The following is a 237957-nucleotide window of genomic DNA, read 5'->3' as shown; positions in this document are numbered from 1 at the left end:
CCTACCTCGGCCAATTCCTCCTTCATTTATGTTTCTCACACCCCTCCCACTTCCTTTTGTCCAGCTTTTCCCTCTACCTCTCGGTGAGACTGGCTCTGTTCTTTTCTTTGCTACCTCATCAACAGCAGATACCATGATTTTTGCTTTCTGCTTTTCTTACTCTCTTTTCACAAACACTTTCTGAGCCTCTCTTAGTAAATCTTCCAAAGATCTTTCACTCCAACCATCTATCTTCTGTACCTTTCACCTAATACCAGGTCATGCTTTAGTCACAAAATAAACTTTCAGAAGACCTTGTGCTACAGGGTCTTCAGGATTCATACCTGAATATTTTCTCATTTGATCTCTCAGTCGCTGTAAAAACACTGAGGGTGTCTCATCTTTTTCCTGCTCAATCTCAAAGGCTTTAGTAAAGTTTTGAGACTTAGGAGCAGCCTCCTTGATACCTTCTATGATTAGGTTTCTTAAATCTCCCATGTTAAAACAGGCTGTTTCTGCTAGTTGGGGTAGCGAGTATTGTGATCAGTTGCTCGCAGAATCTTTTCCTTTAGGCTTTGCACATAGATTTTCAAGCTATCAGGGAGACCCCTAATCAGTGGTTTAAGGTGGACCGGATATACCGGAGTGGCAAGGGGAATGCCCTGCCTCCATGGCTCATACATGCTTGAATACACACAGAATATTACAATCTTTGATAGCATTCTTCATCTCTCCTTACATACACTTTCTGTGCTTCCCTTAATAACGCATCTAAACCTCGATCTTGCCAATTATCTATCTTTTCTAGTTTTCTTCGAATATCCTCCCATGATTTGGCCACAAATTGTGTTTTTAACAATGCCTGCCCCAGCTGAGTGTCGGGATCCAATCCTGAATACATTTGCAAATTTTTTCTTAATCGTTCCAACCACTCCCTGGGTGACTCGTCCTTCTTTTGGCTATCATTAAATGCCTTGTTAATATTTTGTCCCCTAGGTACTGCCTCTCTAATCCCTTGTACTATTATTCCCCTAAGGTCCTGCATATTAGTTCGATGGTCTGGTTGTTGATGGTTCCAATTAGGGTTTTGTAATGGCCATTTAGTCTTCCTGTTTACCCACAGATTTAATTTCTGCCTAACCCAATCCTCCAGTGACCCAAACATTGGCCAAAACACACTTTGGGAAATCTCCTTCCCTCCCCATATTACTACACAATAATAGATCATCCTCACCTTTTTCTTATCCCCTGTGGTGGGATAAAGTTCACAATTGTCTAACATAAAGCCCAGTGGACTATCCCTGGGTACCGGTGGAAATTTTATGGGATTCGGGGGCTTGCTTTTCCCTTGTCCCATCGTCTGGAGCGCACAAAGTCAACAATATATTCACTCGCTTCCCCTGGTTCGTGGCTCACGCCCTGGCGGGCAATGAGAACCGCACTGCTGAGGGTCCGCACTCGCTTGGGGAATCCAAGCTGCCGGTCCCCCTCTCATGCACACACACACTCGCCGCGCTTCCAGGATCCCCGACCCAGACCGAACGGATTTTCCCCACAGATACTCACGCGTCCTGCGTCTTCGTCCGGACCTTTGTGCACAAAGTTTATAGGGTCTGCCGGCCTCCTTTGCCTAATATCTTGGAATTTGGGTTCCTCGGTGCAATCGAGATGGGAAATGGGCTACCGAGGCCGCCAAACAACAGGCGGGGCGCCTCCCTGATAAGACCAAGAGTCCCGTCATTCCGAGACCAATTTTTAAGGTAGACCCAGTGAACCAGGGGGGAGGATAGTAGGCACCGCTGTATTGACCAGGCAACTCCGTGCACGGACCAAGGTAAAAAATCGGACGTTAAGTATTACCTTGGTGGTCGGGACATTCGGGGAGACGTGTGTGTGTGTGTGTGTGTGTGTGTGTGTGTGTGAGACACACAGTTAAGTACAAAGTGAGTGCGGGACCTGGACCCGCGGTTCTCTCTTTTTGTGAGGGAAGTGGCCAGAGAAGGTCAAATAAAAAGGCAGATTTGTTGTTAACGTCTCCAAGGGACCGAATGGGAAGTAAGGATAGCCGGCTTTAAAAGAAAATAGGGGTTTGGGGAGAGAACCCCTGGGAAACCTTCCTCCATACAGTCCCTTAGGGAGGATGGAAAGACGTGTCTTGTTGGGGATACCTGTAAGTCGTGAGGAGATGTTCTACACGAGGTAAAGAGCATTGGTTGGTGCTCGCCCCACGGGTGGATTCGAATCCGGTAAAGGAGGTTTGCGCGCATACGTGAGACCCTTTGGTGCTCTGGGCTTCTTGCTATTTGGGCTAGCAGAAGCAATGTGGCATAGCTATCACTTATAACATTCTGCAGCCCATGGGAATTGAAATTTACAGTGTTGTGGTTATAATTGGGATTTTCATAACCATTGTTAGGCTTTGTGCATGCAATAAGTTTTTGTGCCCGGTACCGTGTATTGTAGGAGAGGTTTGAGTGAGAGTTTTTCGGTGAACAAGACGCAGTCTGACTGCGGGACGAGTGCTGTGTCTCCACAAGGAGGGAGAGCAGCTGGAGACAGACAAAGTGAATGGCAGATTTAAACTGTTTGTGTAAGTGAAATGAGTTTTGAACCAGTCGTTTTCTGGTGCTCTGTCTAAGGATCGAAGGATTTTTCTGTGTGTGTGTGTAAACCGTTATTTGTGTGTTCTGTATGTAAGCAGGAGGTTGTGGTGCAATTTGGAAGCAATCTCTGGTGTGATGAATGGGAGGAAGATCAGTCTGATTGGGATGGAATTTTTTTTTTTGTTCGGGACAGCTTGAGCGAGTGGTGTGCAGTGATTTGAAAAGTGAAAAATCAGTGGTGTATGGGAGGAGGACTGTTTGAGAGCTTTCGGGTCTCCTGCTCAGGGGCAGGAAAGGGTCTTTGCCCATTTTGTGAACAGTGTGGTTTGTGTATGATGTTGCCCTTTGAGTTTTGTAACGTAAACTGTGTAACTACGATGTGACCTCCTGAGAGGGAATAGGGAAAATTTGGATACTAAGGCGTGTCCCTCTCAGTACGTATTGTCCCTGTGAAGTCTGTAGGTAAACTGCGTAATTATAGGATGGCCGCCCCTAAGGCAGCTGATATCTATACTCATGTCTCTTCCCTGGTCAAGGGGATGGATAAGTTATATTTATATATACACCAGTTATATATATTCTTAAGATGCACTGGTCTCGTCCCTCACCCCAGGGACAGGATTGGGTGAAGAACTGCTGGTTCCACTGAATTATCTGAGCTGGCTGAATCAGTGCAAAAAGGCTGTGTGTATTCAAGCATGTATGAGCCATGGAGGCAGGGCATTCCCCTTGCCGCTCTGGGAGATGCGGTCCACCTTAAACCACCGATTAGGGGTCTCCCTGAAGCCTTGAAAATTTACGTGCAAAGCAAAAGATTCTGCGAACAATTGATCGTAACACTCGCTACTCCCACCAGCAGCAACAGCCTCTTTTAACACGGGGGAGAACTATTACGAGAAATTGTTATTGGTGGCACAAAGATGGGATGTTTAGCGGAAGGTTTAAATTCACAGCGCTGGGTTTGCCAGGCACTTTTTTTTTAGAAGGATCCCCACCCCACCTCGACAAACCAATCCTCAGCACGAGGATCTGTGGAGAAAGGCATTAGCATGAAGTGTACCTCCCCAGCCCTAAATGGGCAATTCACAGATTGTTCCTACTTTGGCAAACTTGGTGGAGCGGCCAGTTAGCAAGTTTATAGAATTTTCTGCTACCACCTAAACAAAGGAGGGTGAAGTCTCCTGTGCCTGCCAGTCAGTCCTTACTCAGACTTGAGGAAGGACCTGATGGATTTCAGCTAGAGAGCACGGAGGGAAGAAAGGGGGAGTGGAATTTCAGGCTGACCCACTCGTGTAATATCCACCTTAGAATGGCCTAACCAGCACACTGACCCACATGTTATGCTAGCCGCTGCTCCCAGGCATAGACCTGTAAATTTCACAATTGATATGGGAGCTCAGATAAGTGTTGTCACCCAAAAGGTTAGGACTGACTGCTACCCAGAAAAAAAAAACAAAAAAAAAACAAAAAAAAGAAAAAAAAAAAGAAAAATAAATGTAATAGGAGTAACTGGAGTCCCTGAAACCAGACCAATTAGTGCTGTGTGTTTCGTTTCCAGGGGAAAACCCAATATCTAAGATAAAGGTTGTTATTGGTCCGTACTGAAAGAATATACTAGAATCTGATGTCCTAGCAAAGTCTGGAAACTACCTAATGGAATAGTGTGGATCTTTGGAACTGCACTGTGTGAGGTTCCAGTACTTAAGGAAGCTGTTAAGTCACTCCTTCCAGAAGAAGGAACGTTAATCAATATCCTTTACCATCTGCTGCTAAGGAGGGGATCACAGAGGTGATCAAAGACTTGGAAACCTGTGATACTGCAGCCAGAGCCCAGTCACCCTATAAGGCTCCAGTGTGGTCAGTATGCACAACAGACAGGAGGGTACTACTGACAGTGGCAGCAGCCTGCAGGGAGTCAAACAGTGACACGGTGCCACTCAGCCGCTGGTGCTGACACTGCTGAACCAGTCGGCCAAACGCAAGCTAAACATGGTAATTCCTCTTTGAGAGGAGGGTAGACATCAATCTGTGTTCACTTGGGAGGGAGTACAATATACCTTCAAACACCTTCATCAAGGATGCAAACACTCCTCTGCCATTGCCCATAGTGCACTGGCAAGAATATTGAAGAAAAATGATCTCCTAAAAGGTGAATGACACCAGGTTTCTAACCAATTCCCTGTGGAGCAGATGTATGTTCGTGCAGTTCTCTTCTCTTTTAATCACAGGACTGCTCCAGTAAGAGAAAGAAAAGGGACAGCTGAGAAGACATGGGGTGGAGACCTCATAGTCTGAAATATGAACCATACCTGGAAGAAATTGAAGAAATACTGAAACCTGAAGCACAGACTGGGAGTTTTGGTTTTCTGGTCTCAGTTTTGTCTGTCTGTCTGTCTGTCTGTCTGTTTCAATAGGAATGATTGTTTGTAACTCAAGTTTTAATAAGTGCTACATCATGGCTATCGCTGTAAAAAAAAAAAAATCTAGTATATGGAATATACAGCCTTGAGCTTTTGAACAACATGTTGATGGTTCTCTGATTAGAAATCACACTGAAGCAGACAGTCTGATCTATAAAATGATACAAGGTTTTGCTCGTATGCTTAACTTTTCTCATGTGATTACCTGTTTGCCTTTACCACATACCCCTACTCAAGGGATCGCTATAACAGCTCTCCCTGTGGACAGGAGTAAAAATTTAGATTGGCTCTGGAGCCAGAATCAGTCAATAATTTGGGGAGATTACTTAACAACTGGTCTGCCCAGACATGTGAATTATATGGTTTAAATCAAGCATCACAATTGTTAAATGGGACAGAAGGGACGATTTATACTGATTCAAGGTGTGCTTTTAGGGTCATTCAAACATTTGGAAAAATATGGGATGAAAGAGGGTTAACTAACAGTAAAGGAAAGGAGCTGGTACGTGGGGTACTGGTGAAATGCTTTTCAAAGTATCCAAGTAGATTTCATGGAATTGCCACCCATCGGGAAGTTGAAATATCTCCTGGTATTGGTTGACCATCTAACAGGATGGGTGGGGGCATATCCAATGGCTTCAGCCACTGCTGCAGAGGTAATCAAAATCCTTCTAAAACAGGTGGTTCCCAGGTGTGGAATGGTTGAAAGTGTGGATTCAGACCAAGGGAGTCACTTTATTTACATCCAGGGTGCTTCAAGGGACTATGGAGGGATTAGGGATATCCTGGGACTTTCATACTCCCTGGCATCCACCCTCCTCGGGTAGGGTTGAACAGATGAATGAAACCCTAAGAAAACAATTATCAAAGTTATCAAATGCTCCCTATGAAATGTTGTTTGGCTTGTCTCATATGGGTGAAATAAGAAAAATCCCAAGGTTTGAAACCAAAGACACTTTTCTTAAGAACTGTATACTGGGGATATCCTCTTCTTTATCCTTTCTCAGGAATAAAGGACTCCTGGCACAAACTCCACCATTGGGATTTGCAGTCCGTACTATCCAACCTGGACAATGGGTTCTGATTAAGTCATGGAAGGAATCCAAGCTGCAGCCGGAATGGGAAGCCCCATTTCAGGTTCTACTGACAACAGAAACTGCCGTGAGAACTCCTGAGAAGGGTTGGACTCATTACATCTGGCTCAGAGGACAGGTAGAACACCCCTCTGAGGACAAATGTTGGTATATACAGCCCACCAAGAATCCTCTGCTCATCAAATGGAAGAAACAGGAATTTAAAGACTGTTTGAAATATGTTTTTGAAGTAGAGATTTTGTTTAGTTTTTATTATACTAGTATTTACCTATTGTGTTTGGGGAGGGGTAAAAGGGTTGAAAATGTTCACAATAATGAAAATAGGAGTGTTGGCTCATGCTAGAAAACCCCTTAATAATCAAATGAACTTATAATGCAGCATTCCAGAGGGGACCAGACTTCAGAGCATCATGTTTGATGCTTGCCAGATTTTGAATTGTGGGGGTCTAGAGAACCAAAGCGTACTGGGCAGTACAGAAAAGTACGTGTGTCCTGTACCAGTCTAAGGTTGGACACTTTATGGGATAGGTCCTTGCCGCTCTTGGAGCAATGTTTGGTGAACTACTAAGGTTAATGGATGGACAGCAGATGTAAATTGAAAAAGTTTGTATTGGGAACACCTAAAAGAGATAATTACAATCTCTAAAGGACACGCTACCCACAATTGCCAAGAAAAGTCATGTAATACTATAATAATTACTATCAGTAATGCTAATGGTACTATCACTCTATCCTATGGACTAGGGATGGAGGTCACAGGGAAAGATCCATTAGGGAGATTCAGAATAATGGTAGAAAAATTTGAAAATAGGAGTTCAAAGAAAGATGAAGAGTGGAAAAGTACACAAAAACCTAAGACAAAGGTAGTAAGACTTGTCAATGATTCTACAATAGTGAAAGCAGTTAGAATTGAGGATTTAAGACAGACATTTGAAGTAGCAACAGGATATGGAGACATGAATGCCTGGGTGGAATGGATAAAATACACTGTGAAAAGTTTCAACAAGAGTGATTGCTATGCATGTGCCTCAGGTCAACCTAAACCACAAGTTGTACCTTTTCCCCTAGGATGGCCCAATGATCACACAGGAATGGAGTGCATTATTGCACTGTACCAGGAAAGCACAGCCTGGGGAAATGATACTTGTGGGGCACTTTCGCTGCTGTTCCCCGCCTTGCTGAAGAAGGACATTCAAACACCCCCTGTTCTCAAAGGTGTAGTTGGAAACCACACGGCTTGTCTCTCACGACAGGGCGGAGTGGCTACACAATTTGTAGGGGAGTCCTCAGGATATGAGAAAACGTTGAATGTGACAAATGATAAAGGTGGGAACTATTCATCATTACAGGTTCCGAGAGCTGACTTGTGGTGGTATTGTGGAGGAAAAGTTCTGAGGAATATTCTCCCATCCCACTGGAGAGGCACTTGTGCTATTGTACAGTTGGCCATCCCATTCACACTGGCATTCTGAGAAGATAAGGCTTCTAGAGAAAAAGAGATCAGGGCCAAAAGGAGCATATTGGTAACCTCCTTTGATGACAGAATATATATATAGAGACTCAATTGGAGTTCCTTGAGAGGTTCCTGACGAATTTAAGGCTAGGAATCAGATTACTGCAGGTTTTGAATCATCCTTTTTTTTTTTGGTGAGGCAAATGTAGCAACTCACATCTTGCAATGTCACTTTTCTGACGGGTTGGTTTGCAGCATTCACGGATTTAGCCAACAGAGAGCAAGGCTGGTTACGTAGCAAAGAAAATGGAAAATATCAGGAACTGATATTAGAGGAAATACAAGCCTCAACTCAGCAGCTGGAGTTACAGGCAGTTGTAAAAGTGTTTGCAAAGTGAAAAGCCATAGTATGTGATTAATTGTATGTGGTAGGAGTAGTTACCCGAATGAAACGAGCATTATCGAAAGGAATTTTAGATAAGAGATTATATAAGGCTTTTTTTAAGGAACTGTGGCTGGATTGTACAGTCATGCCTGGACTGTCAACAGTTTGCTAGCGGCCTTGTCCCTGGCGCGAGTCCTCGTGGCACAGGCCCACTAGAAGTTTGGCAAACGGACGTTATGCGCGTCCCCGAATTTGGTTGGCCAAAGTATGTCGATGTTTGTATAGAGTAGGTGTAAAAGGAAGCTTAAAAGGGGTCAAAGAAAGTCAATGTCAGGTGTTGTTAAAGAAAATAAAGGTGTTGCATGAGAGAAAAGATCTGTCGAGATTTGAATAGGTGGAACACAAAATTGGGAAATAAATGAGTGGCCTCCTAAAAGAATAAAGCATTACAGGCTGGCCACATGGAATCCTAATGAATTGATAAAAGGGGCATGGGATCCAATTTACAACCTGAACTGCATAATTCGCTTGCAAGCAGTTTTGGAAATAATTTCAAACAAAACTGCCAATGCTACAGATATCAATATTCACTTCTCTGATAGTGGTAGTAGGAATATTAGTGGGCATAGGGTGTTGTATAATCCCTTGTGTTAGGGGTTTAATACAGAGATTAGTAGAAACTGCAATAACTAAGAAAATGCCCCTGGGACCATCACATTGTAATATGCTTCTCCTAGAAGAGCAAGAAGCAGATAATAGAGAATCTCAAGAAAAAAAAAAAATATGAAGCAATGCTGGCCAGGTTAGAAGCTTCATGTAAAATAAGATTTTGAAAAAAAAAAATAAAATGCAAAAGGCAACAGTGAGTATAAAGAAAAGAAGGGGGGAATTGTGGAAAAGGCTAGGAAATGTTGCTTTTGCAAATTGAAAAGGGTTATTGTATTCTCTGTAGAAGAATTTAGGATATATAGAAACTCTTGGTTAACTGAACAAAACTGCACTTTATTGGTGTACACAACTACAACAACAATAGAAACCAGCCACAATAAGAAAAATAATCAAAATAAGAATAAGTCCGGACAACAGATAACATTCAATTTTAAAGCACCGCTCCCAAATATCCTGATCATTTTCACTAGAAGCCTGGGTCGTCTGCCTAGAATTAAAACAATTAACAGAAAAAGAAAATCTTGATTCTTTCTAAATTATCTGAGCTTGAAGAGACCTTTTAGTCTCAGTAACACCCACCTGTCTGGTTGCTCCGGTGGGTAGAACCGCACTCGTTCGGAAGGCAACAACCTGAAAGTCTAATGGCAAGGGAACAATATACCACTATAGCCATAGCAAGGACGTTGCCCCTACTGCCTGGCTATAGTGCTGTAGCAAGGAAAATTTACCACTCGTGGAGTTGTAGACGCATCCCGGGATTCAGGCAGGGGGTTTGAGGTCTCGTCTTCTCTAACGCCGGCCATTTTGTACGGCTCTGCTGCTCAGCTGCGTGTTCACCTAACTGTGTGCTTTGGGAAACGCGCAGGCGTGGTTTTCCCTCACCACCTCCCCACAGAAAGTACTAGAAAAGGAAGCTCATGCATGCGTGAATCCAGGGAACCCAGTATTTCCGCCACGATGATGGCGCATGACAAAAAAGAAGACTCCAGCTGGTTTTGACCAGGCCTGGAGACCCATCTGAAGCTTAATTTGCTAAGTAATGGGTGATGGGGTGGGAAAGCTGTGGACTTATGTCTCAACATTGCTGAAATATTGCATTAAGATGCTTGTAAAGGGTTAAGGAAGGCTTGCTAACAGGATAGCTTGAAGTGCCACAGTGGTGACCTCCCATAAACAATGCCTCGCTGGAAGGACTCTGCCTCACTGATAAAGAAGAAACATCAATTGGGACACAAGTTTGAGTCTAACACCGTCTTTTAAGTAAAATACACACTCGAGGACTATGTGCTCTGTGGATAGAAAATGACTTCTTTGACAAGTTCCAGCACCCCCCTCCTCCTTATCTGTTCGATGAATTCCTTGCTTGTCTCTAATTGGTCACAAATGCAGGCAAAGCATTTCATTGTAAGTAGTTCAAGCTCCCCCTTGTCCTTGAAGATACACAAAACCTGCTGAAACCAAACTTGTAGTTTGGATCAGAGTCAAGGGGTAACTGAGTCTGCGCAAGACAGAAGGTTACTTGCGGTGACGAAGAGGAGCCATCCGACTTTGTCCCCACGACCCTCAACGACCACCACCAAACAGCAGTGCGCAGGCGCAGTGGGGAGGAGTTGATGGAAGTAACTTCTTGGAACTCATTTTACTATGAAGCGGGACAGGTTATGAATATGTATAGGCGTGTGAGGTAACCTAATGATTTTTGAATAAGGATATGCTATAAAAGCGCTACAAACTCTGACCAAAGGTGTGCCTACTTTGTTAGGTCACCCGTTCTTGCAAGAATGTATAATACATTACTGTTTCACTAACGTGTCTGCCTCAAGTCCTGTTTTTAGGACCTTTGTCATTTCTAACAGTTTGGGGGCTCGTCCGGGATCAACATCATTGCCGTATGGAGCTCCTGCCGCCGAAGGACTGGGAGACGTGTCCCGTTGATTTCAACGGTCTCGTGTATCGTCAACGGTGTTATAAATTTGAGACATACTCCAGTTGATAAAGCCAAACAACAATTTATTAATTAAGCAAGCCCGCAAGATATAGGCAAATATCAGCGCTGGGCGTCCGGAGGAGACCCTTGCTCCTGCAAACGGCACGCACCTCACCCTTCTGGAGTCCCCTTTTTATAGTCCCGTAGTTCCGGGTACACGTGGCATATTCCGGTGTTTTTCTGTAGCTGTGTAAGCTGGTAGTGGGGGTTGTCCTGGTCCCCGTAGTCCTCCTCTATGTTTTGTTCAGTGTCTTATTTGATTAACTTATTTAATCCTATCAGGATGTTGCTAGTGATAAAACAATGGTTACCCTTTTGACCTGGTTACCACAGCCATAGTCTACCACAGGCACCAACTCAGTGTCCTGGTTTTGGTCAGGATGGAGTTAATTTCATTTGTAACAGCAGATGAATGCTGTGTTTGGGAGTTAAAATGGGAGTAGTGCTGATAACACCTTGATGTTGTTAATTGCTGTCAGACAGTCAAGGACTTTCTCAGCTCTTCATGAGAAAGGAGGGGCGAAGCCAGGACAGATGACCCAACTGACCAAAGAGAGTATTCCACGCCAATTACGTCCTGCCCAGGATATCGGGGGCTGATGGGAGGAAGGCCGAGGGTGGCTGCGGGACGCGCGGTTCTTGGGGGACGGTCGGTTTCTGGGACGGCTCTCGATGGCACGGCCTGAGATGTGTGGTTTGGTGAGAAACTGCATTGTGTATCAACAGCTTCATAGATTTTTGCTTTGAAGTCCTCTTAGAATTGTTATATTGTATCTTTCTGTTATCTTAGTAAACTATCCTTATCCCAACCCACGGGCCTCTTAATTTCTTGGTTTTGGGGTTATTTGCCCCTTCCTCTTACTTTTTCCCTTCCCTTACTTTTCACCCCCCCCCTTCCCTTTAACGTGCTCTTTTCCTTTAAGGAGCAGGCAGCTGCGTGGATCTCGGCTCTCAGCAGGGGTGAAACCACGACACTCAGCAAGATCTGAAGTTCTTTCAGGGTGTTACTAGTGATGGAACAATGGTTCCCCTTTGCCCTAATTGCTTATTTACAGGCATAGAAGGTTTGAGAACAATTCCTAGTTAGTCTACTTATTACAGTAGTACAGGGGGACAGGGACTGGGAAACCATGGGGTTCTCGGTTACTTCTTCATGAGCTGTTTTGCTTTTCCAGATCTTAAAACACCTCTAACCTCCCTCCCCGCTCCCTTCTTAGGAGACTTCACTCTAGTCATGATTTCACTCCCTTCTTCCCCCCAGTCACAGCACAAGGGGGCAGGGACTGGGAGATAGGGGCTTTGGTCAGTCCCTCGGAAGATGGCTTCTTTCTCGGCCAGGGGGGCGGGGAAGGCATTCATTCCACACGCTCCCCCTGCTGCACCGTGGGGTCTCACCCACAGGAGACAGTCCTCCACGAACTTCTCCAACATGAATCCTTTCCTCAGGGCGTTATCTATTCACCAGCTGCCCTGGCGTGGGTCACTGCTATGGCGGGCAGTCATAAATCACAATGTCTCTCAGTCCCAGTCCTCCACGGAGGAACCAGCCTCTCCCAGCAAACCTGTTCCGGTGCAAATCTCTCTCTCACTCATCTCTGTGTCTCTGATGCTCCTCATGGCTGCAAGTTCTGGCAGGGGCTTGTTCCAACGTAGGGTCACAGCATCTCCTCTTTCTCTCCGGCACCTAGGCCGCTGCTGCCGCCGCCCCACCGTCCCCGCTGCTGCTGCTGCCGCCGTCACTCCTCCTTTCTCCGGCCTTGGAGCCTGCACAACTCGTTTTATCTTCTCACTCCCTCTGGTGGCAAACTGTAGCTGCTTGAGCGTCGTTTTCTTATCTGTGTTGATTTCTCAGAGGCGCTCGCTATCTCTCGGGCGTCGTTGTTTATAGTTTAGGCGGGCAGACATCTCTAAATACTGATTAAAGAAACCGTCTCAACAGTACAGCCTCACAAAACTGCAACAGGGGTCTTGCTACCATCTAAAAAATTAATAATTTTGAATGCTCTAAGGAAAATGTAGTCAATGCCTGTGACTTTGGTGACACTGTGGCTGCCGGGGGATGAATCGCCCATTAGTGCCACAGTGGTCATAGGATCTTTTCAGATTAATCTTTTGGGTATAAATGTGCTGAAAGGGAGACAGTGGCTTAACACCCAGGGAAAAGGGTTTGTTTGTAGTGAACTTAGCCCTTAAAGAAGCAAACAGAGTACTAAAGGGACTATTTAAAGTAATCAAGTCTGTGCTGGCAGGGACCCCTCCCCCTGACGAGATGGCGCAAAGAGATACTGTAAGAAGATTCACTGAAGGCGCCCCCAAAGTGTTAAATATAGAAGATAACAAGCCTGGGGAGGAGAATTCCGCCTCCACCCCCCCTTCTGTTGTTAAGATTGCCCATTTTTTTCAGAATGTATGGTTTACAGATGCCTCTGCTAAACAAGAGGGCAAACAATATACTTCGAATGCTAAACATTCTCGAGGAAAAGAACACAAAATTAACATGAGGCAAACTGAAACCTATATCGAGCTTTGAGTGGCCTCTACCCAAGACAAAATAAATGTTATGGGAGTAACTGGAGTCCCTGAAACCAGGCCAAGTAGTACTGTGTGTTTTGTCTCCAGGGGAAATAACTAAGATAATGGTTGTTATTGGACCATACTGAAATAATATACTAGGATTTGATGTCCTAGCGAAGTCTGGAAACTACCTAATGGAGCAGTGCGGACTGGATCCCCACTGTGAGGTTCCAGTACTTCAGGAAGCTGTAAAATCACCTCCTTCCAGAATAACGAAAGGACCTCGAGTCCCTTCTTAGGACCTTTGTAATTTCTAACAATTTCAGGTCCCAACTCGACGTGCGTGGTGACCCCCTTAAGGTTTTAGGCGCGCCCTTGACGCACCACCCACAGCGCTGACGCACGTTGGGAGTTCCCCTTGGGCCTGGGGGTGGCGCAGACAAAAAGGAGTCTCTGGCGGCAACTGGATTCTTCGTGCTTGTTCTGTAGCAGCAGCAGCAGCAGCATGGATCTGCCGGGGGAGGCCGGTGAGGGGGAAGGGGACACGGACTGGCCTAGCCCGGGCTCACCTCACCCTGCTCGTGCATATAACCCCCCCCCTGTTTTCTCTCTTTGTAGACTGTGCCTGCGCTTGTTCTGTAGCGGCAGCATGGAGCTGCCGGGGGAGGCCGGTGAGGGGGAAGGGGACACGGACTGGCCCAGCCCGGGCTCACCTCACCCTGCTCGTGCATATAACCCCCCCTGTTTTCTCTCTTTGCAGATTGTGGCTGTGCTTGTTCTGTAGCAGCAGCATGGAGCTGTCGGGGGAGGCCGGTGAGGGGGGAGGGGACACGGACTGGCCTAGCCCGGGCTCACCTCACCCTGCTCGTGCATATAACCCCCCCTGTTTTCTTTCTTTGCAGACTGTGGCTGTGCTAGTTCTGTAGCAGCAGCATGGAGCTGCCGGGGGAGGCCGGTGAGGGGGGAGGGGACACGGACCGGCCTAGCCCGGGCTCACCCCACTCTGCTCGTGCATATAACCCCCCGCCCGCCCCCCATCCCCTCCCCGTTTTCTCTCTTTGCAGACGCCGAGATGCTGGGGGCACCTGACCCGGAGCTGCCGGCCGTTATGGGCTTCTCAGGCTTCGGTGGGTTTCAGTGCCTCTGGGTGTTTACTTCTCGGTGAGGGCGGCGGTTGGAGGTGGAAATGAAGCGGTCGTGTCAGTAGTCCCACACAGCCGGCCAGGAGGTGCTGGAGGGCCTGTGCCGGGAGCGAGCCTGCTCTTCAGTCGCGTTTTATGCGTTTTTAGGAAAGAAGGCTCGGACTTTCGACCTGGAAGCTATGTTTGAGCAAACGAGAAGAACTGCAGTGGAGAGGAGCAGGAAGGTTCTGGGTAAGAAACGTGAACGTGGTCAGCTAATGCGTTTTAATCCTTGATTTGTTTTCTGGTCTTGAGGTGATCTCAGAAGTGGCTCAAAATGGCTGTCTGCTGAACACAAAGCAAGCGCAGTTTTATTCAAGGGAGAGAGTCCTAAGGAGCTCAGGGCTTGGTCAGTGATATTGTTGTTTATGTATGTTGTCTGACCGTGTAAGAGCAGTGCTGTCATGTAACGGTGAGAATTTGATGTGTGGCTGAGGCAGGCCCTCCTGCTGAGTCATGAGGTTCAGGAGGGACCGGGCCCTCTTGCTCTCTAAACGACTCAGAGGTCCAGTTTGAGTCCCTTACTTGGTCAGCGGTTTATGTCTAAAGGATTGAGTGTGTAACACGTACCGGAGTCAACGTTTGCCTGTCAGAGCCCCCGCAGGCCTTTCACTGAGACAGTTCACAGAATGGAAACAGGTAGAGTTCAGAATTGCTGTTGATTAATGCCGTTACCCCAAGAGTGCTAACAGATATTTATAATGTTGGTTGTGTCATGTTTTTGCTCCAGCCTCAAGCTGAGCACCAGCAGCCACCCTTTCTCTGTGGTGGTGGGTAAGGGGAAGGGGATGGAAAAGAAAACCAAAGGCAAACCTCATAGGCTGTGATAAGGATAGTTTACTGGGACAGCAAAGATATACAGAGAGAAGTAACAGGACTCTAGCAAAATATAGGAAACTGGTGAAACAAAAATCTATGTTCTCGCCAAACCGCACAACTCTGGCCATGCAGCCCAGAAGCGTCCTGGAACCGAACCGTTCCTGAAAACAGCGCAGCCTGGAGCCGCCCCTCCTCCTCCCCCCAGTCCTCAATTATACTGAGCATGACGTAATTGGCATGGAATACTCCCTTTGGCCAGTTCTGGTCACCTGTGGTAGGCTGCGGCCCCTCCTTTCTCGTTAGTAGGGAAATATGAACAACTGAAGAAGTCCTTGACTGCTTGCTAACAACTAGAAACATCAGCGTGCTGTCAGCACTGCTTCCCTCCTAACTTGCAAACGCAGCATTCCATCCGCTGCTAGAAAAGAAGTTAACTCCTTTCTTGCCGAAACCAGGACATTACCCACCCCTTATTCCATACCATTTACGTCATGGTCAGATCTAACAATTTCTTTTGGATATGACCAGTTTCTTGTTTCACACACGCATATATGTATGTACACGTGTATACACACACATGTGCATACAGGTACTATTCCCTTAGTTTATGGACCATCCCTCTGAGTTTGTTGAGTTCATTCAGTCCATGATTTTCAGGCTCCATTTGTTTTTATAAGTAATAGTATGTGCCATTGGATTGTTGCATGCTGCATCTCGGGCTCTTGACTGATAGACCTGGCATGGTCCATGCTCCTGGTCTGTGGGTGAAAAGGTGTTTATTTTCAAAGAAAAAAAAGTTCTTGGGAGGCTAGGTTTTTAGTTCCATCATCGTGGCACTCATCCTTCATGAACTTGTATGACTTTGCCTGTAATGCCATCGGTAAAACATACAGCAATTACAGCAATAATGAATATACAATAATGGGTTATTTAGCAATTATTATAATACAATTTCTACTTCATTAATTATATTGGCTATTCTCACCCAAAATCAAATTCCCTTGCAGTACGCATCCTACTCCTCCATCCCTCTGCATTACCCACCAAATACAGCCAGGTCCCTGAGCAAAATCAGTCCCAGACGTGGGTTTTCTTTTGCCTGAAGCAGAGATGGCCAAAACTGTCTTTCCCAATATACTCTTTCATATGCACTGCTGGGACTGTGTCTCCTTCTACAGTATGTAGAAATTTTTGACAGTGTCAGTTGGAAAGGTTGCTATAGCCACAGTTCCAGTCACTGTGTTTGCAGTAGCCTCAGTACAGCTGCAGTATCTGACGGTCTGTGTTCGTTCCCTTCCCGGTCTGTGTTCGTTCCCTTCCCGGTCTGTGTTCGTTCCCTTCCCGGTCTGTGTTCGTTCCCTTCCCGGTCTGTGTTCGTTCCCTTCCCGGTCTGTGTTCGTTCCCTTCCCGCTGATAGTGCTGCCTGCTATCAAGCAGTGTTTGGTAAATAGTGGCAAGGGCCCAGCACAGTGTAGTAAGGCGTGCATCTCTGGGAAACCTACAGCAGGTTTTTCTCAGATATGCAGTCACTTTATCGGGGCCCTGTAGCTGTTCAGGAGTGAAGTTCCAAACCATCAGGTGTGAGAAAATGCTTGGGCACTTACCCAGACTCTGCTAATTGTGATTATCCGGCCTCACAGAAAGCTCTTGACTGGTATTCATAAACCTGTGATTATTAGACAACGAAAACTGAACCATCTGCACCAAACCTACCAACAGCGAAATGCTAGTTTGAATATCCCAGGGATATTGAAGATTTTCAAAAACTGTTACAAAGCTGTTGTATTTAGCCCAAAGGAAAAGAAGGCAGTGTAGTATATTCCCCTCTGTGCCCCCACCATCCCGGGTGCCGTTATTAACCCCCCTTGGACAGCAAAATCTCATACAAGTACCAGCTTAAGCTCACAGTCTTCGATATTGTTGTATAATAGACCGATGTCATAAAATACACTAAAATGAAGTACGGGAGCTGCAGCCCCGAGATTGTAAAAAATCCTGCCAGGATTGCGTGCAGTGGCTTTGCTGCCGCATCTGTGACCACAGCCTTGTGAATAAATACCACAGCATCATGACCGGAGACTGCTTAAACAACGCTTATCACAACTTTGTCTTAATTGCAGTCGGGTCAGGGCCAGATCTATCGTTATCCCAACCTTTTGGCGCCAAAATAGGCTGTCGGTTTTGCCGCAGCAGAGAGCCGAGCACTAGGCAGTTGCCTGCTCTTTAAGAAAGAGGCGGGGAAGTTGGCGGGGAAGTTGAGGGGGGGGGGGGGGGGGGGGGAGAGGAGAGGAGGAGGAGGAGGAGGGGGAGGCGGAGGCGGGGACGGAAGGGAAAGCGAAAAAAAAAACCAACCCGAAAACTAAGAAACCAGAACCCCGCGGGTTGGGATAAGGGTAGTCTACTAGAATAGCAGAAAGATAAATGTAACAATGATAACAGGACTTCAGAGCATAATGTAGTTTCTTACCGACCCGCACAACTCAGGCCGTGCAGCCCAGCGCCATCCCGGAAGCGGCTTGTTGCCAGATGTCACGCAGCCTGGACTCGCCTACTTCTTCCTTCCCCAGGCTTCCGTACCGAGCAGGGCGTAATTGGCGTGGCATACCCTCTTCGGCCAGTTCTGGTCAACTGTCCTGTTAGTGGGGACATATGAACAACTGAAAAAGTCCTTGACTGTCTGCCAACGACTAGCAACATCAGCGTGCTATCAGCACTGCTTCCCTCCTAACTCACAAACAGCGCGTGCCATCCGCAGCCAACACTAGCCTAGCTGAAACCAGGACGCCTATAAAGGAATTATAATGCATTTTGTGGTTTATAAGGTTTATCAGTTTAGCAAATTTCACAAAGCTTTTTATTCAATTCAGCTGTTCAGCTTAGAGGCAAATTTTGGTATTCGGAATATTGTAATGAAAAAGATTTGTGTTTTACAGAGAGCGTTTTATTTTCAGATTTTAACATACACTATTGACTTAGCTTTTTGGAACACCTGTGCTCACTTTGGGAAAATGTCTCCTTTGATACCTGAGCTGTGGATAAAAAGAACTGAGATCAAGATAGGTTTCCAGGTTGTGTATCGTGCAGGCGCTTGTGTTTCTTTGCAGAGGAAGATGTTTCCTAGCTTTACTGCAAAACATGGTTATACTTTAATTAACAAACAGTGAACAAAAAATAAAGTGATATTTATTGTAAGAGAGAAAGTAACTTTTTTCCACCTAATTGAAGTTACTCGAGCACGTGTAGATACAGTAGCTGTATCTGTTACTCTCGTAATCCCACCTTTTTAACTTGTACTTTAAAATTCTTTAAAGTTCTGTTTACTTTGATTTTGTTGCACTGTTCTACAGGGATGCTTTTTCAGTAACAGAAGTGCAGATACACTCAATACCACCAACAACATGTATTTATTTTCCATAACTCATTTATACTTTTGTATACTTAAGTACTAATTCTGTTTGCAGTGCTATGAAAACTTCAGGAATTCTCTGAAGTAGTTGTACTGTTTATTATAGTGTTGAAAATACTGAAATACCAGCATCCTCATATGATCAATTTACATTTGATGGCAAACACCTTCCAGTTAGTTTGTACATGCTTCTTCCTTGTGAAATATTGTTTTTCTGACTGATTGTTGCAGTAGCAATGGAAATTTATTTTATGTGGAAAAGTATTTTCAGTTGAAATCCTTTATTTGCTGTTACATTTTTCATATATTTCATATTGGTCTGAAAACGAAGGAATTGTTTTACTGTCCTCAGCAAACCTCTAATTATTTTCTAAAAATATTGATTATTTGTCATTTATGTACTTTATGTATTCAGAGGCTCGTGAAAAAGAGAAGGAAGAGCAGGCTGAAAAGGCATTGGGAAGTCCATGCACTGATCCATCAACTTCAGTATGTTATGCAAACAGAATGAAGCCCATATTAAACCGCAGGTACTTGGATATGGTGGGACATTCCATGTAACACCTTTGCTATCTAAAAAGGGTTTGGGGGGGTTGTGTGTGTTTAAATCTGTGCTTGCTTAACGATGTGTCAATATTTGTAAATACCGACATTATGTATATCTAATTGTTTTGCAGTCTCCTTCCTAATCTGTTTGGCATGCTTTAGAAAAACCAAAACAAACAATGAAAAATGTTACCTGGATTTTAAAAAGATGTTAGTGTAAATATAATGGCTACATATGGTAATTTAATGAGGGATTATTGTTCCTACCTGTAAATAGAAAATATTTGCTCATACCTGCTGAAAAAGAAAGCAGAGTAGGTGAAGAGCCTCTGTATGCACATTTGATAGATTAGAAGTGGGATTGAGAACGTGTTTTGTCTTCTGTCTGAAATTTGCTCTCAAACTTGCCAGCGTTTGCTGTTGAGAAGCAATAAATTCTACTGCCTTGACAGTTTGAATTCTGAGTTACTGGGAAGTCAGTGGTAGCTGGAGGTAATGGGCACCGCACAACCCCATTGCATGGCAGGGATTGCCAAGATCACTGCACTGTAAAGCTTTAGGCTTCAGCTTCTATGGCAGTCCAGTAACCCATAGGAGACTCTGGTAGACCTTTATGTATCTTATGAGCTGATAGATTCTATATGTAGTAAATTGTTAGAAACAAATGGTTCAATCTGTGAACAAATTTCTGTTACAAAATATACTTTTTGCCTGTTGCTCTGCAGAAAACTCAAATGCATCAGGCATTTTTACTGAAATGATATATTGCACAATATACTACCCTATAGATCTTGTCTTATATCTTGTGCATGAGGGGAATAAATTCTGTGCTGCCATTTGGTTTTGATGATGTTAGATACATCTTTGGGGGAATAACGAAGGGTCACTAGAATTGAAATGTATGGGTGACTTCAATATAAAGAATCAATTAAAACAAATGGGGAGGTGGAAAGCAGTCAGGTGATATAGAGCCTTTCCCTAATAATTTCATTTCACTAATGGACTCAACAGAAAAGAACTCCAGGGGCATTGTATACAAAGGAAGATAATAAATACCTTTCAGTATTGTGAGTTATTGGGTAGTCTCTGGTAACTCACCAGAATTCTGCTGATACTAAGTTTTCTTTGCTTTTTCCTTTTTTTTTAATACTTTTTTTTTTAAAACAAGCATTGAAAAAGTAGGGCATGACATGAAAAGCCCTCTTGAAAGTTTTATATTTCATTGTAAAATATGATAGGTAGCGTAGTACTTAATACTAGAAGTGGGAATCCCCGGAAGGAAATGTTGCATTGTGACTTAGCCCTAATTTAAAGGATCAAGGTGGTCTGTAATTCTTCATTAGAAAAAGAATTATAGTTTTTAGGTACTATAAACTTATATATATACCTTGTTTTAGTCTCTAAAAATGAGAGACTCTGGAAATTCCATTAATATTGCCTATTAAAAATTTTCCAAATACTTTGAGTTATTACAGTAGCTCTCACACTAATTTTTTAATGGCTAAAAAGAGGTTGTTCACTCCAAGAGATCTGAAGAACAGCTACTGATTCCTTCTGCTTTTGAGCTAATTTGCTGTAGAGAAATACAGTAGTTATGCTCCTTACATATTTATGCATAATAACAGTTATGCTTTGTGAAGTGCAAACATCTGCTAGTATATATATATAAAAGAGAAAATAGGTGGATGATGTTGAGGAGAGTGAACACATGGGGGGGATATGCCCATATGCTAGCACAACTCTCAGAATGTTTTTTTGTTACTTCCCCTGTTTGTGTGCCACCCGTGCTCTAGTGTAGCTTTCTGATATTCTATCTTACAGCTTGTTTCGCTTACTGAGGAGGTAATAAGAGAGAGCAAAAAATAATTCCTCACACTTCTCTGAATCCTGGGAAAGGGACTATCAAATTGGTGCTTCTTTTTTTACAGCCTCTTGTAGAGTTAGAATGCAAGGCTGAAAGTTGAAGTAAATGCCACTTGTTTTGTTCTTCTGTCAGCACTGGTCTTAGTTGCTGTCAGAAGTGTAGATGGGTTTTTGGTCTGGCAGCATTGGGACATTCTTGTGTTTTACTTTGATCCTATCAGGACAGAGGGTATTAGTAGCTGGAACACTTGTCAGTCCCTGCCAAGCTTGGTATATGGTTAAAAATAATGCTGTCATTCTAACCCTCAAAATACTCAAATGTTTGATTTGATCAATTTATCCTTCCTAGTAAATGAAGGAATGATGAGGATGGGTAATTAGGAAGGAAGCTTCTTGGATGTCTATAGAAAGATCTAAAAATTTGCGACTCTGGGATTGGAAGGGCCTGCTTGAATCACTATGTTGTGTACATTCTTACTGTCACCTACAGTGTATATTTGGTTCTGTTCCAAAATTTAAATAGTTTGGCTTTTGGGGAAAAGATACCAGATTTGCTAGTCTCATAAAGCATATCAGGTTGTAGAATACAGCTCTCTTGCATGTAGTATTGCAAACATGTTATTTTTGGGGATACCTAACTTGGAGAACTTAAAAGGGCCCAATCCATTCCTCACATGCTAGAACAGTTTCCTTTTGGTAAAGATGATAGAAATTCTCCCATTGTTACAGAGTAAGAGAAGCCCTTTTTATTAGAATGAGATTTATTTGATAATCATAATTGATCTAGATCTTAAAATGTCTCATCACTGTGCAAAACAAAGTTTGTCTGTAGAGGTAATGTCTTTTATTAGCCTAGCAAATACAGTTGGAAAAACTGTACAAGCTTTCAGTTATGCAGACCCTTCTCATCACTAATATCTGAGGACCTAATTTGTCTTGATTTTAATTTCGTTTGATTTCTTCCTAAAACAGAATTTAAATTGCTTATCCAATTGCTGTGTAGCCTACTACTTGCCAGGTGTACAGCTGGTTTGGGGGGCAAAGTGAGGGTACATTCCCTGTCACAGTTACGTAGTTTAGAACATACTAACATACTCCTTAAACTTGTGTGTTTTTATTACAGTTTTAAAGTGATAACCTAAATTAAAAACCCCCATCACAATAGCAGTATCTCTGTAGTCTTTGTATTTTCTTAAACTGTCCTGTGCAGTCTGCTCACTCAGAAACTCACATGCACTTTCTTAAAGTGTTAAGATCTCAAATCAAATCTTGCAATTCGATCCCATCTCTGAATCTGAAAGAAGAAACTGATTTCCACTTTAAGGTATTGCTGTAATGATCAGAAGGCAAAGTTTGCTGCTTACCAGTTTTAGACCGTCTTCTAGTTGGAATGCTGCCTACTTGTAGGTGCCGGCAGAGGGAGCACATCTCATTCTGGGTAATCTGAATGAACCTGGAATAAATAGCTTTACCTACTTAGAGAAATTTTTCCCTGCCAAGTAAAATGTGTTCACGCAACTGGTTTGGATGACATCAGAATTATAATTTAATGTATCTTTTAGAATCTAGATTTCTGACAGTATCAAGTACTTGGTTGAAAAAGCCTCTTTCCCTGATACTCTTTACCAGCATTAAAAAGCAAGTTCTGTGCATTATGTTCTCACTGGTTGAGTTCCATCCAGACAACAGAGGCGCAGAGCATCTGCACAAGCTGAAACTTGAAACAAAAACTTGAAAATGCTCTGTAAAAATCTATTTACTTTGAAACAATACTGAAATATGTTCTACTGATGTGGGACTGTTTTTTACAATCTATCTAACTTTTTCTTTGGGTTTAGTTTGTCCAGTTTTTGAATTGTTTATCACTATGGTATTCCTTTTCGAAAGCTTTGTTTATGCCTTCAGGGTGATGTTTGGTCTATACTCTGTTAAATTACCTTATGTTTGCTGTTAATTTCAGTGTTTACAACAGTGCTTAACAGGTTTTATCTGAAAATTTCTATGGATGTGATGATGCTTTAAAAATAGTAATTTTAAAAAAAAATTCCATGCAGAGAAACAGATTCTGAAGAAAGTGAAGACAGGTCAGATGAAGAGTTAAGTGGTGTTTCCATGCAATCCCAGACTTCTGCTCAAGGTCCATCTGAGCATACTGATAATCGTGTTGAAGATGATGAATTCATGAGGCCACCATTTCCACCTGGGTTCAAGGATAGTGATGACGATAATGACGATGATACAGAGGAAGAAGATAATGTAAGTATTTGGTCCCTCTTTAATGTTTTAACACTTTGAGTAGACTCCAGTTTGTATGTGTGCTCTTTTCTTTATCATTTAATTTGCTGGTAAGGTATGACTGTTTGAAATGCAGAGTTTTTTTGTGTTCTTTCTAATGATTATTGAAGAATACTTATTATTATTTAAAAATCAATTTTACCTTTATACTTTTCAACCTATTTCAGTATCATCCAGAGTGTGTACATAGGTTGGGGTGAACCCAAATGCCTGTCATCTTGGGGAAAAACCACAGTATGTTACATGAAGAATGAATAGTTCTGAAAGTACTTATTAATAACTGCTGACTTTGTGCATGTATCTACTAGGTTGTGGTTAATCTCAAAAAATGGATGCTAGTTTAGCACAGGTGTGTTGTTCTTTGTTTGGGTCCCATTAGAATGCATTTTTAAATCACAGCTTGCCCTAGCTGTCCCCATTTATTTTCCTAGAAACAAAAATAATTCTTTTGCTGTGCTGTCAGCAGTTCTGAAGCTTCTAACTCCTTTATAGCACTGAGGAATTAAAGGCACACAGAGACAAATAACCAGGATTGGGAATGAAGTCCTGACAGGTATCTTTAGTCTTTGGGAGAGTAAAAGTCCTCCAGTGCTGCGACGAGAGGGAAGAATGCTGCCAATCAATGTGATTGATAAAGCACTTCAACTTTATTGCAAGCACACACTTCCTTTTATAATATTCCTACCACGAGTTATACTTGCTGTATTCTAATTGGCTCTTAACTGAAAGTTACATTAACATACTCCACCCATCTTGTAGCCTGGGAATCATGTCATCTTCTCAGTGCCAGGAGCACTGAATCCTTATAACACCTCCTACTCCCACATCTTGTGGCCATGCTGTGTGATACACAAGAATACGCTGACCGATTGTTGACCCTTCTGTTCTCACCAAGATGGTGTGGGGCCCAGCCTTACTAAGCTACACAGACGACTGCTTGGACAGCTGCTCCATAGGTTCATGGCCTTGCTTGTCAAGCCATTCTGCAACAATTCCGCCTTTTTCTTTTTGTACAAGCAACGCCTGGTTAGTTGCCTTTTCAGTTCCTCTTGTAATACATCTATATGCTATGTGTACTATTATAATTACAATTATAATGATTAAAAGCCAAAGATAATATACAGCTTAAGCAACAAAGCCTTACTACAATAGCAATAAGTAACAGTATGAATCTCGTTGTGGATGGACTGGGAATGGTTATTCATGCCCTCAAAGTCTTCACAACTGTGGCCGTGTGCAAGGAACAAAATATCAGTAGCAGCTCTGTTTTGCAAAGTAGCATGTCTCACACTGTCTACCTCAGTAAGCAGGCCACTAAGAGCAAGAGGTGTAGCATTGGTTTGTTCACTCAGCCAACAGCCTAAGTTTCTTAGTTTCTTTAAGGCAGCAGCAGCTGCTACCCCAGGGGCTAGTGCTGGTTTGCCAGAGTCAAAGTTTTGTGGACTCAACTCAGATCAATATGGTCAAGTGAGCTCCTTCATTGAAACACAGACAGAGCTTATATAAGTTTCTATATCAGTATACAAGTTACATTACATTGCTATTGGTTAGAAGCTCTGTTTATGTGTCTCACTATTGCTAATAGTTGGTTGAGGCCACACAGTCACTTTGTTCCTCTTTAAGGTAATTGCTAATGTTCTTGCAGTTTGTTATCTTAGGGAGTTTCTGACAAGCTCCTGTTCTCAGACATCTGCTCTCCTGTTGACCTGTCTCTGTTAGCTTCCCCAGGTCTGATTATATGGGGGTGAGAAATAAATCTCTCAAACTGCATTACTACAATTCCCCCTTCTTGTTTATGGACTAGCCAGATTTTTGCAAAGAGCGTTATCCATCCTGCCAGGGAAATACTGTGACATACACGGCAAAAATAACACTAAGGCAAAAATAACTGACAAAAACATAAGCCCTTGTTTAACTGAATCTAAAAACCATCCCATAAACAGAAAACCATACTGTAAAGTGTGGCAAGCTAAAAACTGCTAATTGGCTACACATACTGCTCACACCAAAGTGATTAATTAGTACTTATAATGAGTTTTGAGAAGCATATCTTACAGCTAATCACTGGTAGTTTACCTTTGATGTCTAAAAGTTATCTGCACATCTGCTGTGTTTTGGCCATCTTATGGCTAGTTAACAACATGTTCACTTGCTTCCATATACTTTCCTACAACTCCTTCTTGGGTTGAGGCAGTGCCTCAAGTGTCTTCAAGGTCACTATGTTTGAAAATGTAATTATCAAATACCTCTCAGCATGAGTAATTTTCCTGTCTTATGGGAATTCAAGGATACTGTCTTCTGTGAGGAGAGCCAGGCTGCTGGCAGGCCCACTGTCCTCCTTGCCAATTTTTTCCCTTTTAGTATCTGTGTTACAAAAACTACTTTTTGAGGTCTCTGCAAGGGCCCTTTGCAGAAAGCTCAATGAACACGACAGTAAATGTAAGACAAATACCATAATTACCAAATCCAATAATCCAAATTTGACCATTGACAATATCCATCCTGAAATTCCCCAGTCATGAAACCAATTGTAAGTGCCTTGATACCTTTGCTGTTTGCATTTGTTTGTTTTGCCAATCAGGAGTGTCAGAATTGCAGATAACATCAGCCCCACATTTTCCTGCAGGTACTGATTGCAGTCTGTGACCGTAGGCTGTTCAGAAATCACTATTTCCCTAATTTTCATTTAGCACAAACACATGCATTTTTCAATGACTGTCAGATCATTCAAAATATCCAGCAGCAAAATTCATAGTCCACTGTGGCTGCACTTGGAACACTTGACTTCAGTTACTGGGATCAGGATCTCGTCCTGGTTCATGCAAGCTTGAGTTCTTCTGGATCCACAGCTTTATCTGCTTGGCTCCTGTATCTGTAATGACACAGCCAGATCTCCTTCCCAAGTTAGTACCTGTAACTTCATTCTTAATAACACTTGACTTTTATCTCCCTTTTTCCCCCTCTTTTTTTTTTTTTTCCTCAAACCTTCCTTTAAACCTACTGCATGGTTCACCATTGGAGGTACCAAACTCAAGCCATTCTGCAACACTCCAGGATGCTCAAAGGATTTCTGTATATGCAATCTTAAATTCAGGGAGTGTTAACTTGAAATCATGTTATATCCTAGCAACTAAACCCACAGTTAAACCTCATGTCTGCTAATATTTCGTTGAAGTATTGCATAAAACTGCATCAGATACTTCCTGTAGCTGTTCATTCTGATCAGACTTTAGTGTTCATTACTTTGTTTTTGTTGTGGCCCTACTTATTTTCTTGAACAACAGAGATTTGAATATACCATACCTATAGACAGCAGTTGTCTTAGGGAAGAAAAAATTATTAAAAAAAGGAAGTTTTATTTTGGTGGAATGCCTTCCTGACAGGGTCCTATGAAAATTTCTAAATTAAGTATCTCCAGGTTGTTCTTCCTAATATGTGTTGGAAAAATCATGCAGATTCTTGCCTAAGAGCCACACTTACCATGTTAGCTAAATAATATTGGTCCATCTTATATGCCTATATTTTTCTGTAACTCATGCCGGAAATCACTTATATTTTCTTTTGCAAATAAGGAAACAAGTAGCTTGTGGTTTGACTATAATTTTGTTGCAAGATTAGATTTAAATTTTGGAAATTTTTTTCTGTGTATCCATGTCCTGTTATAAATGTTGTTTTCTGTGCTTAGCAAAAAACATCATGTTTTTAGCTTTCTGTAGTTCCATTCTGGAGCAAAATAAATATGTGCACACAGCTTTCAATTAGGTGTGTTGGCAATGTCCTTACCTACATATAATGAAGTAGCAAAATTACTCAATGGGGTCAAAGAAAGTTTTATCACATTGGTCAAGTAAGCTATAATGGAAATAACTAAATAGTCAGCATCTGTTTTACTGCATCATCAGTGAAAGGCTGGCATCCTTTGATATCTTTATTGTTGATTAATTTCAGTTGAGTAGTTTCACTATGTTCACACGAATCTAGAATCCTGTATGTATTACTGTTTCAGCTTATGGTATTATCATCTCTGACATCTCAGTAGCGAGTCCTGTATGAATTCATGAATGTAATAATTTTCACACTATAGATTAGTTTCAAGTTATAGCAGAATCCATTTATTCCTAATTTGGAATAAATGTGGTATTGTAGGAGTAAATATCTAAATGCTGAGCACTCATTTAGATAGCTAAGACAACAATGTAATTGAATAATTGAGAAAGGAGTGGATGATGTATAATATCTCTGTGTACATTTTTGGAGACATTACATATGTTGCACAGAATGGGATAATGCTTTTAGTACTAGAGCTAGCTGGTGAAGAGGGAGATATTAGCAACATAATAGAAAATACTTTTTTTAAAATTTGTGCTGTGGTTTGCTGCGTACCTGTTTTCTGGTGTTCTCCATCACAGGTGGCTACTCTCTAAAATGCAGTGTATTATACACGTGAATAATTTAGGGAAAAAATGGATTGTTACTTTAACTTGATGTCTGCCATGCCAATGAGACATGGAGGATTTTTTTTAAAACAAGTAATTGCTTTTATGCCTATCAGTTTTAGAGCACTGGGTATAATTTATTTTATTATTTCTCTCCGGTTTACCAGAACTCTTGCTTTGGTTCTGTAGACTTGTCTGGAATGCTGATGGGAAAACAATGCACACAACCAGCTGATTTTTACTTCAACCTGTCATTCTCAATAGGTGCTTTGCTGATTGTTTTATTTTCTGGCAAGATTGTGGTATTACTTTTTTTGTTTGCATATACTTGCATACTCTACAACTGGCTTGATAAAGTGGAGTTATGAGAAAACAGAGTTAAAAGACCCCAGTGAAAAGTTTCAGACAAGAAAGGTAACTTGCAGACGGGTGTGATTTAAGTTTGTCTGAACTTAACACAATAGTTACAAAACAGTCTAGAATAGATTTGGTTGAGAATAAGCAGAGCAGCAGAAATATGAGACTTGTGGGTTTTCAGTCTAAACAGTTAATTTATAACTGGGAAGATTTTGTGTCAACATGGATGCCAGAGGCTTTTGGGGCCTAGAGCCTCCCCTTACTGCTGCTCTTGAACTTGGTTATTTTCTTTCCTGTGAAAGGAATCAGGAAGCAGCTGTGCTTTCCTGATTTCCTGTTGATCGATTGGTGATCACAGTATGATCCTGTGAGCCCCAAGGAAGGCAGGTGTTAGTGTAACGAGAGCTCCGTTATTCTTTTTGCTTGCTTGTACACAGGGCTGTGGTGGGTATGCATGGGGGGCAGAACTGGGAGAGGAGAAACAGAAAGTTTCGTTGAATAATTCTTTTGTTTTGTTTCCAGATGTACTGAGAGGCTGTCTGTTTTGTTACTGTGCTTTGCTGCTGAAATAACTTCTTTAAGGCACAAGTATCTTTATTTTTGACCCCAAAGGAAACATTTTTTGTAGTAACTGTATGAGTTGTGATTCGGTAATCTGAAGTGGTTGTGAGTCTTGTGAACTTTGTGTAAGATATTCTGACTTGACACTGGTGGCTTACTGCTGGCTCTCAAGTCTGACTTCAGATGTGGGTTTTTTTATAGGAAGATTGGTTTTGCCACTATTTCTTGTTGAGTAGGTTTTGCTTTCCTATGAAAGACCGTCAGCAGAGCCTTTTGTCAAAAAGGCTTTCCATGAGTTTAGCATCCCTTGAGTGTGTTGCCCAGGGCTGCCTAGCTCACACAGGGTATTTTGCTGAATACTCTTGAGATGGAAGGAATAGATAGTGGTTATTAACTTTGGGAATTTTTCATACTGTATTGTCGTTTTTATATGAACATGCATAGCAGTGGATAATTGCTGTTATGAATCAGCACTTAGTTTTTGAGTATTACACATATCAGTAAATTGTATTTACATGTCGTGGAAGCTGAACATAAACTTTTGAGGAGAGCCATAGACATTGTATTACCTATGCAAATTCTCACTTGACTTACAATCTGGATTTACATAAATTTAGATTTAAAAGTATCTTATGGGGACATATGGTGGGGGCATTGCCCTTTATGTCACTGACCATGTGGAGTGCATGGAGCTCCACCTGTGAATGCATGAGGAGCTGACTGAGGATTTATGGGTCAGGATTAAAAGGGAGAACACTATAGTGGGAGGATCTGCTACAAGCTACCACACCAGGGAGACAGTGTATGAGGCCACTGTAGACAGACAGGAGCAGCCTCACGTTCACAAAGCCCTGGTCCTCATGTTGTACTTCAGCCACCTTTGCTATCTGTTGGAGGAACAGCATAGCAGGGCAGAAGCAATCCAGAAAATTCCTGCAGTGCATTGGTCATAACTGCCTTTCCAAGTTATAGAGGAGCCAACAAAGAGTTGCCTTGTTCCCGACAACAAGGGGGGGTCAGTGGAGAAAGTGAAGGTTAAGGATACCCTTGGCTGTAATTGATGATGAAATGGTGGACTTAGGGATGCTCAGGGCAGTGAGGAGGGTGCACAGCAAGCTCACTACCTCGGACTTCAAGATAGAAGACCAGCCTCTGCATAGATCTGCTTGGCAGAGTGCCATGGGACAAAGCCCTGGAGGGAAGAGACAGCTGGCTAGTATTCAAGGATCATGTCCTTCAAGCTCAGGAGCAATGAATCTTTACAAAGAAAACCGGAAAAATTCCTGGAGGCTGCATGGATGAACAAGGAGCTCCAGGGAAAACTCAAACACAAAAAGGAAGCCTACAGAGGGTGGAAGCAAGGGCAAGGATCCTGGGAGGAATACAGAGAAATTGTCTAAGCAGCCAGGGGTCATCAGGTCAGGAAAGCAAAAGCCCTGATAGAATTAAATCTGGCCAGAGACATCAAGGGCAACAAGAAAATGTTCTGTAAGTATGTCAGTGATCAAAGGAAGACGATGGAAAATGCGGGCCCTATCCCAAGCAAAACAGGTGGTGTGGTTTTGTGTGGCTGGGGGCTGCAGGGCGGCTTCTGCAAGGCTTGCTGTAGGACGGACAGAGCAAACACCAGCTGGCTCAAGGCCGGACCCGGTGCTGACCAAGGCTGAGCCCATCAGCGACAGTCACAGCGCCTCTGGGAGTCACATTTAGGAGGAAAAAACCCCCACAAGCAGCTGCTTTTTGCCCCCAAAGAAGGGAGTGAGAAGATGTAAGAAGTTTTGTAGACACCAAGGACGGGGAATTGGGGGAGGAGGCACCCCAGATGTGGGAGAGAAAGGTGCCCCTGCAACCCCTGGAGAAACCCATGGTGGAGCAGGTGACCCCCCCCCCTAGCCCATGGAAAAGGCCAAGACCCCACCTGCAGCCTGTGGAGGAGTCCCACGCTGGAGCATGGAGAGACACGCAGGAGATACTGTGACCCATGTTGGAACAAGCCTCTTGCCAGCACTTGCAGCCCATGGAGAGAGATGGAGACACAGAAATGAATGAGAGAAGGAGAGCCACCCCAGAGCAAGTTTGCTGGCGGGGGGGGGGGGAGGGGGAAGGCTTGTGACTCCGTGAAGGAACAGGCTGTTGTAGTGTGGGCCTGAGAGATAATCTGTGATTTTATGACTGCACCCCACAGAAGTGACCCACACTGGGTTCAGCTAGTGAAGAGCTGAAGACCTTTGGGAAAGGATTTGTGTTGGAGAAGTTGGTGACAGACTGTCTCCTGTGGGTGGGACCCAACGGTGCAGCAGGGTAAAGGTGTGAGGAATGCTGTACCGCCCCCCCACCCCACCCAGCTAAGAAGGAAAACAACTTGTGAGGAACTGACTGAAACCCCCATTCCCCCAGACCCTGCCCCTCCCCGTGCCACAATGGAGGGAAGAAGGGAGCGAAATCCTGACTATAGTGAAGTCTGCTAAGAAGGGTGGGTTGGGGGGAGGTGCTTTAAGATCTGGTTTTACTTCTCATTACCCGACTCTGGTTTCACTGAGTGTGCAGTGTGATAAATTAGTTGGATTTTTTTAATTCTATGTTGAGTCTGGTTTGCCTCAATCTGTATTTTCTCCCCTGTTCAGCTGAGAAAGGGAGTGATAGAGTGACTTTGGTGGGCATCTAGCCTCCAGCCAGGGTCAAACCACAACAACAGGAGACCTGGTTACACAGCATATGGAGAAGACTAAGGTACACAACAAATTTTTGCCTCAGCCTTCACCAGTGAGGGCTCTCATTACATTGCCCAGGACATAGAAGGCAAAGGCAGGGACTGGAAGAATGAAGGACTGCCCACGGTAGAAGGAGGTGAGATTTGAGAGCATATAAGGAACCCAAAGGTGTACAAGTCCATGGAACGTGACTAGATGCATCTGCAGGTCCTGAGGGAACTGGCAGAAGAGGTGGCTAAGCCACTGTCCATCATATTTGAGAAGCCATGGCAGTCTGATGAAGTTCCCACAGACTGGAAAAGGGAAACTTAGCCCCCATTTCTAAAGGGGGAAATGGAAGATCCAGGTAACTAGACTGATCATTGTCACCTGTGTACCAGGCAAGATCATGTATCAGATCCTCCTGGAAACTAAGCTTGGGCAAACAGAAAATCAGGAGGTAATTGGTGACAGCCGACATGGTGTCACTAAGGGCAAGTCATGCCTGGCAAATTTGGTGGTATGGTATGACAAGGTTGCAGCATTGTTGGAAAAAGGAAGAGTGACAGACATTACCTACCTGGAGTTGTGCAAAGCATTTGACACTGTCCCTCACGATATCCTTGTCTCTGAATTGGAGAGGGATGGATTTGACGGATAGATGACTTGGTGGATAAGGAATTGGCTGGACAGTGGCACTCACAGAGTTGTGGTTAGGGGCTCAATGCTCAAATGGAGACCAGCGGTGAGTGGCATTCAGTAGGAATCAACAGTGGGTCTGGCACTAACACCTTTGTTGGAGTCACAGACAGTGCAATCAAGTGCACCCTCAGCAAGTTTGCTGTGTGGTATGGCTGACAAGCTGGAGAGAATCGTAGAACCTTAAAAGTTGGAGAAGACCTCTAAGATCATCAAGTACTATCAAGGGATGCTGTCCAGGGGGACCTTGACCGACTTGAGAGGTGTGCCCATGCACACCGTATAAAGTTCAAGAAGGCCAAGTGCAATGAATGTTCTGCACATGGGTTGGCACAATCTTAAGCATGGATACAGGCTGGGTAGAGAGGGGATTGAGAGCAGCCTGAGGAGAAGAGCTTGGAGGCTGCGTTCATGTAAAGCTCAACATGAGTTGACAGTTGCATTCTTGCAATCCAGAAAGCCAGATGTATCCTGGGCTGCATCAAAACCAGCATGACCAGCAGGTCAGGGGAGGTGAGACATTGGCTGGAGTACTACTTCGAGTTCTGTGGTCCTCAGTACAGTCAGCATAGAGCTGTAGGAGCGAGCCACGAATATGATCAGAGGTCTGAAGCAACTTTCTTGTGAGGACAGGCTGAGAGAATTGGACTTGTTCAGCCTGGAGAAGAGAAAGCTGCAATGAGGCCTTATTGCAGCCTTCCAGCATGTAAAGGGGCCTACAGGAAAGCTGGAGGGGAACTTTTTTTTATCAGGGAGGGTACTGATGGGATGAGGTGTAATGGGTTTAAACTAAGGTGAGATTTAGATTAGACATCAGGAAAAAATTCTTCCCTGTGAGGGTCACTGGTGTGGCCCTGGCACAGGCTGCCCAGAGCAGCAGTAGCTGTCCTCCCTCCCTTGGAGTGTTAAAGGCCAGGTTTGGTGGGGCTTTGGGCAGCCTGGTCTAGTGGAGGGTGTCCCTGCCCATGGCAGGGGTTGGAACTAGATGATCCTTGAGGTTCCTTACAACCCAAACCATTCTATGAATCTATTGTATAAAATGGAGTCTGTTATTTTATATATTCAGTTTTTTGTAAGTAGCTGTTATAAAGCATTTTTAGGTTTTTTTTTTAATTTTGTGTTAATACTGATGGTATTTAAATTTAAGAAATATTTAGATTTAATCGGTTATTCATTTAGTATAATTTACCTCCTTTCATACCAGAAATTATGATTCTTAAAAAGACATAGTATCTTTTCAAGTACTTAAACAAATATTGTACAGCACCTGTTTTGTAGTAGTGTAAGGAGTACTGCCATATCAAGTTAATTTAAAAGACAACAGGTACATTTGGTATTGCTTCCTTCTGATATTTTCCTCTCGTTACAGTTTTCCTTTTTGTATGAAAGACCTGCACTAATTTGGGGAGTAAGAAAAATGAGAAGAAGAGTTGTCTATTTGAGTCATGAACACTGCTTCTCTGTAGTGTTCTTTTCATAATGATGTAAAAACCTGTCTGGTTGACAGTGACAGTTTTTCAAATGGTTGTAAGCTGTGGGGGATGGGGAGGGAGGAAGAGTGTCTTTTGTAGTCTGGAGCTTTTCAGGTTTGTTTTCTGTCACAAAACTATGCATTTTTGGAAAGTTTTAAGAAAATGTTTCTGGTTTTAGGCAGGGACTTGTTTTTCAGAGGGCAGATTTTTAATAATGTCAGTATTGAATGTGGCAAATTTTGAGACTGGGAGATAACAGTTCAGTCTTGGCCAGCTTTTTTGCCCTGGTAAGATGCAGTGGGAGAGTATTTGGTGTTTGTGCGATCAAAATAAAATCTGTCTTGAAGGGGACAGGAAACTAGCCAAAGCAGTCATGTCAGGTTGGGAGGTGGACAACTTTAAATCAAGGACAGCTGCATTTTTCAAGGTAATGTATGACACCTTTTAAAAGGCATTAATGAGAGAGTGTATTTATTCATGTTCTTTTTTAACTGTCACTAGAAATTTTGCTGAGATGTTTAACATAACTTAACTGAATGCTAGTATGTTGTGACACTTTTCCTCACTTGGAGCTACAGGTACAGAGGTGGTTGCTGGAAGAATCTGCCAGATGGATTTGCAAGGCTTTATCTTCTGTCTGTGACTTAGTTACAGTTGATTCTTCTTTGGAATGGAGAACTATTTCTCCTTCCACTACCAAAGGGATACTAATCATGTTGTAATTATGTCCCTGAAACAAGTACAGCCTTGGGCCTCTCCAAGGCTGTACTCTGATTTGGGGATATTTCCAAAATGATAGCGTAGCTGTATTCCAAGTTTTAGAATTGTTTTCAGACACTGTTAAATTTTTGCAGAGGTTTGACAGGACATACCAGTAATACTCATTTGTTCGAGATGGAAGAAAGCCATTTCCTGATGATTTAGATGGAGAATTTAAGTAGGCTGTAATTGCTCCAGTTAGAATTTGGCTATGGTACCAGGCTAAAAATCATGGTGGTGTAAAAATAAATAGATGTTATGGGAATTTCTAGTTGTCCTAAGAAGTTACAGCATTTAGGCTGAGGATTATCTGTTCTGGTAACTGCTCAATCTTATTTACCCATACCCAATCATGATTCATCTTCTCTGAAGAAGAGAAAGTGAAGTAAGCTGAATAAAGCAATTTATGTGTGTGTAATAGAGACAGAAAAGTGGGTTTGAGGATAAGTGTTTTTGAAGTGCTGTGTAGTTATTGATATGTTGATGAAAACGAGGTAGCACTTATCATTGCTTTCATTTTCCTTTTGCCTTACCTTTCTCTATAATCTGGAGGAACATAGTTTTGTCATATATGTGGATAATATATTCTTAGGTCTTGACAGTATTCCTGCTATAATTATCAGGATAATGTTTTCTTTATATTAAACTTGGGACAAATGATGGAGTTTTTGTAAAGGAACATTAATGTAATTAAACATGTTGCAAAGAATGGGAAAGATTGACTGAAAAGGGAGTTAGAAAGTATTTGCAAGCTTCACAAAAAATAAAAGAAAACCAAATCAAGCCCCTGGTTTTGTAATGAATGTTAGTGTAAGAATATGAGAGAATCAGAAGCTGGAATGGAAGGAATACTTAACATAAACTTGAGAGCACTGTATGAAGAATGTACAAGTGGAAGCAAACAAGAGTGATTCTCTTAGGTACTGTTTAACATTCAAAAAAAGATGTGGGGTATTTGCTCCTCTGCTTTCCAACCCAGTGCCTCAGAGCCCATGATTACTGGGTGTCCCCAGCGAAAACCAGTGTGCTTACAGGATCTCTATCAGTTCCATGGGGCATAGTAGGGCCAAGACTTCTCTGTTGTGTATCATACTATGCCATGCTTTTTTGTTGAAATTCTGTTGGTTTCAATCCATTAGTAACATGAGTGAACATGAGAAGATTGAGACCATTTTCTCTACAGGTACTTAGTGCTCTGAGTTTGTTTATAGAAATATTTTGTGAGAAAATAAGGCATATATTCATTGACTTTGTTTGATGTAGTCAGAGGTGACCTAAGTAGCATTAAATGAAATGTAACAGAGAATATCATTATTGTTACTACTGTCATTCTTAAAGTTTAGAGATCTTATGCCCTGTTTCTACTCTTTGCCAGCTCATGCTTATGTCTCTTGAGATCCTTGGTTTCTGTACAGCTAGAAGTTTTTGTGGAAGCCAGTGTCCTCTGATGTCCTTAGAGGGGAGAGTAGAGTTTGCTTTTTTTAATTGTTTTCTTTTCCTGCCAGGTATATTTGAATCATGAGTAACCTTGATGTTGTCACAATCCACAACCTAGACAAAACTTAATTTGGCAGAGGTTAAACCCCCTTGTGTTCAAAGGGAACCTCAGATTGCTCTGGGTGGCTGGGTGCGGCTGGGCTTAACCCCTGAGTGATGTCCAGTTATTGGGTGTTTTATCCTGATCAGGTCTGTGCAATTCTCAGAGAATACAATTAAGACTCGAAAAGGAGTCAAGGTTAAGCTTACTTTATTTGGCCCATGACAAACGTTCAGGGAAAGGGGGGAAGAAAGAGAAAAGGGTGGAAAAGAGAGATAGAGGGAGTGGTAAAGAAGAGAGGTGGGAGGGCGGGGTATATCTGCTGCCACCAGGCTACTGCATTCCGTCCGATGGCAGAGTATGCTTCAGTGTCTCCCAGTCCGATGGAAGGGAGAACGTTTCCTCGTTTGTCCCTGGATGTGTTCCTTCTCCATTGCTTCCCTTGTTTTTTTTCCATGGCAGAATGCTCCCTTTTTGTAGCCATACTTTGTATGCCACAAGCTTCCACCTGGCTTGTGGGAATGCTTCAAAGTGGATGAGGGAATGTCCGATGTGTGAATGGCTCCTGCTGTTTCTCCTGGTAGTGGATTGCTCTCCTGATGTGTGAATGGCTCCTGCTGTTTCTCCTGGTAGTGGATTGCTCTCCTGATGTGTGAATGGCTCCTGCTGTTTCTCCTGGTAGTGGATTGCTCTCCTGATGTGTGAATGGCTCCTGCTGTTTCTCCTGGTAGTGGATTGCTCTCCCGATGTGTGAATGGCTCCTGCTGTTTCTCCTGGTAGAGGATTGCTCTCCTGATGTGTGAATGGCTCCTGCTGTTTCTCCTGGTAGAGGATTGCTCTCCCGATGTGTGAATGGCTCCTGCTGTTTCTCCTGGTAGAGGATTGCTCTCCTGATGTGTGAATGGCTCCTGCTGTTTCTCCTGGTAGAGGATTGCTCTCCCGATGTGTGAATGGCTCCTGCTGTTTCTCCTGGTAGAGGATTGCTCTCCTGATGTGTGAATGGCTCCTGCTGTTTCTCCTGGTAGAGGATTGCTCGCCTGATGTGTGAATGGCTCCTGCTGTTTCTCCTGGTAGAGGATTGCTCGCCTGATGTGTGAATGGCTCCTGCTGTTTCTCCTGGTAGAGGATTGCTCTCCTGATGTGTGAATGGCTCCTGATGTTTCTCCTGGTAGAGGATTGCTCTCCTGATGTGTGAATGGCTCCTGCTTTTTGGTGGCTTGTTGAATAGTCATTAGGTCTTTGGAAGCCTGAGCTGGTGGTGGTGATGTAGTGTGCTAGGAATGAGGTTTGCTTAGGTGAGAGTAAAAAAGAGGTATGGTTCTGTTGGCAATTGTAAAGGCATATTTCCAGTGTCTTACAGCTGTACAATTCTGTCACCTACCTCTTTACAAAAAAAAAAAATTCAAAGTCTTTCTAAGCATGTATTCTTCATGTGTATCAGTCACAGGACCGTATGTTTGATACAGTATTATTTAACATGAAAATGTAGTTGGAAATGTTAGGAAATGCCATTCATGCAATGACTTATGAACATCTGATCCTAAATACTACTTTTGTTACTTCCAGTAGGAGTTGGGGTCTTTAGAGGTGAAGAGACTGAAATAAATTAATTCTTTGAGCATTTAAAGTGCTTACACAGTCAAAATAAAGTAGTGACTACTTTTTTGCGTGATGCTTTTGTTGGAAATTGCAGCAAATTTCCATATACTTTTATAAGGCAGCACAAAAAGTGTATTTTATTTTCTATCCTTGTTAGAATATATAGAATATTTCTAAATTTGGAAAGACAGGTAACAGCAATAGTAATATAAGCTCTTGTTTGAATGATGAAGAAAAAAAATGGATAATAAAAAAAGTATTTGAAATATTTATGGTGGAGGTGATTAAATAATTTAGAAGGGCTATAATTGAAGGAAGAGTGGAAGTGAAATGCAGTTACATTTCCATTCCCAAACAAATGTTCACAGGATTTTCAATTAACAAATGAGTTATGTTAAAATGTTTGAACTGCAGGCTGCTCCAGTGGTATCCTTGGAGAGCAATATTGTTGACTCTTGGGATGTCTGCTGTTTGTTTAAAAAGTGGCTTTGGATTTTAATGAACGTGATACTATGGCAGTAATGTTTTACAACTGCTACAATAGCATCTTTTATTTGCAGGTGGGCACTTAGGACTATACAGGGACTATACATACTTGATGGTAACACTGTCCAGATTGCACAGCAATCATACTGAACTTCCTTCCTTTACTCCTTATCTTTTTTGGTGTTTTAATACCCAACACCATTATTTTAAAATTGTTAGAATATTGAATAGTATTTTTCTGAGTTGCTTTGTGTACTATTTATAAATGTACATTTGATGCATTGTTGTAACTGAGGATTAATAGATGTTCATATAATGAAATGTTATGGCAATATGTTAGAAAATATTTCTGCTTTCCTTTCAAAAGCTCTAAGAGTTATGTTCTCCAAAGGAACTCAAGAATTGCAAAGAGTCATTCATATTAACTGTTACTAACTGGCCGTTTTCCACCTGGTCCAGTCCTGAGGCTTCTGAAATGTGTTTAAAGCTCTTAATTGGGCTCTGGTGAGTGCACTTGTAGATTTTTTTTTGTGAACTGTTTATTCCTTTATTCTACTGGCAGTATTTTATTGTAATTGTGAAAGTTACCAGTTTTGCATCTGTTATTTTTATAGAAAAACTTCTTGAAATGTCTCAAATAGCTATTCAGTGACAGACAAAATACAAGAAAAATGGAAAATAAGCCCGTAAGGTTTTGCATTTGAGGACAGGTGTGTTAGAGGTAGCATTTGGTTTTCAAGATAAGCATTACTTTGAAAAGCAAAAATTATTTTTGTATCTTAAGCATCATGTGCAAGAGTAGTGAAAACATGATAAATTATGTAACCTTTATTTCCCAATATAAAAAAAAAGTTCACACAGAATGTTAGTGCAGTAGGGATAAACTGCTCAGGTTTCTAAAACCTTTAATTCAGACAGCTACAAACAATAGCTCATGCAGCACAGGCTCATTATTTGAGGTTGAAAGATAAAATCCTTTTCCATTTATATACTTGTGTTGACTTCAGTGAGACTACAGGCATGGACTTCGAGTTTGTAAGTGGGACTGAGTATGCATAGTCAGTGGAACTACTGACACTGTATCTTTATTTCTACACTACTGATGAAACAGAGGATACAGACAAATCATGCTCCACTACAGAGAGAAGGTGATTTGTGCCTTCCATTTCTACTTACAGGTTTAACTTACCAGTGTTTAGTAAATAAAAATGTATGTTACTATGCAGGCTTGTGGAAGTGGGCAGTGTTCAGTGTGTCAGAGAGCAGTGAGGTCTCGCAAACTAGTCACTGTACATTCTGTGCAATTCCATAGAATTGTAGAATCTTTAAGATTGGAAAAGGCTTCTAAGATCATTAAGTCCAACTGTCAACCCAACGCCATTTTATCTGCTAAATCATGACCTGAAATGCATTCTACACCTTCTTTGTACACCTCCAGGGATGGTGACTCCATCAGCCTCTCTGTGCAGCCTGTTCTGGTGCTTGACAACCCTTTCAGTGAAGAATTTTTTCTGAATATCTAAACTAAACCTCTCGTGATGCAACTTCATACAGTTTTCTTTTGCCCTATAGCTTGTTACTTGGGAGAACAGACCAGCACTCACCTGGCTACTGCTTTCTTTCAGGCAGTTGTAGAGAGCAATAAGGTCTCCCCTCAGCCTCCTCTTTGCCCGGCTAAACAGCTGCAGTTTCCTCAGCTGGTCCTCATCAGTTGGTGCTCTAGACCCCTCAGCAGCTTTGTTGCCCTTTTCTGGACACACTCCAGCACTTCTGTCTGTCTTCTAGTGAGGGCCCCAAAACGGAACACAGTATTCGAAGTGTAGCCTCACCAGTGCTGAGTACAGGGCGACAATTGCTTCCCCAGCCCTGCTGGCCACACTAGTTCTGACACAAGCGTGCATGCTGTTGGCCTTCTCGGCCACCTGGGCACACTGACGCCTTAGATATTAGCAGTTTATATTGTGCCTCATCCAGTATGTGGGTCACCTGGTCATAGAACATCGGGCTAGTCAGGCAGAACTCGTCTTTCATGAGCCCATGCTGACTGAGCATGGTTGTCCTGCACAGTCTGTGGACGTGCACCGAAGATGAACTCATGTGTAATCTTTCCCAGTACCGCAGTCATGCTGACAGGCCTTACAGTTCCCTGGATCCTCCTTCCAGCCCTTCCTGTAGGTGGGCATCGCACTAGTAAGCCTCCAGTTGTCTGGGACATCTCATGTTAACTGGACTGTTGATAAACTATGTAGGGTGGCTTGCCAGGCTCCTCCACCAGCTCCCTCAGTACCCTTGGGTTGATTCTTATCCAACTCCCTGGCCTTGTGAGTGTCCAGCTGGTATAGCAGATCAGTAACTCCTTCCCCCTCTATTATGGGGGGTTTTATTCTGCTCTCCGTCCCTGTCTTCTGGCTCGGGGGGCTGCATACCCTGGGGACAACTGATCTTACAAAGAAGGCATGAAATACCTTAGCTTGTTCCTCATCTTTGGTGGACTTGTTCCCCTCCACATCCAATAAATGATGGAGTTTCTCCTTTTTTCCATTTGTGTTGTTAATGTATTTGTAAAAAGATTTGTTGTTATCCCTTTGCAGCAGTGGCCAGATTGAGTTTTAGCTGGGCATGACACAACTCTTATAACTGAGTTGCTTGCCTCTGCTTCCATGAGTGGTTAACTGTCCTTTAGCTCCCAGTTCAGCTAGGCCAGTCATCTTCCCTGCTGGTTCATCTTATGGCACATGGGGACAGACAGCTCCTGTGCCTTTAAGACTTCCTTCTTGAAAAATGCCCAGCCTTCCTGTACCCCTTTGCTCATTAGGACTGTCTCCCACGGGACTCCTAACCAGTGAGAGCTTGCATAGTCTAGCTATGAAGAGAGCATGTTATAGGTAAGAGGGCAGGTGGTTCAATCCCTGGTGGTGGTGTCTGCATTGCAGGTTATTGTTGTGGTTTTACCCCGGCTGAGAGCCGAGATCCACACAGCTGTCTGCTCTTTAAAGGGAAAGAGGAGGGGGAGAAGAGGGAGAGGGGGGTTGTGAGGCAAGGGAAGGAAAAAGGAAGGGGCAAATAACAACCCCAAAACCAAGAGACCAAAAGCCTGTGGGTTGGGGATAAGGATAGGTTACTAGAATAGCAGAAAGATACAATATAACAATGCTAACAGGACTTTAGAGCAAAAAAATCTATGAAACTGTTGATACACAATGCAGTTTCTCACTGAACCCACAGCTCAGGCCGTGCCACCCAGAGCCGTCCTGGAACCTGACCGTCCCCCAAAAACCGCGCGTCTCGGAGCTGCCCCTCCTCCTCCCACCAGCCCCCCTTTTTACTGAGCAGGACGTAATTGGCATGGAATACTCTCTTTGGACAGTTTGGGTCACCTGTCCTGCCTTCGTCCCCTCCTTTCTCATTAATAGAGAAATATGAAGAGCTGAGAAATGAGAGCTTGACTGCTTGACCACAACTAAAACCATCAGGGTGTTATCAGCACGGCTTTCATTTTAACACCCAAACACAGCATTCCATCTGCTGCTACAAAAGAAGTTAACTCCATCCTGACCAAAACCAGGACAGTTATACACTAGTAACATAAGAAATACACAAGTTCGAGTTTGTCTGCATGAGATGAAGGCAATGTTTAACTGAAAGAAATTTCCCTTTTTTATCTTTTTATCTTAACCTAAATATTGCCAGCTAGAATTTTTTTTTGCTTTCCCGAAATTACACTAGGGGGCAATCCAAACATCTTGGATACATACCGGCCTGCCTGGCACTTTTGCCTTGCATAGTTACTGCAGCCATCTTTAGCAACTAGCTTGGAACTAGTTTTCAAAGAGTAAACAGTATTATGTAAAGATTTTCGTTTGGATTACTTAGATGCTCATTGCAGTGAGCACGTGTACATTCTTGTGTGGTGAAACACAAGGTCTTAAATTTTGAGCCCTGTCATGGTGGCCCTTTTACTGTACAGAGGCACCATAGGTCATCTTTCATGTAATGTGTATCGATCCAGGAAATAAATCCTGGAAGAGCTATAGAAATTAGGAATAGAATTTATTTTTTGATTAAATTGCTTGATGACAAAACTTATGTCATTGTAAAAATGGTTTGAGTAGTTAAAATATTCATTTAATTAATTCAAAATATGCTTGGAATAACAAGTTCTCACTAGTATGCGAGTTGTGCCAGAAAGCTTGGGTTGTTATTTAAGGCAAGTATTCCACAAATATCACAGTAGGTGATACTTCTTAGTCACTTACTGTATGGTATGTATTTGTACATTAATTCAGGTGTCAGAAAGAGCTGCCAGCCTTTATTAGAGTTGCAGTGTCCTATCAATTATGACAATTTTTATATTAATGTCTACCTCTACTAGCTTATGTGAATTAGCTGTTAATTTCCGATCATGTAGTACAGGCAAACTGTAGGACTTAATGTGTCTTTATTTGTTTAAAGGGGGAAAAATATTTCTCTGTTATACATACAGCCTTCTTTTTTCCTTACTCTTAAATTGAATTATCAACTCTGAAAGATTAGTTGAAGGATGGAGAAATCAGGATTTATGCAGCAGTTTGCATCTTTAAAAGGAGTGGGAAAATAGAGCTGAATTTTTAGCAGTGACTTCCCAGTCCAGTTTCAACTGAGTTTGACCATATAGCTTTTGCAAATTCCAGTACTTCATTGTTTAGACTTTTCCTTGTACCATAGGAAAAATCTGTCCTGTCTTGTGAAACCAAGTATGTGTGTAATGTATGTGTGAGTTTGTACTGATCCAATGTGAAGTGGATCAGGCCCACATCCTGTCCAGTGGCGTATTTGAAAGCAGAGGAATATGGTTCAGAATAGGGCACCCATTTTCTTTCTAGCAAGTTTAGCCAAGTGTAATTAAGATTCACCATGTTCACAGTTTACCTGTTGGGTCTTGTGAAAACAATAATGACAGTAAATCTCTGTATTTTCAAAGCAAACAAAATCTTGTGACAGGACATATGTAAACACAGTAAAAAGTAAGTAGTATAGTTCTGTTGCTGTGTCCTGTGACTTGGCATTTTCACATTAAAGTTAATTAAAGGTATTTAAAGCTTCCCAGACCACTCAGTGTTACAGGTGTGCTAGTTTGTACCTGTCTTGAAATACCAGAAATGAAAGTACTGAAAGACGTGTGGAGCAAGCAGAGATTGCCTGCTTATTTTGCTGTTTAGTCGTTGTCTCCAAAAGACAGCTAGCAAAAATGGGTGATGCTTTCTGTATGTTACTGAGCATTTATCTCTGCGCCTACTTTGAAGTATTTACTGCAGATAGAGTAAATGTCTTGCAGATACTCAAGTTGTGCTACACACTTTCAGGCACAAAGCAGTTTTTTGTAAAAATGCAGGGTTGGCAGGACTGAAAGAGATGAATTACGAGTAAAAGATTGTATTTCCTTCAAAAAATAAACTATTTGTAAATGTTATGGCTGATGCAGTCACTTCAGTTGAAAAGGCAAATCATATCTGCATTAGATTTAAAGAAGAGTTTGTAATTCTTTGGAAGAGGTGAACTCTTATGCTTCATATGGGGAATATTCTAAACAGAAGGGGGAAACAGTGGTTAACTCCTAAGTTTTTGAACTATAACTGTGTCTTTGTTTCATCTAAGATGGAGTTAATTTTCTTCCTAGTGGCTGGTACAGTGATGGGTTTTGGATTCAGTATGGGAACACTGCAGATAACACACTGAGGTTTCAGCTGTTGCTGGGTAGTTGCAGTGCCTGCACTAAGTCAGGGAACTTTCAGCTTCCCTCGCCTGCCAGGGACACAACAGGCTGGGAGAGCACAGCCAGGATGGCTGACCCAGCCTGGTCAGAGGGACATACCTGTTCCCTAACCATATAGCATCATGCCCCATATATAGCTGAGGGGTGGAGGAGGGTAGGGGGTGTGGCATATAACTGGGAGGCAGATTTGCTGCTTAGAAGCACACTGGGTATCAAGTTCTTTTTTGCTTTCACTTCACCTGTGGCGAGCAACTGCATTTGTGCATCACTTCTGTTGTTGCTGTTATCCTTTGTTATCCTATTAAACTGTCTTTATTTCAACCCATCAGATTTTTCTTATGTTCTCCTTCCTATCCCATTCGGTGGAGGGATTGTGTGAGTGAGTGGTTGCATGCTGCTTAGTTATTTGCTGAAGTTAAAGCATAACAATCTGAATAGCAACCATTATGGCACTTGAAACAATTTTTTAGCCTTACAGAATTTTAGTGCAAATTTTCAAATTAGAATCTTTCCATGTTTTTGTTCAGGTATAATGTAACATAGGTATATATATCAAGAACTTGCTAGGCTTCACTTAAAGTACAAATTGGGGTGAGAAGAATCATATCTCATAGAAAAATTACTGCTTTCTTTCTCAAGTCAGTAATCTTCCAAGTTTCATGCATCATAAGAATTTTTAAAGATCTATCTGCCTTTTTCTAACCAAACTGCTGCATAGGGTGTCTTGGAACATGCTTTTTTGCTGCAAAGAAAACAAATTTACGTTTTGGGCGGTGTATTGAAAGCAGCCTAGAGGAGAAGGACTTAGAGTTGTTGGTGGGTGAGAAGCTTAATGTGAGCTGGTAATGTGCACTTACAATGCAGAAGGCCAAACATATCCTGGGCTGCATCAGTGTGACCAGCAGGTCAAAGGAGGTGATTATTCCCCTTTTCTGTGCTCTGGTGAGGCCCCACCTCACCACCAGAACTGACGTCCCCAGTACAAGAAAGACATAGGCTTATTAAAGCGACGTGAAGATGATCAGAGGGCTGGAGCACCTCTCCTATGAGGACAGGGTGTGAGAGTTGGGCTTGTTCAGCCTGGAAAAGAGAAGGGAGACCTTATTTCAGCCTTTCAGTATGTAAAGGGACTGACAGGATAGCTGGGGAGCGATTCTTAGAGATTTTAGGAAGAAATTCTTCTCTGTGTGAGTGGTGAGGCACTGGCACAGGTTGCCTAAAGGAGCTGTGGCTGCCCTCTCCTTGGCAGTGTTCAAGGCCGGGTTGGATCGGGCTCTGGGTAGCCAGCCTAGTCTAGTGGAGGGAGTCCCATGGGCATCGGGACTATATGGGCTTTGAGGTCCCTACCAGCCCAACTCAATCTGATTCTATAATCACATCTGTAAGGATTGGCTTGCTTTCAGTGCTACCAAATGTACAACATTTTTTTGATAAAAATGGTCAGTGAATGCCTCTTGCAAAGCAAGTGTCATGATGTAGCTGCTCTTGTCTTAAATATAATAAACATACTTTTCAGTGACATTCTTTCTTTAAATATACCACCTTTTCTACTGTGGACAAGAACTACAAGGAATGCAAACTGAACAGAAAAAAATAGCTTGATCACCCTCAGTGTCTACAAATTGGACATACCTATTTTACAACACTGTAGTGATAGAGTGCTGAATGATGGTAATGGCAGCCCCTTCTTGTTCTACAGTTTTAAGCCTTGGTCTTTGTGAGTATTCTACCACATAAAGCCATATAAAAAATAAACTCTTTTGTCCCATGGAAAATACTAAAACTCTGGAGAAAATGTAAACTTCCATGTAGAATTTGCTTGTTCTGTATCAATTGTGTATTCTTCGTATGTTTACTTTTACTGAGGTTTTCCCTGCCTTGTTTAGATGACATAAGTGGGTATGTAGGCACCTGAGGTGAACTACTGGTTCACATAAAAAGCGTGTGATAATTTTGTGGCTGACTTGAGTAGAAGTGTGTGTGTCATCTCCTCTCTTTGGTGACCAGTGACAGAATTCAAGGGAACAGCATGAAGCTGCAACAGGGGAAGTTGGATATTAGGAAGAGGCTCTTCACTGAGAGGGTGGTTGGGAACTGGGACAAGCTCCCCAGGGCAGTGGTCACATACTGACCTTGGCAGAGTTCAGTAAGCATCTGGATGATGCACTCAGTGTCATGCTCTGACTTGTCTGGCCCTGTGTGGAGCCAGGAGTTGGACTCGATGGTCCTTATGGGACCCTTGCAACTCAGGATATTGTATAATTAAATCTTAGAAATAATGATACCAGAGTAAACTTCACTGTGTATCTCAAAAGAAAATAGTTTAAATATTCTGTCAGGATCTCTTTTTCTCCTGGTGAAAGAACTTGTCTTAATGGTTTCAGTTGTTTTAATGTGGAATTTATTCCCTTTCTTTTCCCAGAGTCCTTGTTGTTCCTCCATTCTATGATTAAGTGCTGCCTTATCCAGCAGTTTCTTTGGTGAGGGCAGCCAGTTGTTTTGGGAGTTTTGCTTTTGTTCTGCAACAGACCTGTCATAATTGATACTTCTTCCTAAGATGCCTTAGGGATCAGGCATCCTGTGCATCCTCTCTGCCCCATTACTGCTTGTATCCCTATTCCTGGCGACTTCATGTCATTTTTTTGCCTTTCTGAGTAGGAGTCTTAGAAATACAGGTTTTTAGATTATCAAATTCATGTTTGTATTGTGATTGTTCAAGCCTATACGTAATAGAGTAATAAAGGAAGTGTCTGGATTTAACAGGTGCAATTTTAAGGGCAGAGCCTTTTAATTATCTCTTAAGTTAATGTTTTAAATAGTACCCAGCTTTGTCCAGTTGCTGTCCATTAAATATTATTCTTAGGGAAGGCAATTATGAGACGTCAAACTGGGTAAGAAGGCCCAGTGGTAGTTTTCAGTGATTTCCTGAAGTCCTGTAGTCCAAATGAGAAACTGGAATCAGTGTTTGAATGTAGAATGATCAGTAGTCAACTAACTCACTGCATTTTCAGCAAAATACGAACTCCCCAGAGTAAGATGAATATCGCTAACTCTAAATTAGTAATAACTATGCTATTTATAATGCTATTTTAAGTCAGCATGTAGCCAAATCACATGACAGTTACAAAAACTAGTTCTGTCCTGTCAAAAAATAATGATTGTCAGCTGTAGTGTAACTGTGTAGTTTAATGCAATTTGCATTATTTTACCTCTTGGGAGTTGCCTTATAGTGTAGAAACTAATGGAAGCTGTAACCCTGTCTGATAATTTGAGGGAGTAACCTCGTGATGGACTCCACAACCAAGTTGGGAAGTATCTTAGAAATTACCCAACTTCTCTTGCTGATTAGGAGAAAAAGTTGTATCCAGGTGCACCTCAAAGTACTGTGTATACAGTCAGATTTATGATAGCAGACCTTTTATACTACGCAGCAGCTAAATGATACAGAGGTGAATTAGGCAAATGAGAATCAGTAATATGAGAAAACCCTTGACAGTGCAATAAGTCAGTGGACTTAGGAATAGTGGGTCCTCTGCTCTTTGTGAGAGAGGAAATGTCAAACAAGTTAGTATTATGCTAAGCATTGTTCTGAAAGGTGTGGAGAGATTCATGTTTCCTTCTTGCAGTTCTGAATGTGGCACACCTACTTGCTTTCTAAATGTAGTAAGATTATTTTTTCCCCTGCAACTTGCCTTGCACTTTCTTTTTGTTCACAGGTGATAGAGTTGTTATTTGCAGCAGTCTAAACCTAATTTATATGTAGGCTAGAAAATATGTCTGTGTAGTTTTCTTTGATGGTTTCATAATCACTAATGTAGTTGTCTCACTTGCAGAACTAAATTGATCAGGGCAGCTTCCTAATAACTGTTTCTGGTTCAAAATGGTTTGTATATATTACAGGTTTTGCCAATTAAAAAAAAACAGGAGTGATTGAGGCACAGATGATCTAAAAGAAAAAAGATTTTTGATTTTAGGGCTTCTTTGTTAGAAAATGTGTCTTGTAGGTCAGGAACTGATATGAGGAAGCCAAACACTTACATGTGCAGAATTTTTGTATTTGAAATAAGATGAATAAATAATACTAAATTTATATTTGATCTATAACCACTGTTTTCTCATCAAAGAAAACAACATAGCTTTAGATTTCACATGATTTTTGAAATAACTGTCTGGTAGCCCCTGTAATACACTATTTGACTTAACTCTATGCCACTGTTTTTGCTGAAAAGATAGGGAAAGAAGCTCTGTGACACACTTCATGGTAATCTCAGATTGGCACTTCTACAATGAGAAGGGCTTGCTGTGTATACAGTAGGCATAGCATACCATACCTTGTTGTCAGTCCAGGTTCTAAGGAGATCATGTCATCCATTTGCATAGATAAGTTAAATTGCATGCAGTTCACAATATAGCTTAGTGGTTATTTGAATTCTTTAAGTGCGAGTGTGTAAACAAGTCTATTGCCTGAAAAGTAATTATCACCTCAGCTAATATCTAAGCGTATGAAAAGTTACAGTCTTAGCCAGAACTCCCCCACTCGTTTTATTGTGCAAAATTTTGACAGTGCAATGTGTATCTCCCTAATGCCTGTCAGTATTAATGGATGCTTACAAGCTCCTGATACCCACAACCAACTGCAGAAGTCTGTGTGCATTTACTCACTCTTGTTGGCTTGTCCCTCACCTGGAACTGTTCAGTAACATAATGACTAAGGATTTCAGAATGTCTGAATAGCATATAGTGAGTTTTAAAGATTTTTGCACATGTTTGTGTCAAACTGATGATTGTGTTTTAAAAGCAGGATTCCTGTGCTTTCTCTGTTTTCTTATTTCTGTGTCACATGGAAATCCCAAGGGCAAATGGTTCATGGGTAGGAACAGTTACCATCAGTGTCAGAGTTTTCCTATTTTACTAGATTGTCCTATCCAGTAGTTTCTGAAATAATGGTTTATGAAGAGAGACTTCACCTCAGTTTCATCTCCTATGAGTAGTTTCACCCTATCAGTAGAGGTTTATCAGAATCCCATGAGAGGGACTTGAAGGCAACTGATGTCATCATTGTTTACTCCACAGTTCATGAAGTGAGGATCCAAAGTATATGAATTTATGATGCAGAAGGCAAGGTGAATTTGTAGGCGTGTAAGAAAGTGCCTTTAAGGGATCTGTAATTTACACTTTACCTGTAAACAGAATAATGGCACTGAAAAACTCAGGGCAAAATAGTTTGTTTTGTATGTGTCCTGGGTTGGGCTAGGATAGAGTTAATTTTCTTTCTAGCAGCTGGTGCAGCGCTGTGTTTGGGAGTTAGGATGAGAGCAGTGCTGGTAACACACTGATAGTTTAGTTGTTGCCAAGCAGTCAAGGACTTTGCAGCTTCTCCTGAAGCCCTGCTAATATAAAGGTGGGATGGGGCACCCCAGAAGCTGGGAGGGGACACAGCTGGGACAGGTGACCCAGACTAACCAAAGGGAGTATTTCATATCATGACATCATGCTCAGCATAAAGGGGGGAACTAGTGGAGCGAGGAGCACAGGGATGTGTGGTTTGGGGACAGTCTGGCTTTGGGACAGCTCGAAATAAACAAATTCTCATTTGGTTTTGTTTTCCTCCCCCTTCTCCTCTACCCAGAGAGAGTGTCTGTGTGGTGCTCAGCCCTCGCTGGGGTGAAAACATGACAGCAAGTTTATCTACTGTCCATTTTGTGTGACTCCCAAGAGGTGAAATGTAAATTGTTAAAAGGCCTGGGAAACAGTCAAGCCTGGGACAGCCGTAGGTGTTATCTGGGGTAGCATTAGCTTCGGATCTAAACCAGGTAATTTCATCAATCACATATGGAACATTGAAGTCAAACAAAAGGTTAATGTGAAGAATTCAGGCCTCTACAGAACAAATTCTATAAACAGGAGTTAAATTGAGCTCAAGTTCATCAAACTGTGCAAAATTGGGAATCCTTGTTTTGGCTTCCTTATTTGGTGTCTGGACATTGTCCATGGTAAGGAATTTGAACAAATCTGAGCAAAAATTCTTGGACTGCATTTGATTCAGATTATTTTATGGATTACATGTTCTTCCCACCACTCCAATTTCTCCTCTAGAAAGCCAGGAAGTGTTTATAAGGTGTCTGCTTCACTCACACTCATTTTGGATTTGTTTTATATTTCTGTTTCTTTTTTTGATAAAACAGCATTTTGTACCTATGTTTAAGCACTTACTTGATACAGGGGGAGAACTGCTGGAGGAATTTTTTAGCTTGTTATTTATGGAAACAGTAGTTATGGAATTGTACCCTAGTAACTTCACCCATCTGTCAACAGGAGATGCAAAATACCACAAACATATCTTCTCAACAATTGCAAGAGTTCACTTGTAATATGAGCATTGTACATGGAACTCTGTTTCTTGGCGCTTTTTGGTGGTGTGTTTTTTTTTTTAAATTTGTTTACTTTGTTTTTTCTTTGTTTTGTGAATGAGTTTGTAAGGAAGTTAGGGCACCTCATATTGAAGGACAAGTACCATTAGAGGGACCTGGACAGGCCATCCTAAACCTTGTGAGGTTCAGTAAAATCAAGTTCCAGGGTCCTGCACCTGGGTCAGAGCAACCCATGGCATTGATACAGGCAGGGGGATGAAGGAATTGAGAGAATGACTTGGGGGTAGTGATGGATTAGAATCTGGACATGAGCCAGCAATGTGTGCTTACAGTCCAGAAAGCCAACTGCATCCTGGGCTGCTGGAGGTAATTCAGCCTCTCCAGCCTTTTGAGACCCTACCTGGAGTACTGTGACCAGCTCCGGGGTCCCCTGTACAGGGAGGACTGTCCTCCAGAGGAGGATTATAAAGATGACCAGAGGGCTGAAGCACCTCTGCTGTGAAGACAGGCTGACAGAGTTGAGCTTGTTCTGCCTGGAGAAGAAAGGCTTCATGGAGACCTTACTGTAGCTTTTCAGTAGTTAAAGGGAGCTTACCGAAAAGATGGGGACAGACTTTTTTGTAGGGCTTTTACCAAGTAGGAGAAGGGGTAATGGTTTTAAGCTCAAGGAGGGTAGATTCAGACTAGATATAAGGAGATTTTTTTACAATGAGGGTGGTGTAACACTGGCACAGGTTGCCCAGAGAGATTGGAGATGCCCATTCCCTAGCAACATTCATAGCCATGGTGGACAAAGCTCCGAGCAACCTGATCTGTTTATTGCAGGGGAAGATCTGTTTATTGCAGGGGAATAGGATTAGATGATCTTTTAAGGTGCCTTCCAACCCAAACCATTCCATGATAATCATAGGCATTAATAATGGCTTCTGAGCAACTCAAATGTGTTAATGAACCTACCATAGGTGTTAATGTGTCACTGTAGCACACCTGCAAGATGGGACTTTTCATCCCATCTAAGGCATGAAGCAATGGTCTTTCTGAAAATCTCATAGCTGGCACATGGTAGATACATGGTCTGAAATCTGGTGTTCCTTTTATCTATGGATTACTCATTTCTCTCTTGACTCTGGAAGAAAGTAATTGTAGAGCATCATCTGATCATCCAAAATTGCAATCTTTGTACTGCGGAAATGTGAGTTAATGATATATTTTTAACTGTTCATTATGACCAAGATGTATTAATAGCAACATATATCTTCACCTTTGGTAGATTAACAAAATTATGTAAGTGAATAATAGTGACTTAATTTTAATCAAATAATTGTATTTACATTTTAGATTGTAAAAGGAAGAAGACTTTATTGATAACTCAGTATGGATGGTAAAAGATCAAGATGCCTATTGAATAATTTAAGAAAAAATCTCACAGGACATATCTAATCATTTACATTTACATTTTACATTTTCTAGTGGTTATAGAGTAAGAAAAATGTACAAGGTCTTAACATAATGTCCATAATAGTCTGTAAAATGAGGCAATTTAGTAAACTATGATGTTCTTTATTTTTTGCCGTCTTCCTTCATGCACACAGCTAATTTTTTTTTATTGTCTAGACAATGGATCTTTATGTTAGTCTGGGTTAAAAAGTAAAAGCGTTGCTTCAGTATGCTTTTATACCTCAGGCTCCTTGAAGAATGACAGTAATTTGAAGTGTTGTATTTGACATGTGGGCATCAGACCACTGGAAAATAGACTGTTGTGGTTTTACCCTGGCTGCGAGCCGAGATCCACGCAGCTGCCTGCTCTTTAAAGGAGAAGAGGGGGAGGGGGGTTGTGAGGCAGGGGAAGGGAAAAGGAAGGGGCAAATAACCCCAAAACCAAGAGACCAAAAACCCGCGGATTGGGGTAAGGATATTTTACTAGAATAGCAGAAAGATACAATATAACAATGCTAACAGGACTTTAGAGCAAAATAATCTATGAAGCTGTTGATACACAATGCAGTTTCTCACTGAACCCACAGCTCAGGCCGTGCCACCCAGAGCCGCCCTGGAACCCGACCGTCCCCCAAAAACCGTGTGTCCGGGAGCTGCCCCTTGCTCCTCCCACCAGCCCCCCTTTTTACTGAGCATGACATAATTGGCATGGAATACTCTCTTTGGCCAGTTTGGGTCACCTGTCCTGGCTTCGTCCCCTCCTCTCTGACAGACCTTGGCTGCTTGACCACAACTAAAACCATCAGGGTGTTATCAGCACGGCTTTTATTTTAACACCCAAACACAGCATTCCATCCCCTGCTACAAAAGAAGTGAACTCCATCCTGACAGAAACCAGGACATTATCCACCCCCTTATTCCATACCCTTTACGTCATGACCGGATCCAACAATTTCTTTTGGGTACAACATACAGCAACATACAGCAATTATAGCAGTAATGAATATACAGTAATGGGTTATTTAGCAAATACATTTTCTACTTTATTATGTTAGCTATTCTCACCTAAAATCAAATCCCTTTGAGGTACGCATTGAACTTCTCCATCCCTCTGTATTACCCACCAAGTACAGCCAGGTCCTTGAGCAAAACCAGTCCCAGACATGGGTTTACCTTTGCCTGAAGCAGGGATGACCCAAACCATCTTTCCTAATATACTCTTCATATGCACTGCTGGGACTGTGTCTCCTTCTACAGTACGTGGAAATTTTGACTGGGAAGGGCCAGCCCAATTGGTAGATCCCCTGGAGTTCCTGTGTAATCTGCAAGTGAGCCAATACTGAGTACTAGTAATTTAGTCACTATGTAGGAATCAACATGTCTCTGTTTGGTTGTGTGTCTGGTCAGGTTTAATTGTAATAATTGTGTATTTTCAGATGACACTGTGCATAGAAATCAGTATTTTTCATATGGTATGCTGGAGGGGCCTCAATATTTATAAATGCTGTAGTAAGATACATAAATGAGTAGAAGATCACATTTTATAATCCTTGGGCAAAATTTCTAAAAAATTACGGGGTTTATGATTAAAAATAAGCTCAAGATAGTCACAGTGGCTGTGCTTTTTAACCTAGTGCTCAGTATTTGTCCTGTGAACATTTTGAAAATCATTTGCAGTGTCATGGGGTATTACAGTATTTTTAACTATATGAGAAACATCATTTGCCCATAATGCACTGCCTTCATCTGACATAAGCTTTAGTTAAAGGAATATACCTGAGTGAAACATGGAGAAAGGTGTGCTACTTCCCAAGCATGGACCTCACATCTGTACAATATAAATGTATCTTTTCCTCTTTCCAGATCCATAGTTAAAGTCACTTAGCAATTTATTCTCATGTCACATTACATAAAATTGGGCTGCTATAAGACAGCTTAAATGCTAATGTTTTGAAGGTAATTTATGGGTGGCATGGGAGAATTAGCAATCGAAACAGTAATAGAATTGGAACCAGCTGTGGGAGCTAAATAGGAAATTGTTCTTCCTTCCTGCAGTAACTTAGACATGCTGTAATTTTTAACCACCAGCCCCCTACCTTCACCCTGTGGTTGTAGATCTTTGCATGACTAACTGGTGACCTTTCCCCTTCACCATTTTTAATTCCTTATACTAATTGATTAGTAAGTTTAGTAAGTCTGTAGACAAATATTTGTCACTAAGGATGACAGTATATGTAACTTTGTGTCTCTCAAGATCCTTGAGTAACCATTTGGCTGAACACCTTTTTACAATCACAGTTGCAGAACTGTTGAAAAGTATAGTCTGTAGACAGCTTGCTCTCTTGAGATGTGATTGTTTAGTTTTGCTGACTGTAGTGTCTTTGCTAAGAATAACCCTTTCCCTGAGGAATTTTAAGAACTTTACCAATGTTGCTGAATTAAACCTTTTGGCACATTCTTTATGATAGATATTATTCAAAATTTTCAGACAAGGAAATGGGTATGCAGGAATTAAGTAAATTGCACAGTCAGAGGTCAAGGATTGTTTTGTACCAATGGTGTATTGTTTTAATCCATGTCATTAAAACTTGAATAATTTAAAAGAGATGGCTCACTAATCAGGCTGCTGCTATACTAGTATAGAGGTTCTTGTTCTTAGCACCCCGATGCTTATGAAATTCAAAGCTATTGTGATCACCAGAAGTCTTAACATGATCATCAAGCTCTTTTTTTGATGAGAGGGAAAATGCATTTTACTTCAGTTGTATTCATCTGTTCAGTTGTGTCAGTCTGTTTTACATGGCAGTGCAGAATACTCAACATGTATTAGTTGCAGTTGCTTGTTAAGTTCTGCTGAATCCAACATTAAATGAGTGCAGTGCTGCTGATGGACTTAATTCCACTGCTTACAAAACTTGCAGGGGTTTCTTAGTCGCTGATGTGAGCAGCTTGGGTGTTAGCATGATCCATGGTGGAGAGATCCATCATGGTGCACAAGGGAGTTTCCTGGCCCAGGAGAACCTCAAGGAGAGCTGAGAGCTGCCAGGAACCCACAGCTCATGCAACAGAGTCTGAAGAGACCTAGTGTGGCCAGAAGAAAAGGTGCCCAAGGCCCTGCGCCCTCCACCCATGTATAAAAGAAGCTCTTTAGAGATTGTTCATGACCAGTGTGGGCAAATGGCATGGTGCAGCAGTGCACCCCGCAGTTTGTACGGAAGGGAATGCAGGAAGGGTACTGAAGCTCTACCAGCTTGACCAGGGAGCAGTGGTGTCCACCCAGCAGAAAGCCATGGCCTTTCTCAGCTTTGCACCCACCAAGACTGATGCAGCTTCCCAAACAGAGCTTCAGTGGGGAGATGGTGCTGCAATGTTGTCAGGTTGCAGGGTGTGCTCTGCTCTTAAGCCAGCACTGGCTGGTTGTAGTGAGCACACGTGTGGGAGGTGTGGCTGGGTTGAGGAACTCCTCTGCTTAGTGGCAGAGTTCCTGGAGGAGGTGAGGAGGGTGAAAAGTATCAGGGAATTTGAGAGATAAAAGTAGTGGAACCGCACCATACCTTCCCTGGGACTGGCCCAACAGGCAGGCAGGATGCATAGAATGGTTTGGGTTGGAAGGGACCTCAGAGATAATCTAGTCCCAACCCCCTTGCTATGGGCAGGGACACCCTCCACTAGATCAGGTTGTCCAAAGCCTCATCCAGGCTGGCCTTAAATGCTTGCAGGGATGGTGCTTTCACAACCTCTCTGGGCAACCTGTTCTAGTGCCTCACCACCCACACAGTAAAGAATATTTTGATGATATGGAAGATTCTCTATTCTCTTTCCTCCTGGCAGAACATAGAGCTTAAGGCACAGGGGACAATGGTGACAAGTTCCTGCCCAGCACAACAGATGACTACCTGACTTTCCCAGATGCCCTTGCATAATAGGCACAGGACTCTGCAAGTGGAACAGTACCAAGGGCAGTGGTTCATCTAGGTTGAAGGTGTTGCCAAGGTTAAAGTTGGCCTATGCCCTGTGTGAAAACTGCTTCCATAAGGAAGAAAAATATGATTATTGGCATAGGAAACTACCTTCTGAAGGGAAGAAAAGGCCCAAAATGAAGACTGAACTCACTTAACAGAGATATTTGCTGTCTGCCTGGGGCCCAGGTTAAAGACGTGAAGAGAAAGCTTCCTCCTCTGGTACTGCCCTCAAGTTATTTGTTACTGTTTCTTCAGACAAGCAGCCATGGAATTGCAACAAGAAATGCAGAGGGAATCAAGAGATATTTCAGGGCTCTGAGATGACTGGTTAAGGGATGAGGTGCACAAGTAGAAGTCTCTGTCCTTTTAGTTGGAGGGAATGATGAGGAAGAGCCAGCAGCTCAATACCTGGCTCTGTTCTTTTTTGGGTTTTTTGTTCATGGGTCAGTCTGCATGACAGCAGGCCTGCTGGCAAAAGGTGGGGTACACCTCTCGAAGAGGGAAAAGGATCTTTGCACTAGAGTTAGCAGGGCTCACTGAAGGAGCTTTAAACTAGATTTGAAGGGAGGAAAGTTGTAAAGCCAGTCTTGGTAGAACGAAGCCAGGGAGCGCAGCACACCAGTGTTTGAGAGATGGTGTGGTAGTGAGGTCCTCCTGTCTTAGTGGAGGTAGGGGATGGAGGTCCATGTGGCAGCAAAGACACAAGAGTTATTGATGTGTTATAAATGGTGGAAACATCTTAGAATGGTAACATAGGAATTAGAGCTTCTTCCCCCCAAATGATGTGGGATTGGTAGCCCAACTGCTAAGCATCTACACCAGTGCTGGCATCCTGGGCAAGAAACAGGAGGAGATAGAATCCTGTGTGCGGTGGGAAAACTGTGATACCGTTGCTGTCACAGAAACACTGTGGGATGACTCACAACTGGAGTGCTGCAGTGTATGGCTATAAAGCTGCAGAGGGGATAGGCAAGGGAACGGAGGTGATGGGTGGACACTTTATGCTAGAGTGCTTGCACTGTTAGGACGTCCATGATAGTAACAATAGGGTTGAGTGTTTATGGGTATTGTGGTTTAGCTGAACCCAGGGCAATGGGTAAGAATCAGAAGGAAGGGCAACAGGGCAGCCATCATGGTGGGAGTCTGTTATAGATCACCCAATCAGGATGAAGAGGCAGAGGAAATATTCTATAAGCAATAGGAAGAAGTCTCACAATAGCTAGCTCTTGCTCTTGTGGGGGGACGTGAGCTGCTGGAAATAGAATTGAGCAGAGAGGAAACAATCCATGAGGTTCGTGGAGTATGTGGAAGAGAACTTTCTGAAACAGCTGGTGAGGGAGCCAGTTTAGGGAAGGTGTCCTGCTGGACCTGTTGTTCACAAATAGAGAAGGACTTGTGAGTAATGTAATGACTGGAGGCCATCTTGGGCCCAGTGATCACAAAGTGATAGAATTTTGATTTCTCACTGAAGTAAAGAAAGGGGGGAGGTGTGTATGTCAGTAAAACTGTTGCCTCAGACTTCCAGAGGGCAGACTTTGGCCTGTTTAGGGGTCTGGTTGACAGACTTCCCTTGGAAGGCAGTCCTGAGGAGTACAGGAGTCCAAGAAGGCTGAGCATTCCTCAAGAAGGAAATCATTAAGGTGCAGGAGTATGAGCCATCGGGGAAGACAGCTGGACTGGCTGAACAGAGAACTTTGGCTGGAACTCAGGAAAAAGGACAGTGTATGACCTTTGGAAGGAGGGGCAGGCAACTCTGGAGGACTGCAAGGATGTCATGAAGTTATGTAGGGAGAAAACTAGAAGGAGCAAAGCCCAACTAATCTGTCATGAAAGACAATTAAAATGTTCCTAGGGGAAAGGGATCTGCAGGTCCTTGTGAACAGCAGGATGACCGTAAGCCAGCACTGTGCCTTTGTGGCCAATGCCAGTGGCATCCTAGGGTGTATTAGAAGGTTTACTCGGTCGAGAGAGGTCCTTCTCCCCCTCTACTCTGCTCAGGTGAGACCACGACTGGAATATTATGTCCAATCTGGGCCCTTCAGTTCAAGAATGGCAGGGAACTACTTGAAAGAGTCCACTAAGATCAATAAGGGACTGGAACACTTTGCTTATGAGGACAGGCTGAGGGAGCCGTGTCTCTTTCGCCTGGGTAGGAGGAGACTGAGGGGTGACCTCATTAATGTCTGTAAGTATGTAAAGGGTCAGTGTCAGAAGGACAGAGCTAGGCTCTTCTCAGTGGTATCTAATGATAGGACAAGGGGCAGTGTGTGCAAGCTGGAGCATGGGAGGTGTTGTGAACTTAAGGAAAGTTTTTTTCACTGTGAGAGTGACGGAGCACTGGGACAGGCAGCCCAGAGAGATTCTGGAGTCTCTTTCTCTGGAACATTATCTTGTGTGACCTAATGTAGGTGACCCTGCTCTGGCAGGGGGTTTGGACTAAATGATCTGTTGGGGTCCCTTCTAACCCCTAACATTCTGTGATTCTGTGTTTCTATAAATAGATTAGCTACAAAAGGAGGGCTAAGGAAAACGTACATCCTGGATGATAGTAATAAAGGATGAGGAAGTGGCTGAGGTGCTTCATGCCGCCTTTGCCTCAGTCTTTAGCAACAAGATCAGTGTTTTCGAGGTGTCCAGACCCCTGAGCTGGAAGTCAAAGACCAGGACCAGAATGAGTCCCTCATAATCCAAGTGGAGATGGTTAGCAACCTGCTACACTAAACAACACACACAGTTTTATGGGACCGGGTGGGATCCATCCCAGGGTACTGAGGGAGCTGGAAGAAGTGCCACTTTTCAACATTTATCAGCAGCAATTGAGAGGGTCTCAGGTGACTGGAGATTAGCAAGTGCGGAGCTACAGGCATGTTGGTCTGACGTTGGTGCCAGGGAAGGTTATGATGCAGATCGTACTGAGTGCCATCACACACCGTGTGCAAGACAACCATGGTGTCAGACCCAGTCAGCATGGGCTTATGAAGGGCAGGTCCTGCTTGACTAACCTGATACTCTACGACAAATGGACCTGCTTGGTGGATGGGAGAGTTTGTTGATGTTGTCTACCAGGACTTTAGCAAAGCCTTTGACACCACCTTACACAGCATTCTCCTGGATAAACTGGCTGCTTATAGGCTGGGCAGTTTTACTCTTTGGTGGGTAAAAAACTGTCTGAATGACCAGTTCCAAAGAGTTGTAGTGAGTGGAGTTAAATCCAGTTGGTGGCTGGTCACAAGTGGTGTTTCCCAGGGTGCAGCACTGAGGGCAGTTCTTTTTAGTATCTTTATCAATAATCCGAATTAGAGAGTGGAGGACATCCTCAGTAAGTTTGCAGATGACACCAATTTTGGGAGGAGTGTTGATTTGCTTGAGAGCGTTGACCTGTTCTGTGATGGGATCTGGATAGGCTGGAACAATGGGCTGAGGGCCAACTGTATGAAGTTTAACAAGGCTCAGTGCTGGGTCTTGCACTTGGGTTGCAACAACCCCAGGCAACACTACAGGCCTGGGGAAGAGTGGCTGGAAAGCTGCCTGACAGAAAACAACATGGGGGTGTTGGTCAAAAGCTGGCTGAAGATGAGCTGGCAGAAAATAAATTGTCAGTGTATACGATGGCTGGGTGCTTAAATGGCCAGGGTGTCTCACAGTATCCTGGCCTGTGTCAGGAACAGTGTGACCAGCAAGGCCAGGATGGTGATCTCACCCCTGTATTCAGCCCTGGTGAGGCTGCACATTGAGTACTGTGTGCAGTTTTGGGTGCTGCAGTATAGGAAGGACATGGAGGTGCTGGTGAGGGTGTAGAGAAGTTCAACCAGGCTGATTAGGGGTCTGGAGAACAGGTCTTATGAGAAGAGGCTGAGGGAGCTGGGGTTGTTCAGTCTGGAGAAGGGGAGGCAGAGGGGAAATCTTGCTGCGGTTTACATCTACATTAAAGGAGGTGCTAGCCAGGTGAGTGTTGGTCTCCCAAGTAACAAGCAATAGGGTAAAAGGAGATTGCCTGAAGTTGCATCACAAGAGATTTTGATTGGGTATTAGGGAGAATTTCTCTGCTGAAATGGTTATCAATTGTTGAAATGGACTGTGCGGGGAAATGGTTGAGTCACCATCCCTGAGGCACGTAAAAGACATGTAGACATGGTGCACAGGTACATGGTTTGATGATAGACTTGCAGTTCTAGGTTAATGGTTGGATGCAATGATCTTAAAGTGTTCTAATTATTAAAAGGTAGGATACTACTGGAATTTGTAGTGTAACCTGTTTGTCATGGCTTCTCTTGAGTCAAGTGAAAATGCTTTTTTTTTTCTTCTCTTGAAGTGGTAATGATAAAGTGTCTGTGTAGTTTAGATAAAGGATTTTTTTAGAGCAAATTGAATGTAAATAAGTGAACTGGCTACTGAGCTGAAAAATGTTACGCATTAACAAAATTGTTCTCAAGCTGGATGTGAAATATGTGAATATGTAAGTGAGGCCTGTTTGCATTTGAAGTAAGCACTTCATCTGTTTGGAACTTAAAGTTCACAAGTATTTGTCCTTTCTGATTTCAGAATTAAGTTACTCTTTGGTTACTGGCCAGGCTGAGCAGAGCTTTCAGAGCAAAAATCGCTGTTACATGTTTTGTTTCTCCTTATTGTCAGCTGATCTGTGGATGTGGGTACTTATTTTACTGTTTCAGAGTAAATATAAATATTCCTTTATGTTAAAACCGAGTGTTTTATTCAGCTCTAAGGACTAATCTTAATAATAGATATACCTGACTAAAAATGCTAACGATTTAAAAAAATTCTTAATGTTGCAGGTAATACTAATTTTGCTTACCTTATTGCTGTAGTAAACTGTGTCCTTACTGAAGATGGGCACTTTTTTGGTGATAACGTGCACATTGCTTTAGCAAATATCAAGTATTTACATGCATTTGAAACTGAGATGATAAAGATGAAATAGGTGATTATGTGAGCAGAATGTGACATACCTGAAAAATCACCACAACACTGTAAATTGGTCTCCCAGAAACTGCAAGGGAAACTTGAATGACTGCAGGCAATTTTAGATTTAAATGAGTTTTATCGAAGATTGCAACTTGCTTTAGGAAAGACCCAAGAGAATTTCTCTGGTGTACATTGTGAGAACAACTCCCAAGTCATAAATGTAAATATAAACTATGATTTCAGAAATCAAGGGCCTGTTACAAATTTAGAAATCACATGAATGAGATTTTAGAGTCTTAAGTGAAAAATAGTAACCCCCTGAAATGTATCTAAAACTATCTCACTTGAGACAAGCAGGCTTTTTTGGGAGTTGAAGTGGTGTTTATGTCTAAGAAAGATAGTGCAAACATGCTGAAACTCTGACTGCAGTACATTTTCTAAATTGTTATACCACTGGAGTCTTTTCAGGTGGGAACACGAGAGTTAGTGGAGTGAAAAGGAAGAGTAGATCTAATTCATGGTACCTGTTGTTTCTGGTAACAGTGTCTGACTGGCCGTTTGACCCATCATCTAATAAAATATGTTGTATCTGACCTATAATAACATTAGGAATTTATTATTTTAGGCAGTCATGTGTTGGAATGAAGGTTTAATCTAAGCTCTTTTCCCTTGCTGGTTAAACCTGACAAAACACTCTGGTTCAGATCATAAGAAAAAAATTCATGAGACTGTGAATTAGATGATGTTGAGAGAAGCTAGCCACAGTACTGTTTCCATATTGAATAAATAAATTTACTTCTGTAGGCATTTGAAAGGAAGTTCATCTACTTAAGCATCTTCTCAATTCTTGACTGGACCCTGGAGTCATGCATTTAGGTCACTAAAGTAAACAATAACCTCTCCTTAGTCTTCCTGTTCTTAAAATTCAAGATGTAAGTTCTGTGCTGCTTTTAGTGTTACCCAAATTAAAGGGTTAGTGGAAGAGAGAGTTTTTTGTGGGACCCTTTCAGTATTTATTTAATTTTGAACATTTTCTACATTTGTCATAGAGTTATGAATTATCTACGTTTTTCCATGAGTAACAGATATTGTGGGTGTTTCATGGGAATATCAGCCAAGATGATTCATAGCAGTGTTTGCATGTATCCTTCTGTTTTCTGTAATATTTTCCTTCATCTTTTTGGGGCCAAAATTGTAGATGATACACACACATAGACCCTGAACCCTCCAACCTAATCAAGGCACCTACGTTAGGAATTTAGTTGTCTTGCACTCCCAGAATAATTCACAAAGAGGCAAGGTCTCTAGCTAATTCATTTTTTTGATACACTGATTTTTCTTCTGGAGTTATCTCTCTGATACTGTGTAGGAAGTCTGAAGTAAGTGTTTTCCACATTTAGATGCATCACATTCAGAAATTCAGATTATATGAGTCTGGGCCAAACTGAGTTTAATAACATGCAAGCCTGCATCAGAACGCATCTGTCAACTCTAACACCTAAAAGAGGAAATTAAAAGTTGTTGAAACATTCTGTCAAGTCTGCATGCAAGTTTGTGGATAATGCACGCCGATAAACCCAAAAGCATTTCTATTTTTCTGTTGCTGTAAACCAGCACCTTACCTGTCTCTCACACTTTGGTCTTTCATACTCCATCTTTTGATTGTACACTTGTGCAACCGTAGATGTTTATTTTCAGTTTAAGTGGTGAAGGAAATTAAGAAAAATTTGTGACTTGAAAAATCTGCCCCGTTACAAGTAATATGTTTTTAATTAGCACATGAGGAGGAACTCATGGAAGAAAACATTAACATCAGTGAGTGTGTGTGTTTGCAAAACCAGTTTAAAAAAGAAAAAAAAAACCAAAAAACTCAGTACTGTCTTCAACTTTCAGTGCTGTCATGGAAAGTTCATCTGGGTGCCTTACAACTAAAGCATTTTTCTAGTCTAAAAAGAGGAATGAGGGGTGTTTTCTTCCAGACACGTGAAATACTGCTTTTATCTCTCTTATAATAGTGTTTCAGGCTCAATATTGGAGGATGGAACAAGATTCTATTCTCTCTGTTAATCATCACTAGAATAGTCTCTTGGGTTCATTCACTTCTGCGGATGTAGTATCTATCCAAGATGTATGTGAGGTGGAAAGGAAAAACTGAATGTTTGTGGCTCTGAACTTAGGTGCAGTACAGAGGTTGTGCACGTGCCCCCCTGATGATGTCTGACAGACTTCTGTAACTCCTCTGAACCCCATGAATTGTATTTTAGGTAATATTTGAGACAGAATACTCAAACACAGTTGATACAGAAATTAGGAAGCAGCAACAAGTATGAGTTGCTTTCTTGTTGAAACTTCTAAAATGAAAAAAGTATGAAGCCTTCTGCTGTTGGTATCTGCATATTGTTCTGCCTAGACACTGTAGCAATTGGACAAGATTTCCGTGATGCTGTTCTAGCAGTTTATCTGTACAATTCAGTGGTTTTCTGTTTTTTGTCTGAACTGAAGAGCTTGTGGTGCTTTGGGTACTGTGGTCTACTTTGGGTATTACTGTGTCAGAAATCCCATTCTTTCTGTTGGGATTGTTGATGCATTGTCTGCCTATTTGTTTTAAACTTAAAATTTCTTCAGAGCATTTTCTTTCTGTATGTTACAAAATGTGCAGTATGAACATTTTTATTAGGAGACATTGCTTATGACTATGAATTTTTTGCTGGAGAAGAATAGAAGCTAGATAAAATTATTACTATTTCACCACAAAGAAGATAACAGCACTGCCAGTCTGTATGCTGGAGTCTGAAATAGCTGAAATAGCCTTTCAGAGGCTCTCAAACTTTCCTTCTCATCCCATCTTGACCCCCAGCAGTCGGGCATTTACTTTTTCATTTCAGCCATTTTTGGGAAAAAAAGTCGTTAAAAGAATACATGAACATGACATATTTAAACAAAGTGATAGAAAATATATTTTTCTGAATTGCTGGAAGTCCTTGGATTTTTACAATTAAAACATGGCTTTCTGCAGGGTGTCTTTCATTTTAATGTCTTTCATTTTGAATCACTGCAGTATTTTAAGCAGATGAAGGCACTGCTATCAGGATTTGATTACAGGGGTTTTTTGTCCCCCTCTCACTTCCACCAGCTAATCCTGGTGTCCATTAGGAACTGAGTTACTCCATCAAGTGAGGCAGTAATCATCTGTGACATACCACCTCCATTAAATTTTTTCTGCCTAAATTTACCTCTTCACTCCTGCCCATGAACAGACAACATGGGGAGTGTAGCAGACCTCCAAAAGAGCAGGGTGTGGGTGTGTACGATTTCAGCAGAAAGGATTTTTGTAGTATAGTACTCAAGGTATTTAAAGTAAGTAGTAGTGAAACCAACTTTAACCTCTTCAAAACAGGGAAAATGCTCAGCTTCCGTTTAACTGTTATACTTTTGCATATTATTTCCCCATGCTGTGGCATAGCACTGCTTCCACAAGTACAAGAAGTCTCTTCAAGGCTCCAGCAAGTCAGCCTTTTGGGAGAGCTCTAGGAACACAGGAGCTATGCATGAAAAGAAAACTGTATTTTCCTCCAGGGCAATATATGAAGTCCTCCAAGAAAGCAAGATTCTCTGCACGGAATCTAAGGTCAATTGTAAGCACAGAGGAAAATTGTTTTGTTTCCTCTGTTGAATTGTAGTCTTATGGGTGCCCAGAAAACTTCCCAATTTTGGGTTTGTTACATTACCTATAACTTTCAAGTTCTCTTTCATATAGGGTAGTTTCCATTTGATGAAATACAGACCTCTGCTAACAGAGTGGTAGAGGTACTTGTAGTCACCAATGCATGATTATGCCCTTCTCTTGTTGGGCCATGAAAAGTTGAGGCATTCAAGGATCTATATTCTAACTTCTAGGGATATTTTTAGTAGGGGAGAGTTCATTCTAGTGAATTAACTTATTTTTCACAAAGCAGAAAGTCAGTGTGAAATCTAGTTTGTTTTTCATAGCCTTTACTTTTATCCATTTAAGTCTGTGAACATAATCTAATGGTCATTCTAAAGTAATTCTAAAATAGCTTCCACTGTTGGCTAGAATTCTGTTACTTCTGCAGGACCTCTTCAAGCCAAATGTTTAGTTTATCATAAAGATACCAACCCATTCTTTCTCCATCTCCTTTATCCCTCTGTCTTCTGCCACATACCAGTAACTACTATTGCTCATATTCATAATCCTGGGGATATTGGATATTGAAGGTTACCTTCAATATGATGCAGAAATCTAAATCTTATTTATTTTTTCCTTTTTGTGTTTGTCCTCTCACTCATCTGGTTTGACTTGCATCAAATAATCAAATAAATGGGTTTATTTGATTTTTTTGTTGTTGTTGTTGTTCTGGTCTATAATTTTTCTTATTAGATCTTGAAGACTCTGACATAGTTTCAGTCTGTGGTTTCTACTGACATAATTTCTGAGTATTGCTTGAGGATAAGAAAGCTCCCAAAAGGAACAAGAAAAAAAAATCCACAGTATTTAGGGACAGTGGTGCAGTGAATAGAAGCTTAACAGTCAGCTAGGACTGGAATTCCCTGACAAAAACGTAACTGCAGACTGCAGATGTGATGCCTGGCTTGCAGTGACTCTTTACAGAAATTATTTAAAAGGTAAGACTTTTCATTTTTGAGAAAACTGTGAACTTCTAGGATACAGTATTTCATGGATTAAATATATATTAATCTTATGTAAGCCAGGGAATTGAGAATTTTTGTAAAAATATTAGGAGATACGTCAACACCAGAACTGTTTTCCTGTGTTTCTGCTCAAAGGAAGAGAAATTTAATGTATTGTCTTTTCCTGATGCAGTTTAAAAAGGAAAAAAGCAAAAGCACAGAACAACAAAAAAATCCTGTAAAGATGTCATCTCACATAGGTATAATGAAAATGCAAGCTTTCCAGAGCAGCATTATTAAGTATTAAAATCAACTTATGCATGCTTACTAGCTGAAATCCAAGCAACAATTGGAAGACTTGGAAATGCAGGTAGATTTTGAGCAAACTACCTTTTAAATTTTTTTGATTTACAGTAATATTCCAGCCTGATGTTCTAATCAGCATAAAATATGTTTACTGTATTTTCTTTTAGAGTGTAAAAAAAAATACTTTATGGCATTCCTTATTCTTTGGAATGTAATAATTGGAAAAGCAGTAGTTACATCTAATTTTTGTGCACACTTACAGACATTTGTTGTAGCAGGTTAGGGATATTTATAGCATCCTCAGCCTTTTTTTTAATAAATGTTTGGCTGAATTGAAGATGCCGTGCCAAAGTATGCTCGTGGATGTTGTTATCGTAATGGTTTGTTTTGAATAAACAGTTACTTTAACTGTCAGGCATCCCTCGGACACTGCAGACTGTAGCACCACTAGCACTCACCAGATGTCTGACTTTCATGCTCAGGCTGTTTGATTTATCAGGTGGCAGAATGTGTTGCTGTCTGCTCTTAAAGATAAGTAACCAGAACAATGTTCAACATAAGTGCACTGTAAAGCTAAAATGTTTTTATGTGTAGTTGACTCTTCTCATTAAAAGAGGGATTTGATTATTGTCACCTGGAAGAGCTAGCAATTGAAATTAAATGTTTGTTCAAACATACTTTATTTTTTTTTTATTTGTATGAACTACTGAAAAAACTCTTAAAATAGTTAAGATACCATCTCAAAATGAAATTCTGTGGTGGTGCAATATAGACATACAAGAATGGTCAAAGGCTCTTGCTTCCAGCAATGGATGGTTTCTGTGAAGACCTTTGATTCACAGAAGTAGTACATCTTCTGTTGTGGGTGCTAGCAGCATGAATCTTGGAAGCTATTTCCTTCTCATGCTGCAGTTTTTATGGAGTGTGCTTTGACAGCAAGTACAGGCAGTGGCTGTTGAGCAATTTTTTACATCCTGAGAACAGCAAATGCCAATTTATAGTGGAAGGTATGATGAGACATGGAAAACTTAATTCATGTTATAATTATACCTTTGTCTGTTTACTTCATAGTGTCACCTGACCAGTAAAGTATTTTTCATAATTACAGCTCCACTTACGAATTTCGAGTTACATCTGCTTCTCAACTTCTAAACCACTGAGTCTGTGGTAGTGTCTCCTAATGCCACCTGGGCCAAACCTTTCACAGTGTCATCTGTAGCTGTTTGTAAGCCTTTACTGTTACCTTTTCAGACTTAGCATAGACCACAGGGCCATAAATTGTTTTTGCTCAGGTTCATATGTGATTTCCATGCTTATACTACAGTTCCTCTTCAAGTATCTCTGACTGTTGGAGATGTGCATATACTGTGAATGTGAAAACGGATCATGGATCTTCTGCTAGCTTGTCTCTGCTTATACATGTGTGAAAAAGAAATTAGAGCTGTTATTAGTGGCAAGAAGTAAGAAGAAGGGTAGGTTTGCCTAAATCAATGAGTTTCAGGGTTTTTTTGACAAATAAAGCCCTTTTGACAAGGAACTGGAGGATATACTGAGTCTAAAGGAAGTCAGCCCAGTGCTCTAGTAATTTTCTTTGTGTAGCATGAAAAGAGAAGGAAATGACAGAGACTGATAAGGAAAGAGATACAACGTATAATATAAAGTGTGGTTAAAAATTATACTTCAGCAACAGAAAATGATAATAATATGTGCATAAAAATGTGTCTGTTTTAGGAGTGGTCTGTTAAGTGGTACCAGACAAATAAGCATTTTGAGAATAATGATTCAGAAAACTGTTCAGTACTTTTCTTTCTGTATAAGTTAAATTCTTTGATATTTGTGTTACAGTTGTTAGTGTGATGTATTAGAAGTTTTCAACAGTAATTGCCTTGATCCATACTTTGCTGTTAAATGAATTCCATGAATTACATTTACGATGTTATGGCTGCCATCAGAGGGACAGTTGTGAAGACCCATCCAAGCTGGGGATAATGCTACAAGTGGAATTGGAAAGCTAGTCCATGATCTTCATGAACTAAATAGAAAATTTTGCTCCTGTAATGAATTTCTAGATTTTTTCATTAATTTCATTAACTTCATAGAGTCCTTTTGTTTGAAAAGCCATTTTATATGAATGATTATATTGTTTACTAAATCATAATTCAGTGTTTTTAGATACTGGTGGTTAAGAACTAAATAGAAATGTAATATTTTTCTAAACATTTTTCCTGTTATTGTTCCTTATTAAAGTTCTTGGGGGTTTTTTAACACCTATTTCTGATTTTTTTTCGGGGTATATCAATGAAAATAAAAATCAGGAATCAGTTTTGTTTCTAATTTCCCCCTGCTTTCTCCTTCTCAGATTTTGGCTGGTGTGAGGGAAACCTTTCTTTCTTTTGTGCACATTGATGTATTTTGTTTGTTTGATTTGGGTTTAGGTTTTTTTGTCATAGCACTATTTTCACAAAGGTGGATATTCCTTTTCTTGCAGAACCGTGTCAAGAAAATTCCAGATTCTCATGAAATTACACTCCAGCATGGGACAAAAACAGTAAGTGATAATAGATTTTTAAGACTTGGTTTGTTGGTTGGTTTTTTTTTTTTTTTTTTACTGAGCCAGTCTGTGAACTGAGTTAACAAATATGGTTAGTAAAGTTCAGGAAGTTAATTCCTTTTCTTAATTTGTTATTTTAGTGTAGCACTTACTGCAATTAGAAGTGTGCTTTAGGACTGCCTTCTTCTAATAACCCAAATGTGGCTCTATTTGAGTAGTCTTATTTTCTTCATTTTTGTAAATTATGTTCTCTGCTATCATTCAATGAGTTCCTCTTCTATTTTAGACTTTAATCTAGCCGTAAATCTAATCTAGACCTTTATTTGACTGGTTTTGGATTGTCACAGAATGCTGTTACTGAAGTTTCTAACACTTCTTTGTAGCTGAATACATGTCTTCTTCACTCTCCTTGAATCTTTAGTCACAGAATCACTAGGTTTGAAAAGACCGTTAAGACCATTGAGTCCAACCGTTCCTGTCCTATGCTAAACTGTATTCCTCAGTATCTGATCTACCCTTTTTTTAAACACATCCAGGGAAGGTGACTCAACCCCCTCCCTGGGAAGCCTGTTCCAGGCCCTGACAAATCTTTCAGTGAAAATTTTTTTCCTAATGTCTAATATGAACGTGAATTTAAGTGCTTTGTATACACCATCCTTAAATTTTTGAAACCTTGTTCTTGTCTTTGCATCTTCCCTAGGTTTCACCTCAATTTATTTTCATATTGCTCCAAATTTTTCACATTGCTTTTTTACTTTCATTTAAGGTATCTCTGTCCAACATGTTCTCAATATTTTTATCTTTGCGTAGTCTCATCATCCTACATAAATTCAACTGCTTTTATGTGCTGTTTGATTCAAGATCTGGTTTTATAGAATGGAATATATTTTCTGGCCATGAATACCTCTGAGTCTGTTCCCAAATCCTTTCCCCATTTTTTTTTTTTGTCATTAAAAAAAGGTGATGCTGCTGTTCAGATAAACTCTTCAGTTTGGGCCATGACTTAGGTTTCAATGGGGAAATGATGCTGTAATTTCCATTATTATTATAATAGCACTGTGAAAGCATTGTCAGCTAGTTAATAGAATTCTTGCTTACAGCATTCTTCAGAATTTCTTTGGAGAAGGGAAAAATGAAACAAAAATATTTTTATAAAAATGCTTTTTGATGAGGTTTCAAACATAATAGGGAGATGTATAATTTACTGGACTGTAATTAATATTAATTAATCATACAATGATATTTTAAATATCAATGAACGTATCAAATCTATGAGTTTAAGATTTGAATTTTTAATATCTTCATGTTTGTTGGACACTAAAAAAGTTAAATATAACATTGAAGATTATAAATTATTTGTAATAAGCTGTTAGAAATAGTTCTTTTTAGAAGTGTCTTCATTAATCTTGCATCAAGCTTTGTGGTGTGTCTCTGTGGAGAGTTGATAAAGTTTGCCCATTTGTTTTATGGCAATGCTGAACATACACAGAGGGAATAGAGGAAAGAATTGTAACAACTGTTATTAATGAAAATAGAAAAGTAATTTCTTTTGAGACACGTAAAGGATGCATTGTATTACACTCAACAAAAGTAGAGTGGATTTTTATGCACACAGTGTGTGTAACTGCTTTGCATATTAATTTCTATGTATACTAGGATTTCCTATTTTACGTATGACAGTAATGGCTTTTCTGGTATGTTTCTAGAATGTTTCCTAACAAGCTTTATTATAGGATTTTTTAAAAAAATATTTTCTCTATTATAAAAGTAATTATTTTGATGGCTTCTTAAAGCAGAAGCTCATGTTATTTCTAAGTAAAAGGCTTTGTAAAGTGGAAGTTACAGTTTTGGAAAACTGATTCTTGACTTAATGAGTGCAGCTGTTATCACATAGAGCAGAGGTGAATTATAATACGGAAGTTAAACTGGATGCAGTGAATGAAAAATACTGAAAAAACCCGAGTTCTTCTGTGGAAGGACTATCCCTTTGTTTTATTTGTTTGTTTTAGAATAATAAATCTACTTACATCTTTACACGCATATAAGAAAGGGAGAAACTTCATTTCTTGTTTCCAGTGTTTCAGCCCGACATGTTAAAATACAGGTGTCTTATTACATTCATACCACATGCTGTATTTCAACTAATCCCCGGTATCCCATCTGTCCCTCTTCGGTCTAAAGAACATGGGTTTGATGATGACAATGTTCCTGCACAGATGAAAAGTCTCAGAAAAGATTTCTCAAGCTGTAGATTTTTCCCACAAACATGATTAATTTCATGGGTTGCCTTGCTTGTACAGTGTAATAGGAGTTACTGTTCTCAATGAAACTCCAGAGATATTTAATTGGTTTCGATCCTTACACTTTTGATACATCAGTGGTTATGAGAAAGAATACATCATCAGGGGTATTCCAAGCAGTGTGCTTTCTAACATAATCACTTCATAGCGGCCCCTTCCTGTAGTAGTTATTCTAGAATAGAATGCTGGAGTCTGTTAATTGAATGCATAATTAATCTGGAGGTGCCCAGTTTTCCTGCATGTTAGAAATAACCAACTAAAAAACACTTATGAGGTTGTTAATTTGAAAAGTAAATCTATGACAGTGACATCATGACTAAGTGAAGTTTCATTCTTAGGGACAGCATAAAGCAGCATATTTAAACATTTGATTCAGGGAAGTGAAAAGAAAAATGTTTAATCTATTACTAACTCTGTAAATTTGATGTTTTGGTTGGCACTGGATTAGGACATCTGATGATCCTCTCCATTGGTTAGAAGAATGAGGTTTTAGACCATCTCCATAAGCTAAGATGTTTACAAATCAATGCCTCTGAAATAGAGCAGGTCAATTAAAGGAGTCAGTTGCAGAGTGGTATCATTTCTGGCACATACAGGTTTTCTTGAAGATACTTTTTTCAGCCTGATGGTTATGGCAAAGAGCATGGAGAAGAGTCTGGAAAGGAAGTCTTACAAGGAGAGGCTGAAGTCCCTTGGTTTGTTCAGCCTGGAGAACAGGAGGCTGAGGGGAGACCTCATTGCGGTCTATGGCTTCCTGATGAGGGGGAGTGAAGGGTCAGGCACTGATCTCCTCTCTTTGGTGACCAGGGATAGAACCCAAGGGAACGGCATGAAGCTGCAACAGGGAAGGTTTAAGTTGGATGTTAGGAGGAGGTTCTTTACTGAGACGGGGGTCAGGCACTGGTACAGGCTCCCCAGGGAAGGGGTCACAGCACTGAGCTTGGCTGAGTTCAAGAAGTGTCTGGACAATGCGCTCAGTCTCATGGTCTGACTTGGCTGGCCCTGTGTGGAGCCAGGAGTTGGACTCATTGATCCCTATTGGGTCCCTTTCAATTCACGATCTTCTATAAAGCTAAAGGAGGGAAGGTTTAGATTAGATACTAGGGGGAAGTTTTTTACAGAGAGAGTGGGGAGGTGCTGGAACAGGCTGCCCAGAGAGGTGGTGGATGCCCCATCCCTGGGGGTGTTCCAGGCCAGGTTGGATGGGGCCCTGGGCAACCTTGTGTAGATCCAGGCCTGGAGGTTGATGGCCCTGCCTGTGGCAGGGGGGTTGGAACTCTGTGATCCTTGGGGTCCCTTCCAACCCAGAATATGATTCTATGATTCTGTGATATGATGGTACGGATGGTGAGGTACCAGCATGAGGAACACTATGAGCTGTAAGGAGAAGATGACTAGAAATGAGTCATTGATAAAATAAATACCTAAGCAGACGTTTCCTACATGAAACTGGAAAAAGGAAGCCCATACTCATTCTTATAAGGAAATCTTAATTTTAACAAATTATCCGTCTTGCAGTGACCCCTTGCTGGGGCAGCTGGTGAATAGATAAAGCCCTGGGGAAAGGATTCATGTTGGAGAAGTTCATGGAGGACTGTCTCCTGTGGGTGAGACCCCATGGTGCAGCAGGAGGAGGGTGTGGAATGAATGACCCCCACCCTGGCTGAGTCCCTGCCCCCCTGTGCTGCCATTTGGGAGAAGAAGGGAGTGAAATCCTAACTAAAGTCTGCATAGAAGGGAGTGGTGGGGGGAAAGTGTTTTAAGATGTGGTTGCATTTGTTTTAAGATCTGGTCATGCTCCAAAATCCAGTTTTTTCTTTACTGTTCTTTGTAGTTGTAGACTCCTGAGCCTCTTAATACATATTTTCTCCCCTGTCCAACTAAGAAGGGGAGTAATAGGCTGACTTTGGTGGGCGTCTGGCCTCCAGCCAGGGCTACACCACCACAGTGCGGTATATGTTAAAGCTTTAAAACAGTACAGTAGTAGACTGACATATCTTCAAGACAATTTTTGGGGTATTTTTCTATGTGTCTGCATTAAATCATTGTAACTGTCATGTATACGTTTAAAGAAGATACAGATGAGCATCCTTATATGCAAATTTTTATACATCAGTATCAGATACTTTAAATACATATTTAGGCATCTGAATGTAATTCTCAGGTGTTTCACTCAGAAATTTAGGCTTTTCCTTCTTTTATTGTGTATACAGTTTTTTTGTTTGGTTATTTTTTTCCTTGCACAGGAAAAGATGCAACTATGAATGTTCCTTCTGGCTGATCTCTTTAAATCCCTTTCCAGGCATTTTCTAGAATTTTTTAACTAATACATAATTTTCTTTGGTTGAAGACTGTCTTCCTTGTTGTGAAAGGGTTTCTGAATCTGATGAATATCTGTCTTCGGAATGTTGAATGACCCAGGTTTTTTTTTCCAGTATTGAAAGTTATCCCCAGCTTGAGGTCTGCTTAACTTGAAATTCCTAATAGAGATTAAACTGTATTCTAAGCATGAATTCCCTATCAGTTTTATCTTCTCATGAAAACTTTCCCAGACAGATTGGGTGTAACTGAGTAATTCTAAAAATACTCCTGTGTACAAGGGCATGGAGTGATAGGATGAGGTGTAATAGGTTTAAACTAAGAGGTCAGGTTTAGATTAGACATCAGGAAAAAATTCTTCCCTGGGAGGGCGGTGATACCTTGGCACAGGCTGCCTAGAGAGGCAGTGGCTGCCTCCTCCCTGGCAGTGTTCAAGACCAGGTTGGATGGGGCTTTGGGCAACCTGGTCTAGTGGAGGGTACCCCTGCTCACGGCAGGGGGATTGGACTAGATGGTCTTTGAGGTCCCTTCCAATCCAAACCATTGTGTGAGTCAATGAGATTCCGTAATGTGATGATCCCTGTAAACACAATTTCTCAACGGTCTTCAATGGTTTATTCAGATTAAGTACTTTAAATTTTTATTCTCTCTATCCTCTTCAAAATACTCAGACATACAAGTTAGAGAAAATTCAAAACCAAAATATAGCTCATGTCTTTTAGGAAGAAACCAGGACACTGAATTATTTTTTCTACTTTAGTAGTGTTTTATGTTTTGGTGAAATGTGAAGAACTAAAAAACCCAACAAAATCCAGACAAAAAGCTTTAATTTTTTTTTTTTTAATTTTTTTTTTTCTATCTAGGTTTCTGCTTTGGGCTTGGATCCTTCAGGTGCCCGTTTGATAACTGGTGGATATGACTATGATGTTAAATTTTGGGATTTTGCTGGAATGGATGCCTCTCTCCAAGCTTTTCGTTCACTCCAGCCTTGTGAATGGTAGGCAGATGATCGCTTTTTTCACTTAAGATTGTGCCTCTGTTAAACTCTGAATAGAGTGGATAAAAGTATTGCAAGATAGCTTGTTTAAAAGGCTTTTGTATCCCATTATACTGTTTGTGGTAAATGCAGCTAAGAACTTGCCTGCATATGTCTTTTCCAGTGACTCTTTAAGAAAGCTGCAGGTGAATTTGCAGATGCATTTGTTCAGTGTGTCAGACCTCTTCAAAGAGACAGGTTTCCTTCAGTAGTTGTAATCAAAGTTAACAGAACACAATTCCATATTTACTCTGCTTTTGTGAAATTAATGAAGAAGAAAAAAAAGCTGAGGTAGCTAACCCTTCATGGAAAACCTCAGCAGTTGCCATCACTATTTCAGGGGTGTGAGGTGTGGTATCTAATTTACATTAAATCATCTGTTTCTAGAATCACTCATTGTCCTGGTTTCAGTCAGGATGGAGTTAACTTCTTTTGTAGCAGTGGATGGAATGTTGTGTTTGAGAGTTAAAATGAAAGCCGTGCTGATAACACCCTGATGGTTTTAGTTGTGGTCAAGCAGTCAAGGACTGTCTCAGCTCTTCATATTTCTCTATTCATGAGAAAGGAGGGGATGAAGGCAGGACAGGTGACCCAAACTGTCCAAAGAGAGTATTCCATGCCAATTACGTCCTGCTCAGTATAAAGGGGGGGTGGTGGGAGGAGGAGGGGGCAGCTCCAGGATGCGCGGTTTTTGGGGGACGGTCGGGTTCTGGGATGGCTCTGGGTGGCACGGCCTGAGCTGTGGGTTCGGTGAGAAACTGCATTGTGTATCAACAGCTTCATAGATTTTTTGCTCTAAAGTCCTGTTAGCATTGTTATATTTTATCTTTCTGCTATTTTAGTAAACTATCCTTATCCCAACCCACGGGCTTTTGCTTTCTTGGTTTTGGGGTTGTTATTTGCCCCTTCCTTTTCCCTTCCCTTGCCTCACAACCCCCCTCCCCCTCTTCTCCCCCTCCTGTTTTCCTTTAAGGAGCAGGCAGCTGCGTGGATCTCGGCTCTCAGCCAGGGTAAAGCCACGACACTCATCCATTACGTTTTACTGATAATTGAATAGCTACGTGGTGTGCTATTGTCAATTGTCTTTCAAAAAAAAAAAAAGCTATTTATACTTATTGGTATATTTACATATAGGCAAGTTAAAAAAAATAAATGCAGGAACCACTTTCTGAAGATTGATTTCCATACTGCCCATACATCTGACTAGAGAACTGAAATTTTGAACTCCTTCAAAAGGAGCACATGGCTCATGCACAGTGAACTTTCAGATAAACATTTATAAAAATAAATAATACAGTTTTTCTAGCAAGGTACTTTCTAATACCTAACTGATGTGGTGCACTTTTTAAGATAGTTTGGTATGCTTAAATAAGCGATGAAGTTTATTTTATCCAGTTAAGTGGTCCTTAGAATTTCCATTTTTAATCATTATTGTCTTAAAAAGCTACAGCTGAATTTTTGTCAGTTTGGAAGGTTAGAGTGTGTATGACTAATTACAGATGTGCCAAGAATCTAGATAATGAAAGATAACAAAAAGTTAGGGATGTTAGCCTGGGAAGGAACAAGGTGGGGATTCTACTCATGATCTAAACTGTGAAAAGTCAGGAAAGTAACAAGTGTACGTTGATTTATTATGCAATTCTATTTGTCATTCATCTTGCAATAAACTAATGGATGGCACATTTACTTTGCAAACATAACTTGGTAAACATGCTGCTTTGAAATAAATAAATAAACAAAATCACCCAAACATAAAGTTGTATTGAGACTTTTCAGGCATAAGTTACATTTACATAATTAGTTAGCAGGATACAAATTGTAATTTTGTCTGTCATAACTGAGCAATAAGAAATAGCTCACAGTCCTGTAGTAGGAGATTATTTTATCTGAAGTATTTCCATATTGAGCAGAAAAGAATGTTCAAATCTAGTAGTATTTGGTAATAACGGTGTAAGACATAAATACAGTATAAATTCTGCAAGTGCAGTGTACATTAATGTCCCATTTTAAGGAAAACAGCTTGCATGTTCATTTGTAACCTCCTTTTTGCAAAAAGTGATGATAGAATATGACCTTAAAGTGCTTCTTATCTCTGACACTGTTAATTTCATGTGTTACAAGTATCTCATAAGTATTTTTATACGAATGTTCTTTGTGAATGTATATTATTGTGGTTTTAAGTATGTGGTTTCAGTGTTTATATATAGACATAAATATATAAATATAAAATAATATTAAAAAGAGGAGAATTTAGTGAAAAGTTTGAGAATTTCACTTACATTGCAAGTCTTATCTATAAATTTTTAAAAACATATTTTTAAATACCCCTTCCATATCTATTTGTAAACACAAAATTGAAACTATAGCTCTGGCAAAAAGATCCAAAGTCAAGAAAAAATTCTTTCATTATGACATTGAGGCATACTGGTGAGCACTGTGTAGAATGTTAACTTATGCCCAAGTGTATACATACGCTTGTATTGCTTTTTTTCACTATGGAGTTTACTGCAAGGACTGTTAGCATTCACAGATCTTAATTTCAAAGAATTCTGAGATGTTCTGGTGTGGAAGTTTTAGGTGTTAGCAGAAATCCAGTTCTGGAGCCATAAATTTAATTTCATTTTATGCCTGAGAATAATTCTGTGTTGTCCGGGCTCCATTTTGTAGCATAGTATCAGGTTACTCTGTTAATTTCTCCTTGGATTTGTGACATAAGGGGAGAAAAAAGAAAGAGCCTGAGAAAAAAATACCTTCAAACCACACCTTGGTGTTAAAGGTGAAGCCAAGGGGTAAGGCAAAGCTGTGTAACCTGTGAAGGGATTATTTGTGAGTCACCATTCTACCCATAAATGCAGTTCTGGTTCTACACATCCTAGCATGAAGTACTATGCACTTTTGGCAGCTTTTAACCAAAATTACTTGGATTATTGCTGTTAAAGGGAACTGTTTTTGTAAGTTTCCCAAGACTTTTGCTTTAACATTAATAAGAACCAAAATGTTTTCTTTAAGAACTGCCTCTGCAGAACCTCACTCTTGGTCATACTCCAATAAACATCTGAAAAGTAGTAACTTCTGGGGCATTGCAAATACCCAGCTTGTAGAACCAATTTTCAGACATGATTTTAAAAGTTATGTTGCACAGTCAAAAAGCTAGTGTTTTGTTGTTGGGTGTTTTTTTTTTTTTTCCTTTAGATTAAAGTTTTGGAAATCTTTTCTCTCTGACTAATTTTTTCACATGTCTGATTTGATGAAATATTAGTTATGTGCACTGTGCTAGGTGCTATAAAATCAAGTGCTCTTCCTTGTTAGAAGAGACTTTAAATCTCACATGAAAACATTTGTTTAGACATGCTGATACAGAAATAAAAAAAAAGCAATGGGATGATATTGGTCAAATTAGGAACTGTGTCATGTTGACGGTACTAACTTCTGCAGTTTTAATTTCAGTACTTCGGTGTCTGAAGAACATATTTCTCAGAAAGTGAACCTTTACACACTATGAGTTCTTTCAGAAATCAGATTTTTGCTTCTGGGCAAGCTGTTTGATGATACTTAGTGGCCAAATCCTCTTTGTGCATGAGACACAGATCATGCAAAACAAATCTTTTAGTGTAGTTTATAAATGTTTATTTTTGCTTCTTACATTTCAACAATGAGAAGTGCAAAGCATAAATCTGTGCTGTAGGGTATATTCCTTTGACTAATTCAGCATTGGAGTGTGGGAAATATAAGTAGGTAAGTATTTAATTCTCCATGCAGTACTCTGGAGAACTTTGTACAAATCATATGATAAATAAGGAGCGCTCAGAAACACAACTTGGAAAATTTTTTAATTCCTAAGATATGATTTTTTGCTCTAAAGCAAAATCTAATGGATTCTTTAGTCTAGGTTATCAGCTGTCTGCAGAGAATATTCTAGATTTCTAGTTATTTTGGGTTTCCTTCTAAATATTTCAACATTTCCTCTCAGCTTATTGCAGTTGGCCTTCTTCCCCCACCTCTGAACAAGTATCCATTTTTGCTCTTGAGTGTCAGGATGCTTTTTCTGACATTGCCTGTGATCTATTTTGGAAATTCCCTGATTTGAGTGTCTCTTTTCTACTAAAAATCAGAGTTTATAATACTTTGGCCAATTTGGCTGCCAGTTTGTGTTACATAATAGGGTGCTTGAAGCAGTTTTTGGCTTTTGAATCATAATTAGGTTTGCCAGACATTTTTTGAATGAGAAACTTATGCTTGATTTACTTTACTATGCTCAATGCAGGATTTTAAAAATATGTATTACAGTGGTTTATGTATTTCTTGTTGTAGTTCACAGTATGAGGGCAAATGTAACATGTAATTGCTACTGCTGAGTCAGTTGTGAACTCACTACCATACAAGACATGAAACTTATTCCTACAAATTGAATAGCCAGTTTTGTGGATCATCTGAGTGTTAATTTTGCTGTTGGGAAATTTTGGTGAGATCTAGTTTCCTTAAGTTACTAGGGTTTGAATCCAATGGTTATATTCTTCACCAGAGGGAAGATACTCACTTGAGGGTGGGTTGGGTGCCATGAGAATCCGAATCTAGCTGATAAATCCATTCAAGATCTTAATTTGGAGTTAACTCAGCTACAGAGCTGAAGTATGAGTATGAAGTAAGGTTACTGTGCACATTCTGCTAATTGTGCATGTTCTTTTAATCTGCTGAAATTCCGGCAGATGCAGAATGGGCATCTTGTAATGTAGTATATAGCTGGATAGAGGGTCAAAAAGATACCTGTTTCAGATACAACAACTGCAGTGAACTTTGTTCGTAAAGTAGAAAGCTGAGAGAAGATGGTGGTGCTGGAAATGGACTTCTCACTCATCAGCTGTCTTCCTGCTTTCAGTTAATATTTTTTGTCATTTTGCTATTATTGCATGATTTCTGTCCCAGGTTTTTGCAATCAATAAAAGACTTATCTAAAAAAGCCTTCACTGCAAATGAGTGATCATCTAAGATGCAGTAGATTAGGTAGACTGTTGCCTACTGTTATGTTTCTAGGGATGATAGTATATTTATCTAAGATGCTGATTAAATTGAAGCCCTGAACGTAGGAAAAGCTGCAAGAATGCATATGACTAATTTCCTGGTCTGCAATGTGCAGTGGAGTTTTATGTAGTACAACAAGATCCTTTCATGGAAATTTATAGATTAAATGTTGCTTTTTAGAAGATGAAAAAAAAAAATTTCAGCCCTGAAGAGCAGGATCTGATTCATACTATTTTTTACTTTGAATTATAAGAGCATTCTTAAATATGCTTGCCAGAAATGACATTTTAGGTGCCAACTTTGTAAATAATGTTGTTTGATATTCTTTGTAGATGCAGAAGGAAATGTGAGATGCACACACACACAGAGGGGAATAAAAAGCTTCATTCTGTTTCTTGGATAGTTTTTTTTTTTCCACCTCTGTGGTATACTTTTGTTCTTGTGTAGGCTTATGGTAACAGAAGTTAATTGAAACATTTTCTCTCTTTTTCGTTTTAGTCACCAAATCAAATCTTTACAGTACAGCAGCACAGGAGATGTTATTCTTGTTGTCTCGGGCAACTCTCAGGCAAAAGTCCTTGACAGAGATGGCTTCCCAGTAATGGAGTGCATCAAAGGAGACCAATACATTGTGGATATGACAAACACAAAGGTGAAGTCAGAAATTAATTGTTCGGACGGGTGACAATACAGTAAACACAGTGAAGTTCAGTAAATTAGACTGCAAAGCCCTGTCTCTGGGATGTAATGGTCTCATGTATTGACACATGCTAGAAGACATGGAACCTTCATCCATGGAGGTTTTCAGCCAGCTAGACAAAGCCATGTCAAAGTATGTTTCGTAACAATTATGAGCTTCCCCCATGCACTTGTCCAAGCAAAAAAAAAAAAAAAAAAAGAAAAAAATTAGAAGCTGCTGATTTGGTGTCTTGTCTCTGCTTTCTTCTTTCCGTTCTTTTGCTCACACAATTTACTCCTTTCAAGGCAGGGGTTGGAGAGGTTCTTACAATTGTTACTTGTATGCCATGAGTGTAAAACTGATAAGCAATAACGTGTACTTTTTAAATAATAGTTTTAAAATGGAAAAGAGCTGATTCATATTTTTGGAGTGTTTTAACAACAGTTGATTGGATTTTGACCACTTTATCTCCGTATTTCCACACACTATGTGAAACAAGGATGTTGTTTACAGATGATTTAAATTCAGGTCATTTTTTTAAAAGAGCTTAAGCCTAAAAAGTAATGATAAAATCTATTGCTCAGACTGATGATAAGGTTGATTTATTTATTGCTTATAAAGTATATTGCCAAATAACTAGGGTAAATGGTGTTTTGCCTAAAACTGTTTTTGTCAGATGACTATTATTTTTTGGCTAGTGATATGTATATAAAACCACAAAATAGCAACATCTGCTTTGGTTCTTGTTTACTTAAAAATAATTCAGATTTTTTTTCTCTAGAATTCCAGTATATTGTGATCCAAAAGCCAAAATGTTAAAATATTTGTTAAATCAGTCCATTAACTTCACAGTATTTCTCTCCATATTTGTGTTTAAAGCAAATTGAAGTAAATCTAGTGTTGCATTAGTTTCAAAACTTCACAATGAGTTTAGTCAATGAACATGTACCTGTATTTGAAAGAAGTAATGACTGGACAAAGACATTTTATATTCATAGTTACTATAATGGTAATTGCTTTACTTGGATAAAAACCTTTTCTTCTGCTTTTTCCATCCTAAAGAAACAGGACTGATTACCCAATGTGCAGCTTACAGTCTTTTATAAAAAGCTCACTTGAGGTTAAATCCATCTGGAATCTCAAGTTCTTTTTCCTCAGTTTTCTTGAACAAGGTCTTTGACAAGTATAGTTTGGTGTTGAGTCTTAAAATTCTGTCACCATGGTATTTCTTGTTATTCCTGTTATTTCTTTGTAGCTTAGAACAATTTGCATGGTACCATATTGATGCCTATTGTTTCATCTTTCTCTGCGTTACAGTTCTCCAAGAGAACCACTACATATAATTTTCTGAAAGGAAAATATAAATATAAGAATGGCAAGGTTTTTATAATTTGAAAATGAAAAAAAGCAAGCATGAAATGGTATACATAAAATCTGTTAAATCATTGTGATATCCATCAGCCATTGCTGTGGTCAGAAGGGTCTGCTTTGGCTCTCAAGTTTTATGTGATTCCACTTGAAGGATTTTGGAGTCAGGTTTATAAAACTTTATGTGACATCTTATTTCCTTAGGGTCACACAGCAATGCTCAATTCAGGATGTTGGCATCCAAAAATAAAGGAAGAATTTTTAACGTGTTCTAATGACGGGTGAGTACTGAGGTTTATTTTTGTCAGGGTTTTCTGAGAGGGTTTTTTTTTTGCTTTTGTTTTTTTAATATTGCATTCAGGTTTGCTTTAACTGTGATCCTTGAACTAGTGTTCAGCACAGCATTAGGTAAGAATTATGGGCAAAACATTTACTTTTTTCAGCTCTAGATAGTGACTGTGTTTTGTCAGTATTATTTTAGTTTTGTTATTTAAATGTACTTTGAATATTTTCTGTTAAGTTGTTAAATTCTTGGACAAAATTTAACTTCACCCAATATATATTCAGAGTACAATAATTCTATTTAGAGACTCTAATGCAACTGAATTTACTGTGAAGATAGAGTAATTCAGCTGGAAGTTGCAAGTTTTATCTTAAGTGTTTGACAAACATCAAAGAGACTGTTAGAAATATTTTGTGTCTTCAGTCTTGATCTTTGTGGTTAGAATCAAACTGCAAAATGTCACTGTGGTAATTGCACTAATTAATAACTGCAGCTGTCAGTAGCAAGATCATGGATGATTTCTGAACTAATGTTTCAAATATGTTATTTTCTTTACTTAACTCCAGAGTGACAGTGAGAGGGAAGGCTGAATTTTCATACTGATTTATCTGTAGTGTGGTTGGTAATAAACAAAGTACTTTCAATGACTTCAAATTACATGGCACTTTTTCCCAGAAATGACTGACTTACTGGCTTAACACACAAGTATATGAAAAAATAATTTAGTAGGAAAATTCACAGTTTCTGATAAGACTGGCAGAAAAAAGAAACCAACTACTACAGTGGGATTTATGGAGCAATTCAATTGTAAAAATACAAGCTAAGCCAACTATATATTTTTTCCAGCTTATAGACAGAAAGATTTTACAGGATCACTATGTTGGAAAAGACCTTTGAGATCATTGAGTCCAACCATACCTGTCCTCTACTAAACCATATCCCTGAGCACCTCATGCATCTGTCTTTTGAATACATCCAGGGTTGATGACTCAACCTGGGCAGCCTGTTCCAGTGCCCAACAACCTTTTTGGTAAAGAATTTTTTCTTAATGTCTAACCTAAAGCATCCCTGGCACAGCTTGAGTCCATCCCCCCAGTCCTATCACCTGTCGCTTGGGTGAAGAGATCAACACCCACCTACAACCTCCTTTTGGTGAATTCAGGTAGAGACCTAAACAGACTGGACCGATGGGCTGAGACCAACGGGATGAAGTTTAACAAGGCCAAGTGTAGAGTGCTGCACATGGGACATAACAACCCCATGCAGCACTACAGGCTTGGGGAGACTGGCTGGAGAGCTGTCAGGAAGAGAAGGACCTGGGGGTATTGGTTGACTGCAGGCTGAATATGAGCCAGCAGTGTGCCCAGGCAGCCAGGAAGGGCAATGGCATCCTGGCTTGTATCAAAAATACCATGTGAGGGGCCCAAAACTGCACACAGCACTCAAGCACATAGCACCAACAGGGGCACAATCACTTCCCTGGGCCTGCTGGCTGTGATATTTTTGATACAAACCAGGATGCTGTTGGCCTTCCTGGCCACCTGGACATACTGCTGGCTCATATTCAGCCTGCAGTCAACCAACATGTCCATGTCCTTCTCTAACAGCCAGGGTTGTTACCTCCCAAGTACAGGACTCTACACTTGGTCTTGTTGAACCTCATCCTGTTGGTCTCAGCCCATCAATCCAGCCTGTCCAGATCTCTTTGAAGAGCTTCCCTCCCCTCAGATGGATTGACTTTTCCCTCCCAGTTTAGTGCCATCCACAGACTTACTGAGGGAATATTTCATCCCTTCATCCAGGTCATTAATAAAGATATTGAACTGGACTGGACCCATGATTGAGCCAATACTTCCATCGTAGAAATATTTACTAAATGGTAGAACAGCTACTTTTAAAAGTTTGTTGCCATTTTGAGTGTAGTTAGGTATTAATACAGCTTCTTAGACTGAATGGTCTGTAGATGGTGAAAAACAAGGTATTATAAATTATGAAGATTTTCTAATTTTGTCCTGTCTAAGCAAGTACCTAAGTAATATACCAAATATGGATTCAGTCCATCCCTGATGCTTGAATTGCTGTGAATTGAAATGATGTAGTCAAGTAAGTAAAATTTAGGTAAACAATACTATAAATGGCTGCATAATTGCATTTTCAGAGACAATACATGGCTGACATTACAGGAAAAGTATTTTAAACCCATTTCATTTTGTTTCATTCTAGTGACAGGTCTTTCCAGGATTTGGACATGTCATGTAAAAAGAAACAGTTTTGATTGCTTCATTTGTTGTAGCATAGGACTGAAATGTTAAAGACAGTATTCTGTCTGTGAAATTTAATAATAACAGAAACTATAAGGGCTTCAAAGTTTAATCAGAAGTTCATCTTAAGACTGGAGCTATAAACTAGAATAGAATAGACTATTTTAGTGTGAACCATCCATCATCTGGTCCAAATGCCTGACCACTTCAGGGCTGACCAAAGGTTAAAGCGTGTTAAGAGCATTGTCCACATGTTTAAAATGTGGACAGCTTGGTGCATCCACCACCTCTCTGGGAAAGCTTTTCCAGTGTGTAACTACCCACTTGGTAAAGAAATGCTTCCTCGTGTCCCATGTGAACCTCCCCTGGTGCAGCTTTGAACCATTCCACGTGTCCTATCACTGAATCTCAGGGAGAAGTCCCAGCACCTCCCTCTCCATGTCCTCATACCCAGGAAGCAACTCCCATTTATGCATACAGGTTAGGAGATGATGTGCTTGAAAGCGGCCCTGAGGAAGAGGATTCTTGTGGACATGAGTCACCAATGTGCATCATCAGCCCAGAAGGCCAACTGCGATGGGGGTTGGAACTAGATGATGTTTGTCATCTTCCAACCCAAAAGCATTCTATGATTCTATCTTCTTGTGGGTTTGGTACACAGAGAGTTTGGGGAATAATGTTTCAACCAGTTTAAGGGAAAAAAAAACAGTCTCCCAGTGCTGAATCAGTCTTTCTGCAGGATAGGAGACCTGCCAGTACCCAATTTTGACATTCCTTACATTTTGCACAGATGTGATTGGGCATTCACTGTCCTCCACATACTCTTCCCTACCACACTCTATCAGGGAGATCTGTGTCTGTAAGACAAGAAGTTAAAAGCTTTTACAGTATTGCAAGTCAGAGGAGAAGGTGAAATTGAAACGCCTCATTTCAAAGGATTTTTTTATCCTGGCAGTGCACTGCTGCACTTCTGTACAGTGAAGATGAACACTGGAAGTTTTATAGTCGATGTTTTAGTTTTATTCTAAAATTTGTACTAGACATTGACGTAAGATCGAACTATTTGAATTATGGTGACTACTCTGTAACTCTGTGTCTAGATGTTGAGATGTAATTCTCACATCGGGTAAGGAAATGCCACAACTTTCATGTGGGCAGAAGGACTCCTAACACTGAACACCAAAATGGGAACTTTGGGAGTGTCTGTCCTGAGTGCATGAATGTAGGAGAATGAAACCAGTGTTGCCTTTAATAGGCATGAAGGAAGGTTGAATTACTGTTTTTCTGGTTTAGTCTCTGTTGGACATCACAGGGAACGCTAAAGCAAGGCAGTATTATATCTTAAGTATTCTCCACTCACTTGACCATTATTTCTGTGTGGAGACCTGTGTTCTTCAAACCTGGTTGCCACAACCAACTCCAGTTTTTAAAGAAGCTTACTTGCAAGAAAAGAGTTTTTGATTTATCATTTACATGTTTGGAAGCTGCTGAAAGTAACAGTTGAAGCACGTGTGTCATGCCCCTTGAGTCATGCTGAGTGTCTGAAGGAGAGTAGGACACAGGGGAGCTCCTGAGGAGTGTTAAAGCACTGTTAAACCATAATCCGTATATTCTGTGCATCAAGATAACATATGCACCACCCCCGGAGGAAACAATCTTTCATAAACTGAACATTAGAACTATTTACAAACTGTGACATATAATTGATCTGACTACTGTAGCATTTGTATTGTCTTTCTCTTAATTTGTATTTGAATAGTTGTCACTTACATAAATAAGGGAGGGAGAAGCATTTTTTGGTTGGTATGCTGAAAGCAGAATTTTCACAGTGCAAAAAGAAGTTAAGCAGCAATCTTTGCAAGTAGATTTATGTGGTCAAAACACATTTTAAACATAGTTTAAATACTTTTAAAATACTTTAAACACATATTTTGTTTTATGCTAACATGGTATAATTTAAATTCTTACTTGGAGATAGTCATTATATGCACTTGACAGTTTCTTTTGAGTCCAGGTGGTTGAGGCTGTAGTAGTATCCTGAACTAAAAAGTGATTCATAGGAAGGCTTTTAGAATTGCTATTGCCAAATAAATACTTTGATACAGGGTCCAGTTCTTCTGATTTATTCATGGCATTCAAATTTTCTCTACTTTAAAAAAATACAATCCTATAAATAAATTCTAGCTATAATGTGTTATAATTCGTGGTTATTAAGCTATTTGAGAATGTTACTTCAGACTGCAGATATATGGGTTACCAGCAGGGAGTCTCAGTGCGTTTTATATGACTCTTCAAGGGCACAATGCTGAACTCCAGAAAGACTACATAAGAAAAAAACATGGTTTTACTGACGTCTTTATGAGAGAAACAGAAGCTAGTCAGTATACAGACTGGAACAAGCCAGACCCTAGACTCAGAAGTTGTAGAATAAGTCTGAAAATTCCTCTTAATTTGTATGAGTTCATACCCACTTACATGATTGTTAGTGAATACACATAATTTAGAGTAGCTCACTTTGTTTTGTTTTCCTTGAAAATAATCCAGATGATGGCTTGTTAAAACATATTATACTCTTTCTTTCGTTCATGTTGCAGTGGTTTTTATTATTCCAGAATTAGAGATAGATAATAATTTTGTTGTGCTTTTACAGATTGTTCAGAATTTGTTAGCTTTTACCTGCAGAAATGAGTAAGACATTTGCCAGTTCTGCAAATAATCTGCTGATTAACCGTAAGTGTATGGATGAATAGCATTAGTAAAGTTTTAGCTAAGGAGTTCTTTATTTGAATGCATTTTTTAATGGGGTTAAATCTTGGGCATATATTCTCAGAACTGTGTAATTTTTTTTTTTTGACTTTTTCAACATTTCAAGTGGCTCGAATAAAACTGTATCAAAAAAGAAAAGGAAGACGACATAGAAACTCAGTTGCCTTCTCCATGGAACTGCAGTAATCCTGTCTTTAAAAGCTTGCCCTGCAGATATGATAATTTGTGCTTTACTAATTTGGCATTTTGCTGGTTTTGAAGGATACATGCAAAGCTCTTTTCAGTATTGGTTTTAACATAAGTTCAACTCTCTTCTTGCACAATCTTGGCTTTTCACTTAGATGCCTTAAACTTTAAATACACCACTGCTGTTCCTGAAAGATCAGTCCCTTTTTATTGTTGGTACTCCTGGCTATTCTAGACAAGGCTCAGATACAGTGTGTGGTCAAGAAGATCTTTGTCTTTTTCATAATGCCTTTACCACACTACTTGGGCTCATTTGGAACATACTCTTATTAAGCCAAGGATTTGACAATTTGTCAGGAATATGTTGAGCATGATTACATGCAGTAATGTTTATACTAACAGAAATGCCAACATTATTGCATTGCCTAAAAGTGAAAGAAAATTTTGAAAATTAGAAAAGAATTATTCTACTCTCTGGAAATACACCTAAGCAGAGCAACCTAAAAAAAATACCCTGTATTTTAAGACTTAACTAAATCCTTGTTTATACCATTCCAGAATATCAGTTGACTTCTACGTTAAAACAAAGGAGGAAGAGGAAACGGATAATACTGTTTTCATTATTTGGATGTTTTCTTATCACAAATATGATAGGTTGTGCTGTATGAATAAGCAAGAGAGCTCAGTGATATTAAATGTTCCAGCAACAGGTGTTCTATGTCCCTACTCTCATATATTTTTTCCTTTTAGAAGTAGAATCGCAGCCAAACTTGAAATTTAGCAGTCCTGAAAAGTGTGATTTGTCAGTGAAGCTGGGGCTAAGGTTGCTTAACAGCTGGTTTACTGTAGAAAATTCCTCTCAGAACTCCTCTCTCTCTCACACACTCTAGTAAGCTAAGTTAGTGGTCATAGTCTTAAAGTTGTGTTAGAGAATATTGATAACCATCACCTAGTAACCTCTTCAGTAAGTTATTTAGAAAGAAATAGCTCTTCAGTGTAGATCTGTCTCAAATTAAGTAGATGCAGTTTTTTTCATCAAAGTACCTGCAGATCTTCAGAAATGGTAAGACATTCAAGGTACCATTTAATTCTTAGATATTTTGTGAAATGTATATTACAAATATGAATCACAAAGTCCTAGAATGGTTTTGGTTGGAAGGGACACCTGCTACTAGCCCAGGCTGCCCAAAGCCCATCCAACCTGGCCTTGAACATGGCCAGGGAGGAGGCAGCCACAGCTTCTCTGGGCAGCATGTGCCAGGGCCTCACCACACTCATGGAGGGAATTTCTTTCTAATACCTGCTTTAAGTCAAACTTCCTTTAGTTTAAAGCCATCGCCCTTGTGTTATCACTACATTTCTGGATAAAGAGTGCCTCTGCAGCTTTCCTCTAGCCCCTTGAGGTAATGGAACGCTTCAGTAAAGTCTCCCTAGAACCTTCTCTTCTCTGGGCTGCCACTCTAGTCTGTGGAATAGGCCTTTAAATGTTTGGTTTGGTTTGGATTCTTGGTTTTTTTTTTTAACTAAGCAACACTGTTGCTTAGTAAATATTCTCTGTGTCATAATGAGAGAGACGTATTCCTGCCACTTGTGGCACTTGTGTAAGCGATGACCATAGAAACTGTTCAGAAAGAAGTCAGTACATTCTTAAAATCCTCCTTTTCAGGTTTAGAACAAATGGCAATGATAAGTCCCTTTTCAATGGAACAATTGATAATGACCATAATTAAATTTCCAAATGTGATCTATAGTTTCAAGCATATGAAATACAATTTATGAATTATGAGTGTTGCTGATACTAGTTCTGCATAAATTCCATCTCCTGTTTGCTAGCATTGTGGTTTACAAGTGTTTTCTGTCCTTTAGGACACCTGGTATGTCCTAGGTACTACCTGTGGGGGTTTTGAAATTTGATTCATTTTTGTGAATAGTGCTGTTTCATGGTTACTTCTATGTCAGCTACTTTTCAGTTTTTATAGTTTAACCAATTCCAACCTGTTAAACAGGGTTGCATCTGGAATAGCTGCTGTCTCATCTCCCTCCTATTAGCTGCCTTGTTTCTATGTCTGTGTAGGTGTCAGCTATTTGTATATGACTTCTCCCTCATGACCGTTGTTTTCTGGCAAGTGGTCATTTAGTTAAGCCCAGAACTGCATAAAACCTGGATAGCTTGACAGAAAAGAGATTTGAGCCAGTTCTGGAATAGCACTGCTGAAGGTGGCCAGCAGTTTTCCTGCCCACAGAACAATCAGTTGCTCTTCCTCCCACGATGCTGTTCTGCTTGTCATGAACTGGCAAGCTCACTAAAGTCGCGGTTATTCTTTTTTCCATTCAGCTGGTGATTTCAGTGCCCCATAAGCCTTTGAGCCAAGTCAGCTACTACAGTTCACTTAATTGCTCCTTGAGTTGTTTTCCATGGTAGTATGTTTTCAGGAAAGCATGAGATTTGTTGTCTCCAGCCTGCTTTACCACACATTGTGAAGGACAGCTCAACTCTGCTGGCTGTGAAACTGGAATTACATGGCATTTCTCCTGGATTTATAGAATTTAATCTTCGGGTTACATATTGTCTGTTCACTCTAGGTTGATAGCCTGTCAGCCTAAGATGATGACACTTTAAGTGATTACAGCTCCGGAGTTTGTCTGAACTCTGTTAAGGCCTGTAATAGCTTGGTTGACAACTGGAAATAGGAAGCTATGATTTTACTTTTCATTAAAGGTGTAAGTATTGGTAATATTGTACCTTTGAAAACATAGATGAGCACAGAATCTGGATCTGTACAGTTCACTCTAAGTGTACTTAGTTATATGTAGTTATATGCAGAGTTTGTGAATAATTTATTTGAAGAAATAGGGCAACTAAATTTGTTACATATACCAACCTTTTTTTGTTTAAAAGCACCAAGCTGCAACACTGACGAAAGCTTTTGGATAAATATTTTTAGTCTTAATGCCTCCAGCGTGTCAAACATTTAATGTGTAATAAATACAGTTAACACTGATCAGTCTGTAGCTTTGAGAACTGCTGAGAGCATTAAGATAGCAATGCCAAGGCTATTACGAAGATTTTGTATAAACTTTCATTAGAACCTGTGCTTCAACACCGCATCTGTCTTCACAAATTTGGAGACTAGTTGGCAAAGTATACTTGAAAATAATTGCTAATATTTCACCTTTATCTAGGAGATCATTTAAAACTCTTTGTTTAATTTCAAAGTCTTAAGCTTGTGCTTTTGTGTAATTTCTAGATTTACTTCTTCAAGCAAGCTGCATCTGTAGCACGCAGGACTGGTTCTAAAAAGGTCACCTTGAATTACCTAGTTCCATTATAGTGCTTTATAGCATAGGGAATAGCAGATAATACTGAAGTGAAACAACTGAATTTGTCAGTGGTGTAGAATGGCTTGGGTTTCCATCCTAGGAAAAAAATTAATCTTTGCCAAGTTGTATCAAGGATGTATGTACATATGTATATAGATGTGCATACACATACACGTTCATTTCATGTGAAATATTTCATCTGAAGATGAAATTCTAAAGTTCGAAAGTTTTTCTTCGTGATTTTTCTGAGATACTGTTTTCCCCCCAGGACAATATTACACTTTAGGCAAATTTTTAGAATTAATTTAGAATATAAAAAGAATACAGTTCTGTTTGATCATTATTTTTTTTTTAGTCAAGGTAAAGCTGGTTTTTATGGTGGCAAGAAATGTGGATGTTTTTTGTTTTAAATAAAAATACACATTAAAAACTGATTTGTTTTTCTGGCAGGCATAGAATTTAAATATTCGCAGTTTTTCTGTGCTTTCTGAACAATTTGTTCCTTTTAGAACTGTGCCGTGACCAGAGCAAGAAGGGGACAACCTTTTTAAAAGAGGCTGGCTTTTGCCAGTCAGTGTTTCTAGTTTAGCATGGGAGGGCATTTGTTTTGGTGCACATATTTGCTTATGTTGTTGCAGAGCAGTTAGTAGTTCATTTCCCACCTGTCTTACACACAGCTTATAGGTAAGCTTTCCTTGAGACTTAAATCCTTTCTATCAAAACAAGACACACTGGAAAAAAATACTTATATATTGCATCTTCACTCACTTGCACTGAAATGGGTTACAGACTACATTTGAGCAGCCCTCTTAGCATATCTGAGGGGTAAGAAGCTTCTGGCAGGATAGAAATGTTGGGAGACTGAAAGTTTTCATATTTCTATCAGCTCAACTTGGTATCAGATAGGGAAGAAGACAGGAATTTTTCATTTTTAAAACTGATAAGAGATAGCACATGGTTTTGGGCTATATACAGATTGTTAAGCAAACAAGTGTATTTCACTCTGGTAATTTCCCTTCTTGTCTTCTCCCGTGTAGAATCGATTATGTCTTTTATTATTTGAAGATGAAAACCTTTCTTTTCAAGTACTCACTGGTTATTTTAACCTATAACTTAATTTAAAGGACTATTTTCTCATGAGATATGCATCTTACTTGAATGACCAGAATTCTCTGATTATTCTAGTAATAATGGGAAATAAAATAGATTTAGTAAACTAAACTCAAATGTTTTTGTTTGATAATGAAAAAATAAATTAGTGGGGACAAGAATTTATTTTGGCACATTTGCTTAGAAAGATAAAACATGTATTCTGTCTAAGAAAATAAAACTAAATTGCCATGATTAATGCTTAAATCTGATTCTGTATTAAAGTTGTGCAATAATGACTAATGATAATTAATATCCTACAGATCAAAATTCTGGGAAAATATTTGCTTTTTTGACATGTCAAATTGCAGGTAATTTCATTGTGTGATGAAATTTAAAATTGTTCCTCTTACAAGGGTCCCCATTATATTAATATATGTTTTAGTTAAAATTCCACTGGTGAGTTACTTGTCTAGTGCCTAAGAAATGTATGTTGAGTGTTTTTTGTTTTTCACTAAATGAGTTAAGACAATCTGAAGTTGCATTTTTCTGTTGGTAGTATTTTCAACAGTATATGGTTTCAGTGAATGATGGTTGGTCTGGAAATACTTTCAGTTCAGAAAATTCTATTTAAGGCTGATGAATGCCTTTTTGCAAATGGGATAGATTATTATGAAAATTCTGTATAGGCTTTTTGGGAGAAACTTCTCTTTTTTAATAAAACATTTTCTAATTTTTTCTGTGATCATTAGTAAGTTCCAAGTAGTAAATTAAAATCCAAAATCAGTTAAATTTTATTCTGTCAATTTCAGTGAGTTTGTTTTTGAGTTTTTAAGTACTAAACTTGTAATTAGTAATTTATCAGCTGGACTGTCTAAGAGGAAGACATCTTAAAACTGGTAATCCGAAGTAATCAAAGCAACATGTTTCTAATGCAGTTTCGTAAGTTTTGACTATTGACTTTTTATACTTATTTTATATTTTTGTAAAGTTTTTTAACTAAAGCATATTTTATCAGAGAAAGTTAGACTCTATTTCCAGTAAAACCTGAGGAGTACCTATCGGTCACTGATAACGAAACCAAAGTTGGTTAGTGAACCTTGGGAAGACAAGAGAATGTGAGGTCATACATCAAGAATATTGTCAAAATTGGACACATTTCCTGGAAGTTTTGTTGTATTGATTGTGTGTTAGCTCTTATTAAGAATCTATGGAAGAGCAGATAAACATCTTTTAAAGATCCATACACACAGAGAGAATTAACTTTTACTAATGACATTGGCAAAGGATACGATTTTAACATTTGGTTTCACTAATTACCCTGAGACTGAAGTTGAGTTCTGTGTCTAGTTCTAATGATAGCAGCCTGAAAAGGATGTTGAAAGTGAAATACACCAGAAAAAAAAATCCTAAAACCATGTCTACCTAGAGACTCAAGGAGCTGAATATGCGTTGGTTTATTCAACAGGATATTAAGAAACTTTGCAACAGTAAAGAAATATTGAAATGGAGATAAACAACGTGGCATTTGAAATTTTTTTAAATTGTTAAAGACATAACTAGATCCAGTTATCAGAAGTTAGTAGGTTTTGAACAAGAGAGGAAAATGTCTTTGTCAACAGAGGGATTATGTGGCTATGAAATTTCTCTTTTAATTATCAAAGAATCCAGTGAGCTCAAAAGGCACCAGTTAATCAGCCTGAGAATGGGCATGTAGATTTCTCGGTGATAAAAGGTCTCATCAACTCATACATGTGACTTGGTTGCTTGTGAATAAGGTTTTGGGTCGATGTTTGTTAAAGTCAACTTTTTGAGGCTAGGAAGAAGTCTGTACAAAGTACTTCTGAGGACTGCAGAACTATCCATGTGGAACTTAAGGTAGGGAATGGATCTAACAGCTCTTTTGGTAGTACAGAAATTACAAGATTTTTTTTTCTGGTTTTGGTTGCATATTCTCTCTTCGAAATCAGTCTATCTTCACAGTATTATAAACCAATCCCTTGTTGATGTTTTACCTGAATTCTTCCTCATCTTTCCCTCCCCTTGCTACCTCCAAATCATTCCCCAGTAGATTGTTTTACAGTCTCTTTATAGAAATAATGTTAATTTTAAAGTTAATTTTATCATTCAAGTATTTGCTAATAAAGCTTTATAGTAAATGCATTTGTCTTGAGAAAGATTAGTTTGGCTTTGGAAACCTTTCATCTCCTTCTTGAAATGTTGCCAGATTTGTGAAGTCTTTGGTGTGCTAGGACAGAAAACATCTGATCAATATTCTTCAGTTTAGCTCATTAAAAGCAGTGGAAACTTCTGGTCATCTAATCTCTACAATTAAGATCTGCATTCATTGGTGTCTGTGTGATTTAGAACCTGCTGGCAAACATTTCAGTCTCCTGAGGTTGAACTTTTGGTGAGATAAGATGCAGATCTTCTTTTGTCATCATAAACTTACTAGACCATATACATTCCTCCCTTCAAAATAAATAATTTACTTATACGCATTTGTAGCTTCCTTCTGTTGAGTCACAGTGAATTAAATGAATAGCAGAGTAACAGGTACCAAAGTTTCAGAAAAGAAAAAAGGTGTCTTTCCTTTTTTGGTGGTACACACTTATGCTTTAAAGATTAACTATCTGTCGGCATGTTTATTGTAAATCTCAGAAAATAATTTAATTAGCTTGAGTTAAAATTTGGTTTTAGAACATTTTCAGGCAGTGTTAGGTGTTAAAACTTTTTTTTTTTTGCATCCAATTTATAATAATCCTAGAAAATGGATGTAATTACTTACCTGTAAGTTGATTCTTCCCAGGATATGTAAGTCTGGAGCATGAAATCCTGTCCCTTTGGAATGTTTTTTGTTAATTTTTGAGGATACTGTTGAGCATAGTGCTAATATAAAAATATGGTATTGTAGTTGTCTTTCCATTAAATTAAAAGTGCCATTGAAATGCAGTGTGGAATGTATGTTTCCAGATCTTTCATGAGGAAAACTACTTTAGAGGACCAGAGTGAACTGATATGGTCTATGGCCAAGGTTTTTTTGCTGTAGAAACTTTTCACTATGAAAAAAGTGTGTATAATAATTAATGTAGCTCATATTTATTTATGTGAAGTTTAGCTGTTGAGTAATAAGTCTTCTAGTAACTCTAGAATGCCTGATTTTTAACCCCAGGACCCATGAGCTCTGTACAGTCTCCTGAGCACTGCACGCGAAAAACAGCATGATCTCTTAGCTTCACAGGTTCTGTTGTGTTGGGGGACAGTCCATACAGTTGTAAAGTAGTTGTTACACATGCAAACTCCCTTTTTGTTTTTAATCTTCTGCTAAAGGTTAGCATGCTTATAACAGAATTGGTGGAATGGATGATGTGAGCAGTATTCATCTGCCTTTGTGAAAAGTTAGTGGCTTAGGTTAAACAGTCTTCACCTTAGGTTAGGTTCAAATTAAGTATTTAGCAGTAAAAGAGGCAGCTGATAATGTTTTAGACAATGCCAAGTAGATTTTCAAGTAGAAAAATACTTATTCAAAATAGAAATAAATTCCTTAACAGGTTGCTTATTTGTTTCCTCATTTCTGAGCAGTTAGTTTAAAGCTGCTTAATATTTCAAGCTCTTCGTGGTTCTTTGAAGTGAAAGCTGAAGTATTTGGACTGTCTACAGATTTCAAGAGAAATACAATTGGGAAAATACAAAGCATTGCAAGGGTTCAAAAAGCAGTACGGATGTGGTGGATCTGACCACTTTGTATGGAAATGAATGTAATTATATGGAATATAACTAAAAGTATTCCATGCATATTCACTGCCACAAGATAGATGTTAAGGTTGTGAGCTTTACAAGCTTTATTTCTTGCAATGAGTATTTGTGAAATGGAAGGTAACTTAAACAAAGCACTCCCAAGCTTCTACAGAGAATATTTAGAATTAAAAACCAAAGTATGTGACTAATGATACATTTATAAAACTCCAAGCAGGAGGAAAGTTGCAGAGGTACAAAAATTTGTGGCTTCAGAGAAACCAGATGTTTGTGTGCATGCATGCAAGTAAGTGGAGTGAGTCTGGTACATGGTCCCAAGATTTTATTTTATCTTTTTAAAAATTTCTTTGTCAGCTACAGGGATTTTAAGTCACTCGTTTTTTATCTGTGTAAAATATAATACTCTGTGCTTCCACAGAAGCCTGGTTTAACTGGTACTTTATATACTCTGTACTATAGTGTACTGCTTAAATACATACATTGAAATCCCATGCAACTTATCTAAGAACTTGTTTTACAGAATAGTGTGAGAGAAAAATAAAGCAGAAATGGCATTTAGGAAAACCAGATTACACTGGAGAATTTCTATATCCACCTTATATATTTTCAGGTAGTTGAGGTTTTATTTTTTATACCAGGCATAGCAATTTCACTACTGAGGCTTAGAAATTACATGTGTCCATTACTTTAAGTTCTGGGGACTTTTTTCTTTTCTGCTGTCTCTAGAGCAGCACGAGTCCTCATCCTTTGGCATAAGAGCATGCTGTTTTGCAGGAAGAGGGAGTGTTGTAGTTGTGTTGGGGTAAAGTTCTGTTGCTCTTGTGAAACTCTCCTCAGACTAGCCAAATTGTAAGTCCTTGGAAAAATCACCAGTGGAGACTTATTTGTAATACAAGAATGCCTTCACCAAGAAATTGTTGCTATCTCACATACATGTACTAATTTTCACTTCAGTGGCATAGCAGTTTGCTTTTTGTCTTGACATGTGTTAAGGTGTGAAGTCCACTCCAGATACGTGAGGATAGCTTTTCCTAGACTAACTTATCTATTTATAGATATATATGCTGTCCAGAGCTGATTAAGAGAGCCCAGCAAATGAGCACGCCTGGTTAAGAGGAGTTTGAATAATGACTGTGCTAGCCCTTGCTGAAAGCTGTATGTTTACAAAAGGGTTAGTGAGGCTATTTTTGTCTTTATAAACTATGTACGTTTATATTAATATTTTTTTGAAGTTTTTCTTGATTAAAATGTGAGCTGCTGCAATAAAAAAATGTCGTCAGTTGCAAGAGCCTGCTTTTGAGAGCTTTTTCAACTGATACTTTTACTGCATAGCTCCGTTTTTAAGGGGTTCCTACAATTTCAGGTAGATTATCTTAAGAACTAAAAAATCAAAACAACAGAAAAACTTTCTGCAGTGTGGAGAGGATGGGTGACCAAAGCATTCTAAGTTGTGCCAATTCTTTTTCATCATTTATTTATGCAAGCTATCCGTGGCTCTGTGGAGGTGAGCGTGGTTTGTGGTTTATCTTGGAACAATGGTTTTAATTTCAAATGCAGATGCATTTAGGCACATAGACGGGAGCAAAACTCAGCTTTCCACATGGCATCGTTGAAGTTAAATTGTAACCAAGTATTTGTGTAAACACAAACTTTTGTTAAAAGCTAGGTTATATTGATTCCAAGACCGGATCGATTTTTTTTTTCCCCGCTGAAATGGTAATTATAGAATTTTTTCTTAATCTACAACTTAAAGTTTATAATGTATAGAATAGGGGAATATCATTCTGTTTGTCAACATAAGACAGAGAAACTCACACAGGAGAAGCTAGGGAATCAAGCCAGCGGTGATGGATCATAAATTAAGAATTTGTAGTTCCTTCATAGTAGTTTGAAATACAAATACAAGTGCATAGGTATGGTATGTGTATAAATGCAGTGAGTTCAGCAAGCATGTGAGGCTGCTCATGTGTAAACAGAAGATATGACATGAAAATACACTTTTTTCCCTCCATTTGGAAATGGAACTGTTTTTGTAAAGATAGTTTACAACGTAACATGATTTTATGAAGGGCTGAAAGTGTCTGTTAAGCTTACACTTCTGACACTGACTTCTCCGCAGCTACTGTGCATACTTTGAAACAAGATGGCTTCACTTTCTCAGTGGTAGGGACTTAATGGCAGCTTAGGAATGTCTGTCCTTGTCTGTGTAAAATATGCAGCAACTTGTGCATCCAAACAACTGGTCATAGGTATGTGCTAGAGGAGGTTTTAACATCTCATGGGCTTTTAAAAGCTGTGTTATCTTTCCACAAAATTGAGGGTGCCATGAGTCATGAAATAGAGTAAGGGGCCAAATTTGGCCCGGGGCCATGAGTTTGGCCTGTTTACATCTGTTATTGATGACTCTGTTGCTTCAAGAGAAAGCATGTTTGTATTTTAAACATAGAAGTATACAAGAAATAAAAACTTACTTTTTAAGAGCTGCTTCGTCTGCATTTTGCCATAAGAAGTACAAATTTAAAATACAAAACCTCCTGAACTTGTTTTTCACTCATAGCTTCTAGTCAAGTAGAAACTAGCAAATATCCCAGTTTTCATGAATGGTGAAGAGTAAGACCCTGGTATTTACAGGCCTGTCAAATCTCACTTCACTGCCTGGTAAAATGATGGAGAAGGTTGTTCTGGGAGTTACTGAAAACCACTTGAGATACAGTGGAGTCATTGGTTATAGCCAGTAATGAGCTGAAAGTCCTGCTTAGCCAACTTAATTTCATTTCATGACAAGATCACTCATCTAGTTACCAAGGGAAGACAGTTGATGTGGTGGCTTTGGATCTTAGCAAAGCTCTTGATACTGTCTCTCAGAGTATGCTTATGGACAAAATACCCAGCTCACAGCTATACAAGTCCATAATACTTTGGGTGAGCAGTTACTCAATGGGTTGGACTCAAAGAGTTAGGGTAGATGGAGTTACATTGGGCTGGCAGCCAGTGAGCAGGGGATTCCCCGATCTTGATTTTAGGGCCAGTGCTCTTTAATGTTTGTGTAAACAATCTGGATAGAGGAATTGAATATACATTAAGCTCTCTGATGACAGTAAACTAGGAGGAGCTGTGGAGTCCCTTAAGGGTAAAGAGACCTTACAGAGGCTGGATAGACTGGAGAGCTGTGCAGTCACCAACCACGTGGAATTTACTAAGTTCAGGATTTTCCACCTGTGATGGAGAAATCTTGGTTATACATACAAATTGGGGGACAAGAGGCTGGAGAGCATCCCCAAGGAAAGAAATCTGGGGGTTTGGCCTGGTGGCAAGTCACCAGTGGCAGCCAGAAGGGCCAACTGTGCCTGGGATGCATTGAGCATCACAGCGAGCTGTCAAAGCAGGCCCACTCTGCATGGCACTGGTGTGGCCCACTGAGTACTTGGTGCAGGTTTGGGTGCCTCACTGTAAGTCAGACTTCAGACTATTGCAGGGCATCCAGAGGAGGGTGACCAAGGTGGTGAAAGGCCATTTGAGATAAAAAGTTAGCATCCATTAGCAATGAACCGCAGTCTAACAGAGGTATGTATCATATTTTTCAATGGAGATTGTACAACAAAATAGGAAGTTTATTACTTCATACATAAATAGTAAGTAAAAGTCACTTTTAAAATCTTATGTAGCCTGAAAATCTGTACAACTGAGTCAAATTTTATATTGCTCAGGGTACATTCTTTAACTTGAAAAATCAGTACACTTTTAAGACTTACTGTTTACTCGCATTTGTTGCATGCGTCTGTTAGATTGGAGTTTTTTACTCATGGAGCTGCAGGAAAATATGAGTGAGATCTGAGACAGGAGCAAAAAATTACATATATATATAGGGTCAACTTCAGAGAGTTTTTAATTGCTTGACTGCTTTAATTTTATTTCAGTTGATTTTTTCACTGTAGACTTCTGCTGAATGTTAGTTCCAATCTAAATTGTTTATTGAAGTGAAGAAGAACTTGAGATCCAAATGAGCCTTAACTATTTTATAACCATGACTAATCAGCTTTTTAGGAAGCATCCTGTTTTCTTAGTGATTTACTCTTCCTGCTTTTGCAGTATCATGCAAGACTGCTCTTGAGTCATTTCAGTTCATGCAGGTGCCAGTAACTTGAACTGTTCTTTACCAGAAGTCTTCCCCTTTGATCTTTATCAGATGTACCCCATAGGGAGATTGATTGCATCCCACTCTTATCTTGTAAGTGGGAGATGAGATCTCATTTTGTTGCCTTCTAGCCCCATTTGGAAAAGAGCACAAAATGGTACCTCCTTTTATTATTGCAGCTTTCAGAAGTCAATCACATTATGTCTGTAATTCATCTGATGTTATGTATAGAAATAGTAATATTGTTATACGTTGCTGGAATAGTAAATAGTCTTGTATACAAAGTGCTACATAGTCTCAGGAAAATACCAGTGCTTTTTTTTTTTTTTTTTTTAAATAGCACAGCAGTAATACACACTTTGAATTATCATTAATTCAAACGCATATCGACTCTTTACAGAGCTCTATATACTTGATTAAAATCACTGGACCTGTTACTCACTGGATGAAAAGATATTAGTAGTATGGTTCCCTAACCTACTCTATGGATGGTTTTCTGAAGGCTTGCTTAGACACTTTGGTAATTTAAACTGGAGAAGTGTAGGCTTTGATGCAGACATCCATGATTACAAACCAAATGTCTGATACAACCAAAACCAACCTCTTTATTCAGTCAGATTTGTATGTGAAGACTTCTCAAAAAAGAAACAAAATTTTCTGCCAGTGCCAGACAGAAATTCATTCAAAACTTTTTTAGTTTAGTGAATTCTGGTTGCCAAAATTTTCTTCATTAATGCAATTAAATAGATGCATTGTTTTAGAGAAATATAAAAAGAAAATGCTTTAATATTTTAGGAAATACTAAGGGGAAAAGGCTAATAGGAATTCAGGCACAATCAACATGCTCAGGTTTTGCCTGTAAATTGCCCTGCAGAGGATGTTTTCTCAGATAAAATGAATCCATTGTCACTACCTTGAGTTAAACTTGAGAAAAAATATTATTCAACGGAGAAGCCATTACAGCCACACAGTTTGGAACACCTAAATTACTTAATTTTTATTAACTTAGGAGTCTGCTGGTTTTGGTACAGTATATGCCTTTAATGTGAAGACAGTTTTCATAATCAGGAGAGGCCTTTTTGTGTATCTGTCTTTTGGGATTCTAAGTAGTGTTATGGAGCATGTTTGTGGGGTTTTTTAAATGCCTCAGTGTTTTGCCCTTAAATTTATCTTCCATAGAATTTTAATGTAGTCAAGGTAGTGGACTTTTCAGTGCAGTGGATTGTTCTCTCAAAAATAACTAAAGCTTCACTTAATGTAATTTCTCTTATATGTAATTTATTCTTTTGAATTGATTCTTGAAGATGTTTGGTTTGGTCGGGGATTTTTGTCTGGTTTTTGCTCCTCAGACAGTTATCCTGTCTTCAGAATATAATCACTGGCTTTAGATTTCTTCTATTTTTCTCTGTTCTAAGCAGCACTGAATATAAGATGTATGTGGAATCTTAATCCTGCCTTCGTCCCCTCTCCTACTGCTTTCTGCCTAACAGTTAGCTTAGTTAACCTTTTTTGTTTTGCCAGAATTACTTGTTTTCATTTCCATATTCCTTCTTAGGGTTTTTTCTAATTGCATGTTCTTTTCCATAATGCTTCTTTTCATATTCTTTCTTCTAAGGTTGTAAATTTTCTCCCACCGTGCCTTTTGTTTTACTTAGACTGTTTGTTCAGATGTGAGGAAAATTCTGCTAAGTGTTAGTAATTTCATTGAAACTAGGCTATCTTTCCAGTAACTAATTGAAAAGACACATAGTAATGTTACTACTTTGTTCTTAGTCAGAATTTTATATAATTTTATTTCCTGATCTTCTACCTTTGTGTATATGATTTATATTTTAATATGCTACACTGTCTTCCAGAATAACAATTACATTCCAAGCAGATTGCTGGTATCCTCATCTGTTAGTAAAAGAATGTATTATGTGTAATGTCTTTTCTAGCTGGTTTTAGTTATGAAGAGCAATTATTTCAAGATCTATACATGTAGCAAAAGATACCACATACACATAGATATTCTTCAGGTATGTTAAAGGCAAGTATAATTTGAAGTTTGAGGGTCTTTTACAAATCTGTGAAAATAGATATAGATATAAATCTTTTAAGAAAGGAAAAAATGTAAAACTTTTTAAGTCCCATGTGAAATTTAATGGTTTGAGTTAAATCACTCAAAATCTTTGAAGTTAATGATGAGAGATAGTAAGGTATTTACCTGAATTTTGCATGGCACAGCATAGTTCAGTGGGAATTCACAAAGGAAAAAACCAAAACTATGTCAGTATTTCTAATGGGGTGGTTGTGGGGTTTTTTGGTGCTGTGTTTTGTCATTTCTTCTCTCTGCCAGTGTGATGTGTGAAATGGAATCTTTGAGAATGATGGAATTTTGGAGTTGGTTATTTTGATGAGCTGATCAACAAATATTTTGGGGGATTTTCAGGTTTTGAAAGACCTAACAGTGTACTTAAAATTTTTGTCTTCACAATTCTGCAGGATGTTTTTTCATTGCTTTGGGCAGGCCCTTAGAAGCAAATAGCTGAAGTGGATACCTAATTCATATGTAAATACCATATAATTTTATGTACAGGATCTGCTGATTCACAAAACTGTTGAGAAAACAGGGTTTTCACATTGGCTGGCTTTATACAGAAGCAGTGTCTTTGGCTCTGCTTATATTCTCTATGGGCACTCTTCCTGTAATGCAAAATCTGAAGGGATGCATAGATCATGTTCCTTTGTTCATGACTGCATGGTGAAGGGCCTAAGTAATTGTATGGACTGAAGGGATTCTTTTATTGATAAGCTTGAGAAAGGAAGGGAATGGGTGGCTGAATGATTTAAACAAAATTTCTGAATCTGAGTTAACGCCTGGATGATATGTGTCAATACTAAATATGTAAGATTTGTAGTATGTTCACTGGAAGTGTATTTCTAGGAAGTTTATTGCTACTCTTAAAGTTTTACCTTTCGAATAATGTGGATTTGTATTGTTAGCCTGACCAGGAGTTTAATCTGGGGAAAACACTAACATTTTTCAGTCTGGAAAGCTTGTGAGCTTTGTATTTCAGTCAACCAGAGTTCTGCGGTCAAGTATGCTACTGTGTGTTCATTGTAACCTGAACAGGGTTACAAAGCAGTATTGGTGGGTAACTCTGTATCTGAATACATCTGTTGGCCAGTTCCTCAGCCAGTAGTGATCATATGTCATAACTTGCTAGTATTTGCTGCTACTGCTGCTGCTGCTTTCCCCCTGTCAACATGCTGCACAGATGACTTGAAAGCAGCCACACCAGATCTGGCATGACATTATAACTGTGATACTCTGTTTCTTACTTTTATTCTTCTTACGCATCCTGTGTCTTTCCATCTCAACACTTCTCTCTGACCTCCACTAGGAATTCTGATTTCATAGCCCAGTTTGTCACTCATAGTCTGTTCTTCTCTGTCCTTTTTCCAGATTAGCTTTTCTCAAACTTGCATATATTGGCCAGCAGCTTAGGTCTACATTCCGTCTTCTCTCAGACATGCTTAAGTCTGAGATTTTTAAGTTAGTTGCTTTGTAATTCATTCAGACTGGACAGTGAAAGTAGTTATCATTTGTTGTTACTAGATTTTAATCTGTTTCCCCCAAAAAAACCTGTAATTATTATTCAGCTCTAATAACCCAAATGGCAATAATTTCTCGTTTCAAAAAAGAGCTATCATTTTAATTTGGAAATACGGAAATAAATTTCCATAGTTGTTTCAACCCACTTGCTGTGTATCCCATAGAATGAATTTTGATGGTTTTGACTGTTTCTTACTATGGTAGAACGCTTTAACTGTTAAAAGTTTCTATTACTTTTTTACATTTAAGGAATATTTAAGTAACAGGGAGGCTGAAGAGCTGTTATAAATCATTAATTTGTGTCAAATTTTTTGGCAGTTCCTTCTATAGTTATGATTTTACTTTGGTTGGACGTTACTTTTCTTGTATTCTGTTTTAAATTACTTTAACTCTGCTCAGATGCTGGGAATAGGTAGCTTATTTAGAAGTTTTTCTGCCAAAATATGCTGGAAATTTTGTCTGGATTTCTCCATCTGTTTGTGTGTGCAAATTCTTTTCAGTATCTGGCAGGTGATTCAACCTTCATTGGGTCCCATGTGCTCAACAAAAGACAACTATAACTTATTTCTGCTGAAGGAGAGCGAAGAGAATACAAAAATGAAAGTATCTTTGCTGACCTAGTCTTGTACCATCATATGCACCCTGACAGAATTTTTCAGCTATTTCCTACATCTCTATTCTCATTATGTATTATTCTTTAGGCAGTCTCTCAGTCTCATATAAACATCTTAATTTCATTCCTTTGTAGTAGGTATGGGTGTTTTATGTCATTAAAAAAATAAAAGTCTTGATTTAAGATCAGTTTTTTATAAAAAGGTTTTAATTTAACGCTTCTAAAAATGTGTTTTCTATCACTGCTAATATGACTCGGAAGTCTGTGCTTTGCTGATAAATTCCATTGCAGCAGTATATGTGTGATGCTTTCCAAGGGAGCCTTTTTGGGCAACCTTATATTACAAAAGTAGGCATTGTAGGATATTAGAAAGATAAGTATTATGATATAGTTACTACATACATAATATTAAGCCTGATCTGTACTATTAGAAGTAATACATTTGTATTCTCAGTATGATAAGAATAGACATAATTATTAAGACTAGATGTAATACATTTATAGTATATTGACAGTGGCATGCAATATTGCGCAAGAGAGTTTTGCGGTCCAATAGAAAGAAACAGAGAGGATGGGATGGGCAGAGTAGTTCTAGTGGAATTTGACAGGTCAGTTTTTTAATGTTTGAATTGGTTCACTCCTTGAATTTCAGCAGATTGTATTAGAATTGTATTCAACCAGGGCAGTGGCTTGCTGCGTCAGGACTTAAAAGTACTTTTCATGCTTGCGGGCAGGGAAATGCAGCTACATAAGGATGTTTAATAATTTGTGTAACATAGCAGAAGTGACAATAAATAACTTTATTTGAAGTTTTGACTTAGAAATAACATAAGAAAATTTTGAAAAGACAGGAAAAAAGAGAAAAATTATTTGTGGGTAAAAAACCCAACAAAACCCACACCCCTAGATCCCAGTAATTAAATTAGTTGCTTATTATGGGTCATTTAACTTCTCAGTGGTCAGGAAAATATCCACATTACCTTTCCAAAAGAACGTTCCCATTCTTTCCTAAGTCACTTTGAATTACTCTTGGCAAATCTGAGTACTTTACAAAATATGTTTTGCAGATGTGTAATCTACCATTTAAGAAGTTAAATTCAGACTTGCGTATGTGGAGCATTTTTCATTAAAGTTTTTCTTTGAAAAGAAATTTATGAGAAAGAAATTAAAAATACTTATGTGGCTGTGTGTATTTGATGTGAAATAATGACACAGTATGCTGGAGGGATGGTTTTTAAGAAACCCACTATATGTTGTTTTTACAAATAACAAACTTGCATTAAACAGCATTCCTTTTCAGCTGAAGAAAAACCTCATTCAGGAAATGTTTTCTTTTTGTCTTCAGTGGAGTGCAAAAATATCTTAGTTATACTTATCAACAGGTAAATATGAGTGTTATACTCTTGCTAAGTTCTGCAACATGAGCATAAAACAATGATACTCTTTCATTCTGCATTTACTTAAGCCTAGGGAGATACTTTTAGTAAAAGTAGTCACTTTCTTGACTGCAGTGAGTCTCCTAGAAATGGTCTGATTGATCCAGGGCTAAACTATTCTATTTGTTTCAACACAAACATTAGACTGGACCCAGAGTAGCTTACGAAGTCAAAATGAGACTGCTGTAACGCAATTTTGGAGATTTTTTTTCATGATGTGTGAGGAGAAGGAAGAATCATTAAATGGTAAAAATTGTGCTCTCTGAGTTGGCTGTGATGTGCTGTAGTGCTTGAGGACCAGTAGCAGAAGGAGAGAGAAAATACAGAAGCAGCCTTAGTTTGCATTTGTTTGCCATACTGCCAGTTTGAAGACATATTCTCTGTAGGTAAATTGTTTGACTTTCTGTGCTTCCTTTCTTTTTTAAACCCCTTTCCCACTGGCTAGAATGGGTGGAGTTAAATATTAAGAAGTATTAGGTGCTGTGAGAAAAAGGGACTGGAAAAAGGCTTTGGGTTAGTTTCAAGTGTAAACAGTAGATGACTGGGGAAGCATCAAAAGTGCCTGCTGAAAGAGGAGACGAGATGCTCAGCTAGTTATTGACAGCGCATGGAGGGTAAAAGGGGAATGTCAGAACAAATAAGGCTGTGTCATACTTACACTGTGTGATGAAGACCCTTAGAACAGTCATCTCTCTGAGGTTCTTTAGTGATCTCTATGTTTCTAGTCCGTCACTACTTAGACGGAAAATGTAGAAGTTACTGTTTATAGATGACATCTAATGTTTTGGATGGTGGAAGGTCAGTTGATTCATGTGGAAAGCTGAAATTTTGTCCATGGTATCAGATGTGTTTCCATTAGGATGCCCATTTTTTACTAAAAATTGGAAATGTTTCTCTGATGCAAGGGAGGAGATTAAGGAGCTTAGTCTTGGCTCAGGAGCTAAGGGCTCTCTGGAAATGATTGATCAATTTGTAATATATAGATGATTTCTAAAAAAATACTTATTTTAGTGGAAAAGTTTTGTAGTTAGATACAAAGCTGCAAGGCAACAGCAAACAGACATTTACTGTGGGAACATTAAAGAAACATTGAGGGGATGTTAAACACTTACTAGAGGCTATGTTGGCATTTTTAACAGGGCATGTAACTCATGTGCAGGAGTGTGGCCAACTGTCTGCAGCAGAAGCAGCAGCGCAGATAACCATACAAGTGTTACTTCTTTACAGTTGAAAGGTAAACTGAATAAGAAAGTTTGAACATATTCCATAGTGTTGTGAAATGATAGAAGTTTTGACAGGGCATTGAACCCTAACAATATGAGACTGAAGGCTTTAAAGAGGAGAAATTAAGTTTTTGGAATTGTGCCTAAGATCCTTGTGAGGCAACTTAGATAAAAAGGCAAATAGGAGGTGGCAGACTTTAGACTTCCCTGCACATAACCATCTGAGAAGTCCAGGGAAACTTGTACTGTAGGAGAGGAAGTAGCTTTCCAGCAGGACATGCTCATCACAAGAGGCGAAAGAGAAGCTGGAGTTACAGGATATTTCACTGAAATTCTTGAAGGATTGAATATTATGGGGCAAATGGTCTGGCAAAAGACTGAAGTTTGGAGTACAGATCAGAATGGAAGGAAGTGTCAGTGCAGCTGTTAAAAGATCAGAGAGTATGTTGTTATTGACAAGGCGTGAAGAGGAAAAGGGGAATCTCAGAATTCCATAATGGTTGAGGACAGAAGTGATGTCTGAAAATCCTCTAATCCAACCATCCCATTCAAAGAAGGATCACTTAGGCACCTAGCACATAGCCATGTCCAGACAGGTTTTGAATAACTCCAGGAAAGGCAGCTACATAACCTTGCTGGGCAACTTTCACCACGTAGGAGCATGGATTTCTTTAAGTGACCCTAGAAAATAAATCATTATCTAACCTTTCATTTTAAATGAAAAAACAAAACAAAACAACTAAAAATAAACAACCCCCAACCCAACCATTAGAACGCTTGAGTATCTTATGCTACAACTCCAAATGAGGTGATACCTTACAGATACGAGATTTGAAGATAATTAAAAATGAGATTACTCTTGACTTTATTATGGACAACTGTAGATTCATTCTACTTCAATTACTGATTTTTCATTATTATCATTAAATGTTTAATTAAATACAACTTCTGTGAGCTATGTCCAGCTCATTTCCTTGTCTGTTTTATCCTGGAATTTTATATATATATATATATACACATATATATAAAAATAAAATTTTATATATATAATTATATATATATGTATATATGTATATATATATGTATGTATGTATCAGCTCTGGAGCCTTTGCTGGAGACCACTGCAGTATGTGCTCTTGGATCATAGGCAATGTTTGTATAGTCTAAACAAATGAGGTTGTCTTGAGAACTTAGGGATTTTTTTCTTTCTAAATTAATGGTCTTCTTTCCTGTGCCAAATCCTTAGACTCTTCTCTTCATTAGATGCCAGAAGAGTTTTGAATTTTTATCTGGAAAGAACTCAACATATTATATGGACAGAAAACATTTGTATCTAAGACAGTTTAAAGAGTCCACCTGTATCTCAGTGTTTGAGTTCTTTCTCATCTAAATGTTTTTGTGTATCTAAGAAACAGTGAAGGTCCAAGCAGATACTCTTTTTCCATTAAAAAGAAAAAGGATGTATTTATTTTGCTAATAGTGTGGGAAAAACTCAACTTAAGAAAACAATATTACATAAATGAGCCCTTGTAAAGTATTTGAAGAACAGTTTTACAAGAGAACTCTAAGACTTGCAGGATTAGTGGGAGAGAAATGCAATAATATTGCAATTAATTGTTTAAAATAAAAATCTGAAGAATAACCAGCCAGACTGCAATACCACCAGTTAAAAGCGGGTTTGTCAGTTGTTGTCATGTCAGAACAATTAAGGCAATCTGTTAACAAACTTGTATAAGCATTCATGTCTGTTTGCTTAAATCTTGTAAAGCACTCATTGCTTTCATCTTTCCTGACTTCCAGTGACAGTGTAGGCTGTATAGTACCTGTGTATTGAGCTTCACTCATTTGTCCAGTTGTGAATAATTTTTATATATTTTTATAAGGGTTTGGAAAGAAGTTATTTTTTAATGTTTGGGGCTTTTTAATCTTTATATGCATGTTGGTAGGTACGATGCTTCTTAATTGGAATGTTGTCGTGTTAATTTCAAGACTGCCATACCATATCATAAATGCTATTTTGCCATTTTAACTTTATCTCAACAATATTATGTGCCACTTATGCTGAAAAGGATCTATGATAAGAATTATCTCACATCTATTAAGTTCATGTGAAACAAGTCTGTCTTTAAACCTTTTTCTAGAACTGTGAGGACATGGGATGTTAACAATGAAAAAAAGCACAAAAGCATATTTAAACCACGATCAGCTCAAGGTAAACGTGTGATTCCTACAACATGCACTTACAGCAGAGATGGTAAACTCATTGCAGCTGGCTGTCAAGATGGCTCCATCCAGATCTGGGACAGGAACATGAGTGTAAGTTCATTATTGATAACTATATGCTTCTAATGCATCATGTGTTGAATGCTGAAGCTGTTAAAATGAATTCTGGTACTTTTTCACTTAGATTCTATTCACCCTCACCAATCCTACCCTCAAAAATTAACCCATGGGTAAAATCTAATATTTCTTCTTCCTTTTCAGTACTGGTCACTCAGTGTTCTACTAGTCACTTCAAAACACTAATCTCTTGTTAGGCTATTTAAATCTCTTGTCAGGCTGTTTAAAAAAAAAGGTGCCAAGGTGGCCACATACCTGTATTTAGGCTGTTACTCATTAATGCGATGCCTGTGCAAAAAGCTGCAGTTTCTTGTTGGTTCTTATACATTTTAAAAATTTGTATTTACATATTTCATTTGCGGTATTGGACTACATTAAGCAGTAACTCATAAAACTTCATACTGAAAATAAGTATTTATCCAGATAATAGGTAGAGGGGATTAGCATCCACGTGGGTGAGGATAAGGGTAATAGCATTAAATGCCAAATGCTGTTACATTCTCCAACATTTATAAATTAACACTGAGGCAAATTTGAACAGTTCACATAAATACAATGTGGTCAGAAAGAGTCAGAATGGAAACTATTTAAAATTCTTTAAAATCGTGAAATATACTGCGTCATTTCTTCTGTTCATATGGAAATTAAAATGGAGTTTCCTGTTGTTATGAATCTAACTAACAACAAATATGTGCAATTCTTTCTACTATTTTATAATTCAAAGCTTAGAGCAATCAGTGCTCCGTGTTGCTTTGTGTAGTGTACAAACCAGTCTAGTTCCAAGAGTTTAATTTTGCAATGTTGAATTTAATTACCCTAATAATCATCCATATCTCCTTTATGCCCGTCTTACACAAATAATTGATATTCAGAGCCTTTCAATTCAATAGGATAAGTATGTACAGCATGCACAGGGGGAGATAATGAGATTAGGGTCAATTTTTTTGGAAGCCAAAGTACGGTTACAGAGGAAAGGGGTGGAGGGGCAGGGAGGCAGGATCCTTTGAATCAAAATGACATCATAAATCTTGGAAAGCTGTACAATTCCAATAGGATGGCTTTGGGGAAATAATACTGAACTAATACAAGACTAGTATGTTAGTCTGTTCATCTTTCAAAACATTTGATTTTAAAAAGGAATACAGGTAATTTAGGGAACTTTTAAAGAAGATTGAATAAAATTTGAATTTTAGAAGCAAGAGGAAATCTATAGATGTAAAAGGACAAGAAAGCCCGTTGATCATATTCAAAGTACAGCCTGTATTTTGTGATTGTCATCTATTTTTATTTCTGTTTTTATTTCCACTATAAACCCAGTAAAACTTCCTAATGGCATGAAGCTTGAGAATTCATCCTAAGTGTAAACTTGTTCTAACAGAATAATAAATTTTTCAGAGACTGGCTTTCATCACCTGTGTATGTTGTTTATTTTAACATATACAGTATTGAAATATTAAGCTTTCTGGTGTAGTTTTAACAATAGTGCTCTTGGTAGTCTGCTTTTTCATGTGCTTTTCCTTTTGAACTTTTCTATGTCTATAAGATGACATATTGCAATGCTGATTGAGTGTAGTTTAAGGTGATTATGAATAATTTAAAGATATATCCTGTTCATCTTGTGCAATTTCCAACTGGTGACCCCTGTATAACAATGCAAGACTGAAGTGATTTCTTAGTGGAAATGAAGTTGATAGTGTCCTTGGATTTTGTATTTCTAAAGCCCAAATAATTTTTGCCTTTGCTTTTGTTCATGTCATTGAGAAATTTGCTAGATTTTTGTGTAAAGGAATGGAGTAAATTGGTTTTTTTAGTGGCATTCTTACTTAAAAATGCATCTTCCCTGTGGAAATCTGTGTGTAGTTAAAATCCAGTGTTTCAAAAGGCATCTTGATGAAATAATTTAAAAAACCAAAACGTCTCCATATTATGTTTGGGATGTGGAGAAGGAATAAGAAATTAAAAAAAAAAAAAAAAAAGAAAAAAAGAACGTCTTCAGAGTAGAATTTAGAAAGAGGATGGGGTTGACTCCTGCACAAAAATTATGAAAGCAGTTACTGGCCTGACAGGATGCAGAGATGCTTGGAAAGGTGAACACGAGAAAGGTAAGGTATGACAAAGTGATACCATTTTAGGGGTACAAACTGCAGGTGACGCAGGAAAAGAGGAGAATCTATGGAGAATCAAGAGATGAGGGTTAAACTGATTGAGGAAATACATAATTTAAATATTAAATCCTGATTTTTTAAAAAAATAAATCTTTTAATTCCCATGCAGCAAATACAACTTCACTTTTCTGAAACAAAGAGTGGAGCTGTATAGACGAGATTTTTGCTGTACTACAGTACAGCTCTGTTTCAAGTCAAAATTAAGACATTTGTGTTTAACTTGAGAAAAGCTATATTGTGTGAAAAAAATTACCCGTGTTTGAAAATAGTTGCTATGATTTCTTACACGATCAGTTCAGAATGATTCTGGCATTGTTATTTTAGACTACGGATTTGGCACATGTGCAGCAGGAAAAAGGACAAATTCAGAAAAGTTTAAAGTTAACTGTAACTTAGTAGACCATACTCTTACGCTAGACCTGATTTGATAATAGTCTGTTTTGACTGTCTGAATCTATTTTTGCATTTAAGCCAAAATAGAAATGACATTTCAACCCTGTTGTTGAATGTCTATCCCACTGTTCCTGCATTTTACAATAATAACACAAACTAAATCCAGGAAGATGTTCTTAGCAGATATTATGTAGCATACTATATACTATCCATAGTACCTATTATGCTGTAGTTTGTGAAGGTTTTTAGACACCTTTTTTTTTTAATAGGAGTAAAAAAGTCCTGTCAAACACAGGGCCCACTTTGGAGAGAGGCAAGTTTCTCTTTGTTTCAGGGAAAACAGAAAGCCCCTGCTTTCTCACAGAAGGGTTATGGAAGCAGTAGTATGAAGGGCAGAAGGGGACACCCAGATAGGAAGAAGAGACTAATAATGTTCTTTCCTAGAGCCAAGGGGTGCTCCTTAGAGGCAGGCACACACTCCTGCAGTGCTGGTAGGATGCCACTTTTCCTCTGGGTTCTTGACAAAGACCATGTGGCTTTACAAGGTGGCAGAAGCTCCTTGACAAAAGCTACAGAAATCTTTCTTGGCCACTATAGCCATAGTTTCTGATGGTGGTTATATGTTTATTGGCCTTGGGTCCACACACAACTTGATAGCATTACATCTGACTACAGGGATCCTACTGAAGTATCTATCAAAGGCCAAATTAAAAATCAGCCTATTGTGTGCTGGCATTCCAGTCACCACTGTGCTGTCACTTGTGTTTGCTGCTCAGTAGTGTATTGTAGAAGTTGGCCCAGAATAGAGTGATTAAATAAATATTTGAATAATTACAATTGATAATCACTATTTTATAATTATAAATATGAGAATATTTTATATTTTTTTTATTTTTTAGAAAAAGGAGCAAGATCTTTTCCATCCCACATTTTATCATTACTGCTGAAGTCAAAAGAGATGTTTATTATAAGTTAGGGTCATGATTTAGTTGTTTTTACAAGCCACTTAGAAACTGCCTCTATCTGGGGTTTTTTGTAATCATGTTGTGCCTTGGGAGTGATTTTGGTGCATGATCAATTCCCTTCTTTAGTTCTGACTTGCAACATACACCATGAGTGCTTCATTCAGTTTTCTGCTTCCACTGTTTTTTTTGGTGCAATTCCAATTCTCCCAGCTGTATGTAGTGAGAGTAAAAACACTTTTGGAGCTTTTGGAGGAAGACTTGTCTTCATGACACTGACATTGGTAACTCACTAATTCTGAAGTTAGCCAAATGCATTCCAGCTCTGCCTTGCCTTTCTCCAAACTTCCTCAGCATGATCATGATCCATTATAATCACCTGCCTCAGAGGATTTTTTTGTTTTGTCATAAATCTGTGTTATTTTCTCATGTATATTATTTTGTCAGTGCATGGTTTTTCTTTAAGGTTCACGTTCATGTGCATTTACAGTGCACATTAGCAGAACTATCTGTCAGCTTGTTTGAAATATTATGAACACTGTCAACTTGGCTTAAAATAACAGCTTCAAAGGACATAAAAAATAACTTCCTTCAAACTTCCAATGAATAGTGGAAACAATAGTGTGAAATAGTCAGTCATAACATAACACATTAGAACTCCCTCAATTTAAATGCTCTGAGATGTGGAGAGGTGCCTGGCAAACATGGAGAGTTGGGAGAGCGTTAGTGGTCAGACTAAGACAGGACCTTGAAAACTGTTGATGCATAGAACAGTGCAGTAAAACCGCCAGATTTACCTGCAGTTCAAATAGCCTCAAATTCCACATCTTGCCTATTCTTCCCCATTCAGAGCTTTTTGCAAGACCAGTAATAATGCGTATTGCTGAACAAGCTGATCCATGGAGACAGTCTTTACTCTTGAGAATGAAGTATGCCTCCTGTAATCAGTAATCCTCTGTGTGCTCAGTGCTCCTGTGTGGAAGTGGGAGTATCTCTTTCATGCAGATAGGGACAGACTGAAGTAATTTTTGTGAAGACTATTAGTACAGTTGGTGGATAGGTTAAAAATGCATTGTGAGTTAAAATTGATAGGAATCTCTTTAATAAACAGAAAAAGCTGCCATGATTTTTCACACAAAACAAGATCAAGCTACCTCTTTTTTTCATTGATTTCAATAGGATTTATTAGGGTGAGAAAGCTAAACCTTTTAGTTAGCAGTTATTAGTCTTTTAGACCACCTGACGAGGCTACCTATTATGTCAGTTTTCCCTCCGTCTTTTCTGCCCAGGACTACATAAACTACTGTGCACGTCACAACCTGAGTCATGTTTGTCAGTTTTGCACATCACATATTTTATGGTATATCATTGCGTATTTTTGTTACAAAAAATAATGGTAAGGATGTTGGGGAGGCAGGAGTTCGTAAGGAGGAGTGGTGTCTTTTAAATGCCTTTAAGAAAACAGATGTATACCCAAAATCTTGTCTGATTTTTTTTCTAGCTGTATTAAGTTGTGTCTGTTTAGAAACCTTGAGTAATTTTTATAAGCTTTTAGCTGTCTATTGGCTGTACTGTGAGTAAAGAATTGATTTTGAGCAGGAAAGATGCAAGGTTTTATGATTTTCAACGTAATTTTCAATAAACACAAATTGATTCAATGCTCAGGGAAAGATTTTTATAACTAATGATTAACTTTGATTTTTTACTAGGTCATGAAAGACCTAGTGGTATGTTTAACTCCATTCTTAATCTATTTCCTGCTCAAAAGGGAGCATCTACTACAGTATTGTTGAACTACCACTTTCCTCCTGGTTTTAAAAATGCAGCTTTGATTTTAAATTGCTGGAATAATTCATGTATTTTGATTAGTTCTAAATGACTTAGCTAAAGCTGAAAGTGATTTTACAGAACTTAAAATGCACAATAATAATGAAATCCAACACTGTACTGCCATACTGCCCACATGAATATCCCCAAAAGCGGTGTGATCAAGTGGTAAGCCTTGTAACTTCTTTTCCACATGCCCTTAAGCCACCCTATCCTCAAAATATATGGGGAAGAAAAGTGGGATGTTGCAGTATGTAGTGAAGTTAAGCAGATCTAAGCTCTGTACATGTTAATTACGAATACTCGTGTTAAAAGTATTTTCCAAATAATTGCATGATTTATAGACATAAGATAAATACATTTCTATATTTAGTGATTGTTTGCATTGAAAGGCTTTTTGTATTTTTACTTTTTGTGGTGTGCAGTATGATGTTTTAAGGGAGAATTTTCAGAGATTAAAAGTTTTCCAAGTGTTTGAGACAAACACTGAGTACAAAGATCTAGACAATACAAAAAGATCATGTAAGATACTTCCTCCTTTTTTCCTTTTCCTTTCCTTTCCTTTTCCCTTTTCCTCTTCTTTTTCAATAGGATGACCCTTTTGCTTTGGTACGGGAATCTGAGCCCAGATACTATTCGGAAATTTTTTGGTAAACACTATGTTGCTGTTCCTGATGGATTTTACAGCTGATGATGTCAAGACTGAGTAATGAAAACTAGTTGTAAGATCTGAGACTTGCTGTAAATATTTTCTACATTTATTACGAGGTCTTTTTAGGACTTTACCCATGCTTTGGGAGGATGAGATTGTTCGATCTTTGTACAGTAACAGGATACTTTTGCATATGCTGACATGCAAAGACATAGCTTTCAGTAGTAAATTCTTGAAATCTCTTATGTCTGTCTCCTAGAAAGGTTTGCTAGTGTGCATATGCCTTCTTAGATACAGTTTCTACCTAGCAAAGACCATCGTATGTCTGTGGCATCTGGTTTAGCAGAGCATTTCAGGATTACCTCTTCGTATACCAGCTAGCTTTTATTAATTCTTTTGGCCACAAAATATTCAATTGTATATTTGAATATTTTGTTTTGGTTTTGCTTATACAGAATTTGGGGTTTATACTGGTATTCTCACAGCATTAAAATTATTCCAGTGAAGTGTAAATATTTAATAAAAACATTTTCTAATGACTGTTGTTAAGTTGAATATCACTGCTGCAGCTGAACAGCAGGCAAATCTTCCTATTTCCCAAAAGTATGTAACATGCTTCATGCTTTGAAGAGGGCAGTCTGGCTACATCTGGAAATTTCTTGTGTAAATACAAGATGAAAGATATCCAAATATACTATATTCCCCTTTCAAACTTAAGGTAAGTTTTCCATATCCATAATATCCCACCCTTTCATTCCATATGTATATGTGCCAGACCTCTGCTCCAGAAACTGGAAATCACACACAAGCTTGCCAGCAGCAAATATTAACAGATTCATATATTATTCCTTTTTGTATACGTCTGGTTTAGCCAGTACATCACTATCTATACCCTGAAGCTAGCTGCAGTAAAGACTCTGACAATCATATGCTAAGATAAAATGTGTCCTGCTGTATTTCTAAGTGCATTTCTCTCTTATGTAATAAACAGTTTATAGTTAAGAACTATCTAAATGTTTGCACTAATATAGTGATGAAAGGCAATTCTAAATCTTGAAGTCTGTCACACCCAAATGAAAATAGCATAAAGGATTTTACTTTGGATTCATGTATGGTTAAAGTAAAAAGGCTTATCCCACAAGGAATTATATATCTTTCTTTGATATAGTATTTAGAAGAATAACAGTAGAGCTTACAGAAATATTTTTAAAATGACAATTTGAGAAGAAAAGAGTAGGCATTATAGCAACATGATTGGCTTTAGTAATATTGCAGTGTTATTAATGTAACATGAATAATGTTACAGGAATAGAAAGGTAAAATAATGAAAATAATGAAACAGAAATAGAAGAGCCTTCTTGAGCTAGCTATGTTATTTTAGAGAAAATTTTCCTTTTATGCAGAAGCAAAAAGTTAAAAGTACAGATGCTACGTTTCATTCTGACAAGAAGTGAACTCCAGAGTGGTCTGGCTAATCAGAAAAATGGCTTTTAGATACTGTAGTATATCCACTGTTGAAGCAAGGTGAACACTTAATTGATCTAGAGCCTTGATAGGTTTTGTAAATTACAAAAATAATTTTGTGCTTGATGTGTGTATTAGGAAGCTGGTTTTGCATCCAAATGCTTCTCTTTTTGGTGACAGAAGAACAGCAGGTTTAATTAACGAATTTCGTAAAAGCAGTGAAAATTATATTTCTATAAAACTGTTGGTTCTTAAGATTATTAGAGAAGCCTAAAACTCCCATATTTTAAAATACTTATGAAAGGTAAGCTGTTAAAGCTTGATCAAGTGGGTTTGTTAAACAAGAAAAAAGGTAGGAAATAATGACATAATCTGTGTAACATTGAGTGAAGATTAGGTACTTTCTGTCTCTGCATATGCTTGCTTTACCTCTTGGGTTAACTTATGGGCCCTTTGCACACTTCCAACTTCATATTTGGATGTATCTCTTGCAGCCTTCACTTTTTTCATCAATTCATATCTTTTAGAAAGCTTTCTGTTTTGGGATAGTCATAAAATATATTGTGAACTACTAAGATCTCGCTGGGTGGGGTTTCTAACTTCTTTCTTTTTTTTAATATAAAAGGAAACTGAAAGTAAGGGGTTTTTTAAATTAAAACCCACAATAATGATTTGGAATTGTTAAACGTTTGAAATTCATTTTATATATAACTTATCAATTCCTATTACTATATAAACTTTTATTTTTACCAGATTTCTAACTTTTCAATAAGTTTAATATAGAAGACGGTTAACAAGTTGTTCTTATTTGTGAATTTTAGGGGTTTTATGAATTCTTTTGTCACTGACTGCTATCAGGAAGTTCATACTGGCCTAGAAAACAAATAATTCAGTGCTGGGCAATGCTTGTGCCTAATCTTTTTTATAATGTTTGTTTAGAAAAGATAAGTAAACAAAGACAGAAATGTATTTTACTTTTTTTTAGTTCTTTTGAATAAGAATGAAGAGTGTGCTGACTTTAAGAAATATATTCATATTTTTAATACAAAATATTCCCCATTAATGCGTTAGAAATTGAGAAGGTAAAGAGAAGAAGAATTGTAGGGAAGCATAGATTTTGTCTGCAACAGTAAGTTACGTACACTTGACTCAGAGTAATTTTGATGGAGAATAAATTATTTCTACATAGAGAACAATTGCTTCATGGCTGCAACCATTAAAAGGTGCAGTTCTGTGAGGATACAGTTTTAAACATGCTTAAATTGTTGGCCATAATACATTGCAGACTGCCCTCAGTTTCTTAAAACCATCTCATATGTCTAGTTAACTTTAATTTTAAAAAGTTTGCATGGCATTTGTACAAAATTCATAATAATGTTATAAACCAAAGAAGTTATTTTTGTTTCCATGATTATCAGTGAGAAGATAAACTGTACAACTACACCATCTCTTGGCAAAAAGTACAGAACTAATCTAGTCATAAGAAAAGAAAACTATTTGTAATAATATTATTACAAAATAATGTTATTACAGCCTTCAGGGAGCAAGGTTCTTTCAACAGTAGGTATAAATCTCATAATTAAAACCTAATTGAATATATGTGAGGCTTTCTTTACAACTAAGCAAAACTTATTTCAGTGCAAAATATTTTAAAATATTTTTTTTCATGATCTATTTCTTAAAGTTTGTTTTCAACAGATGTTAGTACTAAACAGCAGAGAGGGTGGTGAAATAGGTGGAGTATGGCCCAGCTGTGTTTTATTTAATGTATGACTGTAGTGATACTACACAGACTGAAATCAGATACATCCATGGAACAGCTGCCTTCCTTGAACCAAGTTCTAAATTTCTCATGAGATAGAGAACTAGATTTGGAGTTGGATATTACTACCTATATATTTCACACATGATGCGTAAACACATTTGTCTGTGTGTCTTACGAATACCTACAAACTTACAATGAAATTCTAGCGTAATAGAATTTCTGAATGTGGATAATCAGTCTAAAATCTAGTTAAACAAGATACACTTAGATAATTCATCTTACGTAATTTTCATTCAGGTTAAGCAATGTGCCTTTATGGTTCCTATTTCACTTTTTTTACTACATATACATATCACTTCCAGATTTTGTCTTGTAACATGCGCTCAAAGCAGTCACCTGTACTTGGCACGAAAACTATGTTTATATTTAATTTTAGGTGTAGTGCATTTTATTAATGTTGGGATAGGATGTTGAAATTAGAAAGTACTGTGCTAGTTCATATACAAAGATTGAAATACTCGGAAAAAATCCAAAGCATTATATAATCACAGAACATGTTTTTTATGAACACTAAGAGCTCCTGATGAACGTAGCTGCTGTGATCAGCACATGCCCTGATACGAGCCGGTAAATGGCAATGTATTGTGCTCCCTAGCCTGTTTTCATTGTGGTCTGTGGTCTTGTTTGGATAGCAGGTTGAGTCCCAGATCTGTAGGCAAATTTCATCTTTTGAGGTCACCAGAGTATACTGCTGGGACCTTTAGAGAGACTGTTTCAGCAGGGCTTGCAAAGGCACAACTAGTACAGGTAATATGTTCCTGTGCTCCTAACAGTAAGACTGGATTATATTCAAGACCACCTTCAAGAGCGTGAGTGATTTTTCAGAAGTAGGGATGTCTGGTTTAGTCAGCAAAAGGCATTGCATTGCCAGTCATTGGCTTGTCATTCATCACAAATTAGCAAATGCCTGGATGATTTCGATGTTTAGTGTGTGCAAGTGTGGTGCCAAACTGGGTAGATGTTGACAGGGTGTAGGAATGTTTTCTGTACTTCGGACAGGTCAGTGTTTCTTGCATTGAGGTAACAGAGTGAGACAGGGCTGCACTAATGTGTGCTGCTGTGTGTCCGTGTTTATAAAACAAACCTCAGTTTTGATTGTTCTCCTTCTGAAACAAATAATTGTCAGAAAATGAATTCTTCCATGTCAGTTTATAGTGACAAACAAAAGCAAGGCAGTGTGCAAGCTTGATTGCTACTTGTATCCTCTCTTTTCTTTTTTGTGATTTTTAAATTACTGTTTGCTGTAAGTTTATATTTGTTATGGAAAAGGCAGTGGTGGTTTTGTTGGTTTTGACTTTGCTTTTCTTTATGTGAGAAAAACACAGATGTGCGTTGAGGATTAAGTGAATGGTGTGTAATCCCTATTATTGGAGGAGTATATATTTAAATCATTAATAAAATACAGCTGTTAAAGAAGACAAAATGAGATGACTGTGGATCCTCAAAGTAAAGAACCATTCTCAAGGAAACAAAAAGGAAAAAGATGTCAAAGTTATAATACTGGCAACAGATATTGATATGATTTATTACTGTGTGTGTTACAATATGAGTGTCATGATTTAACCCTAGCCGGTAAATGAGCACCATGCAGCTGCCTGCTCACTCCTCCCCACAGTGGGATGGAGAGGAGAATGGAAAAATCCCAAAACCAGTGGGTTGAAGTAATGACAGTTTAATAGGGCAAGAAAGGAAACGAATAACAAAACCAACAGTAATGTAAGTGATACACAAGTGTAATGCCCGGTCTGTTTCTGAGCAGACATCCCACGTTCCAGCTCACTTCTGGAGTTGTATCTGGAGCATGATGTTGTATGGTATGGTGTATCCCTCTGCCAGGCTGGGTCAGATTCTTGTACCCTCAGCAGGGCGAGGGAAGCTGAAAGGTCCCTGACTTAGTGTAGGCACTGCAGGTACCCAGCAACAGCTGAAATCTCAATGTTTTATCAGCAGTGTTCCCATACTGAATCCAAAACCCAACACAGTACCAGCTCCTAGAAAGGAAAAGGGTGACAGAAAGGAGATGACACACTGTCATGCATATAACAAAATTTCTTTTGTGGTGAATAATTAAGAGAGATTAGCTATTTGAGGAAAGTTGAGGAGATACGGTATTGCTGTAAGAAAATTGAGAACAGCTTTCACGCTTTTGAATTTAAAGCTGCCAGTTAAACGTGAATAAAGTGATGAACAGAAATGTTCAGCATGCAGAGAATTATGTGGCTTCTCTTGGAAGGTAGTTCAATAGCATAAAAATATTTGTAGATGTGGTTATAAATAAGAAATTTAATAGTAAGTTGTAGAGTGAGAAGTTCAGTGACGGGGGTATTGAATGATAGTGAGTAGCCAGTAAAACTGAGAGAAGAATAGAAAGTCATGCACCAGAGGGAGTAGTGAAGAAGGGAGCCAGCACTTAGAATGTGTACAGGAGATTCTGGACCTCATAAAACAATGAAGAAGGGCAGTAGAGAATGGGCAATTTTTTCCAAGTCTGATAAGAATGAGGGTAGGGTTGGCGTTGTTGGATTTGTCAGGAATAAATCTGTGGAGACTCAAGAAGGAATTGACAAGGAATAAGGATCAAGAAGGCCATATTGGATGTAAAGGCCAAAGCGAGAAAAAGAGTAATGGAAAGAAGAAGAAACATGGAGCTATTTGGTGAAAATCGGATGATGTAAATAGGATTTCTGAGATACAACTTGCACAGACAATGTTTCTTTATGTCCCTATGCTCCATTGTTGATGGAGAAGAAATACAAAGTTGCCAGACATGAGTGTGAAATACTGTGCTAAAATAAAACTTGAAGGCCAGGATGAGAAAACAGACAGAATCCTTTTGTTGCTTGGAAAACAATTTTGGCAGTGCTAGTGATGAAAGAGAATTGTAGTCAGAAGTACTGCGGAGTATCATTTTAAAGAAATGGAAATAGGAAAAGAGGAGTTTGAAGCAACATTGACATTAGAGGAGAAGTCTAATTGCAGAAAAATTCTGTAATGATTCTGTACACCTCAGAGACAGACTTACATAGAGACACTGCAGCCCATTTGAACTAGTCTTGGATATTGGCTAGGACATTGTTACATTATTTTAATATTCAGATCATTGTTTATGTGAAATGAGACAGAAGGACCTCATTCCAAACAAAGGAATTCTGTCCTCTTATATTTATAGAGTAACCTGCTTTTAATATCTGTTGTAAAAGAAAATAATTTTTAAAGCAATTGATGTTTGAAATATATTGAGGAATTTCACTGTAGAACAGCAAACCACATTTCTGAAAAACGATCACTGCTGTGTAGGATAGCTTGGAAATCTGATACAGATGGGTGTTGTGTGGTGTAGATGGATAAATATACAGTGTGTTTTAAAACAGAAACATTAATTTTCAAGCCATTTCAATATTGAGTGTCAGAAATCAAATCCAAGTGTATCAGAGACTCCACTTGCAAAGCAGTGAAATCTTTGGTTTAAATTTAATGTAATTTACAAAGCATCTTTAATCATGAAAGTTTTTAAGGGGTTTTTTTGAGTTGAAGTTGATGAACCGCCAGAGTTCTTTAAGACTTACTGTTGTTTCTGAGCTAAATGTTAGATGAATTGAAATGCAGTATTCAGTGGTATTCAGCCATATCTTGTCAAAAGAGCTTTCAACAACTGTATATTGTAAACATGGAAATAGTGATTAACACTGTAGTATTTTGCTTGTAAAAACACTGAATTTGTAATCTGTAACTTTGCGTTTACAGATTCTGAAGCTAAGTGGGAATTTATTTCTTTTCCCTGTGGAACACTGTGTTCAGTTAGTATAAACTACTTGCAGAAAACGGGTTTTAAAAATTTTTTCCACTTCACCAATTTCTGCTTAGAAATGTGTAAGGTTTTTTATTTCTTTGCTTATTTAGCTAGTCAATTATATAAAAATTACTGTGAGAAAAAAAGCAATGTCTAAGAAGTGATCATGAAACTCAGATAGGAATACTGCTTGAAAAGAAAAAGTTTGCTTGAGGGTTTTTTTTCTTTTCTTTATCCCAGCCAGCTTCTTTCTTTTACGTTTCTCTCATGCATTACTCTGACGCCCGATCTTGAAGTTACTGAACTCACTAGGTAAAATTCTGAGTTAAAAGTAACTGAAATTGAGGGCATTTAGCAGCTCAGCATGTTGTGGATTAGCTGCAACATATCCTTGGTTATTAAAAACATGTGTATCCCTAGTGCCAAGCTGACCTGTAACAGGAGGAGTTTCCTTTTAACTTCTCAAATGCAACTTCTCTCAACAGTGGAATGATAATGGCATTTTTGGTTTGGTTTTTAGAAGCTTTTAAAAATCTCTTGAATATGTGTGGTCTTTGAAAATCAGTGTTAACTATATTGAAATAATAATCCCAACCACCTTATGCAATATTATGTAGAAATTGCTGAGGCACTGAGTTAAGAATGCTTATTTTATCAAGGAAATATTTAATATGGCAAAATACCACTTACCCTTTTAATTGAGGAATTATTCCTTCTTTGCCTTTCCACTGGAATAAATGTAACCAAATATTTTTTGTCTTAAAAATACATTATTTTAATTAATGAACAGAAAAAATACAGCATAATGGTTTTCAGTACATTTTTTTTGGAAAAGTGAAATAATGTAGAAGAAATAATAGCATGCTATGTGTTACAAAAAATGTAGTGCAATAGATTGCTAATTTCTTGTTATAATAAACAGTTTAGCTATTTTTTTGAAAGAAGGATGTAAATTATAATCATCTTTGATAACTCACTGCAAATTGCACCTTTTTTAGCTCAAATGTTACTGAACCAGAAATAGTTCCTTTGTGTGAATTTCTCCGTATTTCACTCTTTTCGCACTGTATCTCTGTATGATCACTAAAAATGGTTGTTAGGTCATAATTTGAGAAATTATGTTGAAGTATGTTGAGAACCACTTTGTGATAGTTGACTTTTAAAGATACCTTTGTCTCTTCATTGTATTTTTCTGTTTACATTTTACCTGTTTATTACCAGTAGGCAAAAGGCTACTTTTAATTGATAGGAAACAACTGGTGTCAGCATAGGTGAGTTTGAAGCAATCTGTGGACTTTGAGTGGGATCATGTTAACAAAATTATAATGAAATTTTTACACAATAATGATCAGATTTGATTCTTTTCTGGGAGGCAAATGAACTTTCAACAACTGGGCAAGTCTGAGAATGAAAGAGGCGAAAGAGATTTTTGAAGATGCACCCCACAGTGGGGTGTTTTTTATTGGTTTACAGAAGCTGTATCTATGAGACTAAAAGTGAGGAAAATCATAAATTTGCCAGGATAGCATGGGATGGGTTGGATAAATTCTGAAAAGATACAAAGAAACATTTATTTTATATCCTTGTATGTTTTTCTCATGCAGTGAAAAAAAAATTCCCCAAAGGAAGCCAACTGAATAGTTTCCAAAAGCTATTTTTATTAGTAATATTTATTGGTTTTGTGGCCAAGATAGATTATTTTCTCAAATGCAAAGTTTGACAGTGCAGACAAACATTTAGCTGGCATTTCATTTTCAAACCGTTAGGCAAATATTTAGCAATTCTTTTAAGAAGCCTTCTTTCTAAAATGGTTTCCTAAAATCTTTCTTGATGAATTAACTTAAACAAGGAGAAGTTATTTCTTTGGTCAACAGTACTGTTAGAAATTGAATGCTTGGAGTGTTGGAAGCAGCATGGGCAGGTAGGAAGGACCTCTTTATCATGCTGCAATGGTTCAGATGTATCAATGCTAAATCATTTTTCACCATGACTGGCTGTATTGCTGCATGGCTTCTCTTTGAAGAATACTGTTTTCCGTGATAGCCCAACGTTTTCCAGCTAAGCATTTCGCACTTGTGTTTGTGTTTTTCTTTGTAGTTACATGTTATAAAGCATGGTCAACTGCAAAAGATTTTATACTTTAAAATAGTTACAGAGATGCTAATTTTTTTTCTTGTTACATACATTTTCATAGCAGTGCAGAATGTGTTGCTCAAGAAAAATTGTGGAATATTAAAAAAAGGAAAAGCTAAGTCTCTATACTGTAATTGCAAATAAGTAGAAAAACTTCTCTGTAAAATGCATGTGAAAGATTATTGGAAGGTGTTGACCCACTGCTGAGTGTGGCAGATAAATGTCAAATACTTCCCTCTCCTAGAATGTTGTCCCTCCACTCAGAAAAAAGGCCTTAATTGTAACAAATGATAATATAATGGACACGCCGGATGATTAAATACAATTGCCAGTCAGATGTACTGGTTGCAGCAAGTAAAGTTAGGTTACTGTATTTATAATGGGTTAATCAGGATCGAAAGAAAGGAAGAAGTGTTTCAGGTCTTCTAATGATCTATGTAAATGTCGCTGAGTTAGAAAATCATGTAAAAGTGTAATCATGTAAACACTAAATCCTCAAATTTCACAAGTTAATCTTATTTTGCATCAGGATGGTCATTACTGAAACAGCATCCATTTCTACACCACGGGAAGTGGTATTGAAGAGTTGTCACATAAATTGAAAGCCCAAGGATCATGTTTACAGAGACTTAAGGAAAGCATCTGATACAGTCTGTAACTGCCTACTCAGGGAAAAAAATATATATTGAGAAATTCCTGAATTCAGCTGGCATATGTAGACCCGATAATTTGTAAGTGATATACTAAACCCAGAAAGTACAGTTACATTTCTTTTCTGGATTGTAATTGAGAGCAAAGCAAATATGCTTCTGTCAGTAGAGATGACCGAAGGGAGGATGGGCAAGTAGCCATTTGGAGAGTGTAACTTGTGCCCTGGGAACCTGTCTGTCTTGTCAGCTGTGATCACAGCTCTGAGATTGCTGGCTGTCTCTGATGGGACCATTTTCAACAAAGGCCCAGACAGCTTTGCTCATTTGTGACTAAAAAGAAGGTTTCTGGTTCGTTCCTTTGTTTTCTTCTTGCAGTTTATAGCCCATGCCTTTGTCACCTTGATACTGGCCTATGGTAATATGTTATCTTGGAAGGCTATTATATTTAGTAAAAAATTACTATTTTTGCTGAATATCGTCAGTCTCAGCTAATTTATTTCGCTGAAAGTGTCTTAGTCAAATGAAATGAGCCATTTAAATCTCACAGCCGTACATGGCTTGAGACTGGCCTGTCTGGTATCTCTCTACACAGCTTATCCTGCCCTTCTGCCTCACATTTGAAATCCACATAAATCTCAATTTCCAACTTTCTCAAAGAGTGTTGGGAACATTCCTTGATGTGAATGAGGGGGAACAGCTGGTAAGCAAACATGGGAGGCATCCCTAGAGTTGAGCTTCCCTGTTGAGAATACACCTTGCTTGTGCTGGAGAGAACTATTGTAGATTGCCCATTGCTGCTGGCACACTCAGTATTGGATAGAGTTCCTTTTGCTATAGGCACAACCGTGGTTGCACGGTTGACTGTGTTCACACTAACAAATGAGTAAAATCCTGTTACGCATCTGTAATGCAGAGAAAGATTGATTTAACAAACTTTATAGATCTCACTTTCCCTAAGGAAATTTCCTCAATTTCCTGCCTCTACTTTTAAAAAATTTTGAAGATGTTAGGAACAAGAATGAAGAAGAATGTCTTGGCTGATACATCCATTGTTTTGTTAAAAGAGAAAAGTGGGGTGGGAAGAATTACAATCTTGGGAAGGTGTTGGCTTTAAATCCTAGAAGCAGCATGGAAAGTTAAAGAAATAACTGTATCATTTTTCTCACACACTTGGCTTGGATTTCTGAGGGGAACTTACTGAGTAGGTCTACCTTTGCCTAGAACATGGCGGTTTTTAGGATTTTGCAGAAGGGGAACAGTTGTGTGATGCAAAACTGTAACCATGTGGCTCTGTTTTACGTCATTCATTTGTGGTAAATACTTGATGTGACCACTGTCTTCATGTCCCACATTGGCCTTCTTCAGTCCACCCAGATTTTTATATGGAGGGTATTCATCACTGATGCTCCAGTTAGGTGCCTTCCTCTGCAGCCCCCTTGCTTTTCTCTGGCTTCCTTTTTTTCTTCTGGTTCTTATCCTCTCTGAGGACTAGGCAATATTGCCGTTCCTGACATTTATCTGTTATCCTGGTTTTTTTGATACATGCAGTCGCATCCTTTCTCACATGTGCTTCATGTTTTCTGCCTGTCATTTCATGTTGCACACAAGTCCAGTCAGCTGTAATTGCTTAATAAAAGTATATGTGCTAATACAAAGCTAGAAAGAAAGGGCTTACATTGCTGAAGTTATTTCCTAGAAAGCCTTCAAACCAGTTGCAGAAGGTAGAGTGTGGTACTTAAGAATTCGCTGAAATAACTAAACCTTTAAAAAATTGGAAGGACTTATGTCAGATTTTGTATGGCACTTGACTAGTACTCGATAATAGCAGGCACTTCTGCAACAAAAAGAGAGAAGTAATCAGGGAAAAATGTAGAAACACTTTGCCATAATTATCCTTACATCTTCAACCTGAGTTTCATTGCTCTCCCCTTCCGGAATCAAACTTTTGAATTGTGTACATTAGTTCTGTTGTTTCATGTCTTTCCAGCAAGAAACATTCTGATAACAATGTTTTTTCTAATGATTTGTTAGTGAGATTAGACATCTGTTAAAAATGTTAAGAGGCCAGAGGCCAAACACATTATTTTCTCTGAAAACTGCAACCAACATTTGCCAGTATATGTGAAAACTCCTCGTTCAACCTTCTATCATTTTTAGAGCAACCTTCAATCATTTTAGAATATTTGATTTAGTATTGCAATTCAGGGTTATATTCCTTTGCAGAATAATATATGGAGGGCAAGATTGCAGAGCTCAAAGTTAGGAAAACAATCTTTTTACTGGTAAACTGAGCAAATTTATTTTTAAAGACAGAATTGTTGATGCAATCTTACTCTGCCTTTCACACAAGTCCTATTTTACATGAAAACCAACATCACAGCTGGATAGAATTGGGCTAAACTTGTTCTTTTGGTTTTATAGTGTGACCAAGAAGCAAATATTGTCTGAGTCTTACATCTCTGTATGTTACTATTTTTCAGTGGAACAACTGAAAAAGTGTAAAAACCTGGCCTACACTGGGAAGGCTCCATAGTGGATGGTATATTTAAGATGAGCTGTTTAATTCCTTTAAAACCTGTTTAGGTTTGATTAATGAATTCATAAATTCTTGCAAAGAAAGTAAGTACCTTTGACCATAGGAAAAATAGGAAAACTCCTGAAGCAATATGTGATTTACTATCTTTCTGTCTGTCATCTACATCTATTTAGGTGCTGTGGTTTTTGTAAGTAAAATAAAAAAACAAAAGCCACTGTTTGGATCCAAAATCTTTTTCTTGATTCTAATTGGTATCCAAAACTTAACAAAAGGAAGGAATTTCATAGTGATTGAGGGTGAAATGAAAGAAAAACACCCTTACATTAAGTTGGGCAACAAAATAAAAAAACTCTCTTGTCAGTGTGACATTGTGGGAAAGGGATGGGGCTGTTGGGTAGAAGAGTGAGTAGACACTGAATGAAGGTTTTCCAATTTATTTGAAATAGCTATATAGCATATTGTAATCTTTCTGTCATTTTTTAACTTGTGATTATTAACCATTTATGATGTTTTTCCAAGTGTCCATGGTATTTCTTAGACAGAATCCATCATTTTAATTGCTTGTTAATGTTTAACAAATATTCCAGAAAATTTATTTTCTGATAGCCAATTCACAGTTTATCCTTTATATGTTACCACATACTTGGAAAATTTTACGTAATTGGATGCATAAAATATGTTTCTTTGTATTTATAAACATCCCCACCAAAGACATACAGTTGTAAACTGCTATCCGTTCATAGAGTTTCTCCAGGATATGCTCAATTGGCTACAAGTGACAGTAATTTAAAAACAAGTACTATGGCTAAATGTAGGCTATTATCCAAATACTCTAAGAAGCATTTACTCAATGTTTGAAATCCTTCATTTGTTGAAATCTCACTTGTGTGGGGAATTCCTTATATGACTCCTCACAAAACTTGACTAAATCTACGCACCAAAATAAGCTTGCAGCTATTACTGTCATCACAGAAAGATTCTCTAGCTTTTGGACGAAATTTTGAACAAGTATTTGAAAGGGTAAACAACTTTAATTGGTTTAGTAACTTGGGTCTTTTGCATACAGAACAGCCCATGAGAAGAGCCTTAGTGAGGTGCATAGTCAAAAATTAGAAGAGTAGTTAGAAGAGTAACTGAGGATCCCCATGCAAGCTTTATTCCAACCATGAGATTCCACTTTGTGATCACAACATCCTTTTTTGCTCAGTAGAACTCCATCTCTTAATGTATAAGTAGAATACTGATCACTGTGAAGCTGTTCACTATTTTGTCCTCTTACTGTTTCAAGATCTGACTTGATCACTGGTTAAACCCTCTGAAAACATGTGCTCCTACGCCTGTTTACCTGTTTCGGTTATCACTGTGGTCAAGGTCACTAGTTCGTATTCTTCACCACTGTTTGAGGAAGGACGTGATTTAATTCTCATCTGTATATGGGAAGCTGACTTAACATTTGCACAGGCAACCTTTAATGTTCTATGCTTTATTTAACAACTATATGAATTATTTTTGTGTTAGGAAAAGAGGGCAAATGAGGAGTGTAATTTCCTCCGTGCTAGAAGGAGGAAATTCTGTTGTCTCTGTTTCTGTCTTTTCCCTTTTCTTCCAATTTCCCTTCCTTTGTATGACAAGTGTCTTGGTATCTTAGCTGAGACCCTTGGTTTTGGTTGGGAAGTTGGGAAGATTGATTTTACAAAAGTTAGGTTCCTCCCTTTTTAATAGAATTTAGTAGGATTTTATTAAATAGTGACTTAAATAGAAATCAGCTTTATACAGGGATGAAATTTTAATTTGAAAGAAATATTTAATTTTCTCTAGGCTTATTGTCAAAATAGAAACAATTAAACATACATCCTTCCCAAACTTGAATTTTATTGCAGCCAAACTGAACATAAGGCTTAGAATATCTGAGCTTTGTTCTCTTCTAAGAGCTGTGGGTTTAGGCAGGGTTTAAATTTGGCAAAAATAAATTCTTCCAATTATAATTTAAATCCTTTCCAAAGTATGTATATTGTAGTTTGGTATTTTTTGTAACTCTAAGCTTGCTTAATGGAATGTTGAGAACTCTCTTATATTGTATCTGTATCTTAACCAGGCATAACTACCTTTATGCAATGCTAGCAGACTTCTAAGGGTACTGAAGCTATGTAAATGCAGACTGTATAATTCAACCAATGAAAAAGTCAAATTTTGCATTCAAACCATTATTATGAAAGACCATTCTGAAACATAGATGACATTTTTTAAAGGCTGTAGAAATACTCAGCTTCTGTATCTGTAAAAATGTGAGGTTATCTGTTTAATTAGAAATAGCAGTGGAGTATACAAAATGCTATAAAGAGATGTTATTCCCATCTCTAATGAAGCAAATTTTCTAATGTTTCATTTCTTCGACAAACAGGTACACACAAAGTTCCACTGCAGGCAAGCCCATGCTCCAGGCACCGACACTTCATGCTTGGCCTTCTCCTATGATGGTACTGCCCTTGCCAGCCGAGGAGGTATGTAATTGAAAGAACACTTCTATGTTGTGAATGTAAGAGAATTTAAACTTTGCAAAGTGAAATAGTTCGGTAAACAAATAATTTAAATTGTGCCATACTTACATGTAATTGTTCATGATGGAGGTAAGATACTGAAATCAGATACTAGTGATTTAAACCTGACATGTTTCACAGTTTACATCTTTTATGTCAATACACCATGTAAAACTGTTCCTGAAAGCGCATTTTACAGCAGTTAAGGAACATTTTAAGACAACTTTACTGTTTATATTACTTAGTCACCAATCTCTCTTCTTGTCTAGCATTAAAAATACACCAATAGGGAACTTACTCGCTAAAATAAACTAAAACAAGACCAGTTTTCTTAGTTCTTTCTGGGAAGATTACTGCCTCTCAATAGCAATATATATCTCTGTTCTTGTGTAATAAATTCTTCAAGCAGCTTTCTTATGCAATAGCTTTTTCTGTTCTAATCGAAATTTTAATCTAATTTATATTACAAACATAAGAGGTAATGGCTGGAAGTGAGTGGCCAAGAGGTACTTGAATGGCAAAAAAATTTAAAATGTCTATAAGGGGGAAAACCCGCTTGGATAAAATTTATTTTAAAAAGTGTTAGGTAACAGAACAAGTCTGCAAAAGCATATTTGAGGACTCATTCCCTTCAGTATTAGATGGATAGGATGATGTGTGCCTAAGACAGCTTTTCATGCAGAGATTTGTCTACCCAGTATTTTGTAGGCAGGTGCAAGCATACAGTCCAAGCTGTCTGGATGGAAACCAGCTGTAACCAGAAGCTATGTGTACGCATTAGCATGGCCCCAAGGCCAAATAAACAGGCCTAAAGGAGAGGCTGTATATGTTAATGTCGGCTTACATTGTGCCTAACATATGTACAGGACATCTGGTCAGTTTGGTATGTAGACAGAATGAGATTACATATACAAAATAACAGAATAGAGGTATTCATAGATGGCAAAAGCTCTGAGGCAGGGGATGTGCTTCCAAGCCAAGGGCTGTAGCTTGTACTTGCTTTGTGTCCTCTCCCTCCCCCTTCCCTGACGAGTAGAGTGGCATTGGTGGCTTTTACAGCAATATTCAGCTGCCATTGGATGCTACCTCCCTGACTACTTTGTATATCTTACCATGTTTCTTAAGACTCCAAACATTGTTTCCCACATTACATGTTGCAGAGTAAGATGACAGTAGTCTTGTTCTTACAGCTCTAGACTTACTAGGGTGTGCTGATGGCACATAGATTGTTTCTTAATTGCTGTTCAGTCTCCTGCACCCAGAGTTCTGCTGCCACTGTCTTCATCATGAATGAGTCCTAAGTAGTTGAGCTAAAAAATCTCAACCATGCTAGTCCTTTCTGAATCAGACACTTACTATGTGAGAACCTTCTCCTCCTTGGAAAGTACATGAACCATCTGTCTTTTTGTTCTGGTTAAAGTGAAATGTTGGGTCTGTCTGCCAGTAGTGTTGCCCCTGAAAAATTCACACAGACATACTTTAAAATATTTAAAGAGAAACCTCAGTGTCCTTTTAAATATTAACTGCAAACAAGGCTAATACTTATGTGAGGAATGTTCACTAGTGCTGTCTTGAAATCTCCATTTATGTAAATTGTCGCACATTTCACATTTATGAACGTAGATCACAAAAATGACCTTTGCTTATTTTTATTGCATGTGGCACTTCTGCTCGCCTGCTCTTCCTCATCTGTCTCCGGATTTTGTGTCGTGTTAAACAGACTTTCACTTACTTATGTTTTATCTACCACATTCTGTTCTAAGCTACATAAAATGTTGATTGATTGTTTGCAGAATGTAAGACTCTATGGAAATTTGGCCCCTCTGTGTGGATAAAAGTGCTACCTTTGTCTAGCATATTAAAAGAAAAAAAGCTCTATGTGCACTATGGTAGAGAATAAGGAGGATTCATACCTTATTTTGACTTGTTTGGTTAGTGCTTTAATATGAGTGCTTTGGATCTCTACCAACAAAAGCAGATGTGGATCCAGCATTCATAGATTAACACACCTGCCAAGTGCTGAGGATCAAAGAGAGGATAGTTGTTTGGGGAATGGGGACTTTTCATTGCAAGACTGATTGACTGTCCTGCATCTGATGTAGATTCTGAGCTGGATATAGGAGAGATGAGGCAGAGCTCAGCTGCACGCACAAGGGAAAATGAAAAGCTAAGGAGCTTCTTATGAGAGTTTGCAGTCTTACTTTTGTTGGGTATTAGGTAGTAACTTGACAGAAATTTAAGAAAGTGATATTTTTGCAGACTTGTAACCATGAAAGTAGTTTTTTCTAAATATAGTGGAGATATTTTTGGGGGAACACTTCCTTTGTTTAGCAGTGAAGAAGTAAGCATTAGAACTGCACTATTATAAAATTTAAAGAAAAAATAATTTTGATTCTTGGTATGTACAGAATGTAGGAAGTTAGTTTTTCTCACAATATGAAGGAATGACTTCATTAATTCCATGAATCTCATGATAGCTATTGGTTTGATAATTCATTTATTTTCTGTGGTATGAACAGTGTGCAAACTCAATGCCATCTTAATCAGTTAAATAGTAAAATAAGTTCACTGTAGTTGAACACAAGAAAAAGTAATTATGTCTAAGCTTCTTAGATAGTAGAGATACATGTTTTTTTGTGAGCTCAAAAAAGAGTTTCTGTGTTTCCATTTGATTTTTTAGGGGTTTTTTTGTGGAGTTTGTTGTTTGGATGCTGGGTTTGGTTTGGGTTGTTTTGTTTTTTTTTTTTTTATCTTAGTTTTAGCTGTATTTCTCTTTTCACACTGTTATTAAGGAAAAATAAAACACTTCAAAATTAAGTTGGCTTAAAAAGTAGAAACACCATGAGTACAATTTCTTGTGTATTCAAGGATTATGCAGCAGCATGTATGTGACTTTCTGTTTTGTGTAGAGTAATGATACGTTGCTCTTTATGGTAAATACGGACATTAGCATTTTTAAAATGAAAGGGATTTACGTCAAGGAATATTCCTCAGGAGCTGAATGCTGATGTTCATTTCAAACAATGCCAAAAATGCATTCATTAGCTTTAATGGGCACAGTCAACTATTTGTATCACTTGGAGCTGAAATGGCTTTCTCAAAGTCTCCCAGTATCCTTCCTTATGTTTAGAGAGGATGATGCATTTAAATATGTGTCCAGGATGGTATGTATGCAGGTGATGGCAAGAGCTATTCCAAATGTAAGTGCAGAATCCCCAGTTTGTGACTTTGCTCCCAAGGCCTTTGGCTTGGAGTGAGTACAATCCCGACCTGTGGTGTCTCCAAAAGCTATTCTTTAGCTTTTGTAGCTCCTCTTGCAGAGCCAGTGCAGAATTGAGAAGCATGTACCTTGGACTTCAAGGTGCCTCTCATCGCATCTGTAGTATAACCCTTCACAGAAACGCTCAGGGTTTGTAAACATCATATATTCTGGTGCTGCCTCAAAGTGAGGTATATTTTCTTTTTAAAATTCTCGTTTCCTTTGTTTCTCTTTTTTTTCCCCCAATGATCTTTGTGAATTGCTGTCCTTGAGCTTTGCTTTCAACACAGGACTCTTTAAAATAGGAGCTTCTTGAAGGATGTTGCTGACTTCAATCTTTCAGGGTTTCTCGCAGCATTTTTTCTACTTTTGGAACTATTTGCATCCATGTACTGCTCTTCCTGGTCAGTATCTTCAGAAAAGAAACAAAACAAGACAAAAACAAAACCACAAACAAACAAAAAACCCCACAAGACCCCTCACTGTTACCTCTTGATAAATGCAGTGCTCAGTACCGTTGGTATAATGGTGTCTGACCTGATCATATCAGACTAGAGCCTGTTTATTGGTATCCTTCTTATTAAAATGGCAAAGAATGGTGTATGAAATACTACTAAGATGCCACAAAAGCTTCAAAAAATCCTGCCAGGCATTGGAGAAGTCTGCCATCAAGAAAACTACTGAATTATTTGAGCGGACTGTTTTGAAAGCTTTGTAATGCAGTGTACAACATCTGTTTATATGTTTTTTCTTTAAAAGTAACTTTTTGTCCATGTGAGAAGTAATTAAAAGTAGATCAGTACTAGTGCAGCTCTTGTAAAGAAGTCCCTTAAGCATCAGTAGAAGGATGCTACTAGAAAAAAAATCTGTCTTAGTGACAGTGATTTCAACTCCAGTTGCATATTAGAATCAGGAACCAGTACTCTATTTCCAAAGAATAAAAAATAATTCAAAATGGTGAATTTGAGGAAATTCCTAGCAAGCATAAGAGCTTCACAGCACTATCTCAGGCATTCTACCAGCATATCTTCTTTTCCAAATAATTATGGTAAGACAGTGTTGATTTGAAATCAAATACAACTTTTGGAGTGCTTCTAGAGACTTCAGATTTTTTGAATCAGCAGATTACAATTTCTTGTTACCAGAAGAGCTGTATGAAATGTCTGACTGCATCTCTTCTGCTAAAACCTGGCAGGACTACAGCTTGAAGATCATGTCAAGGTTCATTCCACTGGGAACAGAGCAGCCTTGGCTGCTAGCCTTAGATCTGTCCCTATCCAGGAGACTTGCAGAGTGGCCAACTACTATCCTTTGCATACATTTATAAAGTGCTGGTGCTTTAGATATAACATCTCACCAATAAATGCTTTTTTTTTTTTTGTTGGGGTTGGGAGGGAAAAGGGAGTGTTCATATTACAAGACCAAATGCTTTGAAGTGCTTGGGATGGAGCCTACTGGGAAACAATAAGAAAACAGATATTCTGAAAATTGGGACTTGACATTTTTCTTTCTTGTCATTTTTTAACTTCCCAGTGAACAGAAATATACTCTGCTCTAGACATCATTTATTTAAGTTGTCCACTTCTTAAAAATATTTTGTAGTAAGGAGTTATCCTAGTCTTTAATATAAACATACATGATGTACGAGGCCACACATTACTGCTTTCCCTGTGAAGGGTTCTGTTGGCCTTGAGTTTTGTTTTGTTTTGTTACAACACATTAATTTTTTTAAAAAACATTTTATTTCCAAGGCCGCCTTTAAGCTCTTTATCTCAAAGGCTATGAATCCACAAAATTAAACAACAAAATTAGTTCCCTGCAAGGTTTGTGCTTTAGAAGGAAACAAGTTTGTAGATTGCCAGTCGTTCACCTCCTTTTCCTCCTAGGTCAGGAAGATTTTCTAACTTTTTGTCTAAAATTAATCTCTGGGTATTTTTGAAGAGAATTGTTGTTTGAAAGTCCTTCTTTTCACCCTTGAAAGCACTGAGGCACTGATGTCAAATGCAAGGTGCCTGAATGAGGTTCTTCAAAACTGAAATGCTGTAGCTCATCTCATGCTGGAAAGATGTATCCCAGAGGGATGATAAGCGGAGATGTAGATCTCTTGGAGAATAACTAATTAATCTCTGTTAATATGTCATAACTTTTCAAAAAGGAATAAACAGCCTGACTTTTACTGGCCTACAGTCACACCATGTTTATGAACCTCAGATGAAAATTGCTATAAATGTCTTCATGTAACCTCGATTTTGGTTTTTATGGCTAAAGTTGGTGTGGAGGGGTGTAATAAGCTTTTGCTGTAGCAAGCATGGGTTCATTTACTTCCCTTCTCCCCCTTCCCCAAGGTTTTCTGATTCCAGGGCTTGTCTTCCATACCAAGATTGCTGTTTGTGGCTGTTTGCCTGCTAAAGAAGAGGGAAGGCTTCATGTGTCTTACACTCTTGCTGATCTTTTTTTCAGTGCTGGTAGAAAACAGACACATAAAACTTGATTAGTTTTTGATCTAGACCATCCATGGTAACACATTAACTTACTTTATATCTTAAAGTTAAATTCACTGCAGTAGCAACTCACTAACTCTCACAAACATAGGATAAATAAATGTTTTGAGAATCTCATTCCACTGTGGATAGTGCTTCTCAGTAGGCGGGATTGCCATGATGTAGTTGAGCCGCTGAGGAGAAGATTCAGATCTGCTGGAGTGTAGCAGGTGGAACTTCTCATCCTTGCACTTTCACAGTCATTTAGGGACAGAAAAGCCTCCCAAGCCGCCTCTATTTTGAAAGATTCTGTGGTATAATTCTGTTCTTTTTTGAGTCTGGATTAGAGAATGAAATTTTCTAAACATATTTAAATTCTTTATTCATAACCTTTGTCCATTTTGTTTCACAGGAGATGATACCTTAAAGATATGGGATATTAGACAATTTAAAAAGCCTCTTAATTCAGCAGAAGGACTGCCCAGCTTCTTTCCAATGTAAGTACTCTTAATTTATTCCAGCTGGTAGAAGTAGTGGCAAGTGTGTTGAATGGGAAGGAGTCTGCTGGAGTTGTTCTCAGTTCTCATGAGATTGGGAAGTTCTCATGAGTTCAGGAGGTGTGGTGTCATGGTTTAACCCCGGCCAGTAGCCAAGCACTACACCGAGGCTCACCAGTCCCTCATGCCAAAGGGGATGGGGAGTAGAATGTAAAATAAGAACCAGTGGGTTGAGATAAAGACAGTTTAATAGGCTAACAAAAGTAGAGAATAATAGTAGTAATAATAATGGCAGAAGTAGTAATAATAATCATACTGGTAATAGAATAATAGCAATAGTGAAATAAAAATTGCTGTTGCTGTTATTTAATTAATATTAATAACAGTAGTAGTATAGTGAGTGATATAAGCAAATGCAATTGCTAACCACACGTGGATGAGAGAGACTACCTGGTGGCTAGCCTGTTTCTGAGCAGCAGTCCCAACTCCTGGCTTACTTCCCCAGTTGTATCCAGAGCACAGTGTGCTGTGGTAGGAAATGACCCTCTGTCCAGGCTGGGTCAGCCGTCCTGGCTGTGCTCTCCCAGCTTCTTCCTCCCCTGGCAGTGTGAGGAAAGCTCAAAGGTCCCTGACATAGTGCAGGCACTGCAACCACCCAGCAACAACTGAAACCTCAATGTGTGTTACCAACAGTGTTCTCATACTGAATCCAAAACCCAGCATTATACCAGCTCCTAGAAAGAAAATTAACTCCATCCGAGCTGAAACCAGGACAGTAACAGAAAAGACTGCATGGAGAGGACTGTTTAACTGAGGATTCTTAGCTATTTTATGACTTCCCATTTCTTTAAAAGAAATGTGGTATTTCACAGCTAGCTTTGCTTGGTTCATGCCAGTTTTGAGTGTCATGTGTCTTATGTCTAACTAGATTAGCAGCCTGGAGGAGGCCAGTTCATTGGCTTGTGTTTGTGTAATGAGATACAGAAGTAACCCTCATTCTTACTTGGTCTGTGATTAATAAATGGAATGAAAAGTAGACATAACATGAAGGTGCATGAGGTTATGATGTTGGAAGTGCTGGTGACTGTTCCTTTAGTACTGAAGTACTGTATTATACTGCATAGTGCTAAATATATTTTTATTGCTGTTACTTGCATTTATATAGTTGTAGCACAGTGAAGTCCACATCTAAAGACAATTTATAACATAGAAAGGCAGGTTATGGACAGCTGAATCCTGACTTCAATTTGAAGTAAACAAACAAGCATTTTTGATCACTGTATAAACACGCTGCCTTGTATCATTGAAAAATATTTCATCAGCAAAACCAGATTTCATGATTGATTTTTTTTTTCACTTAATGATGATAACCAGATTTGAAAATATTTTCTTTGTTTCTCATGTTGAAAAGTTTACAAGACTTTTGAGTGGAGGAGAATTTTGTTGGGAGAAGGATTGTTATTGGATCTGCCAGTTTTGCACATTCTGTGCACAGCTGTAATTGCACATGTGAACTGTGTGTGATAACTATACTAAGAGATGACGGCTGAAAGAAGGGTTTTTTTTAAGCTTTGTCTTGAAAGAATTAAGAAATAGAAAGGATTACTTTTAAGGAGTATATTTTATATGTAAATTCCCTAAACACTAATTATTGATTTGCCCAGTATGATGATTTGTTTTCTTCAACAGGACAGATTGTTGTTTCAGCCCAGATGATAAAGTACTTGTCACAGGCACTTCTGTTAGGAAAGGTGATGGCTGTGGGAAGCTTTTCTTCTTCTACCGGGAAAATTTTCAGAAGTGCTACGAGATAGAAGTTACAGACGCGGTATGTGTTTCGGTTTTATTTTGCCAGTTATTTGTATTAATCTAATCATACACATATACTTTTTTACCTCTTACACCTCTATGCTGGGTAATTACCTACTTACACTGCTGCAGTAGACCACGTAGATGGCTGCTGTCGTCCTTTCAATTTTAAAATGAAATAAGATCTTGGGATAAGATGTTTCAGCTCTAGGAGGTCCCTGCTTTGATTTTGCCATTGCGTTTTTCATGGATTTCTGTGAACTGTCTTAAATCTGTGAAGTGAGACACGAATCCTAAAATTCTCAGCTGCTTATGCTTTGTGCTCCACCAGTTACCATGTTGAAATACTATATTGTGACAAAGGTCCTAACTTCAGCTTGTACAAAGGCAACGCTCATGGCAAAAAGAAGGCATGATTAGGGATCTCCCCAGCAAAAATACAGTCCTCACCAGTAATATTGTGAATCTGTAATACCAAAGAGTTTGTGCATGGCTTGAACTGCCTGTCTGTTCCATTGTATGGAAGGAAAAACTTGGAAAAAGCTTATTACACTCTTGGGATATTCACAAGTAATCTTATAGATTGTAACAAGCAGGACAGGGAGAAACTCAAACAGAATTGCCTTTGCTTACGTATGGCAACATGGGCATAAGTACTATTAGTTGCAGTTAGATAGCAGCTTTGTTTCAGGATATTGTTTTGTCCTTTTATAGTTTTCTTACCCCAGCACAGCAGTCTTTCCTAGCACAGTATATCAAAACCCCTTGTGCTGGAGATCATTTATACAGAATTTACATTTGTATTTACTTTTCAAATCCCATTTTCTCTCTAATGCATCTTCAGGTAAAGACAGCTTACAGATTAATTTGTTATACCCGTAATTATTATGGCAGCAGTCTTGCAAATTAAAAATGAAGAATTTGTGTCAAAGCAGAAAGCATATGGGTTGTATTGGGTTTTTAGGAGAAAAAAACCTGATTTTATTTTAAACATGAATTGTAAATACAGGTGAAGTTTTATGTAGTACTAAAGAATGTCTCGAGATACAGCATTAATTAGACTTAAATTTTCCTGTTGTGGAACATACCAAACATCAACTAAAGTCATGAGGACTTCTAGTGGATTTTTATTTTCTGATACAAGTGGTATAACCAAGTATTTATGACCCTTTTCTGTGACAAAACTTGCATGCTTCAGTAGCTCCTCTGAAAATTCATGACAGAGAAAAGGAATACATAAGATAAAGTGCAAGTTTTAGATTGCTTGTAGATCTTCTGTTCTTGGGCACAGGAAACAAAAAAGATTAGCAAGTCCATTCACAATGAATTTGGATTTCTTAGAGCTAAGTGTCTGGATGTGATCATGATGGCATCTCCATTTAGTGGTGGTGAAGTCAGTAACAATGTACAGAAACTTCAGCTGGGCTTTAAGACTGCAAGGGGGCATCTCTGTGTACAGAATAAATTAAATAGTGAGAGTTGGTGCTCACTAAACTGCCTGTTGTGTGTTCAAGGGAAATAAAACTTTCATTTGCTTCTCTGAAATAAAGGGTTTGTTTGCCTGCTAGGATAAATAATGCTGTAGGGAAGTCCAAGAAAGATTGTTTTCGTGTGAGTTTCTCTCAGAATTTAGAGGTAAATTTCTGTTGTTCTGCTTCAGAATGCAAATGAGACATAGAGTTGAGAACCAACAGTAGGAAATGGTTTGAAAAACAAAATTAGGGGTCAATAAGTCACTTCACTGGGGCCACTCATGTAGTAAAATTTTATGTATGTGTACAAATCTCAGCAGGTTCATAATTTTATACTATAAATTTACATAGGTGCTGATACTTATATGGTACTTTTTAAGATTGTAGCAAATTACTTTAGTCTATAGAGTTTTAGTGCTGCTGTTTTTCTTCATTTGTAGTAATAAAATTTAAGACCATCTTCCCCTGCTTTGCATAGAATGGATCAAATGAAAGGATGGAAATAATTGGTGAAGAATTGGTAGTTACAAATGCTGATCTTATGACATAATTTTCAGTGACTCAGCACTAATAATACTTCTACAAACAGTCTGTCTAGCTTCCAGCTTCAACTCTACACATCTAGGAAAAACACAGTCAGGCATATGGTATTATGAGAGAGAAGCATTATACTTTTTCAAGACCTTTCTATTGTTTGCATCTTCCGGACTTTTCATTAGTGTTTTTTTCTTGTTCTTCTCAAATTGCAGTGTTTGGTGAAATATAAGTGCATAAAGGCATGCTGAAAAGAAATTAATTTTCAAGAAGCTATCTAGCTTTTGTATTCTAGGAACAGTACATGCTGTTTGCTGGAAAGACTATTGGCTATAAATCAGTAGTTTAATATCTTGTGTGTTGGTTATCAAAGTATTTTTTCAGGAGTGTGGTTATTACTTGCTTTGTATGGACTACTTTCCTACTTCCCTTTTTTCCTTATACTCTTTCAAACGTGCAGATAGTTAAAGATGATCACGTACAGTTGTTTTAGTTCTTCAGTTTGTCTTCTGTAACTAAATATTGTAGTTCTTTACCCTTTATATGTTACCTAGTACTTAAATATGTAATTTCAGTCTTTCTGGTTTTGGGTTTTGTAGGCATTAGAAGAAATGACACCGTGCTTACGTGTCTCGTAAGAGCACAAACATGCCAACATCTATCTCTGCAAAGACCTTGATTGGCTCTCATTCCTCATGAAAATATTTTCAGTGATTTCAGTTGGATTTAGTCCAAATTGCTAAAGAAAAAGGGCATCATTAGTCATTTATTTCAAGTATAAAATAAAAAGAATAAGACCTTCAGAGAGCAATACTAGTTTAGTGGTAGAACTATCATAATCAGAGTAACAAAATGAAAACACAAACTATTAATGTGTTACTCTCTTAATTTCACAAGGGTTTTTTAAAGGAAATGTCGGTAAGTTTAGAAAATTGAAAAACATTAAAGAGCAGTAAATATTATCTTAAACCTTCTTGGTAAATAGCCAGTGCAATTGGCCTGTGAATGAACCTAGGGGATAATGGGAAAATATTTAATGGGAATGTTTGACCAAAGCTGTGTCTGACATTCCTTTCTATCATACCACACAAACCTTTTTTTCACCTTTTCTTTCAAGTTTTCACGGGAAACCCATTACTGTTTCAGAGCTGCTGAAGTGAAACGTTGTGCTTTTACTAATGGGCTAACAGAGTGATTAGTCTCTGCTCTTGTGGCTGGGTATAGAATATTAATTTGCTTTTCACTTCACACAGCAGTCTTTTTTTCTTTTTTTTCTTTCTGTTACAACCTGTGGCTAAGCCAGTGACCATATTGTTGTGTCTGTTATCGAATGCCATCCTGCCGCACAGCCATTGGGACTTCTGTAGAACTTAAGCTTCTTGGATAAATAGCAACACTTTTTGAAGAAGAACAAAATAAATGTTGGAAGTGGCGCAGACCACAGGCTTTCTCTGGCCAGTAGCAGTGTGCAGCTGGAGGAGGTGTGAACAGGTCAAATACACAGTGATGCTTTTCTGACTATCCTGTTTTCCCTCTAGTAATCTGTGACTTTGAGATGTCTTAATGCAGACACAGGGATATTACAGTTCATAGCACTCAGTGGATTTTTCTTCCGTGATTTTAAAGGAGTGAAATTATCCATGTTGCAGGTTACTGGCAGAATCATTTACTTAGTGCAATTTAGATCAAAATGCATACATTTGAGCATCTACCACTCTCATATGGAAGCTGCTGCTCTGGATGCAGTATTTCAGTCCTACTCTGGTTCCGTGTATACAGGTGTGATTGGAAATTATGAGGGCTTTGTACTGTCACCATAGCTATATATGCCAAACTGTACAGCATTCCTCTCCTTTAAACCAGAACCAAGCTTTAAAAATCCTGCTGTGCAGTACAGAGTGTATGCAGTGATACTTAAAGGCCATTTCTCTTTCCTCAGTTAGTAAGAAAGGAAGGAAGACTTGCTTTGGAATGAGGTCACATCGTATTAGATGTTGGCATCTTCATTCTCTTTCTGGAATGGGAGGGGTCTTTTGTTGTCAGATGCAAGTCAGGGAGGCTTTATTCCATGTTTTTGGTTTGGTTATGCAAGTATGAGATCTTCATGGGAACCAGTTATAAATACCTAGTGTATGGGAAGCAGGGCTGGGTACAAAGTATTTCCTCCAGTGTCAGTTTAATTTAAGATAACTTTGGATAGCCACTTGAATCGTTCTCACATGTCTATCATTCATTTGGCTAGTTCAAACAGATCACCCAGTAGTTATCCTTACTACCGACAAGATTGATTTTGGCAGCAGTAGAGCAGTCAGTTTCCCCATATGGAAAGAAGTAGTACATCCCGTTACTGCCAAGCAAGAGTGGGCACTGAAAAAAGAGGAAAGAAGAAGGAGAAAAAAAATTGTACAATCACAAAAATTACTATTTTATATGAAAATATAAGCAGTAATTTAGTTTAAAAATGAGCCAAGATTATGAGATTGTGTACACTATCATAGGAGATATGTGAGTTTTAAAAATATCCTGCAGGTTTTTGTAGATAACGACAATCAGATTTATGGTTGTTATGGGAAACCTGTTTCTGTTGGGAGGATTCTTCAATATGTTCTTAGTTTCTCAAATATAAGCAAAAGTTAAATTATTAAATACTTCTGAAAATACCTCTGAGGGATGTTTCAGGAAGGTCTTCTGAGACAAGTTATAAATAAAGATTCTTTTTAGATTGAAGAGTGAAAAGGAAAGAAGGAATAAGGAATATGAAACTTCCAACATCCTTTATGCACGGTTGATATAGGATTGCAGTATTTCTTTCCTTGACCTCAAACGCTATCATTTACTATTTATAAGGTGCAGTAATATAGTAAAGGGCTTTTCCACTGTGGGCCATTTCACTAAGATTTAAAGCTTTTAAATTTAAGAAAAATAAATTCTTTTAACTTCTGGAAGAGATCATTATGCTACTTCTGGGGTTTTTTTTAAAGCCATTTATTTTATTTGAAAGGAGAATCCAGTTTCCACAAAAAGGAAGTAAATACAGTATTTTAAGGTCCAGAAATTTTTGGTCAGAAATTTCCTCATTACAGTTTAAAAAAAATAGTATAAAAGGTGAATCACAGGAACGTGTTTTGTTTTATAGTGAGGTAACTTGTCATTTTTTGTTCTTTTCTTTCATATATTTTAAGACAATGTCACCCTTCCCTTCGTGGGAAGTTAGCATGTACTTTGTTTTAGGGACCTGTCACTAGAGGTTTGAGGCATGTGAGAGAAATAAACTGTGCAGGTTTCCTCACTGTAACGGGGAGTGGGGTGAGTATGTGAAGGCTGTCTGCCTTGGTTCTGCAATATACCGTGATGAAAGTGTGGCTTTAATTTTAACAGAGCAGGTGCTTGACAATGCCCTACTGTACAAATTACCAGTAAAACAGTTTGACACCTTGACTTAGTCACTTTCATCAAAAAGGAAAGTGCTGTTCAGTGGCCCAATTCACTTCTAAGAATATATTTTATAGTTCTACCTTGAAAGGTAAGTAATACAGCATTGCTATCCATATGTTCTGTATTGAGATTCTGCTTTAAATTATTAGTCTCTGAAAACGGTTTTCGGATGTTTCTGGTTTCTACATAGAAAATTGTAATTTTCATCCCTTTCTAGTCCCTTTTCTATTGAATGTTTCTACATGTTTTCCAAGTCATGTTTCATAAGGGAAAAACATTAGTGTTGTTTCCTTTACTACTGTATTCTCATGAGTATTTTAAATCTAATGATAGCAGGTCACTTCATTCTAGATATTCCCTAACCTTCCACCTTATTTATTGTAGTTGGCTCTTAGAAGAGCTCCAGGCGAATCTCAATCCTGAAGATTTTTGCATTTGGGGGTTAAAGTGGAATTTTAATATAATATTAGTGTATTTTTATTGGTTGAGCAGCCTCTTTTTAAATCAGAGTGTCCATAGTATCAACAAGCCTGTTAGCTATCTTTTTGCTCAAAAGAAGAAGCGAAGTAGAAACAAACTGATAGAATTTGTTGAGCATTTTGAAATGGCATAGTTCTAAACCTGTTCTTTGATCTTTGGACTAAAAATACAACAGTTTTTTAAGAGTTAATCTATGAATTTTTTTGCCCCTCCTCTGTTTAGTGGGTGCATCCAAGAGGCAGATCAGCCTTTCCCATATACAGCAGCATGGCAAGCCAAGTTGTTGGCTTTTGGATCAACACTTTGCTCTAAAACACAAGCAAGAAGATATTACAGAGTGTGCAGAGGGTATTAACGTTGTTTCTGAGCAGCATTATGTTTCTACGATTCTTAAGGCAGAACTTCTGTTGTTCTTGGAGGGAAGCAGATGTTTAATGTAGCTGATGTTTCATACAGAGAAATCAAGGTGACTGTAGGAGAAGGAAGGACCTAACTATGTAAAAGCCTTTCCTTATGATCCTTATGACCAGATGGCTGGATCACCTCCAATAGACAGGCTGAGACAGGATTGTTCAGCCTGGAGAAGAGAAGATCTATGGAGACCTTTGAGCAGCCTTCCAGTAGCTGAAGGGACCTGTAGGAAGGATGAAGGAGGACTCTTTACCAGGGAGTTTAATGGGCTTAAGATGAAGGAAGGTAGATTTAAATTAGATCTCAGGAAGAAAGTCATCCCTGTTGCGGTGGTGAGGGCCTGACACAGGCTGCCCAGAGAAGCTGTGGCTGCCCCCTTCCTGTCAGTGTTCAAGGCCAGGTTGGATGGGGCATTGGGAAAATGGGCTAGTGGAGGGTGTCCTTGCCCATGGCAGGGGGTTGGGACTAGATGGGCTTTGGGGTCCCTTCCAACCCTGTTCTGTGATTCTATGATTCTTACTATGCTAACATTTGTTGGTATTCACTTTCTGTTCTGCGTGTAAACCATCATTATTAATGATCATTGATTGTTATGTAGAAATAGAACTGCCCCAGCACTAGGCCCTGGGGAACACCACCTGTAACCAGCCACTGACTAGTTTTAACTCCGTTCAACATAATTCTTTCCATCTGTCCATCCAGACATTTCTTTAGCTACTGAAAAATATGCCCATCCAGGCCATGAGTAGACATTTCTCCAGGAAACTTCTGTGGGCAGTGATGTCAAAGGCTTTACTAAAGTCTAGGTAAACATCCACAGCTTTTCCCTCATCCACTAAGTAGGTCAGCTTGTCATAGAAGATCAGGTTAGTCAAGCAGTACGTAAACTTTCCCCTGCACCAAGGTCAGACTGATAGGTGTGTACTTCCCTGGAACCTCCTTTCATCCTTTCTTGTGGATGGACATTGTATTTTCTAACCTCAGCCAGGACTGCTGATGAATGATGGAAAGTTGCTTGGTGAGGACTTCTGCCAGCTCCCTCGGTACCCTGGGGTAGATCCTATCCAGCTCCATAGGCTTGTGTAGCAGGTGACTCACCATTTCCTCTTGGATTATGGGGAGTTCATTCTGGTCCCAGTCTCTCTCTTCCAGCTCAGGGAACTGGGTACCTTGAGAACAACTGGTCTTAACTGCTAAAGATTGAGGCAAAGAAGGCATGGAATACCTCAGCCTATTCCTTGTTGTCCTTTGCCACTATGTTTTCCCCTAAGTCTGATAAAGGATGGTGATTCTCCTTAGCCCTTTTGTTGCTAATGTACTCATTAAAACATTGTTACTGTTGTATTGCAGTAGCAAGTTTCCTGTTGGGCTTTGGCCCCTCTGATTTTCTCCCTGCATAACCTCATGACATCCTTGTAGTCCTTCAGATTTGCCTGCCTAATCTTCAAAGGTCATAAACTGTCCTTTTTCCTGAGTTTCTGAAGGTTTGTATGAAGACTGGATTTGTATCCCCTGTACAGCAGCCTAAGTATCTGCATTTTCTAAATGGTGCCACACCTTCATTATAAAATGGAAAAGCTTGAGAGTGGCTGCTTTAGTACGTTTTGTAACTGCAGAAATTGTTTAAAAGCAACAGTAGCCAAACAGGGATAGCGAACAGCCATTGGAAGATTTTGTGGTAGTGGGAAGTTGCCTTTAGCCCTTAACATTCTAAAATATGAGTGTTTTATTTAAAAGCATAGAAAGGCCTTGAAATACAGTTCTTTTGTTCTGAAGTAACTTTGTACATTTCCCTTCGGTTCTGGAAAGATGTATTACTAATTGTGCAAGTTCTTGAAGTATAGAAGATTAAGCTGGAAGGCATACTGAGATTTGAATCCTCACTCCAACACAAGCTTATCCCTCTCAAAAAGAAGGATAATGTAATATAACTATAGGCTTAGGTAACAGGTAATTTTGATTTGAAAGGTGAATACTGTTTCTTTAAGAAATATACTAATAACCGTTAGTTTTCCTAAGTCATGTTACTTAATTATGTTTTTGCACCTACATGTTTAAAAGATACTGCATTGCACAAGCTGTTCTTCACCATGAATATATATTGGGGGGGGGGGCTATAGGAGAAAAGGCAGAATAGATGTGTTAAATAAACTAGTTTCACACGTATTTCCACTGATTTTGCCAAACTCAGATTTTTTTTCAGCAATATTGGAATTTGTATAAGTTACACTTAAGATAAATACTCAGTTCAGTCAGAAAAGCGCCATCTGGCCACTTCTGTGGTGACCTGTCCTGACAGAGTCCATGACCATTGTCAGAATGTCATTTTACGTGTTCCCTGTCTTCCGTGCTGACATGCTGCTTATCTGGCTGGCTGGGCAGCCAAGTGCAGCGAATCTGAGCAGCACTGTTCAAACAGAACACATCACATACCGTCATGGCTACTGAAGCAAGGCTTGCACATAGGAAACAAAGTTTGTTTAAGTTTTTCTTTTCCTAACAGAAAATATTTTCTTAGAGCAGCAGCTCTTGCTGTCTTCTTTTTATTGTATAATTTCAGAACAGATTCTGAAGGAAGTATTTATTAGATTGCAGTGTAGGAAGGGGGCAAGCAATAAGGGTGAACATAGGCTGTGTTTATTTCTCTTTTTATCCCCATTCAGTGTTTCAGTATCTCCAGAGCTATCCCTGATCTTTCAAACTAAGATTCTAAGGAATTGTTGGACATTTTTAAGAGTTTGTATCTGCTGTATTCTTTCTGCACCAGAGGTATTTAATTTGGCTTCCAGAATCCTTTATCCTTGAACTGAAGAGTTTAATGTAAGTAGCACAACATGGTGTAATATAGATCCTTGATAGTTTTCTATTTTTCTTGCATAGTTATTTTGGCCATTGTAGGCTGCAGAGATTCACCTGACCAAATATAGATGTCTGCGGCTGATCCAGTCACCCTAGGCTCCTGTTCTAATCAACAGAGAAAAATAAACACATCCAGACTGTGATTTTTATCTCATCCTAAAATAGATTGCTAAAACAGGTTAGATGAAGGCCACTGTAAAATACTTCTCTCCTTTACTGCAAAGGGAGTTGAAAGTTTGTAGGCACTTAAAGTGTAGAGCTTTAAATATTAGAGGTGTAGACATCTTAAGATGAGTCAAGTCCCACCTAAGATCCTCGCTTCCTTCCACTCATGTTTATTCTGTCCTGCTAAAGTACCGGGGCATTTCACTTCTTGTGCTCTGACTGTGCCAACATCAAAGCAGGAGACAATGCATAACTTTTGATATCAAAACCCCATGAATTCTTGCTTCAACAGTTAAGAGATGTGTGAAAGCCTAGGATTAGCATGTTCCCTTTCCATTTTCAATTTATCTGAAATTAGCAGTATTCTTTTCTAGTGGCAATTTGCTACGGAAACACTTTTGCTTTTTCCAGGTTACAAGTGCACTGTTGTTGCATGCTCACCACAGAGACAGTACAAACATTTGCTTTATGAAAGCACCATCCAATAGAGATTTCCACCCTCTCAGAATGGTCTTTTGTAGGTGTGGAAGTAGATAGGTGCATCTTCTCCATTTACCAGGTTTGCTTGTCTGCATTTCCATTTAAGGAGTTTTCACTAATAGCCGTGGGAGCAGACACTAATTTAGTGAACTTCACCTAAAAGTCTGATGGCTGCAGATAATTGAATAATCAATTCTGGCATTTTGGAGCAAATGTTATAAGCAGGCTGTGAGTTGAGAACTCTGAGAAGAGTGAAAGCCTGTACCTGAAGTGAAGAGAAGGAAAAATTGAGAAGGTTTATTCTGGCAGTGTATAACCGATACGGAAGTGTGTTTTTCTTTCTTCTTCCTTATGTGACAGGAGGAGCTTTAGTAATGAACTTGAAGAAGCTGGTACATTATCATGTGTTGCCTGAAAATATACTTCACATGAAGTGTTCATTTTTGAAGGCAAATGCATGGTCTTTAACCTTAAAACTTAACTGTCTTTAGGGAGAAGGGGTAGTTTCCAAAGAAAACAATGCCTGATTGAAAAGCAGTATGATCTCCTGAAGGAGGGAAAAGAAATCAAAACATCATTGTAAAATATGTCCCCTCTAATTTACTTTTCATTTTGCAGTAGCAAGGAAAGAATACAGCCCTATTGACCTAGTGCTGCAGAGGTGCATGGTGATTCCTATTTATGCTAAAAATATTAAAGCCCTTGAATTGATTTTTTTTAAATTATAAAACTTGCTATTGTGCCAGTGTTGCAGCAAATTATAACCTCCATATTCCATTAGATCAGTATAGGTATACATGCCTACATAGCCTTTTAATAAAATTTTGCTAACAGCAAAAGACTGGGGTTTGTGTAGATATAAAGGTAGCTACATGTTGTTGGATGTCAGTTAAAGTTTCAACTGCAATGCAAGAAATACAAACTTGATGCTTCAGTTCACAGACATGTTAAATGCTAGTGTAAGAATACAGGAAGACAGTGATGGAGGGAAACCTGAATTTTCCCTATCTCTGTTGCAGCAGAGTGAAAGAGGATAGCAGTGAATAGTACTTTCTAGAGACATTCTTTATATATGTTTTCCTTATTTTGTTACATAACCAGGAACCTTACATTTTAGTGGATTCAAAAGCTATTAGTGACATTAAGTGACTTCTCAGGCACTAGAATGTGGCAGAAAATATTTTAAGAATTAACATTTATGTGAAGGCTGTATATAATCTACAAGATGTAGGAACCAGGAATATTTGCTGTATTTGCTCACTTTGTTTCTTAATATGCTTTATCTGTTTTCTGTTGAGTATCCCCTCCGAAGCTTCTTACAACCTAATAATTTCTGCCAGTCCTTTTTCCCAATGTGAAACAGCTCTAACCCATCGTAGTCCCTTTTACTAGAATTTATTAACCTTCCCTTTCCTTCCTGCCTCCAACCTGGACTGACACCCCTGAGACTGCGCACTTCATCCTGGATCCACTTTATCCATGCTGTAAAACTGAATGGCTTTGCTTGAAATGTAGTCCAGGGAACGGAATTTTACCTTAGCTGCTGCAGTCTTGAACCATCTTTATAAAACAAAGATCCAGGAGAATTCTTTCAATCCTTGACATCAGTCTGTAGTTTTGTGACCTCACTTGCTTTGTGGTTTCATCTTAGGGGTAAATTTTCCATTCCTATGCCACAAATCATTTTAATCTTTTCTTGCTGACCTTGTAAAATGCCCTCTCTGCATTGTTTACTCCTGTCAGGGTGTTACCCAAGTGCTCTGGACAGTTTCAGTTGAGGTAATTAGCTTTTGCTTGCTGAGAAATCTGCTTTGGCTATTCTTCACTTTGCCTGTTACACATATTTCTAGGCCAGAATAAATGTCCCACTCTGTGTTACAGAGAGTTTTTTCAGGCTTTGGTTTCTCAGTTAGAGGCACTGCTGATAAATCCCGTTGGAGCACTACTACGTGCATAGTACCAGCAAAGCCATGTGTGTAGTTGCCTCCTGAGTTAACCCAGATGGAGAAACCTAACAGAAAAATTATTTGGCATAGTTTATTGTTTACTTGAAGCAACAGCTCTGCCTATATGCTATGAAGGGAAGCACACAGTTGTGAACGGACTATGGGGGCTGAGACTACTTATGAACCACCCCAGAACAGCATATGAGCTGGGACTGCACATGTCTCAGAAGAAATGCAGGTGGGAGAATACACCAGAGAATAGTGATATCATCGCTTTACCCTGCCACCTTTCTACATATTTATGAGTTTTGTGATTTAAGATTACCACATATTACTAAGCTTTTAAATTACTATAGGTAAAATTTTCTAAAACTGGAAAATAATGTAAAAATTACATATTATTTGGTTAATTCCTATATTATATTTAAAATAACAGTATAGCTACATTAGAAAAAGATTTCACCAGTTTCAAGAATGATCACTAATATGATCTTACTTTATTTGCCAGTTGTTTGGGAAGATAAATGATTTCATTCAGATTGCAAAAAATGATGACTTTAAAATTATGTAGATCATTTTTAATTGACTTACAGTTTAAGTCACTACTACTTGACAGTCTGTTACCTGAAAATAATTACAATAGCCTGCTATCAATAACACCCACTGAATCTGTTCTAATCTCTTTCACAGTGAGGAAGGTAAATTTGGAGTGGTTTAATGTTTTTCTGCTAAAATTTTTTGTTTTCCCTGTATACTACTTTCAGCTAAGAAAGTTAATTTTCTTTCTAAGAGTTGGTTTGTTTTGGATTTAGTTTGAGAATAACATTGATAACGCACTATTTTTTTTTAAACTGTTGCCCTGTGGACTCAGGGAATGCTATCTGTGTGTTGTATCAAAGGATGCAAAGGGTTGTGGTGGTTAATGAGCATGTATTAGATAGTGTGAGACCTGAACATAAATGCTATGGAATAAGAGGTGGAAAATGTACTGGATTTGTCTTAGCTAGAGTTGATTTTCTTTATTGTAGCTGGTATGAGGCTGTGCTTGGGATTTGTGCTGAAAACAGTGTTGATAAGACAGAGGTGGTTCTGTTCCTGCTGAGCAGCGCTCACACAGAGCCAAGGCCTTTTCTGCTCCTCACAACAACCCCACCAGCAAGTAGGCTGGGAAGGCACAAGGAGTTGGGAGAGGAGGACACAGCTGGGACAGCTGACTCATGGGATATCCTACATCATATGGTGTCATGCTCAGCATATAGGGGGGCTGTGGAAGGAGGAAGGGGGGGGGGGGGGGCACACATTCAGAGTGACTGTGTTTGTCTTCCCAAGTCACCATTAGGCATGATGGAGCCCTGCTTTCCTGGGGATGGCTGAACACCTGCCTGCCCATGGGAAGTGGGGAATGAATCCCTTGTCTTGCTTTGCTTGAGTGTGTGGCATTTGCTTTACCTGTTCAACTGTATTTATCTCAACCCATGAGTTTTCTTACTTCTACTCTTCTGATTTTCACCCCCATCCCACTGCAGGGTGGAGAGAGCGAGCGGCTGTGTGGGGCTCGGCTGCCAACTGGGGTTAAACCTCGACACTCTGCCTGACTTCACGAAAATATTTTCACAATGTTCTCTCAGTGTTTCCCAATGCAGGCTACTGTGTGTCTATGTGCAATAGACATTGCCAAAGGCTTTTCAGATTGATTTCATTTGAAGAACTTAATGCTTTTGCAACAGCAGAAGTACCAAACAGCTTTTAACTGATTAAATTATTTTCAGGATTTTTATGACAGGCTTCCAGGACTTCATGCTCCAAACATACGCTGTCCAAAATATCCAGCCATTGCAGAAATCCATTTTTCAAATGTTGAAAAAATGTATTTGATGATACATTACGGATTTTATCATTCTTTTTTGTTATAATAAGACATTTTTTTTTTCTATTTGAAAAGCTATGACCTGGAATCTTTTTACTTATTTGAAAGTCTACATAGATTTAACTTGTTTCAGCTTTAATTGTTACAAGAAAGAGAGTGTTTCTGTGTTGAATCTTTGAATCCAGAATTAGTTAACTGATGCTTTTTATGCTTATTCTGGTGTTTGTATTTTCTGAGACTTGAAACTGTCATCCTCAGGATTTCCTTACAGTCAGTACTTGGAGTTAGTCATGTCTTTTGTCCTAGGTTTCTATAAAGCAACGCTAGATGGTTTAATTCCCTGATCTTTTACTTTTGTTACCAAGCATGAAGCCACCTTGGTAAGTGGAGCGAGAGAGTGCAGTTAGCCCTTAACTCATGAGGTTATTCCTTCCAGCCTGAGCTCCTGTTTCAGGAGCAATTAAAACTGAAGTAAGGGTAGAACTTTAACATGAAAAATGTTATTCTTAAAAAGTCATTGTGGAATGGCAAATATCCTTTCCATCTCAGAGAACTAGAAAGTGGGAGCTGGAAGCCTGTGTGCACTTGCATCAGGCAGAAGAGCATTGCCAGCAGGTTGAGGAAGGCCATTATTTCTCTCTATGGTACAGCCCTGGTGAGACACATTTGTAGTGCTGGGTCCTGTTCTGATCTCCTAGTACAAAGAGTGATGTACGTACTGGAGTGAGTCCCATGAACAACTGCAAAGGTGATGAAAGGCTTGGAGTATCTGGCACAGAAGGAAAGACTGAGAGCTAGCATTGCTCATCTTGGAGGATACTGTGATCTGATGCACTTGAAGGGGGACAGGCAGGTGAAGCAGATAAAGCGAAGATCAGTGGTACCCAGTGACAGGACAAGAGGCAGTAGGCACAAAACGAATTCAAGGAAAGTCCGCTTAAACATAAGAAAATTGGGGCGGGGGGGTGGGGGTGGGGGGAGGTGTGGTGGTTTGGTTGGTTTTTTTATTGTGGGAATGGTCATAGATTGAAATAGGTTGCCCAGAGAGGCTGTGGAGTATCCATTCTTGGAAATACTCAAACTGGGTAATGTCCTGAGCTACCTGTAGTGGTTGACCACACTTGGAGCAGATTGGTTGAATTAGGTGATCTCCAGATTTCACTTCGAGCTACAACTGTTCCATAATCTTGTAGAATTCAGTATCAGCAGGTAGCTATCTACCTCTGTGCATATGTGGGCCAAGCCAGGAAAACACTTACTTTCCTGCTATTAACACTTTTATTTGCCTTGAGAACTGTGAGGTAGGACCTTTGAGCTGGAATTTAATGTTTAGTATTTCCAGTGGTAAAGTATCTACCTGAGTTGTTCTGAGTGTAAACAGTAGGAAATTAGAGACATTGAAGGATAATTCTTTAAGAATTAATTAATTTTGAATGATAAAAATTCTCCTTTCTCCCTCACTCCCATTATTAGACCTAGTCTCAATCCTTTTGTTGTGCAGTTGTCCAGAATTTTTGCTTCTATAGAGTTATATGATTGGGGAAAAAATACTAAGATTTAGTTTTAAAAGTCAGCGTTTTGGTCTTTTTAAATCATTCCCCATTTCTACAATAATCAGAAAGTCTGCATAAGTAGTTTTTAGTATTTCTTATAAAATAGGTTTATATGCCAGTGGATTAATAAAATTACTTGCCTGTTCAGAGCTTGTATTTGTTTAGTCTTTAACAAATTATATTCTGGGGACATTTTACGGTTTCAGGAGATTTATAGGGCTGCATTTAAAGTCAGTTTCTTTTGCCTGCTTTAGAGCACGTGCCATGGTGGTTTTAAGTGTGCTGTGGATGTTTGACAAGTTAGAAACTTAGCAATCCCCATCAGTGCTGAGCCACACTGTCTCAGGCTTTGTTTTTGTTGGCTGGTATCCAGTACCATGCTATAAAATACATTTACTTGACAGTAGAAAGTGGAGAACCACATTAACTACGAAGTTTAAAAAGGCTGGCTAAACACATGCAATAAATATTAATGAAAGAAAAGGCCACCCACCTTTGACCTTCAATACATGTTATTACCTATGTGTGTTTTAGAGTTACCATAGCATTTTTAGCATTACCTAACAGTATGTATGTCTCTTACTTAAATCCAACAACTTATTAACAACTCTTTGCTTGTTATTGTAGTTGCTTGTGGCAGGGATCGTGAGCATACAATGCATCATCAGAATCTTACTTTGTGCTTCAAAGTTCCCTGTAAAAAGATTGTTGTCCTTTAGCTGTCTTGTAGTAAGAAAGCCAGGTTTATTGGTATCTGTAAGTAAATGGGAACATATAATGGTTTATGTATATCTGTTTAGAAAGAGGGTTTTTGCCAGAGGAATCTTTTAAAGAATGATCAGTTGATTCATGTAAACTCCCAAGGAGAGAAATAGCTCAGAAGAGCTATTGTAAAATGAAGTCCTGATTCATGGTGACTGAATGGGCTTCAGAATTTTTTCAGTAGTTTTTACCTTATGTGCTTCATAACACGTTTTTATTTCTGGTTTGGTCCAGATCCCATTTTTTTTAAATTATGGAACATGAATTAGGAAGTGTTTCAGAAGTCACTAAAGCTGATACATAACGAACTGTCGTTTTCCTGATTAGATGGCTCTAATATCCCAAGTTATAGGGCTATATTACACCTTTAATTATATTTTCACTTTGCTGTGTTTATCTTGGTAGGACATTATTGGTTCCTGTTTTGTGAATTTCATGTACTGTGATACATAAAAGAACCCCAAGAACCATATATAGATATTTTAGTGACTGATGGGTGATAGTAGTAGAATACTGAATGATTAATTCACTTTAAGAAGAGTCTATTCCCGGGTTTTGAGGAGGGAGAAGTAATAAGTTTGGGGGAAGAAAATGACTAGAAGATCAAGCATTGTTCAGTGAAATTCTAACAGGGTGATACACCCAGCTAGCTCTGGATGTATCTGTTACATAGGTAACACAAACACTGCTAAGCCCTGTCTTCAGCCTTGGATGGTATCCCTCTAAAGGGTTCCTGTCTTTCAAAACTTGATACTTTTTCCCTGCAGTTTGTCAGACGCACGTGCAGATTTTATGTTTGCGTTAGGATGTGTTGTCCTTCATGGCAGACTCTGCCCACTTCTTTGGCTCTCTCCAGCCAGAAGCTTGAGTCTTACAGGGTTTCTGTGATGTCCTGCTGAATCGGAATGAATACAGTAATCACATGGAGATTCAAAGTCACACAGAGAGCCATGTTGTGTGTATAAATGAACAATACTCTTAATGTCTGAAAAGTAGTTTCTCTGCTGACCAGAAGGGTGACAGAGCTGTGAGACATTGACTTCAAATACCAAGTTCTTCTGGGTGTTGTGAGGAAGAAAGACCCGAGAGTGAAAATTAGTTACTCTTCCATTTCTGCAGTCAGCAAGTGAAAGGTCAGCACTGTGTGAGAAGAAGGGAAAAACAGATAAAGAACAGGGTGGAAGAATTAAAAATGCAGAAGTCATGAAGGCCTGTATTGCTATATCTGAAGCGCTTCATTGTTCTCCTTCAAATCCCCCTTTAACTTTCCATTTCCATTATGCCCATGAAGACCCTGGAGCATTTAGCCTGTGGAAACCACTACTCATCACACTGCCACAAATTTGTACTTCCTTTTCTCCCTGGATCCATGTGCTGTCACTCGTTCTAGTTTATGTTCTGCTCTGGAGAAGAACTTTTATTCATTCATATATTCACATATTCATTCATGTTCGTAAGCTTTTTCCTACTGAGTGTAACTTTGATCTACTATTTGACAATATGAATATTAATTCTGAGATCTAGATGAATTACCAACTAACTCCATATGCTTCTCTATTTCAGAGTGTTGTGCGTTGCCTTTGGCATCCCAAGCTGAACCAGATCATGGTTGGTACTGGAAATGGTTTAGCCAAAGTGTACTATGATCCAGTCAGAAGCCAGAGGTATGTAGTTACGGTTAATGATTAAGAACTTCTTTTTTTCCCTCTCAAATTTAGCCTGATTCTGTGGTTCTGTAACTCTAGTAAGAAATGAGAAAAACTGCTTTCGTAGGGGTTTTTTTTTTTCAGAATTTTGCTTATTTAGTAACAGTAGAAGTAAAAAAAAACAAACCCAAAGCTCCTTCATGTTTAAAAAGAGGCGCGTTTTCCTCTGGACTTCCCATAGTGTCATATGCTGGCTGTTGTACCTGAATTTACAAACACTTTCATTTTTTAATTGCGTGAAATTTGCAGTAAAAATAGGCAGCCTTTTGTCTAATCTCTTGGAAGTTACTGAAAAGGATATTGATTTTATTTAGAAATTTTTTTAATGTCTGCTTTTTTTTCCGAAACAAAAATGTTGTTTAGCAGCATTAACTCAATGTCTGTAAAGTATTGTGGGGAGACCTAATTGAAGAAGGGGTGAACCAAAGAAACACATTCCCATCTTTCTGCTGGTTTTCCCCCTCACCCCCCAACGTACCCCCTGTGTGATTAGATGTCTGTACAACTAATGGAAAGGTGGTAGTGATTCATTAGAAGGTGACTTGTCAGCCTGGAATGAAAAGTGAAGGATTTAACTATTCTATCAGTACTTCTTTTGCAAGTGATTTGCTTTTACCATCTGGATTGGCTGGAGGACTGGGGCATGCTTCCTTCCTGTCAGCAGGAGGGAAACATACACTTCATCTGTGCTGAGTGGTGTATGAATAAGATGTTCTTCCCATATATGCTCTCATCTTTGTTTCACTGGCATCCAAAAACTTACTGTTTTACAGTTCACAGTTTCTGCATACTTACTGTGACCTGGACACTTAGATGTGAAGATAAACTCTAGTTAACAAGATTATCAGAAATCAGTGTTACTTTTCTCGTCTTTGTCAATTTAGAAAACACGAGAGTTGGTCATCATTGCTTGGACCTCTCTCCAGAGGGCAGCCTGAGCCTCCTAGGCACAGGTCACAGGAGCCCTCATCCGGTTTTGCTCTGGGTTTGTTTCCTAGTACTTACCATGAGGAGGAAAATGCCCCTTTGCTGCAGCCAGTCTTATGCAGTCTTCCTGCTGCACTGTTACAGACGGCTCTGGTTAGATAACTGCTACCTCTGCTGCTTAGGAACCTGAGAACAAGGAGCAGATTGTTGCCCATGTTTGGAGAGTGCTTTCTGTGTGTGCACTACAAGTGCTGTGGATAAATGAAGTGTGAAATGAATCTTCCACCCTTATTTCCGTATGTCACATAAACGGCTCTGTAGCAGAAACACTAATCTCTCCACCCTCCTTCACATGTGCATGGACAGGCAGAGATACACATGTTCATGAATATTTAAAGTGCTGTATAATTCTGTTGAGACTATATCTTGAATAAGAAATGGTTTCTCTTTGGTATAAACAGACAAGCTTGAACGGCTATGTGTTTCCTCCTAGGGGAGCAAAATTATGCGTGGTCAAAACAAAACGAAAAGAGAGACAAGCAGAGACTTTGACACAGGATTACATTATAACACGTAAGAAATATTGTAGTAGCATCCTTAGCTCTTTCTCAGGCTTGAAGTTATTTGCGTATCATTTAACTTTGTGATTTCCCCTCTGATACGTTTCAGTCTTCCATTAAGCATTGGGCATTGGTGTGGTGCTGATGCTTCTTGTGAAGTTTTTGTAGCCTTGCACAACCAGAAAGGTATATATATTCCCTGTGCCCTGTAAAGTGGTTAATAATGGTTCTAGATTCTGAACCTGAAAGCCTAAAAGGACAGCTGCATTAATAGCAAGTAGAAAAATACAACAAAAAAAACCTAACCTCCAAAATTTTTGAGCTTGCTTTCTTTTTTTCTTTTTTTTTTTTTTTTTTTAAGTTTTGCTTAACTAAATTGAGAGTGAGTGTAAATGGGTTTAGGAAGTGGTTTACCACTTGGGAACATTAATAGTACCAGTGACAAAATCAGACATTGGAGATAGGTCCTGAATAAATTCCAAGTGACTTCTCAAATTTTAGAACTTACTCAGAGTTATTTGGGACTTAAAATAGATTAGATATCTCCATAGCCTTATGGTTATACTTGTAGAAGACTTTGTGCTCATATTAAGGTTCATTGATGCAAGAGAAATAGTTACCAATGTTACTATAAAATGTTTAGCAGGTTTCCAAAGGGCAGATTTTACAAGGATACACAGAAATCACCGGAGAGATTTTTGGCCCTCTGCATTAGCATTACCCTATATAGTGTTTCCTCATGTGAAATGAGAGCAGTCACACAATTGTGCTGTCCTGCTTCTCTTTTTCCTCTTCCAGTTCCATGTGTTCGGATTCAGCTTTGTTTTTCCAGTAGTCTTGGTCTTAGAAGTAGCTAAAAACCATTTCTGTAGAACAAAGTGTTTGGCAGCATAATAAACAAACAAACAAACAAAAAGTTTAAACTGGGAAGGTCTGAGTAGTTATTAACCAGGATGGACCATCAAGGCACTTTGGCTCTGGGTTCCCATGTCAGGTACTTTCCAGCCAGAACTGCCTCCTGCTTACCTCACTGCTGCAGATGTCCAACTCCAGTTTTTGGGTAGCAGTGAGTAAAAACAGCTGACTAGGATCAGGGATGTTTATCACCTTTGGATGTTCTTCATGATCCATCCTTACTACAGCTTTGACTATATCAGCACATGGTCTATTATCTAAATACTTTGTGTGTACTGTGCTTACTGTTCATACTTGTAAAGAGCTTTTGTGGTTTAAAAAACCCGTCAATTTCTGCTTAAAATCTATTGGAACTTTTGTACTCAAATGGTGTTTATAAATGCCATTCAAAGATTTGGGTCCCAATTATGCTGTTTTAGAGTTTTATCACAGAGTTATAGCTGTTTAACTGTTTCTTACATGTGATTTTTGAAACTAAATAAGGTTACTTCCATATAAAACAATGCAGAAAAATGTTGTGAGGAGTGGCTTTGTGAATTGTGTATTTTTTTACATATTTAGATAATATTTTAGGGGTTAGTTGTCTGTCTCTTAAACTTACACATAGAACTGGAAGCAACAGAAGATCTCAGAAGTCTTTTTGCAAAGTGAACTAACCCTTTTTTCCTCCTCATTATCTTTTGTTTTCCCCCTCCTTATTTTTCTTTCTTTGGACTTCTAGCTGCTTTTAATCTCAGGGTTGCCTGTAATGGGTATTTAAAATTCAGGAATGTTGTTTTGAGGGATTAGGTGTTACTTTTAAAACACGGGAATATGCAGTTTGGGTTTCCCTTAGACAACCTTGACTCCACAAATGGCAAAAGCTTGGATCTGTGCATTAGTCACCTCAGATGCTCTATGCAAACTACACAACCTCAGAGCTTGCCAGCAGTTTGTCCCTGGCGTTTCATCCTTCATGAAATCTACATTTCATGAAGACCTAAACATTTATTCCTGAAGATCTACTGTTGTGTCACCTGGCTGTGACTTCACTCAGCCTAATATACTGAGCAGTCTTGCAGACATAAGCTGAAAAGTCAAACTGATCCGTCCCTGGATGCTGCAGTCAGGTTTTTATTCAGTATACAGATGGTGCTCCTGCATTTAAGGATTGCTTGGTTGCTTTTTCTCTTTCTTGGGTTGTGTTGACACCAACCGTTTCCCACATTTTGGGTGACAGCAGCAGGCGGCACACCTGAATGTGAGAGCTAAACATCATCACAAGAAAACCATGTTCCTTAATTTGGTGTTTCTCTGTTGCTGACAAATGCGTCTTTTGTCTGAGTGGACCAAATCCATTACTGTGATTGAACAGACTGTGGCAGGTTTATGAGGAGATAGAAGTTTTAAATCCTGATAATTTAGCCAGAGTTTCTCAGTTACAGGTATTCATCCAACCTTGGTTGATCTCATAATTTAAAAAAAGAACATGATTGTGACTTCATGTGCAGAAACTTCACATTTTGGATTGGTGAGGGGAATCTTTCCCTCTCTCTTTCAGATCAAATAATGTATCTAGGGTTTTATCGTACTCTTAGAGTTATTAGAAAGCTGTAGAAACAAAGTTCAGAATAGAGCAACTGATTGGTCAAAATGCTAATGTGTAGGACTGAATGACAGATAATAAATTAAATATACATAAACTGTGCAAACAGTATTTCAGATGAAAGGCTCCTGCCTCAAGGCACCTTGGAAATCGTCTGCTTTCATCTTTGAAAAATCTGCCAGGAAGAAACCCTCTTAAATACACCTCAGTAAAGCACTGCTTGGATACAGAAAAACTGGGGGGCTGCTTCTGCCACCTTCTCTGTTGCAAAGAAGAATCATAGACTTTGTAATTAAAACCTTAAAAAGAAAGTGGTACTTGCAACGTTTCTTTTTTTTCATACTGTGACACTTCAGCCCATGCACTTCCGATGTTCCGTGAACCCCGGCAGCGAAGCACCAGGAAACAGCTGGAGAAGGATAGGCTGGACCCCATGAAGTCTCACAAACCTGAACCTCCAGTAGCAGGACCAGGTAACCTAAGCATAAATGTTGCAGACTGTTGTATGCCAAAGGGACCATCATGCTTAAGTGCTACACTTGGACTTGCACTCAGACTTTTTTGGGTAGCATTTCTGCTATACATATATGGGCAGTGTCCAGCACAGGAGCACCTCTGCTATAAAGACAGACTGAGAGAGTTGGGCTTGTTCAGCCTGGAGAAGAGAAGGCTCAAGGAAGACCTCAGAGCAGTTTCCAGTATCTCAGAGAGCTACAGAAAAGCTGGAGTGGGACTGTTTACAAGGGCATGGAGTGGTAGGACAAGGGGGAATGGTTTTAAGCTGAAAGGGGAGATTTGGATAGATAAGAGGAAGGAATTCTTCCATGTGAGGGTGGTGAGGCCCTGGCACAGGCTGCCCAGAGAAGCTGTGGCTGCCCATCCCTGGCAGAGTTCAAGGCCAGGCTGGATGGGGCTTTGGGCAACCTGGTCTAGTGAAGGGAGTTCTCTAAGCTTCTTGAGAGTAGCCCTGCTGAGAAGGACTTGGGGGTTGTGGTGGATGAGAAGCTTGACATGAGCCAGCAGTGTGCTCTTGCAGCTCGTAGGGCCAATGGTATCCTGGGCTCCATCAGGAGAGGAGTGGCCAGCAGGGACAGGGAGGTGATTGTCCTCCTCTACTGTGCCCTCGTGAGGCCCCCTATGGAGTACTGTGTCCAGATCTGGGGCCCCCAATACAAGAAGGATGTGGAACTGTTGGAGAGGGTTCAGAGGAGGCCACAAGGATGATTAGAGGGCTGGCGCACCTGCCCTACAAAGAGAGGCTGAGGGAGCTGGGCTTGTTCAGCCTGGAGAAGAGAAGGCTGCGGGGGGACCTCATTGCAGCCTTCCAGTACCTGAAGGGAGCTTATAAGCAGGAGGGGATTCAACTTTTTAAAAGAGCAGATAATGGCAGGACAAGGGGGAATGGACTAAGGCTAAAGGAGGGAAGGTTTAGATTAGATATTAGGGGGAAGTTTTTTACCGAAAGAGTGGTGAGGTGCTGGAACAGGCTGCCCAGAGAAGTAGTGGATTCCCCGTCCCTGGAGGTGTTCAAGGCCAGGTTGGATGGGGCCCTGGGCAGCCTTACGTAGATCCAGGCCTGGAGGTTGGTGTCCCTGCCTGTGGCAGGGGGATTGGAGCTCTGTGATCCTTGGGGTCCCTTCCAACGCAGATCATTCTATGATTCTATGAAGGGTGTCTCTGTCCATGGAAGGGGGTGGGACTAGATGGTTTTTGAGGTCCCTTCTAAACTGAACTGTTCTGTGAGCTGATGATTCTAAGTTGGTCTTTGAATGGAGTGCTTGCCTGGAACAAATTAATAATCACAATTTCTTGCTTAAAGTTAAATAACCAGTAAAATGCTTAAGTGAATGCATGTTTAAATTAGATTCTTCCTATACCATTAAGTAACTTCTTTGTATCCCATCATCATTAAAGGCCTAGTAGAACACATCTCTATGTTAGGGTTTTTTATTTTTCCCCCTCTAAAATCCTCTTTTCTTTTTCTTTTTGCTACAGGTCGTGGGGGGCGTGTTGGAACTCACGGAGGGACCTTGTCATCATACATAGTGAAGAATATCGCTCTGGATAAGACAGATGACAGCAACCCTCGAGAGGCTATTTTACGTCACGCAAAGGAAGCGGAGGAGAATCCGTACTGGGTCGCTCCGGCATATGCTAAGTAAGGAAACAATTAAAAATACAAGTAATACTTCTGGAGGCTAGTGAGAGCTTGCTAAAAAGAGGTACATTTTTGATAGTATACTTTGCCCTTTCTGGATTGCTGCCATGAATATGTAAACCAAGAATATGCCGTACCCTTTTCTGATGATCAGAGTTTCCAGGAGGTTAAATGGTTAAAATTTGACATTTCCATTTTAAAAATGTACCTGTTGGTGCTAGAGAATTATTTTAAAGCTTTTAAAGTTGATTAGAATTTAGAATCTCCTCCAGTATCTGAAATTGCAGTATAGCTTTTCAGTAAGCTACTGTTGCATAGACAGGCTGGGATGATAAATTTTCCAGTATGCCCTCTAGTTCTGCCTGAGTCTGAGGTTAAACCTTCAAAATACTTAACCTGGTGTTATGACAGCATATTTTAAATGATTTCTTGAATGTCATAAACTTTTATTGGCATTTTTCCTATGTAATGACCTGAGTACCTGCTTGAATTAACTTGGAGTTAAAGGTATAGCAACATTCAAAATTGCACCAATAAAACTCCTACCAAATTTTTATCATAAAGAAACACTTACTCAGCTGTTGTGTAAATTAAAGAGCCTCATCAAGATTATGTTAGTAAAATCTTGATAATCCCAGAGATGGTAAATTACTCAGTTTAAATTGTATATGCAATGTGGTATCTTTGTGTGTCTGTTACAATGAAAGTCATTCAGTAAGCTTCTAGAATGCTTCCTACCAAAGTTAGGTTTTTTCCCTAAAAATAAATAGTATTCAAACTATTAAATAAATACATTCGCAACAGTACTAAAAAAGACCAAAAAACTAGGTGCCTTTTGTACAAATTAACAGAAGCCACCACTTCAAAAATTACTAAAATTCTCACATTTTGTTAGTATCTTTGATGTTTTTGTTACACAAAAGTACGATTTTCAAAACACATAAGGAAAAGGTTCTGAAGAGATGATGTAATCTGCACACAACAGTCTGCCAATAAGAAACTATTTTTTTTTTTTTATTTGCAGCCCAGGGTATAAAATCCTGGGCTGTACTGTCATTAGTACTTTACTGACTGTACTTTCTTTACTAGTTTTTAGCTCTTTCGTGAAACAATCACCACCTCTTTCCAGAAACTCAAAGCATATTAAGAATCTTAGCTATTCCTAGTGGCAGCACTTATTTTATAACTTGACCCAGATCTCCACAAAGATGACTAACTAGCTGCTCCAAAGCAGCTTGACATTGTCAGTGACCCAGCCTGGCTCTGACTGGGTAATTGGTACGTACGGTTTATTGGCAGTTAATAAGTATGGCGTTAGGTGTTGTGCATCGAATCAATGCATTATGCAGTATCAGCCTTGGTACAAAACAAGGAATACTCAGAAGCTTGATTCTGTAAAAGTAGTTGTGATTAATGTGCTAAATAATGTTTTTAGTTGTGTGAAAATTCTTGTTTGGAGGAGATGCACTTCGAATGTATAGTCACCTGTTTTTATTTGAGATACATAACTATCCCTTCTCAAAAGTAAATACAATCCCACATTCCATCAGGTAGATTGATACCTCAGTGTATTTTTGGCTCAGTAACTTCATTGATTGTGTATTAAGTTTCATCCCTGACACCTGCAATGTAGTAGACATGAAAGTTTTAAAACATAGCTGTATTACAGAAGGCTTACTGTGTCAGGTGGGCAGATCTCATTACAGTCTCTTGTTAAATATGTAGCTGCAGGGGAAGAAGAGAGCTGGCTGAGAAGTGGGGAGGATGCAAGCCCAGACTGCTATTAACTTACACACCAGACGGTGATATGTATGTGGGGGAATTGGAGTGCAGCCAACAGCATGCTGCCTTGATGGTTTTGTCAGCTGATAAATCTCATGTCAGTGAAACTGCCATTATCCTAGCTGTAAAAGCTTGACTTTAAGAGGTACTCTAGGCAAAGAGAATTATTATTATCAATGTTATCATTAATATTGTTACTGCCACTGAAATGCAAAACCTTTCTTTGTGTTTTATTCTTAATTTTGAGAAATGTATGTATCTACTAACAGCTGCAGACCAATGGCAATCATAGTTTTCATTAGCTACTTGCCTGCACACACCAATGATACAGAAAGCTGTGTTAATTACATCCTATATCTGATTTTATGGAGCATATATGTTTACCCCATACAGAAAACATCTTACAAATGTTCTTATGAATGCATATTTAATAAAACATGCAAATTACAGGCAATTGATGTTGTCATATAATACTGGACTGTGAGAATGTCCCTAGTGGCCCTGTTAAAATCAGGGAAACCGGCTGCTTTAGCTGTAGGGTAAGATATACAATAGTTAGGAAAGGTGATATTCTGGTATATACTTAAAATTACATTCTGTCTTGGAACCTTAAAAAAAAATGCATCCAGTAAGTTTCTTTTTAAGTTTGTGTTGTCCAATAGGTGGTTATTCACTTCTTTCATTCCCCTTCTTAAGAAAATGTCAAGGAAACGATAGCTTCTTATTTTTCTTCAGTGGTGCTTATTAAATGATTTTCAACTGAGAAGACTAAGAAATGCCCTTTTTCTGTTTGATGACTGGGTTAGAGTTCATCTCGTCCTGATTTATACTGATTAGGTCATTCTAAATCAGATAATTGATATCATGCTTTTTTAATTGTATTCTCACTTCAATAATTCATGTTAAGAAATACCTGCAACGTGACTTTTCGTGTTAGTTTATACATTGTATGTAAAAATATTTCCTTTTTGTTGGAGTGAAAGGTGCCTAATTTATTCTTGAAGCCAAATAGTCATTTGCATTATTTATCACTTGAAAATTTTTTCGAGCTTGTTGTCATTAGCCTGACCTTTCTGTTTCTCCTAACATTTGAGCCAGAAATGGAGGGGGAGTACAGAAGAATGAGTGAAAAAAACAGATGCCTCTGAAAAGGATACTGGGGATGATAAGAAGTACACGCAGAATCAGGAGATGACATACCACAGAAGCCCAGTGTGAATAAAGTGTCAAAATAGATGTGATCAACACAGCAGAAAAGTCATAATGGATGAGGATAAAGAAAAGATCTTGAGATTTTTCAGGAAAAAGGTTGTTAGAGACCTTGGCAAGAGCTATTCCAGTGGAGTGAAGGGAAAGGAAGGACAGATTGAAGATTTCAAGTAAAGAACTACAGGAAAGGAACTTGAGGCATCAGTTGTAAATGTTTGAAAATTACATTCTTTGTGAGCTGTTTGTTTTAACACAGCTGTACAGAGATGCTGTAAGGGCTTCAGATGTCCCTCTGAACGATCAGCAGGAATTGCTAAGCTTTGTAGCTGAGGACATAATCAGGCCCAGGTGTAGCTGTCTTCTGTACCATAGGGAAGGTGAGGATGAAGTTTCCCTCCCCACCAAGAGGGAGTTCTTACCTCTCAGTTCAGTGATGTCACTGCTATTTTGCTGTCTTATTATTGCTGCTTGTCACCAGCAAAAGGGAATGAGCTGAAGCCACACTCTGTAGCTGTGCTGTGTTCACATGGCTTTTTCTCAGTGGCAGTGCTAGTCGTGAAGCATCAGTCATTCAGTTTCTCTGGTTTGTAACAGTGATTTTGTTGGCACATGTTGGTATATTTAAGCAAAATCTTTTTGTGGAAATTGGTAATTTTGAGAGGGAAGCCCCTGGCATTCAAAGAAGAGTCAGGCTGGTGGAGTAAGGAACAAAAAGGGGCCTGATACTAAAACCCTTCACTTTTCATTCTGGAAGTAGCATTACGACTATTCTGATTTCCAGGAATGCTTGAAAGTCTTCTTTCTCCTTTGTTTCACTGCAATATAAACACAAATTTAAAAAGTTACTGTGACATGAGCCTCACACTGTGATATGCAATTGACATCTCCAGCTGGTTTAGCTATAGCTGTCTATGAACCTCAGGTGTTAATGAGCTACTTTTATTGGATTGCTGAAAGGTAACTAGGAAAAACAACCCATAGCCAGAGGGTTTATGATGACTAAAGCAGTCTCCATGGCTCCTGGAATATTTTTTTTTAGGGATGTGAAGATCTGAGTATGTTGAAAACAAGTGAAATAAAGAGAAACACAGAGTGTGAAAAAATCATGTAATTTGATTTTCCTATTTTTATTAACAGCCTGTTAGTGTAACCCACAACAGGAGTGCATTTGTCAGTGTGTGAGATGCTGGTTTCAGCTGTGAAAACACAGGATCATAGAATAATTTAGATAGGAAGGGACCTCAGGAGGTCACCTTGTCCAGTTACCTGCTAAACTGTGCTCACTGACATCAGGTTGCACGTGTCCAATTAATTAATTAGATTGAGGTTGTTCAGGGACTTGCGTAGCCAAGTTTGTATATCTTCAAGAATGGAGATTCCACAACCCATCTCTGGGCATCCTTTCCAGCAGACTAGTTGGCAGGCATAGTAGGCCCTTGCTAAATCCGTGCTGACTGTTCCCTATCACCTTCTTGTTCTTCATATGCCTGGAAATACCTTCCATGGTGATTTGTTCCATACCCTTTCCTGGTACAAGGGGTTAAGTAGACTATACTCTAGTTTCCCCAAATCCTCCTTTTGCTCTTCATAAAGATGATGATGTTAGCTTTTCTGGTCACTGACAGTCTCCCCCTGTTACCCAGTGATATCTTAAAGATGATACAGTATCTTTGCAATGACATGGGCCGGCTCCCCTCTGTTGATAACATCTCACTCTCTCCTGAAGACTCGGTTACTACTGTTAGCGTCTTCAGAGACATGAGGACAGACCTTCTCAGGGAAGACAAAGCCAAAAATAGCGCTGTCTTGACTTTTTCCATATCCTGCATTAGTGTGCCCCATTGAGCACATCTTCCTTCTTGAGCACATTCATTCTTTTGGCTGTCAGTGTAGCTGCAGAAGCTTTTGGTGTGTTGCCTTTTACATTTCTTTTCAGGTTCAACTTCAGATGAATTTTAGCTTTCCTAACTCTCTTCCTCCATGTTCATGTAATTAATACCTTTGCTCCCCTTGGCTAAGGCTGTCCGTGCTTCCTCTCCCTGTGTTCTTCCTTCTTGGGATTTGGGGTTTATCTCAGCCTACTATAGATCCCTGTGCCTCCATAGTAAGCTTCTGCATACGGGATGAAATGTCTTTTGAGGAGGTTGTCCTTAAAGATGAACCAGCTCTTCTGGACCCCTTCGCCCTCCATGGCAATGTCCCATCAGATCTGCCAAGCAGAACCCTAACAAACTGAAATCATCCCCAGAAACCAAGGATAAATTGAGAAAATATATGGGGAAAAAGAACAGCTTTCCAATTGTATTTAGCCCTCAGAAATAAAAATATTTTGAAGTAATAGACCTGTTTTGATAATTTTTGTATAAATATTAATAAGGCAGCAAACCTGTACTACATTAGCAATCTCTAGTGCAGTTACTGAGCAGAACAATTCATGTTTAAATTAAGCCATCAATGCTGATGGTGCTATAACAAAAACAGTGTTTTCTGTGCTCATGTCTTTAAAATGGTCCGACATATGAATCACCCTGGGTGCCCCAGTTACTGCTGTGTAGCTTGTGGAGGTGGAACAGTTTACATTTCAGCTGAGCTGAGGCTATAGCCATTTCATGCTAATTTTAAAAAACAAGATAGCAAGCAGACTTGATTTCCTCTGGATGTTTTTGCTTTAGCTGGTTAGTGCTAGATTGTGCTACAGTATTTTCTAATTTCTTTTTATTTTTCTCACCCCACCCCCAGCTTTACTGGGCGTAGTAGCATACTTACATTAGCTGAAGTCTGTAACTTTTCTCTGTGCAAATCCTGTCCTGGAAAATACACAGGTTCTGCAGCTTGTTTCCAGATGAAATCATCCTTCTTAGTTGGAAATTTCCAACCGAAATTCTGACAGTTAACAGGTTTTGTGGTCAGAAATGGTAGGTTTGTGCTTGATTAGTTGCGCTTTACTAACAATCATCTCAATACTGACTTGATGTGATCACACATGGCATTCAGATACCTTTTGTACATTGTAATGAAAGGAAGGTACATTGCTAAAACTTGATACATAAATATCCATCAACATGTTCTGGAAAAAGACAATATCCCATACATTCTGCCACTTTAGCAGCTGACAAAATCATGTATTTCAGCAATAAAGCCTTCCTCCCTGGTATCTGTTTTGGATTGAATGATGATGTCGGGTTTTTTAATCTTCCTTTAATGATCAGTTAAGTAGTGCTTATATAAATATTTTCTAATGAAATTATAAATCAGGGTGGTTGTTTTCTAAGTCTCTGTTCTGCTTTCCACACATTGTTCAGTGACTCTTCTAATAGTGTAGGTCCTCATCTGCATACAAGGTCTCCACAGCCTGCACTTTGGGACCATGTGCCAGTAGAGTCCTGCAGTGGGACCATCTCTGGAATTTCTTAGTATAATACTCCTCACTTCCATAGCAAGTTTGGAAGATGGAGGAGAAGGCAGGCCTGCAGAAGGATACCAGGGAGGTTGTCTTTCATCAGTTTTGTTGACTTTAAATCTATTTTGTGCCACATATTTTAACAAGTGGAATCCTACTCTTTAATAGTTTAAAGCTTGCTGCTACTTTTCGAAGTCAGTGGCAGCATTGAATTATGCCTATTGTATTAAGTAAGGCAGACACGATTTGTTAAGGTTTATGCATTTTACAGAGTCTGCCAAATAACAGTTGTTATAATAATAGTGTTTCACATCCTTAGACTGCTGTAAAAACATTAGTTAATACATTAACAAGATGATGCCTTGGCAGTATTTTATGCTTTTTTGTGCCTGTTGTAATGAGGAGTCGAACACAGCCAGCATCAGGAATCCAGTAGTTTCAGCTCTGCAGTGATTGTGCTGAGACTTAAGGCTGGAAAAGGGGACCATGCAGTGATTAAAGTGTAAAACAGGAGAACTGGATGTCCAAACAGTTTATTGAAATGCTACGTGATACTGTGTTCGTTTAAAAAGTAATCAATAATTATTTTTACAAAGTTTAAGTGTTATTTAAAATACAAGTAAACAGTGGGGGAATAGATACCATCAAGCTTGACTGTAGGATACACTGTGTTCTCATATGAAGATCATTAGGGTTTTTTTATGTTACGGTAGTGCTGGATAAAGTCTCCAGAGGAGGGGCTGTTTTTTTCATGCATAGGCTAAGCCAGAAGCTTGGCTTGGCTGTTCTGTTTTCACTTACTGGCTGCTGTCATACTACAGTGTATTGAAATGGAGGATTCTTTTCTTAAAATCATGGAATGAGACGACCCACAGTTCCATTTTTTTAGCATTGTATTAAATTGATTTGTTCCTCTCTTCTGTCTTAATTTTATTCATGGAACACACTGCTAATGATTGTGAGCTGATGAGAAAATAATACTTGCAAAGGATGTGTGCTTGTTCTGCTTGTTCTTGGTCTGAGAGCTGCAAGCTTCTTCAGTTCCTAGAAGGTTGAAAATGAAAAATGGGCACATCTAGGATGCTCTTTTTTTAAGTATAGAAGGGATGTAATTTGTGTCTAATGCATGTCTAATATAGTTTCTGATGAACAGTTGTAGTCTGACCATTATTGTAATCTCTTTAATGTTTTCTAGAACGCAGCCGAAAACAGTTTTTGCAGAAGTGGAACCAGAAGATGATGAAACAGACAAGCCAGAGTGGAAAAAACGTAAAATTTGAAAAATGTGGTTTAGAGAATAAATTTTGAGCATTTGAAAGAAAGTGCAGCATTTTTTTCTTTATTTTGGGTAGTGGGCCAGAATTTTAAAATGAAAATTCAGTTCATAAAGGTTGCTGCAGTGTGAAAAGGTATTGTTGTATTACACTGGATTGCAATCCTACATCTGAATTTTGTAAGAAGGAACTAATTATTTTGTGTAAATAACTTGTCTCTGTGTCAGTTATTTAGCTTCGTGATTTAAGTGAAAAATATTTCTTTATAGATAAGACTTTGGTGAATTCAGTATATTATCAATGTTTATTTCATTACTGCCAACTTTACAAATGCTGTATCAGAATCACAGAATCACAAGGTTGGAAAAGACCTTTAAGACCATCAAGTCCAACCATTCCCATCCTATGCTAAACCATTTTCCGTAAGTACCACATCTACCCATTTTTTTAACACATCCAGGGAAGGTGACTCAGCCCCTCCCTGGGCAGCCTGTTCCAGCCCCTGACAACTCTTTCAGTAAAAAATTTTTTTCTAATGTCCAATCTAAACCTGCTCTGGCACAGCTTCATGCCATTTCACCTTGTCCCATCTCCTGTCACCTGGCTGAAGAGACCATCGCCCACCTCTCTACAACCTCCCTTCAGGTGGTTGTAGGTGGTGATAAGGTCTCCCCTCAGCCTCCTCTTCTCCAGGCTAAACATCCCCAGCTCCCTCAGCCGTTCCTCATAGGATTTGCCCTCCAGCCCCTTCCCCAGCCTGGTTGCCCTTCTCTGGACTTGCTCAACGACCTCAATGTCCTTATTATGGTGAAGAGCCCAGAACTGCACACAATACTCTAGGTGCAGCCTCACTTAATGCTGAGTACAGGGGTACAATTACTTCCCTGGACTGCTGGCCACGGTGTTTAATGCATTTAAGTATATAAATAAAATAATACAGTTTCTCGGACTCCTCTTCAGTCTGAAAGATTGCCTCCTTCGTTAGAAGTGTAACGAAGTTCTCAGTTTTATTTAGATTAAACAATATGGAATAAACAAGTTTGCTTCATTTATGTATTCACTCAGGTTCCAATTTAGTTCACACTTCTGAGTGAACTTTAGGAAACATTTTCTAGTCTCTGTCCTTCCTGGAATGATTTTCATTTTAAGTGTGTGCAGTATCTCACAGCAGTATTTTATACAGCATTTATTTTTCAATGTGAATTATGCTTTTTTTTTTTGTTTAATAATTTTGGTTTAAAAATTATGGGTTTTTATTTTGGTTTACTAAAAATAACATGTTCATTGCCTAGTTGATGCAAAATTTTGTTCTGGCTTCCTATTCCTATTAGTTTGTATTGATAAGCATTAGGGTAGAGCAGAGCTGTGTATTTATTCTTTGTTGTATGCCTGAATCATGTATGTCTTCCCTCACACTCTTTGAAGACTGATACTATTCTTTATAACATGTTTTTTTTAAAATGCTGCGAGTTTTCATTGTTTAACATTCAGAATTGCAATTCTGAATGTCATGAAGGAAGGACAGATTTAAAACTAACATCCTTTAGAGGAGAAAGGAACCTAAGCTAGTTTTAGGCATTGATATTGTGATTATAAGTATTGTGATTATGATAATATTAACTATAGCAAGCACTCTGCATTTCCACTAAGAGGAGAGTAATAAACATCATAAACAATCAAGCTTCCTTAATTACAAATCAATTCTGAAGGCATATTTTAAGGCTATATTTGGCAAAGCTCTTAATCACCTTCCTAACCTCAAGCATAGTCAGCAGAGCTTAGGTTTTCTTCTTTAAGCATTGATATGCATCATTGTTTCATTGCAAGATTTACTTTTCCAAGCTCATCTTTGTTTTTCAGTTATCATTTCTACGCTAGAAAAGTAGGCCTGACTTCAAAAGGTGTTGCTAGCATTGGCATAACATTCCCACAACAAAACGTTTCCAATGCTTTCATTCAGTGAAGTCTTTTGATGGGTGGAACCTCATGAAATAATCCCTAACTTGTCTTTGTCCCTTGTAAAAATATTTTAGTACGTACTTATGTAGAATAGCAGAGCAATGCTAAATTTAAAGTTGCAGCTGTAAAATGTCAAATGAAGGACTGAACACCTAGGTGGACAGTTAATGGATGAGAAGAAGTACCAGATGAAGAGCAGTGGTTGTTAAGAAGACCTTGTAAAAACCTCTCTATGCAAATAAACATTAAATGCAGTTGTTTTAATTAAGACTTTTTTTTTTGGTCCTTTATTCGTCCAGATAATGCATTACAAAATAAAGTATTTTAAAATAAATTTCTGTAAAATGTGGAATAAGGTCTTTTAAAGGATGAGTATGTACTTGGTTTTAGGATGAATGTCTATTGTTCACTGAGTCAGTGTGTCTTAGGGAGCAGAGCTGCGGGATAGGCAGATGAGGTAAAATGCTGCAGCTGTTGTCTGAGCTTGAGGGGAGCTTGTCCTTTTATGTTATTTATTCATATCAGCTAAATCTTGTTTTCTAATTCTTAGAAGAATGAGTTCTGTAAGTGAACCCTGCAAAAGTTCTGTTAGAATTTCTCCAAGAGTTCATCATTGCTACTTAGAGTGATTAATTGTTAACAGCCTAAAATTTAGAAAAATGCACGTGCACATGCGGATATATTTAAAAGATTTAAAACCAACTTAAATTGTACTTGTACTTTAACTCTTGGCTTGGTTTGTTTGCCATAGTCTTTCCTCTGGGTTGTTCAAACATGTTAAACAACATGGCAAATCTTAACACATTTTTTAAAGCAGTTTTTAGGCTGATGGTAAGAGTTAATCTGGTCAGGAAGGAGATATGAACTGTCTGCTTGACCATTTTTGGGACAGCAAACTCTGACTCAAATTTAAAATATTAACATGATTAAATTTTTGTATGAAAGATGGAATTCCACATGCAAACGGGAATATTGGAAAATACCCTTCTATCAGTTCTTCATGAACCTAATTTTCTTTTAAACTTTGGGAAGGACCTAGGTTTTAATAATTGCCACATTAAAACCTGGGTCCTGCTGTGTCCCTATTTAGTGGTAATGAGGCCAGGGTCCTGATGGGCTTTTGTTTTCTTATTTCTGAAACAAAGTGAGTTGCTTAGTTCCTTAGATGTGCTTACGGGGGTGCCACAATCATCACTAGCATTTTGGTATGCAGAATGGCTTCCCCATGGTGCTTTCTCCAAATCTGGATTTCTTTCTCCATGTTCTCTGCAGCTTCTAAATGCTTCTTTATAGCCATTTATGGCTTTTGTGTGCTTTGCCTTATGACTAGTTAAGACCAGCTGTGAACGCTCCATGCCTGTCCGTAAGACCTAGGGTTTTCCTGCCAGGTGGTATCAGCCCACCAGCTAGCATTCAGCTTGATTTCCCATTCCTTGCTTGTGTTGCTGCTGGTGGCGTAGAGGTCTTAACTGGAGTCTGTAGTCCTTTGTCATGTCCTATCCTCCTCATTCCTTTGTGCCTTCTTTTTTTTTAAGGCTTCTACAACAGGTGAGAAGGGTGCTAAGGCTGTCTTTGACTCCTGGCACTTTTCTTCTGCTTGTTTGCAACTGCTTTATGATTCTTCAAGTTCCTCTTTGGTCTACTTTGGGGGATACAATTCACTGAAGATGATACTTCTACCTCTGATGTTTTTGTCACTGATAGCAACAGTTGTAAATTTGTGCCCTCCTGTCATTGGCCCCTTGTTTAGAATTACATTCCTGACAGGTTCTTTGTCACGCCTGCATTTTCTCTGTTGGGCCACAGAAGAATATGTATTATGGGAAGAGAAACCATGAGTGTTGACCCTATCAGTTCAATCTCTGCTGGCCCTGAGGATTGTTTTGCAATGAGTGGCATTGTTGAGCCAAAGTGCTTTCCTCTTGGTTAGATCTTTATCCACTAGTTCCTTTGACTTCTGATGCCTTTGAAGGTGTCCAGCTTGAGACATTTGTAGCTCACATCCTCTTTTAATACTGAACCATTTGTATTCTGATGTGTACTGAAAGTCACAATAGTATTGCAAAATTCTATTTCCTCATTGTGTTAAATGCCTGTATATCCTCCTAGCCTGCCTCTCAGCAATGGGAACTTAATGAAAGCCCTACAGTTACCCTCATTTTAAATCAACAGGCTTGTTTTGACTCTTTACCATGGGTAAGCTAGGATTTTGTGACGTTCTATCCCCTGTTGTTGATCCCTGAGCTCTCCTCATCTGTTGAACTGTTTCATGCATATATGTAAATGAGGAGTTGGATAGTTGGCTAGCAGAGACGTCCTTATGCTTGCCTGGCGCTGAAGCGTAGATGCATCTTATTACATCAGTTTTTAAATCTGCTAGGATTTTTGGCTAATCCCATTTAAACAATTTTGTATACAATGTGCACTTTATCCATCCTCTGGGACTCCAGCATCTAATTGCTTCATGCAGTCTGGATTGCTCTGAAACACAAGATATTTCTCTGTCTGTAGCATATCATCCTGGTTGAAATTCGCTTTGGTTGTCGAAGCTTCCCATCCTACATGCAGAGCTATTGGAGCATACTGACAGTCTCCCACTTTGGCAGCAGTGTCTTAGATCAGCTTGTTGGAATCTCCATAACCTATGTGTTGCTTGAGTGCCTTGGCAACAGCCTATGATTTTTTTTTTTAATGGCTGATGATCAGACAGTATGTTCATCTTGTACTCTGAGAGATGACTCAAAAGAAGGCTGATTCAGATAACATAGCCAATAAGTTGTTGGTTTTTTTTTTTTTAACCTTAGCTATCATGGAAGGCTGTTGTATGTCAGGGATAGTAGTTAAGATTCTTCTTACTCTTCCAGAGAATTCCTGTGGGCTCTGGCCTTTTTCCTTGTACCATGAAACAGTAGATGCAACAGATGAATACCTGCAGTAGATAAACTGGACTAGATGGGTCCTTGAGAAGTTATGTAGTCCATCCTTGACTCAAGTTACAGCTATACCTGAACCAGTTCTGGCATGTTTATTGGATCAGCTCTTTAAACGCTCCCATGGTAGACACTGCAGTCTCACAAAACAATCTGTCCCAGTGCTCCATTCTTAGCACTAGAAGAATTTTCATAATCTCTAAGAAAAACATTCTTGCAACAATTGAAGCCCACTATTTCCTATCCTGTTCCCAGCAGCCATGGAAGTCAGCTTAAGACATTTCCCTTTGCAGCAGCTTTGTATTATGTTCGAATTTTATTATCTTCTCCTGTCTCCTCTTATTCTTTTGTTTTCTCCATATATTTTATGTTTTCTGGCATATCACCATTTATTTGCTTTCTCTGCCTTGTTCTCATTGTTCACCTTTCTTGAAGTGTAGTGCCCACAGGTATTCACTGTTTCAGATGAAGCTACTTTTGTACGTCTCATTACAGTCACTTTTTTCCCTGCAGTTTGGTATAACAGATGTGTGCTCAGGTCCTAATCCCCCTTAAATTTAAGGACGTTCCCTGCAAGGCTGCTGCCCAGCCAATTCACTCTCTGGTGGTTATGTATTGTTATTAAATATTGGATTTTTTTTTTCCTTTGCACCGAAATTCACTGCATTTTCCCAAAATGTATCACCATTTTGTTCAGATTATTTTTAATTTTCTCCTAGCCACAAAGTGCCTGCAGCTTTTTACAGCTTCTGGTTGTAAGTGGATGTAACAAATGTTTTCTTTGTTCATTCAGCTAAGCCGCTAATTAAGTCGGTGGTTCATGGCAAATCCATAAGGTTTCCCATATGTATGGGAGGGAAATGTTTCATACACTGTTAATTTTCCTAAGGGTTCATAAGCTTCTAGCTAATGTACTCAGAGATTTTTGGACAGTTAGCTTTCCTAGAAATTGTTGGATTCTGTTCATGTCCATGGGTTTCAGGATTTTTTTTAATGTCTCTCTCCTTTGTGTCCAGCAGGAATCCTTCTGACACAAGACTTCCTTGTATTCAGCATTTCAGTACTCCACATTCTGAACATATTTCCACCCTGTCCTGGTTAGGTGTTTTAATCCTGAATTCTCATTTACTTCAATTCTCCTGTAATAAAAAGATGTCATCTGCTTTAATCTTGTATCCTCTGTGGAGGAGCAGTCGGGCTCGCCACACAGCTGTAGGTGTACATCTGGTCTGATCTATGACAGGACTGAGGGACTGTGTTCTCACCCTCCAAGAGCTATGCCACTGCAGTGAGATCAGTGGTTGCCTTGCTTGTGGGGATTGTGTTGTCCACACATGGAGTTTCCAAAACTCCCAAGTGTGATGGCAGCAATTGTTTCTTGTTCCACAGCTTTCCTGTTCACCGTCTGCTCTTCCAGTGGTCTCAGGAAGGTTTTATAGAAAATCATCATTTTCAGACTTTTTTCTAAACCATTACTAATGCTTGTCAAGATCACTGGGACTGTACTGCAGCTGATTTAAGAACATGACACTGAGCTTGCAGGTGCTAGCATGCAGGTTTCCGTAGTGCTCAAACACTGTGGAGCTCAGACCTTGTTACAGATCTTCTCTGGAAGTGTATGTCAGCAGGCGCTGTCTGGGTTTCTATGCCTTGAATGCCACTGACCTATCTCCATTCTCCACATGTTCAGGGGCAGCATTGTTCTAGCCTGGAAATTGTCTCTTGCTGTTTCACCTTGATTTCTGCAGAGTGTGCACCGGACTCTGCGACCTGCCTGTCTGGGTGGTCCCTGCCCTCAGTCTCTTTGCTTGATTCTGTGGCTCTGTTGTGAGCTAGGGTACCCTTACTAGTAACACATCAGTACTTTGTATGGAGCTAAGGGCCCTCAGGACTTGCCTGGGTTTGGACCTGTCTTGGGCTGCCTGCAGCTTTCTCTGGGTTTCTTTAGCTGCTAATGACCATCATTTGTTTAAAGTTCTGCTTAGCTCTGTAGAACGATGAGGAACCTTGTGTTACCATTCTTGGCTGTCTAAGTAGTAACTATGTGGTGTTGTGATGCTTAGGGACGTGGTTTGGTGGTTGGGCTTGACTGTGTTGGGTTGACAGTTGGACTTCAGGATCTTCGAGATCTTTTCCAACTGAAGTGATTCTTTGACTCTGTGTTATACGAACTATTGATGACCATAGAACTAAAATGCAGCATAGAGTAGTTACAGGCAGGGGGTGATAGTGGAAGCTTTGATGGACACAGGACTATCTATACCAGCAGCCTTGCATCTAATAGAACTCAGCAGTGGTAGTTGCTGGCCATTCAGAGAATGCAGCTGGATGAGCTGTTAGCAAAGAGGAAAAATAATCAAGTATTTAGCAAATATAAAGCAACAGCATATAGGAATTGACTATAAAATGGGGCTACAGAGCAGCAAGTAACAAGCAAGCATTAGTATGTCTTGCCAAATGCATAAAAATAATCCCATGCATCTTCTAGATTAGGAATGAAGAGACACACAGACTCCATCAACATCAGTCTCCTGGCAAAGACCTGGGGGTGCCAACTTGTCACAACACCCTTCTTCCCCACTGCCCCTCAGACTCGAGCCATCAGTTTAGGACCCAGTGTTGGCAACTGCGTGAGTGGGGTTCCAACTGCAGATTGTGTCTCTAACAGTTTTAATTGTATGGACTTTTTTCTGTAGTAGTACTTACGTTGGTGGCTTTGTATACAGGTATGCTTCTTCAGCCCACATAAACTGGCGATTATCCTTTTTCTGTACTATTCACTTCATCACTTGATGACACTCCCTAGCACAGTGAAGCCTAAGTTTTCAGTGATTATGCAGGCAAAGGACTCTGAAACTTAGGAGTCTGCATGTAATTTTAATGAAGGATGTCCTTTAGCAAGCAAACCACATTCTCTAACACCGTGACTTGTGGCATCAGCAAGGGGGCTGTTCTGTGCTGAAGCTGGTGTACAGTTTGCAGTTGGCTCTTCAGTTAAAGTTAGCTGGCTAAGCAGAGGCAAACATCAGGAATATTCCAAACCAAGAGGTCAGCATCTTCAAAATAGCTTTTGCACCAATGTTATCAACAGCACTTCTTAAATTTCAATGGCATTTTCCAGTCAGATCTCCTTGATTATTGATAGAATAAATCTGACTTGGTATATATTTTAATTAAGTGCCTGGATTAATAGTAAAAACATATTTTATTTTTTTTTTTACAAAATGTTGTATAGAATATAAAGTTTCCAGTTTGTTAGAGTAATACCAGTATAATTTGTAACAATAAAGTGCCTCTAGCCACCTTGCCACAGCTTACTAGTGCATCGCAGAACTGGGGTAAAACTCTGTTATTCCTGTAACAATGCAGAGAAACTTAATTCAATCTTTAAAGGCAAAGCACAGCAGTCAAAGGAAAAACTGGGGCGGTCCCAGACTAAGAAACTAAGGCCTGGTGACTCAGGGATTTTCACCTGAAAATGGCATGTCGTGCAAGCAGCGGGAGCTCTTGCGGATTATCGGGAAACAGGTCGTGATAAGTAACAGGGCACAGAGATGAGTGGGAGGTGATCGGTGGGATGCTTCAGGAATAGGGACTTTGCGTCCGGTTTTGTGTAACATCATTTAAAACTACCCCCTTCGAGATCATTAAACAGGATATTAATGAAATTAACAGATGATGCAGATGAATCCTGCAAACACCGCTGAAAAAAGAGAAGCAGGAAATAACAAGGAGTCACCCTGACAAATGCAAGATAATACATCTGGAAAACAATAATTCAAAATGCAGATCATTTTTTCCTCTGTGGTGGGATGACTCTCAGCTACACCAGAGCCGGTGGATGGCAGTTTGTGTTTCTCTGTTTCCTCTGACAAGGCAGACAAAAAAATGCACGTGGAGCTTTTGCCAGAAGGATTGCTCCTGGCTGAGCAGCCTGAGTGACACCCGGGCTGGGAGCATAGCACGTTCTGTCCTGCAGCCACTGAGAAGTGCTTGGGGTGACTTTCATCTGAAAAAGCAGCTTGGTAAATATGGCATAGAGGGGTCTCCTTTTGTGAGCTCCAGCTGCTCATGTCATGCATATTGAAAGTGCTCCTTTCTATGTGCAGCCTTGCAAATTTTAGCTGGGTCTCTGAGAGGCAAACCCTTGTCTCCTGTCAGCTTTAAAAATCTGCTTTCTCTGTGCTTGTAATGGCAGCACTTTGCATCCTTAAAATCCGAGAGTGTCCTGGGGAAGTTGCAGGAAGATAGGAGACTTTTTATCTCTCTCTGGTTTGGAAATTGTCACCGATCCCAATCAGACTGTTATCCCTAAGGGTGTGCTTTCAGGTGCTCTGCTTTAGAGTTTCTCATGGATGCTGAATTGTTGAGACAGACATTCTTCCCTTGTAAAAATAACCTTTAAACATTTTTTGGGTTTGATTCCCTCCTCCCTTCATGTAAACAGTATACACAGGTTTCAAGGAAATTTATGTCAAGGAAATACAATAATGAAAAAATAAGCCTGTTACTGGACTTGCCAGCCCATTATAAACTGTCCGTATGTAATAATGCGGAAAAAACTTCCTGGTTTATTAATTCACTAAACAGCCCATGCTCAACTTCCAGATCCATGATCCTCGCAAAATTTGGCATTTGGGCAGTGCCAGCACAGCAGGATCCTGATGTGCAGGAGGCTCATCCTCATCCTGCAGTGACACCACAGCTGGTGAAGACCACAAGGCAGATTATCCCCGGGTGCTAAGGACGGTTTAGAAAACTATTCTGAAAGGAGCGTTCCATGTTACCCTGACAAAAATCATGTATGACAAAGCCTAATGGTTCACACTACATTCTTGCACATTCACAGATTAGCAGGTTACACCCTAAACTATGAGCTTTGTCTTTAACTACACAATCACCAAATGGTTTGGGTTGGAAGAGGCCTTGAAGATCATCAGGTTCCAACCCCCCTGCCATGGGCAGGGACACCCTCCACTAGAACCGGCTGCCCAAAGCCTCAGCCAACCTGGCCTTGAACACTGGCAGAGAGGGGGCAGCCACAGCTTCTCTGGGCAGCCTGTGCCAGGGCCTCACCATCCTCACAAAGAATTTTTTTCTTCATATCTAATTTAAATCTACATTTTTTCAGCTTAAACCCCTTGCTCTATGACTCCATGTGCTTGCAAAAAGTCCCCTTGTAGGTCCCCTTGAGGTACTTCAAGGCTGATACAACTTATCTCTGGAGCTTTCTCTTCTCACAAACCCAACTCTTTCAATCTGTCCTCATAGGACAGCTGCTCAGGTTCCCTGATAATCTTTGTGGCCTCCTCTGGACTTGCTCCGTGGCTTTCTTGTAATGGGCACCCTAGAGCTGGATGCAGTGCTCCAATGAGGGATCCCACACGAGCAGAATAGGGGGGCAGAATCACCTGCCTTTACCTGCTGTTCATGCAGGTTTTGATGCAGCCCAGGTCACAGTTGCCTTTATGGATTGTAAATGTGCACTGCCATCTCATGTTGAGCTTTTCATTCACCAACATAACCCAAGTCCTTCTCCTCAGGCTTGCTCTCAATCCCTTCTCAGACCAGCCTGTAGTTGCATTTGGGATTGCACTGCCTCATCTGCAGGACCTTGTACTTGGCCAGTTTGCATGACCCCGTCTCTCAAGCCCATCAAGGTCCTTCTTGATGGCATCCCTTCCCTCCAGCATGTTGACCTCACCACACAGCTTGATGTCATCAGCAAACTTGCTGAGGGTGCACTTGGTCCTACTGTCCATGTTTTTGACGAAGGTGTTAAACAGTGCCGGTCCCAGAAACGACTTTTGAGGAACTGTCACTCGTCTCAATTTGGACATTGAGCTGTTGACTGCAGCTCCTTCAGTGCAACTGTCCAACTAATTCCTTATACACCAAGTGACCCATCTGTCCTCTCTCCAATTTAGGGACAAGGACATTGTGAGGGACAGTGTCAAATGCTTTGCACAAGTCCAGGTAAATGACATCTGTTGCTCTTCCCTTACCCACCAATGCTGCAGCCCTGTCATAGAATGCCACCAAATTTGTTAGGAATGATTTGAAGTCATGCTGCCTGATACCAAACAACTCCTCATTTTCCATATGCCTGAGCATAGTTTCCAGGAGTATCTGATTTATGATCTTGCCAGATGCAGAGGGGACGCTGATTGATCTGTAGTTCCCTGGATCTTCCATTTTTCCATTTTTATAAATTGGGGTTGTGTTTTCCCTTTTCCAGTCACTGGGATCTTCACCAGACTGACACAACTTCTCAAATGTGATGGAGAGTGTCTTAGCAACATCATCTGCCAGTTCCCTCATCACCTGTGGATGTGTCTCATCAGATCCCATGGACTTGTGCACTTTCAGGTTCCTCTAGGTGTTCTCAAACCTGATCTTCTCCTGCAGTGGTCAGGTTTCAGTCTGTCAGTCCCTGCCTTTGCCTTCTGTGTCCTGAGCAGTGTGGCACCTTGCTGGTGAAAACATGCAAAAATATTCATTGAGAACCTCAGCCTTCTCCAAGTCTCAGATAACCAGGTCTCCCATATCATTCCAGTGGGGGTCCACAGTTTCCCTTTTATCGCCCATGTACCTATAGAAATGTTTCATGTTGCCCTTGACACCCCTGGCCAGATTTATTTCTATCAGGGCTTTAGGTTTCCTAACCTGATCCCTGGCTGCTTCAACAGTTTCTCTATTCCTCCCAGACTACCCATCCTTGCTTCCACCTTCTGTACACTTCCTTTTTGTGTTTGAGTTTGCCCAGGAGCTCCTTGCTCATCCATGCAGGCCTTTTGGTATTTTAGCTTGATTTCCTTTGTTGGCATATATCACTCCTGAGCTTGAAGGAGATGATTGTTGCATACAAGCCAGCTATCTTGGGACTGTCTTACTTCCAGAGCTTTATTCCATGGTACTCTACCAAGCAGGTCCCTGAGGAGGCCAAAGTCTGATCTCCTAAATTCTGGAGTTTGCTCTGTGTTCCCCTCACTGAGATTCTCACTGAGGATCTTGAAGTCCACCATTTCATGGTCACTGTAGCCAAGGCTGTCCTTGAGCTTTACATTCCACACCAGCCCATCTTTGTTGGTGAGCACAAGGTCCAGCAGGGCATCTCTCCATGTTGGCTATTCTATCTCTTGGAGAAGGATGTTATAATCAATGCATTCCAGGCATTTCCTGGATGGCTTGTGTCCTGCTGTGCTGTCTCTCCAACAGATATCAGGGTGATTGAAGTCCCCCATGAGGACCTGAGCTTTCTGAATGTGAACTGCTCCTACCTATCTATAGGGAGCCTCATACACTCTGTCTCCCTGGTCCAGTGGCCTGTAGCAGACCCCCACTATAGTGTGCCTTCTCCCTGGACTCCCTTTATTTCCGACCCATAAGCGCTCAGTCAGCAACTCACCCATCCCCAGATGGAGCTCCATGCACTCCTGGTGGTCACTGACATACAGGGTGACACCACTACTTGTCTCCCCTGCCTGTATCCTTCCATTCCAACACACCAGTCATAGGCGCCACCCCAGCCTCTCTGTGAAGCCAGTGAAATAGCAGCCCAGCAGGCATGCACATATCTCCCCTCCTGTTTATTCCCCATGCTGCCTGCCTTTGCACAGAGACATTTAAGTTGGGCCCAGATGAAGCTGGCTGACTGGCTGGAGTGGCTGGAATTCCTTTGATGTATTTCACCAGTGCTTCCCTGTTGGCTCCTGTTACCTCATGACTCCCTGGCTCATCTCTGTAAAATGTACCTCACCGTATCCAGCATGTCTCTGACCTTAGCAGCCCTCCATCCTTCCAACCATGGCCTGTCATCTCACACCTTGTCTCAGGCAAACCGATTATTCCCCCTGCCCCTTCAAGCCTAGTTTAAAGCTCTGACAACCAGTCCCACTAGCTTCTGACCAAAGACACTCTTTCCCTTATAGAAAGGTGAATCCCAACTGATGCCAGCAAGTGTGGTGCTGTGTAGGTCATCCCACTATAGAAAAACACAGATTTGTGGCAGTGATGGACTCACTGTATAAATTAAAATATATAATATTTTTATTACTATATATTAAAATATATGTACATATATTGTTTATTTTATTGACAGAGACATGCTATGCAGGGAATTATGCCCTTGTCTCAAATGGCACATTATCTGTTCTTTCTGTTTCTTTTAACTATTGGCTTTACTGTCCATCATGCTGTCCTAATCTGGCATAAAAGAGTTTTAACAGTTCTGTAGGAGAAGTTACTAAAATCTTTTCCTTTTCTTCGGGGGTAGAGGGAAATAACATCATATAACACTAGGGAATATCTCTTCTTCCCACCTTTCCTTTTTACTGTGCCACCAGAATCCTCATGCAGGTTCAGGCTCTTATTCTGCTAGGTGCTTCTCAAAGTTATGATCAGATAAGGTATCATCTGCTCTAAGAATCTAAGCAGGGGAAACATCTATCACCGTAGGACTGAAGAAACAGAAACACAAACTGAGGAGAGTTAATCATAGCCAGATTAGTGGCAGATCTAAGAATACAGTTCAGCTATTTCCGTGTCCCTTTGGTGCTCTTTACCAGCATCTCTCTGCTGCGGGGAAGTCCATACAGCATCTTTTCAAGTCAGAGACATACTCTTGTGGTTGTAATCCCAACTTTGTGGGCTTGTGCCGCAATGGAGTTACAAACAGCACCAGCAGCCATTTGGTTGTCATGAGAAACTGAATCCTCAGCGTCGTGGGCGTATCACACTGGCAGTTCAGGTTGAAATGGCTCCTTTGGAAATATACCCTGACTGACACATTGCTTAATTCTGCTGTGTGCTTGTCTGCCTTAATTCTGCTCCTACCTCTCTCCTCCTGCTCCACCATTCCCTGTGTGCAGCCGAGGAATGTTTCGCTGCCATCGGGAAGTGAAGGCGCTGTGCTGGCTCTCTGCAACCTCAGCTCGGTGTTCATGGTGTTTATTACTGAATCACACTGCACTGCTTGGGAGCCAGGGTTTTTCTTTAATTAAAACCGATAGGAATCTCAAACATAGGGCCCTCTTCCTGCAGGAATGAATGCAGGGGCGGCAATCTGACAGTCCTGGGCAGAATCAAACCCTGCTATTTTGCTCAAGCTGTTTATAAATGCCTAGACAGACAGGTCCCCAGTGGGACAACTAGGCTGTCTTCCCTGTCCCAAGGCATGATCAGCATTCCTGTTTGTTTCACTCAGCATTCCTGTGTGGTTGGGCTTTGGTTTTTTAATTTTTAATCTGTCAACTAAATTTGATTTTTTTTTTTACATGGAATTTTACAGTCAGTTTTTGCCAGATGGAGAAATTTTATTATTAATTATGATAGTAGCATTAGGCAAAGAGTAGACTCTGGGCAGATCTCGGGGGGGGGGGAAGTAGCTGCACACAACTAGTTGCCCTCTGCAGCGCAAAAATTTGTCTCCCAACATTACCATGATTTGTTTGACTCCTGCTAACACCACAATCAAAAATATTGTGCCAGTAGCACAGAGCGAACTGGAGCTCAAGAGCCAGCACCTCTGCTAATGGAAATGAGTACTAAGAAGCTGCTGTTACTTCAGCCAGCAGAGGATGTTGCCTTGGGTTTTTAGCGTGTTTGTTTTTCCAGAAATTGTCACAAAGACACTAGTTTTGTTTTAACTAGACAGAAAGCTGGGCCAGAGTTCTGTCTGCAGATCGTAGTGCTGCAAAGTGGAAGAAGTGAGTCTGCGCCAGCACAATGTGAGCATATCTCTGAGGTGAGCTAGTTGATTACACAAGGGACGGGGACCGGCTGCCAGCTGTCCCGGCTGGAGAACAGCTCTGGGCAGCAGCGAGGGAGAATGTGCCGAGAGAGAGTCAGATGTCCAGTACGGGGATTAGCAGAACTCTGGTTTTGAGGATCATAACATATGAGTCGGCTTTTACATGTAATCTCCTTCTGCGTGCTCCACAATAAAGTGCCTCGTTACCAGCGCAGTAAATGATAGCCTTGTATCTGTTCTGTAATTGCTTAGAAATTCATCAACCTCTTTTCAATAAGTTTCTACAGGGAAAGGAACTTCTGAGCAATTAGCAATTAGAACTTCTGAGATCTAGCATGTTAACTCGGTATGATGAAAAACGCTACAGAAATAGGTTTTCAAAGCTACAATTCTCATTGTTCCTAGAGCACAGCTGTGTAAAAACAGCAGACAAAAAGTGGAAGGAGGGTAAATTGGTTCAAATTAGGCTCACTAGGTGTTTTTTTGTGCAGTGTGATTTGTGGAGCCTATGTGTGCCTTGTGCATGCTATGCAGCTTGGCCTGGAAGGCGTGCAGAGCACCAGGGTGCAAAGGGCACACTGGTTCCTGCAGTGAAGGCCCTGCTTTCTTGTCTTTCAAAAGTGAACATCCACCTGAGGGACTTCCAACACTACCACTAGCTCATTTAAGCTACTGTATTTAATTTTTATCTGGAGTTTGTACCTATAAATGTTGGGTGACTGCTGACTGAATACGAGCCAGCAGTGAGCCCAGGTGGCCAGGAAGGCCAACAGCATCCTGGCTTGTATCAAAAACAGTGTGGCCAGTAGGTCTGGGGAGGTGACTGTGCCCCTGTACTCGGCATTGGTGAGGCTGCACTTCATGTGCAATGTCCAGTTCTGGGCTCCTCACCATAAGAAGGACATTGAGGTCCTCAAGCGTGTTTAGAGAAGGTCTGGTGAAGGGCCTGGAGGGAAAATCCTATGTGGAGCAGCTGAGGGAGCTGGGGCTCTTTAGCCTGGAGAAGAGGAGGCTGAGGGGAGACCTTATCACCACCTACAACTACCTGAAGGGACGCTGTTGAGAGGTGGGCGATGGTCTCTTCTGACAGGTGATAGGACAAGGGGAAATGGCACAAAGCTGCCCTAGGACAGCATCAGATTAGATGTTAGGAAAATATTTTTCACTGAAAGAGTCATCGGGGCCTGGAACAGGCTGCCCAGGGATGGGGTTGAGTCACCATCCATGGATGTGTGTAAAAAAAGGGCAGATGAAGGATATGGTTTAGCATAGGACAGGAATGGTTGGACTCAATGATCTTAAAGGTCTTTTCCAACCTTGTCCCTCTGTGATTCTGTGAAATGGGATCAAATATGCCTGTGCCTATCGTTAATTGATTGCAGGCTTGCAGATGCTGCTGTTGTAGCATGTAGCAAAAAGGAGTCATTGCCCCAAAACATTGCAATTTAAAAAGTATTTTTCATAGATGCATTGTAAAATACAAGAAACAGCTCCTTTTAGCAAACCAGGTGCCCTTACTTGAGCATGTGTGTGTCTGGTGCTTGATATAAGGCTTGTATTGCCTTGCTGTTTTCTTAGGGCTATTCTCATTGACAGTTATTAAAAAATCCCAAGGTCCTGTGCCACATATTAGTGCCATGAGCACTGCTGCAACTGTGATGACCAACTGCTGATGTGTCAAGGTGATCAGGAGCAGAAGAAGCCTTGAACATGTTTTGAAGGGAGAGTTTGCTTAAGGGAAAATAACACCTTGAGATTTGGGTAAGGAAAAAAATTTAAACCAGGAAAATAAAATAACCTTGGAAAAAGCATCTGGATATTAGACAGTTATTCAGAGTTCATAATACACTGTGGTACTGTATGTGGTTCACTCAGTAGCTAAAATTAGGTGATTATGTAATGAGACCACAGCGTACAACTGAATAGCTACTGTATTGGGTTAATGATGTCACTCATCTTTATTGAGTCTTTAGCTATTCTATGGCTTGGCTGGGGGGCACCATGAATTCAGGAGTCGTGAAATCATAGCCAAGTTAAACTTTCATGAAGTAAACACAACAGAAAGGGAAAGCAAAACAACTACCAACCACAGGTCTCCTGGTGTGACTCCCAGGGGATGTTGCCACCAGCTATTATTCCCTGTAAACCTTCAGAAAGCATGTTCATAGCTTTTAAACCAATGATAATTGAAATACTATGATGAATCTATCCATTTACAATTGGTTTGCAGAGATCAGATGAGCTATTGATTTTGGCATTTTGACTGTCAACTATGAAATTGGCTATGTTTGCACTGAGGTCCCATTGCTAAGACAGTTTATGAATTCTCTATACACTGTTGATGGATGCAAATAAATAAATTTATACATCTATCAATAAATAAATGTATGCCAAAGGTACATACATTTAAATTAAATTCTTTACATACAAAAATTAAATTTTATCCACACACACTTATAACTTAGTTTTCACACCAGATGCAATCCAAATCCAAACTGAATGTCCCATTGTATTTTTCATAAAAGTGGTTTATTTGCTCAGCTCTGTTGCATGCTGTAGCTTTTTCACACCTGGCAGTGGTGTATATATGCCATTTATTTCTCCACCTAGTTGCTCAACCTTTTTCTAAGTAGTTGCCAATTTTCTATCAGAGAAGGCCAAGGAGGACCATCAAGTAAAGGTGTGGATGCAGAGGCATCCAGGTTGATTTCCTCAAAGTTTGTGTGGCTGAAGTTTCTCCATGGGTTTTCTCTTCCAGTGGCCTTGAGTGCTGGTATCACAAGCCCTGGCAGACAAAGCCTCTACAAGGAAGAAACCTGGAAGTAAATGAAAGCCTGTTTATTTCTCAGAAGGTGCCCAGAACTTGGTTATGAGTGCTGAGGGTTCTTGCTGGCAGTGGGGCATTGATGGTGGCCACAGTTTGCAGCCCTGGCAGTGCTCTGTGAGCACCCGTGCTGGCCATGGGCAGAGGTCTGTTCTTCCAGAGCAGAAAGCGAAGGCTGTGTTTGGAAACTTGCCCTTTTCCTAGATATCTACTCCCCTCTTTGAAGTAACTGTTCTCATGCATTTCCTGACAAGGGTCCCCTGGGCCCCTACACTCTTTTTTCACTCCCTTCTTTTGTAATCCAGAAAGCTGCCTGCTTTGGGAAAGTTTGCCTGGGATCGCACTGTACCCATTTGTTTGCAATGAATGAGAAGCATTTTTCATTTTCTCTGAATTATTGTTGCCAGATACCATGTGTACACATGTTGCAGGCCATCTTGCAGTGGGAGCTGGCAAATCTGCAAAGCTGATGCACGCAGCTACAGCAACTGAAATGGGTTCCTCTCAGCCAGACCCCTGCTGAAGTCAGGAAACACACATTTGCTGCTCTGTGTGAGATTTCAAAAGGAGGGTTTTCTTCAGATGGGTCGAAATAGGGATGTTGCAGTCCAACCTTCCAGCTCCAAGCACCTTTCTGCTTTCTCCTTACACTGTCATCTGTCTGATTTGCCGAGCAGTTTCAGCAGCTCTCAGCAGCACGGGCAGCCAGAGCAAGAGACAGGCTTCCAGGAGATTTAGAACTTGTATGGGTGATGAGATTAAAACTGTGAATTAATGCAGCATTCGGACTCCCTTTTCAAGTTATTTTGTTCCCCTTAAACTGATTATGTGAAAGTTTTTATGGTCTTCTGCTGTCTTCAGAAGGGTGGTTCTGTAGTAGTCAGCTATCAGAAAGGAGAGGCTTTCTTCATTGTTTTTTTTCCTTCTCTCCATGTCCCATAGAGTGTGAATATGTATGCCTTGATAGCATCCCAGCAGATGACTGATTACAGATTTGCCAGGAGGGACACATCCTACTTGCAGACCAGAAGTGAAGTGTCAGGATCAGGTGGCTAAGGATTTCTTTCAAAACTTGTTGTAGGATATTTCATCTCTGCAATGCCAGGATGATTTGTTTCTGTTTTGCCATACAGCCTAAAGTTCTGTGTGAGATCTGCAGGAGAGGTGACCTGAGCTCCCTTTATTGCTTACCATGGGAAGTGTTGGCTGAATGGATGAGTTATCACAAAAAGTTTCCGTTTTGCTGAGCTGACTTCTGGTGGAGAAGCAAACTGCTGAGCTTGAAAAAGCATAGGAAAATAGTCAATCTTTACTGTTCTTCTTAAAATATTTGTATGTGGAAATACAAAGATGTCCAAGAAGCAGATTATTTGCTTGGTTCCTCTTACTAAACAGCTGCCTGCCTGAATCCCTGTAAATCTAAATGAGACTGGTAAACACTGAAGCAGTACCTCTCCCACCCAATTCTTGTGTGCTCTTCCTTGGACAGGGCTCAGAGGACTTGCTTTACCTTGGTCAGAGCTGAAGTGGTCAGGTAGTTGGACTTGATGATCACTGTATGTCCCTTTCAACTTAAATATTCTAGTCTAGCCTAGCCTATTCCTTCATATGAACCCAGACAGCCCTACAGCATTGGTAAATCCTGTGCACTATGGAGATCACTCACATCTACATGCCACGAGTTTGTAGTGCCATGCTGCTGGTAGCAGACTTCTCTTGGATGTGAATGTGGGCACCTGCATTGCATTGGCCTTGCTGCCCATGGTCACAGTGGTCACAGCACACATGGTCGCAGTGTCTGTGCCCAGGGAAGGTGGCAGAGTCCGTGCATGGAGAGCAGCAATCCAGTGCTGTGGGCTGAGCACGTGCATGTGGCTCCTGGATCTGTGCTACTGAGCAGCACAGGAAAGGGATTTTCCATGGGGCGCCCTGAAAAAAGGCAAAATCAGTACACACAGTGAGTTTTCACTGATGCTTGTGGTTCTTGGATGGGGAAGGACATAAAGATCAAGACATCAGCTGGGCCGTTTCTAGTGTGTGAGCAATTATTGAGCCAAAGCACTAAAAAGTGTGTCCTGGTTTCAGTCAGGATGGGGTTAACTTCTTTTGTAGCAGCGGATGGAATGCTGTGTTTGGGTGTTAAAATGAAAGCCGTGCTGATAACACCCTGATGGTTTCAGTTGTGGTCAAGCAGTCAAGGACTTTCTCAGCTCTTCATATTTCTCTATTAATGAGAAAGAAGGGGATGAAGCCAGGACAGGTGACCCAAACTGGCCAAAGAGAGTATTCCATGCCAATTCCGTCCTGCTCAGTATAAAGGGGGGCTGGAGGGAGGAGGAGGGGCGGCTCCAGGACACGTGGTTTTTGGGGGACGGTCGGGTTCTGGGACAGCTCTGGGTGGCACGGCCTGAGCTGTGGGTTCGGTGAGAAGCTGCATGTATTTTCTGCTCTAAAGTCCTGTTAGCATTGTTATATTTTATCTTTCTGCTATTTTAGTAAACTATCCTTATCCCAACCCACGGGCCTTTTGGTTTCTTGGTTTTGGGGTTGTTATTTGCCCCTTCCTTTTCCCTTCCCTTGCCTCACTCCCACCCCCTCCCCCTTCTTCCCCTCCTCTTTTCCTTTAAGGAGCAGGCAGCTGCGTGGATCTCGGCTCTCAGCCGGGGTAAAACCACGACAAAGTGAAAAAGAGATCCTGTTTTAAAAATATGCTATTTCTTGGGAAAAAAATCTGCCATAAATGTCATCAACAGGATAGAGAAAGGAAAGGCAATCATACCAAATGATGAGTGGGACTAGGGGGGATGTGTGTTACAGAAAGCAGGTCTCTCTCTCATAAGGAACAACGCTTGACAGTTTGAGAAGAGCTGACAATAAAACACATGATTAAATGAGCGCCAGAGAGCAGACTCAGCCATAAAAATATACATTTAGTGGCTGTCCTAGCTAAGCCATTGCAGTATTTATTGAGTTATAACACTGGAAGATGTGAATAAACATGACTGAGACCATGCGGGCTCAGAGGGATTACCTCTGTTTTTAAGAGAGGCTTTACCATATTTGCTCAAAAATCTTCACACAGTGTAATTTTAAAGTACAGTTCTGAGTTAGTGTCAAAGAAGGTAGAGGAGATTTATGGTTTATCACTATACAGGTAAATTAACCAAAGCAAAGTAACTTTTAAGAGACTTTTTTGTCCTAAATACAATAGAGTTGTAATGGCCTTTCATTCTGAGAGCTCCTGTTTTCCATTTATCCTTCAGATAGTGAAGATGGGGAAACCATTTTAGCCTGTGCATTATCACACCTTTCACAGAAAAGCATGCCATGTACGAAAATGTCATGTCATCACCAATGGCACGTAGGAACAATCCATGTGAAATTTTTATGTATCAAATACATCCGGTATCACACCCATTCGAAATAGACAAAAATTTAAAGGGGTTTAAAACCAACTTCCCAGAGAAGATATAATGACCCAGAGATGCTTCATTGGTTCATATTAGTGCATAATACACAGACTCACAGTGCAATATAAACCTTTGTCTCAGTAGCACTGCGGCTTACTTGCATTGCCCAATAATAGTCACCCATTACTGACACTAAGAAATCAGTGTGAGGTGTTACCAAGCCTTTCTTAATAGATTAATGGAATAAATTATGAGGTCTTGGTGACCCTTTTTAAACTAGAATCAGAAAGGGATGTTTCCATATTTCTTGCAAAAATGCTTTGTTATTGCTGATTTTCTCTGGGTTTTGAAATGCAATTCCCACTTGCTGCTGAAATTAAACCAGGTGTACTTGATAGGAGAAGATTTGCTGTTAGCAGAATCTGACCTCCTAGATGAACAACAGAAAAAAACCACTGCTGAACTTTCTTCAGCTTCTCCCAAACATCTGCCCCTTAGGTCATCTTCAGTTTGTCATCAGGGTAAGCACTCTGTCCACCAGAGAGCTACAGAAACTTTCTCTTTTGGATACATTTTTGCATTTACCTACTTGTTTCCTGGCCTGACAAGGTTTTTCATTGATCAGTGCAGTCTGGGGAGGGGGACAGGAGGAGGAGCCTGTGTACATTCTGGGTTCTCCCTGAACCCCTTGAGTGCAGCAGCACTTGGTTGCCACTGCTTGAGCTTGGGCTACTGCCATATCCCTTCCTCCAGTAATTACCGTTCTCAAGAAGGGCCAGCTCATGTCTGTGATCCTAAGGCAGCCTTTGGGGTAGCTCCCAGAAGACGAGATTCCTTTAACTTTCTGTGAACAAGATGACTTGGTCCTAAGTCAGATGGGTGCCTCAAACCTGGGCACCTGGATTCTCCAGATACTGACAGCTCTCTAAGGTGGATATCTACTGGTACCACACAGTGGCCCAGCCCTGGTACAATGTCTTCTGGTTCCACAGCAACTGCACACAGTGGTTTCACACCAGTAAAATGAGATCTTATTTTGGCTGCCACATGGTATCTTGTAGACACCGACGCCATTGGAATTTCTCAGGTTCAGGCCTGGAACTTAGAATTCTAAGTTTGGTGCTAAAATGAAGGTGATTCCCAAAAGGATGCAGCATGTTGCCACTGAAGTTGTGACTCTGAGGAGTTCCCATCCAACACTTGAAAGGAATTATTTGAAATAAAACAGACAAAAAAACAGGAAATATCAATGCACCTCTGCAGAAATCCAAGGTTTGCTCCCGTATAGTGTCCTGGTGGGAGCTTCTTCCCTTCAAGAGGAATGTGGTCCAACTAGAAGAGAGAGAGAAGACAAGAGAGAGAAGACATGGATGGTGAGAGATGTAAAGACTCCTCAGACTGGACAGAGCCATGTGGATCACAAAGCTGGAGGAGGACTGGCCACTCATCAGGACACAGGAGTGGGTGGGCGATCGACGAAATGGAGGTTTAGTGCCAGCAGAGAAGTGTTTGCTTGTATTGCATGGGATTAAATTGCCCTGGAGTGCAGAGGAGCCCGAAAGAATAAATTCACAGAAGAGATGTTGGGTGCCTTCCCAGGGAGACAGACCTTCCAAGGCTTGTTGGACACCGATAAAATATCTGACTCAGAAAGTTCCTGAACTGCAAATTGTTGGAGCTGGGGTGGGTTTTCCAGGGAAAGTACCATGCACAATTTGCCTTTTTATTCTATTCTTTCCTTTCCCAGCTGAGGGCCACTACCAAAGACAGGGTATTGGGAGATCTTCATCCTTGGTCTGTGCAGCCACTCTTACCTCCAGAGGACCTGCCTCATCCTGCAGGAAAGGAGTTTCTTTTTTTTTCAAAATTCTGAGTTATCTGAACTTGATCTCTAAACTGTGGGGTTATTTTAAGTAAATTTTCATCTCCATAATAAAACTTGTATTAAAAACAATACCAAATGCTAACAAGGAGTGCTTGTTGACCCCTGTTTGTATCTCAGAGGGGAATGATTTTAAACTGATACAAGGGAACATTTGGACATGTTTACAGCATCTGAAATGCCAGAGATTAATGTGGGAGACAGTTAAGGAAGAGAAAGCTGTGGGAAAGCACCAATGGAGAGGGAGAAAGAAGGGGAAATCAGCAACATGGTAAGAGCACAGTGAAATGTCCTGAAGCTCTGCACACGGGACACAGGAAATAATTAAGAGGAATTTGCTAGCAGGGTCCAGATCTTGCATTTCTCTGTAAATATTGCCAGGAAAAGTAAAAGCTTTTATATGCTTATTTGCTCTCTTGTGAAACTGGAATAACTCCATGACAGTCAATGGAGCAGCTCTGGTGAGCATATCAGTGGTTTTAGATCTCCTAGGGCAGCTTGGGGATGAAGCATGCAGGGCTGGGCCAGGGACTGATGCTTGTTATCTTTCCTGGGGCGACATTCCTCATCCAATGTGCTGGCAGACTGGAACCCAGAGGCTTGAGAGCAGTGGGAGAAAACTTGCACCTGCAGCCCAGGGCAGGGATTGCTATAAAAAAACAGAGAAGTTGCACACAGCAGCTCAGCCCTGTGAGTAATTACAGGAGCCCTTGCAAACCCTTAAAAGCCCATCATATTCTTTGCCCATTTCTTCAGCTGCAAAGCAGAAAGATTTCTATACTAGTCAGTGACCCTTCTGTGGAAAAGTGAGCAAAACACTGCAGTTTATGTGAAAATGCCAATGGTGAGTGAAGACATCCCAATGCCAACCTTAAGTACTGGTGCTCAATGCCTGCCCAAGGAAACTTCCTGGCATCAGGCGGACCTGAGCACCACAATTCCCTTGCAGACTGTGGTGCTGTGGTTTGTCTGAAAGTAACTGGGTCTAATACTGCTAGAATATATGGTTTGTTTAGCTACGTTTATTGACCCATGAATATACCTACTGTATAATTTATTGTGCAGTCAGTAGTTCAGTCCCGTGATTTTGCTACAGAAAATCTTCCAGTGGGAAATTTCGCGAGGGTGAGGAGTACAGGCCTGGCCTCTGCTTCTCCTTTTTTCTTTTCCATTGCAACACAATTAACCTTTCATTAGAAGAGCTCTGTTCCAAATAAGCAAACTTCTCAATGTGTATTACTGAGCCATTTCAAGCTGTCTTTTCTTTGGAACAAAACATCTCTGTTCCAGCCATGCATGACATTTGAAGACCTATTTATACAATGTGTCAGATCCATTTGTTTTCTTCATCCTGATATTTTCCTCTGTATTTTTGGTTAGCCATCCAGATTGCAAGGAGCGAGGCTGCTGCTGGTTGCCTGCCGTGCTGTGCCAGACTGAGGCACTGGCTGCCTTTGGCCTTTCCCCCTTTTGCGGGCAGAGGTGAAATGCAAGACCAAACACAGTTTTGCCTACTTCATGCCCTCCACACTGATACCAGTGCCACCAGACAGCTGTGGGATGGAGACAGAAGATTTGGGGTAGAAGATCAGAGACTGATCTTCAGAGCACCTCATAGTGGTGTTCCATGTCGACTCTCCAGCTCCAGAGAATCACCATCTCTGCTGGATGTGAAGCTGCAGATCATTTTTGTGCCAAACACTTCACGTGTGCCATATTCAACCAGACTGCAGTCAGCAGCCTTTGCGCGTGGTAGATGGGCTTCTGCTACCAAGGAGTGGAGGTGGTGACGTGCAAGGAGGGATGCCTTCATGACCGTGTGCTGCAAAGACAGTGCTTGTGAGCTTTGCTTTGTGTCCCAGCTGCTGGGCTAGAGCTGCGTGCATGGCCTCGCTTGGCACAAATGAAACCAAGGCATCCATATGCTGTACATTAAGAGTGTTTGATCTCTGGCTCACTGGATCGCTGCTCAGATGCTCTCTCTTCCTCACTGTAGCAGTTTTGAGGAGTACAGAGTCCTGTGTCAAAACCTGTAAGCCTGCAGGCGTTTATCGGCTCTGTAATGGGAACTGCAGCACTTGAAACAGTTGAGGAAATGTGCTGGTCACAGCCACAAAACCTGCCCTCATCTTTTCCATCATGGTGGCAGAAAAGAAAGTTCCTCAAGTTGTATTTTCCTGTTTAAAGGCGAAGGGAAAAGGACTGCCAAAGTGGATGGAATTTAGTCCAACTGATGTAATGCCTGGTTTAGCAAAATGCAGATCTTCTCCAAGTGGCCATGCACAGTCAAGGCCTCCATCAAGTCTCTGCAGCCCTGCATGGGCAGGAGGCAGCCTTGGTAAGACCAGGCATCAAGCCTACCACTGGGTTGATTTCTGTGTCACCGATTACCATGTGTTTCTGAGTAATGTACTGAAGGAGCCCATAAATGTTCAGAAGCTACAGGCATCTCTGATCAACAGTAAAGACCCTGGAGAGGGCAGGAGAGGAAAGCTCCATGGTGTAGAGGACTTACTAGTTCTTCATTGCCCTACGTGGGTCAGAAACCAGGCAATACTCTACCTTGGAAGGGGTACAATGGGGAAGAAGAGGCGGAAACAATCAGGTAACAATAGAAATGAGTTTTATTTTGTAAAAAGTTATAAAATGAATATTGTACAAAAATAAAGTCTGTAGAGAGCTTTGGTTGATTAACACAAATGACTGAGACATAAATTGCAGGTGAAGTAAAAAACTCCAGAGAAGCACACTCCTGTCTTCAGTAAGGTCTAAAAAAAAAAAAAATCACGAACTTTACCCTTTTGTGTTTTGAACATAGTGATTTACTTTGTTTGCAGCTTCTGGTGGCAACCTTTCAGCAACTGGGGCAACTGAAATCACAGCTCTGAGTGCTGTGCCTGGTCAATCACCCAGCAGTGCAGCTGACCCTCAGCTTAGCAGGTCTTTACTGCCCAAATCATGCCAATGCTGGTGGTGGCATCAGCTGTACCACCCCTGCCCAGCATGAAGTATCCCCATGGCAGTGTGCAAATGAAAGCACAGCTGTAAGTGCTGTGCCTGGTCAATCGCCCAGCAGTGCAGCTGACTCTCAGCTTAGCAGGTCTTTACTGCCCAAATCATGCCAATGCTGGTGGTGGCATCAGCTGTACCACCCCTGCCCAGCATGAAGTATCCCCAATAGCAGTTTGAGAACAGACCTGTGGGCGGACTTTGGGCTGCCTTCTGTCCACCCAGGAAAGCAGCAGAGATCAGGGCTGAATTACATTTCGTACACCTGGTACATCTTTCTATGCCTGTTCTGGAATTTTTTGACCTCTAGACCCTTCTTCTGTGGTACCCCAAGGGGCCCAGGGCAAAATGAGTATGAAGAGCCATTGCATGCATGAGATAAAAGGTCAGACCATCGGTTTTTGGTTTTCAGTAGGGATTTTTTTCTTTTTCTTCCTGTTGTTTTTGTGGGAGTTGATGCTTCACTGGTTGTCAGGTATGTCTAGTGGCCTGCATTGCCGCTCCTCCAGGAAAAAAGTCTCCAGAATGAGAGCTTGCATTAGCAGTCAGGTACAAATGCTTTAGCTGTACAACCTCCCTCATCCTAAGGAAACTTGGACTGTTCTGCTGTGTGGATGTGATCCTATAATGTTTCAGCAAATTATACAAAACACTTTGGTTATTTAACACAATTGTTTACCTTCAGGCTATATTAAATCCAGGGCTAACTAGTAAGAGGGATTTAACCTCTTCTATACGGAAATACGGAAGGAAAAGCTTAAATAAATATAACAAGAAATTATAAGGCTAAATGTGACTATTTTCCATTTGTCAATAGTTATATGAGGTCAGTTGGCAAAAAAGTGTGAGAAAAAAAATGTGTCTACATTTAAAATATGACTAGAATTAGTTTTTCTAACAAATTGCTAATGTTGAGCCAAGTCCTGCACCCCTCACTCATCCACAGCCACCGCTGCTCCTGCGCATCTATGACTACAGTAATTTTCAAAAGCATTAATGAACAGGAGGAAGGGCCACAGACTTTGGCATTACATTTTGTGAACATAATCAGGATTTTGTTTAAAAGAAAAAAAGGTAAAGTAAGTGATTTTTTGCATTCAAGTTAACACTTTCAATCAAAAGCGTGGACCGTTGTTCCCAACTTCATTGTCTCTCTGTATCTTCCAAGCACCTTCTACTTTGGCACCTTTGAAAAGAAACTTTAATAAATAAGGAAAGGAGACTCATTACTAACTGTAATAAATAACAATAACTTAATCTCAATAAATATCTTCTGTATATTTATGTCTCTGGATGGATGCATTGCATCAAGTAGTCTCTGCTCACTCACAACGACCAAATAGAAATGTAGTTACGCAAGTGACGTTAGTCCTTTGTAAACCAAAAGAAACACGTTTTGTGTAGGCCGGGCTTGTTATTTCTTTTACTATACTAGGAAGATGTGCTTAAAAACTCAACTTGTTTTCATACGTAGCAGAAGAATGAAATCCTACAATTGTTTTGAAGAAAGACAAGGTGGAAATGACCAAACTTAACCAATAAGTGGAAGTTTCGCTTCGTATTGATACTGGCCCTACAGAACTTGAGCCTGTGAATTTTGATATTTGCATGATATCATTTTACTTATGAGGTTAATCTTATTATAGCTTAGAAGTTGTCCTAAGTGCCTAGAAACCGCCCTCCAATGAGCAGTAGCACAACATGTCTTTCAGTAAAGCTGAGGGTGCAGGGGATGAGTAAGGTACTCCTAGGTTACTTCTCAGCTAAGCTTCCTGGCACGGATGGTATAACTACAACACAGCGTGGTACGGCAGGGTTGTGTTTTTAAGCACATTCCTCACGGATCCGAGTCTCACTGACAGCAGACTGCGTCAAGCGGGAAAGGGAGCGTGCACGCCATCCAGCTGCTGGCATCTCCACCTGAGCTTTATTTCCTTTCCTGTTGGATGTCAAAAGCTTCCATCCTCCTACGGCACCTGGCACCCCTCCCATGCCCCGGGCTCTCATGACCCGTTCTGCGTTCTTGGTCCTCTTTTCTGAGCAGACGCTTCCCCGGGAACCTTGGTCCCTCTCTTTGCATTGTAGCAGGAATGCAAAACTGGCGCTGCCTCTGGCACGCAGCCGTCAGACGCATCCACACCTCTTTGCGGAATGTTTTTTCAGTATGTGGTAAACCAGGTTATCATCCAAAAAGGACAGGTCGTCGTCGAAGGCGGTGGGTCTGCAACAAGCTTGCCTCACTTTGTCAGTGACTAGTTTTTTCTTTCTGGTTAAGTTCTTTAAAATTTTGTCATAGGTGGTCTCGGCTGCATCACAAGATCCACTGCAATACCGGAAAATTAGCTCCTCTTTGGTTTCATATCCCAAATCCAAGTCAGTCACATTTAAATGTATTTCTGTTAAGACACATCCCCGATTTTTGCTCTTTTGATTCCTCCTTCCCTTTCTGCTGGAATTCTCTATGTTTGTGGCTGTGTTTTGCCGGTTCCTCTCCCGCCTAGAAAAAATCGGAGTCTGTTTATCCGGCGACCTCCTCAATCTTTTAATGGTGGCTTGAATAAAGTCCACTACCTCATCAAACTGATCTGGATAATCCTCTGGCATATTAGCTGTTTGGGAAGGAGAGAAAAGGTTTTGTCACATGTCAGTTGTCACAAAGTTTGTCCATTCATGGCTGAAAAATGTTAGACACATGCAAGCTGCTCTGCCCATCACTTCAGATCACGCACCCAGAACTGTCAGAAATCATAGAGAATTTGGAATGGTTTACATCATCATGGAAATTCATTTGGGGCAAAATAAATGAGATATGTTTGTATCTCTGTACATGTTTGCTGATGTGTGGTAGCACTCCAGCACATCTTTCAATATTGAAGGAATCATGTCAAAATCGAGTGAAGGAAAAGCATGTCATGATACAAAAATTAGTTAATGAGTGGATTAAGCTACTGTAGAGAGGTTATACAGGCTCTTCCCAACAAAGCAGCAAGAGGATGAGTTTACTTTGAAGTGATTTTGTAATTATAATTGTTAATTGTTGTCTTTTCACACCAGCAGCAGTTAGTATAGCCAAAGCCACCTATCAATAAGGTTTTTGGGCAGGACAGAATGAGGAATTTACTGGGGTACCAGGCTGAGCTATTATTCCTGACTGAATGCTATGATGAATGCCTACTTTCGTACTGCTTCCAGGGGATAATTATTATCAGAGCTTTTGAAAAATTCTCATGGAAGTATTTTGTATCACAAGATTCTTATTATACTGGGTAGAAATATTTCAGAATAGAAGTATTATGTTAATTTTCTGGGGAAATGTTATTAATACATTTTCTTTTTATTAAGTTAAAATACTGATTTTGGAGGGTTTTTTCACTTGATATGTAACCTAGCAGTGAGAAATTATTCAGGTAAATTAGATGTTTAAATCAATGAAATGTTTTGATCCTAGCAGAATGAACCTCTTCAAGGAGGGTGAAATTGAATGTATTCTGAAATGTTCAGATTTCACCTTTTCAGCACGATTTGAAAAAACAAAGATCACATTTTGCACCCTTCAAACTTCCCATGGACTAAATCCCTTGGTGTGATCTCTCTCCTTTACTGAATACAGTGACTTAACAGAGGGTCAGACTGTCAGGAGCCTGTGTGCAAGTGCCCTTATACCCTTAGGTTATATTGCTAATGACATCACTGAATCACTGTCTCTGAAGCACACAAATGACATTGCGGTATTGAGATTTTTAATTGTGACAAAAATCAAGGCCTCCTCTGCAATAAGACCTAAGAGGGTGTTTCTTTCTGTACTTAACTCCTGAGTGTCCACCAAAGTAACAGACCAGGGTCATGCACCCAGCTCCGTGTGTATGGGAGCTCCATCTCCAGAATGACCCCTACAAATACCCCCAGAACTGCAAACACTGAGAAAGAGATATCCAATGCATTGCACCTGGTCAGGTGCTGAGACAGGAGGGGCACGTTAGGCAAGGGCTCAGCCCCGTATTTCCCAAATGAGCGCTGAAGCCCTGATGGAGACCAAGGAGTGCACGTACCCAGCCTACATGTGGTAGCATGGACTCTGTTAACAGAAGACAGGAAGAAATAAGACTGCCTTACATCACCAAGCAAAGGTGCACCTTCATAAACTCAAGAAAAGCACAAAAGACAGAGAAGACAGAGGCAGCAGGATGTCAACTGTTGGTGCAAAAATCTGTTGCAGCACAGTGCATCTGCACGTAAGGAGGAGGAACACTGACCCCTCCCTAAAGCAGCCATGGCCCCCTGCCATGACAAAGCAGCTATGGATGAGAAGTATACACTTTTTCATGGATGGCTCCAGGAAAATAGTACAGACTGATAAAAGAGTAATGACGGCAGGCCATCTTCATATAATGAGGGTGGCACATGGGCAGTGGGCTCCTATAAACTGTAGAGGTTGGGACTGGGAAAAGTTAATTACACTTTATTTTACAGGTCTCTGTGCTAGAGGCAACAATATCGCAGACCAATAACTGTCAAAAGACATGAAGGAGGGCTGGTTGCTATTTATACAGCTACAAGGGACCTGAACAAGTCAGGACCTGCACCCTGTGACACTTGTGTTAAGTGCACCCTTCCTGCACCCCCCTCTCATTATTTCTATAGTAGGTGTACCAAAATACCCACTGTGAGTTGGTTTTACAGGAAAAGGGTAGCTTAGATAGATGTGTCCATTGGATGTACCATGCAAATCTTGCAGGACCAGCTGGTCTGCCTACACCATACAAATACTGCCCTACTGAGCAAGGTCCAGGTCAATGTGATGGGTGGGCTATGTTCCTTAAAAGCAAGAAAGTGTAGAAACTTTGCTAGACTCAGTCAAGCAAGATGACCCCTGTGGAGCTGACACAGCCCTCACTGCTGAAGTACAAACCCTGGCATGGATACAGAGGAAAAGGGGGCTGGGTGGTTACTAAACTTCTTGCACAGAAGTTAGGCTTCTTATCTTATAAGCCAATACAGGAAGGATGTGGCCCTGAGAAGATGGCTCTAGCTGTCTTTCCCCGCTCTCACCTTCTCACTACAGTTGAGCATCACAGTCCACACCTCTGTCACATACTCCTTGTGACAACAGTGAGACACAATGGCTATGGAGAGCGAAATACTACCATCAAGGAAACATTACGAGGGTTTAACGAAATCAGTGTGATGGTCAACCATCAGGAAGGAGTTGAGAGATTGTTATAGAGAAACTCAATCTACACATGGAGATTCCTGTCTGCAGCTTTCAGCCTTATCCTTACCCAAGCCTGGTATGCTGCCAGTGCTGCAAGGGGAGTAACTAGACACAGAGCCCGCTTCAAGAAAATGTGCTAGACCTATTGACCCCAGTCAGAGTCTTCCCACCTGCAATGACACATGCTGTTACTGGCTGTGTGGGTACACCACATTAACAATTAATTAATGGCAGCTGTATTACTGAGCCAGTGAATCCTTGCATGTTGTTGCAAACAACAACACCCTCCGCCTGTGGAGCCCCAAACTAGTCATGATGAGTGCAATGCTGCTCTTTTTGGCAGCTTCCAACTGGTGCCAGGGTACTCCAAGTTCGCTTCCGTGATTTAGTCTTGTTTGAAGAACACCTCAAAGCCCTGCGCCTACCAGCCTCTGGCTGGTACAATTCTGAAGTATGACAGGATCCCACAAAGCCAAGTTTCAGCACACACTCAGTGGTGTGTGCCTGTACTTTCAGCACTGCATCAGCTGCAGCTGGGCCCAGCAACCACTGAACCATGGGACCACACAATGGGGCTCATACTACTGGGTGTGGCTCAGTTTAATGCTGTTTAATGAAACACAGTCAGTGTGTGGTTGAAGGAAACCTAGAAAGCCAGGAGTGAAACGAGACTTGACTTAGCATGCTATGCTAGGGTGCCAGTCATAGCTCCAGGAGAGATATTCAGCTGTCCAGTAAGTATGGATGTGAAGCCTGAGAGCCTGAATCAAAATGCTGTAAAAACATGCTGAAGTAGGACCCTGGTCAACCAAGTGTAAATGCCAGCATTAATACCAGGAACGATGGGTCGAAACAAGGCATGAGAGCTAAGTGCTAAGGAAGCTACCACCAGACATCACACATGAATAAGCAATGACCGCTGACCAAGGACTTAAGACCATAAAAGGCTAATGGACAGAAGGGAAGGTGGAGAAGACTGACGGCCAGACCACCTCATCCTGACGGGCCCTTGGTAGATGTGTTCCAGGGATGCCAAGATCTCCCTGCAACACAGCCACCATGCACCATTTATAGCCTCAAAACAAAGGTCAACAGCCTAGCAGCTTTGCTTCTCTAACACTACATGGACTGTGCTGATGACTCTGCAGCAGACAGAGCTTTCTGTGGAGATTTCACACCCCTGGGAGAAGCACGTATTATTATCCCATTCTGTAGCATATACATGTGTACATACACACATACAAATACATCTAATTATACACATATTTTTTCAAAACAAACTAGTTTACTGACAACATTTGCCTTCTGGTGGAAAAGCTGAGAGAACAAACACGACAGATGCCTGTCACACTGTGCAAAGTGCCAGCAGAAAATACTCAGATACTACGCCAATAAAAGCAGTAAAGATCCCTAAGCAGTAGTCTCTGGTCCCAGCCTCCACTGTGTGAAGGAATTAAGAGTTTAAAATCCAAAGCCCCCCAGGATAGGGCAGGACAGGATCACACAGGAGGGGACAGGACAGGACAGGATGGGCAAGCCCACAACAGCATGTACTCAATGTAGGTTTGTGACTGCTGGCACACACATATGATACAACTCAAAGCAGGTGTTTCCCAAGGGAAAAGGAGCATATGTCCTCAAAATGTTAAATCCTCCCCCAGGGAACACAGAGCCTCTGTCTATCTTATTCACAGCATGGGAAAAGTCCTCCAGACCCCACTGGGACAGTGTAATGGGCTGAGCCCTACCACTTAGACTATGGTGCCACAAACGCTCACAAGACCAGCACAAAGTCATGGAGGCTTTGTCAGGGTTTTATGTCACGTTCCTGAAAGTTGCTCCCAGGCCCTCCAAATCCCTGGGAAAATCACTGAAGGCAGCCGGCGTATCATCACATGAACATGATTGCTGCTGCCTAGCACCCTGCCCTCAGGAGTGTGGGGCAGGCAGCCAGGCTGGGTGAAACCAAGGCCAGCATGTGTCCTGCTCCTGCTTATCTTGTTTGCCTTCAGCTCTCTTCCACACTCCCTCTTTCACTGCCCTGACAAGGACTTGACCAGCCAGTCAGAAACAGGCAGAGCCGTTTTCTCTGGTGGCAATCAGAGAAAGAATCATTTTTCTGCTGCTGGAGCACCAGAATCAGGTGGTGCGGATGGCAGTCCATGTGCCAGTCCATCTCTGGGCACCTCCTCTGTATCCCATGGCCAGGTGAACCAGGGATCTTGATCTGCCAGGAGTTCCTCATTTGACCAGAAAATGAATAAAAAAGGCTAAGAAATAAAGAAAGAATCATCACAGGGCTGGTGCACATGGGAATCTAGAGGAGTGACCAGGCTGGGGGTAAAGCTGGTGAACACCAAATGTCCAGAACGCCCAGAATCAAGAAAAAAAAAAGAAATAAAATTACTAATTTTAAAAAATCAATAATATTTGCATCTTCAGCTTGGTGTTTGCAAGCAGTCTGCTTGGTTTCTGAACCTTTAGGGGACACAGATCATAGTTTTGACTCAGGATCTTGGGTTAGGAATGTCCCTCTTGAATACAAACTGGAATTCTCAAGTCACTTATTCTCTTGAACCTGAATCTCTGACCTGCTTGTCGCCTGGGCACTGCAAGAGCAGGCAGTGCATACAGCCACAACACCCTGTAGCCAGACACCTGTGGTGGTCTCCGCTGGCCTCTGCAGAAAGCCTCTCCAGAGCTCTGCTCTGGGCTCACAAAGGTTCCTTCTTCTGGGCACTTTCCCTGCTGCAAACCCCCCTGAGCCTGCTTTTGCATTTCCAATTAATTAGAGACACCACATGCCAGCAGGACCAGGATCTGATGTCTGTGCTACTTAGAAGAATAAATTACACACTGTTCAGAGAGACTTCTACATAATATTGGTCTAAATGAATATACAAACCAAACTCATCACATTCTGAAGAAAACAGTCTCCATTAAGGAAAAATGAACAATTTATTTTTATCTGTTCAAATGTGGTCACAATTACATTTTGTAAAACTATTCCTTTGATTTCACTAGCAACAGATTTATTTTAAAGCCAAATATTCCCCCGCAGTGGCTGTAACCCAGCATGGTAGAGCAAGAAACCCTCACTTTGTACCTGACCACAAATTGATTTCAGTGGGAACAGATGGATCTTCAGCTTTTGAGAAAAAAATCCAGTTACTCATTCCGGTGCCTGGTTATGGAATTAAAAGGCTAACTACAGTCTCTTCTGACCATGCTGTCTATTATGGTTTACAAGAAAAAGCTTAAATTCTATTAGTGGCAAAATAAGAATTTATGCAAGTGGGTTTTCCTTTTTTTTTTAATATCTCATAAAACTTGATGTTTAAGTTATTTGAAACTGTTAGTACTTTATAGACTTGTTTCTATACTGATCTCAGCAAGAATGTAATCACATCACCACAGTGTTATTTGACACTTTGCATATGCTGAGTTAAAGCGTTGTAATATAAGTCACATAAGGTATACTAAAAATTATAAAATTAGATTTTTGTCTTACATTGTTGCTTTCATGCATGTATTTGTGGCAGCGTACAGCTACAACATCAAAACATCGAGCCAAACATTTAATAAAATTACCAGGATATTTCACTTAAGCACAGCTGTTTTTTAATTAGAGAAGTTCAAACAGAAGCATGCAGGCTCTAGTTTTAAGTATGATTTCAAAGTTCAAGGGGGTTAATCCAGCTCATTATAATGGTAAGCATTATTTAGAAAATTCAGATCCAGATCTGTGTTAGGATCAAATGGCTCCTTTTCAAAACCAGCTCTAGTAATTTAATATGGGCCCTTCATAACTAAAATATTTTAATTTCCTTTCTTTCCTGGTTATTTTTTAAAGTTTCCTCCAAAGTTACATTCACAAAGACGTTTGTTCTTAGGTCATTTACTACTGGGAAACAGGCAAACAATGTGTCTCTATTGGTGACTGCAACGAATCATCCTCATTATTTTGTTGCTTATCAAGATTACTCTGGTATACCAGTTATTCATTAATTATTGTTGCGTTTAGCTTGCTTTGCAGTAGTGTTTTCAGGAACTTACTACAGCAGACACATCTTGTCTGAACACAGAATCCCTCCATCTCACACCACAAAGACGCACTTTTGGGAGACCCCCACAGTAACCTGTTTGTGGAAGCATGAGCTTAAAACTTCTAATGTGATGCCTATGCTGCTCTGCAAAGTAAAAAACCATCAACTGTGTCAGGGCAAACCACTTATTTTACTGAAAATTAAATATTTTTCATGAAGAACAAAGACTATAATGCAGGCATCAAAGCAAAGGCAGGTGTTAAAAATAGTTATACTGAAAGACTTTCAGGATGTAAACAATTATAGTATCACCTCTCCAAGGCATGACTTTGCTTTCATGCCTTGCATGAAAATCCGTGGGTCTAACAGTGAAATGGAAACCAGCTGGTTGTGTCCATTAGGAAATAGAGCATCAAACACAACAGGGTCAGCTCATCTTTAAATGTTTAATTCAGTTGTGGTAAACTATCTCACTCCCTGCCTTGGCAGCTCCCAGGACAAGCTGTGTTCTCTCCTCCAACTCAGACAGCCCATAGAAATGGAGCTTCTCACCGGTGTCACTTGTCTTTCATGAAGGTAAAGTGCTAAATAACCCCAAGGATGACTCTGAGGCCACTCACCCTAGCTAGGTACGATAAGGCAGGACTGGAAAAAGGCACAGGGTTAACCTTACTGGTGTGCTTGCTCCAGTGGAGCAGCCACATTTTGTGTTTGTAGCACAGCATCTAACCTCACTGCTTCCCATGCGTTGGCTATGATGGCAGATTCACAGAGTGCTTTGTACTTTCATACTGCCATCCATGCCTGTTAGTGCCTCCCCTTGCCACCTCTGCCTGCTTTATTGCAGGTATGAAGTGCTGGTTCCCACCAGAAGAAGAATGGAGAGAAACAACAGAACCATCATTGTGGCTGACAGCTGGGGGAGTTCCCTGAGAGCCAGGAGAAGCAGCAAGGGCAGACAAACTGCGTGAAGTAAAGGATGCTGCCTCACGAGCTGATCTGTCTGCAAGAGTTTCTTGTTCTTCCTCTGATCCAGGCTGGGCTGTTCACAGGACCCTGCCTAACTCTGTGGTGGCATCGGGGACCTCCTCTGACCTATCTCATCTGTCAGTCAAGCAGCAAAGGAGCAGCAGGAAGATTTGGTCTTGCCTCTGATTCAGAGCTCTGAAAAAACAGCTCAGAGGCACTGAGGACCAGACAGCTCTTCAGCGGTCCGTCTTGAGGTTTTGTGGCAGTTGCTGCAGCAGCCTCACTGTATAGGGCTGTGTGGGTACTCGAGCACCCATGAAGCAGTCCCTGCATCTGAAGAAATCTCAGCATCAAGAATGTACAAGGGGGAAAAAGTGGCAGTGCCCTGCCTAAAGGCCCTGAGGGAACAGGAGCCAAACCCGAGCGAGGCACATACCTGCCTGTTGTCTCCTTATTGAGGCCTCATACCCTTCAAACCAAGACTATGCTGAGTAAATATCCAACTTCCCAGTAAAACTGGGGTTTACATTTATATTTGGGTTTGTCCCAATCCTGAGAGAACCTCAAATGAGCAGGTATGAGTGGGACCCAAAACCTGCAACCCCTATTAGGAAGAATACGTGCAGCCAGCTAACAGGCACAGCACTGAGGCTTTAATGGAGGAAATACTGCTGGTAATAAATTCTCCTGGTGCAGAAGTGATCCAGCCCAGACCTTGCATGACATCAGTAAAACCGCACATCGGTCACCCAGCCCCACTTTAGTGCCAGCTCACTGAATGGGAATGGCATTCCCAAATAAATAACAGCAACTGTTTTCCAGGCTGTGCTCTTACACTGCATCCCCTCTGGGTTCAGGGGTGCTCCCATGGTAGAAGCACAGGCAGCAGAGCAGCAAGAAGGGTCTTTATCCCAGTCTCTTCCCGGGGGCAGTAATGCAGAGTGATACCCCTCCTGTGGCCACCTTTGCTGCTATCAGATTGTGATCTGACCTGTAAATAATATCTGTTCTTTCACCGTTGCCTTTCACTACCTGTGTTTCAATGTGCTTACAATAGGAACGATACAAAAAGGTTTCATACTGCACTTTGGAAAATGTTGTTGTTACAATAATCAGCCCCTGGCGCTCGGGCAGGTGCTACGTGTGCTGCTGCAGAAGGTCTCACGTTGGGATGTGTGGGCCACGGCTTGCCAGACGGTGCTGGCATGTGCTCAGAAGAGCAAGCTCCTTCCCAGCCGCTACACTGGATCCACACCTCCCTGTCAGAAATTTCCTGAGTAATAGCTGGTTTTGCCAAAGAAATCTTACACACTTGGGATGGGAGCAGAGGTATTCCAGATGTTTCTATGTAGCTTGTAAGTTAAAGGGGATACAGCCAGCTTGCCTCCAAAAATATGGCCACCTGAGAAGTTTTGGCATACTGCTGTAACAGTGCCTGGCTCCAACACAGGAAAACAAGTATTTTGATTTCAGTGTTTGCCTCTTTTAAGACTGTTCCTCTTCAAGAATCATTAAAGCATTTGCACAAGTCCCACCAACTTCAAAGAAGTGTATCTATATGTTTCAGCTTAAGTGTTGTACCGAATAGCCACACAGACAGCAGCTGAAGTATTTGCTAAGTAATACAATGTGGCTTTATGCCTTAAAAAGAGTGCTGATATTTTAAATGTCTCACATAATTAATTTTCTGTCCTTGATCTTAAACCCAAACATACTCTAATGTATATTTTGTGTCTTAATGCTTCGTTTGTACCTGTCCCAAATAGAACTTTTTGATTCTATTTCCCTTCTTCTCCTTGTAATCAGGACAGCATTTCCAAGAATTATTGAAATCTTTCATTACCCTTCAACAAATATTATTTGGTCAGAAACTGCCCCTGGTTCTGTCAAAAATGACCATTCTGCAGTGTCAGCCACTCTACCAGCACTAATGGGGCAGTGGCCTATTTAAATGACTTATGATCCTGAACATGGTTACTCTGCAATATTTAGTATTTCTCATTTAATTATTATTTATTAGCTCAGAAGTATGAGAATCCACAACAAGTGGAGTTATGTGGGGTGTGGCCTATGTACTACAAGTTCTAAGTTGCAGTTGCTTGACATGTTGTGGGGTGAAAATATTTGCACTAGATGTCCATTCCTGATCGTCCACAGGAATAGAAATCTAGTGCAAATAGAGGTGTGGGGGAAGGGACTTGGATGACCCCAACAGCTTCTCTTAGCTTCTGTTGCTTTAAATATTCTAAACCTATTCTATGCAGGCCTAATCAGGAACAGTATAATTTAAAAAGACATTGCAACCTATCCATCTGAGGATGCTCCTCTATTGTGCGGATAGTGCCTCCCCCATCACCTCATCAGTAGTCAGTACACCGCTGGATTCCTCAGCCTTTCCAGAAAGGTTTTGCAGCTTGTCCTTTGCTGGCCCTGAACACAGGGATTTCTAGAATATAGGGAAGAGGCCTATGAAAGTTGACCACGAAAAGCATGGCCAGGTATGTCATCTAGCAGCCCATGCCTGCAAACATATAAAAGGATCTATACTTTCACTGGGAAATTTTTAAGGTCCTTAAACTGACAAGCAGCAAATACATCAAAACTTTAACCAAAGGATAACTCTTAAAACAGTAATAAAGCCATATTCTATTGCATTTCCTCCTTAATACCCTTCACAGGAGTACATTCAATATTTATACCTGAAAAGAAATCAGCTGCTTCTTTCTTTTCCTAGGATTCTGCCCATGAATAGGCAAACTCAAATGCGTGAGACTTCTAAATGCCTAGATAACCTGGGTGTGCCCATGCAAACAAGCTTTACTATATACATGCTGGCCCAGGGACACTGGCACACTGGCTCTGATGCTGGCTGGATGCATCAGCTGTACTGGATGCACACAGATCAAAGGATGCAGCGTGGCAACCTGCTTGGTGTGACAGACACCTCTCCAATGCACTGGATGTACTGTGCACAGGCAGGTCATCTCTGTAGCTGCTGAGCACCTTAGCCTAAAGCACATATGCCAAACCATTGGCATGTTGAGCAGGCTTCTAACACTGCATGTGCCTAATAAATACTGTAGGGAAGGAAATGCAATTGGTTGGGAGCATAATTGAACACTGCCCTTCCCTTAGAGACCTAAAATATCATGGTTTATTCTAGATACTTTCCATATTAGATGATAATGTTGCAGCTAAATGCAGTAACTACACGTTAAATACCCCTTAAGAGAAGCATGAGGAATTTAACACAGCTATAACACATACCATGGTGTGTTATAGCATAACAAACACACTGAAGGAGATCCCACAACAAGTGACCATCCGGTGGCCACCAAGTAGCTCAAACAAGATGCAACAACCTCTTCCTTCTATTAGGCGGGAAAAGCCCATAGCGAGATTTTTCATTTGACTGTACATGCTTATCACTAGATCTTTCTAAAGATGCTCACTTGAGCATCGTGGTTCTTAGGATACTCCAGTCCTCACACACATGTTGATTATGGCCACACAGCAGCAAGCAGTTTTTGCTGAGAAACGCGTGTAAGTCAAACCAAATGCTTATCTCCCTCTGCACTGTCATGCTTCTGAAGCTGCTGACTTAACTATTTAGTTTATTATAATTTGGTTTATATTTGTTCTGTTTGCAGTTGCTATTCAAGCTTATTGTGTCCTTATCCCAGCGGACTGTAGCATGAGGGAAACAAAGGAAGGGTCTTCTAACCTTACAGCCTCTATACCTAATCTTCTTTGTGTGAAATAAGCTATCCCATGAACATTGATGCCTAAAATACCTACAAACGCTGGACTCATCTCAAATGGACTGCACTTAGAGAGGCTACCCTCACTCCAGCCTCCAGTCCACTAAAAAATGCAGAAGACTGCAACTGCAAACACCCACTGCCATCTCTAATTACTGCCCTGAACAGCGAAGGTCAGCACATTACACCTGATCAGCCCAGGAGGTTAGGACCTTGCCTGTAGGCTGGAACAAAGGAAGGTTTCGAGTCAATCTGAAAGGGATGGGGTAACATCAAGTGACCTCAGAGCACTTTGCAGAGAAAGCTATCCCATCAAGAGAGAACACAAAAAGGTGTCAAGGGCCTGGGAAAACAGATGTGTGCTCCAGCAAGGTGTTTGGACTGCCCTTAGGAGTAGGACTTGATGTCACAACCCTAGTAACCCCTGCTACGAGCAATGCATGGGAGACTCGACCTCTCTGAAATAAGAGCAATCCGTATCTTGGAGTGGAACTGCTACTCCCTGCAGAAGGATCACTTTAGGGGAGAGTGGTGCACCCCTCTCTGCACGCAGCACCCGTTCCTGCTCAGCACCCACACACTGCCTTATGCAGATGAGCCAATGTGAGCACTCCCACCACTTTGTGAGCTGCCTCCTGCAAAGGCCCTTGGAAAAGCAGCTGACCAACATCCACAATACACAGCAGGTCCACCAGCAGATGAGCTGGAGAGCTGCAAGCATGGCTGCATGCCTGTGGCACACTGCCTTCCACTTGTAAGAGAACCCTTGCGGAGGCACGGGAAGTCTACATGGTGTAAACATGACTTCTTCTGTATACATCACTGCACACCTTTTGTGTGTGGAAGGGTGTGTTGCCACCAGATGGTGAGTGGAGAGAAACAAGTATGTCAAAGACACGGATGGTGGTGACTTGATCAAAGTGGTGCTGTAGTGAAAGGCAAGAGGTGTACCCTGCCCAGATGGAATCAGCCTCATGGACTTTGTGCTTGCAGGTGGCTCTCCAAACACCACACATTTTCAAATCGACTAAAAATGCTGTAAAACTCAATCAAAAGTAATTCACTGCCCTCCTGCAGCCCCCTTTCTGCAGGTCTCCCTTGACTCATCCAACTTGGCAATGTAGCGGAGAGAAGAGATTCCGGCTTTCAGGCACAAGTGCTGTGTAAACCACTGCTGTGCGAGACCACAGGAACTTCCTGTGCTTCCTCAGCTTTTGTTGTCAAGAACAGCCCTGCTTACTTTCCCCTTGCAGTCTGCCCTGCCTGTTTGTGATCTGCAGGGTTAGGAAAACTGAGACCAAACAGCAGCCCTCTCTCAGATGACTATCCTGGTCAATAACCTGCAACCCAGCCCTGCCTGGCAAAGCCTGTGACTGTACCCTGGAAAGAAAGGTATCTGGCAGAGGCTATCTATGGATGCTACCTTAGCTCAGGTAAAACACAGGTTGTCTTTCTCCCCGCTTCTAGTTTACTCAATCCACAGGGAAATAAAAAGGCAACAATGAGAAGTTTTGGACACTAGGAACAGACAAGTCCACTACTGCTGCCTGTCCCCTTGAGCTGCTGAGGGGAAACCAGCTCACCAAGAACCATACTCTCAGAAGTAAGTTTCAAGATAAAAGCAGGTATTGTGCAAGTATTATAACCCTGGAAAGATGGAGCATTAAAGTGCTCCCACCCTGCAACTTCTGCCAAAACTACAAACTGATGGGTGCTGCTTTCCGCCTAATGATCTCCTTGCCACTGATGCTGCAGCAAGCCAATCACTGCCTTTTGGACGACAGTACCCATCTCACCACACAGCTCACTGTGGAGAAGAAGATGACTGCGTGTGATGGCCCCGCAGCCCTGGCAAGCTGGAGCCCTGGGCGGAAGTACTTTTGGCTGACCTCTCTGTGTGGAGGGGCTGAAAGGACATCAGGGGCTTGCCGGTCTGTGAGCCGCAGGAGCCCGGGCTGGGACGCGCGGAGGCGGCAGCTTAGGCAAGATTCCAGCAGGGGGAAAACACAAGCAAGGAGAGAGAAGACTAAATGGGGAAGGACATGGATGTGTGTGCAGAAGAGGAATGGCCGTTGGGGAAGGGATGAAAGGGGAGTCATGGCACACAATTCCCTGCTCAGTGCCTCCACGCTGTGTTAGCCGGGCTGCTCCCGGAGAAACCAGAGCAGGGCTGCCCATGGCTGGAGCTGCGGCAGGCACAGAGAAAGGACATGCCTCCAGATAAGGAGATAAAAATGAACCTTAATTACTGGACACTGTCTGCACCCTGCAACAAGTTACAAAGAGAAGGCTGAGCAAGGGCAAAGGGAGCAATCTCCAAGCTGCATCTGTGTCTTTGCTAAATTAACATCCCCACGATTCATGTAAGTGTTTTGCCACTTCTTACTGAGCCACATTAACTCTCACTTTAGAAAGCCACCAGAGTTAGTGTAACACTCACATACCACTGTGAAAATCCTGTATCTGCAATTGTAGGAGACCTATTATTAGCGAGGCATTATTATTATCTGTCATTTGGAGTGTAAGCTGTCTTACTGTGAGCCGGTTCATGCGGATTGCTCTGTATCAAGCTCCTAACCCTACCTCCACTACTCTTCTGTAAATTTCCATGTGGACATGCTAATTTCGGGTTCAGAATCCAATGAGGATTTAATGAAACTCAGGAGCGCTCCAGGATGCATACACTGCTTCCCACCATGGAGTCCAATCTCCATCAGGACTTGCACCCACTATAGACAGTGAATAATTGTACTGGAGGGTCTGAACTGGGAGAGGAGGCGGGCCTGGTGGGGAAGGAGTTTCGGTGCCAGCATTGCAAGGTGTATGTACCTGGTCCTCCTCTTGGCTCCTATGCATACAACTAACTTTCCCATCTCTCCAAGTTTTCCAACCAAAGTGATCTTATAACTGCCAGGAACATAGGGCTGGAAGTGGGGCAGGAAAAGGGGGGCATTGCCACTGCAACTGCCAACCCCAGGGTTAGGAGGATGACTTGGTTTGGAGCTGCTGGAGCTAGTCCAGAGCCAGTGGCCTTTCTTGGGGGAGAAGTGGGAGCAGAATGTGTGTGTGGGTCACCCTGATGCCTAAGCAAAGAGGAGCAGGTTTAGCAAGACAGACAGCAGTGGCTACAAAGGGGAATGTTTCTTACAGTCACTGTGCACAGCATAGGGAGGCAGCAGGCTGATGGGGGAGAGATCATCTTCAGGCCCCGCTACCACTGAAGGGGGCCCCTTGGGAGGCGTCTTACCGGTGGGCAGGGGCGAGGTGGAGACTGTGTTGAGCAGCACCACGCAGACAGCCACAACATCCCATAACTTCATCTTAGATCTCCTTCCAACACAGGCCCCTGGCAGAGAGGAGAGGCAGGGTTAGCACCCAGTCACTGCATTTTCCCAGTCCTGCCCCCTCCCCATCCTGACACAAAGCTGAGCAGTCTTGCATCCCTGCCAGGCCTGGGGACAGAGCAAACAGCCTATGCCCAGCTCAAGCTTCCACCCCTATCGCTTCTCAGAGCAAGTGACATGGGCTTTCTCCAGCGAGAGGCGTGGAGAGGGAGGCGCAGGATGGCCTCCAGCCCCTGCATGCCCAAGTAAGCTACTTTGGGGGTGTGGGCAGTATTGAGAGCCTGCGCCCAGGGATGTGGGAGTGTGATGATGTCCCTGTGCTGGCAGGCAGGTCACCTTGTGCTTATCCTCCTCCAGCACCAGGGTAGTGCCAGGGCACCTGTCCCCAGACTGGGCCAGGATGGACTGGGCTGCTCTGGGGTGGGGGGTTGGGCTGCTTTGTTTTACTACAGGCAAACCCTCCTTTTACTTATCCTCTCATTCCTATCTCCTCTTCTTTTCCCTATCCTCTTTTTTCTCTTTGTCCTTTCCTGTTCCCTTCCCACTCCTCTTTCCTTTTCCCTGTTTTCATTTTTCTCTCCTTCTCACTTTCTTGTCTTTGCCCCTTCACAAGTCACATTTCCTTTCCCTACCCTCTTTTTACCCATCCCCTTTTCCATTCTCATTTCAGCAGCTTTTTCCTTCCCTTTTATTTCCTCTTTCCTCTTCTTGTGTGTTTCTATCTCCCTCTCCTTCATTTTCCACTCCTTTCCCTCCTTCTTGTTTCCCTTTCTCTTTGCTTCCCTCGCTTCCTTCTCCTCGTCTACCTATCCTTTATTTTCCTGATCCTTCATTTTCCCTTCTCCTTTCCCGTGACATTCACTTCGCTCTTCTCTCCCATCACTTCTTTCCGCTTCCCTTCCCTTTCCCTTTTTCTCCTCTCCTCGCTCCCGGGTCGCCCCGCCCGCAGTCAGCCCCGGCACGCACCCGATGCCCGCCGCCCGGGGATGACAGCTGCCCGCAGCCCGGTTCGGCGCGACCCGGACGGCGGCACAGGGCACTGTTCGGCCCGGGGTGCTCAGCCCCGCCGGGGGGACCCGCGGCGGCTCCGGTTTCCGCGGCGGCGCTCGGAGCGCGGCTGCCGCTCGGGGGCCGCCGGCGCCCGGTGCGCGCTTTCCCCGCCGGCTGCTGCTTTCACACCTCGCCGGGTGCGGGGCGCTGCGGGGACGCCCTGTGCCCCCCGGAAGGGTGCCCGCCCCGGCCCGCCCCTCGCCCTCACCTCTGAGCTGGTCTCGTCGGACCCGAGATGGACATTAACGCCGGGGAGCCGAGCGGCCGGACGGGCGATGCATGTGGGCCAGGTCGGGGTCCGACCGCCGGGACCCTCTTTGCGCGGGAGAGGGGAGACGTACGGAGGAGGGAAGGGGGGTCGAGGTCGCAGGTCTGGATGGAGGCAGAGCACAAGCCCCGGTGGCCTCCCCCGCCGCCGCCGCAGGTGCTGTGGCCGCGGCAGAAGCCGCGCCGCGGAGGTCTCTGCCCGCTCCGGCCCCGGAGCCGCGCTCAGCAGCGGCGGGAGCGGCCCGAGCCGCAGGGAGCGCCGCCTGGCAGCGGGAGCTGGCTCTGGGTGCTGCTCTTGGGACCCTGCCTGGAAATCTGAGAAAGACACTCCATCAACAACTGCAGGGAGTCAGATGAAGACATCAGGGCTCCTGTAACGCCAGCTGGTCCAGCACCGCGGGGCGCCGCGCACCGCTCCGACACGCACGCAACGGCGGGAAGGAAAAAACCCACCCCAGCTGAGGGGAGGGAAAAATAAAAATTAAAAAAAAAAAAAAATCAAACCACCCCCCTCAGCCTGCTGGGAGATTCGGAGGCCGGCGCTGGGATTTGTAGAGCCGGTAGCAGCAGCAGCAGCAGCGAGGCTTCCTCCTGCAGATCGGGGGTCCCGTCGCGGCGAAAGCTTAGATCCAAGCGGGGAGCGTGGCGGGAGCGGCGGGAGGCCGGGCCGGTGCCGTGGAGCGCCCGCTTCGGCTGCCCCGGCTGGGCCTGGGCGCGCCCGGCTCCCCGGGCGCCGGCGGGGCTGGGCGGGCGGGGGCGCGGTGCTGGGCGAGGCGCGGGGGGCGCCGCACCCGCGGGCGGAGGGGAGCGCGGAGCCGGACGCGGGGGCTTTGCCAGGGCGACTCGGCGCCGCAGATGGATTTATAGGGCCCTTTGGCAGTGACGCGCCCTCCGCTGATTCGCTTTCAGACCCAAACACACGCTGGCCCCCCGCACCGGACCCCGCGGAGCCTCCAAATATCTCCCGGCTGAAGTCACCGGCTCGACATACCGTGGGCTGCGCGGCCGCCGGCGCAGCGCCGCGGCACCCGCTGGCCCCGTGGCGGGGGGTAACCCAACACCGCGTCCCTCCCCAGCACCGCTCCTCCGCGCTCTCGCTGCCGGCTGCCCGCCGCCGCGGACGGACGGACCGACGGACGGCGGCGGGGAGGTCGCGCCCTCTCGCCGGCCGCAGGTGCCGCCGTTGCGGATGGGCCGCTGGCAGCCGCGCTGCGGAGCCTCTCCGCGCAGCCCGGCTCCTCCGCGGGGGGCTGCCGGAGCTGAAAAGTCGGTATAAACAGTCTCGGCTTTCAGCCCTGCGCCGTGTATTTATGACTCACCCAGTTGTCCGGAGGTATGAGGTGCTCATGTCGCCGGTGCTATGAAATTAACGCGGCTCAGCCCGGGCGAGCGGCGGGAAAGCGCGCAGGGCTGTGCGGGGCCAGCGGACCGCTCCGTCCGCCCTGCGCTGTGGCATTGTTGTGTTTCCTTTCCTTTCCTTCCTTATTTCTCTTAATATATTTTTTGCTTTGGGATATTTTTGGGGAGGGGAGGCGCTGGAGCAGCGAAACCCCCAGGGGACCAACCCGCTCCCCGAGCGCGCCGCGCCGGCACAGCGCGGAGCACCGGGGCGGCGGAGCGGAGGGAGCCGCGCTGGGCACAGGGATCCGCTCTAGGCACAGGGATCCACGCTGGGGACGGGGACCCGCGCTGGGCACAGGGATCCGCTCTAGGCACAGGGATCCACGCTGGGGACGGGGACCCGCGCTGGGCACAGGGATCCGCGCTGGGCACAGGGATCCACGCTGGGGACGGGGACCCGCGCTGGGCACAGGGATCCGCGCTGGGCACGGGGACCCGCTCTGGGCACAGGGACCCGCGCTGGTCACGGCCCGGCAGAGCTGCCCCAGCGCTGTAACCTGCCTGGGGGGCTTGTTTCCCCGGGGGTGTATGTGCGTAGTCGTGGTTGTGCATTCACACGTGTGTAGGCACCGGCTCGTCCCTCGCTCCCGGGAAGGGCGAGCAGCCCCCGGGGCAGTCTCCCTGTGACCGCTGACTGATCCCGGCCCATCTACCCCCACCTCACAACCCACCGCCGTCCCCCGCGGGCGCGGCTGCCTGCTGCGTGGGAGGGGGCGGCTAAGGGGGGCGGCCGTGGCTGCTGCCAGGGGTCCGGCAGGGCGGGAGGTGCGGGGGGGGGGGGGGTAGTGGGATGGATCACGCAGGGCCTTGACCCGCCGGGCACCGCGGACTTCCTTTCATGGGCCACCTCGTCTGCTGTACACCCCCTTCTCCCTCTGCTTTCCCCTTACCCTTTCCCTTCTCCTCCCCTCTGCCCAATCCCCCTGTGTATGTCCCAGCCAGACCCGGCCACGGAGGGGAGGACGAGGGGATGGGTAGGACCAGCTCTCGCTGCCTGTCCTGGGCTTTCTGCATAGCCCTTGCTGCATCCCTTGCATCCTCTCTGCACCCCTTGTCTAGAAAGCAAAATGAGGACCTCGGAGTTGGGAGCCAGGCGTGTGCACACCAACAACGATTGTTTGCTCTTCTTCATCAGTGTGAAACGTGCAGAATCTTCCAAGCACCCAGTGCTGGAGGAGATCTCAAGCCAGAGGCTGTAGGTCTGTAGAGGGGGTCGTGGCCACCAGACTGAGTGTAACAGGAGTGAGGTGCAGTCCCTGTGCCCTCCACAGTCTGAGTAGAGAAGATTTTTAAGACATGTTTATTGGAAATTTGGAGGGGTCTGCTAATGTCATCTGGATGGGCTGCCAGGACAAACATTTCTGCAGGAGGCATCTTCTAAGTTTCCATTGGATGACAAGATGGAGAGATGAACACAAACATCCTCTTGAAGCCCATTGCATAGCACGGCTTTTCCATCGCTGCAGTCCTCCACCTGCTGAGAAGAAATGTCAGAACTATCCTCTACTAAATGGGGCATTTGTGATGAGGGGGGCGGCCTTCCTTGGGAATGTGTCCCCCCTCTGTGCAGGAGCAACACATTTGTGACTCAGAAATAATGTCTGAACAAATTACTTTATTAGATTTGTTTAAATTTCAGACTATTTGTTTTTGTAACTGTGTCACTTGAGGAAAGACTAACTTGCACAAAAGAAATTTCTTGTAAGAACAGCAGAGTGAAACAGTACCCAGAAGTTATCTCCCATTACAAATTTGAAACAGTATTACACATCAGTGAAAAGTCATCTTAACTATTTTTCAGTACAGACAACCCAGGGATAGGCAGCTGGAGTAAAAGTTTCTGAAGTGCAGCTTCTTTACAGGCAACAGTGAACGGGTGGATCAATGACACAGCGATATGTTAAAAAGAAACAGGACAATAAAGACACAGGCATCAGATAAATGCATATGTTTTTATATATGTATGTGTGCACACCAGAAGGGGACAGGAGAGGCACTGTAAAAAGCAGTGGTTGCTTTGGGTCTGTGATGCCATGCAGGTTGTGCTACCTCTGCCATGAAGTTATTTCTGCACAGCTGAGAGATGGGTGATGTACACAAGTGCCGGATGCACCATGTGCTCCACGCACAAAAAGCCATTCCTGGCAGAAAGGTTGGATGAATGGGTAAAACATGGTGCCTCTGTTAGAGGTCAGGGACTGAGACAGGTTGAAATCGGTATCTTGGTTACCCTTGTTAACACACAGTGAGTTGGAGCCCTAGTATTTTAACTGAAAGACCCTTACCTAAACCCTTACTGAACATATTTGATAGAATGAGCTCAACGCATTATTCCTTTGCATGGGTTTTGTCATTGCAAGGCAACTGATTTTCCTTAAGCAACATCAGGTATACTGAAGTCAAGAGAGAGGCTGTGTGTCTGTAATATTGCAGGATTTTATTTTTCCTTGCTATTAAAAGCCACTGAAAGCCTGTTTTTTAACATATGTGTTATTTCGCTCGTGTGAACCATCGCAAAAGGAAATGTTATGCAGATGTGTTAGCTGCAGCGATAGGATGGTCGAAATAAATAGAGAGTAAACCTGATAGTCCTCAATCAAAAAAATAATGTACTTCCCTCTCCCTGCAACACTGTTGAGAGCTTCTTGGTAAAGAGGGTTACTGACAGCCCTGTCTTACTGTCTGACTTCATGGAAACTAAAGTAGCTGCTGGAAAACTTCCATAGTTCTATGAAAAGCTAACAAAAGCTACAAAACCTTAAGAATTGATTAGATTTTTCTATAGAGATCATAAAGTTTTCAGCATAAGTGTTTAGGAGCTGCTTGAGATAAAACTTTTTTTGGTGAAGGAAGAAACCCTTTCTGCTGTCAGGAAAAAAAATCCCAGAAAGAGAAATATGACCCATTCAGACCTAAATAAAGTGTGTCTTTACATTGTAAAGGTTGCCTCCTTTAAAATAAGCTAAAAAGCTGCTTGACATTGTGCAGTATGGTCTCATTTTTTGTTTATATGTGTCAACGTGATGTATAGATCTCTTAAGATGTCAAGCGCTCCGTATTGTAATTTTCAGGTTACCTTTGAAATATGAAACATGATTTCCTAGTCGCTGTGTGACTGCTCAAGCAATAAGCAGTTGTTTTTTTGGTATTAGTAACAGAGAAGATTGTTCTATTGTTGAGGCAAGAGCCCTTGGAAGTCATCAGAGTACCAGGGAAAAGCAAGGAGCAGCTGCACAACTGGGAAAGCAGTTGTGTTTTGGGCTACATCTGCCTTATCCTGCGTGATGACAAACATCCTTGGTCACCCTTGGACCTGCAGGAGGTCCCTGCAGAATTGGGCCATTGCATGAGCATTCATTCCCTTTCTTTCATTTAAGATTAAGGTTTGTATGAGTTCATAAGTTTCAGGACACGGGTGGCCATTCTGCTCTGCATGAGCATCCAATGCTCTACCTGCTGGTTTTGCATCCCCTGGTATGTATATTGTAGTGACTTAACCAGGAGGTATGGGGTGAGAGCTTAATTTAGGTAAGAACCAGTGTGAAAATGTGGCAGCATAGATATCCCCCTGAGCACTGCAGGTCTGTTGGGGCCTGTGAAGATGTGCTCAGGCACCCAGTCTGCATGCTCAGGAGCCCAGACTACCTCAATTGCTCAAGCAATCTAGTTAAAGCTGGTCCTAATTGCTGTGTTTATTAGAATTATTGCCAAGGCCTGTTCTTTAGCTTGGGGGCCAACTGCTGCTGTTTGACCACATCCTTCCCACCCCCTCCAAGAGAGTGTGGCTGTACACACATAGCCCGAGGGGTGGCTCCTGCTCCCTGTGGACTCCTGTACCCATGTGGGGATGGGGTTGCATGGGGTGGCATGAGTCTCAGCACGCCAGAGACTGTTCTCCCAGCGTGATAGTATTGATTGTTGGGCCTGGCAGCATCCCTGGCCATGTTTATTTGCCCAGGATAGGTGCAGCCAGCGTGTCTCCACGTGCTTAGGCAGACCTTCCTGCACAACGGAAACGTGTCCTAGGTGGGGGCTCTTCTCCTACTGGGGTGGGAGAAGGAGAGAAGACAGCCTTGTTTCTAAAAAGGAACCTTAACTTTTCTTCTCTTTGGGTAGATATTTGCAGAACTTTACTGTAGATACCTACCTGTATTGTTTAACTTGCATATTAATAGGTAAAGTTCAGTGTGTGATGGGGAACACTGTAGGCAAGTAGTGTTTAACTGTTCATCTGGACAGTGTCGTGTGCTCAAATTTGCCCCACACCTGAAGTTCCTTTATGCTACAGGAGGCATTTTTCAGATAATACAAAACTTTCCTGCAAAAACCTTTTGTGTAGTAGATGTCTAGCAGAAAGCTATGGAAAGGACTAAGGAATCATTAATTCAGCACCTATTTTGGTTGGATACTTCAAAGAGGATCCTGATAACACTGTGTTTAAAACTTGCTAATTAAAAGTAAATGTAAACAGCTGTCACATGCTGCTACTGTCTTAATTGGCATTCATCACAGCTGCATCTGTATTATGCTGCCACTGGGATCCTGGTGTATTTACTCTAATCTCAGAATGTGTCACCTTCTGAGAGATTAGGAGATCATAAAAGCATGAGGGCAACATACTTGCCAGGGTTGAAGGTCACTAGTCTGTGCCAAAGAGGCGCAAACCACGCAGGGGGGACAACTGGAACCAGGAGCAACATTTTGCAAAACTGGTGAGCTTTTTTTCTGTGTCTCTGAATGTTAGATGTTGGAGTAAGACATGACGAAGGTCATTCATTAGATAATCAAACTTAACTTATGTCAGGGCCAAGCTGGTATTAAAAAAACCCACAAAACAAACAACATACCACAACACTTCCCCCTCTCCCCCTGCCTCCCCCCACCTTCAGTCAAATTTTACAAGATATGTAGCAGAAGCTTGATACTTTCAGATGAACATCCCTCTCAGCCTGTTGCCACAGATAGGAAGAAGCATCTCAGCAGTCTGAATTACTGTGAAAGGTTCGGCAGAGTATTCAGCTGTCTGCTTACAGCTGTAGCTGCATTGTCCTTGAAAACCACTGGAGTGTCGGATAGCAGTGGTTATCCTTAGCCTGGGCAGTTAGGCAGATGTTTCTGTAAGGGTCAGCAAAGACACATCACAGTTGGGACTGGTTTTGAGAACAACTGGGCTATAAATCTCTTGCTCCTTGCTTACATGTGCTTCATCATGTAGAGACTATTAAATGATACATTTTCTCTCCTTGTGAATGTGGAATTATGGCAGTGTTTGTCTAAATTATTTTTTTACATAAAACAGTCATAATGTATGCTTGTAATGGTTCAACATGCTGTCTTACTCTGAGAAAATGTCACCATTTCTGAAACTAGAAACATGTATTTGGTTTCTGTGCTCAGAGAGAGGCATTTGTGAGTGTACTTCCACAGAGCAAAAGACTTACGACTTGTTACAAATTCAGAGGAAATAGCTCATATGCAAACCAGCTATAACAATGATTAATAGAGCTGTGAACTTACCCATCTGAAAATCTTCTTCAGCACTTAGGAAAAAAGTTCTGAAAAGTTGAGGCTGTGATCTGGGACAAAAACGCAAACTGACACATTTTATTTATACCAGACTCCTTTTAGAGTCATTCAGTAGGAGACAGTCACTTTTGCTTTGATTTTTGTGAAGTCTCTGCGTGGATCTTGCGTAGACCTCTAGCTTCTTTAGCAAGGAAAAGCGTGGGTATTGTACCACACTCTTGCCTACATCTCTGAGCTCTCCACAGTTAGTAAGACTCAGAAGTGCAATGATGTATGTGATCTTCAAGGAAGTTCCTCTGAAGATTACATTTAGCATCTCAATTCAGCAAAGCACTGAAACATTGACTTTGAGCCAAGGATGATTAGCATACTTAGACAAGCTTCTTGCTGAATTGGTTTCTAGATCTTTAAATGTCTCAGAATAGAGTTATATTTGCAATGCTTTTGTGCAGGCAAAGTGAAAAAAATAGACAGTATTAATCAGCAAACTGAAATAGAGTGCAGCCATTTAGGAATGTAGAGGTAAGTGAGGGAAGGTATGAAAGAATTGCGAATTCACAGCCAAAATATGGTCAGTCATTTTTAGGATGGAGAAAAATGTCAGAAATTCTATAATTTGCAACATGGCTTCTTAAGATGAGCAACATTTCTTTAGGTATGTGGGTGATAAAAGAAGATGAGGGCAAGTGCGGGCCCCCTCTAGAACTAAATGGGAGACCTGGTTATCTGGGATATGGAGAAGACTGAGGTACTCAACACATTTTTTGCCCCAGCCTTCACCAGCGAGGGCTCTACTGCCCAGGATACAGAAGGCAAAGACAGGGACTGGGACAATGAACTGCCCACTGTAAGAAGATCAGGCTCAAGAACATCTAAGCACCTGAAGGTGCACAAATTTCTGGGACCTGATAAGATGCATCCAATGTCTTGTGGGAACTGGAGGATGATGTGACCAAACCACTCTCCATCGTATTTGAGAAATGATGGCAGTCCGGAGAAGTTCCCAGTGACTGGAAAAGGGGAAACATAACCCCCATTTCTAAAAAGAGAAAAAGGAAGACCCGGGGAACTACAGGTTGATCAGTATCACCTCTGTACCAGGCAAGATCATGGAGCAGATCCTTCTGGAAGTCATGCTCAGGCACATGGAAAATAAAGAGCTGGATTGTGACAGTCTACATGGCTTCGCTAAGTGTAAGACATGCCTGGAAAATTTGGTGGCATTCTATGACAGGGTTACAGCATTGGTAGATAAGGGATGAGTGATGGATGTCATCTACCTGGACTTATTGAAACTGACACTGCCCATATGACATCCTTGTCTCTAAATTGGAGAGAGATGGATCAATTGGTGGATAAGGAACTGGCTGGATGACAGCTCAATGTCCAAATGGAGATCAGTGATGAATGGTGTTTCCTAATGCTACGACTGCATTTAGCACCTTTCTTGGAAACATGAACAGTGGGACTGAGTGCACCCTCAGCAGGTTTGCTGACAACACCAAACTGTATGGTGTTTGGTGTCAAGACAGGGGAATGAAGGGACGTCATCCAGATTGATCTTGACACATTTAAGAGGTAGACCCATGTGAACTGTGTGAAGTTCAACAAGGCCAAGTACAAGATGCTGCACATAGGTTGGGGCAGTCACAAGCACCACTAGAGGCAGGACATAGAATGGACTAAAAGCAGCCCTGAGAAGAAGGACTTGGGGTGTTAGTGGATGAGAAGTTCACCGTGAGCCACCAATGTGCATTTGCAGCCCAGGAAGTCAACCGTATTTTTGGCTGCATCAAAACCACTGTGACCAGCAGGTCAAAGGAGGTGATTTTGCTCCTCTGTGAGACCCCATCCGGAGTACTCCTTCCAGCTCTGGGCTCCCCAGTACAGGGAAGACATGGAGCTGTTGGGGTGAGTCTAGAGAGGGCCATGAAGATGACCAGAGGGCCTGAACACCACTCCTGTCAGGACAGACTGATAGTTTGGAGGATTGGGCTTGTTCAGCCAGAAGAGAAGATTCCAAGGAGACTTTATTGCAGCCTTCCAGTACCAAGGGACTACAGAAAAACTGGAGAGGAACTGTTTATAAGGGCATAGAGTGATAGGACAATGGTAATGGCCTTAAGATGAGGGAAGGTAGATTTAGATTTGATATAAGGAAATTCTTCACACTGTGAATGCTGAGGCATTAGCATAGGTTGTCCCGACAACTTGTGTCTGCTTGGCAGTGTTCAAGGCCAGGCTAGATGGGGCTTTGGGCAACCTAGTCTTAGTGGAAGGTGTCCCTGCCCATGGCAGGGGGGCTGGGACTAGATAATCTTTGAGGTCTCTTCCAACCCAACCCAGTCTGTGATTCCATGGTTAAAAAAAAAAAAAGAAAAGAAAATCATATTGTATATCTTGGGATGGTAGGATGCTACAAGGCTTCATGGATAACTGTTGGTAATTTTCCTACAAAGGTTTCCGCGTGTCTGCTCTCTTAGGTCTATGAAAGTCAATACAGTATCAGTCCTGGAGAACTGTCTGCTCCTCTTACTGCCAGCAGTATTTCCATTGGCTTTATTGTGACAATTTCCCGAGGGACTGGTTGCTTCTACGGTCAGTGTGATGCTGCTGGATGAGGGATGGTTACAGCTGGCTTGTGCAATAGCTATTTCCCATGAAGAATTACTGTTGTCTTGGGTCAAGTCACCCCTCAGAGCCTCACCCTCTCTTTTCAGATCCTTTTCCAACATCGGTCATAAAATACCTCCCCTGTACTCTATGAGCCACTGTATCAGGTTTTTGAGAACTCCATGTTTTGTTGGGGGAATAAAAATGAGAAATGGAAACAAGAAGACATCATTTCAGTAAGAAGAAATTTACTCTTCTGAAGGAATTAGAGCTATATCATTGTTCTCTAAGATCCCAGGGAATTCATTTTTCTGGAAATGGGTAAAAGGGGAGTTTCCTCACAGCCTTCCTTCATTATATTTCCCTTTGTATTTTTCTTCTGGGATATTTAGAAAGCAGCCAGGGAAAAACTGGCAGCTCTTCTCAGGAAGAGCATGTGTTATCATGGTGGGAGCTGTTAAATGTTGTTGGTTCAAGGAATCAATTATTTTTTGCATAGCATTTTTAAAGCTAAACTTGCATCTTTAGAGGGGGGTTGAACCTATATTACAAGATACTTAATTTGTTCAGATAAAAAAGGACAACCAAGTCCTTTTATAGAAAAGAGGAAGAGGGCTCAGATGTCAAAACAGTTCCAACACATGGGGAAATGTCCAAGGAGATTTTGAGCAAGGTAACTTTTAATATGAAGTCAGGTTTCACCAAAACAACAATAGATTCCTTGATTCAGAGACATTTCCAAGATATCAAACTCATCAAACAAAATGTTCCTGAAATTAAGGAGTCTTCACTTTCTGACAACGAAGGACACAAGCCCAATCCTGGCCCCAGACTCAGTCAAAATTTCAGTGATTGGCTCCTTTAATGATCCTTCACTTACAGAAACACTTAGGTTGGAAAAGACCTTTAAAATCACCAAGTCCAATCACAGCCTAACCCTGCCTAGTCCACTTCTTGCAGGTAGCTTATCACAAAAGATCTAGCCCAAGGAGAAACATGGATCACAGGTTGTTCCTTGGCACCAGGGGAGGTGCAGCACAAGCGCATGGGAAAATGCAAGGGCACAGGCACTGACCACAGCAGGAAATATTTAAGAATCACCAAATTTCATGAATTTGAGATTATCAAGTATCAGCTAAGCTGATGATACTTTAGAAGACAAATGTTAATGGTGGTGTTATGAATGTGTAGTCTTTCAGGTAAGATTCCCTGGGATGTCAGCGCCTGTCTTATAGGGATTGGGAAGAGGAGTGCCTTCAGCTTTCAACAGCTTCAGTCCCAGTAACTGGCTGTGCAACCATCAAAGCTGAAACAAGCTCTGCGTAATTTCTCTGTCTGCTCTCTGTGTATCTGCTGGAGTGGATGCTGACTAGGAAATGGGAAACACATGGGAGTAGCCCACCCCTTGGCTTCATCACAGCTATATTGTTTTTCCTGCAAGACTTGGAGTCAACTTGGCACTAGCAATTTTAACAAGCTTCAGGAAAGTCCATGTAAGAGTTTTGGTGTCATTGCCAGTCTGTGAAGAGAGGGAATCGCTGCAAAGGTAATGAATGATCTGTCTGAAATGGCTGATTAATTTTTGGAAACCAGCTGAAGAGTTGGTTAATAGGCAAGTTTTTACTGTCATCTGTGGTCATTAATGATAATGTTAAATCCTACTGTAAAACATGTAAAGTGGCTGTGTTCCTGGTGTTTTATTTGAGAAGAGGCATAACCCCAGACTTCTGTACAGAATAACTCTGTAGTGAAGCCTCTGAGATATTGAAAAGGAGAGACCCTCTAAGGGCTGATTTTAGACTGACAGTCTGAGGAACCTAGGACAGTGCTTAGAGGAGCTGGCTGCTATTTGCTGTGTTATTTATTTCCTTGACATCTAGGGCTTCCTGTGTGTTAGGAAGGCAGTTTCTTTGCTGCACTGCCTGTGGGGATCACCAGAGACTTGCAACCTCTTGGCTGGTGGTCCTTGCTCACCCAAGCCCCTTCATCCTCACTGATGGCTTTCAGGGTCTCCTTTGTGTTATCTTCTCAGCTTCTTATCTTAGATTTGCACATGCTTTACCCAGGAAAGTTTCTTGGTTTGATATGGTATTAGATGTTATTCATAAGCTTCGGTGTCATTGCTTTGTTTTGAAATTCTTGTTCTTTCTCTGTGATGTCTTGGGGACTAGATAATCCAGAAATCATTACATCTCCACTATTTTTCTGGGGATCTGCACTCCTTTCCCCCATGTCCTGTCTGATGCCATTTCTTAAAGACCTTTGCGAGAGAAGCATAGTTGCAGTCCTTTTTTTTTTTTTTTTTTTTTTCCTGGGATGAATGCTGACTTTAACCTTTCAGAAATATCTGCACTGTCTTCTGGACCTGCAGCTCTCGTTTGAAGTCCTTAACTGTGTATTTGTCTTGTCTGGACATGTTAGAATAAAATGAGCTGGTTGAAGCTCCTTCCTTACAATATAATAGCAACATCTTTGATTAGATGTCTTTTAAATGATATTTGGTATCTCATAATTTTTAACAGTTAATTGAGCATTGGATCTCCTACCTACTATTGCATTAGGAGATTTAAGTAAGTAGGTTGTGCACAAAAGCATCATGATAACAATCAAAGCGAGTAAAATAAAATTCAAAGCAAAATAAACCTCAAAACATTTTCTTTGAGACAATTTGCTTTCTGCTGACTTCAGGGTTTGAACCTGAGCTTTTTTCTCTCTCTGGTCACACCTTTCACTCTCCACAGGGCCAGCAGATAGCAGCCTGCTTGTCTCACCAGTTCATAAATTTATGCAGACTGGGCAGCTGCTACTTCATCCTTGAAAGTCCTTGCCCAAAGATGCCAGAGATACTGCTGCCCTTTCACTCTTTAAATCAAAACTGAAAGCTTCTTTCCCACAGTGCTCTCATCTGGCAGCTGGCTGCTGCACGCTGAACAATTCCATCGTGGATCATTAGCAAAGCATCTCTTAGGCACAAGCCTCAGAGAGGCCGAGCGCCCCCCTCCTCTGCGAACTTTGGTGGGGGTGATGTGGCTTTGCAGAGCAGAGCCCTGTGCATGTTCCAGGCGGAGGCACCCTGTGCTAGGTGGCAGGTTTCCCACTGACCTGAAGGAGAGCAGGACTAAACTGTTCCATGGTGTTCTGCTCAAAAAGCAAAGGTCACTTATGATCAGGATGTTTTAAGAGACAAATCTATTAAAGGAAAAAAGTATTCCATTGCTGGGCACAGGTGACAAGATAAAGCAGTCCAGCAGCTTGTTTAAAATAGCTTTTCTATTTTTAAGGGCAATTCCTTTAAAAGAACGTTTGGCTTCTTTTGTGTGGGTGATAAAATCCTGAAAACTTCTCAGGATAGCACTTGGATTTTGGTTTTCTTTATTACAGGACAGTAATTATCATGTTCATAGGCTTTCAAAGCATTGCTACTCTGAAATAAACCTTCTGGACTAAGTACATTCATTTGGACAAGATATTTTTGAGCACTTAAGTTTACTCATTAAATACAAAACCTGATGCAAACTGACCTTTAGCTTTCAATTGAGTCCAAACTAATAGAAATCCAACAGTTACATTTCTAGTAACAAAATGAAATTCTGTGTATTTAAATGCCAGAATAACACACACACTCACATGTACGTGCTCCCCACCCCCCAAACTACACGAGTGCTGATGGGAACTTGGCTAATGCCAGGCAGGGTGATGCAGGATGGCTTTTGTTAAGAGGAGAGGTATGGGACTGGTCCCAATCCATTGAGTTTGTTTATTCATTCTGCAACAAGATCAAAACAGTTTTAGTAATGCTGTCAGCACGCCACTGCTGCTGTTGACAGCAGGAATAACCACCTGAAGAACATGAGAGAGTCTGCCATGCCATATAGCCGTGGGAGGCAGGATCACCTCTATTCTTGATGCAGGATGTGCACAGGACATCAAATCACAGGCCAGGCTTCTCTTTTGCTTGGCATTGTATGAAGAGAGAGAGGGAAAAGATGAACTAGACAATCTAGCTGATGTTAGGATGTTGTCTACTTGTATGTATTTAGCATAATTTTTTTTGGTGTGTGTTTTTAAGAGAGAATCCACTGATTTGTAGGTGTGCTGCAGAAGCTGGAGTTCTTGTTATTGGCCATGGTGGTTAACTATTGGTTCATATCAAGTTTTTCCCAGAAAAATCCCCTCTGTTTTAAAAATGTATTAGCTGAGATTCTTTTATGAATAGAAATCTTAACTTCTGGTGGGTTTGAAGTATTATACCACCAGCAATTGTAATATCATAATCAATCATTTTACACTGTGGTGAAAAAGAGCAGAGGGGAAGCAGAAATAAAAAGTAAGAAGCTCTACTTAGATGTAAGCAGTGTTCACATGTGCATTTTGATCAACTCCATATATGAGAAACAACCCTTCTGCAGAAAAACCAGTGACATGTATTAATGACTCTAGATGCTGAAAAGAGCTGTTTTCTGCATGCAGAGGATAATTATTTTATATAAATGACTAACCTCTTCCAAGTTTACCAAAGGCCCAGTCATCACTTAGTAAATGCAGATGTTGAATTACCAGGACTTTCAGCCTGACTTGATCAGGTATGGTACTTCTGCCATATAGAAATTTGGAATTAGTTTTGCAGTGATCAATTTGTAACCTTCATTTACAACTATCTGGGAGTAAATCCTTATCTGCAGCCAGAGGTGGGGTTGTGTAGATAGCATGTCACCTGTGCATACAGTGACTTGTTTGTTTGGTTTGTTCCCTATGCCAGGGGGACTTGGTACCTGAAAATTTGTCTCTTAATGAAATGCAGACACAATTTGAATTTTGCCTTTTCAAACCATAGGGTTAGGGGAAATTTTTATATATATATATATATATATATATATATATATACTTTCATAAGTAAAAAGCACCAAAAAATATGAAAGCTAACTTCTGAGTTTTGAAACATGGCCCAAATGTTGTGGATGGACACAGGTAGAGAGAAAATGGGTAAGAGGATAAGCAAGTGGAAACAACCACACCGTGGGTGCAAATACAGTGTTTGTTCTGTTTCAGTCCCCTTAGAGCAGGGGAAGGCTGGCAGGATGGTGAAAAGGAAGATGACTGAGAGGGTGTAGAGTGGTGAAGGGACACATGGGCAGTACAGCTGGAATGGGTGTGGTGTGGGACTGGAGCACAGGACCAAGCTGCACAAGGCAGAGCACATCTAGCCTAGCAACAGAAATGTTACTGAGGCCCATGGATCCTTCCGACTACAGTTTCTGCTATTTGTGAGGGGTTTTGCTCCGGGGTCAATGTGTTGGGAGGGAATGGTAAAACTATACCTTAATGCTCCCTCTGCATCTTAGGAGCTATCCTCTAACTGTAGGAGAAGGGTGGGGGATGCTCTTATCAGCCATTTGAACCTTTCTGATATGCCCAACCATGTTGCTGCTGGCAGCCTGGCTGGAGCAGAAAACAGCCCAGGATAATTCCTAAAGAGGGAAATGTCAGGGCAGCCAAGTGATGGGCAGGAGAGAGTGCTCGGGTGAGCAGACAGCGTGGTTTTCACCACCCCGTAGGCTGTGAAATGAAGGTCTGCGAGGTAAGTGATCTTGGCCAAGGTTGCAACATCTCCGTACCAGAGGATATTAATCTAAACTCTGCTTTGCCTTCGTGTAAACTATTCCCGTCTGGAGCAGCCTGCACTGCTGCAGCTACACATTTGCTTTCACAGACCCCAGGCTGTCAAGCAACCTCACACAAGCATGCGTTGAGCTCATGTGATTGAGCTACATGTGTTTACTTTGTTATAGGTCAACCACTTGAGCCTACCCTCAAGATGAACTTAATGTTTGCAGAGGAAGGGCAGCAGCTATGTAATGCTGGAACAGGCAGAAAACAGAATAATAGCTTTGAACAATAGGAAACATTCTGGCCATCTTAATGAGGTATATTATTGCGTATTAGTATATATACACCTATAGAAAATGTTATCTCACTCTCCTGCAGTGCTTGGTAAGAATACGGAAATCTGGTAGGTGAAGTAGGAATTTCTCAGTGCCAATTTCTTATAAAGTTGGAAACAAGATTTCTACAAAGAAGCAACAATCTGGTAAATACTACAGAAAGGGAGCAAACCACAGCCATAAATAAGTGTATTTTTTGCCCATTTGAATATGGCTTAACTTTGCATATGCTTAACTGCTTTACCTGCAGTGGTTGATTGTGATTGTGACCCAGGGACAGAAGAATGAGTTATGTGGTGGCAAACCTTGTTTGACAATAAGCCTGACCTAAAATAGAAGTAAAATTTACAATGGATCTAAATACAATTATCTTGAATAGAAGACTTTTTTTATGCTGTGAGAATAGTGGTGGTATGACTAAGTTGTACAGAGAAAACGAAATGTAGACTCTTGTCTCAATAACACATATCACAGAATCACAGAATTGTAGGGGTTGGAAGGGACCTCAAGAGATCATCAGGTCCAATCCCCAATATCCATTTGTTCTAAAATGATGCCATTTTATCTTGGGAGAAAGGCTTAGTTAAATAGACAACTTTGGCTCCTTTGCATCTACTAAGATTTTAAATGGAGGAGCCAAAATGACCCATTTCATTAACTAGCTTTCTCATAATTAAAATCACAAAACTTACTCCTGCAAACAGACATTCGAGCTCTTTCAATAAAAACCAACACAAAGATAAACACTGCTCTCTCTGGTGGCTTTTATTATTTGCATCCTAGCTTTACAAGTAAAGTGAGGATTTGAGAAACAAACATTAAAGACTAAAGAGTGCTCATTGAAGCAGCCCTAAGAAACCAGTATAAATGAAAAGTTTCCCTCCTTTAAGACCCTCGACTGTCTTGGGGTGAAAAAAAATCCGGACTAGGAACAAACTTACTTGTGTTTTCTGTGCAAGCTGCTTCATGGACCTTCCACCCTTTCCTAGTTCTTAACTCTTTAAAGTAAATCCCTTGATGACCCAAAACAGAGTCCCATCTCTGTACACTCCTAGTTCTCTTTATTGAGTGACCAGATTGGTGAGGTGACCCTGCAGAGCTGTGATGGGGGATACAGGGTGCATCACGCAGAGCTCCTGCTGGGTTTTGCAGAGGGTACCTCTTACCCTGACACATATGTGAAAGTGGCCCTGACGCTGGTAGGAGCTCCAGCTCTGAAGTGCTGCAGGGATAAGGCTACCATTGTGCCTTCACTTGCTGGATGGTGGAGTGCAGCCTATGTGTAACTTCTAGTCAACACAGGCATGTACAGATAATAGACCATTTCAGCTGCCTCTGGGGAGCTTCTGTTATAATCTGCCAGAAGATTCTTTCTGTGGTTTAAACTTTGGCATATGAGGAACGCCAGTACTTTACATATACAAAATGTCAGTTATGTGCCCTCAGGCAGCAAGCTAAAAATGATATTATCCTGCTGATGGATCTGGGTTTAGATAGTTTCAGTGGTAGTAAGTTTTTATACTTAAACTCTGAAGAGTGTTGTGCCAGTCAGCTAAAGGGAAAATTGCAGGGTGCCACTGGTTTTCCACTGATTTCTGAGTGCTTTGAATAAATAACCATAGAGAAAAATGATGTTCTTACAGGGAACATCACCCAGCGCAACCAGTGATACTCCACCACAATGCCTTACATAATGCCACCCAAAGTCTGCTGACCTAAAGCTTGATGGCGTTCCTGCTGGCTTCAGTGACATTTGATTGTGCAGTGTTACTGAGAATGCTACAGATAGTGATCCACAAAATGGAAGTGCTTGATGTCTGTGGTCATTGCTGCAGGAAAACTGCCACTGCCCTGGGGGAAACTGTGTGTGACAATGAACCACAAGGCAAGGCTGTTGGTGTATACACCCGGTGCTGCTGCCAGAATAGCATGCCCTGAGCCAGGCAGAGTCAACAGAGGACAAAAGTCTCAATAGTAGGAGCCAATCAACAACCATATGCATCTTATCCACAGGATGAAATCACTGTAATACAGAGAATTACTGACAATAAACAACAAAAGAAATGCTAAACATGAAGTGCCCAATTCTTATTTACAGCAAAGCCACTTTATATCCCTCTGGAGTGTGTAAGTGGCCGTTAAAGGGGAGGATACCACAGTAATTTACAGACGGTGTATAGCTGTTTTAGTTTACAAATGAGAATTGCAGCCCAAACAAGAAGTAGTTTGCTGATTTTGAAATTTCTCATGCATTTAGAACTTGTTGAAAAATTCTGACAATACTGTTGTAGAAGCTTTAAATTACTAATCGGAGTTCAGGCTAGAGGTTTAAATTGCTTCAGTCACCAGAATTTTCCTGGGATAGATAGCTGGAAAAGACCATGGAATGCCAGTCTGTGAAAAACTCTGTGTCCCATTTTAGTCAAACTATGAGTATTCAGGGTTGTGTGACTGGTGAAGTCTAAAGTGAGGGAAGAAATAGAAACTCTGGGCTAGATTGTTATCTTACTCATACCAATGTAAATGCAGGCAAATTCTCCTCAGATCAGTGGAGTTATTCCAGGCTTACATAAGCTTAGGCAATATAAGAGTCTGATCCTTTTACTTTGGGCTACTGGAATTCCCTATGTAAATAATGTGGACAATTGTGCAAATTCCCATCATAGAATGAAGAAGTTTTCTAGTAATAACCACATCAGTCATATCAAGAAGAAAAAGGAAAAGAGGCAGATGGTAGATAACGAACAAGGCTAATGAAAAGAACTGAACTGGGAGACAAAATACAACTCCATGAAATCTAGAATGACGTAAATGAATTCCTGAAGACCACAGCCAAGTATAACTTGGGAAACAAAGATACAGATAAGACCCGCATGAGCTGAGTAAGTCTTACTCTTGTGATGTCTCCAGTCTGGACACCCTGTGCTTGCATGTATGGCACTATTGGAGATTTTATTACCTCATCTGCTGCTGACTGTTATGTCATTTCTTAGGACCAGATGTCTACAAAGATCTGCCACAGCCCGAATCCACTCTTTTCTTATATCTGGCTGTAAGGAAATTTAAGATCTTCTGCTGGCATAAACAGCACAGTCGCCCCATATACTGGGCAGCCAGTGGTGACTGCAGTTCTGTCCCTAAATTCTTAACTATGCAAATGTTATTCTCTGATAATTCCTGGAAAAGGCCTGAAAGTCTTGTATTCTAAAGATTAATATGAAATTGTCTGTCTGCTTCTTTTTTCACTAAAAATAACATTTCTAAAGTTTGTCACTCATCTGTGAATCAAGAAAATGATATAAATATACAGAACTGTATGTTCTAATATAAGCTGAGTACAGGGCCTAAAATTATTTCTTCAAATAGTAAGTTATATTTTGGTTATGTATGTGGTAATGTAGGAAGCATTTATGTAGCATTTTATTTAATTTATGCAGAAGGACATAAGTAAAGCTGTGTTTCTAATATGGTATGTGCCACATGGCCTCATGAAAGAGTCTTTCCCGCCTGGGTAAGCGGATGCCTCTCTCTGACAGGTCAGCTGGGTATTTCCCCTTCTCCTTCAAAGGATGAAGAGCATGAATCTAAAGCTGGCCCGAGTCAACAGTTTCTCATTGTGGGATCAGTACTACAGCCCTCTTCTGAAGTCATCCAGAGCAGAGTGCTTTGCCTCTGCCTGCTTCTGCTTTGGGGAGGTCGTGAGTTCTGGTTGGTGTGGTAGTAATTTCACTGATGCTTTTCCAGCACCAGCTACCACAGAAAATTATTTTCTGAATCACTTCCCTCTGTATACAAAACTCCATTGAATGGAGCAAGAGTTGGAGAAGAGGGACACTAGCAAGCTGCACTATCTTTTAAGAGTGACTTGACTTTTCTGAAATAATCTGTATACATTAAAGAAATTCTAGGCCTAGTCAAAAGTCACCCTAGAAATCAGTGGCCCATGGAAATGTGTGTGGAGAGTGGCTTATTTAAAATGAGTAAAGCTTGTTGAATCTTCACAGCTTTCAGCTTTTCAACAAGCTGGAGGAAGAGGTTTCAGCCACCAGTGGATTTGCCATGTGTCTAATTCAGGATACTATCTGTTTTGCCTTGAGAAAGAGAAGTTTGCTCTCTGATTTGACAAGTGACAGAAAACCTGATGCAAATGTCTCTGTGGGACTGGTACAGAAACCCATTCTTACAAGGCAACAGACCATAATGGCTGAGCGTACCTTTTAATGGAGCCGTAGATGGAACTGACCAACTGATTTTAGCATCTGTTTTCCAATTGGTGCTTGTTTTTGCCAAACTGTTTTTCCTATGAAGCAGCCCTGATGAAGTGAATGTCATTCAGCCTTAAAAGCTCTTCCACAATTGCTATTGTTACTGAAAGCCAGGCAGGGATACCGTTTAAAAACACATAGGGTAGCAGAACTTTTTCATGGCCTGAAGACAAACAGGCTTCCCATGGCAAGCATGGCCAGGAATTTTTAAGGGAGCCCCTGGGAAAGGATATGAATCACAGCTTGGATGGCTTTTGGGATGGTGCATGAGTCGGACAGGACATACATAGTCATATCTACGCAAGAGAGGAGCTGTAGCTAGGAGAGGAATAATCATTTCCTCAGTATAATTTAAGGGTTCTGTGGCAGGGACAAAGCTGGTGTTGCTGAGTGGTTCTTCAGCCAGCACAGGGAGCTTATTAGAAGGATAGAGACTTTTTAGCATGGTCTGTAGTGACAGGACAAAGGCCGAGAATTTTAAACTGAAAAGCTGATTTAGGTGGGACACATTGGAAGAGGATTCCCAGAGAATTTGTGGATGCCCCCTCCCTGGCAGCATTCTGGGCTAGGTTGGATGGGGCTTTGGGTAACCTGGTCTAGTGAGAGTTTCCTTGCCCATGGCAGGGAGGTTAGGACTAGATGATCTTTGAGGTCCCTTCCAATCCAAACCATTCTGTGATTCTATACAATCCCACCAAGGTATCACTGAAAACTCCTTTGGCTACTTTCTCATCTTCTTTCCAGGGTATTAACTTTTTTCTGGGGTGCTGATTGATGACAAGGTCAGCAGGTTGGCCACGAGCCAGCAGTGTGCCCTGATGGCTAAAAGAGCTAATGGGATCCTGGGGTGCATCAGGAGCAGTATGGCCAGCAGTTCGAAGGAAGTGATCCTCCCCCTCTACTCTGCCCTGGTCAGGCCCCACCTGGAGTATTGTGTCCAGTTCTGGGCTCCCTGGTATAAAAGAGTCAGGGATCTCCTGGAAAGAGTCCAGAGGAGGGCTACAAAGATGATTAAGGGCCTGGAGCATCTTCCCTATGAGGAAAGGCTGACTGAGCTGGGACTGTTCAGCCTAGAGAAAAGAAGGCTAAGGGGGGACCTAGTTAATGTTTGTAAATATCTTAAGTATGGGATGCAGGGGAATCAGCCAGCCCCTTTTCAGTGCTCTGTGGAGACAGGACAAGGGGCAATGGCTGCAAGTTGGAGCACAGGAAGTTCGGCACCAACATGCGGAAGAACTTTTTCACAGTGAGGGTGACAGAGCCCTGGGACAGGCTGCCCAGGGAGGTGGTGGAGTCTTCTTCTCTGGAGATATTCAAGACCCGTCTGGACGCCTATCTGAGTGATATGTCCTAGGGAGCTGCTTTGGCAGGGGGGTTGGACCCGATGATCTCTCGAGGTCCCTTCCAACCCCTATGATTCTATGATGCTTCTAACATGAGGCAGCAATGTGCACTAGCAGCTCAGAAGGCCAACTGTGTCTTGGGCTGCATCAAGAACAGCATTGCCAGCAGGTCAAGAGAAGTGATTCTGCCCCTCTGCTCTGCTCTGGTGAGACCCCACCTGAAGTACTGTGTCCAGCACTGGGGTCCCCTGTACAAGAAAGACATGGACCTGTTGGAGCAGGTCCAGAGGAGGGACACAAAGATGATCAGTGGGCTGGAGCACCTCTCCTGTGAAAGACAGGCTGTGAGAATTGGCCTTGTTCAACCTGGAGAAGACTCCAGGGATACCTAATTATGGCCTAACAATACTCAAAGGGGTCCTGCAGGAAAGTGGAAGAGGGACTGTTCACCAGGGAGTGTAGTGATAGGACAAGGGGCAGTGGCTTCAAGCTGAAAGTGGGTAGGTTTAGATTAGATGTTAGGAAGAAATTCTTTACTGTGAGGGTGGTGAGGCCCTGGCACAGGTTCCCCAGAGAGGCTGTGGAAGCCCCATCCCTGGCAGTGTTCAAGGCCAGGTTGCATGGGGCTTTGGGCAACCTGATCTAGTAAGGGTGTTGGGACTAGCAGGGGAGTTGGGACTAAATGATCTTTGAGGTTCCTTCCAATCCAAACCATTCAGTGATTCTATGATATTTTTCAGGGGGTTTAGGAAGTAAAGCAAAAGAATGAAATATGAGGTTAGATATGAAGATGTTCTGTACACCTTCAGATTTAATGCCTCCTGATGATTTTATAGCTAGTTTTCCGTATCTATTCAATTGAGAGAAACAGGAAAATGCTGAGGATGAGAAATTACCTTTGAGCCCCTTCTGAGAAGCATGAAAGCCAGAAATGGGAGCAATTGTCCATTCCTACTTGCCCTGTGATAGGGAGATAGAGGGTCCAGGTGGTCAGTGCCAGAGTGCAAGAACTCATACTTGTTCTAATCCATTCTTGCTGCTGTACCCCTGTGCTCTGCTCATCTTCAGAGGTCTTTTTGGCTCTTCATGGCTTTTTAGAAACTACCAGATGATGGTAACACTAAAGATAAGCTTTGATCACCTTCTCTGGAGAGAAGGGTTCAGAACTGCCCTCACACACATTCCTTTATATTGTATGAATGTATTTATTGTAGTCACAGGTAGTATTTTAAGGAAAGTTCTGACTTATATACCAACCTGCCTTGAATGTACACTTCTTGTCCATATCCAAGGCATGCTTCACACAACAGACATCCTATGGGGAGGCCAGCTGTGGTGCAAGGGGTGGAGTGAGGGCCCGATCTTTCAGAGACGTAAAATTTCTTGGGAAGGTTGATAAAGCTAATAGGTTTTATGCTGCCTTGTACCTATGAATTTCTGCAAAAAACTTACCCAGTGACCAAGGTTAATCTCTGTAATTTCCATAGCGTAGATCTCAGACCAAAATCTTTGTGTCCCATTTTGTGAAGGGTTACAGAGAAATTAAGCTGTCAGCTATAAATATATATATGTGTGTGTATATGTATATATCTATATACACATACATCTAGGAGAGCAAGCCACTAGACATTTCCCTCAAAGATTACCCTGTTGAAATCTGTAATTTCTGTGGGGAGGGAGAAGGGAAAAGATTAGCCTTCATACAACACAAATGTAAGGAGGAAGCCTTGGCTGGCCTTGAGATTATGATCTAGACATAAACAGTAATTTGGTTCCAGCACTAAAATGTACACCCATCTGAAATTTGATTTTACTGCTGCAGGCAAAAATTTGCTCATATGATTTGTAACTACCTAAATAACTACCTCTTTTAACCTCCTGTTTAAGGATTTATGAAGATTTATTCCCTGTCATCTCAGTTTGACAATCTAACAAAAATGGCCATTTAATTTCAATGTTCCTGCTAATTTGTCTGTTCGCTGTGGTTTTAACCTTAATTTGTCTGATTTTTAGGGCTCATTTAAAATAATAGTTTTAATAGCTATTTAGTCTTAGTGGTTCTGTAACTCAGAGCTCACTGAGAATTGCTTCTACTTCAAGTCTAGCGAATGGGATAATGAGTCTAATTAAAATAATTAAGACAAGTGGAAATAGAACTGGTAAGGGACATGGTTAAAAAGACTGCTTGGCAAAAGCAAAAGCTGATAGAAAATTCTAAACCTGCTCCAACGCCTTTTTACATATGTATGAAATAAAAGACCCCCCCCAACCAAACAAACCCAAATCCTCTAAGTTCTTAAAACCATATGCCATATATGAAGATGGGAATTGCATAGCTTTTGTGAAATTAAGAACACAGGTCTATCTCCTTGGGAGCATATTGTGAAAATCTCTTTTGGAAGGATGCATCTCTTCCTTGCTAGGTAAAATTGGATGTATGTGAGAAGCCATTGTATATAATCTAGGACGGAAATTATAGATGCAATTGTGTAATTCTTTACTAGCTCCTATATGAGCAGTGATGCTTGTCAGATTAGCTTAACCACTTCAAGGCAGGGTACACCACTGGGATGACAGACCTCCTCAGTCTGCTCCCAAACACCACAGCACTTTTCAGCTGCTCCAACTACTGCCAGTCCAGCTGTGTCCTCTCCATCTCCTTGTCTTCTTCGCAGTCTCAGCTTGGCCTGTGCCTCCTGCAGGTCTAAGACAGTTTGTTGTAAGGTGAAGTCTGTTCCATCCTGTTGTGTCAAATAAATCTCGTAACATATCTGAACTCTTCTTTATTCTTTGCCTGATGAGAAACAATATCTGTAAAATATCTTTATTTAGCAAGGCTTATTATTTTTTTTTAAACTGTGAATATTGTTGTGTGTTTAAGATGAGAATAAAACCAGAAAAAGAATCTTTTGTGTAGAGCAGTGAGTATTGAGTTATCCAGGGTTTTACTCCTGGTGTTTGAGAAAATTTCTCCTACCTACCCTCAGCTCGTAGCTTTTTTATATGTCATAGAATCATAGAATCATAGAATGGCATGGATTGGAAGGGATCCCAAGGATCATAGAGCTCCAATCCCCCTGCCACATGCAGGGACACCAACCTCCAGGCCTGAAGCTACCCAAGGTTGCCCAGGGCCCCATCCAACCTGGCCTTGAACACTTCCAGGGACAGGGCATCCACCACCTCTCTGGGCAGCCTGTTCCAGCACCTCACCACTCCCTCTTTAAAAAACTTCCCCCTAATATCTAATCTAAACCTTCATTCCTTTAGTTTTAATCTATTCCCCCTTGTCCTGCCAGTGTCTAGCTTCTTAAAAAGTTGTTTGCCCTCCTGTTTGTATGTTCACTTCAGGTACTGGAAGGCTGCAGTGAGGTCCCCCTGCAGCCTTCTCTTCTCCAGGCTGAACAAGCCCAGCTCCCCCAGCCTCTCCTCGTAAGGGAGGTGCTCCAGCCCTCTAGTCATCTTTGTGGCCCTCCTCTGAACCCTCTCCAACAGTTCTATGTCTTTCTTGTATTGTGGGCCCCAGATCTGAACACAGTACTCCAGATGGGGCCTCATGAGGGCAGCGTGGAGAGGGACAATCACCTCTCTGTCCCTGCTGGCCACTCCTCTCCTGATGGAGCCCAGGATACCATTGGCCTTGCAAGCTGCAAGAGCACACTGCTGGCTCATGTTAAGTTTCTCATCTACTAGAACCCCCAAGTTCTTCTCAGCAGGGCTACTCTCAAGGAGCTCTTCTCCCAGTCTGTATCTATGTCTGGGATTCTTCTGGCACAAGTGCAAGACCTGACACTTTGCTGTGATGAACCTCATTATGTCCTGGTCTTAGGCATAAAGAATAAATCGAAGATAATGATAAAGACCTTTTAGTTGATTAGAGGGAATTTATAGCATGGATAGGCTTGATATCTTCCTAACATCTTGTGCTACTTTGGTGTTTGGACTGTTTGATGTTTCTTAAAAGCTAAAAATCTCATATGAAATTACAGGAAGGTTTGTGTACCTAACCAGGTATACAGAATGCTGCTTTTGAAGCACAGAGTGAATCCACTATGGTGGGGGCAGCTACTTGGAAATATTCAGGCAAAAGTAATAATTTTATACCTGCACATGATTCATGATGAATAAAGCTACCTTCAAACATTGCTACTGGGCTACAACTTTTCTTCATATTTCAGCCAGCATTGTTCAAGCACTGAACATGTGTGGTGGTAGCAGGTGGTAATATTTGGTATTGATACTTGTCACTGACTGTTACCCAGTGCTAGAATTCAGCTTCTGTGTTGAATTCATTATTTAAAGCAGTATGATACAAGGATATAGGAAAACTTGGAGAAAATACTGATCCTCGGGAGTTGTTATGATGACATGATGTTTGCCATTATTGTTTAGTTCACTGAATTTCTCTTTTTGAGAAAGACTGGGACAATATATTTTAGCATAGTTCTTAGGACTTTCACCACATCTATGGGGAAGATATTGCAAAAAAATACTGTGAAAACAC

At 40.6% G+C, this 237957-nt stretch overlaps 2 protein-coding genes across 4 annotated transcripts; one reads left to right on the top strand and one right to left on the bottom strand.

Moving 5' to 3' along the window:
* Nucleotides 1–13542: 13542 nt before the first annotated feature.
* On the top strand, nt 13543–167997 carry WDR70 (WD repeat domain 70). Of its 2 annotated transcripts, XM_084278656.1 has the most exons (18): nt 13545–13631; nt 14169–14231; nt 14394–14477; nt 18926–19040; nt 22974–23175; nt 67700–67759; nt 73245–73378; nt 78935–79088; nt 80688–80764; nt 107292–107466; nt 128289–128388; nt 134576–134660; nt 136350–136488; nt 153997–154097; nt 155560–155639; nt 158483–158599; nt 160122–160284; nt 167871–167997. In XM_084278656.1, the coding sequence occupies exons 1-18, from the start codon at nt 13610–13612 to the stop codon at nt 167953–167955; spliced, it is 1956 nt and encodes a 651-aa protein (XP_084134782.1). In that variant the 5' UTR covers nt 13545–13609; the 3' UTR covers nt 167956–167997. The 2 variants fall into 2 exon arrangements, with proteins under 2 accessions (XP_084134783.1, XP_084134782.1); XM_084278657.1 differs by lacking the exons at nt 158483–158599; nt 160122–160284; nt 167871–167997 and adding an exon at nt 155736–155812 and having other exon boundaries at nt 13543–13631.
* A 27841-nt stretch (nt 167998–195838) lies between these two features.
* GDNF (glial cell derived neurotrophic factor) lies at nt 195839–211022 on the bottom strand (the record flags this gene model as incomplete). Of its 2 annotated transcripts, none has more annotated exons than XM_084277958.1 (2): nt 195839–196323; nt 210851–211022. In XM_084277958.1, 2 exons carry the CDS (start codon nt 211020–211022, stop codon nt 195839–195841), a joined length of 657 nt encoding a protein of 218 aa, XP_084134084.1. The 2 variants fall into 2 exon arrangements, with proteins under 2 accessions (XP_084134084.1, XP_084134085.1); XM_084277959.1 differs by having other exon boundaries at nt 210950–211022.
* Between the last annotated feature and the right edge of the window lie 26935 nt (nt 211023–237957).

The sequence above is a fragment of the Gallinula chloropus genome (genome assembly GCF_964237585.1).
Source record: "Gallinula chloropus genome assembly, chromosome: Z".
Classification (NCBI taxonomy): Eukaryota; Metazoa; Chordata; class Aves; order Gruiformes; family Rallidae; genus Gallinula; species Gallinula chloropus.
This window is presented reverse-complemented; position numbering and strand designations above follow the sequence as displayed.

What these genes read in the sequence shown, in the direction of transcription:
- WDR70 (XM_084278656.1), top strand. Translation starts at nt 13,610, where the DNA reads ATGGATCTGCCGGGGGAGGCCG. An exon ending in TATGGGCTTCTCAGGCTTCG is followed by an intron (nt 14,232 to 14,393) that starts GTGGGTTTCAGT and finishes ATGCGTTTTTAG; the next exon opens with GAAAGAAGGCTCGGACTTTC. An exon ending in ACAGGATTACATTATAACAC is followed by an intron (nt 155,640 to 158,482) that starts GTAAGAAATATT and finishes GTGACACTTCAG; the next exon opens with CCCATGCACTTCCGATGTTC.